This window comes from Lepeophtheirus salmonis, chromosome 2 (assembly GCF_016086655.4).
Source record: "Lepeophtheirus salmonis chromosome 2, UVic_Lsal_1.4, whole genome shotgun sequence".
In the NCBI taxonomy this organism is placed as follows: Eukaryota; Metazoa; Arthropoda; class Copepoda; order Siphonostomatoida; family Caligidae; genus Lepeophtheirus; species Lepeophtheirus salmonis.
This window is the reverse complement of record NC_052132.2, coordinates 10,969,826-11,258,183: the sequence shown is the minus strand read 5'-3', so window position 1 is coordinate 11,258,183 and position 288,358 is coordinate 10,969,826. Positions and strand designations below refer to the sequence as shown.

The window sequence follows — 288,358 nt, the reverse complement described above, 5'->3', positions numbered from 1 at the left end:
ATATAATGTCTAGGATACTACGCCTTGTACCTTTGTGCATTCTGTAATCTAATGAAATGATTTATTAGATAATACAGAATAATTAAATATTTACGGCAATTGCAATCTTTTTTTTAACATATCATTACTTTTGTACTGGGCTTTACAATATTTTTATTGAGTGAAGGAGTTTTGAACTCTGACAAGTCAAATCCACTGATAGTAAATAATCAAAAATGACATAAATGATATATTTTATCTATAAATTACAATGTGCAGCCCTAATGTAACAAAATATCATAATACATTGAAAATGCACAATATCATTTAAAAATAGAATAACTACTCGTCATATCCATAACTCTATTCTGAAAGCTTTACATTGGGTCCAAGGGAAAAGGTATTTTAATAACATACAAAATATTATTTGATTGATATTCAATTCAATCTTGAAATTAGGGAATAATTGATGTCAATAAATTAAAATTAGTGTAACTTTAAAATTGTTTTACAAATCATTGTTCGAAAATTGAAATGATAAGGCAACTATAATATTCAGGGTACAAAATTACAACTCATAGAGTCTGTGCCCAGTTTCCTCATGAATTTATACAAAATTGTTTTTATACGAAATGCCTATATACAAAAATGTTTTATACAAATTTACAACAACTAAAAATGTTATGAAAATTCTTTATTGGATGAATGAGATTTTTGGTCTTTGTTTTCTTTACTTTAGTTCAACAATCTTACAAAATGATTTTATAGAATGATAAATAGGTTTGGTGTATGAGAAAAAGTGTTGTTAGAACTGATCTGTATCTTCTCCACATATAATAAGTTATTCATTTTTTAGCTTGCTTAATAATAAATGTAACTGTTTTAGGCTGTTAACTCTCTCCATGACAAGTATACTGAAAAAAATCACAAATAAAGAATGAAAAGGTCTTATAAAAAATGAATCAAAAGGCCTAAATTGAACGTAAATGAAAATTTAAATATGTAAATAAAGACTTAATTTAGAACCTTGAGTAAGCATTATAAAATTGTAATTATACGGTATTGTTCGATTTAATTAATATAAAATCTATTTATTTTCCAACCATTTGCTATTTTTTGTACTCTAAATTATTAGGAGATGACTATTTATGTCAAACTCTGTATTTACCAAGCTTGTGGATAAAAGTCTCCCTGGCTTATTTGTAAAATAAAAATTCTTCACTTCAAAATTGAATGATAAATTTGAAGTTGTAATTCTACAATATTATAACTTTCAAGAATTTGTTTGTGAAGGATACCAATGAGAACCTGCAGAAACTTATTTTTTTGTTCTTAATCCTCCAAGAACTAAATCATCTGTTCGGTTTGGGTCCTTTATATATCTTTAACTACCACGTAATTTACTCACTGAGTACAGAAAAGTCTTGACATTTATGAAGTTTCTGATGTTCTTACCCCCCTCTTATTGAATCATTTCAGACTTTGTCTGCAAAAAAATTGAAATATAATATCTTGCCATGCTTATAAGTGCTTACGAATGTTGTCAGGATACTAATATTTGTGTATGAGTCTATTTAACAATATATGTACCGCTATTTCTGTAATTTTTAATAATTTTCGAATAAAATGACAGAACAGAAATATTGTTAAGGTAACTACATTCATAAACTCTAATAGGAAATCTGTTGTGTCTTGACGAGCGTGAGGAGACACAAACTATTTAAAAGTGGAGAGATCAAGGACGACCGAGAAAAGTGAAGAGAAGGAAAGGCGTGGAGAAATAATACAACGGTTATTTATAAGAACATCTATATTCTTTATAATAGAAAAACCTACTCTAATAAATACAATAAATACATGACTATTTATACTTGGGAAAACACTGTACTTTAAACACATATATATATACAAGAAAATAAGAGACGAGAAGAAAAAGAAGAAGGGGGAAGGAAATACGTATACATTACACAATCATACGCTACTTTGGTTTCGCCGATTCTGTTCATATTATTTTGATATAAAAGATGTTTGAACTACAGTTGATCCTAGTGAAGAAAATATACTTTAAGTTAATATACTTGTAAGAAGATTCATGGATATATTAGTAAAATATTTAATACTGCTTGCCATAACGGGTGGCCCATCTAGCGGTTGCATTTTGAACTACCACTTTTTTGACGTCTGACGCAGTAGTAACATTCTCATTGTGTTTAATATTTTGTAAAAGGTCTCCGCTTTACGAAATAGTTAAGTTAACACTCAAAGAAAATTGGGAAATACTGAAGACTTACTTCCAAAATGGAGAGTCTTCAAACGAAACTGCAAGAAAATTACGTCGGTCGAAATAAAGCGCCTTCCAGGCAGTTTGTGGATAAATTTGTGACGCGGGTGCGCGAAATTGGTTCGTTAATGGATAAAACAACGCGTTCCCGTGTTCACCTATTGCGCTCAATCGAAAAAATTGCTGCTGTTGCCGAAAGGAAAAAACAAGCAAGGAGCTGCCGTTACGGTCAATGGTGAGTGGTATCGGCCATGTTGGAAGATTTTTTGTTCCCCCAAATGGAAAAGGAAGACATCGACGACATTTGGTTCGAACAAGATGGCGCTACGTTCCACACAGCCAACGTTACAGTGGATCTTTTGCGCACTGTCTTCGACAATCGCATCATAAGCCGAAACGGCAACGTCAACTGGCCACCTCCTAGCTGCGATTTGACTCCGTTGGACTTTTTTTGTGGGGGAACCGTCGAGGATAAATGTTACGCCAACCATCCAGAGACGATTGACAATTTAAAACACGAAATTGGAGTCACCATTGCAGCTATTGAAGCTCACACAATCGAAAATGTATTGAAAAATTGGGTCGACAGAATGGGATATTGTAAGACCAGTGACGGCCGCCATATGAATAAAATGGTATTTCATTATTAACCGAAATGTTAAGGCCTTCAAATAAATAAAAAATTATTGAAAAATATTCATCCATTTTTTTTTAGCAATATCCAAAAGAAAAAGTTTTGTGGGCCACTCTTAATATACATAAAATAAAACTGTACAAATAGAAGGTAACACACACGACCACACAACGGGGTACTTGTGCTACTACAGCATATTCTAAAACCTAGGCCACATTATAATTTTGAAGATTCCTGGTTAAGATGGAACTAATTTAATAGTATAATATTTACTTACGCTTAATCATTGCAACTCTGGCCAACTAAATAAAAAAATATTCTACAAAATACATAAGCAGGTCGGCGGGATTTTAAAATGACAAATATAGGCTATAATAAATTAGCCAAATTCTTCCCACCCGCTTAGAGGAGAATATGCCCGTTTTATAATAAAGTAAATAAGATTACCGATCATATCTTCCTGAACTGTGAGTTATAAGAGAGTCTTCTAAGCGTATCTTACATAACCTACTTGATAATTTTGAGGCAGCGACTTATAAAGATCAATATTTAGAACACTATTATAGAAAGAAGGAAAGCAAGATAAACTCAATTAATTAAACTCAGCAAATAATTTATGCAGAAAACGGCTAAAAAAGACTCTAACCTTAAAGACAATCTCCCCATTATATAATTATAGAACAAAGTTATTAACCCTCTGTAGGTGAACATCCTTTTTTGAAGTAGTTAATGAAATTGGGTTAAACGTTAGAGATACACAGTTTACATAGACTTAAAATTATGAAAACCATAGCAACTTTATGTTTGGGCATCAACAAAATATAGTTTGTGATTATTATATTTTAAATATTATTTGTTCATTTTTGATAAAAACTTCTTTAAAATTTTAACAAACTTTTGATACTAAAAATGTACTCATTCACCTTGATGAGATTGAATGGGATATGTGGCATAACAGCTTTTATTAATTTAGTAGAAAAGTGCATACCTTAAGTTGAAGAAGAGGCAAATAGACAATGCAAAAGAATGATTAAAAGTGTTAACATTGCAAAGTTTACCTATAGTTCAAAGAAAATACATTTTCGCACAGCCAAAAGTTGCATTTATTCTGGAAGATGTTTCGGGAGGACACCAAAAATTTCCACCATGAAAATCTATTTTAAACAAATTTGAAATAATTTTTATCAAATTTGGAGCACATAATAATATCCTTGTTCTCTAACAAAGGGTTTAAAAAATGGACTCCTTCTTCAGTTTACAACATACTCTTTTGCTTAAAATAACGTTATTTTAATTTTCTTTGGCCTTTAATTATTTTTAATTTCCATATTTGGGTCATTGCTTTTCTCCTAAACAATTTGATTACCTTTTTTTTGTTGCTTTATTCTTATTACTAAAAATCTATGTCGTATGGCGTGCTAAGCTTTTTGCTTTGTAGTATCTAAATTTATTTTCAATTATAGAGAACACAGTTACGTCTACTGTACAAAATAAAATAAAATGAGGGGAGGGGAGGCGCAAAAATACCATACACTTGTTTACATATACTGTCCACGGTTCCTTTCTGAAAATATCGAAAAAAATACGGAATACGGAAGAAAGAACTACACAAAATCCTACACGAATTTCATTGAGGAATCTTTGTTTCTTATGTTTGATATCAGGCGAGAGTTTCTCCCCGTTTAATACCATATCAACTAATATACAGCCGAGCTGAATGAAAAAAACTGTTATTATATCGCTGTTTTGTGGGTTATTCCACGCCAAGTGTTACACACCTTCACAGCATTACCAACAAATGATTATTTTTGGTGAGCTGGTTTTTCGAGATGAAATAAGAAAGTCTGTGAATTATTAGGATTCTTTGTCTCGCTGAGGTCATTCTAGGATTACTCAAAGTTGGGCCTAATGCGTTGGGCCAGTATTGTTCGTAAGGCTGTAATACTTATATTCAATCATAAGCTCATTTTAATAATTTAAAAAAGTTTTTGGCTGTGGTGTAGCCTTCAAAATGGCGCCCCTCCCAAGCAACTAAACTGATTTTGTTTTAATTTTAGTAAAATTCAGAATATGTTTTTAAACATATTCTGAATTCAGAGTATTATCTTAATGGAATCACTTCCAACAACAGCATTAATTAGAGTATGTAGAGCTTGTTTTTGAAGATTTGATATGTGACCCAATATTTGACTATAACCAACATCTAATCCATTTAAATTTAAATTAATACTAAAAAAACAGAAAATATCTCACTCAATAAAAGAAGTCCAGAAACACAAACTTGGGGTTCTTGATAAAATAAAATGTTGAAATATGATAATACTCTCAGGAATTAATCACATTCTTCGATGTACCCCTTTTGACAAATTGAAGGCCTGAGATTGGAAAAGAAAGAGCATAGAGTTTCTTGGCACTCCAAAATCAATCAGTCATTGGACACTCTTCTTACCTAAGGCTAGAGGGGGACTCGGAATGATGAATCTATAGTTGCACTGGGAAATTTTGATTGTCTCTTGGTACAAGAGAGCGCATCTTGTTGATTATCCTTGGAAAATACTCTACATGGAAGCATGCAGAGGAACCATCACGAGTACACCAACATTCACTTCATGGATGGAATTAAAACCATCCAACGACATCGTCAATGTGTATTGGAGGTCAGTGGAGGCCAATGGCGCTCTAGTTGGAAACCCAGAGGTAAAAATAGGTCTTCCTAATAAGATCAGAGAGGAGCTGGGTCTTAACACTATAGATGATGTAATTACCAAAGATATAATCAAACATCCGATCGTGAGTATGCTACGCGATTCCCTCTTAAGGGTCTTCAAGCCAACCAAAAAAACACTTCATCTAAAACTAGTACTAAATATTAATAATAAAGCAATTAAGGAGTGAGTGAGAAAAAGATAGCCTCCAAACAATCTCTGCAACACTTTAAAATGCAAAATAAAGGATATAATGATCCAGAAACAATATATTCGATCCATATCTCACTCCTAAGCAGTCCTACCTGAGATACCGGGAGAAAGTGTGACGAGTGGGAAAACTGATATATTTTACCTGTTAATGATACTTCACCTACAATATCAATTTTTATATTGGCAAATTATTCAAAACACTATCTTTTCATTTAAGATATCATCACACCTTTAATGTTTTTTTTCTTTTTTAATGCATCTTTACAACTAAATCATTGATTTATTATTACTTAAGATATTACCAGGTGCCAAGTTAACTTTCATTATAGGGGGGGGGGATTGCCCCCAGAAAAAGGGCTAATGACACCACTGGATATTAAAATGACTAAAGTCATAGTAACAGTCTCCATCCATCTCTAATGTATTATTCCAAAATATATAATTCCAAATATAAAAGGTTCCTAGAGTCTTAATTCTCGCTCCCCTTTCTAATAAACTTTGACTAAAATAATAAGTGACATTCCTGTCAATCTATCGATGCCATATCCAGACTATCAAAATGTCATAATCTACTGTCAAAATATTGTTTTCATACAAAATATATATTTGGATTTTTACAAAAAACAGTCTTATATTTTCCAAATAAGAAATCCAGCCTCTTTCCTATAAGTCTAGTCTTTTCTCGTTGAGATTTTAAAAAACGAATAAATACACTTATGAAACGAATAAATAAACCTTCAATAAAGTTCACAATGACTACAATACTAGGTATGAATATTATTTTTATTTTCTCACACAGTAAAACTCCAAAGATTAACTCATATATGTAAATATGTATTTTTTACATAAAATCAAAATATACCATAGGATGTCTGGCCAAGGAAAGCGAACATTTGCTACAAATACGAAATTAAAATGATAAAACATTTTTTTCAACAAAGTTTTGCTGTTTTATTTTTGTTTTTGTTTTTTGTTAAAAAATTTGGTAATTCAGAATACACAGGAAAAGGGGTATTGGGAAATAAAGTTTATTTACTAATGTTTCTCCTTCTCAAATAACATTTTTTTTTTCACCTAATGGGATTCTCTTTGGCACAAAAATAATATATTTATTTAGTTTTATATATCTAGAATCAACCTTGGCATTGTTTTCTTTAATACAATAACCATACAATAGTCTTTATGCTTGCTTTTAAGTAAAGTAATCCTTGTAATAATCAAAAAAAGTCTTTGATTATGAAAAATTGTAACACGAATACTTTCACTTGTATTGTATAGATATAAAAGAATCAAAATTTATTTATTTCCATATTTATTAATTGTTTAAAGCATTTTTTATAACGAAAATATATTCATACAATGTAGTAATAAGCAATAGAAAAAAAATCTTAACAAAGAAACTTTTTACACGAGGTGGCCATAAACCCAACTTAACATTCAAAATATGGAAATATCAAGCCAAATAGCACAATAATAATCAAACTATCAGTACTACACATTATTGCTTGGAGTTATTAGGGGTCGACGAACAGATATACCTTGATTTAATAATATAAATTTGCCTTATTAACATAGAGGACAATTCCTCATTCAATTCTCTGTGTTACTTTATGTTTTTTATGTACACACTCACATATACCTACTCAATAACAAGATGTTCTCTCCTCAAGAATGAAATTATAATTATAATTTCTAAAGAAATTAAAAAAAAACTTTGTTGAGATCATTGAAACACTTTAAAGTTTGAGGAATTTTAGTGCAAAAGTAATATCTACAAATCCAAGTATATATTTTTTTGGTAATCACATAATTTCATTCAAATTATTTGATTTGAATTAAAAATTAAGTGCAGTTTATTTCAGAGATTCACTTTGGATTACCTCTTCTTTTGTAAACAGGGGTATTATACACCCCTATATTTATTTAAATACTCATTATTATTTGTATTTATTTTTTTTAGATTTATACTTTTCAGTATAATTTTAAAAAGTTAAATAAAATAATATGCAATTGTTTATTTAGAATTTATTTGTATATTTAGCAATTTTCAATGAAGTTTAAATAAATAAGTAGCTCCTTTGTTTTTCCTTTTAATTGATTGAATTCTTCTTTTTTGAGTGTGAAAATTGAGGTTTTTAATGTTGGGTAAAAAATATAATACTGTAAATATAAATGCAATACATAATACAGTCAATATTTTCCAAACTGATGGGCACTTGTTTGATTCCACAAATTTTCCATTTAGTGATGAATAGTTCATTGACTGCTCCGTAATTTTTCCCTTAAAATATTTTGACTTAGAACATTTGCCTTCAACCCATTTTGCATCAAGTATATTTCAGCTTAAATATATATAAATGTAGTTTATATGTCATTATTATTTATTTTTGGTTGTAATTGATGTTCCCTTTAATTTTTCTAATAAAAATATATAATGTTTATAAATACTAAATCCTTAAATGGTTGTGTCTTATTTGAAAAAAAAAAAAAAATAGAATCATGCCCCAAAATTGCATTAAATGTTTCTTTTGTTGGAGTTATGATATGATTATGCATTTGCCTCATATTATGCTAGTTGGTTAATCATCCCTGAGTCTTTTCTAGTATAATAAATCCATCATGTTTAATAATAATTACCAAAAGAGAAGTGATTAACAATGTTAATAGAAATACAAGGTTATACAATAACGCGTGTAAGACTCATGTCGTACTTCCACCACGGTTTTTAATATTGACGTCATATTGTATTAGTTGTTGTGTGTTGTATCAAAATCTGTTTTTCTTGCCCAACAGTTGGTAGGATACATTTAAAATTCTTGGAATAGTGACGCCATAGACTATGAGTGGTTGTGTGTTTATTCAAAATCTGTCTTTTTTTCTTAGCAGTCGGTACAATACATCAAATTGAAAATTCTATCAAGCCAATTTATAGGATGTTCTAACCTTCTATTTCTATTAACCTTGGTGATTAGTAATTTTTCTATTTCATCCCTTCAGGTCTTCAAGAACCTTCTCACCATTTTTCATAAGTAAAGTATTTAATTCTTTAAATGTATCATTTAGAAGTGTGTTACTTTATTTTAAACTAAAAAGAATAATCCTTTAAAATTTCTTATGTAAGGAGACAATATCGGCAGACGTTTGCTAAATTATCTGTCTTTGAGGTAATATCAATGATATAACCTTAAAATATTTAAAATAGGCCAGCTTGTTGTCGTTCACGTTTTTAATTGTTTGGTTCACTTTAATTTTCATTATTTTATTTCTAATTCCTTTAGTTCACTAAATCGTTCATACTGAATTTGTTTAATAACTCATCGTTCACTTTTTAAATGATTTTTTGTTTCGTTTCAAAAAAATTAAGGAAATTAGACGCAATCGTAGTCAATCAATTAATTTATGACATCGTTAATAAAGGGGTCGTCAGACTACGGGACTGGCCACATCTGGCTAGACATACCTTTTCAAGTGCCCCTATCTCTTTTACAAAATGAACCAGCCCTGAGGATATTATTCCTGAAATTATTTTGTTGAAAACCAGTGAGTGTATCTGATTTATTTCATCTCATAAAATATACCTTTCTTTTTAAACAGATTTAAGATTAAGATAAAATAATTATTATAAACTCCGTATGATTTTGAATTAAAATCTTCGGATGGCCCTCCCTTTTTGTTATTCAAACGCATTGTTTATGAGCAATTCATCTACCAAGTCCGTAAATTATTTTTTTATTATTTAAATATTAAGACGTGTAATGTACTCCTAAACGGTAGTAGGTCAAAATGTCGACAAACAAAAGGTCGATTGACAAAAAAAAAAAAAATACTTTTCACAATATGAAAAATAGCTTCTACGACGGTTACTGCCAGGCACCAAAATGAAAAGAGACCCATTACTGTTAATTAAATTACTTCGAAGGGCCCCTTTTAATACCATAATTTCTTCCCCCCCCCCCAAAAAAAAAAAAAATAGTTATATTGTTAATACATACTAAATATTCTTATTGTACAGGGTGCATGGACAAAATCTGCCACATTTTAAAGACGACATACCTCCATCAGCTGATGTTTGATCCGTTTGTTTTTGTTGTTAAAATTTTTCCCGAGTCATAGGCTTCAGTTATTGTTGACCACTTGTAGCGATAGCATAATGTGCCCAAGAAAAGTCATTATATTCAATGAGAGAGATCGTAGGTGCGCTGCTATTTAGATTATGCTTAGTGATCACATGAAATTAAGCAACGCTGACATTACTGGCCTTCTACCAATGCCAGATAGAACGGTCAGAAGTATCAGAAAGCAGCTGGAGGAGTCATCGGATCCGATGGACGTTGAAGAAGGAGGAGAAGAGAACCTGGATTGTCCGGGACGTCACCTTCATCAACAACGTCAGGAAAATCATTGACGAGGACCCCCAGCATTCCATGAGAGCCATGGCAAGTCTGTTGTCAGCGACATGTCGTGGATGGGGCAGCAGAACTCGGCTCCAGCCACAAAGCTAAGCGGACGCAAGAATGGCTGAAAACAATGCTTTTGCGTTCGTACCCTCCTCCTCTTGGCCTCCCTCATCACCAGATTTGAACCCGTTCGACTACTTTGTCTGGTCCTACGTAGAGAACATTACCAACCACTCCTACCATAACACCAAGCAGTCTCTCATCACCTGTATCAATGAGAAATTCAGTGAGATAGAAGCAGCGCAGATCCAAAATGCCTGTTCTCGGTTTCGTAGCCGCATTGAGCGGGGTTTGGCCGCAGACGGCGGCTATATTGAATAGATAGCTGCTCTATATCCTAACAAAGATATTCGTTTTTATTTTATGAATGAAAATTATAAAATAAGCTTGTAGTTGGTGTTTTTTGAAGCGGCAGATTTTGTCCACGCACCCTGTACATATAAAAAAGTAAAGATACACCCCCCTTCATATACAACAATAATAGCCCCTAAAACTCCAAAATAAAAGGAAGTTGTGGCTACGAGATGAAACCCAAAATAGCCCAGATTTTTGGGGCCTGGTCTCACCCTAGACAGCCTCAAATTTTGGGGTATAAATGAGGGTTTGAAAGGGGATCGTAATGGTTGCTTAAATAGGTGGACTGGGTTTAATCGCATTTTGGGACCAAGCCGTACCCGAACACAGTCCCAATTTTTTGGGGGATAAATAGGAGTTAATAGGGGTTCATAGTGGTTGCTAAAATAGTGGCTGTGAGTTTAATTCATTTTTAGGAGACGAAAACCCAAACACGGCCCAATATTCTGCTTATATAAGGACATTGGTAGGGGTCCTTACTGGTAGTTTATATACGAGTGGTGGTGGGAAGGGGATGTGGGGTATGTTTCAGGCGGGATATATCCCTACACCATTTGGATGGGCTTTTTATTTTATATCCTACGGTGGAAGTTTTTATCTGGTCGACGTTTTGTCGTCGACGTTAGCCTTATAAAGTCATTAATTTAATCTATTTCTGTGATGAAATATATCTATCGAGAGAAATTGAAGTATGTTATGAAAAAATTAATAAACATTTGAATTATAGAAGATATTGAAAAAATAGGGAAATGGGGTATAATTTATTGTTTAATCCTGTTACAACTTATTTTATCTTATTCTTATTTACTCAGTTCTCATTATTCATTATAAATCAGACAATATTCCCTTGTTTAGATGTATTTTTTATGATAACTTTGGCTTCTTAAGTAAACCTCCCTATTTTCTCTCTTCCCTTGTGACTACCTTTAGCTCACGTAAAAGCTCCTTTGAAAGTGATATATTATAAAAATTTATTTTTTATAGTTCTTTGTTTATCATTCATTTTTTTGAAGTTTTCCACCGTTTATTGTTTAAGAACGATTTTTTACTGATAAATGATTAGTAACAAGCCTGGAGATTTTAAATTTAATTTTACCTGGAGATATTAAAATATGTATCAAAACTAATAAATATGAAAATATAAAATTTTAAGTAATACATTTACACACATAGATTGTTTCAACAAAAGTATTTCATAAGCGTAATTCAATGTTAATACCACTCCAGTCAAATGTTGTAGTAGTTAACACACTTCCCCACGATACATTCTTAATGGTTTTTTCGTTATTATGCAATATATTTGGTCTTCTATTCCTATATTTTTGATCTAAATTGATTGAAGATAAAAGTCATATTTTGTTCCTTTTATTTCTGACCTTGAAGGCAAAATTGATGTAAAATAATATTTTTATTTTCTAAAATTATTATAATATTTTATGTGTGTGATGTTACCAGTTTCCTTAATATATAATTAGCCAAACTTGGATTTTCTGATAGCTTGAAATGTGTTTTTTTAAGTATATCAAGTTGTTTTAATTAATTACAGATTTTGCAATTAAAAAATGAATGTATGAATTTTGTAAACATGCAAATGCCAAGAATAATGATCAAATTGCTTACAATATTAAATAACAAAATATTTTTTTATCATTTATTGATTTTTTAATTAGTCATACCCAAGTATTCAAAATTCAAAGATTCTACTTTGAAAAATAAAGATTTTTAATAATTTGAAGTGACTGCACCTTTTCAAGAGAAGATTTTTACTCAAAGAAGCGGTCGGTGAGCCACTTGACGATGTCCAATGTTGTAAAAATCTGGTGTCAAGTCTCTCCAACCTATGGAACGACCTTTGCTCACTTAATAACAACAATTACGATTTGATCAGTCCAAAAACCTGAAGTATCATAGAAAACATACTTTCATATTCTAGGACGAGAATATATTTACATTGGATCCTACGTACAATAGGCAAAATGATCTCACATTCGGCCACAGTAATGATGCTCGGTATTTCTTCATCCAAAAGTCTCAAAATTAAGTCAATTTGGTTGCCCATTGTATACAGATTGACTAGCAAGGATTAATTGATGATTTTGAAAAAGAAAAGTGCTTCCCTAGTTTTGTAAAATCTCAAACTATCAAAGAAAGCCGATTATTGCTTTCAACAGGACGGGTCTCCTGCACATCCAGCAAAAATCGTACAGGATTTATTGAATGGCTAAAAAATGAAGTTCTGACCACTGCATGGACCTAATCTAAATCCCCTTGATTACTGTATCGAGTGGAAAATTGAATGCAAGGTCTGTATCCAACTTAATAGTAGTATTAAGTTCCTAAAACAATCGGTTGAGAAAGAGTGGCTAACAATTTTGAAGCACTACGTTGTCAACGTGTGTTAAGTTTTCCCGGATGGTGTGGAGCGGGTGTTTGAGTCTGAAGATACTCAAATTCATAAAAAAATTTATTTAAAGCCACTAGCGGTATTAATTGTTCAAAGATCATTATGTTCTAAGACTTTCTGATGGCCTGGTATGACTAATGCATTGTATGTACTTTGGGTATGTCAAAAAAACGAAAATGAAGAATGTTTTGAAGGGGAGCAGTTTAGCTGCCACGACTAATTTAGATCAAATAGAACCACCGGGACAAGGATGGAGGGGGGGGGGAAGACATAAAAGGGGACATTGGTAAGAATTAGTTCTATGTCGATCCTTAATTCCACTCTGAGTCCAATAGAGACTCATAATTACAACTCTGAACCACAAAAACAGGTTACTCTCTGTTTTTTATGAGTACCGACAAATGTTCAATCAGGTTTTAATATAAATGAATGTAGAAAGAAAGAAAATTCACTATACAGGAATTAAATAAGTATGACAAATCAAATTGTGATACATATCGTTTTTTAATTATATCTATCTAATTATTAAAAAATATAATTAAAAACGATTTACATTTTTTAAATTATGAAAGCAATTAAATAATACATTCTTGTATTAAATAACGTTTAACATATATTTAGTTAATTGAAATATAAAATCTTTATAATTATAAACAGATATAGTTATAAATGAAAGAAAGAGCGTCTACTAGAGTCATTTTTTCATTAGAGCTTTAACAGAGATTTTATACAAAAATGGGCATAGTAGTTTTGCAAATAATTATGCTGAAAAAAATTAAAATGAATACATGGATACTAATATTATTAATTGATAATAAAAGAGACTGAACTACATTCAAATATTTCAAAGATAACTTCTAGATTTCTCCTTGGATAGATGGAACAGATTCCTTCTATTCCCGGAGAATAATAATTATTACTCATTCCGCAGTAACGATCATTTTTGTAACGCAATTAGGGAGCGTTGCAAAAATATACCTCAAAAATAAAGCATATTTTTTATATGATAAACAGTTCCACAATTATAATAATTTCAACATTTAAATATTGTATCATATTTAGATGTTTCTTTTTGCACTCGTAAATATCAATTACCTTGCTTAGAACACTTTTTAAATGTTAAACATTCATAAAAAATATATATTCATATTTTAAAATAATCTAAGTAAAACGAAGCAATAATTTTTTGTTATTGCTGTAAGAGCATTAAATTAAAATGTGGAGGAATCCAAAAAATCTAAAGGAACAACTTGTGGGAAACAGTTATTTAATTTTGCCAAATTTCTATTTCATATGGTTACAATTTTTATTAAACTGTAAGGGAAGCATTATCAAGATATAAAAAAATAATGAAACTATCAGGTGCATAGAAAAAAAGTATGGGAGTTGAAATGTAATCTCAAAGGAAAAAAAAACATTTTTATAATTATCATTGTTTAAATATTTTAGTTCACTAATAAAGGGTTGTTGCATTAAATTGGAGTTTCTGTGACCTTGGGGCGGCTGTGTTGTTGCAGATATGCTTCAAAGTAAGAATGAAAAAAACAAAAACAAAAAAACAATAGAGGGTTAAATATTTTTTTTTTTGTTTACTATTTGACGTAATTGTAATTTGTTCTCTTCTTCTAATTTCTCTAAGTATTTCATTTGTTTGTTTTTTAGAAGGAGAAATCATCAGATATTTTTTTTAAATTATTAAAAAGGAAAGGTTTATCAAAATGTCTTCAAAAGATAGAAGCAGCTTTGCAGTAAAAATGCAAAGACTTACTTTGTTATCCACTCTCAACCTCGACTGTTAAAAAGAAAAGAAAAAATTTAAAAGATCATTTGGTATTCTCGCCTTCACTACTTTTCTTATTGCCTGACAACTGTTAATTATTATTTAAAAAATAGTTATTAAATTATTATATATATTGAATTGATATTCTTATGAAGTGAAATTAATTATAAAAATTGATATATAAATCCAAATCTTATATATGCTGTTTTTGATTTAATAATAGCTAGAGTCAGTCAGCTTTAACCATACGCATTCAACTTAAAAAATTGAATACAAATAGTTGCAAAAAAATAGATCTGGATTTTTTTTTTTACTTCAAAATGGTAGGCGTGTTGTACTGAAGGATAGAGAAAAGCTTCAAATAAGAAGAAATGTGTTCGTAAGCAATTAAATGAACAAAACTTAATAATTTGACAACAGAGCCGGGTTTTTTTTTCTCCAGAACTCTCCGTTATTAAAAGCTACTTTTTTTGGATACTTTTAAATATCCTAATTACAATAGTTTCTAAAAAAAAGAAGTTGAAATTTCGTTAATGAGTGATATGAGATTGAGGAGTAAATGATTGTATTGTGTACAATGTCTAAAGTTGAAATTACAAAAAAATTTCAATATGTTAAAAAAAAAAGATAAGATAATATAAAAATGATAAAATTTAGGGAATCCATGCGTGGATGGAAATAAATTTACTACACAATTCCAGATTTTCACGAATTGTAAGGACTGCAGGAAGCTCTTTAATAGTATTCAGCATTCTTTTGTTGATTGTCCTTTTGTGGGAACACTAAAAGAGTTTTTATCCTTGAACAGAGAAATGACAAAATACAACATTGGGGAAAATAAAGCGTCAATTTTATTTGGTCCTTCATCCAAAAAATCGTCACGTAAAACTCCAACCATGTATTTTGCCGAGGCTCTCATTATATCAACTAAATATGAAAATATTTGCTAGTAAGATTTAAGGTCAATAATTATATCTGCCTCTGCTAGATATTCTTCTGTTTATCTCATAATCTCAAACTTGGATAGTATCTACGTCCTTGAGGTGATTCGGCATCATATTTTTGATTCTTTCTGATATTATTCCACGTTGAAGAGGATCGTTCGACAGTATAAACATTTTATGCGGAGATCAACGATTTAAATTGATAATTTTTTCACCAGTTTTACATTATTTTATCTTTGTTATTATTGATTTTTTAGTCAGTACTTGTATTGCCCTTCGGTCTTGGTTAGGTAGTTTAATTTTAAGCTATAATGCTTATTTATGTATTTTTAGTAAGGTAATTCTTCCTAACATTTTATATTGTATTAATTCTGTATACAAATTATGAACAATATAAATAGATACTTTTAAAAAAATGAAACCCAAAATTTGCATGGTAACCCAGACAATTTGTATAATGATGTGGAGTAAAGTAGATTAGCTATCAAGCAGCTATGATAGGAAAGAAATACACCTACATCTCACTCCGTATCAAGCAAGGAAATAGACAAGAAATACGCCGTTTTTTTCGTCCACTCCACTCTGAGTTTAGTAAGGACTTATAAGTCCCAACAAATCTTCATTGTTACTCTATCACATTCATAAGTATTAACACTCGTGGTTATACTTTATCTACGTTATCCCTACAAGAATGAAAAAATAACAGCTTTATAAAATAGAAAATATCGGTTCAGGCTGCCAATAATTTGAAGAAAGATTTCAAGTAGGTTAGTCTACCTGTCATGACGTTTCATCTCATAATCTGATAGCAACTATGAGATGAATGAAATAAACACATGTCCTATTCCATATCTTGCATTGAATTAGGCAGTAATTAATCTGATGTAGTCTATTAATTTATTCTTATTGCCAAAAAAATCAAAACTCTTACAATAAAAATGATAAGGATTTACTACAATAAACATGTCGCTCAAATATAAATGAAAGTCGTATTTCTAGTTTTTTACCAGAAAAAAACATGATATGATAAAATGCATCAGATTTATTTATCTCTACAAGAAATGATTAAAGTTTAGAATGACTATCTATGCAATTTTGTGGTATTTCGCAGGATAGAAAGCCCATTTTTGTAGTACAATTTGGACTAATTGAATATGTATGCCCAAAGAAATGATTTAAAAAATTAAAGAAAGATGCAAAACAGAGTATGAGGAAAAATTGTAACCGGTATTTTAATTCCCAGTAAATTCATTCCTTATGAAATTCATGCCTGGACATTTCATTCCCACATTGAAGAGGGTTATTTTGTGACGTCATACGTTTTATGTTTCTTAACTAGTTATTAGTTTTTGTGTAGATTTGTAGAGGGAGGCCCCGGCAGTAAGGACTGGAAATGAGTGATGAATAGTTCTTGATGGGAGACAAATATCAGAGGCGTCCACAGGGCGTGGACTGGAGGGGCTGTAGCCTCCCCAAATCAAGGCATTTTTACTTTATACTAGAAATTTTAATATTATAATTTTTTTTCAAAAAGTTTAGCATTTCAATTTTTTTCCCAAAAATAGGTTATTTTTTTATACATAATTTATTTCAATCATTTCATTTGTTCACAATTTTTTATTACTTTTTTTGAAAGTGTTTCATTCAGATCTTATAATAATTATACATTTTATAATATATATATAGGGATATATTATGCAGTTAAAAAATTCGAGGCTGCGTTGATTTTTTAAAATTGTTCCGACATATTAAAATTAATATTATGCAGTGGAAGTTATTCCATTAAAAAAATAAAACCTTTAATAACATAAATATTATAGTTTCCCTGACCCCTTGTCGCCAAACCTCCTCAAAAACTTATACTCTGTTGAATAAAATTTTCAAAGCCTAAAGGAAGGGATCCTCCTTTACATGCTCAAAATACGTGTGAAAAAAGTCAATTTAAAATGCGATGTATGTTGACTTGATGTAGCAATCATCCAGTCCTATATGGTCACCTCTATTCATCATTACTTTTCCCCTCTAGTATGGTAAGCACTCCAAAGATCTTCGAGCAGTCGTAGAAGAGGTGCCAGTTTTTTTGTTTTTTGTTCCTTACAAGGAAAAAAACACTGTCTATCCTTTTCTGGAATTGATATATTCGTGAAGAGGTTCGAAGTCCAGTCCTATAGCGAAACCATTTTTGTTTCGCGTTTGAAAAAGGGTTAATTAGGCCCGAGGAGCGGTAAAATGGGGTACAAAATGTATTTCCAGGATCTACATATTGTAGACCAATGACTATATAGTTTTTTCAAAACCGTCAAAAATTCGCCTAGAACTATAAATATTCTATCATAAAATGAGATATTTGTGCGTGAATTAAACAAGCTTCTTATTCAGGTGGCCTAAAAGTCTTGACTTAATCGTATTCATTTCAACGACGTCAGGTTCAACGACTTCTACATCACATCCACAAGAGTCCTCCATATCCAAGTCATCAATAAAAGAGTTTGGTCTTATATCCGCTATGTATGGTTTTGTATCATCTCAAATTAATTGTTCTTTGATTCCTTCTGTTCTTTCACAGGACTGTATTAAGTATAGTATGTATCTCAATAAGATGATAACCCTAGGAAGTATACAAATATTCTACGTTTAAAGTTTAATATGAATAAAGTTTGCAATGAATTTGTATGAGTATACCAATGTTGATATGACGATTTTTTCATTCTGTTCGAACAAGGAAGTAATATTGTGAGCGATCAAGATCCCCAATAATTTTGCTTATTTTTCTACTTCAAAAATCGGATAATTTTCTTTCATATTGTACCGACTTGTGTTTTTTCTTTATTTATTTAGAGACAGGAATTGTTTTTGATGTTTTCTATTTCTTCTAGTAGGGCGTCAATTGAGTCCTTGATTTTGGTTAAGGTACCTATGAGGAAGATGGTTAATTCATCTCCATATAGCTAAGTCTTTTTTTTTTCCATATCTGAACTAATTCCTTTTATTAGTTCAAAAGAAGATATTTGTTCGTTAGGACCATTAATTGCGTAAAAAAAATTGTTGGACTCAAAGGACTTCCTTGGAGACATCCACGTTCAATATTGTAATGTTTGTTTATTTTTGGTTTGTTTTTTGCTTGGCAAGTGAAGAGAACAGTGTGATTTCCGTAAGATAGTTGAGATCATGTTTGACAAACATGGGGGGAAACTTGACATGGCAACTTGTTCAATGATATATCTATGAGAGATTGTTTCGAATGCACTCTGAAAGTTGATGAGTAAAGTTACGTAGTCCTCTTCACTGTTTTGGATATGGTCGATTGCATCCTGAATTGATCGGGGGATGTCTTCTGCCAAACGTTGCAATGTTACACTATTTTTATCTATATTTTTCTATAAAGTATCTAGTTGCTTCCTTTTTTCTGTCATTCAGATCATCTGCCTTAGATCCGTCTGGCATTTTTAAGCAACTCAGCTCTTTTGAGCGTGATTACTTTTTCTATGTATTTATAGGAGCATTTTCCTTTGATATTTTGATCCACAAAATTGGATTTAGTTCTTATTAGTGCACCCATATTTTTTTAATCCAGAAGATCTTCGAACAATTCATTAATGTCAATTGATTTCTTATTTGAGTGTTGTAACCCTTTTAATTTTTCTCCAAGTGTTCTTTTTTCTTTTGCACTATCCCACAAGGTGTGAATTAGGTTACCTTTGCTAGATTTTCCAATGTTTTCCAACGGGTAGCTTAGAGAGTAGATTCCAACTTGTAGGTTATCTGAAAAATCTAAGATCCTTTTTTTTTCTTTTTGTATGTATAGAATCCAGACGTGACTTCTTCAATTTCCAGAAATATTTTTTCCTTCTAGACTTTGTTGTGATAGATGGGTTGATAGTTGAATGATTCTGGATATAGAGAGGTAAAGTCGTAAATTCGTTAAGTTTTTCTACTGTCATAGATGAAATAAGGATGTAATCTAACCTACTCCTAATTATTTTCTTACTCTTTGTAAAGCTAGTAAAAGTGAACCTTGGATTTGATTCGTCCTTCCTTCAATTATTTTATGAGATAAAATAGATATAAATACATTTTTGTGAAAAAGAAAGGAAAAAACAAAACAAAAAAAAAACATTTCTTAATTTTTTCTGGAAAAAACTATTAGATAGCACTTGAATAATAGTAAAAAAATAAATGTTGTACATATACACAGTATATGAATACATACTTTTCTAAACATGATAGATCCAGTAAGTTATATCTATTTTTGGGCAAAATTTTATAGATATTTAAGATATTTCTTACCAACAAAAGAGTATATTCTTTCATTTTCAAAGTAATCGAAAGATACTAACTATTTAAAAGTATTCTTTGGTATGTGAGTGAATATTGGTTAATTTGCGACGAGTGTAAAATGCATGAAAGAATGCTATAAAAAAAAATATATGCATTGATAAATGACATATCTCCTGACATAAATCAATATATGATTCTCCTACAAACATCCTATAACATATCACTAGCTTCCTGATACCCTTGAATTTCCAAAACAGAGAGGAATAATTAATAAGAATAATATTATTTTGTTCTTACCAACATATAATTTTTTATAAATTAATATAGGCTATAGTTATCTTTCTGTAAATGGGAAAAATATCAACATATGTCGGTAGATGGGACATAACGGTAGATGAATCACTATCAATGAAATATACAGGGTGGTTCTTATCTAGTAGTACATATTTTATTATTTTAATTTTTCAAGAGTAAAACATAAACCAGAGGTATTGTGAGGACATTTAATTTACAAAATCATCTGAAAATAGTGTTTGTTACAACTTTTATTTTATATGTGAGTCCTCATCTCTAATAATTGCTTCAATACGAGGCCTAAATCCCTTCCAGGCCTTGACCATGTATGAAACTCGCGTTTGGTCCACTCCTTCTTGATGGAAGCCTGTAGAGACTGAAAACTCCTGCCAGGAGTAGCACATACCCTCTCCTCTAGACGTGCCTAGAGAGGTTTTCCCAATGGGTACTTCTCTGAAGATGAGGGCAGCCATAGGTTGAGGTCCTAAAAGTCTGGAAGTTGTTTCTCAACAATGCATGAGTCTGTGCGACGCCATATTGTAAGCAAAGTTGTCCCCGGATTTTTTTGGTCAGAGTACAACATTCTTCTACAGAATTCCAATATAAGCATCTGCATTGAGTCGCTTCTTCCTCTCCGCAAAAAATAGGAGAGGAGACTCCACAATGCCAAACATTATGATTTGGCTTCATTTTTTGTTCGGAAGACATGTCTCACTGAATCTGAGTCATTGTGTGGATGTTCAGTTGTAATGTAGTGACTGTTCTGATTATTCGCAGTGGCAACAATGGTGAATATTTTTTCATAAGAAAAACTTTAACAAAATTTTGGTTGGCCTTGAGAAAATTTAGAATTTTCTTCGCTCTTTCCAACCGACTTAGCTTTTTCTTTTCAGATATAAGATGTATTGTTGTCCTCTTCCATGATTTTGCACAAATTTCATTCTAGATTTAAAATAATAAAATTTGTAGAACAAGCTAAAATCAATCCTGTAACTACGGACATTTTAGACAATTTTCAAGAAGGGCAATTTTCTGATAGCAATATTCTGGAGGGAACTTTTTCTGAACGCAATCTTCTATACACGGTCTATATTTATTCCAAATAGTCCTACTTTACAAATATATCAAATAGATAATGCTTAGATTTTAAGAGAAATTAATTAATATGAAGAAAATAAAACACACACAGTGTAAAAATTCAACACAAATAGCTATTCCACAAAAATGCTGAAGTACAACTCGAAAAAAGTTTCTATGTAATATAAGCGTGTCAATATACTGGTGTTTATTTTTTGAAAGCCTAATAGGCCTAAACTGCGAAACCCGTTTGTACCGGTCCTTCAATATGACACATTCCAAGAAGAGGTGGTTTTTAGCTTCGTTATCTGTTTTGCAAAATGAGCACAAACGACTTTGGTCTTTAAAAAATTTGGCTCCAACTTCTAAAGGTACTGATAAAAGGTGGTATTTAAACCCCTTCTCAGGTGTATCAAAGTATTCGTTCGCACGGCGTTCATACTATTTTTAGGTCCTTTTTTATGTTTCTCCTCTCCAAAAAAATTTGAAACGGTTTCATTATTGGTCTCTTTCCAACTTTACTCATATCCGCGGTTGATAGCAGACAAACCCTCATTCGAAATGGAAGCAAATGCCTCTGAATGAATTTGGAGATTCCGAATCTGGCTTTGAAAGCTTGCCCGGCCATTTTGCCCATCAAGTTAACTGAGAATATAACATCCACCGCAATATCTCAGCAGAGTATATTGCGAGTTTTTCAAGAATTTTTCGGTAACTATCATGAGGATTCTCCATGAAAAGAAAGTTATTTTTTTGTATAAAATCCTTTAGCGTTTCACTCAAAAACTCAACGCTACTCCATATTTTCCTGACCCAGTAGTAATTCAATATTTTCTACATCTCCAAGACACACATAACCAAGAGACCGCCCCACTTGAGTCATCCGTGAATCCTCTCATATGAAATATTTTCTTCTTTTCTGGTGTATGGAAATTTTTTTGTATTTGTTAATCTGAATCACATATTTTGTTTTGAAATGGCGTGACTTTTAATAGATGCATTATTGTTGGGAAAATACTACCCATCTTCTTCGATAAGACATGCCAAGACTTTAGGTACAAACATCAATATGTACAAAAACACCATAAGAATATCACAGGTTGAGAAGTGGAGATTTTTTATATATTTCATTTCACTATGAGGCTTTTCAACTATCATTTTATAGTTGTGTGTGTTATGTAGTATTTTTTTATTTTATTTATGTTATGTTGTTTTTTATTCTATATCTGTTAGATCTTAGAGGTCTAAAGAAACAATTAATTTTATTCCTACAGTTTATTGATGTTTTATTCTAAACACAAATGTTCTTTTATTCATTTTAAGACTGTGTACATATTTTGATTTGATTGTATGTGCAGCTGTGAATAAAAAAGACTTAGTTATAGGGGGGAAATGGTCATCAAGTGGTGGAAATTGTTCACTATGAAAGAGATATCAAACGAACGCCGTCGTAAAAGCCTTAGGGAGAAAATATTATGGTAATGCATATTAGATTATTCCTTGTAAGCTGTTGCTTTATTGGCTTTAATTATCTTTTGACGCTTGAGACTGTCCATATGACTCTTGAGAAGACTGTAGTTCGCTGTTTAGAATGTATTTATCACTTTTCAATAAACAATTCAACTATTTTTTCATTTTTACATTCGTTAACTGATTGAGCACATATATTCGTCAAGATTAGTTGTACTTGAGAGCTCCTCTAATGGACTTTTGGATGATTCCTTAGGATCCACCACAAGCCTTGGATTTGGATTTGTATGTCCGTGATATCTTTTCATACAGAGTGCAACGTGCCCTTTTGTCCGGGATTTGTCAAGCTTAAGTATTAAATGAGAAAGAAACATATCATTATCTAAGAACACCCTAATGGCATATAACATAATATATTACGTGAATTTGTATTGGTTTGGGAAGTCCAATATCTCCTTTGGAAATTGATTCCATTTTCTAATCACAAGTCTTACTTTCAGACCACTGCTCAAGTTGTAAATTGAAATTTCCTTTCTTTAAGAATATATAATAAATTATATTAGCTTTAAAGTAAGGAACACTGTTTGGATTGCGATTATAAAAAGTGTGGAAGCTTCTATTAAATATTTTTTTAATTTATCATCATCAACATAACCAGAAAATTGACTTTATTTAAGGAAATGAATATTCATTGAACGTAGAAACTATTCTTTTTAAAATACAAATATATAATAATACCGTATCATTTTTTTAAATAACCATTTTAGATAATGGTTTTTTCATAAGGAAAACTCGACTATATGTACATATGTATACGCCATAAAATATTCATATCAGCTTGAAGTTTACACAATATCATGTCAGACAGTTTTCTCATAAAAATAATATTATACCTGTTTGTTTAAAGCAAATAAATCTTGTGTCTATGGTTTAGGAAAATGAACAAACATATCTACTACAAAACTTGTTTCTTGTTTTTTTTTCTAATGTATAATACAAAAAACCTAGAATTATGAGAACCCCTATTTACTAATTATAATGTTAACTAATCCGTCTTGTTTTTCATCTTTTTTCAAATTTCGATAAAGGCTACTACAGAAAAATTGTACTGTAAAAAAAAAAAAAAGAAGCTTATGTAACAATTTGATTGTCCTACAATGTAAAAATAAGTTTGAACATCTCTTTGTAAGTTTCAAAAATGCAAAAAGTTGTCTAGTTAGTCAATAAAAAATTAAATAAAGTAATGCTCGTAATTTTGAATTTTGTCCCAATTTTTTTTTTAAATTCATATTTATCTTCTTGGCAATCAAAAAAGTGCTATTATAACGGTGGGACTCCACGATTTCCATTTTTTATTCAAATTTTCGACAACTAGCCTTCCACTGCGTGGTGCATCTTTGACATCAAAATTACTAGAACGGAAACGATGAAACCAAAATTGTGTGTGATTAGCATATATTTAGCACTTACAAAGACAAGAAAAAATGACACTTTTCATTTGTAGCTGATGAATTTTACAATACACTGCAGAATACATGACCATTATGTTGATTATATATAATGATGTAAATCTGGTGTGTTTTTTAGCTGGCCTGTTAATTTGTAATTGCTAGTATAAAAAAGGTTTTCTTTTCCTTTGGATTTTTCTTTATTATTTAATTCCTGAGTAGTGTAAATCCTTTTTTAAATATTAAATTATATTCAAAGCTTATTTGAACTTTTTTGTGTGCTCATAAAAAGACCATAAGGATTTGTAGCAGTGCTATAATTGTAATTCCTTACTCAGAGTAAAATTGGAGATCGACATCGGAGTAATTCTAGCAGATTTACTTTTTTTTTATCCTTTTCTCCTTCCTCTTGTAACAGCTGAGTATAGCTGACCTAATGAAACGTCATGAGCATTATCCTTTCACTTACCTCAAATTATTTCTTATTGTTTGGGAAACTTGTAGATTTTTGTTTTTTAACATGCCCAATCTACACTGGGTTATCATCATTGATTTTAAAGCAATTAATGGGCAATTATACTAAATAATGTAATATATAATGTATTTTATTCTTCTCAGCAGTTTTTATGATAATTTAATTGTTTAGTAAGAAACACCATTTCCTAAACATATTTAATTATATTCCAAGCCTGATCATACATTCACTTGTATGTATAATAGACGGAGAGTAGCCCTGAAGATTTGATGTGGAGTTGTAATTGTGTGCACTTGTAGAAAACAGAGACGAATTCATGATTAACATGAAAGTCATTCTTGTCCATGGCCTTGTTTATTTCATTTTTCGCTCTTGTTACAGCTGTTTGAAATAAATTTAACGAAAAACGCTAAGCTGCTCTCCTTCCAAGCATCAATACTTCGTTACTAATTGAAACCTCTCTTTCTTTTGGCAATATCTTTGATAAAGGTCTAATACATTTGCAGCTTTCTATTATTACACGAATCTAACATTCTTATACTAGGCTGAAAGTATTTTATTTATTACATAAAATTGTTGGTAAGCTATTAAAAGTCCAATTTTGTTAATTTTATGGGGAAAAACTTGGAATAAATTTAACCTTAGAATATATTAAGCAACTTTTACTACAGAATATTCCTGTTTTTTTAATGTCTTTCTTTTTTTAAAGTAAAATAATATATAGATGGCTTTAAAAACTAATAAAATTCAGAATATATTACAAAATGTATCCTTAAATTTTAATACCTTCTGATTCCGTTGTTTTTCGAAAACTATTTCACTTAGGAATTATTAATATACATTCTAAATTGGAAAAAATGAATACAGAAATGTATATATACCTATGTTTTTATGTTTCTAAAAGAGCAGAAACGATCCTTATAAGAATATGGAATATAAATTTTCATTTGAGCCTTAATAGGCTTTTTTCCTTCTTATATCTACATATGAAGTTACGTTTGTATAAGCCCAGATTAGAAAAATATACACTCATATTTGTGTATATTGGTAAGTAAATAAAATAACATATAAATGGTTCATCTTATTTATCCACAAAGAAGTTTGAAAGGAATTTGGTTTACATTTTTTTTTATCAGCATATTGTTTACCATCATTGTACGAACTTAACATTTTAATTTCTTCTCAAAGGATCAACCAATAGTTGATAGAAACATAATTTTGTTATATTAAGTAGAAATTCTTAAGAGTTAGTCTGCTGAGCAAGTCCTGCCAGTAAAACTTAATTGATAAATCTAATACAGTAGTATGAAGTCCGACGTTTATTGTTGGTATAATTACACTAAATTGTGTTTTTATGGCATTACCTACATTTACTACTAGTGATAAAAATTATGTGTATTTTAACCATGTTAAAAAAACGAAATTCGTCATTGTAACTTTGACAATTTGTAGAATGTTTAGAAGGACAACAGTATCTTTCATCACGTAGTATTAGATAAGCTACAAGCAGCTATGAAGAGAAGGAAAAGGAAATAGACAGAGCCATAAGAAAGAATTCTACCCCAACACTAGCTTACGATTATAACTCCTTATTTCATCCTCAAGGTTACTCTCCGTCCTTCATGGGCACAATCGAATATTTAAACAGTTTTTGAAAATGGTTATATCTAGTGGGAAAAGAAGTTCACTAATCAGGAATTAAATAATAATAACAACTGTTCAGGAAAATAAAATTCACTTCTTAGATTATTAATCCCAAAGTATAAGTGGGAATTGCACACCTTAGTGGAACAGGTAAATCCCCAGATCTATATCTTTCCGTTATAAGATTACATACAGTAGGTTGGATTTCAATTTCACTCTGTCTGAATGATTGGTAAGAAATTCCAAATGTATTATGCATTGTTAAGTCAGGGGTTTGACAAATCTATCATATTTGTCCCAACCGGCACCCATTCCACATTTAGCTGAGGAAGTCATTTAAATGTGCTGTAGAAGTGTGATCATTTTATGCATCGAATGTTTCCATGTCATCTTTAGTGTGATAACTTACACTATGGCCCAGTCTTTCATCAGCTCCATAAAACTTTCTGCTTTGAATGAGATTCTTCAATGTTAAATAATTTTTAAAGTATTTTGGTCTACGATGGTCTGATAATTTCCCTCATTACTGGGGAAAGTTCCTTAATCTGATCATTGATACCTGTTAGTTCATTGTGGTTTTTCCGAAATGCTCCTTCTTGTGACAATTCAGAGCTATATATGAAATATCTTCCTTTGGTCTTATTATGCGATCACCAAAGAAATTTTCAAGTTGACCCTCCAATCTCTGTACATTTAATACTACTTCTCTAAAGGCATCCCCACCAAACACAGGCACAAACTATTAGTAGTGATTGTTATTGTTAGTCAGGAACTGTGAGCTTAAGTTTGTTATTGTTGTTTCTTCAATATAGCAAATAAGGGCATCAAATGCTTATGTATGAACATCTTTTCCTTATTGATAATCACTTGTTTGTGCCTCATTCTCCTGGGCCCAAAGCTATGGTTGTTACTAGCGCCTCTTTCTGATACCTTGTTCGGCAACATCTTTGATACATAATTTATTCATAAATTTTATCTCAATCTTTGAGAAGTATACCTTTGATTTACATTTGGGCGGTCATTCCTTTGAAAACCCTGATGTGATTTTCATTAATATCTTTATACCAGAAAATAAGTAAGAAAGTAAACGAATAAATAGTAATAAAATATAGGAAGATGATTCAGTGGATTTTGATATATACAATTCACAGTGTCCACTACAGGTTGCTGTAGTTTTCTACAAATCCAGGAGTTACTAAAAATGCAGCCCGTTATGCATAATATGTATCATTTGTCAGATCCAGTAGAGGGGGGTCACCCCGATTTAAAAAAATTAATTTTCTAAATAACATTAGTAATTTCATTGGGGTCAAACATCCACCATCTTATGGGGGTAAATCTTCCGCAACAGGCTCCAAGACTAATAGACTATCTGGCTTTATTTATATTGACATTGTTTGGGTCCACTCCAAATTCTAGAGACCTTGAATGCTCACACAAAATTTGAATTTTTACAAGATGGGAACAATAGAGGACTCTCTGAAAAAATGAAAAAAACGAAAGATTATTTTTTAAATTAAATATAAAGTTATATTTACTCTGTACAACATAATATAACTAATTTTTCTGAGTAAATTACACTTTAAAGTTACTCAATTTAAAATAATAATAATTCATCTACATTTGATTTACAATTATAGTTATTTATTTTTATTTTACCCCAGCTTTAGCCTTGGAATATGAAATTGGCAAATATCTGTCAAATACTCCTTAATATATTGTATTAGTTTAAGACGTAAGCCAATGTTTTCATAAATTATGTAACATATTATTTTTAATTTGAATAATTAAACAATGTTAGCAATTATTATTTCATTTGTCTGCTCTTTTCTCTAATGACTCATGTTTTATTTCAACATAAAAACAACCTTTAAAAAAATCAAGAAAAGGAGAAAATCTTAATTTATTATTTTACTTCATATATAGGGTGCGTGGACAAAATCTGCTGCATTTGAAAGACGGCATTACTCCATCAGCTGATGTCTGATCCGTCTGTTTTTGGTGTTAAAATTTTTCCCAGGTCGTAGGTTTCAGTTATTATTTACCATTTGTAGCAATAGCATCATTTTAAGTGCCCAAGAAAAGTAATTATGTTCAATGAGAGATAGCGCTGCTATTCAGATTATGCTTAGTGATCACATGAAATTAAGCAATGCTGACATCTCTGGCCTTCTGTCAATGCCAGTTAGAACAGTCAGAAGTCTCAGGAAGCAGCTGGAGGAGTCATCGTACCCGATGGACGTTTTTGACAGCAAGAAGAAGGAGGAGAAGAGCACTAGGATTGTCCGGGACATCACCTTCATCAACAAGGTCAGGTACATCATCGACGAGGACCCACAGTGTTCTATAAGAGCCATGGTGATGGATCTGGGCGTGGCCAAGTGGACCGTGCGGGCTTGTGTGAAGGAGGACCTAAGGTGCAAGTCCTACAGGCGTCAGACATCCCAACTTCTGACTGAAAAGACTCAAGGGTTGCGTCTGTTCAAAATATTCAGGCCGCTGAACATCTTGAAGAACCCAAAGTCGCCGAACATGCTCTGGTTCTTCTCTGATTTTTTCTTCTTTTGCGTTCGTACCCTTCTCCTCTTGGCCTCCCTCATCACCGGATTTGAGCACGTTGGACAACTTTGTCTGACCCTACGTGGAGAACATGACCAACCACTCCTCCCATAACACCAAGCAGTCTCTCATCACCTGCATCAAGGAGAAATTAAGTAAGATAGAAGCAGCACAGATCCAAAATGTATGTTCTCGGTTTCGTAGCCGCATTGAGCGAGTTTTGGCCGCAGACAGCGGCTACATTGAATAGATAGCTGCTCTATATCCTAATAAAGATATTCGTTTTTATTTTATCAATAAATATTGTAAAATAAGCTTGTACTTGTTGTTTTTTGAAGCGGCAGATTTTTTTCACGCACCCTGTTGATACCCTCCGATATTTCAGGGACATATTTGAGTCAATTATAGGCTTTATTATATCCGCAGTAGTTAACACAATTCTGACCTCATGCAGCTCAGCCTTAAGATTTATCTTCATCTATGCATACACCTTCTCCAGGTAAGAAGAAAAATATGTTAGGCAGCTTGATTGTATAGATCTGGTTTATAATGGCACAAAAGGAAGGCTAGTCAACCGTGTTTAAAGGGAGCATTTCTGATACAATATATTTATTTGTTTCTTCCTAACTAATTTTTTTTATCAAAGTCAAACATTCGTTGTTTGGGTGTGGGGGAACCTTCTGCGCTAACAACTCTCTGCTTCGCACCGGGCGAAACTTGCTCTATAAGTTTGACAGTGCTATACTTCGACTCCAAATGTTTCTTAAAATTTTACGTTGTGCTTTTAAAGGTAGATTACATTTTGTGTCCGACACAGAGTGTACAACTAACTTAAATATTGTCATCATAAGCTGACACAAATTTAAAATAATAGCTATATTTCCAATTAGTAAACGTGCATCTCTCTCCTCACTCGATTCTAGAATTTTTATAGAGGTATACCACGTATGAGTTGACCTCAGGCGGAAAATAGTTGTCGCACGTCACCCTCATGACGCACGAAAAAGCAAATGTACTGTATATTGTAACTAATGTACATTGTCAGGACATAAGAAAATCTATGCAGCGCAAAAAAAAAATAAAAATAAAAAAAAATTGTGTTTGGAAGTAAGTCACTTTAATCAATTAGATCATAGTAGCGTGCCACATTTACTCAGCCAACATCAACGCTGGGGTAGATGATGGTAAGTGCCTTTGAGTGATGTGGGATATGCGAAGTATGTCAAAGAAATAGGTGGGTCTGGTTGCCTTCTAATGGTTATGGTCTAATTGTCCTTGGACTATCTAAACGGGAGATAATACTTTTGAAGGAAAATGACAGAAAAGGTAGACCACCATGAGCTGGTACTTTGATTTGACTACTGATTTGGAAATAGTTGCATGTAAGTTTACTTGCTAATGCAAAAAAGTAGTCGGATTAGAGTAACGCTTTAGTGGCATCACTAATTCAGATACACAAGAATTTGAGCAATAATCGAAACCCTTTATTTGTATCTTGAATAAGGAGTATTAAAAAATTTACATACAGTTATGTTTGCGTGGCATTACAGCCTTCCCCCTTGGAGTCTGTCATTGCTGTCAATGGAGTTTAAGTTCACTAACTATGCCTGTACATTAAAATGAAGTACAGCATGTAAGAGGGTGCACAAATTAATATCTACTCGGTATACGAATCATTACATATGATTTTACTACATTCATTATAACAATAAAAAAAAAAACTTGAATAAATCTTTAATAAATAATAAAATTTCAGCACTTAAATGTTTTTTTGAAGGCAATGTATAATATTTATCCGTTTTGGGTTTGCCTCCACACAGGGCCAGTGGTTTTCTAGATCTAAAACGATATCTTTTGAGAAATGAATTTCTTATAATTAAAAATAATTATTACTTTCTAAAAAAATATCATTCACTAAATATTACTTCGTATATAACTAATTAAATGTTACTAATATGAAGAAATAAGAATATGAAACTTATATTACGAAATAATAAAATGAAACAAAATACGGCCAGATCCGGATGGAAAATATTTGGAAATTATAAAAATACGTTTGTTTTAACGTTCTCTCAAAAATCAATCTGTTACTATTTAATATACATCGCACAGAAAAATTACAAAATAGAAAATCAGGATAAAGTCAAGTAACAATCCCTTTTTTTAATCAATTTTATAGGAATTCTTAGAATGGAGAATTCCCATGAGCATTTATCCTTCTTTCTATGTTTAAATCGTAAACAGGAGCCTATATCTTTTTTTATTGTATTTTTCTTTTTAAATTCATTTCACATGAGAGTGCGTGGCCCGGCGTTACCAAGGACATTAATTAATGATATTGTGTAATTTTTATATCTAAAAAAAAGTCCTATGTATATAATGATGTATTTTTTTTAATAAACACTTTAACGAATTTTTTAAAGAAATACATTTTATTGGAATGAAACTATTCAATATGTATCTCTTGACAAAATTATAAAATGAAAACACTGCCGGTACGAAAAGAAGCTCATATAAGATGCAGTTCACTCAATATTTTGACTGATGTTGCAAAATAATTTTTTATTCTTATTTTTCTAATGACCAGAGGTGACTCATTTCACAGAAATGTCCTGCATTTGGTGGCATTTATCCTGTATATCTAAAACCTCCAAAATATCTTAGGAAAACGGTATTCTGAGGGTAAAACCCAAGTATAAACGTATCCACAAATAGTTAATGTGTAGTGATTTGCTTGTCAAGTATTAATAAAGTCTATTATGAATATTTAAAAAAAAAGTAAATGCTGTCAACTTGTCTTAATATTCGTTTAAAGCCTATATGTCATCTTTAAGCAAAGCTATGAAACTAAGAAGTTGTAAAAATACATGATTTTATGCGTGAAAGTATGGAAGAGGTTAAGGAAAAAATTAAAGTACAACATTAGCTGATGAAATGCAGCAACAAGTTTCACATGAGAAAAAATAGCTAAAAATTGAAAGTAATACTTTTTTATAAGAAAACTTAATCAGATAAGTATTAACACAATAAACTACTCAAAAGTTGTTGAAATGCAAATTTAGTTAGTAGGAGCTAAAAAAACTTCTTTACTTTTGTAACTATAAATATTGTGAACATGTTAGCCCTCCTTAAGTGAATATAATTATTATAATGTGGTTAGTGAACTATGTTTAAAAAAACAAAAATAAAGTAATTTAGTTACTTGATATGCAGTTAAATAATTATAATTTATAGGTCATTTTAATTAAGTAATATTTTTTTAAACTATTTTAACCATTTTACTTTTTTTAATATTAATTAAAATGAAAAAAATACTTTGATGAATAAAGGATATGAAGAAAAAAATAAGCTTTATTGTAAAATAATCTTAACAACATGTTTATCAAGATAAAAATTGTTATTCCTATACTATTAAATTTTTATTTTTGATAAACATATGAATGAAATATTCAGTGTTTAATGTGAACTTTGGGAATCAATGGAGTAACAATCAGTTTTTACTGAGGTTACGTGTATTATAAAAATATTAGCAATAATGTTATAATTTTATAAGTACTCCCGTTGAAATAAAAAGAATTCAAGAAATCGAAAGAAATAACAAAATCCGAACTACTTTTAAGCAAAAAAGTCAATTAAACCGCTTTTAAAATTAAATAAATCTTAAGCAAAGTATTATCAAGATATATAATAAATTACAACTTAGAGTTTTAAAAGTTCTAGAACACATTGCCGACCAAAGTAAAGAAACATATTTGTTAATAATTATAGTCAAAGACAGCCTTGGAATAGAGAAGTGTTGATCAAGACTTGACCGGGGACATAATTTCCCAATACATTTGATCAAAACTATTGATTTATTTGCACTGTCCATTATATTTCGATAATTAATTGATTTATACGATAAGCATGACTTTTGTTCAGATAGCGGTTCAAGCCAACAGTTGAAGCATCATTAAGGCAAAATGAATAAAGGAATAATTAATCATCACTTGATCATTGAAATGAGTGGCAAATAATTTAACACTTTATTTTTTTAAATTTGTTCAACACGAATGATAATCATAATTACTTATTTTTGCAGTATGAACCATCATCAAATGTTTTTGTTATTTTTTGACAAAGTTTCCACACACAGTTTTTTAAGTTCTGTAAAGCACATATTAAATTTATAAACTTCGATAACCAAGGATGTTTTTTTTTCTTTACATAACTCAACTTGTGAATTAAAAAGAAAAATTCCTTGTGGTAGCATAGTTATAAATTAAATAATTCATGGAACCCTCAGCGTTCCTAGTGGACAAAAAAATGTATAAAAGTAAATATGGACAAAATTTGATCGTGTGGTCTTCTGTTTTACAAATTGATTTTTATGGCTTAGAGGGAAAGTGAAGCAAGGCGTGTTGCAGGGATTGCATAGACTAGGTATAGCAAGCTGTGCTATTACATCTACCAAATTCTCATACAAAAATTAAATTTTTTTAAATTTACCATAAACAGCATAATCTAACATTATATCTCCAAAAATTGAAAATATGTTATTTAAAAAAAAAAAATGAAAAATATATTATCGTTTTGACCATAATCCAAATATATGTTAAATATTTTTTATGTCAACACGAACGTAAGTTAGATTGATTTTTCTCAAAATTGAATGTGGATTGCATTCGTATTATTTGGCGAATTATTGGCAATTTCTATACACAAATTATTCTTGTTCTTAACCCTTTTGAGTGTCAAAAATTGCACTATTTTCATTTTTCTTTTTTTTATAAAACTACATTAGTCAAAAATCCTAAAAGTTTGTAATACAAAACAGAACACAATAATTATGCGTCCGTGGAACAGGAAGGATTATAAAAGTCCTATATATACAAAAATAAACTTGCGAATCTTTCTCCTCCTCCGTTTTTTCTGCCTAGTTCCATACTTTAATATTAAAAGTTAGAAGGGAAGATTACAATAATCAGTTCATTCGTTTGGGATTGCTGAAACTCATATGAACACATGAAAATTCAATCTCTTCAATAATTTTTCAGGTAGTAACATGAAGAGGAGATCGCATTAACCAGTTAATCCACCTTGGATTGCTGCAATTCAAATGAACACTTTTGAGAATTGTATCTGTTCAATAGAGGTAAATTGTGACATGATATAACTAAACTATCCATAAGTATAAAGGGGAATTGCACTTCTTAGTGGATGAGGTAAATCCTCAGATCTATATCTTGCTGATATAGGACTACATACAGTAGGTTCATCATGGTGGATTTCAATTTCACTCTGTCTGAATGATTGGTAAGAAACTCCAACTGTATTACACATTGTTATATCAGGGTTTCGACAAATCTATCATATTTGTCCCAGCCGGCACCCATTCCAGATTTAGCTGAGGAAGTCATTTATGCTGTAGAAATTTGATCCTTGAATGCATCAAATGCTAGCTCTGTTTCCAAGTCATCTTTAGTATGATAACTTACAAAATGGCCCGGTCTTTTCATCAGCACCGCCTATATAAAAAAGTTCCCATTTAGTTTGTGAAGGTTATTTATCACTTTTAAGAATAAATTGTCAACATTTTTACATACACTATTTCTTGGGGTACGGACATTGATATATTTCGTAACAAACATCACATCACACTTTCATTATCATCCCCCATGCGCCGGTGGAAAGGGTAATCTTATATTAGTAGCAATAACAAATTATATCTTGTTGAAACCCCAAACTCAATTTATAAAAAATGAATGTAAATTTTTTTTGGTGATAGGTCATTTTCTTTGATACTTAAATTACATAATGGATGCAATAGTTTTCAAAAATTATTCATCATTTATATGAGATGGTTATTACAATTATTCAACTATTTATTATATGTTTTATTTTTGGGATTTCTTTTTTAAGCAGTTCAATACCCACATTGTATAAAGGATGTTCGCTAATGGAAAGTTAATCATATTTCTCCATAGAAGGATGTCGTACATGATTCTGTTGTACTGATGTATTTTTGAAATAGTTTTATAAATATATTACATTATTTATTATTCATAAGGTTTTTTCGTAATAATATAGCTTTTATTTTTATTTAAATCCTTGTGTTAATTTTTCCCCCCAATGATTTAAGATACAGAGTTCAAATCTATTAAAAAGAAGGTGATGTACATGAATGTGGAACTTCATATTTTAAAGGCCGAATGCAAACAATTAAAAAAGACAAAGTAAATAGGATTTTCTAAATCATAGCAAAGTACATGATGAACAATAAATATATATATATTTGGTTACTTTTTTGTTTCTATAAAAAAAAGGATAGAGGGTTGACATATGTGGGTGGTCTGAAAAGTTTCAACCGAACATGATAAATGACATTTTTTTATTTTTTCAAAATAGTCTTTTTGTAACTCTACACACTTCTCCCAGGGATGCTACCCTCTTTGCATCCCTCACAAAATAGTACTCGGAGTTTTTCGCTCCTAAATAATTGTTCACGAGACACTTTTTATTGCAAGCTCAATTACTCGGAGTTGGACTGACTTAGACGTGTCATTTTTTTTTTTACTAAATACCTCTTTATATGTATACTATTTCTTAGATATATTTAAAAGTTACACTTTGAAAAACAAATATATATATTGACAGCTCATTACTCAGTTTTGTCCATTTTCACAACAACACTCACATCAACTGAAACGACAGTTACATAACAACTGAGCGTACAAAATGGATGAATTCTTCGGTGAATAATTTTTAACCAATGCTAAATAGATGTGACTAGCTTTGATTTACGAGTGGTGACATCTTCACTGGAAGCTTGGAAACTTTTCCTACCGCACTCGTATATAAGTACTCAAGCGCGTAGAGTTTTTTTGGAGGTCTATAATTTATTCTCTGGCGCCTTTCAAATCCTTTCAGTCCTTGGGATCCTGAAAAATGGAAAAAGGTATAATTTATAAAATATTAATTATACATATGAATACAATATCAAGAGTGCAATGTAAGCCTATTGTAGTCTGTGTTTAAATTCGATAATCAGGTGTTATTTTAATCATTCGTAGGATATCAATTCGCCATCAAATTAAATTAAAAACTCAAATGATAAAACTTACGAAACAATGGAATAATTATTGAGCAATGTTTTTTTACCAAACAACTTTGTATTTTGGATTATGTTTTACTCAATTGCTTTTGACCACTTTTTGTTTTCTTTTAAAATCATTTTTACATTGCTTTTTAATTAATATAAATATAGATACATATTCTGAGTGATGCACGAAAGAACATTAAAAAAAAAAACTAAATTATTATTTAAATAATTATTTTTTATTGTAAAATTTTGCTGGTGCAAAATAATTTACGTAAGTATCCAAAAATTGGATTTTTTAAATATAATACGGATATTAGAATAATTCAGATATAGTCAAGTTTTCATATGAAAAATAACCATTTCTATTTTTCTGGATTCGAATGAAATGCAAACAAATTTACTATAATGATTTAAATAAGAAGTTTTTGTGTCATGCTGATTTTGCCAATGGAGAGGGGACTTTTGTAGGGAAATATACATCTTTTCTCTATACCATTGATTATTTGCTCTTGTTTTATATAAGTTAAATACAATAGTTTAAACCTAAGTGGTTTATTTAAAAAAAATCATTTAATTTTGAAATGGCAATTGTAGAAAATTTTGATAATTATTTTTAAAAAGTATTAAATAACCTTCATAAACTAAATATAAACTTTTTTACATATGCAGTGTGTCAAAATAAAAATAATCTTCAATAAAAATCATGGAAAGTAGAAAATAAAAGTTTATATTTTTTTATTTTATATATAAAAAAGCTAAATCTTTCATAGACATATTTGAGTCAAATATAAGCTTTGTATTTAAATTTGTGGGGTGAGATACGATACATAAGAATTTTAACTCAAGTATTCAAACTTTATTTGATCTAAAAATACTAATATTAGCCAAGATTTGAAATAAAAAATTCAATTTTTAAGTATGTTACGCTCCATTTCGGCTATTTAAGTGCAATTTGCTTCAAATTCCAAAGGCTAATAAGAATAACTAATCAATCGAAATTGACAGATAATTCGTCAAAAAATACTAATGTAACCCACACTCAATTTTGAGAAAACTAATTTTCGATCGCTTTTGTTTTGACAGGTCATATATTTTATTTATGTATTTATAATTAATTTATGTATTTATAATTAATTTATTATCAAAACTAATGATGCGTTTTACTAAATGATGCCTATTTTCTTTGTTTTTCTCATAAAAAGAAATTGTGACTTACTTAAATAAAAAGCTGCAAAAAATGAAAGAACATCTATTATTTATGAAGATTAATGTAAATTACTTTTTTAACGTTCGTTGATATATGATTTTTATTACGTTTTTGGAAGGAGTTTTTCAGTTAATGGCTCTTGAAGTGGTTGTTGTACGTTGTAGAGTTTTTTCATACAGTAATACATCCTCTTTTCTACATCCTTTTTAAAAAGAAAAGCCCATCAATTATAACATATTGAAACTCTTTGTGAGGTAGTCAGTAGTGTTGGGCTCGGTGCGGAAAATCCCAGACTGGTAGACGGAATTAATTTGGTCCTTTCAAGGTTGTTTGGTCTGAATCAGTTTCAAAGAACAAATTTGGTTTGGACTGGTCTCATTTAAAATTCAGTCTGAACCGATTATACAGTTGAACTATTTATGACGTTTGTTGTATTTAAAAAATGTGAACATTTGCTGAATATCGTTCATAAATCATACTTGTAAAATATAATGGAACAACGTAGCTCAATGGACAACGAGCTCGGGAGAAGTTATTCTCTTCTACTCAATGTGCATAGATTCGGGCTCTAGTCGTTTCTAGAAAAGGACATATACATTATATTTATGGACTGCAAAGAAGATTCGTAGGTCAGATGGATAAATTAGAATACTATAATGTTTACTCATACTTAATAAGTGCAATTCCATTTGAAAAATATAAGGAAACCTAAAAAAAAATAATAGTCCATAAACGAAGACCAAAATAAATTAGTTTATATTTTGACACTTAAAAAATCAGTCTGCCATTTCAAAACGATTAAATTTAGATTACTGCCTGATATATGAGTATGGAAGAAATATGGGTCAAAAGCACAAAGAATCAAATAGTAATAAACCGAATTTCAATAAAAATCCTGTTTGGAGATGTTTCATTTCAATTTATGAATAGTTGATGACGTTAGTTTTGTATCAAAAGTGTGAACATCGGTCTGAAATAATGAGCTACGATGAATGTATGTTGCATAATTTATATTGGTAAAATTCATATATGAAAATAAGGGTAGTGTCGTCCCTTATTTAGGACCGTGGACCGCATTGAAGCCCAGTTTCACTTGTCAATCCTTAAATAAGGTAAAATCGATCTCTTGTGACATCAAAGTGGCTGTTTCTTGAATGACAATACAATATGTTCGTATTAAAATGAAAAAAAAATCAAATTTTTTGGAAAATATATGGAATAATCTTAATACATACTTCTAATATCTTGGAATTCGATCAAATAACATTCTACCTATCATATGCTTTTCATGAATAGATAGTTTTTTTTTATTTTCTATGTAAATTTTGTCTAATATGAGGAATAATTATCGAAAATTTTGCTTTGTTTCTAATGCAAAAGTTGTGGGAGTTTTAAGCTGTTGGCACACTGAGTTTGAAAGTTATATATATTTTTTTTATCAGATTGAATTTTTTTTTCAGGAATAGGCACATATCTTTTGTTGTTTTTAGAATCTATATTAAAGTACACTTTATTTGTGCACAGATTAACAAATAAAACATGTCAAATATTAAAGAAACTCCAACAATTATACATATATTCTTATGAATAGTAATGTTAAGTTTTTTATAAACTAGATCAAGACACGCAAAGGGGGTAATGCATTGATCAAGGAGGCGGTAATGCAAAAAAAAGAAATTGGGTGGGGGGAGAAGTAGAGCAAACAATGGTTTTTACATACTATTACACAAAAACAAATAAATTGATTTAAATATTTTAAAAAATGTGAATACAAGGAAGTAGCAATGAATATGTTTAATATTATCCGGTGGATATAATAGAATTACGCCATATTGAAACAGTATGAATGTACTTTGTTATTAGTGCCTTTATTTTTAATCCTATATATAGTATATTATTACTTTAAAATACAAATAGACTAATTAGAATAATTACATACTTTAGTTAAAAACTTTACTAAAACCAAAATTGTGCAACCTAAAACTTCAAGGAAGCACTTTATAGATAGTGTTTATAAAACCGCATAAATATATTTTTTGAATCAATAATCTTTAATTATTTAAATCCAAGTCCTTGAAAGTCATGAGACCTTTTTGTCTGCGGTGCTTAGAAAAGTTCAAGGCACAAAAACTATTGAAAATATGGTTTTGATTACTTTGCAACAATCTAATAACCATTTGCACGAATGGGTAGTGAGAAAATTTTTTCTCACGGTTGTACATAAGTACCAGAACCAATAATGAAGTATATAACCCTCTGTAATAACTCAATTCAATGAGTAATAGATGAAACAACTAAAAAACATAGAAGATAAATTGTGCTACAATATTTTAACAACTTAATTTAGCTTTAAGTTAGAAAAGTCCATTTGACTAGTGAATAAATATATTTCTCTCGCTTATGTTTGTACTTTCAGAGATGAAAAATTGGTTCCAGATATGACTTTTGTAAAAAAGTCGTCTCACTCTCAAGATCCAAATCCCCAAATGGAAGTGCCAAGAAAGAAAAACTTCGGAAAATAAAACGAAATAACCAAATATAATTATGCAGCTCACTTCATTCACTCTCAATGTAGAATGAGGGAAGGCCAGTAAAAATAATTTGAATTGAATTTGAGTTTATGGAGAAGAACAAGTTTTCAGAGGCTCGCCCTATACTCAAGATAATATAGATCCAAAAAGCTTAAAGTCCTCCTAACAACTGAGAATTCAATATTTAAAAAAAAATTAATACTGGCCCTCCATTACCCTTAACTCCTATACAAACCATGCCGGAGATATCATCATTATTATTCATAAATAAATATGGTAAATAGGGTGCTGTAAAAATTACGCAAACACGCAATGTAACTTATGAGTAAACGTTTCATGAAGTGAAAGTCGATGAGTAAGCATCTGTAATTTGTCGAAATCTTCGTGAGTATAATTAAAAAAGTAGCACTATATGTTGGGAATTTAGATAGACCGCATATCTGCTGAACGAATCATTAGTAAACCTTTAGTGCTCAATGTTTGATAATACGTTTGAATTTACAATATAGAGAGAAAATATCACCTATATCTTGCAGGTAACCAATTGAAACTAATATCTTTAAAAAATTTACACCCCTATCAATTAGGCCACCCCTCTCCATTTCTATTCACATAAATAATTACAACCAGTAATAATTATAAGTTTATTTGAATTTAGTTATTAACTAATTATAGGTGATATTTTTTAAGGTTGGAAAGAACTCGGTAGTAAAGTTTACCCATCTACTATTCAAATGAGATAGTTATATTTATTAAAAATTAGACTTTTGCTAGCTGTTCCTTTCAAAAATAGATGGGTACTGGGTCTTTGTCTCTCTGCTTCATGATTGATTAGCGTCTTTTTATTATAAGACAAATTATTTATAAATAAGGGAGATATACAATTGTTCTAGCTTTCATAAATTGCAAAGTATGAACATCAGAAGCACTACTGATCAGTTAAATATAGACTGCTATCTTTTCATATATTTATCCCTTCATAAACACCTGTTATTGCATTCAAGAGATCAACTTCACGTACACCTTTTTTTAAATTTCTAAACACAATTAAAAACTGGCTTTTTTTTACTTGGTTCCTTTGTATTAATATATATATAAACAAAAAATATCATATATATATAGATAATTATAATAAAGTCCTGGGGAATTTTGTACAGATATATAAAACACATTGTAGCTTAAATTTAGTGCCCCGAAGTTGAACCATATCTACTATAAATATACATGCAGAACAAATTTACTGAAACGAACTGAAATATAAAAACTATGTGCAATACATAAAATTCAAACGATAAGACAAGCTTTTCCTAAAATTCTTGAATTTTTTGCTAAAAACTCTTCCTTTGTTGGATCCCATAGGAGGAATAAACTTGATCACTTCTGATTTTGACGACCATGTATACGTTCCTATTTTTGGAATTTTCAGCGATAAGGCCACATATCTCGCAGATGTAGACAAAATTATACCCCTCACTTCTTCCACAACAATCTCTGCCATTATTTGGGGAAACATCAAATGTCGCCAAAGCTCCCACAAAAACTTGTGTCTTTGAGTTTGCTCTCTCGAGTTACAAAAGTAGAATTGCTGGGATGTTAACTGAGGGCGCACCAGTCAAAAATGAAAAACTAAGGGCTATTTTTATTGAGACCGTTGCAAGGTTTTCATCATTCACCATCAAAATCCATGATATAGATGGTCTATCGTACAAATATGGAGGATATCTATTTCGCTATTACCCTTCAAGTTCGAATAATAATAGGAAGATTTTGCATCGCCTGATACATATCCATGTACAGTTTAAAAAGTTCCGTGCCTCTTAAATTCAATAGCTGTCTTTTTTATTGACATTGAAACTATGTCTATTGCTTATCTCTTTTTATTGTTAACATTTTAATGTGGATTTTTAGGAATATTTTAGTGTGGATTTTTAGGAATATTTTAGTGTGGATTTTTAGGAATATTTTAATGTTTGTTTTATACTTATGGACATATTTTATCAATCTTTTAGAGAAAATGCATGTAATAATGTACATTATCTGTTCACCATGTTTATAATAATCATGAAAATTAGCAATCAATTCTCTAGATCAGGGGTTACCAAACTTTTTTAGTTAGGTTCTGATAACTAAAATTTTGACAAGCACAGGCCACATAATAATTCTTATGAATATTTGCAAGTCTGAACGAAATCTTTAAGAAAAAAGATGAAAAACAATCAGGTTTTTTATTTACAAAAATTATCAAAAAAACAAAAGATTGTAGCATCAGACATAGTTTGCACAGATCCTGTTCTTACAAACTAATCAGTAAAAAAGGTTACTGAGATTTGTAAAAATGATATTTGGCATTCAAGATATCATTTATGTTCGGTTTGGAATCCAGAAAATTGCTTTCAAATGTTCATTAGTCAATCGTGTTCGATGTACTGACTTCACTTAATTCATTTTTGCTCACAGACATACGTTGTTCCAAACCCTGATGTCAAACTTGTAACAAAGTTTTTCAGTTTTGGAGAGTTATCATTAGGCAAGCAGCTGTAAAATGCTATACGTTTTTCTTCCCTGTGCTTCTCTTTCAACAGTCATTTGCTTGTAAATCAATGCACTCCAATTGTAGTTCAACTGGCACATCATCAAAGTTACAATCGAACAGAAGAATGCCACTCAAATTATGAGGGGGAGTCCACAGATTCGGCAATAAGTAAAGTTGTTAATAAGGAAGAAAGCGCCGTTTTTAATAGATAGCATGTCATAATCGTTTTCTTCAGCATCGAAGAAGCATTTGACACCCTTCCTTAGGGTTCCATGGGAAAATCTTTAGAAAATAATGGTTTTGACCCAGGCACAATTAAATGGTTCAAACATTACTTGCTAAACAGAGACTTCACCTGTTTTCATCAGGGAGTTAGTTTTTTTTTCAATCCAACAAAAGAGTGACCTCAAGAGGGAATTCTATCGCCATTCGATGTGATCAATACCAATATAAGCAATGGATAATATTTTTAATATGACACCTTTACAGCTTAGTATTAAAAGACATGCGATGACAACTAGATTAAGAATTATGTATGATGTTCCAATCATATGGATTACACAGTCAACAACAAAATGAGGACAACCCCTTCTCCAAAAATATTTAGTTAAAATACTCCACAAATTTGATGCACCCTGAAAAAAAATTAATCAAAAACCATGGAACTGCCCTTCTTTTGGGACTATGAAGGAAGGGATATCTGACAATCCGCAATGTATAAATGTTTTTAGTAATGGATAAAAACTTAAAGATAAGGTTGGGTATAGCTGGTGTATTTCGTGTGGGAATAAATCTTGACGGCATTGGAAATTTAAACTGGTATAACACAGTGTTTCAGGGAGAGTTGAAAGAAATTTTTTCAAGTATTGCGATCTCTTATTGGGATTGAAAATTATTCAGATTGTTCGACGGTTTTTCATACTGATAGTATGGCTGCCATACATTGTCTTTCAAAACAAAAAGGAACCTTTACTCAAAGCCAGAAAATAATATTGGCTAATATAGGCCATAACAATAATACCGGCAATGAGTATGTGGATACAGTAGCTAAAATGGGGTGTAAAATGACTTAAAAATCTACTTTGGAAGTCCCACTGGTCAAAGTAAAAACTGAAATAAGAGAAAAAATTAAATATGTCTTGGTTTTAGTCGAGATCTGCAATGGAACAAGAAAAGCATTCATAATTTTTTTTTTTTTTTGATAAAATTATTGCCACTGGTCGTTTTGGCGATGTTTTATAGAAGTTTCTGATTTTGAAAGTAATCACAAACTGTCGTGAAATGACATTATGTGAGTTGACTTTTACTTTAAGAGAGGATTTTATTTTCATTGTGGTGTGTTTCTATTTTTGTTTAATTTATTTTTAGTTATGTTTTGGTTTGTAGGTGGTGTTTGTTGTAAGTATTTTATATAAGTGTTCCTTTTGGGATTGTAGTTTATTTGTAACAATGGGATGATTGCATTTTGATATGAAATATACCTTAACTTCTTGTTTATCAATACTATGTTCATATTCTCTTGTCAACAAACGGTACTCCTGGTGTTATAAAATTATTATAAATATTGGTTGAATATGCAATGGCATTAACATAATATAAAATTATTAAGATTATTTTATATTTATTGATGTTTAATTTCTTCTGACACTTTAAAAATATCTTCATATGATTTTGGCTTAACCTGGTTGTACTTGAAGAGGTATATATTTAATTAAAAAAGAATGCTTTATCCAATATCTTTAAAAACAACATAACAAAGAATGAATTGTTTTCTTCCAATCTACTTTTTTACTCTTTATTGCTATATAGGGTTACACAAATATATAAAACCAATTTTAGTTGTTTATAGTGTGGTGATTCTTAAATGGGATTACGTGGAGAATCTCCAGGAGGTTAGGATTTATAAAAAAATATATTTACTCACTAAATACAAAAAAAAATAAAAATTATGCTGGGTCAGGAATATTTGGCTGAAAACATATTTCGAAAGAGGTAAGTCAATCAAAAAAGTTTGATTACCACTGGTCTATACTTTTGAAATTCTTCTAAGTACACTACGAATTTAGAATATGATAATTTATTGACTATTATTCTTGAATTTTTCGAATTACTATGCGATGTATCCATTTAAGTAAGTAATAATTAAATAATATGAATAATTGATATTTCAATCCCGCTTCAATATGCTTATTTTTATGCATAACTTTAAAGTATATCTAGCCATATTCTATTTTCTAACTTTTTTGTTTTTGGCCAACCCTATTCCATAGTAATAGGTTACAAGGAAGACTAGATTACATCCTAATTCACAATGAGTTTTGGACACTTTAATCGGAATTCTCCACACTACCACGATTAATATCAGATCACTCCCTTAGCAGATTCTGAACACCTCCATCAAGTCGTAGTTTTTTTTTTTTTTTTGAAATTTAATATATGCCACCTTGAAACTCCAAAGACCTGCAAAAAAGTAGAAATAGCGATAGACGAAATAATTCATCAAATGAAATACGGATTATACTCCACTTGTTATACCTTAAAAAATTGAAGCTACATCAAAAGAGATCTTCGATAATATTGGCTTCAAATAAGCAGCAAAGATGAAAGAGAGTAGGATAGGACTTAAATCACTGATGGAAAATTCGGAAGACTTTAACACGGTTAATGATGAACTAAAATCTCTTCCTGGAATACAAAAAAAATGTTTTTATGATTAGACTGGATTCTAAATTGATGGAGACAAACTCAAAAGGAAAAATTTTAGTTTAAAAATCTATAAAAGTAACAACAAATATCTTCAAAACTGAGTGCCCTGAAAGCATACAACAGAAACATCTCAAATGCTCAACAATTTATTGCACAACAAGCTACGGAATAATATTCTAAATTATATTTGTACCAAGGGTATATTGATGATAAAATGTGCCCATTTTGTGAATACTGGCGGTTCCAAAATATTCCTTATGGGTTCCAAACGGTCGGGAAATATAAAAATAATGAGATATGCATAACTAAGACTGAAGTCGATCGTAATATACAGTCTCACATACCTGAAAAAGATATAAAAAGCTATATTAATGAAGTCACTTAAAAATTTAAATCACCTGGACCTTGTGGCCTCCTGCATAAAATTTCTATCAAAAGTTTATTTCGATGCTTAGTACAGACTTGTAATTATGTTTCGAGAAAACCTTTCAGAAAGGGTATATTCCTTCGTTCATCTGTATCATCTTGAGACTAGTAAATAAAAAAGGAAAATACAAATTTAAATTTATAAAACTACAGACTAATATCACTTTTAATTACTTTGTTCAAGATACTTACAGGTATTGTAAATCAAAGACTGCTTAATGTTCTTCCAAGATTAATAACTCAAAGGGAGAAAGGATTCGTAAAAACAGACTTGCCGAGGATATACATTGAAGCACTCAAGATACCATTGTTGAATCAAATAAAAAGGAATTAAACTATGTAGTGCTTCGAACAGATTTTAAAAAGGAATTGATATCTCGTACGATGGAAATGCAACTTCCTGCATAAATGTGTCTGGGTGCAACCTAAAATTTAATATCAGAGAATGAGTTAGACAAGGTGATATAATTGGACTAAATCTTTTTTAATATCGCTGTAAATAGCTTACATAAACAAATTAGATCCAACAAGCTGATAAATGGATATAAGCTCCAAGATTTAAACTTATAAGGCATGCTTTACACCAATTACCTTACAGTATTTTTATCAGGTGACCCAAACGTTCTAAAAAAGTCAATTTGCAAACTCCTTGAGACACTCGATGACTTCAAAAAAGACACTGGCATATCGATTATTGTGGAAAAATCCAATATAACTACAGCTGTTGAAGATTATTTTCTGCAAGCGTATCCAAATTTCTTATATACAGCCTTCACAAAGTTGCTAGGAAGCCATGTGTCCTCGACATAATAAGAAGGCATAAAACAATTCTCAAGCAGTTATTTTAGAAATAACTAACTATACAAAATTTTACTATAAATTTGAGTTCAATTTCTTAGACAAAGGTGTAACTTGGAATGTCAACATATTTCCAAAGATAGCTCATCTTTTCGGTTCACCCCTTTCACTGAAGGAATTCGAGGAGACTTTGACCATGTTAAAAGATAGTTTCTTTGGAATGAAAAAAAAACACCTTATATATCGGAAGAAAGAATTTATACTCCAGTTTAGGACTGGGGGTTAGTCTATGTAATACCAAAAGACAGTGCAGGTCCTTGAACTATTCCAGACTTACACAATTAAGGCTGTGCCCGGATTTCTGAGCTAAAAGAATAAAGAAATATTTCATGAAATTTATATTATGGACTATTATTTTTAGGATCTTTCTCCAGCTATATCTAAGAATGAGACTTACTGGAAAGGGCTTTTGTATTCTTAGAATTTATTTTTGCTGGCTGCTCTTCCACTGTTGCGATATAATGTGCATGTAAATTTGAATGAGATGAGCTAAAAAAACATTCAGGAATTGTCTTCTCAGGGCAGATGAACTCATTCCTATGCCTGTCTTCATTAAATTTTCTAACGGTCAACCGTATCATTTCAATGCCACATATAAAAAGACAAAACAAAAGAGGAAGAATGGGCCCACTCACCAAAAACAATATGGTTTTTGGTCCAGTTTAACAGTTTAGTTATAACGGAATGGATTAAGGAGGAACTGGCACTTGCATTTCTCTGTTAATCTGTGACTAGAGTCACGAACATTTTCAATTCTTTTTTATTTGTCATTCTTCTCTTTTTTTGATAATTAATCTGTTTTATGGGGGGGGGGGGAGAGATGAAGAAAAGAAAGAAGAAGAGTAGAAACGTAAAAGGAATTCTTATAAGCATTGTATCTTTAATTATACCTTTATTAAACAAAATTGCCAGAAGAAGAGAACAAAAAGAAAAAGTCATTTAACTTTTGTATAGATCTCACAATGTCAGAAAAAGAAATATATATTTTTTTAATTTTATACAAGTATGGAAGAAAAAATTTCATATTATAATTTTTTAATCATTTTATTTTGTGTATTTTATAATTTATATGTATGTATATCCTATTTATTTATTCATTATTAATGATTATATTCTTCTATTTGATTGATAACAAATACTTATAACAATTTTTAAAGAAGGACAACAGGCGTCAGTCTTAAATAAGGATCCACATAAAAACTATACTTAACTATTTTGACATTTATGTTGCTAAAATTACAACATAGTATTAGTTTGTAATGGTTATATCTGATATTTTTCTTGTATTATCCTTATAATCCTTCAATAATTAATGGTATGTCTAATTTTGACATTATTGTCTTTAGATGAGTAATTTTGAGTATTACATTTATACATCAATGTCAATTACATATCCACGAATCATTTTCAAATAATACCGTCTCCATGTGTATTTAAGTGAATGAATCAATAAAAAATTCAAGAGATAACTACTTAAAAATTAAATTGATTTTTTTTTTTCTTCATTAAGATTGTTATTACTTTTTTTACAACTTTTAAGATTTCACTCTCTGATTTGACCAAACTGCATGAATTATTTTTGGTCCAAAAACTAGTATTATAGTGTTACTAACAAATGTAGCATCAATCTTTATTTATTCACTTTAGTCCAGTCTTAAGATCAGTCCTCGGTTTATTAAGTCAAATAAGACATATCTATGAGGTATGAGGGGTGTCCACAGGGGTGGGTAGGAGGGGCTTTATCCCCCCTCCTCCAGAAAAGGAGTTTTTCCTTCATACTAGATTATTGAATAATTGAATTCTTTTTTATAAAAATTTAATATTTATTGATTTAATGTAATATACAATTTTTTTTTGCCAAAATTTAGTTTTGTAAATAATTATAGTTTTTGAAATTCTTTCTCTTAAAATTTTATACCAAAATTTCTGAATTTTTTAAAGTTTAATTTTCGGATCTGTTAAAAAAAAAAGAAAAAAGCTTCCAAAAATAAAAACCTACAGACGCCCCTGAATACTGGAATATCAATAATTATGATGGTATTGTAACCGGTGCAGAATGGTTGATATCGTGACAACATAATTAAATGTATACATGGGTAATTCCTTGAAAAAGTTCTAGTAAAAGTTCCACGGAGAAACGGATTTGACTGGAATTTCGTATATGATATTATAAAATGCTAACTGCTTTATCTTTATGACCTAAGAATTGGAAGGAGGTACAGCTGCAATATTTCATTTCTGTGTATAACTCCTTTCTAAATGATAATGATCATATTATTTCATATAAAATATAGGTGTATGTTACTCACGTGGAGGGCGTTGTTCAATTTATTTCAGCCTGCGGCATATTTCTAAACAACTAATGTAAACAAAAAGAAAAGATTCTAATACCAACTAGCATATTATATTTATATTTGTAGTTACTCAAAGTGCACGATAGGTTGATTGAATAATAATTTATTTTTTTTAGGGAAGAGGACAATTTTAACGTTTCATAGATCAACTGATTGTTAACAAAAGAAAATAAGTAAAAATCCCTCTCTGCATATAGTAAGGACATACATATAGGCTGAAATTACTCTCTAGGTTGATCCTCAATTTTACAGTTAAACAAGGATTTAAACTGATCATTCAAGATCAAACCCTCATTGTTACTCTTCCGGGTGTAGAAAAATTATTATTTGGAGGTGGCCCCCAAGTAGTCATTTAAGTACTCATAATGGATCAGGATGATGTTGTACATAGGAATTTTATTTTATAATATTTTTTATAGCTATGCACAATAATTATGAATACGGCCACCATCAGACTGAATGACAGCCTCCAACCACCTTCGGAACCCCTTGCACACATTGGCAACGTAGCTCTTTTTCATGATCCTCCACTGCTAGTTAACAGAGGTCTTGAGAGCCTCAATATTCGGGTGGCCGACATTAGAGACCTTCTTCTCAATTTGCCACCAAATGGAGTAATCCAGCGGATTCACATCTGAGCTTTGAAGAGGCCAAAGGGTTCTTAGACAAGAATTTCCTTTTCCTACCATCCACTTTTCTACAATATTAGCAGTATGGGTCGGAGCCCCGTCCTGCTGAATTACATACGTGGCCTTGTTGGGCTTTTCATGGTCTTGATGATCTAAAGGACCACGTTTTTCTTCAATACCATCAAGTAGTTGGCCGCAAGTAAACGGTATCCAAAAGGAAACCAAATTTGAGGTATTTTTCTCCAAGCATCCCCCCACACACACACATCAACACAGAGGCTGGATATTTGGTCTTGATGACTTTCCTGATGCTGTTGTCCGCTTTGCTAAAACATAACACACCCTTAAATTGCTTGTTGTATACGGGGTCAATAGTAAAGGTATTTTCATCAAAGAAAAAAAATATCCAGTTGCTGTTGTGCTTCAGATCATTCAAGAGTTGTTGATATCGCTGAAGACAGAGTTCTTTTTGACTCTGGGACAAGAATGACCACTTAATTTTTTTAAATTGGCTTCCTCCGTCCTTTTGGATGGCCTTGCCCAAAGTAGGCAGATGCACCTTCTTCCTCTTGGCGTACTCTGACATCTTCATCGTTAGGTGGATCTGCAAGGCCGCAATGATGTGTTCAGGTTTCATTTTCGAGGGTCTTTTAACCCTTGGGTTTGCCATAAGGTTGTTCCTATGATCCAAATGATTTTTGTTTCTACAGACTGTAGCCTTGCTGACGTTTAAGGCCTTCCTGATGTCTGAGGTGGTCCTCCCGGCGGGGATTAAATTGCCTATGATGACTATTCTTGCTTCCATTTCAACACATATATAATTTTTGTTTACAACATGTACATCAATGAATAGCTTATAATCTAAGCTATTCAAAAATATCGGAACTTAAACATTTAATCAACAACACCTATTAAAAACTTTATTTGTTGAAGGCCTCATTACTTTTCTAAGCCCGCTATGTCTTGCCAACTAAAAAAGCTGATCTCACTGTGTATGACACATTTTATTTACCTGTACATATATATTAGCTTGATGCAGTTGCCCCCGGAATTAGAAATCCTTCTTAGAATATTAAAATTGTTTTTATTGTTATAAATATAAAATATTTCTATGAAAACAAAAAAAGATTATGATATTTTATAATTTTTTTTGTGATTCTAATTTCCTTCATTGTAGAGAGCAATAAGTGACCATTTATTAAATAAATAGACGTTATTAAACTTTAGTATGGAAAATACAAAATAAACACCTTTCCTTCTTTTTTCTTATTAATTATCCTTTTTATATAATATAAATTAAAATTTAGAATATAAATATTGTATTTAAAATATCTAAAATAATTACATTCGGAGTGCTGCAGTCCCCCCTTTATATATAAATCAACGTCAGAATCAGATGGCCATTTTTATAGCACCTTAATAACGTCAATTCAACATGTATACAGTTATTAGTACATAAGTCAAATTTTTCTGCGTGTTGTGTAAGTTTTCTTCTTTTTTTCAATTAGGTATTGCTAATTCACAAATTTGCCATCAAAGGACACTCTTTTTTCATTAAAAGCATTGGTCAATATTTGAGTGTTGGCTTAAACTATTATATAGCCAATGTCATTATTTTGTTGCTATATCAAGGACCTCAACTATCCATCTCTGGATGATAGACTAGAAGAAAACAATAAGATTCCGTTTAGCTTTGCACAACATTGTCCTCTAATACTTTTGTTATCGGTTATTTGTAGGAACTGGTAATGCAGGTAATTCTCTACATAATTGTGCGAAAGGATAAAGGGTTCGACATTTTATCTGACCTGGTGCCTTACACAAAGAAGGGTGATATCTAAGCTTCTTTATGCTATAAAGATCGATCTGGACAGTAAAAATATAGTTCAAGATTATCTAAGGGGACGGTATAGTAGCAGAAACTAAATCACATTGTATGTTTTTTATTTTTTATTACTTTTCTTGATGGTAACAGTTCGCCTTCCTTCATCAGCTCATTTGAATGATTCATACCAGTCAATAAAACTTGTGTAGATACAGTAATCAAGGAACTCTCACGGCATATTTGCAGTACCTGTCTGAAGAACTCATACCATTAGCATTACGTTTTGTTCAAGTTAGAAATGACATCCAAAGATACATGGTATCGAGATTATAGACTTTCAGAAAAATAATCTGCAACAAGAGGCATGGCTTAAGATATTCTCTTACAAATCAAAGGTACGGAAAGGGGGAAAAAATTAGTTAATATTTAAAAATTGAAAAAGGATTTATGTATTTATATATGTAAATTAGTTACTAATTTAATTATAACTATAAATGTATGTAATAATATAAAGATGATAATTAGTAAAAAAGAAAATAACTAAAAAACTATTAATTTTTTCTTCTTTTTTTCTGACCAGAAGTTTGATAATGTTTTCTTTATTTAATAAACTGTCCTGGCCTGATCACTTATTGCTTGATATAATTAAGGAGAGTGAAATGCCACAAGGAATTAAAAAAAATTTGATTTGATTATAAAAATATGTTATTAATCAAGTTATGTATTTTATTATAAAACCCATAATAAAAAAGTTTTACTTCATACACGTTTAGAATTTGCAATTTTTACCAGAGGTAAATGATAAGCAAACTTTTTCTAAATTTGGTGTTCGTGATTAACTTACCTAGCTGAAGTACCAAAATTAGGTTTGGCTGATTCTGATAAGGTCGGGATAATTGCATTTCTTCATATATATATATTTCATAATTCTTAGAGATAAATTTTTCATTCAATAATTTTCAAAAAGGCATGTCACTTGGGTTGTTTCACTTAATTTGATTTGAGAATTTACCTTAAAACTCAATAGAATGGTATTTGAAAATTCGACTAATTTGACAAGTATAATAAAGGTTGAGTGAATAATTATAATTGCAATGATATTTCTCTATTTTTTTCCTTCCACTAGGCCATGGTTTTGTTTTTATGATGATTCTTATTATAATTATAATCAAATAGGGAACTTGAGTATTATGATATGTGAAATATGAACCATTTTTTACTCTAGAAATTATAATTTGTGACTTTGAATGTTATATATATATATATTTGACGACAGTTGACATTGAGTATGGTAAGCAAATGATGATTATTGATTAAACTAATTATGACAAGAAAATAATATGTATCGTGTATTCAATGTAGGTAATAATAAATATGCAAACAAATCATATTTCAGAAACACTAATTACATAGAATGTTGTATTTAGGTATGTATATTGATATTATATATAGTTGGTTTTCAAACATGGTATTATGCACATAAAAATAAAATAAATATTAATTATACACCTTGAGGAAGCAACCCCTGAAAATTAAGATAAAGATTTTAGGGAAAGTCTTCAAAATGTTCAGAAGAATTAATTTCTTCAAAAGAAACAGAGACAAACAATTTTTTTTCAGCTTCCCGGAATTGTCGGCATCTAAAATAGTAATTGCCACCTCCAAGCTGCCGATACCACACAAATCAATGCTCATAAGATCAGAATTGAATTTTTGATATTAAAAAAATCAGTCATTCCTTCATTCAAAAGGTATTCTAGCAATTCAGCTAGATCCATTGATGTTTAATGAGCTGTAAAAAAGGTTAGTAAGCTCAATCCCTATAACCGAGTAGCCATTTCCCATTTCTTAAGCCATTCCGAAATGAAATCAAAAACCCTAACAGCTTTGTCTCATTTACTGAGGTGGCCTTTAAAGATAAATCCATTTTGGATACCTCAAAAAAAGTCAAAAAAATATTGACACAATCCCAGGACCTTTTTAATATCTTCAAAACTTTTGCAGTTTCTTTAAAAGACAATTATTGTTCTTCTTCTTGTTTTGCGTAATTTTCAAAACATTAATTGTCGCTTCGTCGAAAAATCTGAAACATAAATTGACTTACATTTTTTAATGAGGTTGGGAGTAATAGCTTTAAGACACAGTTTATGCGTATATTTTAAGCCAATGCCAGTCTCCATCTCTTACATTTTCTTGAATTGGTTAAAGTCTGCATGAATGAAACACCCCTTGTTGTCGTAGGATGGAAGCTTATGATAATACTTTAATGTATACAAAATCATTGTAAAAGTTTTGTAAATATAAACTGACTGATTCGAAGAGCAGAAATATTTTTTAATCAGCGGGTGTTTATGGATTCCCGATGAAGGAAGATAAAGTGTTTTTTCCAAGCTCCTTACTGTAAAATTTTCAATTTGCTCTATGAGCGTCCACAATGACAACCACTGTTTCAAATCCCATTTCTGTTACAAGTTTAAAAATTTCCATGAAATAGTCCTTAATACTTGTGTTGCTGATTTTTGTGATAGGGATCACGGTGACCTCTATATTAACCAAGGAAACTATTCATCATAAAGCATAATAACGTTTTTGTTAAAGATCCGCTATTTTATCATTCTTCTTTGGAAGTATTGACTAGTTCAAACTTTAATTCCACCATCAAAGTTGAGGGTACTCTTACGTTTCTATAAATATTTGATAGAAGGCAAAATTATCACTCCTGACTCACAAAGTTGGTTGTATAACACAGGGCGTGTGTTTTGCCACAAGGAAGCTATTCCCAGAAGTGGTGACAAATAACATCTTGCTTTCTTTCTCAGCTCTGTAAATACAATACAAAATATTATACTCATATATAAATAAAATCATGAATGATAAGTTATAAATTGTATGAATGTGTTAAATATCTACCTTTTTTGAAATGTGACTAAGGAGGTTGATATCTGAAGAGCTCGTAACTTTGATAAGTATGGCAGTGGAGTCCTGTTCGAGAGCTCAAAGTTGAGAACTGCAATATAAAAAAGATATATTAAGTAAACAGTAGATCAAAAAATAAAGCTCTGGAGGAGGTTAAATATACAAAAAGAATAAACCTATACAATACTCGTGTTATTATTGCAGTTATTTATAAAGCAACAGCAAGTTCTTTTAGTTGTAGACAAGACAATTATGGAGGAAAAGGTATAACTTGTTATGCTTTTCTACCAAAAAATGCATCAGAGTCATAAAAAGGCCAAAATCTCATCTGTGGGTGAGGCATAGGCCATTTATCAATTATCTCAATTCATATGATTTCCCCATTAAATTAATTTGTTGTTCTTGATAAAAAATTAATATTAATATAAAATCGGAAAAGTAATATAGTATTAAGCATACTATATTATATTAAAAAACACTAAACTTTGCAAATATCGTTTAGTCACTCAGTTCTTGTTTTTTATTTTGAAAGAGCTATTTCTTAATGAGGCATTTTTCTTTTACAAAAAAATTATAATAGATTAATGGATTTTGCTAAATAATTAATCACAGTATTAAAGGTTTTTTATTACAGTAATTCATTTGAAGAACCTGATCTGTTGGTAAGGGTGCAAGGTACCTTCGCCTTAAACTATTTTGCCTCAGTACATTTTACCCTAAACTATTACGCCTTAAAACCATTTTTCCTTAATTATATTTAGCGTTAATATATAAATCAATGAAATCAATATATTGTTATTGTTTCTTTTTTATTGAAATTGATGTTTTCATGGAATGTTTTAATCAAAATATGAATTTGTGTTACTTTCAAACACGTTAATTGTATGTTTACTGTTGAAAAAATGATAGAATGATGCCTCAAATTTCAGTATATACATCAACAAAATCTAACTATGTAATTAATTCAAACCAGAAACAAAATAGGTAATAAAATTAGTAAAATAAAAAAATAAACAAACACGACACGGGTTCGAATTGAAGAAGTGCTCATCTCTTCTTTCTGTGTTAAGAATTGCCATTAGATATGTTGAATTATTTATTATAGATCATAATCATGAATTGACAAACTAGCATTAATATTCCAACACAAAACAAAAAAAACATTTCATAGGAATAAACATAATATTTTTTGATTAAAACATTCGAAAGGTAACATCAATTTCAACCAATGAAAAGAAAAAAAGTCTTATATTCTTCGTTTATTTACATAATAAGATAAAATATCCTAGAGGGAACATTGCTTTAAAGCAAAATGAACCAAGGCGAAATAGTTTAAGGGTAAATATCATGAGGAAAAAAAAATTAAGATAAAAGTGTTGGACACTATTCATAAGTAAAGAAATTGTGTTAATAATTTAATATAGGAAAATATATTGTTGTATTTGCATAGGAATGAATGTTTTATTGATATTTTTTAATTTATGTTTTAATGAGGGTTATGTTTTAGAATTATGACTATATAATAAAGCTACAAACATATTATACAGGGTGTAATACAAAAATATCCTTTTTTTTATTTGTGACACTCAGGCTGTAGAAATACAGCGTTTAGTCGATGTTTAAAAATCAACTTTTAGTATATGTGCAGGTAGTACGTTGTTTGTTGTTTTGGGAGCTAATCAGAAGTTTTTGGTGTCAGTTTAAAAAAATGGCATTGATCAAAGAAGTATGTATCACACAATCGTGGAAAAGGCTGAGTGTATTTGATGCAATGTGTGCCGGATGTTGATATTGCAAACTTCTTCAGCCTGGACAAGTCATTTCTAATACATCAAGTCAAAAGTATTTTCTTTCAATTTACTCTATCTTTTCATACCTAAATCTGTATGCCAATAGACCGGTCATGCTTGTATCCTTGAATATATACATGTTTATAAATAACTTTGTTAGTTTTGCATAGTTTTTTTAGTAACTAATATTTGAATTATTAACTATTTTCCTACCATATACTATAATTTTATCAAATTTCAAAAATCACGGACTCATATACCAAAAAATATATAAGTCTTATGCTGTAGTAACCTACTAGGATCATTTTGTTGAAATACAAGATCGGCTTATGTATTCATCAAAAATATTATTTTGTTTAAATATTTAAATTTTTCATTTAAACTTAATTTTACTTAACTGTTGCAACCAACAATACTTTAATAAATTAATATATTACAAGCGTATACTACATTAAATTATTAACACAATTTCTTTACTTATCAACAGTGCCCAGCACTTTTGCTTAGCTTTTTTTACGTATACATAAGCAGATGTTGCATTTCAAAAAGCTTATTATAGTATGTTACAATATCATAAGATTTATATATTTAATATTATATAATTCTAATTGATTTTTTTAATCGTGTGATTTATTCTTGCTGAGCTCTAACTTCACCTGAAAGTACTGTCCAGTGTCCATAGAGAACAAATTTTATTTTTATACTTAATATGCTCAGTTTTATAATGAAGCAGCAAGAAGACAAACGTAAAGTCATTGCATAATTGTTTGAGGCCAGTAATGATACTAAAGCAATCATAAAAGTAACACAATATAATAGAAGCACCGTCTATGACGTCTACAAGCGACTGAAGCTGGGTATTGTGCTTTCCAGTTCTTCATGTCGTGCACACACTAGGCACTTACTGGCGGGGCTCAAACAATCTATCAATGCATATCCTGACATCTCATTGGCTTGAGGAGGTCTATCAGTAGGAGGCACTGGTTTGGGCCATCAAGGACTATCTTTGCTTGCAGTCCTACACTAGGGGAAGGCGTCAACTTCTTACCACAGAGGTGAAGGACATCAGGTTGCAAAGAGCCTATAAATTGCCAAATTTGTCAATAAAAACCTGGTATCATAAAAATATTCATTAATGAGTCAAACTTCAACTTGGACACTTCCTACATCCCAAAAAAATGACCCCTTGCTGATAGAGGACATGGGTAAATTTCCTCCTCTGATTAAGACAAAGTTATCATCAAAGATAATGGTGCTTGGCTTGATCACCTGTGACGTGAATGTCATAACGTATCACGTATTTTTGACAATAGTCTCAAGTTGACATCGTCATTGTAATTTGACCTACTTTAGAATGTTGTCATGCCAAGGATGGAAACGACATACTCTCTATATACAAGGTTTAAGGGATTTCAAAAATCAGTGTCTCTTCATGCTACTAAAACTGTCATGCAGTTAAAAGCCAGTTTCGTGTCGTTATCAAAGCTGATGACTGGACTTCCAACAGCCCTGATATTAACCCGTGCGATTTCTTAATGTTTTGAGAGCGGAGACAGAAGGTAGACGAACATCACCATAGCTCCTTGAAGCTCTCTGCTATAAGGAATATGTCCCACTTCAACAACAAAGATCTAATAAAGGCCTACTTAGCCTCTATATTCCGTTTACGGTTGGTGATCAATGTATTCGGTGATAATATTGAAAGATACAACAGCAAATTGTTGAAATTTTATTTCATATGAAATAAATTTCAACAATTTCAGAGTTTTTTAATTGTTTGATTTAGTATTATTTGAGTGTGCGTCAAAGAAGGGCACAAGAAAACTGCATTACTTGTGGCAAATGTACACGTTGTACTAATTTCGATAAAATTATAATAATTTATAGGAAAAAAGTCAATTATTCAAATATTATTTCCCAAAAAAAACATTAAATAACTAACTTCGTTATTTATAAACCTGTGTATATTCAAGGACAAAAACAGGGCCAGATACATTGACCTACAGGTTCAGATATAAGGCTCTGGATATGAAACATAAATAAAGCTATTTTAATTAGGATCTACAACAATATAACATTAAAACTTAAATATATAACAATTTGAAATTCAGATGTGCGAGTTAGGACAAAAGAAAGATAGAGTAAATCGAAGGAAAATACTTTTGACTTGATGTATAAAAAATGACTTGTCCAGACTTTTTTTTAACTGACGCCAAAAATTCTGATTACCTCCCGAAACAACAGACAACGTCCTACCTTTACGAACGCTAAAAGTTTGTTGTTAAACATCGACCTTACGCTTTGCTTCTAAGCCATGATTAAAACAAATAAAAAAGAAGTATATTATGTTATTGCACCCTGTATAATATTGTTTGTAGATTTATTAACAAGTTATAATATCATTAATATAACCCTCATTAGAACATACAAATTCAACAATAATTGTACGCCATATAAAATATTGCATTAATTCATACGCAAATATTATCAATATGGATTCATAGAATATATACAAAATTTAATTTATCATTCCTTAAACGATTTGTAAAAAGAGTGCATGGCTTAGGGAGAAAATACTTTTTTAATGCATTAATTATATTCTCCATAAGAAAAACCCGGTAGCAATATTTTACACTTTAAGGATAAAGAATGTGGGGTTTAAAAATGGACAATCTTAGATGCATTTTATCATCCCAATTTCAAAAATATGAGCCACATATCACAATCCAATGTTTGTATAGGTATTTATCTACTAAATACAAAAAAGTAAGTACACCTAATTTTCAAAAATTTAAGGGGTTGAGAAACATTAATATTTATGTTGTACTGTAGTCCGATGCTACAGTTGTACTGGATTACTACAACATTTAAAATTGTACTATTCTAAATTTGTATTGAAACATATATTTAAAGCTTATATCCTGCTGACGACATAGGCTCCGAATTTTTAACTAGAACAAAAATCCTCTTAACCCTCCCTTAATACTTTTAATAAAACACAGTAAGTGAACTGGGTAAAAAGCAACCCCAAAAATAAATTGTATTTAATTACAGTTATACAGTTGAAAAATTATATTAATAAGTTGTGGAAGAAGTAATTTCTTATTTTTTCCTTTCTATTTAAATATTATATAAGAAGTGATATAATCATCCGATTTCATCAAAATATGCCTTGTTCTGATCGATAACTTGTTTCAAACAAGAATTTAACTTGATAATAGCCTTTTCGTTGAATCCCTTGTCCCCATTGGGTAAAAATGACACAATCAATTTTCGAATGCCTCCATTGATGCCAAATTTGTAGTCTGAACCGTATTGGACATATACAGGAAAAGGTTTAGTCATTTGATGCCAGGTCCGAACTGTAAGATAGATGCAAAAGAAAATTCCATAGGAGCTCCTGGAGCTTTTGGCGCGTCATCAAAAATGTGTGCGGCCCAACGTTGTCTCGATGATGTCTCCTATTCCCCAATGCTGCCCACATTGTCAGCTTCAAAAAGACAAATTGTTCATAGTAGATGGCAGAACTGTTGCGAAACATGAACCAAGGAGTATTGGCCTCGTATACATCGTAAATTTTCATGATCGCCTTCGACGCGTTTTTCCCTTTCAAGTAGTAAATTTGTACAATATGGGGATTTTTTTCCTTTGAGACATCCATGGCTCTCTCCGACCCAAATTATGTTTGAATTAGATTTTTAAATTTTTCTCGCATACATGAAGTATATACCGTTAACTAACACATATTTAGTATAAAAATAAAATATTTTAAAATAAGCCTGTATTTAATTTATGTGTCCCAAATTTGGTACATCAGGCACACAGACATGTAAAATAATATGGTCAAATATGTCACATTGGGCATACAAATGCAAAATGTCATAATATGTATTTATTAGTCAATAATACTTAAAATAATGATTACATGACCACATAACTCGTGGGATTTATAGCACCAAATTGTTAGAGGGGATGAAGAACAATCAAAATACATCCACATCTTTTAATTTTTAGAAGTAACTAAAATACCATGCGTATTTTTGCGCAATACATAGTATCAGTGCTGTTGTAAACGTGTGCTTAACTGGTATGATAAGTTTTTAAAAGATATATCCATATTAATTTGACTTATAAGTAATTTTCCAAATGTACCTAATTCGGCACATTGGGGCATTAATGGATAACCGATACACTATAATTAAAGACTGAACCAATCGCTATACTGACAAATCAGTATCGTAGTATATATTCACACTTTTTTAACACCTTATCCTATGATCCGATGTGACTAATATTGAACAAGATATACTCAGTCAAAAAAAAGGGCGGGAAATACAAAATTACTTTTTTCCCAATCTAATAATTATGTTATAATTTTTTTGTATCATTTTATTAACTATACTTACTAGATAGTGTTAGAAAAACAAGAATTCATACAAAGAAAAACTTTTTTTAAAGTTTTGTGATTGTTTGAGCAGTCACCAAAGGTGGACACCAACAAAAAATAAAATAAAGTATATTTTACAGTTTTTCTTCAAACAAGTAAAAAATAATCAGATGGCTGAAAATGTTAATAGTATATCGGCTTGTTTTGATTGCCAAGGAGATAAACATTGATGGAAATAGAATCCATTAATAATAATAATTTTGTTTTTTAATCAGTTCTGGTACAGACAGTCTCCAAGGACTGAAATAACCGGGCCTTATACCGGACTAAACCGAATAAATAAGGACGGACATAACACTACGTAATAGCATACATCATAATTTTGAAATTTATATACAAAGGAATCACGGATAATTATACCTTTGATAAGCTGTATTGAATGAAAATATATGCATTAATAATAAATCACTGCATATGTATATCTATAATTTAAGTTATATAAAAAGTATTTCCAGACATGAACCGACTATCACTCATGATATACATACTTATGAATAAATCATTAATTCTTTTTCATGTTTGATCTCCTTCTAAGAAAATATTATTTCAATCATTTTTCCTATTTTAGGGATGCCTATGAAATATTTCGCCCTTGAACACAGAAGCCAGCTAGCCTATTTTTTTTCAAAATTGAGTGTGAATTACATTTGTGCTCTTATAAAAATAATAGTCAACTTATATCAATAAATTTTTCTTATTAACCTCAAATCTCAAATTGTACTTAAAGTAACCAAAATAAATCGTCAGATTAATATATACATATTAATGTTAAAAGAGGCCATATTAGACTCAATATATGTCTTTTAAATCAAATAAAGATTATAGACTATAGTTAAAATACTGTGGCATCTTCACTTATCTCATAAATTTGACTACAAGGCCTATAATGAACTCAAATATACATATCTAATATTGGGTTATATGTAGTTATACTGAATTTAAGTAAAATTATATTTAGAATGATGTCCTTTCCTTTATTTTTGTTCAAGAGTGTTTTTATGTTGACATTCCACATATCCTTTATTAAATACACAATATAGGTATAGTTGTAAATAATATGACAAAAAAAAGGAGTGAACATCCTTTCCTAAATAGATGCAATTATATTAAAAACCAGGTCGAACATTCGTCTGTGCTCATAAAAGACGGAGTGTAACCCTGAGGATTTGTTGTGGAGTCATAATTGTAAGTCCTTGTTGGACTCAGAGTAGAATTGGAGATCGACAACGGAATAATTCTAGCCAATGTCCTTTTTTATACCATCCTTTTCTCCTTCCTCTCTTGTAACCGCTGATTGTAGCTGATCTAATAAAACGTCGTGAGCATTATTCTTTCTCTCAGTGTTACCATGTTGATTTTCGGCTTCTTTTTTTCTACATGCCCATTCTACACTGTATTTTCATCATTGCTCATAGACATATTTGAGTCGATTAAAGACATTATTATTTTTTTGAGTGTAGATGCCCAAGATTTTTTTCTATAGCAAAACACCTTTGGAAATATTGGCCCAACTGACTTCCTTTTAAATAATATCTATCAATTTTTCATTCTTTTTGTGACAATCAATTTCATATAGTTTATGAGTGCAATTTGTTATATACCAAAAGTTTACAAAAAATTCTTTGTAGATAGAAAAGGACGATAATTAGTGGAAGAATACAGATTAATGTAAACTTAATTCTGAGAAAAATGATTCAGGCTTGATTTTTTGTTCACTAGCAAAATATGTCGTAGAACTTTTTAAAGAACTTTTTTCGCTTAAATTCACAGTTTCGTATAATAAGTTTGTTCTGAATCAATCAAGGGAGATTTATTGAAAAAAAAAATCAAATATTTTTTGGCAACTTGCAATCAAAATTTTTAAATGACTTATTTTGTCTATTTAAAAATTTTATCACAATTTAATGATTGTCTGTTCCAAAAAAAAAAAAAAAAAAATTAGTGTTCTGTCATTCTAAAAAAATATATATTATGAAGTCTTTGTTAAAACATTAAAACTTAATCATTTCTCTATTCTTAATAAAGAGGTTAATCGGTCAAATTTGTATCCTTTACAAAGCAGAAGTTAAACACTTTGTTACTGGATAAATTTTGGGGGTTTCTGTGCTTTAGGAGGCTATAATGGACATCTGGATGCTGTAGATGCTTCCAAATGGAGACACCAACGGCGTTTGAAGCCTTTTTGGTACTAACACCTGCGCAGAAAAGATCCCAAACGCTTTTTCTCTTTTGATATTTTTCTAACAAATTTTCATTTTGAGAAATGAGATAAAAACCAAACATGTTTATTTTTCTTTCAATTGTCGTTTGGTTTCGTAATGAAACCTTGTAATATAAGATAACGGGAACAAAATCATAATTAAATGCTATTACATGTTTTTGATCCCAACTTTGTTCATTTATGCATTTTTATCTGAAGGAAGTCAACTGATTAGTTTTGTCTCTACAACGCTTCGACTTACTAAATACAATGCCACACACAAAGTTATGACGATATCAGAGCAATGTGAGAATTACGTAAAATTTTCCCTATTTATGAAAAAAAAAAAAGAACTAACTATTGATTTATAGTTTCTTTTTTGCAAATGTTATTGAAAAACAAAAAAATTATTCAAAATAAATAAAAATATCCAACTTATAGAATATAAAAAAAATGATGCTTTAAAAAACCAATCAACACTAGAAATTAAGGAATATTAAATAAAAGGTTGTATTTTTAAGAGACAAAAAAAAGTTTTCGTTTTCCAAGTTTATAAATTATTTAAATCGTTTGCTTATTTTGCATAAATTAACGACAGAGCATATTTGATAAGAATATATCAGACACTTGATATCAATAAACAAGATTTGATTAGTAAAAATTTAGAAAAACGTCAAAATAAATGCGTGTGAAACACGGTACCCCAAAAAAGTATGTTAATTTTTTTGCAGACTGTTTAAAACTAAAATACTTATACCATGAGGTAAATTAGAGAAAAATTGTAAATATATTATTTCAAACTTTGTGTTTTATTTATAATACTTGTTCAAAAAAGATTTGAACTGGATTCAAACCGATAATTTTAATTTGAAAACACCAAAATTTCATTTTTTTTGACATCTAACATATTTCCAAATCAAAATACGTCAATGAAGAACCATTTTTTTGGGCGTTTAAAGGAATAAAATGCAAATTAAAAAAATATCCGGCAATACAAGAAACCCAACTTTTGTTCATTTCGATATAGTCTAAAATACTTACAGCCCAATATGTCATAGACATCTTTAAGGCAATATTACGTATATTTTTCTAATTTATAGGATGATATAAGATAATCAACAAATTTATCTTTTGGGTGAAATGATTATTTTTTAAAGAAGATTATTTTGATTCCAATAAATGAAATATATCAATTTTCTTTTCTTTTACTGTGATATTCAACTTTAAAGCAATTTGAAGGGGATCTAAAAAAGTTAATGAAAATAATTTGGTAATAATCAAATATATCAGAAAATATTAATGTAATTTAGAAAAAACCAATTTCGGTTACTTTTGTGTTGATAGGCCTCATTCAAAAGTAAGAGTAAAAACAAGGTCAAAATAATTAAATATTTAATTTTGGCATACATTTTTATGAAATTTTTTATTTGCACTATTAGAATGAATAATAAAAGTATATTGTCCTTCAATTACTCATAATAATTACTTTTGAAATAATGGGAATTGGCAAGCAACAAATAAAAAAAGAATAAATAAATTGCATTTTGTATGCGAAATAATCTTCTGTGGCAAAAAGGAAATAATAAATATCAGAATGAAATAAAAATCTTAATAAATAATAAATATTTGTCTGAACATGTATGATTTGCATGAATTATATCATAAGGAAAGTATAATTTATTTTTGTACTCATTTGTGCGTGAACTCAAAATTTCCTACAGTGCAACTAAATATTTTAGAAAGTTACTTAAATTATTTGATGAATAAGTGACTGTTTTACTGAGGTAGTGAAAAGTGACAAATTGTTGAACTTAGATTGTATCAATTTACTTGAACTTGTCTTGACTCCATGCTCAAAAACTCAAACTAGACAAAATTCAACATTAATTTAATTCAAGGAACTTTAAAAAAAATATATTTATTAAATTATTCGAACTCTAAAGTTATAACTCGAATGATAGACTAGTTGCAAACTTATGTATATACAATACTATGGAATATTATAAATCTTGAATAATCAAGCAAAGTTTTTATTCCCACATGAGGTAAAATTAAAGAAGTGATTCGTCCAAAAAGAGGAAACTCTACGTCATTTTTACCCTATTCCTTCAAGAGGAGAAATGAAGATAGACAAACATAGTTGCACAAGCGTTTATAATTAATCAAATACGAAGATTTTCTTATATTTTCTTTTTTAGATGTTTGGAAGTGAATACACCCATCATTTTGACACAAATGATATAAAAAAACCATCTCTTCCGTTCCAAGAGTCTTTTAAGTTCTTTTGAACTCTTTTTGACACTTTTGGCTACCCTACAGCCCTGATGCCAATGCCCTTGACTACATCATTTGGGTGGATGTGAAGGGTAAGGCCTGCAGTGCCTGTCCTCCAAACATCATGGCCCTCAAAACCATTGTCAGCCAGCACTGGTATGCCATGACAGTGGACTACATCCGCAGCTGGTTCCATGGTAAAATGGTATTTTTTTCTATCAAGAATCAGTATAAAATAAAACACTCAACACAATAACTTATAAACTAAAAAACGGATAGTGATGAAATTTTGACAACCATCATTTGAAAGTTGGTACTATATGATAAGAAGTGAATTGATAGAAAATAGTGCCATTTACGTGCGAAGCCCGAGACTTTTTTCCGCTCATATATGATCTAGACCATTATATATAGTTACACTAATGTATATTTACATATCTACTGATTACATTTCAGTTACAAAAAAAATGTTTTTATCAAGTCTTAGATTCGATCATTACTAGATTTCGCCAAAATATTGTTGAAAAACTACACTAAATTTGTACTCCATTGATCAAGACTCGAAATATTGGATATTCGTTTAATCTCATCTCCAGTTTTTGTTTTACATTTTTATTATGTTTATTAATAAATTTTGTTCTATGCTTTTGGGAGGAGTTATTTTCTTTTAAACCGTAATTGGTGCCTGGTTTTTTGCTTTTTGGTGCAGTTGAAACGATGATAAATTAAATGAATGAATTCGTTTTTATTTATGCTTTATTGTAGTTATTGCATACCTTCATTTCAAAGATATTAATTTTCTATTATGTAGCTCCATATTTTGAAAAATTGCTTACTTTAATTGACTAAATTTTTAAAATTACATTTATCAGTTTACTCGGACTTGATTTGACTCAATGCTCAAAAAATTGAAATTAACTTCACTCAATAATCAATACACAAACTCAAAAATTATAAATGTAATTAAATACTAGTTCGAACCATGTATAACATGCCTAAAAGTGTCTGTATTTTGGGCATTAAAAAAAATCAACATAGTAGGCCTGACAATTTGAATATTTTTTTTGTGGAGAATAGCTTAAAAGTAATGACATTTCAAAAAATCAGCTAAAATAAGCTCTGAAGAGGGAAAAGGGAAGAAGAAAATAAGTTCATTTATTTTCTTTTTGAATGGTTTTTTCTTAACTAAACCTCTCAGCTTCAACAAATATTTTAGATACAATATAAAATCAAGGTAATTTGATTTTTTTAATTTATGGAGCGCCTGTCTTTTTTTATTTTATTTTCTAACACAAAATTTATTTGTATTACTTTGAACTAGGATTGGCTTCTGCGAATAATTTTTTTGAAAGACGAAAATCTTTTAACGGACAAAAATGTTAGAAAATGGGAGAAGAGTAAAAAAAATTTTGAGGTCAGAATAATGATAATGCTTAAAATTAAAAACATATTCAACTTATATCAATTAATAAGCTTATCTGTATTTGGTTCTTAAAATGTTCAAATTGTTAAAAAAAATATTTTATGAAATCCAAATGTATATATTTTTTTAATTCATCATGTGAAATATAAAAAAATTCTTCTACAAGGGTTAGTTTATTGTTGTATCAATATGAAACAGTTCCATTAATATTAAAACATTGTTTCATCGGCGCTTAGATTTTTATACGTTATATAAATATGTTATTATCTGTTAAAATAATACACATGTATGTTTTTTTGAAGTCCAGATGTCTTTCATTCCTTGTTCAAACGAAAAGAAGGCATAATTATTTTCTAAGCTGTAGCACATTTTTTGGGTATAGGACGTAATTACCGTTTATGACTTTACTTATTGCATTTTCATAAGAGTTTTAAATTTTTTTATATAAAAATTAAATTTTTCATACTTAAATGCATATTTTTGCCAAAATTATCTAAAATTAGAGCGGTAAAAATACTTTTTATTCCTTTGAGTCAACACTTTATTGCTAATACTTTAGACTAGGCTCTTGAAATATGAGATCAGATTAAATGCATTATCTTGACAATCCCTTCTTACGAGTTTATTCCTATAATTAGCAATTTTTATCGAGGTTTAGTCAATTTAATCAACTGTCTCCCAAATAAGCTGTTCCTTTGTTTTACGCTTGGATTTCCTAGATTCTTATTCTTTTCCATGTGAGGACTGTGGTGTACATCGGTAACTAAAAATATATAATATTATAGGTATTATTTTGTAAAATACAAGCAATTTAATCAAACACTGATGACTACTAATTTGATTACGAAAATTGCATAAATTAGTTAAGATTTTATAAATATTTTTTATCAAAAATAACTATTTAATGTTGCTGCTATATGAAAAAAAATTATATCTTGTTGAAACCCTAAAATCATGTTGTTAAGATCATTTTAAAATAAGCAAAAATATTTAAAGCATCTCAATGAATATTTATGATTGCAAAATAGTTAACAAAAATGATACAATATTTAGATGAATATAATTATAAAAAATTTCAAAGGTTTATTTTTTACTCAGTTCACTAAAAGCTTTATTAAAAGGATGTTTAAATACGGAGGTTTCAATACAAAAAAAAAATCATCAATATATATTGAAAGTGAAGGATTCGAAAGAAAGTGAGTTTCTTTGCGCTTTCATTCATTGCAAAATCATAAAGAAGTGCAATTTTTTCGTTTCATAGTAGCATAGAGTACTCTGTATGTGCTGTGGAGAGAAGAGAAATCCTCTACGTATAAGAGTATATGAGAAGAATTCTTTGAATTGAAAAAAATATAGCTTTTCCTTTTTTTGTGTGGAAAGCGTCGAAAAGAAAGAAACTTGATATCACGCTATTTCACTATTACGCCGAAAAAAATTAAATAAAAAGCCGGTAACCTGTTATTTCGCGCATTTTTTTTTCCTTTTTTTATAAGATACCATTCATATTTTATATCTAAATAGTTTAGTTTTAAAAGAGACGCTCATGAAGGAAGAGCACTCCTTGAATTAAAGACATTTTATTTGAAAAATATATCCATCAATTAATACAAAAAATATAATTGAGAAAATGACATTATCTATTGTGGTTGAGGGCTATATTGTCCCCTCTATCTCTGTAATAGGACTCCTTGGAAACTTCCTGACTGTTCTTGTACTGAATCATCGAGCAGTGAAACTGAAAAAATCGCTGGCTGATATACTTATTGGACTAGCTACTTTTGACAATCTATTCCTAATTTTCGTTTTCTTCATGTTTAGTCTTCGGAATTTATCATCATGGTAAGAAATATAAATATTTTATACTCAAATTTATTAAGAAAAATGTGATGTAATGAGAGACGTAACGAAATATATTTTTAAGCTCATTAATATAAATATACTAAATTATAGATGGAATAAAAAAGCAAATTGCAAAAATATATATGTGCGCAAGTATTTATGCACCCTTTAATTGAAAAGTTTTAGATATATATTTTGAGCTGAATAAAACAATAACACTACTAATAAATATATCCATTCAAAAATATTTAATACTATTGAAATACCAAATTGTAAATATCCCATTTTGTGAATTTACAGAATCATATAACTATTATAAAATTATGTTTCTATTAAATTATACAAAAAAAAAAAAATAACTGCACAAGAATTAAAAAAAAAGAAATTAAAGATTAAGTTATATAATGATTTTAAAAGTTATTCTCTATTGAAAAGTTAACAATTCCTATTTAAAGACAAAATCATATCATAAGAATGAACTTTTACAATTTTGTATTTTTAGATATTAAAAAATCTTCAAAATTGTAGTGAAAAACATACTAAACCTTTCATTATTTTTCAATTTTGATGTAAAGAACCCAGGGAAAGTTTTGACAACATTTATTTTTATGTAACAAAAACAATAAAAATTTGGAATGGAAACTTGGATGAGTGTAAAACTTCAGCCTAGAATCAAATTGATTTATATATCTCAATTTGTGGTAAAGTTATGTCTAATATGTATTTTTAACGTTTAATGCTACCTCGGTATCACTAAACTCCGATTTGTAACTTTTCTGTAATATTTAGTACTATGAAACCGAGGCGAAAACATACTCTTTATCCTAATTTTTGGTATGAGGCAAGATAAAATTTGCAAAAAAATTGAAACGACGTAGTTTAATGAATAACGCGTTTGGGAGAAATTATTCTATTGAACTCAATATGTGTAGGATTGAACCCAGTTTGTTCCTGTAGAAGGAAATTTATTTTATATGTATGGACTTCTAAAATTTCCTAGGTCAGATGCAGTTAATGTAAAACTAAAATGTTTATTTATACTTATTCAGTGCAACTTTATCCGACCAATTAAAGGAAGATTTAACAAAAAAATGATATTTCAATATATTTCAAATCTAATTTTCGTTCGAAAAAAATAAAAAATAATTCGTAGGTCAGTTTTTTTTATTATTACGTTTTTGTTTGACTTTTGACCCTGAGCTCTCACAGTGTCATGGCGTTTTACTTTGAACATATATAATAAAGACTTTAGAAATTAAATTAACATTTATCAAACCTGAAATGTTTTGTATAAAGTAAAACACTTCCAATTTTTGAAATTTATATCAATATTTTTTTATTTACAAATAATTATGTATAAGTATAAGAGACCAAGAAATCGATTGAGTGGTGGGCTCAAATCTTATGTGTACTTAATCACAAAATTTTTTGAAATTTTTGGGTTGATATATTAAAAAGATTCCTAACATGGAGTGGAGATATGCGATGACATCAAGTCCATACTACGAATATAATATACTTGGAACTGATCTTATAAATGTATATATTGGCTACTTTTCCCCTTCGCTTACTGCAACACAAAGGGTTCTTTGGAAAGCGACTCCCACTTACGATTGTGTAACGACCGTTGATATTATTCATGAGAATAATGGAAAGAAAACATTTTTAAAGAATTTAAGGGACCCTGTGTCTTTGGAATGGGAGGTACTCACAAAAAATCAGCCCACAATACATGATATTGGTGATCACTCTGTTTTTTGTTGTTATTTTTGTGTACCGTGAAGTTTACTTTTTTACTTTTCCTCTCATTAAACATACGAAGCTACACAATTTGCCTGTTTTTGGGAATTGAAAAGGAATTTTTCTAATTCAGAAGAGGACTCTGTGTTGTCGAGGTGTGATGGAAGGATTTGGGAATTAAATCTATCTAATAATTGGGTACATATGATTATGTCTTCGACTTCCCAAATAGCTGAAACAAGAAAATTTGCAGCTCAGTTTCAAATAGCCACAGGAATCTTGTTTTTAAGCACTCCATGTAAAAATTGTGGTAAATTGTTTAACACTATTAGACAAGCTTTTTTTCAGAATGTCCACAATTACATATTCTGAGATCATTTATTAGATTAAACCTGAGAGGTCTGGGCGACAATAATGCTAATACAATTACAGTGATATTTCTATTCGGTGTGTTATCAAAAAATAAAGAAAGTACTCCTAAAGCTAGGTCTATAGGGAATGTTTTATTAAAAGTTAAGAGACTCCTAGCCAAAGAATATAACTGTAGGAGAACCTGTGGTTGCGGAGGATATTCGTACTATTTTAATTTCGTCGGTGCGTTCGAATTGAAGATCCGTATGACGATGGAGGGTGCTTGAGACAAGGCCTCAAATATCATTAAATATCATTCATCAAACGAATCAAAACAGTTTCGTACTTTTTGCTAAAAATACTAAAACTTTTTAGAAAGAGCCAAAACTGAGCTAGTTGTTAGGTTGTTAGTTTAAAAGCAAATATATTTTTAGGCAAAAATTTTCTTTTGTTGTTTATTGAATCTATATATTGTGTTTTTGTATATTCAAAGACATATATTCACGGAATCTGTCGATTTCCGAGTCATATTTATGATATTAAAATAAAATATATCCCTTGGCTAATCTCCTTTTTACGTATATTAATATTTTTTAAGAATGATCGTACTCACTAGTTCTTCGAAGTAGGTCGCAATAAGGTTTGTAGATCTCACTTAAATAATAAAAATTATTTTTATTGATATCTCACACATAAAGTCCAGTCAATGATTTTTAATAAAAGGTTTCAGCAAAAGGTTTCAGCCAGTCCCTTGTTTTAATTATCTTCCAAGACATTTCCCTCAGTATTGTGGATGTTATTCTGTAGGAGTTATAAGTTTGCCCAATGGCTCCCAATAATTTAACATTATTTTGTATAAAGTAAGACAATCAAAAAAAAATATTTATTCAAATTTTTTAATTCTAAAATATTTATACGTATTTCATTTATTTTTCATCTGCTCATAGAACAATTATTCTTATTCTATAAGCAAGTATACGGATCTAATCTATACAATAATGTAAGTAAGTATGTTTATATAAAAAGACAAAGGAGCATATGTTTGTATGATTTATACCTTTTGTAACATTGGCCACATATGTGTATATTTTCCCATTTGCTCTGTAAGCTTATTTTTCGTATTAACTTAATATATACGTACATTTAAAAAGCACATATAGACTTCCTTTTTAATTTTATGAATTATTTGAAAAACAAATCCAAAATAGTGACAAAAATCCAGTGTATTTTTTAGCTAGTCCGTTTTTTGCACTTGGCAAAATAAAAAACGTCTTTTCTTTTCCTCAGCTAATGTTACTATTATTTAACTCCAGAGTAGTATCCTTCCTTTTTTATGTCATTAATTATATGCAAAGCCTGATAGAACATTCTTGTGTGATCATAAAAGAAGGAAAAACCCGTAAGGATTTGATGGGAGTTATAATTGAAAGTCCTTGTTAGAAACAAAGTATAATTGAGGACCGGCAAAGGATTAAATTTTCCTATATCCATTTTTATTTCCTCTTCCCTCTTTACAGCTGATTGCATATAGTTGATAAAATAAAACATTTTGACAACAATGCTACTCTCATTCAACATTCTTCAAAGTGCCATGGCTATTATGGTGATTTTTGGTATTCATTTCTTTATTATGCGCAAACTACGTATACTCACACTTAGAAGTTATCTCCTCCAAAATAATAAAACAGCATGATCAATTCTTTTAATATTACCCCATGAGACAGGGATTACTTCAGTCCCTAGAGTGTGACTGCACCTAAGCTACCCACACTCCTTGTTCAGCCTCATCTTATGTCATATACATTATTTTAAAGTACAAAAAATGTAGATTTGTTCTTTTTTATAAACTTTACCTACACATACTAGTTGTTAAAAATAAGACTTTAGATCATGTTTTTTTAGAATTATATGTAATTGCTTATATAAGTTGATCTAAAGCCTGTAAGATTTCATTTATTCTTACTTGCATTACTGTACAACTGTATCAAAATATAATACTAGAAACCTGAAGCCAAAGGCTCAAGCGCTCCCACTATAAATGTAAAAGAAGAACTGAGAAATGACATCATAAGTTCAGAAGGCCATTTTTCATTAAAAAAATTTTTTTTTATTAGATTTAAATAGTCAAACCTGTATTAAAAAATCAGGCATTCAAAATTCATTAATCACAGTTTTTATGGAATTATTTAGTTCCAATATCAAGCGTATTACAGGCCTCTTTTATAATTTATGTTATGTAATTTATCAATTCGTCTACACATTTGTAAAAAAGCTTTAGCTTTTACTTACAGTTTCTAGGAATGAAATGCTTTAAATATACATATAACCTCACTTTTATTTCTGTAATACGAGGGACACGCTCGATGCTACATCCAAACGCCTACAAGATCTCATTAGCATGACTATATTGTTATTGTTCTTTCTGGTATCAACAATGACTGTATGGATTACTTACATAATTCACTAGATGGCTCTGAAGGCTAATCAATGTTACTTTTTAAAGACTTTTCACGACAAGTAGGAAAAATTAATGTTATTATATACCAAGGGGGTAAAACTTAGTTGATTAAATAAAGATTTTTCCATATAATAATATAATTTATCAAATTTCAAAAATCGCTCCGTAAGGATAAATTTGATTTATTGTAACACTCAGTATAAACGGGAACAGCTACAACAAGTGCCGCAATTTTCAACGCATTGTTTATTCTTCATTACTATTTGATACAATTATATTTTTTATTTGGCATGATTTTTAGCTAGAGGAGGGCAAATAAAATTTTTTAGAGAGATCATTTCTCCGGTTTATACACACGACCAATAGAAATATTATTTACAAAACAACATATGTTTCCCTCAATTCAGTCAAATTGTATCACATTGTCAAAAAATGAAATACCTTAATTTCCTAAATGGAACAACCTTTTAGATTGAAGAAAAAGAGTAAACATTGGTATAAATGCACGAAAGTGAACGTACAAACAGACTAACTTAGTTTTTTTATATCATCTTTCGAGTTTGCTTTCACCTCAATAAATTCCTAACACATAAAATCAATAAAAAATGGGTCGATAGATCAAGTGATAATCAACGTAAATGTAAGAGTCGTCATCATGTGAGATAATAGTAATACGAGTAACAAAAAGAAATGATGTAACAAAAGAAAACACTTCTTTATCAAATATTATGAAAAAAAAACTTTTTCCTAACAAATAAATATAACATTTTTTTCACCTTAAGAAAAAACTCATTTCAGTTCAGTCTTATAGGTATTAGTTCTTTAATTGATTTTATAAGATATATCTTGTTCTCAATATCCAGGTTTTTACAGCAAACATGATATCTCGTCTAAGAAGGAAAGATTAGGCTATAAAAAAGAGAGATGATTTCAGCAAGCTTAGTCTGGAATTAGAGTACACTGAAAGATAAACAGTTGGTATTCACTAATTTCAAAATAATGAGTCCTTTATATGTCAAGTTGAAAATTAGATTAGGCAAGGAATAGGGAGTTCATAAACTTAACAGACTCTTTAATCGATGTTAATCCATCATCATGAGCCTTCAATGGGGAAGAACGAAAATATTCAAGGAGATCACCTTTCCTGAAGAGCAATACATTATCTGATCTAAGATCTTACATTTCATCATTACGCAGCGTCCTGATAAATCCCTCCCCTCTTCCAAATTGAAATATCGGTGGCTGACATGCTGTTTCTAAGGAATCACGGTTACGATGTTTCTTGTATTTGCCAGGTGTGATTATTTTACACTTAAATGTTTATTATTTTTTAGAATTTCTTCCCAAAAAAATTTCCATGGATATGGAAAATAGAATTATTTGTGAAGGGACAAATACATCAAATATGGCCTATTTGTTTGTTCGGCTGAAGTGGCATCATTGTAATAAGAATAATTCTGGCTAATGACCCTCCCTATTATCATTGATTCTGATTTCTTCTTTTAATAGATCCTATTAACAAATCAGATCTTCTTTTAATAAAAAAAAATCCCCTTATTTTCTAATTTGAAAATGACCTCCACATAAATAAATTATCATCACTATAAAATCATTTTGGGATCCGTGGAAGACATCGACAAACCAACAAATTTATTGCTTCTCTTGACTTCAATTTTCCTCGTAAATAAAGCATCTCCAAAAAAACTTTTTAAACAATCATTGCTACGTTTGATCACTTATTTATTGCAATAATGTATCTTAACGTCTATGAGGTAAATCAGTTTCGTTTTTATAGGATCTAGGGTCCATTTTGTAAATTAAAAATGAATATACTTATTACTAAAGCAAAGTTAGACTGTTTGGCAACGCCTCATAAAGAGTACAACTGGAAATTCATAATAAATTGTCTTTGTTAATGTTTGGAACTTTAAGAATAACCTCAGGATTTTTCGACATTTCTTTTTCTTCTCCTGTCATGCATTTATCCTTTGTCAAGAAGGTACAAAAAAGGAGAGAAATAAAAAAAAAGAAAATAAGACTAAATTAGATTAATTACTTTCGTTTCTTCTATATATATACAATATACATATTATTTAAACCAAGATGAGAAAATGTAATTTCAGATATATACAATAACCTACAATTATTTCATGTAAACAAAGAGCGCAATTCTCTAATTAGATCAGCTGCAAGCAGGCATGAACGGAAGGAAATAAGCAAACATTGCACTCGTTGTATAGGAAGAGGATTGAGGCTGAAATTACGCCAATATCAACAGCCAATTCTACTGTAAGTCCAACAAGGACTTACAAAAATACAAAGAGATGCTAATCTTTTGTACTTTGAGCATGATAAAAAATAAACAGAAAATGAAAATAGTAACCCTGACAGTTTGAAGGATTTTTTTTTGAAAAAGAGCAATTTAAATGACATGAAGCTTTATTAATTAGCTACAAGCACTTATCATAGCGGGAAGAAGGAAATAAACAAGAACTACTCCAATGTTGATCCTCAATTTCTACTCTATGTCCAACAAGACTTACAAATTTATGCCGTCGTTAGGCCTTTTTTTAGGGGAAGGGTTTGAGCCACCTAATAAACCTATTTATATTTAATTATATTTTGGTGTTCATGATTTTTAGAGCTAAAGATGAAAGCTAACAATGACAAAGCCTTTTCTATTATAACTCCTCAGGCTTATTCTCCGTCATTTATGAGTGCATGCAAATGTTCAATCCAGTTTCGTATACATGAATAATAGATAGTAGCAGTAAAAAATAAACATTCGCTAAAAAAAGGTAATCTAAAAAATATATTGATTAAAAATCATGACAATTGCTGTAATCCTAACTTGAACAGTATTTATATTTTCGAAAAATGTTATCGTTTTGTTACACTATTATTTTATATGTTGAATAGAGAACATATAAAATAATCAAAAGTGTGTGAAGACATAGAATAACTCTGAGGATTTGTTGTGGAGGGTAAATCCTTGTTTTACTTGGAGTAGAATTGAGGAAGGATATTGTTGTAATTTCTGTCTACATAATGGCTAGATAAGGAGTGGGGATTGCGTTTATTTCCTTTATACCACAGATGCTGGTATCTATGAGATGAAATAGTATACCACTAAACTGCTCTCCTCATCTTAAACATTATTTTAGTTTACAGGGTGACTGCCTTAATTTTGAGCTTATATTTTTTTTTAAATACCGGCAGGTATCAATTTCAATCCACAAATCCCACATATCTTTCATTTCTCTATTTTATAATCATTATTGCGGTAGCTAAATTATAAGATCATATCAAAAAACATTATTTAAAATGTCCATATTTAATTTTAGAATAAGTTAGTAACTTAGAAACAATTGAAGTAACATCCCCAAAAAATTGAATACTGTAAATTAATAATTTACATAAAAGATAGAGTAAAAATATGAGGCATATATGATATTACAAGAATATTTATGTCTGGTGGGGTATATAAACACCCCCACGTAAGTAATGGAGGTTTAAATTATATTAAGTACAAAATAATCGCATGTGCATGTAAAGCGAAAAATAACACTAAAGATTTTTTGCAGGAAGTTATAAATTTAAGTACCAGATGGTCGAAAGAGAAATAGTTGCAAATATTCTAGCTTGATCAATAGTTCTACTATTGTTAATTTCCTTTCCCTCATAGCTAACTTTTTGTATTCTAATACAACGTCATAACAGTTATGCTGCTCTTGTACAAAACCTTTTATAAATTTTCAGGGTTATCATTTTTAATTTCTTAAAATTATCCTACCGAAAGGATCATACTATTTAAATGTTTTATAGTGATAACAACATTAGAAAATAAAAAATGTTAAGGTTGCTACAAAATAATTACAAAAAGTATCTCTGGGTTTCAAGTTCATATTTTGTACACCTATAAACATTATTGTAAGTATATTTATAAAAAATATTTAATGTACAGGTTGGTCAGTAGCGGAACATACAACAATTTCAAATTTAAATAATGAGTAAACGTTAAAAAGAACAGAAAACCTTTTCAATTCTATGAATACTACAAGTTTTGAATCCAAAAGTGCCTTCTCAGTAGCAATCTTCTTGGAATACTTTGTAAAATTCAGATTCAAACAGTTTAAAAATTCTATGTTTTGCAAAGTGAATATTTCAAAATAAAATATGATTTCTTTTGGATAAATATATATTACATCCATTTTAATTATTTGGATACCGAATTTTATTTTTATTAAATATTATTTTCATTGTTGATAAATTTGTCGTATCAGTTTGCTAACTCATTGGATACCATTCAGTCATTTTTTTAGAGTTCTAAAAATATATATATTTTACTTACTAAACAGATACTAATATTCTAGCGTGTACATCTATCTCACAGTAAAAATGAGTTCAGACAAAGTGACGTTTATATCAAGATTTTGGCACTTCTTAGTGCGCTAATAACACCTATAGAGATCTTTGACTAGCCCAATGTGTCCACGAATACAGTTTACCAAGTTGAATAGTGGCTTGTTAGCAGTTAGAATTAAAAGAAAGATCTCAGACGCCAAACTGGTACTCGAGTTGCGAATAAACTTTTAGTCAAAGTCGATGCTGCATTTACAGTCCTTACATTTCCGATAAAAAATACAAACTTATAAAGCTAAACTAAGTAACCAGCAATAGGAATTAACAATTCATTTTTATGAATGGGTATCTGTTAATCTAGAAAAAACAATATTTGCAAATTTTATTGGTTAAGGCTGTCTCCAACTATTGAAGCTTACACTTTGCACCAATAAGATTTTTGGACTATAGAACTATTCAATATTTGCAAATATTTTTACTTATCCAATTTATATTTTATTTTTTTCCTCTTCCACTCACGACTTCAAATACCACAGGCAGATTATTTTCTACATATATTTTGCTCGAGAAAGTTTTGTAAGATGACAAGGATTGGTTGCATGGTTTAATGGCTCAAAGACATAAAGAATACAGGATCAGTTAGCTGTTTAAAAATTAATTGGGTATTTGAAGCATTGTAAGTAATGGGGTCATGCTCAGGTTAGACTAGTGCAACCTATGAGATTTTCTCAAGGGGTGTCAGAGGGAAAATGGAAAATTAGAACTTATTAAGGACTTTTTTTCAATTTTTCTTCCTTTTCAAAAATATCAATCGAAAGGGTTTTCAGAAAGATCTAGAAATGCCCTTCCTTAACAGCTTCTAGAAGCTTAATTGGAGTTGGTGTATCAAATAACTGATAAGTGATGTTAAGTGATGTCTTTGTGATGTTAAAAAGTATTTAAGTTCAATTTTATAATTTTTTAGAGACACGTATTGTTTACTTCGTTTATTCAATTGTCTTTAATAGTCTTGACCTCACGTTCTAGCCGCAAGTAGAGTCGAGATCCTGTATCATCTTCTCCGTACAATGCCACCCTAAAGGCCTCCCTTAGCGAGCAATAGCAGAGCATGATCGGAGATATTATCTGCAATGGGTTTGCAATGTTTGGATCCCGTTCGAAGGCCATCATAGCCGCCATGGGTGGCTGGATTGAAAAGTAATTGTTCTAATGGTGCACGTGTAGAATTTTGAAAAAAAATTAATATTGTTTGCTTTTGAAAAGTGTCCTTATTTTGTATGCAACACACAATACTAATTAACTAGTGATTCTAAAATATATATATCTATATCGATGGACAGAAAGCAATCAATATTAAAATCAAAATATAAATTTTTTCGATATTTTATGTTCCTACTACTTAGACGAATGTATATTTGTAGATATTTTTTTATGATTAAATTTATTTAATGCATGTATTCTTTATCATCATGTAATATATAAATTGATCATTCATCCATTCATATTTGCATTAAATTGAGTTTTCAAATAAGAAATACTTTTGAAAAAATAAAACTATACGCTTGAAAGGGAGAAAGAACATGTATTTTTTGGGTATGGAAAAAAACAACAACCTGAAAAGCAACCTGATAACCCTAACAATTTGAAAAGGTTTTGGAAGAGAGCAATTTAGATGCCATCACTTTTAATTAGATCTGCTACAATCAAATGTGACAAAGGAGGAGTGGGGAAAGGAAATAAGTAGTAAATGGGTGAGAGTTACTCCAATGTCGATCCTCAATTGTACTAAGAACAACTTACCCTTATAATTCCCTCATTGATAGTCGATGTACTAAGATCAATGTTTGTTTGAGAGCACCCAAATGTTTAATATGGTTTTGTATATAATTGTATGTAATATAAAGAAATTAATTAATAATGATAATAGCTTAGAAAAAGAAAATACATTCTTCAGTATGCCAAGTTCAAAAATACGGGGAGCTAAAAAATGCTCATAATTAGTATCACAATTTATGCTTAAAGTATGCCTTGCGCTTATATAAAAATAAATAAAAAATGTTTGTCGTAAACATCACGATTGCAGCTTAGAAGTAATCAAGTTTTTAAATTAGCTATAAGCAGCCGATTGAAAAAGGAAATAATCACAAATCTCACTCCTTAAATAGCAAGGACTTATATGCTAGAATAAACCTGATGTCCATCTTCGATTATGGTACAAATCCAATAAGGATTTAAACTTTTAACTCTAGAGCAATCCCACATTCTTACTCACCGTCATTTATGAGCACACACACAATTATTCGTTTATAATAAATAATTCCTGTCCATCGAAATTTCCGATAAATCCCAGGAAAAAGATATCCAGAGAGAAAAACCCAGGAATAACTCCCTCAATTGTGGATTAAGTATTTATTGCACTCGTAAATATGAAATCGAAAAGTATTAAACGACCTTCAATAGCTATAAAAAAGATTTTTATATTTGATATAGCCTACTTTGGTCATCTTGGGCCCTTTCAAACGTCCATGAACTATTACACATAATGTAATTATAATACTTGCTCTTGTAGTTTTTTTCTAGTGGACACACCTGTAAATTATATGATTAAGATTTGGAGAAGAATAAGGCCATATTTCCTTCGACCAAAAATGGAAAAAAGATTTATCTGACCATATTTTTATCTTTTTCGCTATCTAACAAATGAGGTGAAGAGTCTCGTGACTCAAAAAAAGATTACCCTATTTTTGTTAAACTCACCTAATTTTGAGTGAGTATGAACCTTTAACAAACAGCTATCAAAATTTCATGACAATATCTTTTTGAGTTTGTGAGTTATTGTCTTAAGTGTTACGCTACTTTTGTCATTTTGTAAGAACTGAATAAAAAAATCGTGTTCTAATTTTACACCGATTCTTGATATGGAAAGATTATTGTTGAAAATAAGCAATTGCTTCAGAAGTGTTATGGGGCCTTAACTCCATACAACGAATAAATAAAGAAAAGCAAAACAATTTTGAAAGTAAAAAAAGCTCATGTGCTAGATTTATTCATAATCCTACTGGAAGAGTTTAGCCATTGGTACAAATTTGTTCATAAAAGTACTTTGTTCCTCAAAATGACTAAATAGATGTGTTGGTGGACCTTGACACATTATCAAATGAAAATCAGATATGTTTTTTTTGTTGCAATAGATCACACCTGTTTTGATTATGACTGAGATTGGGGTTTGTCCATGAGGCACACTTATCTTTTTAAATGAAGTAATTATTAATTTTCTTGCAAGAATTGGCTCATCATGTCTTTCACATGCCTGTTCTATAGTGAATAGTTTGTTATCACTTTGATAATAAAATGCCCGAGTAAATCATGTAAAACAGTTTATGGACGTTTGTAAGTGGTCATGAAAACCAAATGAGACTCTGTCAAATAAAAACAACATTTCAATGCGAATGATAGCCGTTCATCATTTTTGGACAAAGTTATTTTTTTTTTGTAATTCATATTTATTCACTGTATATGTAAATATTTTACAGAGAAATGGGGGATATTAAAAAAAGTTCCTTAATTAATTACATGTTACCTCATTTAGGATCCCAAATCGAGTAAAAATATACAATATTTCATTTTTGTTTTGCAAAATATTCATGCAACAAACTAATTCTGAAAATATTCATATAATTTCATTAATTGAATAATTTGTCATTAAAATGATATGCATATTATATAATATCTCTCAATCTCACAATTTTTTTTGACTCATTGGTCTTTTGTTAGTTTGCAACACGTAATATTAACAGTAATCCTTTCCAAAATATATTACATAAATTATTTATGTACACGGTATGAATGCAACACACCCTACTTCTCGAACATAAAAAAACAACTATACCAATAAAATTAACATTATAATAGTGCAATATGATGACAAATATATGTTATTTAAACATTCTATTTGTGAACTGGGATATCATACAATTTATAAAAACGCTTCTTATTCCTTAAAATGTAAATTTTATTACGAATAAAATGTATTATGCTCCTGAAATGTTCAATCTGAATATATGACATGATGTACTATTTTTGATAATGTCTTGAAAATGTTTGAATCGCATATTTCCCAAGTTTTGATCGAGGTTTCGTGAGTTTAATTAACGGTTTTGTTTAAAAGACATTTGTTTATTTTTCGTATTGATTTCATGTATTATGCTTTTTTCAATGTCAGGAAGGAGGTCTACAACAAAATTAATTATAACATTATAGCTATTATTAAATAATACATGCAACCTCGTAACCTGATGGGTACGTAATTGATTTCCCAAATTCGGATAAAGTTGTAAATGTTTAATTTTGAGACAATGAGAGTACCACAATTGGATATTCTTATCTCTCAACTATTGTAAATTAACGCAAATAAAGCCAGACTTTTAATTCCTTTAATACGACAAGAATGTTGTGGCCGGGATTAGTTAATTTTTTATTGTTTATTTTCTAACATTGTATAGTGTTACTAGCTGTTTTTATATCTATAATCTAGATTTGGTTGTGCCTCTAAGAATTAATTATCTTCACTACCAGCAATTGGCTAGCTCAGCAGTCGCTATTTTTTTTTTCTTACATTTCTTGCTTCTAAGCAGCCTGTAGTGTTTTTTGGTACGCTCTCCAACAAAACCACTACGTACGTACGTACGCACGCGCACGCTAAATGATGACGTGTGGGTGACAGAGAACGGAGAGAATTTGTGGAGTGGATGACGTATATTAATAATATACATATATCCAAGATTGTAATAAAGTACAAAAAAAAAACAAAAAAACCTGTAACAATTATTTATTCTTGGAACCCAAAAATATGCTTTTGATATTATTTAAAATAAAAATTAGTTTTTTATAAATATCTTATATTTTTTAAGTATTTTCAGCATTTTAATTAATATTTACGAATGCAAAATGGATGGAATAATAAAGAAAATTATACTAAATTTAAAAAAAAACATAATTATTACAATCAATCAATCGATTTATCTTCGGGTTTTCTTTTTTACCCAATTCACTAACTGCGATATATAAATGATGTCACACACAAACAAAAGGTTAAAACCATTCTAATTTGACAAGTTTTATTTTAATTTCATTATTTTTGCGGTAATTTATGTAATTTAGAAATTGATTTGTTGGCTTTCAGTTAATATAATTGATCATAATTTAAAAATAACAAATGGAGAACAAATTTGAGTTATTATAACGTTCAACACAAAGGACCTTGTAGGATTCAAATGATCTTGAATATCTTATTTTAATGGAATTTTATGTAATATAATAGTAGGTATATCTGACATCGCTTTGAGTCATTTTTAAGCCATCACGCCCTTAAATTTTAGAATAAATTTTATTTAATATTTAATTTTAAATTTAAGCATTTTGTAAAATGTAAGGATTCATTGAATCAAATTTTATTTTTGAGTGTTTAAAATAATGACAAAGTTATTATTTAAGAAACTTAATGACGATATGGATTATTTGTATGTAAATCGACTATAGGTTTTTCTAAAAGAAATGGAAAAAATTGTAATGGAAGGAACTAACGAGCGCTTATAAATATCTCCCAAAAATTCCGCTTTATTCCGCATAGAATGATTATAAACAATCAGCAATATATCATAGGCTTAGTTCTGCTCCGTTTTCCTCTAACACCACCAAGAGACCCAACGTTCGATCCACGTAGTTGTTGAAGCACAAGAGGATTTAGAACTTCTTTGAGTCTGCATAATAAATGACTTCTTGCACTATGCTGATAATCAAACCTATCTGAAAATAGTTTGATCGCAAAGGAGATCATTTCATAAGCCACTCCCCCATGGAAAGGGAAAATGTAAAACATTTATTATTTTTTTATTTGGTAATCTGTACATCTACTTTTATTTTCCAAGGATGATGTTTTAATTATTTCATTCTTAAAGACAAAACATAGAATTATAAAGTAATAACGTGTGCCTGTGGTCATTAATCATATTAGCAATTAGGGTTGTAAGTAGTAGTTTTGCTATGACAAAGAAAATAATTGATAGTTAAAATTGGAGTAATTCCCTTATGATCTTCTTATATATTGAGCAGGATTTTAGGACTTTCGCGGCTGATCTAATAAGACATCATGACCGCTAAATTTCTCTTTTCTCAAACATGCTTCAAATTAGCTAAAATAATATAGATATTTGGGAAGGTAATCACTGGGACAAGAGGGCTACTACCTCTCCGTATTTTTCAATAATAGTATTATCAACCTATTAAAAAAGGGTAATCAATAGTCAGTACAATGATGCACTCCACCAATAAAAAAAAATATGATTACCTCACTGTGTAATCATCATAATTGTGCATTTGATAAAAGTCATGTATATATGGGGCTCAAAATAAGCAGGTCATGGTCCAGATTTCAACCACAGATTATTTCATTGTGGAATCAGAGTAATAAAATATATTTAATCTAAATATGATCATTTGGATTTTATACTTTCTGAAAATTTATTTTTTCGGCTTTTTTATACAACACTCTTTTTTATATTATCCATTAGCTTGTCAAGAACACTTATTGTTCAAAAATAAGCAAATTAATTGTCTTTCTGGAGCAATTTTTTATAATTTTTTTATTGACTTCATGTACCCAATAAACACTTGAATACAAAATACTAGTTTCATTAAATAAGAGGCTTAGGATATGGCTAATGATTCATACTCTTAAGTCAAAACAACAAGCCTTGTCAATTCTGAAACGATATATTTGCCAATTGATGGAAATCAAACTTAAGAAATAATTTGAAGTAGAATATTATCATGGTAAGAAAAAAAATAGAATGTGAACGCTTTCTACTGTCAAAGTATTTTAATATTCCGCTTCGTTTTTTTATTTTTTGGTTCGAAATACAGTTGGTAAAAACATTATATAAATAATGTGTTTGGAATTCAATTGTGTAAAACATTACGCAAAGTTAAAATCCCATTTTTTCTAAAGCCAGTTACTTTAAAGTAATCTAATGGGGAATTTTAAAATTTAATTTTCTTTTAATTAGTCATATGTAAATATGTATAAAAAAGTAGCAGAACGTGTCTGTTATCTTGAGGAGATACACGCCCGTAATAATATCATTTTTTTTCAACTCAAAATGTAGCTTTTTACGATACTACATATGACGCCACTCGAACATATATTGTCATTTTATTTAATGGCGTACGCTACTTTTACTAGCCTTCCCAGAATTCACAATCAAGCTGTAATTAATTACCTATAAGCATAAACAATAGACTGTTCTATTGGGTAAGAAAGACGAGACAGTTGTGTCCTACAAAAATTGAAATCCCTCTTAATGAATCTCTTACAATGGGCATTTAATAAATTCAAAGATCTTTAAATACATAGTGTTCAGTTGAATTGTAAGACTTAGTGTGGCAACGTACCTTTTTTTTATTGTTATGTAAATCACTCTTAGCTTTAGTTTTGTGTATGAAAAATTTGAGTTTTCCATCAATTTATTATTAAAGAATTTAAAAACAAACTAACATTGTATTAATTAATTAAATAATCTAACGAAATTAGATAACTATTTCTGAATATCTCCCTTTAGTAAACACAAAAAAACTTTTAAAAATTATATTGAGGAATATGATGTTTTGTTATTCATAATATTCATCAAAACACATTATTTATGTTTATTTAAGTACGAAGAAGGTGTGATGTCAAAAAAAGACACTAGAATTGTGATTATGAAGATAATATCAACTGCCATTTACATCCCTAAGAAAAATAGGAAAACTCAAAAATACTAAATCAAAGTAAAAACCATTTATACGAATATTTTTAAATAAAAAAAGCCGATATGTTTTCCCTTGTAAAAACTGTTGTAATATCAAAAAATGACTGATTTATATTAATCTAAATAAAAGTATTGCTATTTACATTTTATTTACTCAAAATAATGACAAACAGTAAGAACAATTTTGAAATCATTATACGATTATCCATAAATTTCTTTCATTTTTTTTTTGAATTTTCATATCGTTTTTAGAGTAAAAATAGTTTTGAACAATGTAGTCCTTAATGACCATGAGCCCAAATGATTCAAAAACCCATTATGTATGGATATAGAGAAAAAGATGACATATTAGTTTTGAATTTTCAATCCATATAAATTTCCATTAGAAAACGTTAAGTTTTTGTCAAAAAATTTCCCCCTGAAGTTGTTTTCATTAATTATTTATTTGTAATACCAATCTGATAGAAAATAAAAAATAAAAAAGCCACAATATATTATTTATTAACTTTACGTTAGTGAACTATCAATAAAAATATTTACTATTATTTTGAATCTAAATTTGCAAAGTGTTACAGAAGTGTATACATATTGAGAAAAATCCTGTGTACTATGGGCATGTTAAAAAAGAAACCGAAAACCAATATGGTAATCCTGACAATTTGAAGAATGTTTGGATCATAGAATTAATAATGGTCATACTGTTTCATTAAATCAGCTACAATCAGCTTTGAAAAAGGAAAAATAAGAAAAGGATATTTACCAGGACATTTGCTAAAATTACTCCGATGTAGATCCCACATTCTACTCTGAGTCCAACAAGGACTTTAATGAAAAATCTACAAAACACCCACGCTCGGTTTTTATGAGCACTCACGAATGCTTAATCAGGATTTGAATATAATTGAACCTATTTAGGAAAGGATGTTCACTACTCCAGAATTAAATTATAATGACAACTGCTAAGGAATAGAAAATTCCTTGTTCAGATTACCAATTCCAAAATAACAGGCCACCCAAAAAATTTAAAGAATTTACATCACTATATATACCTCTTTTCATACTCTAGGATAGGTGCTTGTTTTTATCAGGCAAGCAGAACGTTTTCCTAACCTGTCCTAAGATTCTTTATTTTTACTAAAAATATCTCTTTTACGATTTATTTTTACATTTCAGACATTTTTAAAAGACATTTTTTGAATTTAACTAACTGTTGGCTTAAAGTCATTTCTTTTTAAACTTTTATACATCCAAAATTCTTCTTTCTTCAATATTGACGCGTAAAAAAAGTAGCTACAAATCATGATATTATTATATTATTATTTTATATAATACACGCAACTGTAATAAAAGATACTTACTTATACAATTCGCAAAATTCTCATAAACTTACGAATACTTTGTAGAAATTTGTTTTAAAGGATATAAATTTAATGTTTTCATCAATAAGAATATCTAATTATATTTTGTTAAAAACGAAAACCTATTTTGTTAAAATTATTTTAAAATAAAATGATGTATTTTTTCTCGATGAAATAAATTCATAGAATTAATTTTAGAATTTGAATTGATATTTGCAAGTGAAAAAAAGTATAAAACTTTTAAATCACATAACTATTAAAATTGTTCTACTGTGTTAATCAACTATTTATATACTTTATTTTTGTTATGTTTTTTTTATATAGTTCACTATTAAACATGAACCACTTGGTTTATGTAGTTTTCTACTTGTGTGAGCGTTTTTTGTTTTTTTTTATTATTAGAAAATAAGTTTAATTTATATTTTATTCGACAAATAATAATTTCTAAATTATATATTAAATTTTGCTATAAAATAGTAGCACTTTCAATTGTCCTTGGTAATGAAAATCGCTCGTAAAAAATAACATAAATTGCAAAAAAAAAAAACATCATGACTTGGGAAATTATTTTTTGTGCAAAGAGATTTATATTTATTCTATACTTTTTTAGTAAAATAAACTTCTCATACATTTATATACTAGGTCTAATCAAAAAAGAAAATTAGGATAAAAGAACCTGGATTAGAATATAAAAGAGATACTAATAAGTTTTTATTTTTTATTTTGAAAGATAAAGTAAGTTAGTGGGTAATACGACCTCATATGGGATAAACTAAACTATTTGGGATTATTGAATATAAGAAATTACATTTCATTGTTAAAAATATATTTTTTCAAATATTCCTTTCATTTGCTTAGATTAAGTTGCATTGATTAAGTCCAAAAACAGGGCGCACAAGCTGTGTGTGCCACAATTTTTTTTTTTTTCTAACAAGATTTTCTTTTTCTACTTGTTATCTAATCAAATATAAAACTGGATTCTAAAAGCTGGATGGATTCTGATTTACCTCCTGCCTCAACAGAAGTCTATATGTAGCCGAAAGAGCGAGAAGTCTTTCTCCACTTGGTTCCTTGTCGAATTTTGGAATTCCTTTTTGATCTCACTGATAAGTTCGTCTTTGGTCTTGCAGGGGTTCAGGTGGTCTTTTTTTCCATCGCGCCCCACACAAAAGAATAATCCATTGGATTCAGATATAAAGTCCATAAGTTCGTTAATATAAACTTGTTAGAATTTTCTTTGAGCTATGGAAGACTTTTTGTTTCTGTTGTGAGAGGGTGGCAAGTCCTGTTGCCAATTGTACGGTTTCTTTTCATTTTGGTGTTTTTCAGGTCGAGATATGCATTATTGCTGATGTTGAAACCTTTAGTGAACTCATGTTAAGGCATGGCGTGGCCTTCGGAGATAACCACCCCACCTTTGAACTCAGCTTGCATTGTTGTTTCTTAAAAATCCTCATTATTGTCCTCAAATTTCGTCTTAACTTTGCGATTTAACTCTCATTAAAAAGGGCAAAGGACCACTTTTGCCTGCGAAAGAGGCCAAAGCATCAGCATAGATACAATTTGCACCCTTTAAGTATAACATGACACAAGGTCGTTCCCTACAATTGTAATAAACTTTGACTCGTCTATTTACTTTATGTGTGTATAATGTACATTTTTTCCCTGCTCATGTAAGAGGCTCGGTGACTTATAAATAATATATAATAAAATATTATTTTTTCACATAATTCAACCGTGGGTATATGTATTGCATATGTTGATATATAATTGAAATATACACTATAATAACATTTTATTTGCTTGCTTGAGCTTAAGTTGAAGGAAGTAACTAACATAAATACCTTTTTTTTTTTGAAGGGGGGAATATGGAACTTCTACAAAAATTGAAAATATAATTTTTTCAAAAATTTTGTGCAATCCTTCATCTTCAAATTGGACCCCAAAGATAAGTCTCTTTGAAATATAAGAACATTGAAAGCATCATTTCCACCCCCTCAAATTCAACCTTCCCCCCCCAACAAAAAAAAACATATAATTTGATACCAAGAGTCATATTTATTTTATAAGTATGGCCTATAAAATCATTGATTAAAGTCTTTCAATTTGTGAGGGCCACCTGCAGGTTAAGATTTATGTAAAAAAAAGAAGCCATATCTTGCCAATTTTAAAATTATTTTTTTAGAAGTGTAGATTTAAATACAATTTTTAAATAATTTTCCACATAATTTAAACATGGGTATTTTTCATTTGTTGAAATATATTGGAAATACCCTTGTATGAAGAAAATCTAATATAACGTCATGACACATCAGCTGCTTTCCTCCTAAACATGCTTCAAATTGTTAGGGTGACTATTTTAATTTTTGGTCACTTATTTGTAATATTCATCTCTGTCCATATACTGAATGTATATTTCCTTCTCTAAGAGCGATCGAGTGTCAAACTTACCATTAAGTTCATTAAGAAAATTTCCACCAGGCATGTCGTTCAAAAATAAATGATACTATGTTTAAGGAAAAGTAAAAAAAGTTTCAATAGGAAAGGGACTTTCTTTGTCATATCAGGTTTGTGTGTAAATCTATTTAACACAAGAACAAAATATCTAAAAATTAAAACAAATTATTAAACAATTGTTTAATAGCGTTTTTCGGCACACCAGAACAATAGTAATATCGGGGTTCTACTCCATTTAAAATAGTACTATACTTAATTGATATAGGAACACCAATAAATAATAAATATATTATCGTGTCAATGACGTAACCCTCCAAAACTCTCACAAAAAGAAAATTGTATTTTATGAAAAAAAAGCAAGAATCATATTTTTTTTTATATATTATCAAGTTTCTGAGGTCAATTCCCCTCATTTGGGCGACCATAGGGTAAATGCCCTCTTTGTCATCCTATATTTTCTTAATGAGAGATTATGCAATTAAACAACGACGTGACACACTCTTTGTGTACTTGATATTGGGCCCTCCATTTCGGGTATTATTGCCATGGTCACTTTTAGCATAACCAGGTTAAGAGAAACTTTCTTTTGGAGTGTCCTACAGACACCCAAGATACTTAATAACAATATGTATGTATCATGTCCAGTATCCCCCCCTACCATTCTATTTGAAATAATAGAGGAAGTATTCTGCATATCCTTACAAAACTCAAAAACAAAATTGAGTTTGATATAAACTAACTAGAGTCTCCTTATTTACAAATATAAGATATCTAAACCTGCTGGAGAAATATTACACCTTGTGCAAAATCGAAGCTGAGTACTATCACCACCTATTATATAGCTAATCTATGGTGGGTTCCCTTTCTAAGGGAGAAGAAGTTAAGTGTTCAACTCTTTTGGATTGATAATCTCTGTGATGTACTTAATCACAATGATGGAACCAGTAGTGGATGAAAATATGAAGTTGGATTGCATACTCACAGATTTCCTACCATCCATTTATCAACATAACTAAAAAATAAGCTGTTCCATACTTTCTAAGGTAAAAACATTGAAAAATTACATTAATATGATGACCAAAGATGTGATAAATGTCTGAATCCTAGTGTTTGTAAATAATAATAAAAAAAACATATATATATTTTAGTTACTTTGATAGACAGCATATCTTCTTAAAAATAACTGTTGTGCTTTTTGTTTAGCAATACGTTTGAATTTTTCAAAAAGAGATAAACAATGATAAAGGTTACTAATCCTACAGATAAGCAATATGTACTTTATTTAAATGCGTGGTCGCGAGAATTTTGACGATTTTTAGATCCATAAGATCTTTATTTGTCTACTATTATTTTTAAAAAGATTTTATAAATTTTACAAAAACGCGCTTGTTTTGTTAAATGGTAGTTTTTCTAGTTTTCTTCTTTTTTTTCATTTATTCTCTATGATGTAAATTGAAAATGCTCCGTCTAAAATTAAAAACATAGATTTTTTTTTTTTTTTTTTGGGGGAGGGGTGGTAATGTTTTTCTCATCCCACAAATAAAATTCCTGTGGAAGACCCAGTATATTCTTGTAACGATAAAATTATTGAAGCAATAAAACGGTATTGTAATATTGTTCTCGTGAAAAACACTATTTCAATATGAAATTTCTTATCAAAATTCGGAAGAGAGAAATCACTCATTTAAACAGAATGATTAAATCTTTATCTTGTTTATAACATATTATATTCCATATATAAACATTTCATCTGTTCTTTCTTAATTAATACCTTTAAATATCAAGTATACAAGTACTTATTTAACTATGAAATAATATGTATATAAACATTGAATATAGCTAACTTAAAGCTTGATTAACTGTTAAATATAACTTAATGTAATTATGATTTTGTTCTAATGATAAAAAATTGCAACTTTATTTTGAAAGATCGAGAAGATCTCTGATATTATAATTATTTTTATAAGACTAGTCAACAATTTGTTTCCCTTAAAAGGGCGTGTTTCTCATAGCATTTAGCTCATTATACACAAAAACAGCCTTAATAACACTAAATTTAGGCTTTTGTTCCTACAAAGATAAACATTTCATATATTATTGACTAAAAATTGGCAGCAAAATAAATATACATAAATATTTCATCAAGGAACAACCTAAAAAAATCTTTAATATACTGCCGTTGTTCGAGCCCAGGAGGGAGGTGTAAATTACATTGTCAATTGTTTGAGCTATTTTTTCTTAATGTTTAGATCCTTTCGTTGTGGGCGAGTGTTAGAGTATTCTTATTGGTACTACTATATAAAAAATATATTATTATGAATTCAAAAAAAGGAAGAATTGTGTTATAAACTTCAAACAATGAGTTTCGATGAGAAGTCCATCTTTTATTCTTCTCAAAAAATTTGAATATAAAAAATCCTTGAAGAAAATTGCAAAAAACTGTGTTGCGCTTATATTGAAAAGAAATTAGTCAAATGCATTTATTGTCATTGCAAATACAAACACAACCCTAGCAAGATTTCTTACATTTTTACTTCTTAAAATGACATAAATTCTTTCAAATTGTGATTGTGAGTTGAAAGTTTCTTTTGGTGAACTAAAGATCACTTGCTCAGTTGTTCTACTTGGCTTTGTGGTTTCTGCTGATTATTTCAAAACTATGAAAATAAATGAGGGAAAAATGATAAAATCACTTTAAAAAGTGTTATAACAACATCCCTTTAACTCGATAGAAGACGTTGATAGCTTAGGATATTTATAAATTCCCTTGGATTTTTCATTTAGTAAGTTATACAACCTTTTGCATTCAAAAACTTCCGAAGTGGGTGGGCTGGAGGGATTGTAGCTATAATAATCAATATAAAATATTGTATAGTAAGATAGAGTCGTAGATTATGTTCAGGATTGGGCCTTGGCTCCCTTAGTATTAAATCAGTTTGAAAATTCTAGAACTTCTCCTAGATTAGAAGGTTTTTCTCAATAAAGATATTTCGGTGATAAACATTAAAACATATTTTTGAATGATACAGGACGTTGTTTTTCTGAGCCAATTACCATAGGTCCGTAGGAACTATTAAAAGTAGTCAAAAAAAATGTGGACGCTATGAGACTCGATATTGAACCTAGAACTAATGAACCTGTCAACTTTAATCCCAGGATCAATAGTAGAGACTATAACATTAGCCGTAGTGGTAAATTTCAGGAACGGAGGGAAGTCGAATAAAAATTTTATGTTATTTTGAGGAACCAAAAATATATTCTTTGCAACAAAATGTGGTGGTACAAAACAGGTGCCTCTGTTCTTATGAACAAAGTTTTGGAGAGCCTATGAAATCCGTGCAGCCTTGATGAAGGGTCAGGATTATAAGGGCCCAACACAAATCGTAGAGAGAAGACTAAGGAGGATCGGACTTATATGAAGTTGACACAGCAAGGCTCACTAATAATTTTGAGAAACCTGTTCACTGATTTACTTCAAAAATGCTTGTGATATAAAATCGCAACATTCTCTATTTATACTTATAAATCAAAAGCAAATATGAAGGAGTGTTTGTGTCATTTGCGTAAATCGGAGCTGGGGTCGTCTTTCCATGTTATTTTGACTGACAAAAAATACTTGCCCTCATTGGAATGGTTGAGTGTATGATATTTGGACCCGATCATTTGGTCATGATCTCTTGTGACTGGCTTATTACAACATGATCTTAATTACCACAAGGCTTTTAAAGTTGAGTTCTTATTTTCCAAAGTCCAAGGAATTATGTATCCATTTAAAATTACTTAAAGAAGAATTCCATCATACTCGGAGGGTGTCTTGATGCAGCAGATAGACGTCCTAAAAAATTTCAAAGATTTGGGGTTTCCCTAGAGGAACTAGATTTTGTCAGAACCTGTAAATTAATAATTAGTTATGTTTTATCTCAAGTCCTTTTTACGAGCGGCTCGCTTCCTGACCCTTTTCATATTATTCAGACTGTAATTATGTCAGTATGTTTTTATCCCCGTAGATACCAGCTATCCACCTGCACAGCCTATAGTCCAAGGTATATTCTGCAAATAAAATCGGATCAAAAATTACAATTTCTTTTAATATATACAATATAAATTTCAATGAAAATACACACGATTATTTAATGGATTGCATGAAATTGTATCATAATCAAATCCTTAATTAGGAAATTGCTTACAATGCATTGTTTAAAATCTAATTACCCATTATAATTTTACCTGACAATGTAAATTGATCGATCTATTTGAAATTTTATAGATTGTAGGCCATTTTTCACATTGCCCGTAACATATATACAGATTATTAATAGTTCAACAGTTGCACGCCTCAGTCCTCACATTTTTTTTAAAGAAAAAGAATCTAAGAAATCAAAAGCAAAAAGAAAAAAACGACTTCTAAGGATTCTTCTAATTAAATTCACTTTACTTCGATTAAAAATTGCAAAATATATAAACAAATCCTGAAAATAGCACTATTTAAATAAATAAATCATGTCATATAATAATAAAGAATTTAATATTTTGTTTCATACATCAAAATTTTGGCAATAAAATGCAGTTTCAAAGGAATAAGAATCTTTTTTTTAAACTACTGAAAGTTTTACAGTCATTCTATAATATTGAGCAAAAAATCACTTTGTAGGCCACTAAAGCAGAAATTTTAGATTTTTATGTTTATTTTTCATACTTCTCAAATAAAAGCATTTTGGAGCACACTGTTCAAAGGTGAAAAAAAAGATCATTTTTGGTTGATTAGACATGTTATCAAAATTATTGGGGGAGTATGAATAAATTATAGAGTGTGTTTGAAGCCTAAATTATCACTCATACTTTTAAGTGTCTTTAAAAAAAATAACCAAATAATCAATTATATAACATTGTTCAGTATCAAAATTGTTCTTATATTGTTGTTGTTTACTTGAACATACGACGAGCATTCATATGTTAGTAAATGAAAACGATCCATCAATTTATTTTTGGTTGTTAGATTTATTTCCCCTCATATTGACTGTCAATGCAAAAAAAATACTTTTAGACGATGTGAAAATAAGGGATCGGATATATTTTTACATTAAAGAAAAATAAATAAACCCCTATTCACGGTTCATAAATAAATAAATACAGATGAAATTAAATATTTGTTTCCATTAAATCTAATAATAGGTGTTCCTTTTCTTTTGCGAAAAGAATCAATGATACCATGTATTTAGACCATGCATCGAGTTCAAAAGATTTAATCCATTGTAGCATGGTACAAAAAACAATAAATAATTCTTCCATTGAACAAGAAATGTAGAAGAAAATAATTAATTCTTGCTAAAAACTGATGAATCATGATAAGAAAGACAATTACTTATTCCATCGTCTAATGAAATCCCTCATTTGTGATCTAGTAATTAATCATGGAGCTGTGGAGCGTTTATTGAAAGATTTTGTCACAAATTTCATTTTATGAAGGTGAAACATAAAAGAGTGCTCTTCCAAAGCAATTATCAACTATGACCAAATTAGGTCGCAGAAAGAGTTAATTTTTATAAAGGATTTCCGTACATTCCTTTTAGATCTAATATTTTATCTTAGATTGTCTTTAATAGTGAGTATGGAGGAAGGACCTGCTATGAAATCTCACGGCAGGAAGTTATTTTTTGAGGGAATATCCATGGCATAGTAATGTGTGGTTATCAGTTTCTTCGTAGATCGCTGATCAAGCCATGGGACCAAGTTGGTCAGGAAGTTTTCTGTATGAGAGTGGCAATTTTATATTAAAATTATATATATTATAGAAAATTAAAGGTAAATCGAAATACAAGGTTATACCATAACGCGTGTACGACTAATGTTTGACTTACACCACGCTTATAATATTGACGCCATAGTGTATGAGGGGTTTTGTGTTTTCTCAAAATCTGTTCCTCTTACCCAGTCGTCGGTACGATATATTAAATTGAAAATTCTAGCAATAGTGACGTTATGGACTATGAGTGGTTGTGGTTTGTGTCAAAATCTGCCTATATTGCTTAGCAGGCAGTACGATACATCAAATTGAAAATTCTAGAGAGTCCAATTACATTATGATCTAACCTTGTATTTCTACTAACGTTGAGAAAATTAAAATTTTATATACTAAGTTAAAGTGTTGTAATTTGAGAAATAAACTTGCTATTTACGTTTTTCTGGATTACTCTAATTTCTCTGTAATCAGCCCAGTATTTAATATAGATATTTGAGTCAATTATAAGCTCACAATTCAATTTTGTTAGATGAGCTAAGATACATAAGAAATTTTGCTATAGATTAAATCCTTTATTTGACTTAAGAGACTTATATTGGCCCAGATATAACTCCTTTAAAATAAAATCAATTCAACTCATATTCTTTAATTGCGATAATACACGTTTGCCTCTTCAAGAGGGATTTGAATGTATTGGAATAATTTGTAAATTTAAATGGATGATAATTTGTAAAGAATACAAGGATCTGTGAAATTAAAAAACTTATCATAAACCATTATATTACATGAAAGCTAGGCGCGGAGCGTAATGATATAATATATTACAAATATTTCATAGTCAAAATTATTAAAATTCCATTTGAAATTTGCGCGAATCACGGCCCAAAACTTCAGGACAGCACATCCACATCTGGCACGCACTATCTTCAGGTATGTATACTTATTGATTTTGTCACCATCTAGAATGCAGAAAAGTTTCCTTAGTCAGGCTGTCTGAATACGTTAGATTAAGGCCCACCTGATATTGAGAGTCTTGATGATGGTCTTGTTGCATGGGTCATTTTCAATATGGTTGCAGGCTTACTTTCAAGTTCAATTGTCTCAATATTATGGTTTCATTAAAAAGATTTTTTTTCTTCTTCCTTAATTGATTCTTTACTCACTTTTATGTTATACATATACATATGTACATTTACTGTCTTAATAAAAAAAAAAAAAATCAATTCTTAATCACACTACCTTTAAGAGAATAAAACATGATAAAGCATCTGAATGAATTTAGGCAACTTTAAGAGTGTAATAATTTGCGGCTCACTCAAAGGGTAAAAAATAATCATTTGTTTTAGAAATTGACGATAATCCATGTATAAATACAAAAATAATCTAATCTCAATTTTGAGAAAAATCATTCAAGCATGATTTTGTGTTGATGGCATATGTAAAAAAACTTTTATTGCATAATATATTTTTTTTATCAATTAATGTAAATCAAGTAACATTTTTTCAAACTTTTATAAAGGACCATAAAGATAAATAAATATTTTAATTAGTTTGGAAGATTTTATTTTCAAAATCCCAAGATAGTATTAAATAAAAGTATATTATTGGTTAATGATATAATTAATTATTTGATTCGCATAAAAATTGATTCATTTTCTTTATTGGTCACATCTTGTTTTTACAAGAGGAGGACATGACTCGCATAAATCACGCAACTTATAAATAAATGATAAGTTTTTCAAATTATTGTGGAGAGTTACATAGGCTCTGCTCTCAATAATGGACCAAATAGAGCCGTCTTTCTAATATGTGTTCTATGGGGACTAAACAACTCTGTTCCCAAAACAAATATTGTCTTTTAATATTTGCTCCATTTAGAAAATTATTCAATTATTTTGGGAAACTATTTTTTATCTAATATAAGAAAAAGTCGAACAGCAATATCCACACTCAACTTTACCCAAATAATATCCATTGAGATTAGTAAATCAATACTTTCCACGAATCTTGAAAATTATAAAGATATGCTAATTGCTAAGTCATCCTTTTAAATGTAGAATTATCCTGCTTTAAATGAACTTTCCTACTGCATTATTAAAAAAAGTTGTGAATCTTTTACATTTAAAAATATTTATTTTTATAAATATAATGAAGACTGTTAGCCTAATTTTAATGACATTGGTATCTTCCTCCTGTTCAGGCTCGTGATTAGAGGGAAAAGAGTGGAGAGACCATACCCTGCTACATCCCCTTAGAATAAATGATTTTTTCTCAAATTCATGGTTAAAAATATTATTTTTGTCTTTTAATTTTTCTTGCCGTCAACGATTTAAAATTAAAGAATTAATTGTATTAAAAAATGTATGATTCTTTAAAAATTTACTTATTTGTAAATATTTTATTAATCAGTCAAATTGTTGTAAAACATATTTTTATAAAATGTGATATCTCTCAAATTTTGTCTTTTTGAAATTATTTAAACTCCAAAAAATTGTTTTTTGGCTAATGAAAAAATAAATTATTTCAACAAATTTTGTCTTTGTTACTTTTCTAAAATTGCATTTTGGACAAATTTGTCTTTTATTTAAAAATAAAAGTATTATGTCAAAATTGTCTAAGATTTTTCAAAAACCTCATTAGAGCACCAATTTGATGTTAACACCCTGAAACTACATTAAAAACTCTACAACAAATATTCTGGATTATACTTGTTCATTCGTTACTCGTAAACCTAGTTATGATTGTTTTGTCACTCGTCTTTGATTGTAACTAGTCCAGTGCAGTCTCCTCTAATCCAGTCCCATTTTGTATTCCTTAAAAAGAAAGGAAATACAACTCCTCCTGACATCAATTGAATGTTTATTACTTGAGAATTAATATTATTCAGTCATTTTTTAGGACAGATCTGAAGCAGGACTTGACTGAACCAAGACATTAGGACTGTCACAACACAACTATTGATTACTGTATAAAAAATATTATCTCTTTAATAACATTGATAATAGCTTTGGAAAATATAGAGCATTGCTTAGGTTGTTTCACTACAAAAGTAGCGCGCTTGTCTAAGCTCACATTTTCTACAAATCAAACTATCCCTTACTTGCATACATTTGTATGTATATTACATTACTTTAAAAGTTAAAACGAGTAAAAAAAACTTTTCCTGTATTTTATCCCTGTCTATTATATCTTTTAATAGAATAATATAAATAAGTTACTTTGTTTCACAATAACGTTGCCAAATAAATATCCAACATAATCCAATTTTATAGGCATCACGATAAAATTTATAAGATTGATATCATAGAGAAATAAATACATACAGACTGTATAATTTGATCAACTAAAACTTTACTGTGCCTACAATTGTCTTTATGTATTTACTTCTCTATAAAGAGGGGAGGGGCTTATGTACATAGATGTAAGTGCTACATCATATGCATTTTTAATCAGATACGAACTATTCCAAAGTTGGCAAAACAATAGAGCCGCTTCAATTTTTATTGTTTTCAATTATTTGTTTTTGGGATAAATTACTTTCACTTACGAGTTTTTATCCAGGAACATAGCATTACTGTGTATTATTTTATCCCTGTGTATAAAATTATATTTCAATTTCAATGTCATTTAAAGCACTGGTATAATAAGAACCTCCTGAATGCTCACCGATACCGGTTTAAGATCAATCAGTACCGGACCACAAAAAAAAAAAAGAATAGTTATTTTTATTTCATATATAATGTTTGGGACGATGATAATGCGCAGCTTTATATACATTTGGCAGGAGAAAGAAAAATAAACAAAAAATCTGAACGAAAAAAAAAAAAAAATCAATATCAAGTTTGTTGGTAACAAAGTGTTGGAAGAACCTAAATATAAAAATAAGACGCAAACTACACGAAAAGAATTCAGTCAAACCCCTTAATAGAGTTACACAAAAGTAGTTTTAGTACAGGTTGGGGACATCTTCTATATTTAACAGCAAGTCTAATAAAACAAACCCTGGATGTTTTTTTCTAAAAAGAAGCTATGGAATCTTTGTTTAACCATTTATTTCATCTGTGGGACGGAGTGAGACCTCTAATATCTATGGTGGCAAGTACCATTACTGATAGGTTTTGTATAAGTCTCAAAGTGTCAGATAGTCTCATAATCCTTAGAATTAGAGGAGAAAATGACTTCAAAGTAGAAGCGATATTATATGCATGCAGATAAAAAAGGACTCCTCTTCATGAAGGTCTGAACAAAAATCGTAACATATGCTATCAATAAACTTTTAAACTATATTACATTTCATATTTTTATCATAGAAAGGGAACATCTCTTTGTCTTTTAACAAATCTTTAACCTTTTATGCGTTTTTAAATAACTGGAGAAAATTTCATTGGTTTTTTAACTTATTTTTTGTAATTTAAACAAATATATCCATTTGACTGATTTTATAATTTCAAGAAAAATAATATTAATTATTTTATAAATTAATATAATTGGACCTGAAAAAAAAATAAGATATAAATGCCAAGTACTAATATACTCATTGGATTACATGGGAACAAGCTGGAATGTCTACTACTTGTTCTTTGCACTATTTTGTTATTTGAATTCAGCATTAATATTTTCTTCTTCTCCTACCAATTTTAGATAGAGTGGACTGTCCCCTTTTATTATTGTCCCAGTTTATGTTGAGCTATCTTCCATCTTGCAATGACCGTATCCTCCTCACTACTGCACCAAAATTTAAAATTTAGACCATTGATCTACAGGAAAGAAGATGATTGGACATTTTTTATTAAATCATTAGTCAATCAGAGTTGAATATCAATTATTTACTTGGAATTATCAACATTAATCAAAAAAAATAAAATGTGACGTCATATTTTACTCCTTTGTCAGAATGGCAAGGCCATGGCTTGTCCACTGCACCTCTCATCCAAATTTGAATTTGCTCCGAGCTGCCATCACTACAGCATGGAATATTGGGAACACAGACTTCATCGTCAAAAGCTTCAAATCTGTTCGCCTGCGTGTTGAGACTGTTATTGCTTGTGAAGGAACACATCAAAAATTCAAAGTAGAGCTAACTAAAATGAGCATTCTGTAATATGAAAAACCTCCGCCGATAATCAAATTGTGTAATGTATCTCAATTTTTCTAGAGTTATGTTCGAGGATGATTGTTTACGTACTGTGTTCCTTGACATCTCAAAATTTAATGGCCCTTTACTGTGACCATTTATAAACTTAATAATAAGTTTGTCAAAATCGATCTGTAACTTTTACTGTAATCCCAGTGACTGACAAAGAAACAGGGACAAAAACATAAGGTCCATTAGTAGAAGAAATTATAGTATTCAAGCATATTAAAATTTGGTTTTAGTTGTCTTGTCTTGATTCCTTCAAATCATGTTTTTTTGTAATTAAGTAATGATACTGCAAGCTTTAGATTCCTATACATTGTAGGAGAAAGTCACTGAACTAAAATTAGCTGAAAGAAAATCTCAAAAAATTAATCAATGAAAAGAAACACGTCAAATGCACTATGCAAAAAAACAACAACTAATATAACAATTAATAGTCTCCTGTAAAATGATTGTGGTAAAAAGGTTGCTGAAAAAATTGTTTGTTAATGTCGTTACGTGTTCAAACCGTGGCAACCATACATTATCATTGTGGGACAAAATTATTTAGGATAATTGTAAAGCAATTTCACTTTAAGCAATATGATTGTGAGCAATTTCATTGCAAGACAAAATTAAGGATTGCAATTTTAAAGTAATTATATTATATTCGGAGAATCAAACTATTGAATGATAAAAAAAATTCCACCCCACACTTTTCACTGAGCATCGTGGGCCCTTTCGAAGATAAAAAATACTTCCTACGCTCAAGATCTACAAGTGAAGTGCTGGGTCCAAATGCATTTTAACCTTCACCCCCCCATCTCGTTTCTAAGCATCAAGAATCCCTTCTAATGTGCTATAATACACTCTAGGTGACGGGTTGTGGAGACAAACTTTTGGTCCTCGAGTCAGGTAAAATTTCCCAGCAGTCGCTTCCCACAGCATCATGGAACCCTTCTAATATCTGCAATGATACCCAGCCCACGGGTCTTGTAGACGAACTGCTGGTCATATAATAATTTGGTTTGCAACATTTTTACAGCAATCATTTTACAGTGAACCCAATGAGTAGCTATTATTGGCTTTAGTCATTGATGATAAGTTCTTTCGTAAATACATGTGATAAATTATTAATTTAATCTCTACTTAACAATGAAAATAGTTTTGTTATTTCCATACAATTTATAATATTGACTTTTATAAATACATTAGATAACTATTTTCTACTGCAACAATTAGGTATAGAGATAAACAATGATTAAGGGATAAAACTTTCAAGGAAAAAAATTTAGAAGTTGATTTTTTGACAACATATTTTCAGGATTGTATTTAAAATAATTATTGAAAGTAATTTTTTTTTAAATGACCTCAATAGCCATTTTTATATATTTAAATTAAGTTGAATTTATACATACGCAGTTTGGTAGATTCTTGGTTATTGTTCTTTTTTTTAAATTTATATTTGTTGCAATCTGCAAATGTCTGCAAATATCTTTACTAAGAGTGAACCACTCCTAAGTGGATTTAAACCAAACGTGAACATTTCTTTTAAATGGTTTTGTTTACCAAAAAAATCATGTTTGGATTTTTTTATTTGTTTTTACAATACATCAATGGAATTATAATCAAATCAATATTGCTTCCAGAACAGAACTGCTAAAAGCAAATACTTTTTGTAAATAAAAAACAAATTATAAATTCCCTTTAAACTAATTAATTTGGCTTACAAAAACAGATGAAAAATAAGGGGGTTATCTATTTTTGAACAACGTGCTTAACCTTCCACAAGTAAACTGGGAAATTATGGAGACTGAGAATTATGAAAATACTTCTTATTCCTTTGAATCTACATTTTATTGACGATACTTCACAGTCTTCTCTTGAAGCATTAGATAAAACAATGTACACTTCCATATTTATCTTATTAATGCCTCGTATATGATTTAATTAGCAAGTTTTAATTGAGATCTCGTCAATCTAATTCAATGTTGTGCTTAAAAGTCGTTCTTTTGTTTTTCCTTTTGATTATTTTTCAATATAAGACCGAGGCATAAAACTTTTAACTTTTTTTTTAAAGAGAACATGCAAAAAATTAAAAACTTGAAGAGTTATTTAAGATTAGTTGAACGCACAAATATATATATATATATTGTGATGAAGATGTATTTTTAGTTTATTAAAAGCCATTTATTATCCAGCAATGATATAATCAATAATTACTTCAATGTCGATCCTCAATTCTACACAATTCCAACAGGGAATTATTCAAATAATTCCCCAACTAATCATCAGCGTTACTTTTTGTCATTCATGGGGATTAACATTTGTATTATATTGTGTACAAATATAATTTTAAAAACTGGAGGAAATAAAAATAAAAACTGTTCAGGTCCAACAACACCAATTATTGTAATTTAAAATATACTAAAGATTTTCAACTCTAGTTTTTCTCATTACTCTATAAACATAAATTCTATCATTTTATATACTATTCTCAACCTTTGAATTGTTTCAAAATATTATTCTAATTTTAATTAGTTACCGGCACTAAGGGGACACTTTTTCAGTTTAACTCATCAGACAGCTTACTACAGATTCGACTGTATATAACATATAGTGTTTCCATAAATGAACGTCTATTATTTATATGTCACTATTGTTTTCTTTGTTGAAAGTTATTTCCTTTCATATTCCAAATTTTTTTAAATCTTTATAAAATGATATAATAACAGAATAACTTTATTTTGAAAAGATTTTGATTATAATCCTTAGCTTTAGTAACAATGATTTTATTTTAATAGTAACTTTTAATAAAATAAATTTATATATTTGTTTTATGCACATCATATATTGAAATATAATACCAAACAAAAAGTTCTTATACCTTTTTTTTTTTTTCAAATACTTTTATTATTGATTTTTAAGTCAATGGATACATAAATCATCAAGCATATCCTGTAGTTGGGATGAAGATAAAATATTATTCAAATGATTACTCCTTGTGTTACCAGATACACAGAAACAAGATATATCAGTCTTTATTTTTTTTTTCAATAACGCGAGGCAGACGTAATATCAGGAAGCTAAATTTAATTTTTATTTATTGGATATAAATTAATGTATAAAAAATGGCCAAACGGTATCTAACAATATGATAATTTAAAATGAATTAAGTAATTTGCACAATTTGAAGAATGTTTTTGGAGGAGAGAAGCTTACAAAAAGTTTTATTAGATCTGCTCCAAGAATACGTAAGATATACAAAAATTACTATCTTTAAATATGTAGAAATAACTATGGATACTAATTGGTTGCAATTTTTAGCTCGCCCGTTTCTTGAAGTTCAATGTTTCCTTCACTCAAAATCAATTTAAGTTAAAAAATCTTGATAAAACGAACATGATATATGTCTTTAAATGGTGTGTAAGTAAAACGTGGTTAGAGTATTTATAAGATATTTGAATAATATATTTATATATATGAATAACATGTTCTTAAGAATAAATAATTTATAGGATAAGTTCATGATCATTAATTCTCTTGGATGAGTGGATTAAATTTATTGCTAGATAATTTTTCATCTACATTCATTTTGTATAAAAATAATTTATAGAATGAATATAAATTTTGCTAGTTAATAGACGCAACTACAATTGAGCATGAAAAAAACTCAAATAAAATGTATGTTATCCACATGATGGAATGACGAGTTGTAGTTGGGGGCAAAACATAGATTAAAAAGGGTATTCCTTTTTCATTTACAAATGATAAATAAAGGGTGTTTCATCTTAAGATCTGCAAGTCTAGGGGGGGGGGGGAAGCACTACTGTGATTTCATTTCTCAAATAATTTTATTAAAATTTTCACTAAAATCCAACTTGTAACATAAATTTGTCATTAAATCAATAAAATAGTCATTAGCTTCCACTACATATTCATAAAATGCCCCTTGAAATGTCCCACTGCCTTCTTGACCGTCCCACTGGGTAAAGTCCAGAATATCCTCGTTATTCCAGCTCTCAGAGATCTTGTTGAATCGTCTTAAGGTTTTTTTTATGGCGAATGAGAAGTCCAAGAACTCGGCATCCACGCGCATTACAACATATTAATGTATTGTGTTCTTCTGCTCGTGTAACAGGGTGATCCGTCTTGCTGACACATCAAAAGTCGGTCATTCGGGATTTTGCTAATCCAGGTAAAGGTTTCGGTGCACCAAACTCTGATGCAGACTTTTGATTTGACATACAGGTCCTGCTAAAAGTTGAAGTACGCCATGACTATTAATAAATAATTGGGTATCTAATTTCATCCTACAAATTTAAAAAGACTGCCTATAAAAGAGTCAAATATGTATATAAAATACTGTATGTATTATGCAATATAAGAATAAATTACAATTTTCTTGCTTTCTTGATTTTTGTTTAGGATATTTTTATGTTGACATCATACAAATGTTTAATAATTAAATACATAATTGTCCTAATGTCTTTAGCTAAGAACTTTAAAAAAATAAAACATCTAATATTTAAAAAATTATATATTTATATTTATTTATTTTATTATTTTTCAATAGAGAATTTTAATTTAATTTTTTTCACATGTCAAAATTTTGATGAAGGAACGTCTTAAAAGGAAATAAATAAATATTTATACTCGTATAACAATTTATTCAAAGGAATGTTTTTTGTTTCTTTTTTATTTATTTATGTGAATTTTTTTGGGGTTTCATTTCTATTATTTTTGACAACTGATTAATGTAGAACAAAATTATTAAAGAAGTGAGATTAAAGATGATCTATGGCTCTCAGAATTTAAAAAATTGAAAATTATTAACTAATTACACAAAGTTTAGTGTCTGTGTTTTACACCTTTTTGCAAGATGCAATTGAGATATATTAGGACCTAGTGATTACTTGGTCTATGATATGTAGTAACAGGCGTGTGTATCTTAAGGTGAGCTCTTCATATTAGAAAAGAAAGGGAACTAAAAATCTATAATTTGAAGCAAAGTATGTTTGTCGACGCCTAAATAACTTGAAGTAATATCAGTTTTTGCAACGTTATTTATAATATATAAAAACAATTTTGTTGTGTATAATATATCAACGCACTAAACTATAAGCGTAAATTTTTGTTATTAACCATTTCGATATGTTTCAAATTGCACTTTAAGTTACCAAAACAGATCACTAAATAAAACAATTATAAATTGATGGATATTAAAGGTCATATTGGGGACAACATAAGCATTTTAAATCAAATAAAGATTTTAAAGTATAGCTAAAATTCATAGATACTTTGATTCATCCAAATTTTTTGAAAAATAACCCTATAATTGACTCAAATTTCCAAATTAAAAATTGAGCTGTGTTTATTAAGAAAAATTTCTACTCTCATTTCTTTTTTTTTTGTTCAAAATTGATTTTATGTTGACACAACTGCTTCAAAAGTCTTGTCTGAAAGCCAAATATGAGAAAAGTAACTGTATAAAATTAATAAAACCATATTGAACTACATTAAAAAAAACCATTAAATTAATTTGTTTTACGTGTATTTTAAGATAAAAAAATTCATTATTCTATAAATTATCAAGCTTTTAACACTTCATTATGTAAAACAGTGTGTGCTTCCTATAACACAGATGAAGGTCTCACACAATGATCTCTGCTCTGAAATGTCCTTACTACGCATTACACAATCTACATTTTTAAGAATAAAAGAAAAAACACACAAAATGAATAATTCAATACAGCTAAACCTTTGAGTGAGTGAATCAGCTCATTTACATTATGCTATAGATGTAGAAAAAGTATAATACTTTTTGTATATATATCTATGTATATGTAATTTTTTGTACAAAGTAAATAGTGTTCATATATTTCTGTATATATATGTATGATTCAAGTTATATATGTATAAAATATATAAATACGTATGGCGAAGATTCCCCACCGGAAAATTGCATTCTCGAAAATAGCTCGCAATTACACTACATTTAGTGTACCTTTACCTAACAAACTCTTCATCTACAAATGGGTCTCACCGATATAAGGATTTATTGATAGTTGTCCCATCGGCGGATGCGTGAAAACAAGCTAAACCACCTAATTTCTCAAATTGCACCCCAGAAACACGGGATTGGTATATAGGCATGGGGAGCAAAACGTCGATCTCGAGTCTCCTTGCCTTCATTACGTCTTTCAGAAGATGGCGTGGGGTCCTTGTGTATGACCAAATGGCCACCTGAAAAACTAGGCTCCTCGAGCACTTCACAACGTCCATCATCCTCGGCACATCAACTTCAGGATCTAGAAGATCTAAGATAAGCTGTTTTTTTTCTTATTTATCAATCATGATGACCAGATAACGAAATTTGTATTCTTGTTTGCTTATGACAAAGGATGCTTGAATCACAATATCAACAAAATAATCAATAAACTCTTCCATCTACAAATGGGTCTGACCAATATAAGAATCTGTTGAAAACTGTCCCATCTGCAGATAGCTGACAATGACGTAACGCTATTTACTTTACAAACTGCACCCCTGGCAAACATAATTACTTTAGTATAACCGTGGGATCTAGAGAAAGATTAAAAACCACCACTATTACTGCAACTAACTCCCTATAGGATCTTCTATGGCTTAGGCCATTGGTTATATAGTATAAACATCTGGCTTCAAGATAAATTAAAACCACAACCACCACTTCAAAAACTATACAAGATCCCTACTTATACTTTTGTTTAAATAAATAAATAATCAGATCAAGAAGAGAGGCTCTCCATTCAGATCTGACAAATAACAGTTAGTAAGCCTTCTTTTGATTTAAGAAATTTATATTTGCTCCCAATATGGCTCCATTCATATAAAATAATCTTTTTGTTTATTTATTGTGACAATCAACTTTGTTTACCTCAAGTTAAATTTGTAGTGCATGCAGAGGGTTAAGAAAAAATGTTTATAATAATGAAGGATAATTCGTAATTAAAAAATATATTTGTACAATTCACAATAAATTTTGAGAAAAATCCTTCGATCTTTCTTTTGTGTTGACGGTCCAAATATATAAAGATATTCTCTAATTTAATTAACAAATAATATAACACAGAAACATTTTTAATTAATTAATCTACCCAAATTTTTTATTAATTTAGCAAACTCGGGCGCTTAATTAAATAATATTATTATTATTACACAGATGTCTATAGAAGTTTTTTGTACAACCTTGGATAAAATATAAAAAGTACGGGAAACAAATTAGATCAATGCTTGACAAGCTCTGTTTTCCAAAAAATACGTCTTGAACCCTTCGCTAATGAATATTTAAAAAAAGCAAAATGTGGTTGTCTGTTTGTAGATACCTTTAAACTTTGAGTTAAGAATAACAATCAATTTATACTTTCTCAAAGGTAAATGAAGATCTCAATGTATTTTATTATTGAGTTTTTATTTAAATTCCTTCAAGATTGAATTTTGGTAAGGGATTTTATGCTGCTTGGGGAATTAGTTAACATTTTTTTTTCCCAAAAAATGATAAATGATTAAATTATTTCAGTTTGCATGTACATACATAATATTGATAAAATATAATGTGTGAATAAGTTTTTTTTCTCTTATTGGAATTATCTTAGCCAAATTTTCATATATTTAATAAGCATGTGTATTATGCCGTATTTTATTGTTAATACCTCCTCCCCCCTTCATTTTTTAGTTTGCTTGTATTTACTTTTTAAGAATAGAATATCTTCTACTTCAAATTCACTAACGCCTTCATGCATATTAAAATATGGGTTCTCATTATGGTGCCACGACATACTATTGTGGCACAAAGACTGCCAATTAATGTGCTAAGGAAAAATCTTACTACATTTCAAATATAATTATTAGTTAGCAATGTGTAAAAGCTAAGGAGATCAGTCAAAAACCAAAGCATATTGAAGGAAGCTACGGCACGTGTGGACAACTTCATCCATGAAAAACAACTTCCGGAAGATACGTGAGTTGGAAACCTTTGGATTTTAGATCCTTTCTCTGTGGATCCTGTTTCAAAAAGCATAGCTTTCTTCACTTTGTTGGAACATTAACTGATGGAATTATCAGAAGCATGTAACTTCATCTCAAACAAGGCCTTTCTTAATCCCTTAATACGGGCTGCCAAGATAATCCCTCTTTGACAAAATAGGTAATCAAAAATTATTGTTTCCTTTCACCACTGCCTGTTTATTTGAGTTAGGGTTCTCCATTGTGACTGTCACAAAATCGAAAAAAAGCAACATTGAATGCTCCTCTGTATCTTAATCTCTAACCAATCTTATGAACATTTTGTCTAATTATTCTCCACAGATTAGTCCCAATATCCAACTGAGTGTAAGCAGAATATGTATATTGGTAATTAGAGCAGACAGTCTCTTAACATATATTATCGACAGCTCAGCTTATTATTTGTCGTATAAACATGTTATGTATTTAATATATTTATTTGGGATGTGAGTTTTGAAAAAAAATTATCTATTACAAGTGTGCCTTCAGGTGAACAAGGTTAAGAACTTCTATATTAGAGTGTAACGTTTGAACTTTAGCATTAAATAATATATTTTTTGACATATTATTAGTTTTCATATGTCCAAAAAAGGGCCTTCCAGGACCTATACTCTCCTCTCAAATATTTTTCAAATTGTTAGGCTGACTATGTTCTTTTTCGGTTTATATTATTTTAACATAATGGTAGGACAAGTTGTATTGCATCATTTTTTAAATGAATAAAATTTTTACTATTGTTATTTTCATTTTTTGTCTCACATCATTGTTGGAGATGAGATTTTTGTAGATAAACATTGAAATTTTGTTCTCCTCACACTTTACAAATATGCCTCATCCTTAATCGCTTTTTGATTGGTGGTATATTATAGTTACATGTTTTATAATCGAAGGTATATTCAAGTTACAGGTTTTTTTATTCAATATTACTTTAACTGATATGTTACCTATTTCCTTAGAGTTTCTGTATGTACGACTAAAGGTTACAATAAAGTAGCAAAACAAGGACCACTTGATCAATACTTATAGGACCTTGTGTTTGTAGCAACATTCTCTTATTGTTCAATAAAAGCTTTGAATATTACTCCTTTCAGGTTTGTTTTGTTACTTTTATTTAGATGTTTAAGTAGGACTTTAGTGCAATAATATTTGATCACATATTTCAAGAACAATGAGAGATAGAAACATGAAATTTTGTTTCATAAAGATTCAAGTTTTGATATATTAAATAGGATTCTCATTAGCTGCCAACACAGCAGCCAAACGGGTCCTAAAGACAGAGCAAGTTTTCATGATTTAGGCCTAATGCATTTTATCCAAGGCTACAATGATGGTCATCCACATTCATGTGGGAAGTTCGACAGACTTCCATCTGCACTTCTCTTCATATGCAATAAATTCTGTTCTGATGATCATGGGGGCCACATGGATGCAGGCTATAAATCAACTACATCGGACTCAAGCCTAAATTTGGGATGATAAATTATCTAAATACCTCAAATCTATCAATAACCGCATACACAATGTTAGAGGAGACATTGTTTGCCAATGTTCCTGGGCTTTATTCCTGCGCGAAGCAAAAAAATAATTTTGTTTCGTGTTGTTTGTTCCATGATTTAAATAATAACAAAATATTAAAAAAAAAACTACTCTTACACTTATTTTATAAAATCATAAAACTTCAGTAAAAATTTCAAACTTGTAACTCTACTCTTTACTTTTTATTTTAAAACTTTTCACATTTCAATGATGCACAACTCTATTATTTATCAACGGTGTTCCCTTCTTCAAAAATGTGTTCCCTAGAAAATAAAAATCTCTATTGTAGATAGGGAAATATGATACAAACTTAAATTAGATATGGAGTATATTATATTTGGTTATTAATACTCAAATAATTGCCGGCCCGTGCAGATTTATATACCGATTTTTGTTCAGAACATATCGCGGACAATAATGACATTTCGAATGACTTGAGAAACAATTTATTATAAATTTTTAGAATAATAAAATAGTTTGTGATCAAATTTGACTCAATGACACTGGTCAGGCGACGTCTGAAGCTGCCACAGACTTGCTGGATGTAATCGGCGTCCATGGAGGCCCAGGCCTTGTTGACAGCAGCCTTTCGGGCATTTATGTTCTTGTGGGTTTTTTTGTAGGCCTTGGTCTCCACGTGCGCCTAGATAGAGAAGTCTAGTGGGTTCAGATTTGGGCTGAGGGGCCAGTAGTCCTTGGGCCAAAACTTCATGTTGTCCTTGAGCCACTCCTGAGCTTTCTTGGAAGCGTGGGCGGGTGCTCCATCTTGTTGAAAACCCCAAGGAGAGTTGCCGACTATGGATTTGATCCACGGAAGGACCTTGGACGCCAGAATCTTCACATAATCCTCCGCTGTTAATCTGTAGCCAGTGAGGAACCATACCGGCTTCATGACCTTCCCGTTGGAGGCCACGAGACCCAACATCATCACCGAAGCAGGGTACCTTGTTGATGCCACATAGCAGTGATTACCTTGCACATCTCCAAAGCTCACAGCACGGTCCTTTTGCCTGTTGAAAACAGGATCGACCATAAAAGTTTTCTCATCTGAAAAAATGATGATGCGTCCAGATGAGCTCTTGATATTATTCAAGACTTTCTTGGCACACTCAAGTCTGACTTCTTGCTGACGTTCAGTTAGCAGAGGGCGTTCAGTACGCCTCAGGGACTTTCTTCCAGCCCTTTTCAATGCCCTTGAAACAGTTGATCTCGACGTTCCCATCTTTCCGGCCATGTTGACAATGGACCTGTTGGGAATCCTCTTGAACACTACCTTTACTTGCCTTGTTTAGAGAGTGGGCTTCCTGCCAGCCCCAGGGGAATGCTTGAGATCACCCCCAGCCTCCAAGCACTTGGAAAAGTTGTAAATTGTCTTCAACGAGGCCCAAACCTGTTCCTTAATGTTGTTATAAGGGACTCCCGCTCGGAGGAGGGCTGCAATTTCGATCCTCTTTGTTTCCTGATTGTCTCACGTGTGGAAGTTGTTACGCTCTCAAAGGAAGGATTTTTGTTTATTTTAACAGTAAAAATACGAAACAATCAGATTGGTTGCCACAAAACCTCTTAAAAAGTATATTTACATCATCGGTAAATAATTTTGCACGGCCCGGTATTGCATTCAATTATTTTAATGATTTATATGTACAAGAAAAATTGTATATTATTTGCATCTCTGATTATACTTTAAATTTCAGTTTTAAGATCAAAGTAGATTGATTAAAATGTGTATTACACCATCAATGTCGTATATCATATATCTCTTTGAAATTACTGATGGTTAATTTAAGAAAAATAAAATAGTAGGATATTATTATCACAGACTTTTTTATTATATTTCTATTTTTCCTACTGATTTACTTTGCCTCCTTCCCTTTACTACAACCTACACTTCTTAATGGAGGCCTCAGATATTGACGCACAGTGCTGCTCTTAAGGCATAGGTGAGATCTACCGCTTCCAGGAGACGTCTAAATGCTCTGATTGGAAGTCACTATGATTTTAATTATGTTAGCAATACTCTTCTTGAAGCACCATACGACCTACATGATCTCCTCGACATTCACTTGGAACTAAAGAAAATCACACACACTTTGCCTGTTCGCCTCTATACTCACAGTTGTTGCTTTTTGAAAGTTTTTTAGTGCTAATTAACCGGAATAGTCCTTACTTTTAATAAAACAACTTGTATGTTAAAATATCCACCTTAAAGTAATCCAGATTGATTTAAAGTCAAACCACGATCTTACCACCCAGACTGTAGTACAGCAGGAAACAATTCCGTTGTTGGAAAAAATTGATTAAATACCTTCTTATTTTGTTTACCTTATCCATGTTTCTTTCGAGCAAAAGTTACCTCATTCAATCAAGGAAACAATGTACTGGATGTAGAATTGATGTAAAATAGATTTACATTAACATTAAAACAAAAATTTAATACACATACGCCATAAAATAATAATATTTTTTTGACTTGTATTCAGAGAAAATCAAGGTTACACATTTTGATACCAGAAAACGAAGGAGCTAAGATAAGATAAATTTTGATTAATATTTACAAATGATTACTTTACTCATAGATATATCATATGTAAGTTTTCATTAGCTATTTTATTAATACAACATAAACATTATCTTATATGATTGATGTACCATAAAACATTCATTAATTTTCCACATGATCTAACTCAACTGTTTGCTACATGTGGTATCTGCTGAAGATTTGATGGACTTATTGTTTTTATTTTTTTAATTACGTAACACAAAACGTATTCTTTTACAGTTTTTTATTTATTTTACATCAAATTCCTTATCCTTCCACACCCTCTTAGGTGACGAGCAGAATATTATAAAATTGTACAAACATACAATAGGAACACTTATAAAAGAAATTAATAAAAATAAAAGTAAAATTCTTTTTCTTTCTTTCCAAGATGGGATAAACTGGCCATAGAACCCTATTGTTTGTAAAACGCTAGATCCATTTTTTTAAAAAGATTAATGCTCTATTTACAAATTGTCTTATCTTACTGGCATTGGTTGACCGTTGTTTTTGCCACTTATAGTATCCTCGTTACCTCGGCTATGATAAACTCTATCTTGGAAGCCTATTTTGGGATCCCCCAGTTGGAGGCACTCCATCTTTCCTAATAATGACAGAAGATATCAGCCACAACTAATCTTGCCACATGGTCGATACAAACTCAAAAATAAAGAAGGTGGAAGGAAGTCTTTCTGGTACTTGAGTAAAAAAATGCACATTCGCACCTCAGGGTATCTTAGATTTTGTTGGTATTGATCGATGATGTTGCCGATCTATACTATTTTTATAATGATTTATTTGCTCATAACGGTATAATGACTTAACTTTGGGGAAAATATATAAAGTTTTTTAAATAAATATGTCAAGAAAAATACAAAATATATTATGAAAACTGCCAAAATATGCTATGAGTTTTTGCACTGTATTTACATATTAAATTTTGATTTTAAAAACATTGAAACATTGATTCTTCTTTTTCTTTTCTAATTTTTTCTTTCAATGTGTGTCTTTTAACATTTGAAAAGACTCGATGTTTTCATGACATTATCACTTTTCAAAAAATAAAATAAACATTAAGAGGACCAAATATCAAAGCCATAGTATTTTTGAACTAACCGATCAAGATTCATAATTTGTTAAACATAGTTTTTATTAAATACCCATTTCGAAAAAAGAAATAAATCTTTTTGAATGAGAGAAAGCTCCGAGTTATGAAAGTTTTTTCACAAAGCAATTTATATTATTTTTTTGTTAAAATTTAATTATATTTTTATTGTAATTATTCCTAAAAAAACTTTTTTCTATAATTTGCATGTAATTAAGCAAACTTCTTTGAAAAAATGAAATTATTCATTTATATATTTTTTTAATTTTTAAATGTTAAATGTAGAGAATAAGAGAAATTAGGTAAATAGTTACATAATGAACAAAATCTTAATTTTTGGATGAATAGATTGTCAACACAAGGAAAAACATGCATTATTTCTCAAAAATGACTAAAGACTACTTATGTTTTGTTTCCAGGAATTTACGTCTTTTTTTATAAAGAAATTATTTTTTAAGCTTTTGGTTGTGTCACAAATGATACTTAAATGCCCAAAATTGATAATTCCATAAATGGATTTATAAACTTAGAAATTTTATTTGAATGGGCGCATCGGGATTATTATAAATCTAAAATAAATAAAAATTGCTAAACTAAAGTAATATTTATGAATATCATAACTCATCTCATAAATTTGAATACAATGCCTATCATTGACTTAAATGTATCCATAAAATATTTTATTGTATGTAACATTAAGTAATAAATAATTTGAAATATTCTCATTTTCTTGATATGTGTTCAAATATCAAATAATGTTGAATATCCACATATTTATAAATTCATACTATTTTTTGTTATTCAAGGATCATTAAATTCTGTAATACTCAACAATTCGCTAAAATCCGATGATAAGACATTGTTATACTCTAATTAAGCGACTAATAAACCATTTATTCTATATACGAACACAATTATTTAATTACCTAAATCCTGAATAAAACCATATACTTTGCTTCGTTAATTTGCATTATCATAAAACCTACAAATTGATTTGGTTCATTGCTGAATAAAATAAAATATATATTTTCTGTGGAGCTATGATTAGTTTAAATCCAGGAAATACAAATGAAATATGGTTTAATCCTAGATATGAAAGCATCCAGCAACGAGTATGGATATCGGTGAAAAACATATGTCCTTCAAAGTGACTTTTGTAGTTGTAACCTAAATTGATTTTCTTATTTCTGACAGTGGCATCACTGTAATTTAAAACTTGATAAAGGGCATACTTTGGTATAATGTAATAACTAGTGTGTCGTCCAGAAAGACAGAGTGTTAAATTTAAGGTTTGCTTGGGAGTTATGAGTATAAGCCCTTGCAAGACTCAGAGTCCAATTGAGGATCAACATCGGAGTATACTTAAGGATCAACATTTTTTAGGAGCCATGATATCATGTCGGAGTCACTAATGTTATGATTTAATTTTTTTTTTTTTTAACGATTTAAAATAATCATTCCTCTTTACAAAAATAAGAAAGAGAAAACAAGAAAAGGAATACAATCTACTATGATGTATAATTCATATCATCTGTACAAGTTGAACTCCTACACTACTACCCCTAAACGACAAAGTGAGTAAAGCACAATACACTGCATCATAAACAACATTGATAAATAAACAAATAGATGATTCTTCAGCTGTAGATATTGTGCATGTTATAGTTGGAAAGGCTGGAAGGATACTTGGAGCTCCAAATGCAAGTCGAAGTCTATCCATCGAGACACTGTCAGTTTTTGATCTTAAGTGCAATCTATATTAATGATTGCTCCTCTCAATCACCTTAAACAAGACCAAGAAAGTTGGAGAAAGAGACTCTTTTATGGGTTTATTTTTAACAAAAACGAATTTGTTTTTTTTAACTGTTTGTAAATGGTTCCTTTAATAAAGTGTCTCAGAGGAACGTGCGTTATTTTCTCCATTGTTTTCAATAAACTTTCGACGTCGAGGTTGCCAGAAGTAAAGGTGGATGCATTGAAGAAATTAAAAGCCATGGATCCCGAGCGACCTGTGAGCAATTGAACCTGGGTATTTTTGTACTGAGTTCCTCAATCCCCATAAAACTACAGGTAGTACAGGTCTTAAAAAGATCTATGGAAACGTTCTAGAAGTCCGCTAGACTCTGGTTGATACAAAGCCAATAGAAAATGTTTGATGCTTTCCTTAACATTTAATAATTCCATATCAAACGTAGAATATTTCTGTAGTGTATTTGAAAGAGCTCGACACCAAAAAGCTTGAGGTTGCCATAACTCATTTACCTTTTGCTAGAGAACAGCTCCTTTCCCTGTATTACATACATCAGTCGTCAGGGCTAAAGGAAATGAACTATCGCTGAATGCAAGCTGAGTACTTTTAGACAAACTACTTTTTATACTTTGAAAGGCTTATTCATGTTCTGTTTTACAATTAAACTTTACATTTTTTCGTTAAGAGGGGTTACAATTGATATGTCGACTGAGACAATCTTTCGAAGAAATAAGAGTAATATTGCACCATGCCCAAAAATCTATGCAGTTCATTCTTTGATTTTTGAGTTGTTACTTTTTGGATTGCCTTTACCTTACACTCTAGAGGCATAAAACCTTTCGCTAAAATGTCCAAGGAAGTCTACTGATTTCATGAAAAACTCACATTTTTTAGGGGAGAGCTGTTTTAAGTATTTATAAAACCACGTTCAATGTTTTCCAATGTTCATCCATCGACTCCGAAGCGACAAGGATACCATCAAGTTAACCAAACACATTTGGAATTCCTCGTAGAATTGAATCGATGAGTCTCTGAAATGTTAGAGCAACATTTTTAAGACCAGAAGGCAGCATCAAATATTCATATTAACCAAATAGTGTAATGATTGCAGTTATATTTATAAACTGTTATTCGTAGGTATTTGGTTAAAAGATCTGTGTAAATCCATTTTACTACAAACAATCAAACTGTTTAGATTAACCAAAAAATCTCTTAGATTGGGAGGGGATACCGATCAAGGTCCATCATGCTATTTGATTGATGATAGTCACTGCACATTACCCAGCTTCCTTTGGTTTTTAGAACGACGTGAATAGTGGAATAAAAATCAGAAGAAGGCGATCGTAGGTTTCTTTTTTTCAACAGTTTCTTGATTTCGTTTCGTACAAAATTTATTTTCTCACCATCTAACTTGCGTGATTTCGCAAAGCAAGAAGGAAATATTTCTGTAACAGAGCACGATTTATCTCGGAATAACTTTTTATTGCAGATATCAATTTGAAATTGAAATGATATAAAAATCTGCACCCAAAATTCGACTATCATTTTGTACCATAAAAAATTTCCATTGGAAATTTCCTAGATTTTCTAGTTTGAGATTATTGTTGTATTAATAACATCAACGAGGGTTTCTCCATATCCAATAATAAGGACAGTTTTTCTTAAAGAAGACTTTTAAATTTTTTAAATGGAATGGCATACACTTGCGCTCCTGAATATACCAGATAATAAATCAAATTTAAATTGTCCTTGATGAAAAATAAATTTGATGGTTAATTTACAGCCTCGGTCCCGTGCAACCGAGGGTTATTTATTTTTTTGGAACAAGTACATAAAAATGGAAAATAGCTCCTAAACAGATAGTGCATTCATTCCAAATTTAGAATGATAATAGCACAAATCTTTTTTCTCCTTAGATTTAGTGAATTCGGACGTATTATGACAAAGTTTTAGAAAACATGATTGATAGGAGACGAAGCAGACGACTCTTCAAGAGTGGAAATATGTTTATTGTTAAGTTCTACAACAAACTTTAGCTTCAACCCTTCAATCGATGATTTATGATGCGGGCCTACCTTATTACATGATGACACAAATCATGTATATCTTCTTCATCAAGGAGACGCTCAACTTTATCTATAACTTCCTGGCGGAAAATCCCGATGAATCACGAAGTATATCAGAAATGATTTAAATTATTTTTGAAGAAAGTGAGATTCCTAAATTCAGTAAAATTGCCTTTTTTCATGAGACCTTCCTTCTTTATATTGATAGACCTAAAAAAATCACTAGGTAATGTTGAAGCTATTAAAAAATATTGGGTCTAATAATTAATTGACCTTTCTCATCAAAAAGGGCAGCTCAATTTTTCGAAACCAAAGTTTCCTCATCAAAAAAGCCAGCTCAATTCTTCGAAACCAAAGTTTCTTACGAAAGTAAAAAGGAAAAAAACAAGAAAGGAATTCAGGGTACTATTATGAATCATGGATTTAAATTGATGAAAGAGTCCTTGTAGTATGTAGATGAATCGTAGTCACGACCTAATGTTGTATGTCAACTTGAAATATTGAGGACTTACTATTTTCAATTCAATCGATACTAACTAGTTATCTTTCAAAGAACTCAAATCCCAATCCAAGCTCATTGCAATTATTTAGCTTTTATGCACATTACCTATTTTTTCATATTCAGAGTAGATATCTCGTCTGCCGCAAAAAAAGAAAAAAAAAAAGAAGGTAGAAATGGAAACATTTACTGTAAAATCCATTAAAGAGTTAATATTGTTGATTAAACCTTTACATGAAAAAAGTAGAAAAAAAAAATATTTATAACAAAAACTAAATTGTTAATTGTCATTAACACAAAACATCGTTGATTTCAGACGATTTCAAGAGTTTCATAGGGTTAGTTTTCCATAATTTTATATGATCAAAACTATCTACAATGTGCCAATTTATTATTTACACGACAATTTACAGCTAAGGTCAAATTTCCTTCGATTTTCTTAATACCATCATGATACATTTAACTTAGTTGTTTTTTAGGGAGAAAGGGAATTAATTACGAGGAATTTTCCCCCAACCAATTTGTAGTATATTTTGCATTAGTTAACTTTAAAAGATTTCAACAATATCTAAATAACATTTTAATTATGAAAAAATATTATGCCATATATTTAACAAGAAATAATATTATTTGTAGTAAAAATATAACAACTACTCAATATATTTCCTTCAATTTTAATACCACTAACGACCCCTAAAAGTATGTTTACAATAATAGTCAATGTTTTTTATTAAAAAAAAAAATCACTCAATAAATAGAAATATGAATTAAATTATCACTCAAGGGATCATTTTAATCATCAGTCATTGATCTCAACAGGGAATTGAATAAATGAAAATACACAAATTAATCATTGGGGAATGCTTGTGAAAATAACATACATTTCTTAATGTCTATTTATTCATTATAAAATACATATTTTGGGGCTATAGTATAAAAACAATCTTGAACAAAAATCAAGAGAAGGAAACAATCCAAATTTATTATATTACTTTAAATTTATTTACATCCCATTATTTAATTGACATATTTTATTTAATTATAGTCATTAAGTTCAAATTTGCGGGATGGGTTTAGATACTTTAGAATTTTATCTGTATTTATAAGCTTTATCTGATTAAAAGGACTTATACTGTCCCCTATAGGGCCCCTTCAATTTAAAATCCATCAATATTTCCATTTTTTATCATGACAATGAATTTTTGCTTCTTTAAGTGTAATTTTGACACACGTTAAGGGTTGATAAGAATAGTTTTCGTATATGGAAATTTGGCATAATTTGTTGAAAAAGATAAATTTAGTCCACACGCAATATAAAGACAAATCAATTTAGCTTGCTTCTGTGTTGACAAACCACATATATGTTGAATCTTTCTCTTGCTTGACAAATTATGGAAAGTTTTGAAAAATGAGTCTTCCAAATACAAATAGTAATTTAAATTTTCTTCGAAAAAGATGAATCATCTTTTTAAAATATCATTACCTATTCAGCAATTTCAAATGATTTTATGAACATTCAGTCAATAAGTTTAACAATCAGTTGTTGTTGTTGATTTTTTTTCTTTTCTTTTTTTCAAAATTAAAGATGTCTTCATTTTTATGCAACAAATCATCAAATAGATTTAATATCGGCCATTGATAACAAGAAGGAAAGTTATCATTTAAATTCTAATTATAAACTGGTTATACTTTATCTTCTTCCAAGGGAAAATTTGGGCATATTGGACGATGTTATCAAATAAAGATAAATTGTCCCAACACGACATTTCTTCATTAACATAAAATTGTAAATAGTATTTTGTTGTAATGTTTCTGCTTCTTTTTTCCCTAATCTGCGTTCTAAGCGTTGATTGGTTAAATTAAAATGGGTTTTTTGTTTTGGGAACAAAAGTCTAAAAAGAAAAGAAAACAAATAACTTTTAAATTTGATTAACAAAATCAAGTATATGTATGCTTGTGTAAGATAACAAGAATCCAATCAGAGATTTTTAAGCAAATGGGCACTCAACCGATGTCCCAAGTTTATAATATTATCCAATTTTTATTTACTTCAAAAAATTAATCAATCGGTATTGACCATTCAACAACTGGCTGTTAATCAACTAAATTGTTGATCAATGCATCCCCAATGATTATGAATATAGATTTAGAAAAATACTTATATTTGTTTATGGTGTATATGGGAAAATGTTTTGTCAACAGTAAAATAATTTGTAACAAAATTCAACAAATGCAAATAAACTGTTGTACTTGATAAATACCTACTACCTAGTTTAAATATTTCATTAACGTATTTGAGTTAATTATAGGTTTATTAGTCAAAAATAAAAGATAATTTAAGATACACAAGTATTTTAGCTATGGCAAAAACCGTTACTTACTCAAAACTTTGAGTAGCATGACTAAATTACGAAAACATGATTTTTATGAAATCAAGAAAAGACAACTTCAAACCAATTTATGATATGTTGAAATACTTAATTTAGCTAAGTTTTTATTCAATATGTACTCCTTTACATGCAATAACAGTCTTGACACGCCGGCGAACATATTGTAAGCATTTGAGGATAATGGTCGTGTCCATAGCGTACCAAGCTGTCATGATGGGATCTCGGAGCGAATACAAACCCCAAACTGCCAAGTCTAGGAGGTTGAGGTTAGGGTTGAAAGAGGGGCACACAGAGGCAGGCCATATTGCTCTCCAGAAGTTTTGGTTCGTTTTGGCTCTATGGGGGTGTAATGAACTTTTTGATGTTGTAGGCAGTCTAGATGGAAGTGGCAATGGGAAAAAATATATTCCATCTCGCTTTTGTGTGGACGTACTTCTAATAAATTTCCTTGTTGTAGATTATTTCCTTTATACTTTTATAATAATTTTGTATTTGTCATATACAAAAAGATTCAAAAAGATGGAGTTATACTTACATATCTATGTAAGTTATATAAGTTAAAACTTTGTACTTTTTTTTGATACTCCATGTTGTTACAAAAAAGTTATAGTTTTCGTTATTTAAATTTCCATTTGTGTTGGGAAAAACTGTCTAAGGCACGTTATCTGTTTTTTGTACAAGAAAACTTCCCACCTTCCCTCTATCTCTTAATTTGTCCCTGTTTCAATGTTTTTAAAGTCACAAATTAAACAAGTTTTAAAAAAGATAAAAATATTTCATACCTGCAAAAAAATTGCCCATTTCTGGTAAAATCTAACATATAGATGTGTAATTCATACTTATATAAGAGAGGTAAAATAGATCTTAAATAAATATCTTATTAGATGGAACCAGAAATCTGGTTAACCCTTGAGATGAGGATAAAGTTTATATTGGATTATTGACGGACTCAAAATTTAATTACATGCTGTGAAGACATACTTGAATCTATCCAGCTGACACTTTAGCCGAGAGGGAAGGCTGTCGGATGTTACTAATTGCACCCTTTCTGGCTCATGTGGTTGACTCATATAACAGAAGGGTCCAAGAAGTTTATTTTCCCTTAATATATTTAAAATGCAATTTATAAAAGATTTGGTGGAATATAACGGTTAAAGTTCTAGTTGTTCAAAAAGAATAATAAAAGGCATTCAAACCCAGTAATTTCAAAGAAAGTTTACAATGAAATGGAAGAGCAATACGACAGCTGAATGAAAGGAGTAACCAACGGAATAGAAGAAGAAATTTTAATCAAAGGTACAATTTGGTAAATATTTAATAAGCAGAATGGATACTTTATATAATGTTGTTGACAAGAATTTCACCTGTCTAACGTGGTAAAAAAGAAGGCTGCCAATTCATCTTAACTGCCTGCATTGCTCATATAGTTCTATATATTTGTTATTTTTGTAATTCATGTTGAAATCCTTTTTAGCTCTATAGACTAATGACAACAAAGTTAAGGACATTTGCAAGGCTGAAGATTACAATGTGAAGGATCTTGTGTTATTAAGAGAAAGACTCAATTCCAAAGTTGGGGCTGATTGACCGTCCAATTTTAAAAAGGGGTTTCATTGTTAAACAACTTTGGTTGTTTAAGTCCCCAAAATGGAAGACTACATAATTGTGACTTCATGTGAAAATGCTCTATATAGTCAAAGCATAAAAACGTATTTTGAATATGTCAATTATGCAAAATTGATTGATCTTGATCTCAAGAGTCAGTCAGAATTCATAATTAATGTGGTATCAATAGAACTAAATATTCAAACTATTTCAAATGAAGTTTGAATTGGCCTTGTAGTTCTAAGTGTTTTTTAGCAATTGCCCAGTTTTGTGGCCTAGTAAATTTTTGGCAGTTATTTTTAAAGACTGCAGCTTCTAATTTTTAACATGAATCCATATAAATTCGTCCATATTTGAAAAATAATGGTACAAATTCATATATATTAAAATATTTCCTTCGAAATTGAATAATATTTCATCATCTGCAACAGTTTTAATAAATTGTATTCAAAAATTCCACAGTTTCACAATTTATATCTATATATTTCTGTTTAATAAAATGTTGTTTATCCCGACATAACTTTTAAATACCAGTGAACTTCTAATAACTTCAGCTCTCAAAATTAAAATGATATGAATATTCCTCCTCAACTAAAACTTTTAAAAAACATTTCTTTTTTGAAGATAAAAGTTCAATTATAGAAGTTCATTTTTTTTAAATCCATATGCAATTTCAGTATACAAAATAAATAGATAAATGCTTACAAATAAATCTCTAATTATTCATATTTCGATTAAATGTATATATCGTAGAAACAATTGATAAATTAAAGCGTTATTTTTGTTTGCAAAACTCTTTAAATATAATAGTTGATTAAAGTTTTAATAGTTTTTACTCATATTTAAATTACTGCATATTAAATTAAGATTAAATTTTAAAAATAACAGTATTTTTCTTTTTTTTTCTCGGCCTTTATTAGGATATATTCATTATGTGAATAAAAAAATTTCAACAATATTAAAAAAACAACTACGAAATCACAAAAAATAAACATTTCAGTTTGAAAAATTTTAAAAATAAGAAATTAATTTTATGTAGATGATTATTTTTTTTTTTTAATTAGAAGTTGGCTAAAAACCTTTAAAAAAGATAAAAATACACAAAAATCTCAAATTGTAAGTCATCAAATTATCAGTTTTAGTATGGAATTGTAAAATATACATATTTTGGTATGTTTTGCTTTATTAAAAAGTAAGTCAAACTTACAAAAGAAAATAATTTGAACAACTGAACGTAACACCAAAAAACGATCGTTAAATTTGCATTATGTATAACCATACAAAATTAGGCATCAAACTTTTTGAATATTTGGAATAATTTCCAAATGAGGTAAATTTCTTTTGTTAAAAGTTTTCCTACTCAAAAAACAACAACAATAAAAACCCGGACAAACTAAAAATACACCTGATTTTTAATAAGTAGTGATATAAATCAGTTGTTTTTTTAGTTTGTCTGGATTTTTTTTGTTGGCAAACTGAAGAGTGAATAATTATCTTTTCCTACGAAGTTGTCATTATGATTTAATTTTAAAAGAGACAACATCCTTTTCTACTACAAATTAACCATCATTGATGAAAAAAAAATCAAGAACCAAGCTCTTTAATAAGATTGGACGACCCTGAATATGTACTTTTGACAAATCATTAGCGAAAAATTATTATTTAATATTCTATATGATTAGGAATTTATTGAATTGTTTTTGGGGTTTTTTTTTTTTTTTTTAGGAAATGGTAATCTGAAGAATGCATTTCATTTTCCTAAGCAATTGGTATTATTATTTAACTCCTGAGTAGCGAACTTACTTTCTACTACAACGACTTATATTCAAAATTAACATTAGTGTGTGTTCATAAAAGGCAGAGCGTACTCCTGAGGTTTTGTTGTGAGGTTATAATTGTAAGCCCTTGTTGGACTCAGAATAAAATGGGGGAGTAATTCTTGAACATGTCCTTGTTTATTTCCGTCTCCACCTCCTCTTTTGCCACAGCTGATTGTAGCTGATATCCTCCAAAACATTCTTCAAATTGTAGGGGATACCATGTTGATTTTAGATTTCCTTTTTTTAACACGCCATTATACACACAATTTTCGTAAAAATACTCTAATCTATGTATTTAAGTTATTATTATTGAAATTAAATAAAAAACTTAAATATTTAATAAAAAGTAATAATATAATTAAATATCTAATGCTGAAGATTTTTTGAAATGTCAAATTTAATTGACTCGCATAATTTATGTCTTTTTTAAAATATACGAAATTTTCTAATACAATATTAAAAAAATATATAGGAGGGGTTCTCTTCCAGCCTTTTCGTTTCTTAGTATTTATAAATATGAGTTTGAAGAATTTTTCATTAGGTAATTGGTCTGAACATGTATGCTTGCAATGTATGTATGTATATATTAACAAATATTTTAGTGTATATTTATGTTTCATTTGACTATACATATTAATGTAATAGTTGGGGAGCTTCACAAAATGGTAGAAATATATCATATTTCTCTCCCCCCTTGACTAGTTAATAACTCTCCACATTAGCTAAGGGACTTGCAAGCATAAATTACTGTTGGAGTACCAGTAGAATTGGGGATCAAAAACGGAGTTATTCCTGCCTATTTACTTAATAAACACGAAGTAAAACTTGTCTTTATTTCTTCATCTCAAAAGTCATTTGATGAAATATCATATAAGCTATGCTGATTTCCTCTTAAACTTTTTAAATAATCAGGGTAGCTTTTTACTCTTTGGTTTCTTTATTCACAAACCAAATTAAACAAAGTAGCTGAATAGACAACGCGCTTAAGATATTTTATTCTCTTTCACTCAATATACCTAAGTTTGCACACCCGTCGTTCCTATAGAAGGAACTATACTTGTTGCTATAATGTCTTAGCGTTGATGAAAATAATGTTTACTTTAGGGTTGTAAAAAAATTATGCGAAAATCAACATGGTTGAATTTGAAGTTCTAAGATATTAGCAGACATTAAAATATGAGGTATAAAAAACAGACAAACTTTGCTTTATTAAGATAATACAACTATAAGCTAGATTTTTTGATTTTTTTTGCATAATTGAACCATATTTTTTTCTTAACATTTATATTTGGGTAGATACTGGTTTTTTTATGAGCAATTAAATGGTTTAAAGCCTTAGACTAATTATATATGAGAGTGAAGGGTTACAGAAAGTAAAGGAAGATACTCAAAAATTTGAAAAATCTGATGATTTAACTATCGATGCCATTGATGAGGATTCTTCTTATAAAGATAATTCAAAGATTTAAATACTATGTGTGTTAAATATTAAAAAAGTTAATGGAATAAAATTTGAAGTGAAAATACATCGGAACAAAAAAGATTGAGACAATGATACGGGTATATATTTAATAAGTATCTTAAATCCAAATACTTATTTCTTTAAATTACATTTGTTCTCTCCTACGAATTATGGTCAATTTCTAACAATAAATTATTCTTTATTACACTTAAAGCGTGCTGAAAATTGCACTTAAAATATCCAAAATTAATTGTCACAATAAAAGAAAGATAAAGGTATATGTGCTGGAGCTTCCCCTATTGAAAACCATAATTGGTTTTCTTTGAGTACTTTGTGATCTTGCGAAATTTTGTTAAATAAATCATCAAGTAATCCATGCTAGTCAATCTATACCCAACGGGGAACTAAATTTGCTTTATTTTGTGACCGTCAGATAAAAAAATGCCAAGCATTATTACTGAGGCAGGAAGTTTTGTGCTGTACACTTCAGTGAAGCTGCAATTTACTTCTCCAATACATACAACCCAATCATTTTACCTATTGTACACGGGATCCACTTTAAATGTATTCTCGTCCGAGAAGAACATAATTTGGGTGTTGTGAAACCTCAATTTGATCGCCTTGCCTCTTCTATAATAATTACGGATGTCTTCACCATTGTTATACTCATTTATTTTTTAATATTTGTAACTATTAGTAGTTGCGAAAATTGAAAGTAATGTGTTACCAGTCACTTCTGTGTAATCTTGAAAATAGAAGTGACTGGTAACACATAGAAATGACTTGTAATTTGTTACCAGTCTCTTCTATGTTCAAGATAACACAGCATAAATACCACTAAAATCAAAATTATTATAAAAATTTGTAAAAAATATCGGCAAAATAAATTTTGCTAGAATAAAATCTAGCCATTTGATCTCAAATATGAATTCCATAGTTATTTTCATTATAATACTGAATCGATTTTGGTAACTTTTTTTGTCGATCTGAAACTTTCACACTTTGTGTCGTTTGCTCAAAATTCAATTTTTTTTTATCTCTTGATAAGAATTAAACTTTTTCTACTATTTACAAAATTTGCTTGAGTTTAGTGCTTGTTTGGTAGTTTGTTTTGTTCAGGAGATATTTCTTAGTGACAACAATTTATTGCTCCTAAAATTCTCGTCCCATTTATTTGAAGTACATTACCATACAGAGATTATATATTGTAACATTTTTTCATTAACCCAAATAAGGTTCCACTATCATCATTAATACATATTCTCATAAAAATATATTAATTGATCTTTCAGAATCTTTTTCCAAGTAAGGATATCAATTTATCAAGTATTTGGACGATGCATAGAATCATACTTACAAAAATTGTATACCAAAATTTATCAAGCTTCATCGCCATATATTGAAGAAATAAATACCTAGCTCTTATTGGGAATAATTGATCATTAATGTCAATATTTTTAACTGGCCTGTGTACACTGATTTATAATTTTTGACGATCTCAAAGCTTTGAAATCAAGGCGAACTTGTCGTTTTGGAGTCTTTCTATTTTCGTGGAACAAATATCAAAATGAATAAATGTGAATCATTCCTTATATTTGTCAAGAGACATAGTGTTCTTAAAGAGATTGATCCTCATTTTTCTTGATCAAATGCCTTCAGTCGGTTGTATTTTGGCTTATATTCCTCTCGCATACATAATAGTAATTAGTTCAAGTATTTTTCGTTTGCTGGTTCTTCATTATAAATTTTGGAAAGAGAATCAACTATTGTACATTTTACAATGTGATCAATAATATAATAATTGATCAAGAGTTCAAAATCGGATAATATTTTATCTTTAATGATATTACGTTTTGAAAATGATGATGGACATTAGACTTCATTCAAAAAAATTCCTTGTCTAAAAAGGGCTGAACTTTATCAATTTCCTGTTTTGCGTGCCAGATTATGCTATCCTTGCCGACATAAATTGACTCTGTTTATAAGATGTTTGATTTATGTATCTTAGAAGGTGGGAATTGAGTCACTTGATTGTATTATAACATTTATTTAAATGCTATATAAACCAATTATTTGACAATATATACATCTTGCAATGGTATTCAACAAAATTTCTTTCCAACAGGCTTGTCAAAATCTTCAAAATAGTAACCAGAAGAACTCGATAGTGTGGTTGGGCATATTGTTAATCTTTTTTCAAATTTGAAATCATCACCTTTTGAATTGGAGTACGATGTGGACACAGAAAATGTCTTATTTCTTCGATGGATATTTTTTTCTATGACACCCTAACACAATAATAGGTTGAATAAGAATGGCTAATTCAGCAAACTCTATCTTTATATTTATACAAAGAACGTAAACGATTCCTTTCTACAATTGGTACTTAATTTTTGAACTTACTTGAGCCTGTCTAATCACAGTTGTTGAACAAAAAATATTTGAAATGAGTGGGTATCAAATATGTTTCCCACCTCTGTTGAAGTAGATTACGATTACTAATTTTTTATTTTGTTTTTTTGTGGCTTATAAAATAAATTATGAAAATTCTAGAACTTATAAACAAATACAATCAATAAGTTTCTCAGAATATTAAACTGAATTCCAATTGGATATCAAAAATGATAACCCCGTTATTCTAGTGATAAGGTTCTTTACAATATCAGAATTGCGCAATCTAGCACGGACTAAACAAGCCAAAAGGTAATCAAGCAGCTGTTCCATTTGTCATCGCAACTTTTTGAGAAAAGTAACCATAACCTCTCAAAAGCCAATTAAAGTTATGTTCCAAAACTTTTTGACGGCGCGGTATATATATATGCATTCAAAAATAAATGGAGATTTTCCCCTTCTCTTGATTCTTGTTATGAATTGTTTTCATCTTGATGCATCAGAACAATTAAATAAATCAAATACTTAGTTCAATATATGTTTACTTTTTTTCTTTTAAAACATGATATATCATGGAAAAACATGAAATAATTTTTTATCTATATCCCTTTGGTTATCAACAAAGAATCAGTTAAATAGGAAATCAACAGAATTTCTTTAGTCCATAGACTACAATTTAACAAAGAAATGTCAGGAAAGAGATTCAATTAATTGATTATATTGTATCCCAATATATATTGCGATACATCTTGATTGTTATCAACTAATTAAAAAGTTTGAGTAAATAAGGTTTTTTATTTCAAATATGTAGGTTTCCCCTGTTTTGGTAAGGTTTTCGAGTTAAAATGTATTAATTGTTTAATGGTACCTTCATTCTGAGCTAGCTCATTATATATATTTAGGGACGTCATATGGTCAAAAATAGTTAGTAGTTTTTGTGGAGGGCTGTACTCGAAGGTACTGGAGAAGACTGATGACTAATGATGGATGGAAGACGGATACTAATGATTAATGGTGTTTAAGAGGAGAAAAAATGTCATCATAAATCATTAATAGTGTGAGGAAATGGAATTCTGCTTTCAGTTAAGCTCTGGGTTGAAACCGTATGACGTCATTAAAGGGGATATGAAATGTCTGGGAATTATCCAAATAGTGAATTAATCTCTATTTTTTTTTCTTATAAGTTACAAAGTTTTTCCTTTTCTAATCGCTAAATTTATTTATTTCTTTAAGACCCATGAATTAAATTACTAAGAATGAAAAGACAGAGAATGAAATTACCTACCGCCATATAACATATAATCTATGTACTATGAATATAATAATCCGTCTATTTCATTTTCCACTAAAAATATGGCAAACAGTCAAACTTTCAGCTTAGCAAGATAAACACTAGATTATCGAAATAAAAAAATAATAATAAACATGGCCGTATACTTCTACCTACCTATATATAATTAACTAATTTAATAGATGTATTGTTTTAAGAAGTTTTTTATGATAAATGTTTTAAACATTAAAGGTTATAAAATATAGATACTTAGATACTTTATAATAAAAAAACGACTTTTATTAGTACAATTAGAATGAAAACTTTGTTAATTAAATAAATGGCTCTATTTATCTCTAATTGTTTACCTTCTAAACTAAAATGAATAAAAATAATTGGTTGGGAAAAAGTTTTTTTCATATTCTTTCCTTTATTTAAATACTTTATAACAAGTGTTACAATCGTATAATTTAAGGCAATTATGCCCCATTTTGTTTCATTAGCTGTTACCAACGAGAATCCAACTTCATTATGCTCTTTTAGTAGTAGGCCTAATACCTATTGGCAAAAAAACTAGGACAACCAATTTTTATAGGCCTCTATTTAGACCAAATATGTAACCCCAAGCGCGTTTTCTAAAGACAGAAGCAACTGGTATTCACTTCGTCACAGGCCCCAACTGTAGCGTGAAAACATAAAAATTTCCCATCCGCGCTCCCAAAGCCTCTGACACGTCATCCAAGATGTGGTCGGCCTGGTGTTGTCTTGATGATGGCTTATTGTCTCCTATTCATCCATGCTGGGCGCTTGTGTTCGATCAACAACTTCAAACGGTCAAGTTGTTCACAGTGGAGGACAGAATTAAGCAGGTAAAAAAAATGCAACACAAACTGAAAGAGTATCAAACCCGTATACCTACTTAACCATTTTATGGCTGCTTTTGACGCGTCTTATCCTTTCAGGTAGTAAAAATGTAGAATATGGCGAATTTTTTCCTTTGAGATATTAATACTAAACACATGATAATTTACAACTGAACTTGTCAAGTGCAATACTTTCTGAAAATCAATTATATGTAGTATACACTCACGTCTTTACAAAGGTTTATCATATTATTCAATGCGACCAATAATGAACAAGATATTGTTAGCTTAAAAAAAGACTTGAAATACGTACTTACTTTTTACACAACCTAACATATATATTTTTATTGATATCTTATAATCCCTACAGTCATTGTACATTACACCTACAAAACGGAAACTAAAATTAATTATATGATTGTAAATAGATGTAGAAAAGTAATACAAAGGCAAGCCAGAATGATTTTTTATTTCATTTCAAAATTACATGTGAATTATTCCACGAATTATTATATTAATCCTTTGTGTGTTTGTCAAATTGCACTTAGATTAGTCAAATTAATTGTCCCAATAGAAACGTGAGAAAATGAGAAATATACTGCCTTCATTGCCATTTGGGAGAATCTTTGACCATTCCACAAATAAAAAGTATTTGAAAGGCTCCAGGGAATAAAATATAGACTTTTTTACTGATATTTTTCATAAATAAGTTAGCTAAGTAATAAGCCAACGTAGCAGAGGGGTACTGAGCTCCCCCACCTCAACAAAAGAAGTGATCTGCATATATGCGCTTAATTTCTTCCTTTTTGTTATTATCATTAAATTAACATAATTGTTATTGAGCCTTGATGAGAAGGCAAGCATTTCAAGTAGAAAAGAAAAAATAGGTCGTTGACCAACTAGAGTTAGCTTCTTTCAAAAAAAAAAATAAGAAGTAGGGGAAAAGTATCCCTAATTTCTATGTATTATAAGACGTGTTACAATAATCTTATTTAAGCCAAGTATGCACTTCTGATCGATAACTTGGACAACTTCTTTATTGTGGCCAAATTTGTACACCCAACAGTGTTGACTATAGACAGGAATAGGTAGTAGCACCTTGGTACTAGGTAGGGACAGTGGAGTGGATGCATATAAACTTCCCATCCGAGTTCATGGATCTTCTAGTTCGTCATCAAAGATATATACGTCCTTGTCTTGTCTTGATTAAACACGCTTCCTTTCCTATTCACCATTTCTGTCTACTTTGGTTCCATCTCCAGCTTCAAACCCTCGAGTTAGTGACAGTAAAGGGCAGAAATGTGCATTTCGCCATAGGGGAGAAGCTCATTATAGATCTTTCCTTTCCAATCCCACGAATCACACAACAAGACATTTTTGTTAGTCAATCCTTGTTTAGCAAGGGTCTAGGCCGCTTCATTGGCTTTCGACTACGATCTCTGTCGCTTGACATTGACATAAGTGATCCATTTTGTATTGCTAATCACAATCCACTTCAGATATAACGTGTTTTTTTCCCTTTCACGTTGTAGAAATGAAAAATATATCGAATGTATTACTTTGAGACCTCTGTACTCGAGGCACGATAATTAACGACTAAGCTTGTCAAGGGCAATAATGTCCAGGAAAAGTTTGTATTATAAAATCACGGCTTTACATTATTTTATCGTATGATCTTATGTGATCAATAATAAACAAGAAATACTTAGAAAAAAAAAGGTATAAAAAAAGAAATAGCCAGTTACATTTTCCCCAACCTAATATTATGTTAGAGAAAATACGTAAAAGCATCTAATTTAGATCAGTAATCGTTATTTTCTTACCTTCACATAACTTACATTGACAACATTTAAAAAAAAAAACATCATTCTAAGTTTTACATCAGTTTGGCCACTTTTTATACTAGTTTATCTTTCTATCCTGAAATTGGTGACACTGACAGCTGAAATTCAATCATTACAACGTTTAAGAAGTAAGACAGAAATATAAAAATCGAGAATAAAAAAAGAGATTTCGACTTTTTTCGAGAAATTTGGAGAATTAGCACTCTGGATAATGATGAAAGTAGATGGAAGATCTCATTATGTTAATGTTGATGTGAGTTTTTTTATTGATTATGTCGGGTGGAAGGTGGGAGTAAGGTCATACAACTTGTTCTTGTATTTACCGCGAATAATGATAACATTATCATTTTCTTGCCTTCAGGTATATTATAGATGATCCAAGTGAATAATATGTATGTAATAAAAATAAATATTTGTAAAAATCCCGCCACCTGCATGGGAACAGAGAACACAAATCGTATGAGTTATTTTCTTTTTAATAAAAGGTTGCAATTTCCACTCTTTCCCCTGTTGCTGACTCCAATTTTAATATAGAAAGATAAAATATAACGTTCAGAATAACTTTTACAATGTACGGGTCATTAACAAATAATCGGTGTTGCTTGTGCAGGCAATTTAGTTATGATGCAGCTGTATGATGGTGTATATCCTTTTCTGGCAGAAAAGTTGCTGTACTAAAAAACTTTAGCGAAGTATTGGGAATCATTGGGATAGCTGCTCTGGACACAAATAATTTTGAATTTACAGAGAAAGAACAGTGTAGCGTCGTGACGATAATTATTTTCCACAACAACTGGTAGATTTGAAACTGTAAGGTTTCAACTGTGACTGGCGTCCCAATCCAGACAGTTTAAAAAAATCAGCATTTTTACATCTCTCCGACATGTCGCTGAAGTTGCTGAGTAAGCACTGCTATGATTTCATAGGAGAGGAAAAATGGACCCCCAGCAGTTCAAATCTAAGTTCAATAAATTGTTTTGCCTGGGGTCTGTGTAGAATCTGAAACAAATCAAAAACCTGATGCAATCAAGGACTCTCTAATTATCTCGGTCAAGAAGACTATAATCAATAAGCTAATGAATAGTATCACCAACGCCTACTCCTCCTTCTGAGCACAGATACAGTCTGTGATTCATGCTAAAGGTCAATACATCAAATGAGTTTTTTTTCTACATTCATATGTATAACTCAAGCGAATTTTCGATAAATCAATCAAAACATTTAAATAAAAAAAAATACAAAAATCAATCGGAAAAACAAAGGGATTAATTTTAAGTAGAGCATTTTATTAAATTCACTAAACCTCTATTAAAAATTCTAAATATACGAATAAATCCTTAGCAAGGCATTATTGAAATTAATATGTAATAGCATATAATCAGATTTAACACATATCCGTTTTTTATTTCTTCAATAGGTGTATTTTTCTTTTTCGAGAAAAAATATGTTAGGAGCATGCCGAAAAGTATTGACGATAAAATGTAAGTTCAAAGTAATAAGAACTGTTTTTATAAGTCAAAGGATTATTAGTATTATTTTTCTCAAAGTATTTTTCCAGCGTGTTAATGTTGCTTAAAGATCAATGAAATTGATTCTTGGAAATGTACAAAAAATTAAAATAATATATTCATTAGTACGTTGAATATATTTGGTAAACTTTCTCAAGTCATTAATCAAAAATATGTGTAATATATTTATTGAAAAAAAAACATAAATAAAAAATAAATGTAGAAATTACAATATAAGAGAAGAAAAGAAATCATCTCTAAGATGAATTATTGATAAAAACTTTATGATTTGAGTACTCAGCAAAACGTGTCTTTCTTTTTCCATAGATTTTTATTTCTGTATATAGTTTCATTCATTTGCGTTCAATGATTAATTTATATACAAAGCTACGAAATAAACATTTTTTCATAATTTACAAGCTCATTTATGTGGTTGTGAGTATCAAAAACGAAGTAATTTATGCTTATATTCATTGATATGAAAATATGATACGCGGGTATACTAAAAAAAGAAACTGGAAAAACTGTGGTCACTCTAACATTTGAAAAATGTTTGGGAGGAGGTTAACTTACCTTTCATGACGTTTCATTATATTATTTACAAGCAACTATGAGATGAGAAAAATTAACATAATCTTCACTTCATTTTTAGCATTGATATTTGCTATGAACTACTCCGATGTGGAACTTCAATTCTACTCCAAGTTCAACAAGGACTTAAACTTAAAAGGTTTTAACAAATTCTCAAAATTACTCCTCGTCTTTCATGTTCTTATGAATATTTTGTATTAATTACTCTCTGTTCAAGAACAAAGAAATAATGATGACAACTTTGGAAAATAAGTAATAAAAATCGTGACCAAAATAAAAATAAAATCACATCCAAGGATGCTGATGGCAAAACACTGGAAGAAACTTAACCTGAAAGAAAATCAATCATTCCAAGAATAATACACACAAACCCCTTTACAACATGGCCACAGAAGTGGGTTCGGTACAGGCCGGCAACATCCTCGACATACACCAGCATGTCAAATAAAAAGAAACATCAATGTTTATTCTGTAAACCCCATCCTTTTAATAACCATGGAATCTTTGATGACTTTTTAATTAATTTGAGAAAACTCTGTTTTTATTGATTTGTTTTTATAATTTAAGTTATTGGTATTGTGTGGGAATTTTGAATATTTGAAAGGATAATAATAAAAAAATATTTTTGTTCTAGTCATAATTACTAGAAGAGTCTGATCTATAAAAAAATATTTATAACCCTATACTTATGTCTTTCATTGATACACATATGGTATATATTTGTTTCATATTACAGCTAATTTAATTTAAACTTGTTGAGTGCTATGAAAGCTTTTAGCTTGAGAATTGGTTTTTTTTATTGGGTACTTAAAGACTGTTTTTTGTTTTTTTTATTATTAATGAATTCCTGAGAAAATAACTTTCTTTTCCCACTAAATAAATTTATATTCAAAATTACATTTATTATTTGTGTGGAAATCATCATAAAAGATCCTTGAATATTTGTTGCAGATTTATAATTGGAAGTCCTTGTTGGACATAGAGTAGAATGGAGGATTGAAGTCGAAGTAATCTATGTAATTATATATTTGCTTCTCCCCTTCTTTATTGGTCACAGCCAATTGTAGACATCTAATCTCCTCTTCTCCCAAACCTTCTTTAAATATTCAGGATAAAGGTGTAAATTTTTGGTATCTTTCTTTTTACATCACAAAAATGCTTCGATTTTACTATCCTACAGATAGGTTTAGTTTAAAAATATATGAAATTGACCAATGTAATACTTTTTGTAGTTGGAACCTACAAAGTGTTTGTTTGTTTTTAACTTTCCAAAACTGTTGTCAATGTACTTTTTTCTTTGAAAAAAGAGTATAATTGCTTCTGCTTGAAAGACGAAGAGTAACCTAGAGGATTTGGGGTTGAGTTATAAGTATAAGTCATTGTTGGACTCAAAGTAGAATTGAGAATCGACATACCAACATATCCTCCTGCAACTCAAAATCCAAGATGGTGTCCAGTATCAGAGAGGAATTCTAGAATCTGCTAGAAGAAACTGTCATCAATATTTCAATATAATGTTGGACACATTAATGGAAAGGTTTTGTTGTTGTCTTACCAACTATATATTGCAAACAGATAGTTAGTGTACCATTGTACAAATTTGAGGTAGTTTAACCTTTATAGAATACACCTTTTTCAATATATTTTTACTTTCTGAAAAAAAACAAAAAAACTGTAAAAGAGATAATCTTGGTGGATGGCATATGTAGAATTATATAGTTTATCTTCCTTTGTTGTGGTATGAAGTTGACATATGATATAGAAAGTGTAATTTATCATATTTTAGAGCAAATATTAGTGTGTCATAACTCATTAGTCTTTTACGTATATGGTAAGGTTTGTGATTTTTTCCTTTCATTTATATGACACAATGCCAGATTCAGAGATGTACAAATAACATTAATACTGGTAAATAGAATTGATTGTATCTGTGACTTGAGTATGAAATACTATGCAATAACACTATATCTCAAAATATATACACATACCGTGTTGGGACAATTAAAAAGGATTATAATTTGTAAACAGTTGCTCTGATAAAAAATTTAATTAAATTAAACTTTTTAGAAAACAAAATTATTCATAATTAATTGCATTTAGTCAATTATAGAATAATATGAGAGGAAAGAAAAGAGAACTGACAAAGTGAAAGAATAGGCATAATTATTTTATGTTGATATGTATACTTGATGTATAATGATAATCGTTAGCATTTTATAAGATATTCCATTATTTTATTTCTTTTTCTTTTTAATTGCCAAATTGAAGAGTGTCTCTTTGTTTCCTTAGCTGTTATCATTATTTCTTAATTCCTTAGGAATGAACTTCCACATCTACAAAAATATTTATATTCAAAATTAAATTGAACATTTATGTGATGTGCTCTGAAAAGATAAATACTATCGTTAAGGGCTTTGTTGCGGAGTTATAATGGGGAGTCCATGTTGGAGCAGAGTAAAATTGAGGATTGACGTTGTATTATGTCCTTGTATATTTTCTTCTACCTCGTAATATTCTAATAAAACGTCATGACAGTATTGTTTTTCTCTTCCCTAAAATATTTTTCAAATTGTTAATGTATACTTTTTTTTAACAACCCCAAAATCTTACGATTTTCATCTCTATAGAGGGGAGACAATCTATCTATGCTGAAAAAAGGTTTTTTTGAAATGCAATTTTCTCTCCAACCAATTGTGAAATAAAAAATAAAACTAAGTCTGATGATGTTTTGAATCAAATCACCTCGAGCCTCTACAGGAGACAAAAAGATCTTCGTCACTTGGTCTCCTTACAAATCCTGGAATTATTTCTTGATCAAACTGATAAGTTCGTCTTTGGTGTTGTAGGGGTTTGGTTGGTATGTTGTTCGATCACATCCCATCAAAAAAAATCCTTTGGATTATGATTTTGCAAGTTTGTAGCCCAAAAGACTACTTATATGCATTCGTCAACATTATATTGGAGACATTAGAGACTTCCTATTGCTGTGGCCTCAAAATCATCGTTGGAGGCCTCAACCTTTCTGTTAACCTTACAAAAGTACGACTCACCAAGTTTAAAAGTTTGGCTTCAAAAGTGCCCATGTTGTTATGTTGTTGCTCCCAACTCAGATTATAAGGATGGCTCTGTGCCTTTTCTAAATAGTTGGGACAAATAATGGGACAATTGACTCCATTTTTCTTTCAAATGGTGCAAGATTGAACAAGCAATCTAATTAATAAAAACATTGCTTCTTCAGTAACATCATTTACCATACAGGCTGAATAGATAGCCCGTGGAACCTGTATAAGTATCTTTATAAGTAGGCTTTAAGGAAGCATTATTTATCAGCACCTTCATAAAATGTTTTTTATTCTTTCAAAACGTTTATCTGATGCTTTACAACATATGTATAAATTACCAGTAATATCATGAAAAAACAAGTAGATATTTGTAAATACAAATGCTTACATTCAGAGTTGACACCTAAATTCTGAAATACATCTATACCTTGTATAGTATATGAAGATTTAAAGATATCATTGTAATAAATTTCGGGATAAAATGATTGATCAATTTGCAACAAAATTTGATTCAAACGATTCTTTATTTATGTGAAACACAAAAAAAAAAGGTATACCAAAGCAAACAATTTCTTAATTTGGGGAAGTGTGGCACGCCTTCCAACATTGATTTTAGTGATTATTAAATTTTTTGTGATAGGGGCAGCTATAACTCAGAAAATGATCAGGCTTGGGCCCAAAAAAGAATGATTTGCAGCATTGTATCTACTGTAAGAAACCTCTAGAGTCAGTGATAGTCTGTAGTATCATTAGTAGTTCATGTAAGACTATCCTTATATTTCTCCCCTTAATTAGAAGCATTGATTACAAAAGGACTATTTTGGATAGATGTATTTTATCATAGGTCAATTTCTAAATCAAGGAAGAGGAATCAATACAATATAAAAATATAAAGCTTCATCTCACATTTTCGTTTTGTATCAATTCCATACATGTATAAGGAATGAAATTTCAAATCTGAATTCTGCAAAAACCTTATTCAAATTTGGATGCACAGAAAGCCTCCCCAATGGTGAAATGGGCCATTATTCCGATAGAGGTGATCGGTGCTTACTGTGAGGTTTCTGCTAACAAATTCAAAGTTGTAATTTCTGAAAAAGGGTACAATTTTAACTCTTTTTTATTACGTATTCATATGACATTCAGTGGTTTGCATGGTAAATTTAAAGCTTTTTTTAATAGAACCAAAAAAATTATTTATTTTACAGTATTTAACATTGTAAATTAATTTGGTATAATTTTCAACTTTGTTCGATTTTGATTGAGGCTCATACGAAAAAGTTTTTATATGGTATATAAGTTACCTACACAAAAATTTTTGGCCTACGAGATCATCTTTTGGTTACATATGTAGATCAAATTATAAAAAGAGACTAAAACTCTTTACTAGACAGATATTGACAATAAATATACAATTTTGTTATTTTGCATGAATAGTTTTGATATGCATTTTTTTAAACCTTCAAAAATGTATGTAAAGATTTTTCTAAAATGTTTCTATGTAACAAAAAAAAGTTAGGAAAATTTGATGATCTACGTATAGTGCACATCTTTTCATACATTTTTAAAAAGGAAATATGTAAAAAATTGTACTTAATTTTCTCTTTTTGCTGCAAAAGACTGTTAAAAAACTTTTATAAGTAAGAATAATGTCATAATAATTAAAAATGCAAAATAATGATGAATGCTGTAATTTAATCTTTATTGCTGAAAAAAAAACAAATTTTATCTACTTTTTAACTTTGATCTATATTTGCGATCTAAACTTGACATTTTAAGTTCATGAAATAACGATAAGGTTATTTTCTGACGAGATGACAAGTTTTCCGAGCCACTGGCAATCGAAATTTAAAAAAGTATAAAAACAGAATGCTCTATTGTATATGTCTAAGCCTATTAAAGAGTGATTTAACTTATTTTGAAATAAATTGAATTACTATGGATGTAGAAAAATTTCATTATGAGCTTACAAAAACAACCTCATACATCTAATAGGTGTTGAGCATAAAAAATAAATAATTGGATTTACAAAATATGGGAAAGTAGGTACATAAAGAAAGTAAACTAGCTAGCTAAAAGTATTTTCTTTTTGTGTCAATTTTAAAAAATATATATGAGTACAAGGAGCGGGGATAAGATTGTCGCCTACTTTAAACCTTGATAACTTGAAAACGACATTATCAAATAAAAAACCGGTTACCAAATAGGAAAGCTATTCTCGTCAGCTGACGATACGTAGTTCAGTTAGCATCATGCCGTCATCATATGAGGAGATAAAGGGCTATAAGTGGAACGAGGAGCTTTCGAGGTCCGCCGTAGTCATGACATTGGTTAATAATGGAGGTGAAATCTCCAATTTCAACGATTGCTTCAACCTTAAGAGTGAATTTACGGACTGTTCAGCGTATCCGTAAGAAGCTATAGGACACCTGGCATGTTGATGCCACCATAAAGAGGGCACCAAAGGAGGAGGGCGCCGACAGGAAGGTCAGGGACACCGACTATGTCGACAAGGTGAAGAAGATCGTTGAGGATGACCCTACCAGGTCCATGAAGGCCATGGCGAGGTCGGAGACAGACCCTGGGTGTGGCAACAGGACTCAGCACCTTGCCATGTGTCCAAAATCTCCATGCAGTGGTTAACCAAGAACTGTTATGACGTCGTAACCAAGGATTTGTGGCCTTCTAACTCTCCCGACCTTAATCCTTTGGACTATTTTGTCTGGGGCTATGTTGAGAGACATACTAACAGACATCCCCATAGCACCAACGCCAGCCTGATGGACTCCATCAAGGAAGTATTCGGCAACATGGACAATGAGATGGTTAGAAGAGCCTACTGCCGGTTCAGAGGCCGTATTGAGGCTATTATTGATGCCAACGGTGATTATATCGAATGAATGGCTACTCTATACCTATATGTTCATCATAGTTTTGATTTTCAATAAAGAAGTTAAAAAGTGTATATTTTGTGTTGTTTTTTGTTGAAAAATATGTTGGCGACAATTTGATCCCCGCTCCCTTTATTTTCCTGCCTTATAGTACAATCGAGATACGATACTACACTAAATTGATATTCGAACCGGTCCTTCTAGAGCCATTTCATTACTTACAAATTGTCCTATAATGACATAACTTGTACTTTATAAAACAAACCAAGAAAAAAAATGGTTTAACAATTAACAAATCATATTCAAATTCTCTAATTACTAAAGGTGTATAAAATAAGTCCTCTAAACCGGGAGTAACTTTTTATGGCTTCAATTTGAACAGGATTTTTTTAAAAATTCATAAAGGTGATAACATTATGATTCCATTCTTGACGACAGAACATATCATTATAAAATAATAACAAGTACGTATTCTCATGAATGGCAGAGAGTAACAAGTTGGGTTCTGCCAGAAGTAATAAGGGTAGTTCCTAATTATAATCTGAAGAGATTTGAAGATTGACATTTAAGTTTTTCCGGCCAATATATATGATTGTTATATAAGGTGTAAGATTCGCATCTTTTTCTTTCACTTGTACCTAATATAATATGACAACTAATAAGTTTTTCCCTTACTCATTTTTAAACTGTACGGATTTTCCAGGTTCATTTTAAGTTTCTTTTATTTTTTAAATATTGGCAGGACATACTTTATAAATGTCGAGTATTACTCGATATATTTTCAAAAATATAATAACATAATAATATTTTCTTCAATACAAACGAAATTCTAATATGATTAAATGTATAATTTAATTATATTTTAATTTATTATACAAATATAAAAAAGTTCAAATTACTTTGTAACTTTTTTTTAACTTGCATAAACACCACTCTATAAATTCCCGAATCAAAATATGTACACTGTATCTACACATAGAGTAACTTTGAACTATAAATACATATTATACTTATCAATAAATCTCTAGGAAAGAACGGGCAACATTTGACATTGATTAATGACATGCGATATTTGGAATAACTTCTCTCTCCTCTAACATCATCGAATACTTATATGACAATAAAACTTTCTAAGGATTAATATTTGTATTTCATAAAAAATGATATATTGGTTTCATATGAATGGGACAAGTTCAATAAATAAATAAAGTGATTTATACATACTGTTAATTCTTAGCATGTAATGATAAAATATTTTTTAAACAATACAAATACCATTAAAAAAGTCATCAATTAAGTAAAAATAAAACAATAGTTGCATAAAAATGAAGCTTAATTAAGAAAATCTTCGATATCACCATGAGTACTATAACTCGTAGGGGAATTATATTATGAATATCTCACCCATAATACGATATATCAATACTATTTCAGAAAATATTATTTCGGACTCAGAGCAATCTTGTTCTCCCCCTCTGGCTCTGATATACATAAATTCATGATGCAAAATTGAAATAATCGTTAGAAAAAAAATGTTCTACTTGAAATACGAGGATTTCCTAGAAGTAGCTGGCCTGACTAAAAGATGGTCGTAATTGTTGGAAAACCACTATATTAGAAAATGCAGATTCTTAAAAGCATGTACTTAAGTGTGATAGCAATCCGTTGTTTAGTATTTATTTAGCAGCCATCAGTGAGAACATTCTCAGTGAATTTGTGAAGATGGAGAAAGTTGTTCATGTTATGGTATACAATATTTTTATTTGAGAGCCTTCCCCAATCCGATGTAAAAGTTGAACTGTATTCAAATCTGGCTGAGCTTACAAATGGAAAATTTTGGGTAATTGAGTTTAACTGAGACTCTAGCAACTGTCAAACGAGCATTAAATTGATCGACCAAATGTAGTGAAGACTTCAGAAACTGTAAAAAAAATCCACATAGAGTTACTGGTGGATCTTCGGCTGAAAGTGCACAAGTTACTAGATACTGTTAACATTTCAAGAAGTGCAAAATATCGCATATTATTTGAAAATTGCGGCTTACAAGATGGGAGATGTGTTTGCTAACAGTAGAGCAAAAACTATATAGAGGTTTCATGACGTTTCAAATCAGAGTTTTAGCACCGTTTCAAAACAAACGATTATATATGAGTGCATCCCTTCACACCTGAGACAAAAGAAAATTTAAAAAAATTGACTAAAAATCGTGTATCGGCTTAAAAAACTCCTTTGGACATGTTCATGGTGTCAGTTTTTTTAGGAAATACGTAAGATAATTTGAAAATTCCTTAAAAATCAAAATCTGTATCGGAACCCCTTAATTGTATATTATCAAAGTAAGATAAAAAAACCTCAACATTTAAAAAACTTTGTTCGATCATTGTTGATAGTATTTAATATAATTAGTTTCAAACCCCTATAATGAGGGAATACCCATAAGTTATCCATTAACATATCCCTTGTCATCATTAAACAGATAAGGTTGCTCTATTTGTAAATGAAAAAGGCATCATATGTCGTCATTATGGGGGAAAGAGTTTATCATAGTACTATGTAATGTCTAGTTAAACCTTATTGGTGCAACTCCATCTAACCAATAATTGAAAAGTAATAGTTGAAGGCCAATTCTAATTCCTCTCAAAATAAAAAACAACGATATAAATAAATATCTGATGTTTAAGCATTATCAAAAAAGATTTTTTTAGTAATTGACAATAATTTCACTTTATTTTAACTTTCTGGGGACCGAAAAATTGTTGCTTTATAACACAAGATTAAAAATTTGACGACATGATTAAAAATATGCAAATAATTTTTTTGACCAGATTATGTGTTGCAGTGTGTCCTCTAATCTGCCCGCAAAACTTTTTTAGCCAAACCCATATAATTGCACAACAATATTACTGCAAAGTCATTTGTTCAGGTTTTTTATAAAAAGGTCTTATAACAGGTTTTACTTATTTTAGTTTGTAAACAAAGCGACATAAAGTGGCGCGTTCTTGCGGCAAATTATTACAACTTATTTTAATGATAATATTATTTATTGCAAAATAAAGGTCTTAGTTATTCACATAGAGGGTACTGTAAAAGAGGACATGCGTCATTTTTTGAAACAAAAAACTACATATTGTCACAATACTTAGCAGATATTATATTTTTTAAGTTTGTTCATGGCCTATGAGCTATTAAGTTCCAATTTATTCATGAGTCAGTGTAGAGATTAAATATACACCTCTCTCTGTTTATCCTTCTCACAAGGAGTATTGCAAAAGTTACTAATAAATTTTGATCTAACTTGGTAGGAAGATTAAATATGATTACAGTAAGGAACAATTAATTTTTGAGAGGTAAATTATTGAAAATGTGGATTCAACAATATAAATCGTCAAGCCCAACCGTCATGAAAGCATTTTTTGATTGCCAAGGAGATAAACATATATGTAACGAGTTTGGCTTTCTCTTTATTAAACCTATTATAAAGTTACATTAAGAGGTTATTAAATGTTGAAAATACATAATCGACCCTAACTTTGGAACATAATGAGGTACAAAGCTGATGGTTTTTGGATTTTTTTTTTTGTGGTTTAACAAGGATACTTCAAATTGCAAAAATCTAATTAAGGAAAACTGACGATGGGTAAAGGTTTATACTCTACCCAAATACCCATTCGAGTTTTCGTGTCTTTCTTTTTAGAAGCTGAAAAAAAAAAGTTTAAACCTATTGTAAATAACTTTATGGCACAAAATTCCCGTAATTTTTATATATTTATAATTGCTATTTGAGCATAATAAAATGTAAATCCCAATTATTGAAATTAAAGTTAAATCCATTATCCAAAAATATATATGTATTTAAACTAATTTGGGCCAAATATTCTTAAACAAATATGGCTTTCGGTAAAAAGCATTCAATCAGAATATCCAGAATAATATTTAAACATAATCGATTACAATACTTTTAAAAATTAACACCATGTTTGGGATTAAAATAATTTTGATATGTTTTATCCACATGAAAATAATCTTTTTTTTTCAAAAATGAATGCATATTTAAAATATTTGTTTAAACTTTAATCAGGATCATCTAAATCTTACAAAAATAAATACAGATTTTAATCATATTTCAATAACGCCATGGTTATCCATTTTCAAGAAGCCTTCAAATAGTGAATATTATATAATATATTTATGTACAATTATATCTAGGGATGTATATTCTAAGCATTTTTTATTTTGCACTTTTATCGTTGGTATCCTAAACAATGTTTTTTTCTTATTTTCTAAAGGTAAACTTATTATTCCTTTATTCTTGTGATGAAAATATCTAAGTATATAATATGAAATCCCAAATAGGTGTGAACATGAATGACATAGAGTGACTCTGAGGGGTTGGTTGGGAGTTATAAGGGTACGCCCCTCGTGAAATTGGAGTAGAGTTAAGGATCGACATCATTGTAGTTCCTGCCTGTGTCCTCGTTTGATATGGAATAGTAATTTGACAATTTCCTTCCTCGTATAGCTGCAAAAAGATAGTTTAACACAGTGTCCAAATAGTTCAGCTGCTCTCTTCTCAAACAATCTTCAAATTGTATGGTTTACGATGTAAATATTCGTTTACTTTTTTTTACTATTAAAAATATTCATGGTATACATAACTAAGTTATATATATAATTAGAGTTGTAGAATATATGACCTGGGAATATGTTTAAAACATGAAAATTGACATGTTAATTTGAAGAATGTTTGAGATAAGAGCAGATTAGGATTGTCGGGACATTTAATAATTATAGCAATGACAGGAAGAGTATAAACACATATCCCATCCTGTATCTATAAGGGCATAGACAGGAATTACTCCAATGTCGATCCTCCATTCTACTAAGAGCCCAACAAGGACTTACAATTATAACTCCACAATAAATCTTAGTATTATTTTCAATTTTCCTTTTCTGAATTTTGGCCTGCCTTCATGCTGCCCTCCTCCATCCCTACCCCATGTACTTTGTAGTTTGTAATGTTTTGGAAAAGAACCTCTAATCCAAAATTGAATTCTCTCCGAGCTGCCATCGTGACAATATTGTACGTCATGCACCCGGCCTTCATCGTCAGGAGATGTTAATCTATTCGCCAGTGTTTTGATGTTTTTTTTCTAGTGAATAAGGACATAATGAATAAAAAAAACATAGATCAATATAGTTTTGAAACATATCATCAAGTGGGTTTCAGTTGTTTTTTCTTGATTCGTAATTTAATAATGCTATTGCTAGTTTTGTGTTCCACTCTGTATACTTGGATATTCTTTCTTTGGAAACTTTATGTATGTCTTTTAGGTGCCTCTTTGACAACAAGTACTGATTACTTCAGTAATCAGTAGCTTCATCAGATTATGAGTCTAGACAAAATTACTTATTTAATTATACTTATATTTAGAAAAACAAAACAATAGTATAATTTTCAATAGGCAAAACATATAATTTTGATATATGATTCAATTATAATAACACCAATATTAATTGTAATCAAGAAAATTTTAAATTTTTGGGTCTGCTTTTGAATCAAACAATAGGATTCGAATAAAAATACAATTTTTGCTAATTTAATTTGAAACCCTTTTTATTTATCTAAATAAAATGAAAAAATAGCTATGGAATAGTACATTTGGAATCTTGTTTCAATTATGTTTAAATAATATATTTTATGTAAGTAAAGGGTTCAATAAGTCCATGCTATAGTTATTTACGTTTTGTTTCGTTAGACTCCTTATTCTTAATTTGTTTTTTTTCGGTATTTGTAGAACTTGTATATTTTTTCATAAGTAGTAAAGTGATACCCAAGAACTGAGGGACCTTATTTTATTTTCCTATGTAAATAATGGAGTAGGAAGTTTTAAATTTCAAATATTGGTCATATATATTTTGTTTGCTCTTCATTTTCAGAAATATTCCTACTGTTCGTTTTTTTAGTCTCATTCCCAGTTAACTATATACAGAGTTGTATAAAATATACATAAGAGAGCGGGAGTGGCTTTTTCTAGTTGGCAATCTGAACAAGCATTTTATTGTCCGAAGCTGCAATCATATTACTTAATTATTTAGCCTTTGTTAGTGAGCTGGGATTTTCTGTACATAAATTTTGTGAATTCTTTAAATTTGTTTAAAATAGATTTTATTACCGGTTTGGTAAAACTGTTGAACTTGTTCACTTTTATGTCTTTATTTTCTTTTTTTTTATTTCCCTTTCTTAATTTAGTTATTAGCATTTCTATATATCACTCAATCTCGTCAAAGTCGACGAGTACATTTTTAGTACCAAAAGTTTGTGAAAAGTAATTAATGTTTCATATAAGTTTTAATCTATATTGAAATTATAATATTTTAACTTTAATAATAACAAATTATATTTTGTTGATGCCATAATCTAATATTATTATGATTAATTAGCGTATTTTTGAGTTTATATCAACTGTGGATCAAAGTGCTTAAGTTAACAAGTTCATCAACTTCTCCTAAAAAAGGATGTTCACTAAAAATTTAGGTGGATTTTATGTGTACTAGATGCTAGTCAGTAATGAGGCGTCTCTACCATGCAGTTCAGAATAAATGCAAACACATTGAACTATATATTGCCAATTAGAGGAACTATTTAACTAGTAAAAATGCAAAAAATATCTTCTCATTAGAATTCTTTTATATGTCATCTAATTCTGGACCACTCTGATTATGTTAATTCTTTTACTCCTTATTATAATATCATAACAAATCATGATAAATCAAATATTATGTATTTGATTTGGTACTCCATTATCCTTTATCAATTACAGAGTTAATAACTTTTTTATTATGTGATTGTATTTAATAATAATGCCATAGCTTAATATGCACTCAAACCAACTCAAGCATCTTTTTGTCCATCAGACAAATAAATTAGTTACAACTACTTTCAATGGGGCATGAAAAAAACTAAGAAGACTGAAGACTGGAATCCTGTCCAATTCAGTTTCAGTCCCACATATCAGTCCAAAAACTTATAAAGAAGGGTTCATGATGACGCTAATTATCTTTATTTAATTTTTATCAGTTCTAGTAATGACAGTAGAAGGACCGGGACTAAGGAATAAGAGGACAAGTCTTAAGACTAGACTGAACTGAAACGAATAAATAAAGAATCACAATATATTATTAGCAGCTGTGAATAAAAGAATAATTAAGACAAAGTAGCGTAACCCTTAAAAAAACATTGAAGTGCCGCTGAAAAGTTTGGTTTAAAAAAAACTTGAGTTGAGTATTTCTTTCTCGCTGAAATTTGGAAATTTAGATTTACTTAAAAAAAAAATATAAACCTGAGATGGTCGGGTAAACTTTTGTTTTTTGGTTGATTTGACACAGAATGACCATATTTAGAATTTTATAATATTGAATTATTATTAAGTATTTTATTCGATACAGTATTCTAATATTGATAAATAATATTTTATTAAAACGTATAGCTATACATTAGTATATGATAGGAAAAATGTATTTATATTAATAACAAAATACCCAAAGTATATATTTATACGGTGAAGGATCCACAAGAAATTGTATTTCTTTTTGTTTGGAAACAGAGCATAAATATAGTACATATAACTTATTGCTACGTTTATTTATCAAGGAAAACAAATAGCTAAACCCCACTAAATGAAACGCTATGTTATTGAGTTTTAAAAATCGTCTCAAACTTTGGCTCAAACATGTATGTAGTTTCATTATTCCTCTAGAAACTCATTCTTATGGTATTGGAATTAGTTTTTTCGAATTTAAATATATATATATATATATATATATATTACAATTATTTAATGATGAATGGTAGAGTAAATATTTAATGCCCAAACTATTTAAGAATAGGCTCAAGAATGAGATTCTTTCTTTATGGTATTAAATAAATTTGTTCTATAGATTTTTTCTATACACTCAAGTAATATATATCATGTGCGGTAAACTCATTTGTGATTAACTGTTCTGAAAAGGAGCATAATGGGTTTGGAGATAATAATTAAAGAAAAAAATATGATGCTCCTTAATATTTAGAGAAAAAGTATTTCGAGAACCATTTACAAAAAAAAAAGAGATTATAAAAAAATGAGAAACTGGAAATAACACGCAAAAGATAGATCCATTTTTATTTATTTTTTTGTTATTATAACTACGTATTATAAATATTTTCTTACATAATCCAACTCTTGAGGAATTTCCCAAAAATATCATTTATGTATATTTCGTGTAAAATTTTACAGTTTTTCGAGTTTATTTTGTACAAACATGTTATAAAAAGCCTTTTTGATTGCTGAAAATTAATTTATTATTTTGAACACAAAAAGAACAAATATATTTTTTTTATATTAAAATTGTTTGTTAAAGTTGAACATACAGAAAAAACAACAAAAACAATTACCTACAACAACAAACAAATTATATGTAACTTAATTTTTGTTTCTATGGCTTTGAAATGAGTTTATTATTCTTTCGGTCCTTAAAATGACGTAACTAACTAACGTAACGTAAGGAAACATTCAGATATTTTATAAAATAAAAACAAACAAATTTATTATGTCGATGAAAATTATGAAAAAAATTCTTGAGATACCTACAAATAAAAATGCCATGTAGCCATGATTGTTTAACAGATTCAATGTCCAGCTAGAATTGAAATAGGTGCAGTTTGTCCAAATTTGGTAATTGGAACTGGATTTCTTACAGAATAACCAAGATTTTTAAGACATTATATTGTGGGGAAAGGAGATATGACCTCCTAGCTACTTGGATCTGAACCCTACTATGTTGGGGGGGAGGGGGTCTTGGAGAGAGAGTCTAATAAAGTTGGACATAACACTATTTACTCCTGGCTGGCTTCCATTCCCGAGGTAGTGGTCAACATGGACTAGGAGTTCCTCATGAAGGCCTCTGCTAGATTCAGGGCCATGTTGGAGGCTGTGATTAAAACTGGAAATGGTTGGCATGAGTGATGGACTTTAATATGAACCCCTACCAGTAAGAGGAACAGATTTGTGAATTACTCAATAAATGTTGGAATTTTTTTTGTGTTATACATTATCCTTAAATTTTCCAGATTTATAATCCGCACCCCGATGTTTTCAAATACTTCAATTTGGTTTGAACTTTTAAGATATTTTGAATTTTTTTTAGTTGTTGTCCTCCTTATCAACTATTTTGATATGTTTATATAAATGAAAATAATATGATCCGTCATTGTGTTAAAAAAAATAACAGGTAAAAATGAATGGAGTAATCCTGAAAATTGTATAATATTTGAAAGAAGAGAAGCTTAGGTGTCATAACGTTTTATTAAATGAGCTACAATCAGCTATGATATTAAGCAAATAAACACACACCCTCATTACGTGTGTAGGAATGATATAGACGGAAATTACTGTCATGTTAATTTTCAATTCGACACAAAATACAAGAAAAACTTATATTCATAACTCAACAACTAATTTTATGTTTACTGTTCGTTTTTCCCTCACTAGCAATTCCTTTATACTTATAAGTTAGAAGTTCCAACTGTTCTGAGCTTTACTGTTTTGATTGGAGCTCTCCAACCACCGCAACTTTAACTCCCTTCCCGAATCCTGTAAATGGTTTGTCGTGGCACAGAAAACCTCTTATTTTTCTTACACTTCCTGAAACACAAATAAGGGTAAATCACTGCTCTTGCCTAATATTATTTTAATGCTTCTTCGTCAATGAATGAGTCTTGTCCAATATGAATAATCCATCATGTATACGTTAATTGATAACGGAGAATTTAGTGATTCGCTTTTTGTTTATTTTTATTTTATCTAAATTTTTATTATATTAGTGATAGGTACTACCTCAGTTTAAAATAATTCTGCCTTTTTTTCCAACATGCCCCTTTTTCTTTTTTTTCCTTTCATTTTCTCCACTCAAACTTTATACTTGATATTTCTTCCCGTGTCATAATATAATCATAATATAAGAGCCTAAGCGATATTGGGCGAACTGTATTTATATCAAATATTATTCCCAATTTTTTCAACAAATTGGTAAATCGATTAACATACGTATAATACGATGCATTTCTTATTTTATATTTTTGAAGATAAAGCATATAGAGTGTGTATGGAAATTGTATAAATCATTTGATTGACTTTGTCATTTAGACATGTACACAAATTTATTATTTTTATCTTCAATTCCCTTTTTCACGGCAGAACATTTAATCAGATGTACCAATGTACGTCAATGCTACAATATTTTTAAAATTAAAATTTGAGACGTATGTGTGTCAATTTAATATTTAAGTTGTAATAGATTCTATTAAAACTTTTTATTTATTTCAATCAGTCATTTCCGTAGTAACTATATAAGTTATTCATCAACATAATTCAAATAGTACCATTTTAAATATTTAGAATATAGATACATTTGATCAGTGGTTCTCAAGCTGTGATACAACAAGGTTGTTATTCAAAAATGACTAGGGGTTTATTTAAATAACTAATAAAGGTAATAAAATTATGTGAAAAGTAGCCAAATTTTTAATGATAGTGGTAATTGGAGATATGAAAAAAATGGGCGTATTTTTTTTAAAAGGACTATGTACGTGTATCATGGGATTTTTATAGAAAAAAACGTAGTTTTGTTATTAGAAAAGGAAAAAAAGTTTGTTGAATGTGTAATTTTTTTATTATTCTTAAAATAGATCGATGTTAGCTTCGACTACACATTCACAATGCCCCTGGAAAAGGTCCATTGCACCGTTTCATTAGGTAAAATCCGGAATATCCTCCTTATTCAAACTGTCAGAGGGTACTGTTTATAACTTCTTTGAAAAACTATTCAAGTTTGCCGTAGGAAAATAGTCGCAAAGAGTTCTATACCTGGGAGTTACGACGCCAAAAGCTAGATGGAAATTACATCGTATTCCCAAAATAAAGACAGTCGACTATTCTTTTGCTAGTGTGATAGGGTGGCACGTCTTGAAGCCGATTCAAACACTGTCTTTCATTATGCTCCAGATCCAGGGAAATAATTATATGCTCAGAATACTGATTTAGACCTTGGTGTGGACCTTCAGCCCCTGATTGAAGATGAAGAGCGGAATTATGTGACCCTCGATGCTAACAGCGCAAAGAATCACAACTTTTTGTGTGTAGTTGGCAAAAGTCCCACTACCATTTTGATATCCTAATCGCCCAATGACTCACAAAACCACAATTTACGTTTACATGCGAATTTTCGATAGTACGTTACGATCACAGACAAACCTCGTTCTGGCAGACAACGGACGTCTCATAACACTAAAATTGTGGCTCTGGCATGCAACAGTGTTGCAGATTCTCCAGAAACATCAATTTGGAAACTTTCTTCCTAGTTACACATTTCTGCACCCAGTTTCAGACGAATTTTGAATACTGATTTGAAAATTTTCCTCTACAATATTCAATTAGTCCATAAATTGCTACTGAGAGATCATGCTCCACACGTTACTTACAACAAAATATAAGTGTAATATATTTTTAATAAACTAAAACTACATTAATATAAATATAATCCTATGATCTATGATTAAAGATGACTCTTCTTTCCTCTCTTCAAATAACATGCGTTCTTCCTTCTTCCCTTCTCATAAGCTGACAACAAGGATATCTCAAAATCTGTGTATCATATTTTTTCAGCTACATTAATGATATCAACGATTGGATTCATCCAATTACCCATGATTTTACTCTACTTTTATGAAATTTTCATAACAAAAACTGGACTTTAGACAATCTTTTCTGCATAAATTACACAAATACACAGAAGTGCAGAATGTTCTTATTCCTGATTAAAAGAAGACGTGAGTATATTGTCGTGAAGAAGCATAATGAGAGACTGATGTGAAAAAGTAACGTTTTTACCGAACTTACTCTTTATTAGTGTGTATTGCATAAAAATTAGTTTGTAGGGGGATAGGATGAGGGCAAACAAAATTGCAAACGTTTAAAACCAACACTTTAAATTATTTCAATTTGTATCATTTAAAAAAAAATTCCATTATTCAATTTTGCACTGGTAAATATCAATTAAAATTTCCCCAAAAAATTTATGAATATACGGCATTGCGAAAAAAATGTATATGCTTAAGTTAAAATATTCTAAACAACATGAGTTATGATTTTCAGGAAGATATATATTTGTATTCTTATAGTAAAAGCATTTAAGTCATACGAATTTTGGGAATCAACATAGTAATCTCTTTTGTAAAGCTTAGGTTAAGAAGCATAAAAAATGTTACATAGTTTATATTATGACATGATTATAGTTAAAAGAGTATAAAATGTTAATTATTGATAAAAATTGTGCAGGAAAGTTTATTTACCAAACATTTAAGATTCAAGCATGATATCATACACACACAAAACAAAATAGTTCGTAATAATTTATGAAATAACTCTATAACCAATATACCAAAATCAATAACCGGTAAGAGATAAGGCCTAAAAGATTTTTAGCTCTCGTAATAGCCATCAATAAACGTCTGAAATACCAATAAAAGCTAATGGTGTGTAATTGTACTCTATTCTACGATGTACTTGTTCCTTTATTTATAAATGATTATTACTTTTGCTACGTGGAGAAAACCATAAATAACAAGGAAATACGTAATAAATATGATAATTGTAATTCCTAATCAGTTAAGGTTATCTCAAAAGAGCAACAAACAATATATACGGTGTATCGATACAAAATAATGTTAGAATACTTATTTCCTCGAAAGTGAGTGTGGAATGCGTTGGTATTTTTTTTCATGGGTTTATATTTTTCGCATAAACATATACCAAGCTTACATTACATCATTAAATAATAAAAAATTATGAGAGAATGAGAAAAAAAAATCATAAATAAGCAATATAAATCCCCCTATCAATTATGGTTCGGTATAAAATGATCATGGTTAAAGGGTTAAGGACAAAATTGTGGTGGGTAATATAATGTGAAGCAACATTATTTTGGGAAATATGATTTTTAGAACTTTAATTGCAAGGGAATATTACCGTGTGCAATTTTATTTCAAATTATATTATATTCTTACAATAAAACTACTGAAGGATGAAGAAATGTACCATAAAAAACATAATTAAATATATCATAATAAATCCCTGTCCATAGGTTGTGCAAATTAACTACCATCCCCAAGGTAGATCAAACTCTACAGTTGCAACTTCTCAATGCCCACTTCGAGATTATTATAATACGAACTGATTATGCAGCTGATTATGAAGGATAATGCTGGGCTACAAGACAAGCTACATTCCTCCACCACCGCTCCCCTGAGAATCAAGAGCTCTTTGCCATATCTTAAAATGCACCTACCTATTGTGTAGGTGAGGCGCTGGGATTCAAAACTTAGTCTCTTTTATATCTTTATCAATAAAAAAATATTCATGGAACTATTTCCGCCTATAACCAATTATATCACAGATGCTAGTATTGGCTTATGGGTTCAGCGGTTCACCTGCACAGCCAGTGGGCCGGGATGTATTATTGCATATAAAAAGCTTGTTTCTTTTTATGCTCAAAAAACCACAGCGGTGGGTTAACATCGTTCTTGTAGCCCATCACTTCATTTTAACAACAGGAGGGTTGCGGTACATTTTTGTATAATAGAAGAGGTCCTTGATACTCGTGGAAAAGGCTATGCTGGAACTTTTTCATCATCCAATATTTTGATCACTCGTAATGCAATTTTGTCTGCTATAAAATTACTTACAATCATATTGCTTATTTTGATGTTACTTCATAATGAGTTTACCAACAGCAATTTAGTCTCATAATGATAATGTACGCCCCGATTTTACCCCAACAGTTTTGTTTGCAACCATTTTACCAAAATCATTTTATCCCTCATATATAGCAAACCATCTCTATCCTATAAAATATATATAATAATATTGATAAAGAATTTTCACAAATAATAGCTAAAAGTATATTTATTATAATTATCAAAAAAGACCGAACAGACGTTTTTCCTATCATTCTTTATTTTACGGAATCTCTCTATTATGGCTTTTAGTTTATGAAATTATCCAAGTAACCACGAAGGAAAACATCAAAAATAACTCTGACAACTTTAGTAGATTGCATGATTATTTTCTACTGGCGAACAGATCTAGGAGTTCCATAGATTTATTACTTATTATTCTTGTATCAGAATCTATGATTGGGTTATTTCCCATCCTTCAATCCATGTAACTTTATTTGAGCGACATAATTTTCAACGAGCGTCCTCCTAGCAACACTCAATTAAGCAAGTATTTATGTGGGTCAACTTTTTTTGAACGTTGTTCATTTATGCGACATTTCCAAATAGTAAACAATCCAAGATGAAAGAAGTAATTATTTAAAGCCATCACTCACAAGAGCAGTGATTAAAATCATATGAGAAACGTCTGGCAGGAGGCACAAACTTTATAATATATATTGAAGGGGATGACACTCAACACTTCAATTAATGAGTCCTTTTGGAGTATGATTTTTTTAAAAAGGATGCACATTCTCTGATCGCTTTTTGTGTCCCATCTTGTTACTGCACACCCAGGCTTCATGAGGTATTGTTAACTTGATTCAGTATTATACGCATTTTGCTTCACAGGATTAGGGATGGATCTTTTTGTGTGCTATTAAATCATATTACATACAGCTGATCAGTTGTACCATATATCTAGCTCTCGCTTTCTTTTCGTTCTCTTCAAAATGCCTAACCCCTAGCTATTTATATGTACATTCCATGGGCACATACCACCTATACAAAACGAAATATCGTCTTCATATATTTTTCTACTGTATCTCATCCAATAGCTATCAATTATATTTTTATATGAACGAAAAAATTGTCACACAATATGATCGGAATTTTTCTATTATACATAAAAATACCAAAAAAATCAAAACATTTTTATTGCATGCATGTTTGTACAAAAGAGTGGTAAAAAAAGCTATAAACAAATATTCATAGTTTTGTTTAAATTCCTTTTATTTCTTTTAAAATATAGTAAGAAAAAAAAATTGACACGTTTTGTAGTCTTTTAAAAAAATACTTATTTAGTATAACATTTCAAAAAGAATAAAGATATTATTCATCATTCACTTAAATGAGAAATTAAAATAAATTAAAGATTTTTAAATAATGTCTTATATATATATTGCCTCAAATGTAATTTTCTGAAAAAAATTATTTTCATGTGTGATTAATGTAAGATTTAATGTGAGTTATCAAATCTATAGACGGAATTTATTAGTTGGAACTTTTTAGCTAACTAGGATGCTATGCCACAATGGACCCGTTCGTTATTCAACTTGTTTAGAATTTGGATTACGGGTAGTGAATAGGAGTTATCCTATGATATAAAAATATGCTATACAAAAGTTCATTTGTCCATAATGATTGAAAGTTGACAAAAATTCTTTATTTTCCCAAAAAGGATGAAAATACAGCATGAATCATTATTTATCGTATGTAATTAAATATGATAGACTCTATACTAACGTGTATAAAACACCTATTATATTCCAAACCTGATCAAGCATTCGTGTGTGCATATAAAACACAAAGAGTAACCTTCAGGATTTGTTGGGATTTATAATTGCAAGTCTTTGTTGAACTCAGAGTGGAATTAGGGATCGACATGAGACTAATCCTTTCATATGTCCTTGTTTATTTCCTTCTCTCCCGTGATCTCGTCATAGCTGATTGTGTCTAACAAATAAAATCTCATGATTATTCTACTCCAAAACATTCTTCAAATTATCAGGGTTGTCATGTTAATTTTCGTTTTTTTTTTTTAACCAGCCCGAAATTCACACAATTTTCACTTTTGTGATGTATTTTATAAAAAAGAAATGATGTAGCCATGTTACTTATTTCTTCAAAAAAACAAACATATTATACACAGAATTGTATTAAATTGAATTTTTAAACTTTAAACCATGATTGCTAGAGTCAGGTTTGGAAATATGAATTTATGACTTTCGACTATTCCAATGACCAGATAACAGTATGTCAAGAGGGAATCTATTTTATGGTATATTTGCATATACAGCGAATTGGAGTCTTTCACGATAGAAAATGAGATATTATAATAGGCAAGCATTTTAGTAAAGTCTTAGGTAAAATTAGACGTTGAGTTGTCAAAGATTAAATACTTATTAGACAAACTAAGATTTTTAATCATTTACGTGGGTTTGTGACTAAGTCGTCGAACTATAAAAAATATAACCATCAAGAATAAATAAAGAAGCAGAGCTTAGAAACAGATCAATGTTGATAGATAAAGGTTCGGTTTATATTTTAAGCTAGTGTTGTATCAAAAAAGTGCACCCCTTTTAAGACAAAGCCAAAACTTTGGTGGTGCATTCAAGTACATTTCAGCTCTACTTTACATCCAGTTCATTCTACTAGATATACAAAATTACAGGTACGCAAAGTAGTAGCAAACAATCATGTATATATATGACTATATCCATTTATATTACTGAAACACATTTTAAGGGGAGATTATGTCAAAATCAACAGTTTTAATTCGTGGGACATTCTAATCTCACATCTGCAGTTCCATCTGACTTTTTTTACTTTTATTAATGTAATTTCTTCCGACTGTCGAAAAAAAAGAAGAAAAAAAAAACAAATATAAACTAAATACACCCTTATAATCATGTTTCGATAATTTAAAAAATGTATTCTCATTTAAAATTTAATTCAGGGAGTAAAGGGGTAACATGGCAACGGATTTCAACGTATCTCACAACCTGATCCCTTTGTATAAATATACTTTATTGATCACATAAACCCCAATTCAAGATATTTGTAATCCCAGACGTCATTGCCTTCATTCTCTCATATCCTGAACGTGATGTATAGCCCTTTTAAGACCTTGTATATGAAATGTTTATTCCTGTAGGTCACTAAAAGGGAAACATTTGTGGTTATTAATGTCATTTTAAGGACGTTTGCGTCCAAAAATAATTAGAAAGTTTTGTAATTTTGATGTCAAAGATGCACCACACTCTAGAAGGGCAATTGTCGAAAGTGTGGATGTAATAAAGGAAGTTCCTCTTTTTTCTTATGTTAAGACTTGATAGATTTCTCAACTTTAAAACCGTATTGTTGTCATATCCGGATATCTACGCCAACTCCAAAGGCTTTAATAAAACTACACAAAACACATTCCTAGTCTTAATTCTAGAATAAACAACGAATATCCGTGGTTCTTTTCCCGTTTTTTTCTTTTCTTAATTTCATATGTTAACATAGAAAATGATAAATTATTAAATAAGTAGTTGTTTGTTAGAAAATATTAAATATCTTGGATGGATCATTTTTCTTCATCACATGAGTAATACATTATTCTTATTGTATGAGCAACAGAAAAGTTCCTTCTTTTCTAATCCACCTAAACATACATTGTGTAAAAAAACAATAAATTATTGTTCGAGAGCATTATTATGAGGACCATACTTTTTAAACACATAAGGAAGATAGATAAATGTCCTTTCTTCCATATGTTTTTTTTTTTAAATCATTGATATAGTTTTACAATTTTCTATATTAATTTGATTAATAAAGTGAAACATATTTATCAGATTAACTGATCATCTATAAGGTGAGTCAGAACAAGTGTCCCATCAAAACAATTAATAATTCAAAGATTACTATCGATAATATTTATAAATATGTATAAAATTTTAGTTAAAGTTAGTATTTATTATACACCTCATCAGAAGTATAAAATATTACATTTGTAACCTGAACAGGATTATTGAAAATTCAAAGTTGTTATAATGATTATTTCATTCTTGAGTTTGGAACAATTATGTATAAGTAACAACAAGTGCTCACAAAACGTAAGTAAATAATAATAAGGGATTAACAAGGAGTGATAACTGTATGTAAGTCCTTCTTAGACTCGGAGTGGGTGGACAAGGTAAATACCAAATAACTTTAACGGCTAATTATGAGACGTGAATAAAAAGTAGAAAAAAATATTTCTTATACATTTGAAAGCCACATTAAATGCAAAATAATAATTTATAATGAAAGCCTTCGTTTTCGATAACGGTCTATACACTGTACCTAAATGCCTTTGCTACCCCATGCAGACCCATTTCCTTCATTGTATTGACGATGGAGGCCTTCAAGGCTTCAACTGAGGTATGATTATTCCTGCAGGCGAATATTTCTAAACTAAGACGAAATGATATGTACAGGAAAAATTTTGTGGACAACCTTTCTTCCCAAGGTCATTGAAAATGTGTCATGTTATAAGTCTTCCAGTCTTAATGGCCCAAATCGTCCAGATTCCAAAACTCAATTCCATGAATTATTATTCGCAATGTGCAAATATACAAAATATTTAAGAATTTCCTCCACTAGATATAATATTCTACTCAAGTTATTCACTTATTTTCACATGTAAAATTTCTATATTTTTCAATTAAATATCAATAACATTTACATTTCGTAAAGTCCTATAAAAAACAAAGTTATATCAACTTGATTTAAACATATTGCTATACATATCCATACTAAAAATAGAAAACAAAAGAAAAATAGAGGTTATTATATGAATTGCTATATATTAGATATAAGGAAATAATTTTTAATGGATTTGTGGAGGAATTTTATAAACATACCTTACAAATACTTGCTCAAAAAACCCCAGTCTTTATATAGGAATATTTATTTATAGTTTAACCAACAAAGAGATTCGTTCATTTAATAAAGTAGGTCTTGAATGTGTATTCAGTTTCTCCACCATTTTTATACACATGATACTCTAAGATGTTTTTTTACGAGAGCTTTCTTTTATGTTTACATAAAAACATACATCTCTATATTTTAAATGACCCTTCTAAAAAGTTTTATTTAAATTATATGGCTTTTTTTTTTAATTTTATAACATTTGTTGGAAAGGAAAATGCATAGTATTTTTTTAAAGGAAAGCAAAAAATATTCAATAATTAACTAATTCACGTGTTATATTTATGCTCATAAATGATTTATTTCTTATTTGAAACCAAAGTCTTAATTAAATTATTTGTAAATTAAAATATAAGCAAGCCCCCTTTTTAGTAACTAACCGATTTATTCAGATTAATATAAAGATTGAAAATGTTTTATAACTAATATGAGATATTAAATTTGTTAATAAAATTTTTTAGTGGGTAAATCCAAAAAAGTTATTGTCAATTTTGCAATTATTTTACCTGAATTGTTTTGTTTTTAAAGTAGTACCTCAGTTGTATTGTTTATTTTTGATTTAATAAATATAACCAATGGCTTAATTAAAATATTAGTTTTGAGTAAAAAATAAATTCTTATATCACAATGCTAAACCTTATGACCAACTTATCTCTAAAAACTAATGAATATAAAATTTTATTAAAATATTTTATTGGTATTACCTAATTAAACTTACTTTATATTCTATGACCAAAAACTTATCAATAAATCTATTATTCAAAAGTGAAATATATACATTTTATTTATTTTAATTAAAATTAGAGTTATGGTAATGTTTGAGATAATTAAGGTCAACTATACTTTCTAAGAAAAGGATTTCAAAAAAAAATTATTTGTATTTTGTTCCACATATAACCAGCTATCTCATGATATAATATATGCACCATCTAAAAATGTTCATTTCATAATAATTTTTAAGTGTCAATTACTTTGATTTATGTAATTATAATATCAATGTTTATTATTGGCATTAAGTAACATTCGATGCGGGTATTTTTATTCTTGAACTCATTATAGGAAGCTTCACTAAGATTTACTAGAATTTTTTCTCTTTTATGTAGTAAAAAATCATCTCCCAAGATGGTGCATCATTTAATTGTAATGATATTTATAATCTCAATAAACATGATGTATAGATGTGTTCTATACGAAAATCAAAAATACAACTTGCCAACTAACATGATTTTGAAGTGAACGACACACACCAAAAATGCATCTTTTTCACATTCCTAATTCCATATAACTTTAATCCTTTTGGATCACATTAAGATATAATATCAATTTAGGTGTAGAAAAATATGACCATAGATGAGTGCGAGAGTTTTTGTAGTATCAAAAGGAAAAGTTTTTTTGTATATTTTCCTATGCTTTTATCATTATTCCTTTTATTTTTGAGGAGGGAACATGTAAGTATAAAGTGTATGAGTTCTTAGATAATGAAGATAAACAATCACAATGGGAAGGGGAGCGTTAAATGACAGATCTGAACTGATCTAATAAATTTGTCAAGACAAGTAATCTGATTTTCTTCCAAACATTCTTCTGACATTTCAAACATTGTCAGAATTAACAAGTGTATTTTGGGGTTTATTTCATTTTTCATACCTTACATGACATAACTTATACACCACAAGATATTTAGCCTACTCGACCTCTGAAGCTACCATGAGAGAGTCCTTACATAATCTAGAAACTACATTTCCCTCTCCATTTACCATATTATCATTACAAAGTCATGTGAGGTTTTAATCAGGTAACTCCAGTCGATGTCTCTATCCTTACGATTGTTTGTGTTTTTTTCCTTCCACTCATGGCTGGCTGCAGCTAATCTAATCAAACGTTATGCCAGCTAAGCTTCTATCCTACCAATCATTCTTCAAATAGGCAGGATTAACATGATAATTCATTAAGATACTGGCAGACCACTTTTTACAAGTATACATATATCTTACGAAATACTAATATATAAATTTCAAATAGATCATTTTCTTGCTAAAAAGCCATCAGGAATCTATATTAAATATTTTAAAAAATGTTTGGTATAAATATATTCAGCAATCAAATATAATATTTTCATGCATAGAAATGTGCAATCATGTTGATTAATTCATCACCTCGTACCTCCTACTTTATTATTAGAGCATTTGATTAAACAATTGCATACATTAAATTCAATTTTTGATGATTTTGAAGAAAAAAACACACCAAATCAGTGTTTCAACTCAATGTAATATTATTTTTTATAAATATTAAAAAAGTATGTTGAAATTTTTTACATATTTGTTATTTTATCTATTATATATGTAAATTACTTCTAATTATATGATTAATATTCGAAGTACAATTTCATTTATCCAATGTTGTCTTAAATATACCCAAGAATTTTCAGATGGAGTTGCACCAATTATGTATAAGTCAACATTATAGTATTAGAATTAGTACATATGATCTAGGAATTGTCTTTAATATACATATATTAAAAATTATTGATGTAGAGAATATGTACTCCCGGTATGTAAAAGAAGCAGAAAGTGTACTTGATAATCCTGAACATGGGAATAATGTTTGAGTGAAGAGCTGCTTATCGGTCATAACACTTTATTAAATCAACTGCAAGCAGAAACAAAAGTAAGGACAAGGACATATCAAGTATCAAGGACATTGACTTTAAATACTTCGATGTGGATCCTTAATTCTACTCCGTGTCCAACAATGAATTACATTCATTACTCTTGAGGAGCAAACGCTCAGGGTTACTCTTCGTTATTCAGGAGCACACACACTAATTGTTACTTTATACCTCCTCTTTTAAGTTCATTATTTAATCGGTCCAGTTATTTTCTCCCATTGAAGTTAGCAGTCTCATCTATCTATGGCGTCAATTCTTTTAAAAATGCAGAATTTAATTAAAATAAAACGAATATTCACAATATTTTCCCAGCACTAATGTTATTTTCAATGTAGAATGTTCTGATCTTTATAACAGTGATTCATTTTCTTCTCCCAAAATTATATAACAAGGAGATGATAAGGTATTATTCAGCAGCACCATATGTCTTTGCCTCGCCTTCTTCTCTTACATACATAACTCTACCTTTGACATACGCTATAATAAAATACGTACATTATATGTACGTATTTTATTAATCAACTCCTGAGTAGTAAACTTCCTCTCCTACTACATGCAATTATATTCAAAACCTGATTGGACAGTATCTTGGCATTACTGATTGGTAATGGGCAGGCGATAACATTTTGTTCCTTTACATTCACTCTGTAATCCATTTAAAAACCATACACTAGATTGTAAGAAGATGCGGGAGGTACAAATACACCAAATATGATTCTAAGTTTTTTGTTTTTGTTAGTTGATTGGTTGGTATTTTACTCATAATTGTAAAGTATGCTAAATGTTTTTTGTGGATATTTTTTCTAGTTTTATAACTTTAGCGACGTGTTTATAAGAATTTTAAAGTGTTGTTCTTAGATTTTTATAGTTGCGTGTGATTATAAAAATGTACACTTTTATTATGATGTCTTTTGTGCGAAAGATTAAATTTAAACTATAATGTTTATTAATATTGTATAGCATTGCAACTTTTTCGGATTTTAAATGAAGAAAAAAAAAGCTCACACACAAAAATGGCTCAGGATTTACAAATAATATTTTCTAGTGCAAGAAAAACAAAAAGTAACACATAGGATTGGTTGTCTATAAATGATGCCTTTATCATTTGCTGGATATGGAGGGAGGGGGTTTGTTCATTTACTTTGTATCATAATTCAGACTTAGAACTCCAAACTAACCCTTTAAGGTTACTCTACATTTAATCCCAATCTAAATACAATTTTGACAAGAAAATAAACAAAAATAAGTAAAATAGCAACATTTATAGAGGCGTTCACAGTTCTTTGTTGGAATGATATTCTTCTTGTGAATTTTCTTTGCCAGGTGTTACTGGTAAATTAAAAAGCTTTTTAAAATAGTTGTGTTCCTAAATAACCAAAGTTCTCCGTTAAAATAGTGAATTAACATCAGTAAAAGACAAGACGACTCTTCAGTAAATCTATAGTCCCTATTCGTCCATCCATTTTACAAACCTTATACATTTTTTAATTTAGTTCAACAAAATTATTTCATTAGCTGCTATTCTGCCTCTTTTGACAGGTCCATAAAGAAAAGTCCACGACTTTCCTTGCAAACCTAAAATCTCTAACCCAAGCCTTCTAAAATCATTGGATTAGTAGATGCAATCTATTCAAGAATTAAATAAAAATTATATCAGCTATAGAAAATAAATAAAACAATGTTTCGTTGCCAACAACTAGTGTTGTTTTGGCACTTATTTGTTCGGTCCAGTCCAGACTTAGGACCGATCCTATCAGTCCTTATGACAGTCAGCCGTTGAAACCGGTGCATTGAATTTTTCATTAAAATATTGATGTTTTATACAGCCAAATAAGATATATGAAATATGTATTAAGATTATTGCACATATGTTTTTAAAAATATTCTTTGTTTTCGTTATAATAATTCGAACATATTATATTGTAACGTAGTTACATAATTTATAAGGGAATAATTAAAAAAAGGAAAAACACCCTCATTGAGGACACGAGGGATCGATTTTACCTTTTTTAAGAACAAATAATTAAGACTGGACTTGATTGGACCGAACTGGACTTGACCACAGTCCTACATAAGGATTGACACCACACTACAAAAAAATATATCTCAAACCAAAAAAGCTGGGAATTTACAATAATATATAATATTTTATTTTTAGACTACATTAAAATTAAATTCCCATAAATGTTCCCTAGAGAAATGATACTTTGAAAGATTTTATTTCCTTAACACTTTTGTTTTTATGTGTATTCAATTAATGGATTGTTAAACTTGAGTAATTATTAATAATGAACAAAGATACATAGGTATTTAATTAGATTAAAAAAAAAGTTATTAAATGATCTAATTTTTAACAGATACGACAAATTATAGTAATTCAAAGTTTGTAAATGAAATAAATGCCTGTAGTTATTTATCCGTGCATGATTCCGCCCTCTCCCTTAAAAAATATGAAGATTTAATGAGAAATATTTGCATTAATGAATATTTTAAAGTACCTGATTAGAGATCGACTGTGTTTAACTCTAGTACATATTCTTGGATTCTGCTCAGCTTTGACATATCAAACAGTTTTTTGGAGTACATTTCTCAGACTTAAAAGAATTATATGGCACGGGAATCCTGTTTTGATTACACATCAACAGTGGTTATTGTAAGACAAAATGAATCCAAAATAAATTTTTTTCTAGCGTAAAGAGAATCCTATGGACTAAGAAATTATAGCAATTAATGGTAATATAATTACTCTGAAAGACCTGAACCCATCAAAAAAGCCCTGTCAAATAGCGAAAAATATCCGTTTCCTCTTACAAAGTCTGCAAGATATAATTTACATCCGGTGCCCTCGCACTTGAAAAGGAGGATTTTGCCTTCAAGTGCTGATGAATCGAACAAGATATGTCAAAAGTTCGATGATAAATGAAACCTTTGGATTCTTGGACTAACGCGATAGGGAATTCTTTTTGTGGAGTTGTCGAAACAAAAAAAAAATACTTCGCCATTCCAGATTTTGACAGACTTTATTGTTTTCCACGATCCCTGTAAGGATTGTGGAAAAGTTTATATACAATATTTTGGATGCTTTTGTCGTGTGCTCTTTGTTTTCTTTCTAATTGAATTTGTTTCCCTTATTGTGGAGTAGAAAGATGTTTTTATTTTAAAGGTGACCATTTTCTTTGGCTCTGAACAATTGGTATCAAATCTTATACCCTGTTTGGCAAGTCTGAGGTGGAAACCTATGTTGCAGTCACAAAAGTTCAGAAGGTTGTCTCTCAGGAGTGCCTTGGTCTTAACAACGTGATGACATGGAACTCCGTCTCGAGTGAAAACAAAGTTGTCCCATAACTTTTCTCTGGCCTTAATGTAGCACCTTCTTATACAAAAGTTCAATGTTAGGATTTGTTTTAAGTAGCTCCTTCCTTTAAACAAAAATGGGAGGGCAGGCTCCACAACGCACGAAACTATGGTACTAGCTGTTATTACCCTTGCCGAAGCTTACCATCCGATCATTTTGCTTGTTATTGATCAACGGTAAATGTATCTTCATCAGAGGAAAAAGTCACCTGATTACTTTAGTGCTTCAGATCATTCAAGAGTTCTAGACATTGCTGAAGACGGGTCTTTTTTTGACATTGGGGGAGGAATGGAGTTTAAAATCTTCTAAGTAACCTTCCTCCAGCTTTTCCGATGGCTTTGACAACAGTAGACCGATGCACTTTCTTCTTCATGGCCTAATGTGACATCTTCATCCTTGGGTTGATCTTAAATGCCTCCACGATGTATTTAGGCTTCGCTTTGGTTGGTCTTTCCATCTTGGGGTTGTGCTTAGAGTTGTCTCCATCAGCCCAACGATTTCTTACCCAATAGACTTGCTGATATTTAAGGACTTCATGATGTCCAAGGTGGTCCTTCTGGTGCGGATTAAATTGCCTTTGTTGCCTCGATTGCGACATATACCTAATTATTTTTTTAAATTTGGGCATCAATCAAAGGCTTAGAATCTAAGCTATTCAAATATAATCGAAACTTTAAGATTCAATCAACAACACCGATTCAAAGCTGTATTTTTAGAATATCTCATTTTCTTTCTATGCCCAGTATTAAGGACAAACTCATATACAGTCCTCCTGAAACGAAAAAGTGGAGACCCTTTGCTTTATATTAATAAAAATATGTACATTTGTAAAAAAAAAGTTTATATATGGTTGAAAGATTTATGTATATTATACAACATGCATAACTTTTCATGTTTTTGGTAATCCACAGAAAGCCATATTTTTGTTACTATTAAATATTTGATTAATATGCAGCAATTTATTAAAATAGAAAGACATACAAAAACCACGATATTGAGTACTTTTGTATACATATATATGTACATTAATAAAGCAAATACAGTGAAAGAAAAAAAAAAGTATAATTTACTAGGAAAACTATACAAAATGAATTAAAACTGACTGAAGGTTAGTTTAACTCATTAAAAAAAAGGAAATAATTTATATAAAATTTAAAAAAAATGAATGTGACTCTAGATAAGGTTTAGCAACAAGAAAAAGTACTCTATGGCTCATTAATTTTTTTATTTCTTTAATCTCACAGTTTTATTATTATCTTTTTATTCTAAGAGAGAATGTTTAAGTATTGAATAACTACGTGTGAATTTGCGTAAAAACAGAGAGTAAACTAAAGATTTGTTGGGGATTTAAGCAAAATTTGTATGTTCGTAACACTTAAAAACTCATGGCAATGTCGGGTCCTCTTGATTCTATTTCATTATTAAGACATGTTTTGAAATAGGGTGTATCAACCTTTTTCAACTAAAGTCACACTTGTGATTGTCAAAAAAAAATTCAAGGCACACCTTCCCCTCTAAAAAATAAGAAACAATCTGTATTCAAAAAATATTAAACTGCGTGGTAGAGACGTATTGTGCCACTGTCTCCTGTAATGATCATAAATATAATCTGCATACCCTCAGTGTGACACTTGAGCATGCTTCAGACAAATAATAAGATCAAGACATGGTGAGATTTTTGGGAGGTTGGCACACAAAGTAATGATAACAGCTTTAGAAAAAAAAAAAAACATATTTCAGGTTGCAACCATTAAAAGTCGCTCCCTTAACATTATCAAATTTTTTTCATCTATGATGATACCCAATAAAAGGTCATTCATTGTCTCTCTGTTCTTCAGCCTCCTTTAGCAGGACTTTTTTTGCACCATCTGGCATCTTACTTCCATTTAGGTTCTACTTGTTCACTTTCCTAAATGATAGCCGGATACCACAGTCTTTGCAAAACACATTGGTGGGATGTTGGGCACTGATTGATAATTTCTATTTTAAAGCATTGAGATAACAAAGAAACATAAAAAATATTATGCATTAATGAGTCAAAGCACCATTAATAAAATGATACAAAAGATAACATTATTCACAACATTTTAATTCTTTTTACTCCCTGGATTAAGATATTGTGTTCCAAAACTTTTACTTTGAAAATTATAAAAAAGATCTTTATGACTTAACATTTTTTCATTTGGACCGTGTAGAGCAATCACTTTTTTTGTAATTTTTGTAGCAACATTTATATAGTTTAGTGATTTCTGAGCATTAAAATATCTCAATAAATTTAAAAAATAGTGTTCATAGTTTGTAGGTGTATGTTTTTTGGATTTCATATATGTTCTAATTACTTTTGTTTCTGAGTCGGAGAAAATGTTTTGTTAGTACAAAAAAAAAAGGACAAACAATTCTTTTTCTACTTAAAAGTCTAATTACCTCCTACTTAATTATAAAAATGATAAAATTCAAGTTTTTGTTGAGTGAATTTACAAAACTGCATTATCAAGTTTTTTGAGGTAAAATCAACTAAGACAATTAAAGTGCATTAGTTCATAATATAATTGTTAATGATAATTAACCTTAATATATTATCATTATTTGCTGTCGAGTAAAAAGGATATTCTATAAATATATATTGCACTATAAGTATCCTTTTTTTAAGGTTTGAGAATGATTTACAAATCAAAAGAACATAATACTCATTACATTTTCTTTATTTCTAGGTATGACAGTAAAATCTTCCCATATGTAGCTCCGTATTTACTTCCAGCAACGAACACTTTGATGACATGCTCAGTATATTCAACTGTTGCAGTGGCACTCAATCGCTTTATCGAAATGTCACCCAATTTATCCATGCCAAAATCCTGCGAAAAAGGAAGTTTTCAAAACTCCTTCATTCTAATATTTTCGATTATTTTTAACTTTTCTCGTTGGTTTGAACTTCAAACCGCTTTTGATTACGAGGAAAGAAATAGCACGTTTCCAAATGGGAGTATTTACTTTTTCAACGAGTCAATAATTCAAGTACAGGTATGTTGCATTCAATATAATTTATGACAAAACCAAAGCCATAATTTGATCCACAAATTGCCCAAAAACATTTAACTTGTGTATATATTTTTTTAATGCTTAAGTATTCTACGATATTTACCGACAAAGTTACTTTTTAATTTTTTTTTTTTTTTTGGTGAGTTAGTTTATTTCTCTCTTGGTTCAAGGATTATAGGAAAAAAATACTAAACAATTTTGATCTAACCTTGTAGGAAGATTAAAATAATTATAATACATAAAAATTTATGATTTTTATAATAGATGGCTTTAGTAATATGTATTTCACGTTCTGTAAGTGTAATCGGTTTACACTAGATGGTGTTAGGAAAATAAGATTTTGTAAAAAAAAAACAACTTTAAAAACAGTTTTGTGATTGTTTGACCGCACGTCAATAATGGACACCAGCAAAGAGAAAAAAATATGCAATTTTCCTTCGATAAAAGGCAACACGCAACCAAGGCACCTGAGATTGTGAATTGTGTTTATAGTTATGATACTGTATTAGGCAATTGTGTGCACTTTTGGCTGCGTTGATTTTGTTACATTAATTTTGATGTCAAAGATGCACCCAATTTTGGGAAGGCCAAGTATTGAATATATAGATTAAATCAAAAAAAAAAAATCCAATTAAGTTAATAGATTTTCTTTTATTGCACCTATTGTATGGCCACATAGACATTATTATATTTTAGGAGTCAAGGTAAAACAAATGTTTAAAATACATTACTAAGCATAGCTTTGTAACATATTGAGGTACATAGCTCAAATGCTTTCCTTATGTAGGTTTAATAAAGATACTTCATATAGGAAAAATCCAATTTTGGAAAATATAATGCTCTACTGAGTGCTCATTTTTGTTCGATATGTTTTATTTTTGGATAATGTTCACGAAATATTATGGATATCATTTTTTTCTTCCTATACATGATACTGAATAAATAATTTCCTGTTGAAAAAAGAACTTGTATCAAATATATTTTATGTGTTTGTATATATGCTTTGAATGATGAATTTAACATCTTTCGTTCTGCTTGTTTAATCATCCCATCAAGTGTTTTCATATATAAATATATAATATTATATTTTACCGATGGGAGAAAATATGTTTACATATATATGAAAGTAATAAATGGGAAAACAAGGAATATACATTGTGAAATAAGTGGCATATTTTATACCAATTGTAATAAATAAAAGAACCAATGACTTAAAGTGATGTTTTTGAATTAAATATATGTAACATATAACACATCACTTAATCAGTCCCCGATCTGACATATATATGGCAACATTGTTGACATACATACATAATTTTTGGTTATTACATACCTTCCAAAAGTGCATGTTAAAATATTAATTGCATTCCAACCATTAGTTTGGGAGTCACAATGGGTTTAAATTATATCAGCTTTGCAATTTTTAGGACGATGGATAGAAAGTTATTTCGTTTGTTGATTAAATACTGTTTTTGTTTATGAGGAAAAAAACTGTTGAAGCCATAAAGTGTCTTGATAAGTATTATAGCGACTCTACACCAGGGAAAATAACTGCTATCGACTGGTATGCAGAACTTATATGTGAGGATACAAGCAGTAATGATGCTGAACATTCTGGTTTGCTCACAATATACCAGAAACAATAACGCATCAACGATTAGGAGTACTGCATAGAGTCGTTGAAGGGGGAGAGGAAATATTTCTTACGTCAATATGTGAAAATGGATGAAACATGGACCAACCAATAAACGACTAAACCAAGAGGATGCTCAGGTAAGTGTACTGTAAAGTCGTTTACAAAAAGGATGTCACTAAAAAGATTATAGCCTCCAAACTAATTGTCAGAATGGAACGTCACATACTTTTTGAAGGTTGGTACTAACAAAAAATTACCTGCAGCTGTCAACAATATTGCTATTTACTGTATGTTGTACAGAAATGAGGGTCTTTCCCATTTAAGTTTCAGTACGATATGTCTACAATAAATAGGTAGAGTTACAGTGTAAAATTTTCAATTTTCGTTGCACACCATGGAGAACAGTTATTTTCCTATGAAGTTGAACTTGGACTTCAATGATGCATTCAAAGACGTCTAAAGGCTTCATATCCTTTTGTAATCATATATTAGGGCATGCTCTCCTTATGCTCATTGACAGAGGCCTTCGAACCAACGAAGTTCAGACGGCGGGTGGTGCTCGACTTTACGTGAAGCTAGAAATTACAGTCAAATGGGTTCAAGTTAAGGATGTGGTGAAACTACATTAACTTGAGCCATAGCTTTATTTTTTTGAAACCCACTGCAGGGAGCTTCTTCTTTATTCTCACTGCTGACTTTTTTATGCGGTAGACTAAGTTCTGGGGCAATTTGAGCTAGTCATGAATCTTTGTGAGAGTTATTCTCGCCCAGAGAAGTAAGAGATCTTGATACGAATGTCTCTTTTGAGCTCATTTTTACTGTGAAAGTGACCCACAATGCAGGAAAACAAACATAAATTCCTGAGTTTTAGAGGTAGTTTCACGCTTTAAAATTGGTTGCATAACGTTGACTAATAAGAAACTTTTTTTTTCCATGTAATATTTGTTAAGTGTCAGAGTGGACCTATTGAATGATGTATTATGTACATTGTGTATATTGCATACTTTTTGACAAAATACACCATTATTATACTACTATGAGAAGACCATTTTACAATTTCATTTCGCTCTAAATTCGTACTTATACTTCTATAACTTTTTGTTCATTTGTTGTATTTCTAAAGAAGGATAAAAAAACACTATTTTCTATACTCATAAAGAGGGGTTTCGGGAAAATACAAATATTTTATGGTTCATTCAATTGTTGAGCCATTTAAAAAATTCTATCTGGAGTTGAAACAAACATTCAAAATAGAAAATCGTTATTTTATTATAAAAGTGAATCAATCAAATATTTCTACAAATTAAAATAACGAACTGAGAGCTGAGTTTTATTAGCTATTTGTTGTATAAATATTTGTCTAATAAAATTCTAATAAGATGTTTGTATTTGAATTTTACATTTATATTGAATTTTTTTATATGAATGCAATATGAATATATTTACATTTCGCTCCAGTAACTCTTCTACTTTAATTATATATACAAAATCATAAAAAGATGTTATAGGTAAATGTGAAATATAAAAAAAACCAAAATGAGATTTGTTACTCGTCATCATAGAAACATAATAAAATTATTTTTCTCAAAATTAAGTGTGAATTACATGTGTATTCTTGAAAGAATTATCATTATTTTCTATCAACAATCTATTGTATTAACATTTAAGGGCCTGTTGCAAATTGCACGTAAAGAGGCAAAAATTGATATTCAGAATGATAGAACAAGGAATTGATAGATTTTTAATTGAAAAAAGCCATATCAGGCCAGTATAAGTCTCTTAAATTAAATAAAGATTCGAAACTGTTGCTAAAATTATTTTCTATCTCAACTCATAATATTGGCATGTAGGTGTTAGAAAAAATATAATATTTTTGCATAATCTCATTTCAGCTCAATACACTTCATTAAATCAAAATAATTTATTGTGTAGGTGTGAAACTTAGCTGGTCACTCTATCAAAACATCAACAAACCACTTTTTTTTTTCTTGAATGTGAGCAAACGCGATACCTATCTTGCACATACGTTTTGCTTGCCCAATTTACCAGATAATATGCAATGCACTGCGCTTCTTGAAATACCTTTAAAGTCCGCTAGGTAGATCTCTTTCAGTTGTTGATCCACTGGTGCCACTTTGTAGATTTTATGCGCAATTTCTGGGGTCGTTACTTCATTCTGTCGCCTACTGACATACTCATCTTGGCAGCATGTACGATCTCGTTTATAGTCAGCTTGCAAAATTTTACATTTATAATTAAAGTAGCAGACTCACTCAGTGTATCCAGCTCAGCTTCTATGTTGGTTGGGCGGATGTCAATTTAATAAAAGTATGGTACCACATAAGGATGATCAATTATCTTCATTTTAATAAAAAAGTTTACTACTCATGTCGGTCAAACAAATACTGAGCAACGTGGCCTCTTCAAACTTAAGCATATCTGTAATAGATTGTCTAATTTCTAATACTGAGATTTTCATAAATACAACTATGTTGACCTCTTAGTCAGACCGGGTACATCTGGGACCACCTCGTATATATAAAGGAAAAAAATAATTTTGATTTTTTTCTAGATCTTACTTCCATATTGTTTTTATATTGACCCAAAACATTTTATTTTTTGTAGTATATATAAAACAGTTCAGTTTTAATCATATGTAAGTTTGTGCTTTTTTCATAGGAAGTAATCAGTATTTTTTAAATGAATAGGAAATGGTTTGCATGTTCATAGTAGATAAAATCTTTATAAATTCTCGCTCATTTTCTTACTTCATAAACGAGTGAATGTATTATTCGGCAAATATATTTGTACGATATTGCATCATAATTATTTTTATTTAAAGAGATTTCCCTCTTGAAAACATATTTCTGAGATTTCTCTTGAAAATTCCCTTATTTGTTTAAATTTATTCGGAAATTTATCCTTGTAGAACTATTTTAGTGAAAATATAAATATTTTTTATTTATTTAAGCTATATCCTTGATAGTTTTAATTTATTTTTAAATAAAGTAATATTTAATTTAGGATTATCTTGATTAAAAAATATATAATTTTGTATTAAAATTAAGCATTTTTTCAATAGTAACAAGTAAATTGATGAAAAATGTTTATTTTTAATTTGTTTAATTCATATAATTTTTTTTAATTGAAGAGATTACTTGTATTCTTCATCTTAAAAAAACCAAACTTATTTTTAATGATAGCTCAAAATGCATTATTTCCAACAATATAAAATATCTTAGTAATCTAGATATTACTATTAAATTATGTTTTAAACATGTAAGCGTAGAGAAAAATGATCTAATTACTTACAATATTAAAATATGTAAAAAGAATCTATCATTACTCATTTCTTGATAAATAATTTTCAAGTATTCCAAATTTTCAGATTCTACTTTCACAGATAAAAATTTTATAGGGACTTGAAATGAGAGTGCGTTTTCAAGAGAGGATTTTTACTCCAATCCCCGGACTTGAATTTACTTATCTTTTAACACTTATGTCTTGTTATTAATGATGATATTGAACTAAAAAATTTCATATAATCTATTCTTATTAGTTTAAACAAATCTTGTAAAAATAAAACAAATCTGTCATAGTATAACCTTTTATGACTTCTTTATAATTTAGACGAAATATATGGAACATCATTAAATTTATAATATTTTGGTTGGTGTATATTGCCATTTATTTTTATTTTTTTACTGTCTCAAATTATAATGAACTTATTTTCACAAATAAAAAATATCATTAAAAACGGTCTAGATTTTTTAAACTATGAAAGAAAATTTAAATGGTTCTAAAAATAAATCATACCATTGTATTAAATAACGTTTTACGTATATATGTAGTAAATTAAAATATAAAATCTTTATAATTTAACACGTAAATACTCAACATAAATCATTGGTTCGTTGCATGAAGGATATTTTTAATCTTTATTTATCATAGATTAACATACAACAATGGTCCTTATATGTAAATTATCTAATGATATTTAAAATGAATAAATGGATACTCGTAATATCTTTTGTTGAATATGAAAGAGACTGAAAAGCATTCAACCTTTTTAATAATTACTTCTACATTTCTCCTTGCACGGATTAAAAAGGGAACGATAAACAGATTCCTTCAATTCCTGGCTAATAATAATTATTAAACATCTCTTAGTAATAATAAAAAAAAAAAAAATATTCTGAAAGTAAACATTAAATGTTAATTTTTATCAAGATATTTTATGAAATAATCATTACCTTTTACATATTTTTGGTAGAAAACAAATACCCATTAGTATTCGATGGGTTTGTGTGTTTTTCAATTGTTATAGCCACAATTTTACACTATGAAAAAGTATTTTTGACACCAGATAAACCCGAAATTTTTTAATTGTTATTTAAGCATTTTCAGTCTACCTTACATTATATATTCATTAAATGTTCTATGGAAAATTAAAAGTTAAATAGAAAAAGTCTAACAAAGTCGAATTTTTGTCTTCAGGAAATTGTTTGAAGTTGTGATATGCTCGTATGGTGTATTCTTTAGTTTTAGCTATAATATAGAACAATTAAAACAAATATTATCTTATATTTAAGATCCTTCTTTTTACTAAATTTTTGTATGGTTAGACACAATGTTAAATATTTTTATTACCTTAATTTATCATTTATACAGTTTTGATTTCTAAATCTTGCTCTGAATAAAAATTATAATCAAGAAACATAGGTTTAATAAAACAGTTTTAAGGGCCAATATAAGAATAATCATTTTCGTGATATATGGATAAAATAGCTTAGGCGGTGGGTGTTCCAAGACCTGATTTTTGTTGTATAGTGCTTTAATTTTGTTGCTAAGCCTCAGTCATCTTATTGAAAAAATGAAGAATCCTAGAAAACGAAAGAACAAAACAAAAGAACAAGTTATAAGCAAAACAGATAATTAAATTCGCTAAGCTTTGATTAAAAAATGGTTAAATACACGAATCAATCTTAAACAAAGCATTATCGAAATTTATAAAGGATTGCATATAATTTAATTCAACATTTATTAAGTATACTAAAAAATACTCTTAATAAAATAAAGATTCATAGGATAAAGAAACATTTTTATAAATTTTTGGGTCTATAATATCCAGTTTACTAACAGAGTTTTTTTTATACACATACAACCTAATATTTCAAAGATATATTTTAGTCAATAATAGGCATCTTATTCAAATTTGTGGAACGAGATAGGGTACACATAAGTTTTAGAAATAGTCGTTTATGTGTATTTGAATTAAGAGACTTAAATTGGACCCAATATGGTACTTTTCAACCATAAAATATACTAATTTACCATTTTTATAAATGTGATGATCAATTTTGCGCGTTCTCTATTGATTCACATCGTCCAATAATCAGTTGATTAATTAAATTTAGTATCATTATAGACTCAGTGTACAAAAAAGCTCATACTTTTTTTTCATAAATAATTTGTTAACATAAAGTAATAATAAAATTTTCTCATTTTTTCTTTAAAGAAATATATTCACAAAACTTTTTCTTGATTCGGTCATAAAGAATTAAAGTGTTTCAAATGATTATGAATATATTCATATACAATTAAAAACATAGAACTTCATAAGTCGAGGGGAAACAACGAGTTAAACTTATAAATATATGATTAATTTATGTCTTTAAATAATTTTTAAATGTTAAATAAAGTTGAATTTCATTTCAAATAGAAAAAAAAAATATTGCACTTATAAAAACAAAACAAACTAACTTTTACTTTGCTAAAATGGGAATGAATTATAACGAAATTTCAAATATACATTAATGTACATATTTGCATTTGATTACACCTTTTTTATAACAAAAAGTCACGCACAGGTAAGCTTTTATTAAAGAATATAATTTTTTTTAATTAGCGTCAAAGTAATTTACGTATTTAAAAAAATAAATAATGATTTGATAAAAGACATATTTTACAAAAGATAAATTGATTCAATGTCATGAAATATGTAATTAAAACTTTTTAATACTCCGTTGGTGAGCTCGGATATCATACAAAACTGCAGTTTATAAAAATGCTTCTTATCTCTTAAAATATACATTTTTTCACAAAACTTTTGAGTATAATCCTTAAACATTAAATCTGAATTGATGCAATATTTTCAAGATCTTGTTCAGGATTTATTCGTATATTGGTTTGATATTTTGATATTCAAAGAAAAATGACATTTTTTGAAATGAATGATTGGATTTTTATTTAAATGTAACAAAAAGTATGCCATTAAATAATAAAGAACAATATCAGCCAAATGGACGCTACAGCTATGCTTATCATTATCATTTTTCCATTGGCTACCTCGACAAGTAAAACTGTCTTATCTTGGGGCTCAGAATAGCCAAGATTCATGATAGAAAAGCGTTTTCATCCTCAACTTGTAACTGTTTGGTGCAGTTTATTGACTGGCGGGGTCATTAGACCTATCTTTTTCAAAAACAAAGCTGGAGAGAGAGTTACAGTGAATGGATTGTGCTATTGAGATACGATTAAGGATTTTTTATTGCCAGAATTGGATGGTATTGATCTGGACAACTTTCACTTTCAAAAAGATTGAGCTAAACAAGCGACGAAATAATTGTTCTTTTACGCGAGAAGTTTCCTGACAGTGTTATCTCTCGAAGAGGTGATTGCAATTGATATTGTGATTTGGCACCTTGCAACTTCTTTCTTTTGGGCCTCGTGAAAGATAAGGGCTACCCCAACAGCCCAGCATCAATTCAAGACCTTCGAAGATGGAATTAGTGAAGCTATTGAGGGCATACAACAGCCACTTTGCGATTTGTTGATGGAAAGTTTCATGAAAAGGATACTGTCCTGTAAGCGTATCTGTGGTGGCCATTTGACTTATATTGTTTTCCATTATTAATGGCCTAGCTTTCTTTCAACATTGAAATAAACATCCGATCATTTTTCTCAAAAAATGTCATTTTCCTTTCAATATCAAAAGAACATCTCTTATTGGAAAACCAAAGATTTTTAACAGAGGTTATGTGAGTTTAATTTATTGTTTTGCTCAAAAAGTCGTTTTTCTTTTTTTCAAATATTAATGTATTTCATAGAAACCCAATGATATTTTTTGATTTTCATGGTTAAAAGTTAAGATTTAGTACTTTATTGTACATACAAATATACCCAAAAACAATCGTTTTTAAATTATGAACCGATTTTTTCGGCCTCAAAATATAGACCTTTTTTTTTTTGTTCTCAATCCATGTACTGATTTTACAAATGATTTTGCACTAGATATGACTTAATTGTAGCCTAATACTTACAATTTAGAAACATACATGATGCCGCCTACAATTCATTTAACACTAGAAGGACGGATAGTAATGCCCCCCCCTTAAACGACGGTGGATATCAAAAATGATACCCATTTATTTTTTAATATTTGTAACTATTAGTGGTTGATAAAATTAAAAGTAATGTGTTAATTTTTATTTTCTCTGAAGATTTATTATTTATTCAAAAAAATAAACATAACTTTTATATTAACACATATAAAGAAATTAGCATTTTTTACAAGTTAAAATTGTTTTTTTTGTAGACAATTCACCATTCATACACAATTGTAGAACAAACATATTATTTGAACGTCTGTCTAGGTAGTGTTCACTGTACCAAAGAAACGAATACTAATTTTAATATATATTTTAGTTTTTATAAAAGGAATTAGGAGAATTCATGAACTTATAAACAAATATAATCAAGAAGTTTCTCACAATATTTCATTGAATCCCAAATGGGTATCAAAAATGATACCCTCGTCGTTATAGTGTTAAAGAATCGTTCTAAACAAAATTTTAAGAGAAGATAATCTAGACCAATTTTATTGTAAGATCGATCTAAACTGCATTTATCTTTGTAGTTTGGTCCAAGAACATAATTTTTTTTCTACTCTATGTGATTTTATAGAGATAGATTTTGAATGATATTGATCCAGACCGCAATTAAATACTGTAGACCCAAGTTTAAGAGTTTTCGCGTCGTGTTCCGATTTTTCAGTCTCAATTAATTAATTTTTTTATCTCAATCTACAGACTGATTTTACAAGTATGATTGTGCTACATATTTAACTTCATATGACGGGTTTTGTAGGTCCATTTTCATTATTTTGAAACACACTTGAAGTCATCAACAGTTCATCTATGTAATAGCCTTAAGCGGAACCTTAAGTGGTACCAAATTTAATGAAAAATATAACTTTACCAGATTTTTATTTGAGACTCGGTCCTAGTCCAATCTCTTCTTCGGTTTGATCTTAAATGATTTATTCAACCCCAATTTGCACCGATCTTTCTAGTCAGATTACGATCCCAGACCTTAGACCGAAATTCAATCTATTTCAAATCGAAAACCATTTAGTTTACAGTCTCAATCTTTGGGCAGACTTCATAAGTATGATTTATGGAACATATTTTACTTCATATACGTTATTGTAGGCCCATGCTCATAATTTCGAAACGCAAATAAAGTTATTAACAATTCATCTATAGAAAAGCGTTTTTTAATTGATTTTACCCAGTATTTTACACAGATCACAATTTCTGAGCGTAGATTGTAATTTAATCGTTTTAAAATCTTCGACCGATTATACAAATATAACTTATGACCGTTATTGGGCCAATTACACAATTTTGAAACATATATGAGGTCATCAAAGAGTCATCCATAGAATTGGTCTTAACTGAATTCTATGTGAGACTAATCAAAACCAATTTTTTTGTAAAAGCAATCCATACTAAATGTTTCAACCCCGGCTGAACTTCTTAAAAAGGTCTAGTTTGTTCATTCTACTAAAACTCAAAACAGTCGCAGATAGGTCTAGGATTTAAAGATCAAACCCCTGAACACTAGTACAAAGAGGTATAACTCATTTTAAGATAAATAAAATAATAAGGATGATTTTTATCGATGTAAAAATCAATATTGTTTTAGCAGACCCCCAGTATGTGTTATACACGATGAGAATAGAAAGAGAAAATATACACTAATGAATTTGTAAACATTGCAAAACATTATATTAATATTTTATTGAGTATTTAGCGTTATTTGATAAACTATTTGTATCATGAATTGTATTATACCGTAAGTTTTGGAGGTTTTATTAGTTTCTTATATCCCTGAAAATGGCACGAAAAAAATATGTACAATAACTATTTGATGGCACTCATACTACCCTAGGCGTTTACTCATATAAAAAACTGGCCCTGGGTACTTATAAAAGTATTTTTAGATTATTTTATTTTTTGATTATCTGTTTCTTGTGAATCGCACTTTAAATATATTTATCTTTCTTTTTATTTTCAGCCAACCCTACTTCGTCGAAATCAAACCTATTTTCGAATTTATTCCTTTGGAATTAACATGATGATCATGATCGTATTTCCCGTCCTCATCATGTCCTATTCTTCCTACACCATTTATCACAAAATGGCTGAGACATCCATGAACCTCCTTTCTTCAGATAGAAATCAAGCAAGACTTCGCAGGAATCAAAGTATAACAAGAATGTTGATTGGAATCATTATAATGTTTCTTATCTGTCACACGGGAAAAGTTGTAATATCAATCTATGAAACTTTTTTAATGCTCTTTTCTGGGGACACAAAGCAAGAGTTTGCACCATGGGCTAAAGGGCTTATAGTTATAAATACACTTTTAGTTGTGATTAACTGTTCATGCAACTTTGTTTTTTACTGTGGTGATGTTGTGTTCAGAGAATGTCTTTCTACTATTAGCCAATCAGGATGCAACAATGGCATTAAAGAGGTAATTTAATAGATATAATTAATAATTAAGTATTGAAAGAAGGAACGAGGAAAAACATCTTATGAGTTATTAAAAATTAAAGTAAATACTAATTAGGCTATAGACTTGAAGATAAATTTGATTAATTTAAAATATTATTATAATCTTTATACAATGTACTAGTATTTTCACAATATATACATTTTGCTATTTTTGAATAAATATTTAAAATGAATTATTTTGTTTTGACATATATTTACAGGATAGTTTTGCTTGGGAGTTGGGAGTAGCTAACAAATTTGAGGGTTTGATTATGTATACAAAAATAATTTTGCTTTTCGAAAACAGGACAATTTTTTTAGGGGTAAAGATCATGTAGAAACTTTAGAGGTCTACATGATTAGATCGCCATCAGAGGGGATTCAACTAATTGTTCCAATATTAGTTCAGAACAACATGTCCCAGCCAATTATAAATGATATTTTGGAAAGGTTTCATTTACTTACTAAATAACTAACACAATTATTGTGGGATAAGTTTCTTCGTCAGTCCAAGGAAAACTGAGACATAGGACAACAGAAATGGTGCGTCAGCGCTTTTTGATGCGTGAATGAGTTATGCCTTTGCATTGTTTCCTACTCCAATGACCTTAGTACTTAATTAAAAAGCGGAAGGACAACAACAACAGCCTAGAGAAGAACCCTGGAAGTGGTGGGTGAAAAATGTGAAAGCACAGCAGGCTTCTAGAAGATGTCACTTTATTGTTTTCTAAAGGGCTTGAAGATCAGTGCGGACGTGTACCTGGAGATAATGGAGACCCCGGTTGAAGGCCAATTGTCTCAAGAATAAAAATTCAGTCTCGGCCACAATGTACCGGTATACTGAATCGAAATTCAGAGAGCTACAAATGTGCAGTGAAAATTTTAAATTGTTTTAAATTTAAAATTTTCGACATCTTTCTTTAAATGGCGAATTAAGACTCAATTTCATTTTTTTTTTAGATATATTTCCAAAAAAGGACTCAATCTCCTATTATTAAAAAAAAAAATAGTGGGCCATGGCTGTATCAGTCTTCATTTTTTATTCAATTTCGAAAAAGTATACGTTTGAAAAGCTGAAACACTTACTTATTGATGAAAATACTATCACTGACCGTTTTTTATATTTTAAACTCTCTGAAACCTTTTTATTTCAAGTTTTAGGAATTCTTGGTTTTCTATAGAGTAAAGATTTTAGTAAATTTAAGGTTAGTTTTATTTTATAATTTTGAACTATTCTTGCAACTTCAGAATTTTTTTGAACAACATATCATAAATTACTAATTTATTATATAAAATTATGTTACATAGATATTTTTCCTCAATAAAGATAAAAAAAGGTATCTTCGGTCAACCAAGTTTTCACTTTTCTGTTTATATAAGTTAGAGTTATTTCAAATTTTGAAGTATGTCGTGTGAATTGTTGGACTTTTTATATGCTAAAAAAATAGACGAGTTGGCACCATATATGTACCTTAACTTATCGTTCTGTCTTAAAATAAAATATTCTTGATATAAATTCATTAAACTACATTTGTTATTTTTAACGAACAGATTTAATATATTTCACTATTATAATTATATCAAATGATTTGGTTTTGTCTCATGTGAGGATCATGTCACTCCTCCTAACATCTTCAAAATTGGTCTGATAATCAAAACGGACATCTACTTGAAGCAAATTTTGCTGCCGGATATAAGCAAATCGCTGATGATCGACCTTTGGTTTGGTAACAAGACTCAGCAGTTTGTCAATATTTCAGAGAGGTCGATGACGTGGTTGAGTGAGTACTATTATGACTTCATTGGGAAGGAAATATGGTTACTTAGTAGTTGGGATCTAAATTAGATGGATCATTTTATCTGGAGCTATGTTAAACCTAAACAAGGATGAAAAATATGGTGAGAAACTACCTCTGTCTGTCCATAGATCCAGGCCAAATTTTATGCTGGAGACAGATATATGAAATGAACTTTTTTAAATATTCCTATGTAAAATTAAATCCAATTTGCAAGTAAATCGCCAAAAAATGTGGTCTTAGTGACAATTTCAAAATTTTCGAAAAATGCTCCGATTTGATCGTTATACACAGTACATTTGATGTTAAAATCAATGTAACCCAGAGTATAAAAATTGGGGGTTTCAATATTTTGAAAATAAAATGATGTACCTATTGATAAACGTACAAAATATATGCTAAATATACAAAATTGAAAAGCATCTAAATTTTCTTATAAACATACAAGTTGAATAAATAATTTTCTATTTCTGCATTTATTCTGTGAAATCCTTTGAGAACCATTTACTATATTTATTTTTCTTCAATCTTTAACTTTATATGCTTCTATATTTGGATGTTTTGTCAGAAAATATTGTGTTGATAAACATATATACATACCAAATATATGAAATCTCTGTATATATTTTCACTAAATTTACAGATTGAAAAATAACAAAAAAGTAATATATAAGCAACTTCCGTTTCATAATGTTTTTATAGCCTTTGAATATAAATTTGATATTGTAGACGCTACAAATTATTCATTACTATAAAGGATTGTATGTCGGATGGAGTTATGTGCTCTCTATGTACATAGTGTGTACGGAAAAATGTCCCGTCTGACAACCCAAATCCAGTTTTATAACTGTTTATTAAACAGCCCTATGTGAATGCCATTGACTTGATTGATTTTTTTTTCCAAAAAATGATATCAAACATGCATGAAAAAATAAAAAAAAATTAGAGGGAAAGTGAATATAAAAACCCTAAATAAACATTCTAGTTTAAAATTAAACACTCAAAAAATAATTTTTATAAAAAATATGTAAACATTAAGAGAACAAAAACAAACACGTAATGGTTATAATTACTTTCTAAAATAAAAAATAGAAATAAAAATGAGTAGCATATACTAATCAGCCACACCTATAAAACTTAATTTGAAGAACGTTCATAATAATAATCACGAAATACCCCAAAAATGTTTCACATATCATTATTTACAATTATTATCACAATAAAACATATAGAAATTAATATACATATTTTATGATTAAACGGCCATTTCGGGTCGAACATAAGTTTTTAAAACATATACAATCAAGAAAATTAGATAAAGCTGAATTTCTATTTACTCATTTTTAATAGAAAAATTGCAAATATGCAAATCAAATTTTGTCAGAATATTTTTTCAGAACAAACACTCAGCTTTTTTTAATTGATACAGCATGGGTGTATTACTTTATTGTATAACTAGAGGTAGTGCCCAGTGTTCCTTGGAGTAAGTAGACGTTGGCAAAAAGACAAATTTGGATTTGATAATATAAACGATAACCCCCAACTAAATCCTGAATGTTACTTACTACCATCATACGATTATGAATTAATATGACGTATTCTCTCGTGATGAGAACGTTAGCTTTAAGAGCATTTCACATATAAAAACAAAGCAAAATCATTTTAACATACCAGGATATATATTTTATAAGATTATATTTATTACTATCTGTAATATCTAAATGATTTACATCAGGGAGCACGCCGTGCACTCTACATAAAGGGACTATTAGCACACCCCTGCAATATTTTATTAATACGAGTATATTATTATTTCTCAGATCAAACTATGTTTATGATATATATCATGAAGCATTATGTCAAATATATACTGCTTCAAAAACTCATATATATTCAAAATACGGAACTTTTTTGCAGATTTGGAAGAGTTTACAAATCATTTACCGAACATATAATCAGTATCCAACTAATATAATATTTAACGTCAAAAGCTACATGTACTAGTATAAAACAACATTTTTAGAAAGCATCTCTTAGTTGCATAATATAGTTAAACACTTTCTTAATATATACATATATATTTCAAAATAGATAGTACAGATTTACTGGTTGAAATATTATATAATAAGGAATAAAATTCGCTATCTGGCAAATACACTTTATAAATGTGTCGTTTATAAGAAGCATAAATGATTTATTAACTTACAATCAGTATTATAGATTATTCCAATGATGATAGCAAATTAGAATCTCTTAGATTAATTATAAGCGAATATATATTCTAAATATTGGAAATAAATATCATTGTGCACGCTTATGTCCAGATAAAAGGTTTTAATTTATAAATATTTTTAAACATGGAATATGAACTTATAAAATTGTGGTTGTAGTAACGTTCTATTCTTTGTAAGATTTGGGCGTTTTTTGGATGCAAATGCTATATCATAAATCCTTAAAACTTTAAAGTGAGTGATCTTTGATTTAATACATACCTATTATTTGAAAGGGCTTATAATGTCATGCATATGAAAATTTAATTGAGTTGTGTAGGCTTTTTTTTTTGCACATTTCTGGTTCTAAATTTTAAGCGAGCTAGTTTTAAAAGTAAAATCAGCTCTTCACGTCAAATAAACTACTCTTAAAAGGAAAGTTGACGCCAAAATCAAGAAAGTTGCTGTTCTAGTCTGTGTCAGAATCCCAACATCATAAAAATATTTCCTGTAACCAACTAGATGGTCTGAATGTTCAGAAAATGGGTTTATCTTTCAAAGTACCGTTTTCCCAGAATTCATGAAGAGTTCTATATCTATCATTTTGCCTGTTATTAACAGGATCAATAGTAAATGATCCTATTTCCATTATGTTTATGTTCATTTAGGATGCGTTTACAGTGCAGAAATCGAGTGTTTTGGTTTTGTTTTTTTCTACCTCAGTAAGCAAAGTTCATTTTTGAAGTCATAGACACTTACGACCAGGCTCTAAACACCGTGGAGTTAGCCAGGAATAAATACCAGTACAATCATTTTCATTCTTGAATTAGTTTCAAACGCCTTTCAGGCAGCTTCTTGAGTTATTTTGATTGGTTGACCAATTCGAAATTTGTTTTTAATGTTATTTCCAGCTTCAAGTCGCTTCCTTATCCTCCTTAACGTCTATTATCTGACTATGTACATTATGTTGGTGTAACAGGCGTAAACTAGAACGGCAAATTCCATATTTTGGCTTAATTTTTCAACTGAAGAAAATTCAGTCTGATCTAAATGGCTGACCACACTTTTTACACTACTGCATACAAAATTCGCACAGGATGTTTTTAAAAATGACTACGAAATCTATTCAACTTTAAAAACATTCCATGACTTTTCGAACAAATAGCATACAACGTCTAATTTAATTAATTAGAGCTAATATTATTAAATAATTAACCAAAGAATATTAGAGACTTTTTTCTAGATGTCACACCCAGCGAAATTCTGGAATCCTGGGAGAGAACCCCTAGTTTGTATAGTCCCTTTTTAATAAGTGTTAATGCTTTTTTATGGATTTCTTGTATTTTTTATTTGTATTATTATTTATGAGCTTTTATTAAAAGTTTAAAAATAGCACCAACCACATGAATTTATCAACATAGTAAATATTTATCTGACTGATACTAATTTGCTATAAACATTTAGAATAATAAATTTTCCAATTTATTTTTGGTGAAAATTTCACATAATTTAATAATGTGCATAAAGTCCATTTATTACAAGAGATGATAATTTGAATGCATTATCAAATATCTTCAAAGGTATAAAGTTACAGTCTACTCCTAGATGAAAAAATAAACAAATAAATTTTCTTAACAAGCTGAATATTAAATATCTATGCACAGAGGACTGCCCTTCGGAATATAGCCATTAGAAAATTGTCCTAAGGAAAATTGTCATCGCCTGAAAATGGTCCAAAATGATTTAACATTGACAGTGATTCATCTACCAATTTGTTCCATCTACAAAATGGTCTGACCCATTGGAGTATCAGATCATAATTTTCCCATGTACAGATGGACGACAGTAAAATAACCCAATTTGTCAAGTTGTAATCCAGCAGACAAGATTTTTATTAGATATCTGTGGAACCTCAAGACAATATTAAAAACCACCGCTGTCACTTCAGATAACCCCTTATACCGTAGCATTTCCATGCTTCTTGTCAACAGGTTATGAAGAATAAAATTGGATCTTGGAGGTATATTAAAAACCACCACCGCCAATTCAAGAGCCACAAAGGACCTTCTTTAAATTTTTTAAAACTGTTATGTATTTGGCAGCTTCTACGGCCACTATCTATTACTTTTTTTTCAAAAATGATCATCATAAATAAGCTAATTTATGACACAGTCCTTATCAAACAGGTGAGATTTTCAGTTTTTACCATTTTCCCAACTTTATTTTTGCAGGTGTCAAGTTATCAACGGATCCCTAGATAAATCAATTCAAATATAATATATTTTTGGAAATTTCCGATATAAATATTTGGGAGGGCAATATTGTGTGGGCACTTTCTTTTCATAAAACTAAAATAAATTTTCTGTTGTGACTCCCAAAATATAAAATGATACGCGTTAAAAAATTAGGCTAAAATTGTATTGATGTATTCATATCAATGGTCATTAAAAATAATTTATGGGTCATTTAGTAAAATCAAATTTAAGCCATTTGGTGGATTTTTAGGTCAAAAGTTATTTATTAGCGTTACAGGACACTTATTTACTTTAAAAATTATTACTCTAGTATTCAAACATTCACAAATACTTTTTGGTCTATTTTTGTTCTTTAAATTATAATATTTAGCCTCTTATAGTGAAATTATCAGATGATATATGTGTCTATCGTCAACATTCCATAAATGATAATTATAATTCTTTCTTAGCATTCTTATAATACCTGCCTATAATGTAGAACCACTAATATATGAGGCATATTTTGCATTAAGGCATTTCTTATGAAGATTAATATTTAATTTATATGCACTTTAGATGATCATCCTTATTTTTAAATTAGTTTGAGTGTACTTCACAATGGTCATATCTAGAGGCTCGTAGAAAAGAGTGGGATTAGTTAACACAAAACTTATTTTTGGGGATACTCTTCTGTTTGCAAATAGATAATGATACTTATTTTTTTAATTTAAGAAGTCCATCGGTATTGAATTTTTTTTTTTGGATTTTTAAATAAACCTAATTGAAAATATCAATGCAACCCTTTTAGTTGAAATAAAAAAGTTTGATTTTTTTGAATACCCCTTTAATTGCTTAGATGGAGTTGCACTGATTAAGTGTAAGTGAACATTATAGTATTACAATTACTCCATCTAACCTAGGAATCTTTTGGTGAAATCCATATATACAAAGTATATTTCTTTATCTAGGAATCACCGGGATGCAAATGTACACACATCAATTTCAAAAGGATAACTCCCGAGCGTCCTGTCCATGAGCTATAGATATTCCATTTTATTTATTTTACTTTTCCTTTGTGAACTAGGATTTTCTATAGGCCCAATTTTATATTTTGCCTCTAATTTTGGTTATGCTAAATTTTATTGCCACCCCTTGTTAGTCTGCTCCAGTTGAAACCCTTATTTAAAATCTACGTAACTTTTTAATTTAATGAATTTATTATTTTTTAGTCCCTCTTTAGCGTTTCATTTTTAAAATTTGTTAGACGTACACATTGCTTATTTGTAAATTAAACAGTTATTATTTACACATGTAGAACATAATCTTGCCTCAAAATTTGTTATAATCATATTTTAAATCAATATGTCTTTTTGTGACCCTCAGGCGAATGTTTCTTACGATTATTTAAAAATGAAAAATGATACGTTATTTTTCTTTTTTCCTTAGGCTCATACATGTTTCTTGACCTTTATTTGATATTTACTTTAAGCATATGTCGACTGTGCATTATGAAATACAATACAAGATATGTATTTATTATCATTTATTTTTAATTAATCAGTTTGCTCTCTGTTTCAACAAAACATGTTTAAACAATTTATCTATATGACATATCTAGTAAATAAAACAATATTTATTTATCATACTGTCATTTTTAATGGAACTAAAGCATACAATGCTATATATCAATAAATAAAAATATCATTTTTGGTAAAATGTGCAAAATAGTCCATCGAAAAAATGTATGTTCAAGAAATTGTCAAAAGCAAAAATATATTCCGCCAAAAGTCCGCTCATGATAAGTTATTCTGCTAATTGTGAAGCTACTTTTGTTTTTTCCAAAACATCACATGAAAAACAATTCCGTGATTTTATCCTACACTGCTTCTTGGTAGGAAAAAATAATTTTCAATCTAAGCAAGACTTGAAAACTTTTGTGGGGACTCTACAAAATCAAAAACAACAATTAAACTTTGTCTTGCTAATTTCAAGTGTAGTCTAACAGACCAACATGATGCAGAAGGTAGTGAGTATCCAAATGAGGCGGTAACAGCAGAAAAAATCCAAATAATCCTTTTCAAATATTGAATGTTAAAGATATCATAACAACGTGTTGTCTTTATATTACATGAACATTTTTCCTTGAGAAAGCACTGGGGTATTCCATGTCAAGTTTACACACTTTTTTTGAAATTTTTAACAAAGTCACAACTGATTTTGATAATTTTTTTGGTCAGGATGTTCATCCTGTCAAAGAAACAACATATGTAAAATTTTAGACTAGTGAAGGTGCAAGGGCCCGTTTGGGAGTCCCTCAATATTTTCCCCCCTTCAAAAGACCTTGGAACTTGATTAAGTAATTACTGCATTTAGAATATACCGATTTCATTTTTTTTTCGCTAAAGATATTTTTAAGAGTACGAGCTTCAATTCATATTTTTTTTTTTAAAAATTGCATATGTACAAAATAAAATTATGAAAATATTATTGCCAAATATATAAAATGGGGCCACAGTCATATTTCAAAATTGATGTTCCCCAATTTTTTGTAAGAAATTTGACTCACTCATATTCTATTGGTGTGCAAATAATTAGAGTGGGATCTCAATGGGATCTGTTTTATTTAGGCTTATAACTGGAAAAGGTCATAATCGCCATAACAGTAAATTCCGTCTTTTTATTTAAAAACATAAGTAATTTTGTGGTATTCTTCCTTTCTATCCCCTCTAAATTTTAAATATTCATATTCTTGTCATATGTGTATGTCATTGTATCATTTATCATATTTATCAAAACAAAATATTTTATTATTTCAAAGGACGAAAATAAATGTTTTGCAAATTCTATGAAATTATGTAAAGCAGACTTTTTATTTTGATTTTCCAGAATAGTATCCTGTATTAACCACTTGACTCAGCTGCAGCGCTGTACTCCTGAACTCTAAGAGATGTATCTATTTCAGGTATAAATCCATGAAGCTTCTGGGTACTTAAAATGGTTTTTACACTGTTCAACCTCTTTTTTTTAAAAATTTCTTAGTTTTGTAGTCAGCATGTGTGCAAAATTCACACTTCATTGATTTTAAATGGTTAGAAACAAACCCGAACAAATGAATCGGTTTAGTGATTTGATTCTCGTATGGGCGGCAAAGGCTCTCTTTTGTGGTTTCTCTTTTAATTGTCCCTCCGACTCTATCTGCTGGCCCATTGCCATGACTAGTGGCTTAAAAATATCACTCAGCAGGGATTTATAAAAATCCGCTTCGTCATATAGTAGGCTTAATTTTTTTTTACAATTTTTGTATTGACCTGCACAACTATCGGAAAAGCAATACATCTTTATTATAAATACGAACGTGGCCTTAACATATCCTGTTAGTTTGTGCTGGAACAAATATACTGTAGCTACTACATCATGGGAGTTGTAGTCGGAAATAATGGTAAGTGAGTCATGGGAACGATTCCCATTTTTTTTTTTTGTAATGTAAGACCCAGGGGTGTATCGTGCCTGCGAGGAATTCCAATGAAAACCTTGAGCAGCATCCTGTACTACAATGCTACAATTTTCAGAAAAGTCTCCAATTACAACAAATTTACCTTCCATAATTTCAGATTTTTTTTTTCAAAAAATTACTATGTGCCTTAGTAATGAAGTCGTGTCTGCCAGCTTTTCTGCTTTGTCCTAAATATTTCAACAAAATTTTGGATTGGAAGTACTATATTAGTAACTTCTGACCTATCCGTTGATATCCACTGCTGAAATTGTTCTTCATAAATACTATTTTCCTCAAAGTGGTCGAGCAATTTATCCTTGAGCAAGTCAGTTATTCTGCAATTTTAACATTTACGATAGAAACAACTGGGCAATGCAGGATTGCAAACTAAAGAAGCAACAATGTGACGGTAGGAGCGATATTCCGTTATCTTCGGCATTCTTAATCCCATGATTATAAGCTTTATATTTTGGGGAATAGTACGAACAACTACACTGTGTGTCCCACTTGCACCAGAACAAACGCACTCTTAAGGTTGGAGAGAGGAAATTTCGAGAAACCTATACATGAATCGCGTTTACTATCTTTAAAGTTATGAAATAGTTCTCTCGAATTGTTCTAAATTAACCGTTTCTGTAATGTAGTTTTACAAGCATGTTTTCGTACAACGACACAGTCTTTTTCCCAAAGTAATATCCTGCTTGATTCATCAGGACGATAAAATTCAACTACTTTGTTTACTTCATCATTTGGTATTTCCTTTCCCTGCTTTTGGTTGGAGATGCCAATATACCTCTCTCGTTCTGAAATTGAAACTAAAATGCCGTTCGTTGTGAGCAGCTAAAATACTGCATCATTACTCTCACACTCATTGTCACGCGAATATTGTCAGTATCTGAGTCGGTTCGGTATTAGTTGAATGCTGGTATTTCTCATGGAGTCCTTCAATTACTTAAGGCATCCAATTTTCCTGAAATAATGTAGTACTTGGGGTATTTATCACACTACGACAAGGAACCATGTCTGGTCTCTTTTTACAGATTCATTTACTCTGTTGCGTGTTGAGATTACATAGTTTTTAGATCAGGTAGCTTTTCGTAGATCTATTGGACTTTTCCAAGTACAGACAATGAACAGTTTAAATTTTCAATTTCAGTGCTCTTCCCAAATACTTTGTCGTCTTTAGAAGAAGGTTTCACTTGCTCTGACTGATATAGCTTCATGGAAACTAATAATTTCCAGGTTTGGTATTGGAGATTCCTGTTCGTCATTATTTTTTAGATTGGGAAGCGTTTTTCTACATCTAGAGCAAAGCCTGTTTCCGGCTCTAGTAACAAAGTAAATTTGCTCAACAGAGGTTTTGAGGCTTTTAAAAGATCTTTTCAATAAAATTAATTTCATGTGAATGTTTGTGGGATCTACACAAAATTTTTTTTTTAAACCATATTAACTAACGATGCAAGTAAGCAATTTAATACGATTATATTTTGAAAAATAATTTACTTCATTTTAAGCTCTATAATACGGCACTTTATTACTATATATTCGAAAGACGAATTAGTCTATATGTAATAAACAAAAAATGCAAATACATATCAACAAGAAAATACAAGTAACTCTATTATTTTCAATGCATGTGTTCCAATCAATTATATAATTCACGTTATACATTCAACCGGAGCATTGTCAAACAGGATAAGACAAGGAAAAAACCACTCAAATACGTGTAAATGTTACAATAATACAATTTGGAAAAATTGCAGTACACCTATATGTATTACAAAACTTGTAAAGATTAGTATATTTATATCATTTTTTTAGTGACTAAGCCAGAATTAACAAATATGGCGATTATGACCTTTTCCAGTTATAGACCTGAATGAAGATGATCCAATTGAGATCCCATTCTAATTTTTTGGACACATATAGAATATGAGTAGGTTTAACTTCTTACAAAAAATTGGCAAATTCAAATTTGAAGCAGGGTTGGGCCCCATTTTTTATACTTTGCAATAGGATTTTCATAATATTTTTTGCACATATGCTATATTCTTATAAAATATAAATTGGAGCTCGTACTCTTAAAAATATTTTAATAAAAAAAATTAAATTGTCTCATTCTTATATATTTAGTAATGGCATACCAAAGTACAAAGGTCTTTTGAAGCGGGCCAAACTTTGAGGGACTCCCAAACGGGTACTTGCTCCTCCACAAGTATCAAATTTTAGATATATATTGTGTCTTTGATGAGATAAACATCCTGACCAAAATTTATCAAAATCGGTGATGGTGATAGAAGAAGGGTGTGTACACTTGACATGGAATGCTCCCACAGTTAAATGTGGGTGGTGCGTTTTCTTACTGTAGGCCACAAAAAACAACAACGTGCTAATGATTCTGAAAAGTGTTTAGCCATGTTTAAATGTAACAGACCGGAATTATTTCATTGCATCCATCAATACACTTTGGATGATACAAACTATCATAATCTGAGTCAACAACAAAAGATGAACCTCGTCCAAAGCACCTGAAAGTACAAGACTCAGCTGAAAAGCTTATGGCCTCGATATTTTGGGATGTGCATGGCATAATATTTATAGACTACAATGAAAAGTGGGATTCCATCAAAGTGATAATTATATAGCCTTGTTAGAGCGTTTCAAAAACGGCCTCATTTAAAGAAAGAGAAGTGTGTGCTTTTTATTATGTTAACACACCGTGTCAAAAATCAATCCAAACAATGACAAAACTACATGAATTCCACTTCAAGTTGTTTCTGCATGCACCTCACTCTCCAGATTTGGCTCCCTGCGACTAATAGCTGTTTGTGCATTTAAAACAATTCTTAAAGTAAGGATAAAAAGGTTATTACTGAAAGTGAGGACTATAAGTGGCATTAAAGTGAATGATTGTGTCACTCTTGATGGAGATTATATTGAATAGTAATATCAATTTTGAAAGAATTTGTTAACCCGGAAATTTAGCCAATCGGCTAACACTGTAAATGGGGCATAAAACAAAACATTTACAGCCAACTTTTTATCATCAAATTTGAATAAAACTTCGTGTTTCTAAGTATTTACTATTACGATAATCAAAAATAGATTTTTCAGATCAAAAACTTAATCTAGCATAGTTTGAATTTATTTTCATAATGAATTTGATTAAAAAGATTTTTGAAGACCTTTACGTTTTCGACTAAAATTCGAACTAAAGTATTTGGAAATTTTTTAGGGCTTAGTCCAACAAATATTTTAAATTTCTACCATAGTTGTTCCAATAAAGAGTAATCACAAAAGCACTTACTATTGAATGTATAGCCTGAGGATAGATTTTTCTTCTTTTGCAAAACCTTAAAGGAAAATGCTCATCATTTCTTGTCAGAATGTTATGCATTAAAAGTTATAAAGCTAAAATAATAGAAGTTAAATAATATATTTAATAACTTTAATAAAAAGTAATTTAACCTTTTTTTACATAGGCATCTACCAAGATAAAATAAAAAAAAAACTTCACCTGGAATGTTTTTACAATGCCTTTAAATTCAAATGCACAAAAAAATCTATAACTAGATATGTTAAAATATGTGAAAGAACATCAAAGACTTTGAAAGTGTTTTTCTAATAATTTTTGTTATTATTATTGTTGGTTTTGTTTCATGTTTTATGGTGTTTTTCATTTAATTTTTTGTTTTTAATTCATTTTAACATTTAAAGGCTTTTAGAATTAAGTTTTTAAACTTTGGTGCAATTTTTTTTACTTCGTACATACGGACAGCCCAATATCTTATAGACATATTTAGGTCAACTATCGACTTATATTACAATTTGTGGGATAGGCTAAGATATTCACGTACTTTAGCTATTAGATGATAACCTTAAGGAGAGTTTCAATGTGAACTTTTTTTTTATTGAAATGGATGCTAGTTTGTGGAAGAATGCAAATGTAATCCACACTCAGTTTTGAGAAAAATATTTTTAGCTTGATTTGGTGTTGACGTGCATCCTTTATTTTCACATGATATTCATTGTAAGGGTAGTAAAAAATGTATATTTTTTTATGCCTTCTTTCTTCACTTGTTTTTGTAATTAACCCATTCACATCAACGGAATACAGGTGTCTCATACTTTGAATTATTGGTCAGTTAGACAAAAAATGCTGTCAAATTTGTAAAAAAATACTCCACTTTCAAAATAAAACTTATTATTTTTGTAAGAGGTGTGTTTCATCCCCAGTGTTTTGATGTCTACCACAAAAAGTCTACAGATATTTTGGTAATATGAATAAAATTAGAGAATAAGAAAATTATTTTTAAGATGAATAGTGGTTTTATAAAAATAAATATTAAAATGTCCCTGACGTACCCATACGTTCCTCGTGACCAAAGGGACGTATGTGAGGCTAAAAATCGATTAAAAGTCTTGAATAATCTTATTCACTCGGAATAGATTTGAGGATCGACATCAGAATAATTCCATTCTATATGTCCTATAGGTATAAACGGAGTGGAATTTGTGTTTACTTCGTTACTCTTACGAATGCTTGCAGTTGATCAAATAAAATGTCATGAGGGCTAAGCTGCTTTTTTCCTTAAACTTTTTTTATTGTTTTAGGATGACCACTTTTATTTTTACAAAAATGGTTAACATATTTTATCCATCCCTGATCCTTATTCTTTAATTATTGAAGAGAGAATATCCAAGGATAAAGTAATCGTTAGTGTGTATGTTAATGAAAAACGGAATGTAATACTAAGGATCTGTTGGGAAGATATACGTTTAAGTTCTGGTAGGATTCATGAACTAATTAAAGATTGACATATGAGTCATTTCTAATTATGTTGGTGCTAGATACGAAGTAGGATATGTATTTGTAGCTAATGTTATAAAACGCCATAACTGCTATGTTGCTCAACTAAAAAAAAAAAAAAAATCAAATTGTCGGGGTTATCATATCTTTTTTTTTAAATACCGTCTGTTCACATTTTCTAAAATACTAGTATAACTATTGTTGTCTCAGTCCTTACTTATTGGGCCCAGTCAAGTCTTAAAACAAGTCCTACTAGTTTTTAAGACCACTCTTTAAGACTGTCAGTCCTTTGATATAGGACGGTCCTGCAGTCTTCAATTCTAAATAAGGACTGACACGACTCTAGTTATAAGCCTAATATTTCATTTCTTTCTTCGTTTTTTTAGTATAACTTATTTCAGAGTGATATGTTAGGAATATTATATCTTCACTTCGACCAAATAATCATAAATGTAAAAAGTACTACATCCCATTTGTTCATTTTAATATAAAATCTAAGCAAACAACCAACAGTTTATCCATACAATTTGTCTTTTTAAGAACGTTTAGAGTAAGGCAAATATTTATATTTGATCATATATGTACACTTGGATCTCCTTAGATCAAAGTGTATGTATACAACTTCAGACTTTCTTTTCCTTTAAGATGATCTGAGTGGATTGGGGTATTTTGTTTGATTCACAAACATTATGACTGAAATAATCCACCAAACACTCAATTTAATTAAAATGAACCACAAATTATATTCCTTTGAAATATATGTTTAAATGACAATAGCTTCCTCATTTATCGTGTTTTGACAAATGTATAATATAATGAAATTCATTTGTATTTACTTATTATGAACTATTTTTCAATCATATTTACTACCTAACTATTTGATAGTTATGTATGTACATATGTAGTATACCTATACAAAAGTGTTTTGATTAATTTTAAAAAATTCATCGAAATTTCTTCGTCCTTAAGATGTCAGAACCCTTAATTAAATTGAGTTACAGATTCAACATTTTATTTCCGAGGAAAGTTGGATTAACCGTTCTATCATATACTATACGTGTATAAACAATTCATTTTTAAGGATTGGAATTACATTTTGAATTATCGTGAGGTTGGACCTTTCAAGTGCCGTTCAAATATACTAGCTTCGGTCATTTATGCAATTGACAGGAAATGATATTTCACTATTTAAGATTTTTTATCACCCATGTCCTTAGACTTAATTAAAGTAACTCATTTATAAAAATAGTTCAACGTGGCCTGTAGTCTGTGAGATCAATTGTACTCAAGCAATTTTTTTTCTTAAAATTTAAGGTAGAAATTAGTCTTTCAATGCCCTGTAATCTCAGTTTTAGATTTTTGGTCTCCCACGTGGCAAAATTACTTTTCAATAAAAAAAAATCAACGAAAACATCACTAGAAAATAAACCTCATTAGGATTAGGATATTACTTCCTTTGTGAAAAATTGATAATTTAAAAAAATTAAACAATTTTTTTTATTGAATGCCCCACCCCTTCAATTATCTTTTTTATGAAGTGGGTACCTTGTAGAAGTTGTAGAGTAGAGGTTCTCAACGTTTTGCAACTGAAGACAACCTTTTGATTGTCAAAACATTTCCATAACACACCTTCCAAAATAAATAACTTAAAGACATAACATATTAAACATTAAACTGGGCTGTGGGTTGATATGTGTTGTGTGTCAATAGTTTTGACTAAAATACATATTCTGCTTAACCTAAGTGAGACACAGAGTAGCATTCTAAGTTGATTTCATTTTTTTTCCTTGCCTTCAATTTTAGGACAGTCATAATGGAAAATATGCAACAAAGTAGCTCAATGGACAGCACGTAGGGATGAAGTTATTGTCTTGAATTCAATATATGTCAGTTCGAGTCTTTGTCGTTACTAGAGAAGGAAATGTACGTAAAGCATTAGAATTTCAAATACATTTTCTAGGTCAGATAGTGTAGATGTACTACTAAAATGTTTACTTATAATTACTCAGTGTTGCTCCATCTGACAAATTCAGCAAAGAAAAAACCCTAGACCACATAACTTGATGATGGGGGAAAGCAATACAAATTGCCAGCTTAAAAAGAGAGTGTTATTGATTAGCAGCTAGAATAAACCAAGGTCTACTTTTTTGAGCTGAAGCTCTAAACTGCTACATGCTGATAGTCCCATTAGTTATTTTTCCAATACAGCTATGTACACTTTGCTAAATAATAATATAGTACTATTTCATCGACAGCACACTAGATGGCACACTCTAGCAGATAGGTTGATAAACCTTGGTATTCATTATTCAACCATAACTAAAACAAATTTGATCCAAAACAAATGATTGGATTTACTACTCGAGTCTAATCTGTGACGTCACTACGTTTTAGAATAAATTTGATATATCTGTTTTTTATGGCTTTTTGATAGTCCCCTAAATTTTTTTACTGCTTCCTATATCATTTATGCGTCTCAGCAGTACATTATTTTTTTCAATTATCTGGAAAATATATAATTTATGAAGTAAATAAAATTATTAAAAGCTCGCCAATTTATTTTCATTTAAACTTCACTCACGAATATATTTTATAAAACCGGTTACGACGCTTAGAACAAATAAAAGACCCTTTCAAAATAGGGAAATGTAAAAACATATCTAAATGAAATAAAATATCCTATATTTTTTTTTCAATTTTGTATCAATAATATTATTATTTAAAATCTTCATTTGCACTAAGATAAAATTTCACTGTGGAGTCTTTAAATGACTAAAGTTACAAGGATTGGAAGCAATTATAGGCTTTTTTATAAAGGTGTGTGTAGTAGGCGAAACTTTTCTTTTACCTAATTACCTAGTTAAGATAATCATATGTAAGAATTTTCGTAACGGAAGAAAGTACTTAATTAAATTTCATATTTGGTTAAACTATCCTAATCATACTAATAGATATTTTACATATGAAGAGGGAAGGGAAGATAAAAGAAACGAAAAAGTTAAAGTTGTAAAAAAATATCAATCAGTAGAAATGTTAATTTTTGAAAAAATACTTAGAGGTTAAATATGCATTTCAACAGTATGCTAAGTAAAGTCAAGGAATCCTTGATGACAAACGAATACAGTAAACTTTTGCAAGAATGAAATGAGTACAACATTGAGGATTTATCATAGAGCTATGCTTTTAATAACTTAGTTAATGTCCACTATTTTTGATATATCTTTCATTTTTCAAAATGTTTTCCTTCGGCTGCTATGATGTCCTCCGACATGACCCTAAATGCACCACAGTACTTCTTGATGAAGACCTCAGGCATGGCCACACACTGCTGCTCGAAAGATCCATTGAGGTCATCCAAATTTCGGCGAGAGGTAGCACAGGCTCTATCTGGCACAGTCAAGGTAGAAGGGTGGCCAAAACGACCTATTATGCTTTAACCAAGTCCACAATTTCTGGCCTCTCTTGACCCAGTTGGCCTATGTTGCTGTTGAAAATAGTTTCAGATGATGTTGTATATAAATCCTTCACATCCCTGATCACAGTCAAATCACTAGCATTAAGATCCTTGACATGCTATCTCATCGGCCTCATCGGTGGCAATGGATAGCAATGTAAAAATTCGCCATGATCCTGATATTCTGGCGTCTATCACTGAAAGGGGACCTCTTAAATCTCTAATCTGAAGCTATTATGCTTTTAATCTTGTAAACAAGACTCTGGAAGTACCTGACATGCTTCATAATATCCTCGAAAATTATTTGGGGATGGAATAAATCAGACATTATTTGTCTTTTCGCCACACGCTGACAACTGTTGATTTTTGAAATTTTTTTAAATATTCACTTTCAAGTCATTCAAATAGATATAAAGTCAAGTTCACAATTTTATCCACAAACATTTTCGCGCCTTGTAATTTTTCCTGCAGGAAGTTTTACCACATAACATATTTTCCGCCTTTTCATCTTTTTATATTATCTGTTTGAATTTTACTGTGGTTTCTCGATTTAGTCAATTATAATATAGCATACAGGAGAAAAAGAAAAAAGAAAATTCTGACAAAATTGTACTAGGTTATGTAGTTAATTTAATTTAATTTCATGCTATTTAATTTTGTCGATAGTAAAAGTGGATAAAATAGAGAATTATAATGCTTCTTACCATAAGGAAAAAATTAATTTTCTTCCCAAAACACTGATTCTTAAATAAATATTTATTTATTTCTCTCGATTGAGTATTTTCCATTTTTTGAAGCCTCAATTAAAGTCAAGATAATAATTAATTAAGGATCAACAGTCAATGAGTCCTTTGGAAATAGACTCATCGTCCCAGATTTTTTGCTTCCCTACTCTTTCGTCTTTATAAAGAATAAACAGTACACGATTTCTTATTGCTTATTATTTATGAATAACTAGCAGGAGTGCAGGCATTATCCTGAGTAATATCGATTTACACTAGAAGCCATTAGATAGATAAGTTTTATTAAAACTATTCTAATAATAAATTTGGATCCGGCGTACCCCAAATTGTGTCATGCAATCTCTACTCCAAAGAGAAATAGTAAAAAGTTCATCATCAGTTAGTAGTTAGACAATTTCTCCAACAATGGAATTATTATTCAATATTATTGATAATTGTTCACATTTTATCAAAAACTAATTCGTATGCAACAGATCATAGTTAAGAATACTGATTACATGAAAATAAGGTCAAATATCGACAACAAACAGTGCATATTTGGTATTTATGGGCTAAATAACAGGGTGTCCAATTTCTACTCGATGTAAAAGTTTCTATAGAAGAACTAATTATTATTAATAGGGTGTACATTCGATATGGCGTACCCAGATACTTCTTAACCAGGTGCAAGGCTCGTTTTATCTCTACCATTTATTATGAAGGTATATATCATAAGCAATCAATTTAATTCAAATATTTAGAGCAGTCTAGTCTTTTTATTCAATAAAATCATACATTTATACATAAATGGTTGTGCCTGGCTCGGGTTCAGCGGTTATATCGGTCCCAATTCTTACATTTCACAGGTTGGGTATCGCTTTTGGTTTGAGCTTTATTGGTGTTAGTTGACGGTTTTCAGTCCATTTTCTTTTTTATAAAGCTTCATTATTAATAACAGTCACTTAAAACAAGTGTAATCACTAGAAAATTCAGGTCAAGAAAATTATATTAGATACAAACTGGGCCGCAGCTACTTATACGCATAGTGCGCAAGTTCTATCAGGGACCCCATAACTAAGGCCAATTAAGACAATGATGTCAAAGAGGCTAAGGGTTGGGGGGGGGGGGGAGGCGTAGGAAGATGGATTATTGAGGATTACTCTCAGTCTACACATACATAATAAAAACGTGGCCTTGGTTTAAAAGTTGTATGGAGGCCTTGGCATAGTAAAGTTTGGGGGAAATGTTATATATATTATAAAGTAAGTCCGACCAGCTTTGAAACAGACCTGGATTCACAATCTACTTCACCCCTTCCCTCTTTTATTTACACCGTCTCGTACCTAAAATCAATGCAATTGAACAAAAAAAACTCATAAAACTAACTAATGGATTAAAGCTAATCAAATTTGGCTAAAATATATATATTTTATTTTCTAAAAAAACTAAGGTTAATTCAGACAATGGCTTCAATTTGGGGGTCATGAGGGGGGGTTAGGGGGCGGCGGAAATGGAAAATTGTGGATTGTTTGCAGTCTACAAATATATAGTACAGATGTTTTGTAATTATTTTTTGGTAACAATAGTAATGTTCTTTTTTCAAAAAAGATTAAAAAAGAATTATATAGAAACTCATTTTTCATTAACTAAAAGACTACATATTAAATCTAAAAAAATTATACACAGTGACTAAAAATATATTGAACTTTTTTCAACAATATAAGTACCAAATATATAATAATGAATAACAAAATGAGCTCTATAATACCTGATCGGAGTATTGCTGCCCCTTATTTACATATTTGGCTCAGGCACAACGAAAAAGAGAAGTATGAGTTTGTTATCATTTTTTTTTTAAGGTACAAGCTTTTAGTTAGAATTTGGCGTGCTTTTGTTATCTGGATGATATTCAATTAACACAATTATTATGCATTTTCAAAGTTCTATGGAATCATTCTCGAGGTTCTTCTAAATAATTAATTTCTGGGAATTGCACTATGCTATCTTTCGATCAAAAGCCTTGAATTTACTTAGAACAGACTTTATTCTTCTTATATGAATAAATTGTGATTCTAATACTTGATATCACATCACCATAGCAACGAATACAGTTACAATCTTTGACGTATGCCATCCCAATGCAATTTCTATGGGGCTGGACCATGTTGTGGTACGATCATAAGCTTTGAATTTACTTAAAACATTTAGACCTGACTGATTCCTTTATTTAATACAAATAATTGTATACTTCTTATTGAAAGACATGTTGTCGATATTCATATTTGATGCTACATCACTCTGGCTACTAAAAAAAAATCCAATATTTGACTCGTGTCATCCAAATGCAATTTTTAGAAAAACTACTGATTCCTATAATATAAATATAATTCAAACGATAGTTGATATATACTATGTGTAGTAAAAAAATGAATTATTTTTCTATAAAATGGTTTTAGTAATGTGTATCTCGCGTTTTATAAATGCCATCGGTTTACGATATCGAGTCTGTTTTGATTGTTTTTACTCGTTATTGTTTGAGCGCACGTCAATAACGGAAACCATGAAAGAGAAACTATAACACATTTTTTTTGTACATTTTCTCCAAAAAATGTACAAACACAAGTCAGGCGGTATAATATGTTAATACTGTTTATGTTCCTGATACTTTAACAGTCAATCATGTGTAATTTTGGTTTAGTCGATTCAGTTCAATTTCGATCAATTAAAAATAATGTATTTTCCTTTGCTACACCTTGTTTATGTCAGTTAATTGTTGTGAAATTGAATAAATCAAATTTAAACCAGCCCAAGGCAATTAAGACAGAAATAAATAGTGTTACAACAGTCCCAGGTATCATATCAATCAGAATAATTATGTTATTATATAACTGAACTCATTGGGGGTATTGTACTAATCTGTCTGTTGACATTGGAAAAAAATATCCATGGAGACTTTTAAGTGAGAAAAATGACTGCAAGGTCATAAAAAAATTAATATATAATATGTTAAAACATGAACATATCTAAATCATAAAATAATAAATTTGTCATTGTTGCTTGTTCTACATCTGTATATAATTGTATATACGTGCAATAAGATGATTTCTTTCTCAAGATAATAAGATTCTATAGAAACTTGTTTCATATGTCATTTCAATAGAACATGCTATTTAATTATTTAAACATAACAATTACAAATCACAATCAGCATAACACTTTAATCTTTTTATTTTCTTATGAATCGTATGTTGAGAAATGATATGCCAGGAACAGAAAATAATCACAAAACTTTTAAATAATCAAGTTGCCAAATAAAGTAGTTATTTGATACGCTACTTGATTTATTGTAAGTTTTTCAGGCCCGCAATAGAAATTCAATGATAAATATAACACGAGTGCCTTAAATTTAATAAAGAAAATCCAGTTTATTTTTTGGTTATCTTGGATTTTAAAAATAAATGAGTAATTTGGAGAATTAATTTTCTTTTCCTCTCAAATTGAGGCATTATTGTTTAACTCCAGAGTAGTGAACTTCATTTTCTACTACATTTAAATGCATTCAATACATGATTGAACATTTGCATGAGCTCATCAAAGAGATAGAGAAGCCCAGAGGATTTGTTGCTGAAATATAATTGTAAGTGTTTATGTACCTGACATTTCTCAGAGTTATTCGGCATTGAACAGAATCTAAGACAAACAAACTTTGATTTAATAATATAAATATACAAGGGAAAAAACTTATTACCATTACGTAACAAAAGCTATTTTAATATGTTGGTCAAAAAAAAAAAAAACTACTTTTCGAATCATTATCATTGCTATTTAGTTGGGCGTATCTCACTTCCATGTAAATTTATTTTATCTATAAACCATTAATAATAAGTATTATATACTTTTTTTTGTGACGGTATTATGATAGTTTTGAAATGTAATGCTTATGATTATTTCGCCTTTTTTTTAATATGACTCACTGAGTTTTTTTGACCACACACACTCGTTGCTACATTGTTAATTAAGCAAATGTCATATCTGGCAAAAGCGATTATATTGAATAATTTATATATATTTTAAATTCAGCTTTCCCTTCTTATTGATTTTTATTCAAATTGAGTTATTAGTTAAGGAGAAAATCCATTTAAACAAAAAAAAATTGAATTAGTTGTTATATACAGGTTGCAATCTGCACATTCCACATATCCTAAGGAATTTAATTTTCTAAATGTAAGCATAGATAGAAAAATTCTAGATATTCTTTAAAAATAAATATAAACCGTTAGTCAAACATATTTCCATCATTATTTAAAATATACTTGAAATACAATCAGACCGCTTTTTTCGCTGAATATTTATGGATATATTAAATAAAACCTCACATATGTAAATTTTACAAAGCAAACAAAAATTTTATTTTCTTCATTCTATTTTCATTTTCCATTTAAAAAATGAAATAAAACTTTATTATTTAAATTTGAATGTTTTTGCCATCAATAATATTTGGATGTACATATATTTGTAATGGATTAGAGATTTGACATTTTTCTTCAATACTATATTTATACATAAGTATTTATATCGTGGATCATTTTTCTAGGGATGTAAATCCTAAACATTTTTAGCGTGCAATTTTTATTGTTGTTGGCAAACCTAAATAGATATTTTTAAATCTGTAAGTATAATAGATAAATATGTAGAATTTTCATACTGGGTTGTCGATCTCAGGCATTTTTAAGAGTGCTAGTTATTTTGTGTTGTCATTTTAAATAGTCTCTCATCATTTTCCAAAGCTGTTCTTATTTTTCTTTCACTTTTGAGCAGAAAACATATAAGTATAAGGTGTAATCACTAGAGGTTGGATTGGTCTAGTAATGCTCGACCAGACTGAAAAAAATTATTACTTTTGTTGAACCAAACTAATTTGGATCTTTAAAAAAGTTCAGCCTTGACTGGTTTCATGTACAAATTCTGTCTAAAACTGTCTCAAAAATATGTGTACCGATTATTAAACTAACTTTAAACTGATTTAAAATGAAATTTTTTTACAACGTGATATGATTTTTTGAATTGTTAATATGGTACAATAATGTTACAAGAAGTTAAAAAAAGATATTCGGAGGAATTTTTATCCAGTCGTCCCTCCTGGAATACGGAAATCTGAATTGTAGCATTTTTTTAAATAGAGGATCAAGTTGGAAGTATTATTCCCTTTATCTTCTTAATGAATATGAATTATACAAAAAAAAATCTATACATAGGTACATAATATCCAAATCTCATGGTATAATGAGTTCGAACCAGAGACAAAATTGATGATAAAATTAGTAAAATATACAAACACTACAACGATCAGAATAGAAAAAGTGATAATCTTATCTTTTTTATTAATTATGTTAAGAAATGATCGATTATTCATGTTAGAAAAGACTCATTGATTGACAAACAGTCATAACTCCATCATTATCCTTGTAATAAATTCGATTAATAGTTTTAAAAAAAAATATTTCGATTAAAAATTCAAGGACAACATCAATTTCAATAATAACGACATAAGCTTAATTGTAGGTTTAATATCCTTGGGCCAAAAAGGGATTGAAGTCAAAATATTTTTGAGGCAAAATAGTTTAAGGCGAAAGTACATGGCAGCAATTTATAACGTCAAAAGATATTCAACTATAACAATTATAATCGAAGTATAAATATTAAATTATAGTACTAAAAAACACTTATGTACAAGTTCTGATAAATAGGTTTAGTGATAAAAATCCATTACCTTGCAACGAGTAAAAAAAGGAGTCATTTATTCAGTTTGTGTCCTTGGCAATCCAAATAATGGTTACATGTCTGTCGGACTAGAAAATTTCCACTGTTTTATCTACATTTTGAAAATTGGTCTTCCAGACCGTGGAGTATCTTTGACATCAAAATGACAAGAACAGAATCAACCAAATCATAATACCGCGTGGTTGGGTGTTATACTATCAGGACATAAACAATATTATCAGCCGCATGGTTGGTTTTTTGCCTTTATCGAAAAAAAACTGTACAATATAACGTATTTTCTCTTTGCGGATGTCCATTTTTGATGCACACTCAAACAATACCGAGTAAAACAATCCCAAAAAGTGCCATCTAGCGTAAACCGAGAGGGATTATACAACGAGAAGTACACATTAATGAAGCCATATATGTAGAAAAAATCATAGAATTATTTGTATTACACCCAATATTTGGGCCTATCCTTGCTGCAAATGAAAAGAAACGTTATAACAACAGCAAAACTTTTCTTTGTATTGTGCTCAAAAAGAAGAACTGTTCCAAATCTTAAATTTGGAAAAAAATCTTCTGGTTTTTTTTTTTTTAAATCCGTTCTCTATATTATGTACCACCGTATGTTACATAAAATAAACAAAAAATAAAGTTGAACCCGAACATAATAACAATTTAAGACTCCTTTGAAAGTGACAAATTGTACTCATCAGCGTTGATCTTATTTATTTTTTCCTTCTTATTTTACGAAATGGGGAGAAAGGATGTATATGAACAAGGCTTTCTACATTTCACATCAGTCACTTCATTGTTACTTTCTTTCTGCATGGGTTTGATTCAAGTTGCCTTTGCTAGGTTACTAATATCCATTTATAGTCTAATCTTAATCATTTGAACAATAATTAATTATAGAGCCCCCCATTAATTTGAGTGGGAACAGAGTCTTGATTTAATTCAACATGATCAAATTGTATATGTGTACTCATTAATCTACTTATTAATTTGAATTCCAAATTAAGAAAATATCTAGGGGGGACGGAGACTGTTGTAATACTTCTGGCTTTTGACTCAATTACTCGAAGGGGATAGGGAGAAAAAAAGTATTTGATCCCTGGCCGAGTTTGTAAGTTTGCTCTCTGACATGGAAAACCACTGTCTATTATCTTCATTGTACTTTATTTTAACAAAGCGAGACATTATTTTTACCCAAAAAAGGTTTAGCAGAATAAAAATACTGATTATAACTCCAAGAACATCATCTCCAACGTCAACCATGGGGGGGAAGCATTATTTTTGAGATTTTTCCCCTTAACTAAAAGGGAAGTGATTACTTCTCGCATTGAAGGAAGGGTGGATGTAGCATCCATTCTCTGGGAAATCTTGGGCTACAACCTTCTTTCCTCAAGGTGGGCCACTCAATATGGGTATATTTAGCAGTTAGAGACATTATATGAACAAAGAAAAAGTAATCGAAGGAAAAATTGCGGAATATAACCCCATAACGCTATCCCCATCTCCCCGCATTGAGGTGGAAATATTATTGTTTGGAAGAGTCTTTCTGCTAACGAGAAAATACGACGTCATCCCGTCGAAAGGAGCATGAACAATGTCATCCTAGAAATCTTTGGGGGTAACATGTTTCCCTCGATAAAGGACAAAGGAAATGAGTCCTTTAATGGGGTTTCCGTTCAAACTATGACCCCAGACATACTACCAAAGCAATACAGTTATGTTAAAATAAAAGAAACAGAAAATTAATATAATCTCTTTTAAAATTTGAAAAATATATCCGTGTGGTGATAATATAATTCAAGCTGGGATTTTTGGAGAAACAAAGAAAAATACATTTTGAGTTTTTTACTTTAATGAAAATCAAAAGAAATTTTTTTAAAGAAACAAATACACTATTAAACTACTGAAAAGCTTTCCTTCAAGTTATTAATATGTAAAATATTTCTTTCACTTTTTACATCAACATAATATATAAAAGTTCAGTCAATTTGATCGTGTTATATTTGAAATTGAAATATAATTTTGAGATTATCAATATAATCAATTTCAGTTGGTGAGAAAAGTTCTTAACAAGCTTATTCCTTTCTTATTTTCGTTATCTTTGGCAACGTGAATACTTACTCTTCTTAAAAAATAATTTTCACTTCATGAAGTCTCGGTATCTTTTATGATCAGTGTTACCAAACGATTTTTATCAAGTTCAGCTAACCTTGAAAACTGTTACTCCTAGGACCTGATCTTTTTTTTTAAACTAATGTAAATTATGGTACTCATATCGACAGATATGTTTATCATACTGTGGCAATATCTGGAAAAAGTATTCCAGCTTTCATTGATATTATCGCCACACATATTTTAAAAATATATTCTAGTTGTTTTTTAAGAAATAAAAGAAACCAAAAAAAGAATGTGGTCATCCTAACAATATAAATAATGTTTGGTAGGGGGGAAAACAGCTTTGCTGTCATGCCATTCTATTAGAACAGCTGCAAGCAGTGGGGAGAGGAAAGAAGAATACACAAATCCCACTTCCGTTCTCGATCCTTAATTCTACTCTACATTAGTCCAACAAGTACTTAAACTTATAACTTCCGAGCAAACACTCATTGTTACTCTTTGTTTTTCACACACTAGTCATTACTTTATACTTAGACGTTCTCTCAGAATATAAAATCATGTTCGGATTACAAACCCCAAAAGGCCACTCTCACTTTTTAGGACATGTTTTATACACCTCTACGTAAAACTTGAGAAACAACTTAACAAATATAATTATGCGCAATATCCTTGATAGATACGTAATGCCGTTGTGGTTATTTTTTGTATCACCCTCTCATAGTTCCTTGGAACTAATAAAAAAAATGTCATAGAGAGGTAAGCTGCTGCCTTTTAATATTATCAGTTTTCCTAGACTATTTTTCAATTTATTTTATTCACATACAAGCAGGATATATTTATTACAACTTTATTACGTCCTGTATTGCAACTGTCCCCAGTCTCATCTACCTTTTCAAAAAAAAAATAATAAAGTGCACCACCTTGATATCAGTAATCAATGCAGAATATTGGGACTAAAATATAAGTAAAATATACATGTTTAAAAAAAATGCATACAAGTACTTTGTATAATATTATACGATTAAACATATGTATAATTTAAAAAAGCACTATATTTACATATACTTAAGTGAGCTCCATGTGTTTAAAGTATAAATATGTAATGCATGGTAAAACATTATTGTTTGAAGGAAAGCCTGATTCAATATATACGTATATTAAAATTAAATACATAACAAATATGAGCAGACAAAGTTTAACCTTCCGTTTTACGTAGTACATGCGCTGGGTAAAATGATAGGTAAGTATTAATCCAATTTTAAAACATGATACATACAGTTTTTTCCTAATTAAATTTGTAATCTTTTCCGTACTATTTCATCCATTTTGTACTCACATAATCTCATAAAATAAATCTTAACAGCAAGATATAATCCGTGATTATTATAGTTAAGCATTATTATTTTATTTTTGATAAAAATTTTATCATATATTAATTATTCTTGACAAGTTTTAGGTACCAAAAATGTACTCATTAATGTATTTGAAGTCGAGGGTTATATAAGATACGAACTAAAAGCGAACAAGTTTATCAAATTCACCAAGCTTTAATTAAAAGGAAATAAACAAAAATGGAGATCCTCATTTGAATTTTCTTTTTATATATGTCTTAATTAATTTTGTGAAGTTACATTGATTGAAGAATGGTCCATTTTAATAGTTACAAGCTGTTTAAAAAAAGTAAAATTATTACAATTTACACAGAAGTCAACATAATAATATAAATTTGACATTCAATCAGTATAATTACCGTTAGTTCTCACATCACGTTCACAACGTCCCTGGAAATATCCCACTGCCTTTTTGATTGCCCCACTGGGTAAAATCTGGAATGTCCTTCTTATTCAAGATATTATGTATCATGTGGTACTGTAGGGACTTTCATTGGTAACCGTTCCACTTTGCCACAAAGTTGCTAGTATAAAAAATGAGGTCATGGGCCGGATATGGCCAAACTAGAGGTTTGGTACATCCCTAAAGATAAATTGGAATTATTTAAATAAATGAATGAATTCAATGTAATTGACTTTAAAGTATGTGATTCCTATATTGTCAACTAGGGACATTATTTTTTAGTACTCATAAGCAATATGAAAGCTATTTTAGGTGTTTAAGGATCTCTTGGAAGTGATTGCATGATAAATTTCCCTTTCAGCTCACACCCTCATCTGACAAATGTCTTTGTCAAAAATGAGAAAGTTGACACAGAGTGTAGGATTTTTCACGAAAAATGTACATTTTCTGTTATCTTTACAGAGGTGAATGGAAAAGTTTTGTGCTAATTATGCTCATTTGAAACTAAATGGTAAAGAGTGAGAAATTCTCCAGTCTGTACACTTATGCCAAGAGTCTGTAAAGAGGTTTTTCGTTATAACTTGTGGATTTAGTTAACCTTAATTCATTTTCTGACTCAAATTTTGGGGAGTCTTCTCTTAATAATAGCTGAAATACTATAATACTACAATTTTAAAAATCATTTACCAGGGATTCCGGATAGCCTGATTTCTTAAAATAGTGGAATAAATGAGTATATGATAAATTTTCTAGACAAGGTATATCTAATGAGGGCCTATTTGCCTTTAGGCACAGGATACAATCATTAATCTAGATATCACTCTTAAAAACTGTCAAATAATGAAATATAGACAGAATATATTTCAAAAGGCCAAAATAAAGGTCGTTTAAAGAAAATTAAAATTTTGAAAAGTAATGAAAGAAAAAGTGAAAACGTACTAGGCCCAGCTTACCCTAAAATGGACTCTATTTACAACCCCATTTCTATTTATTTAATGTATTAAATATAGAACTTTTCCAAAACGAAGTGCAAAATATGAAAAAAGAATAAATTTATTTGAAGAACAATTCAGTGTTGAATGGAAAAAATATATATTTTTTTCAAACTTTGATACTACAGCATTAAAAAACTTATATTTCAACAATTCTTAGTACAAATAATGAAAGCTTTTCCTCTGTACATATGTGAGCACTTGAATCATAAATATTTCCATTGATGTTTTTCTTACCTTGTTAATATTAATATGTAAGGTATGTCCACGTACTATATCAAAATAGTAAGTATCAACATAAAAAAAATTAGACGGTGGGCTCTGCATTTTATTTTGTATAATTCTAAAATATTATAAAAAGGTTATGGAGGAAATAGATATATACCCGTTGAGAGACTGGAGGGTGAGTTTCACGTCCCCTAAATATTATGAATGAATCCAAATGAGAACTCCCTTAACTAATCAGGATTTGGAACTTTTTTCACCACTTCTAGCATCTATTCAGATAATTTTATGGAAAGGAAGCCTTAATTATCATTCAGATTCAACAATTGATATAATTTACGAAAATATGACTAAAATGCCTTTGTTAATAAGTTTGGGAATCTATTTTTATTAGAGAAGACTTCTCTCTGTCATAAAATTTTAAGCTATCATGACTTAAGCCTGGAATCTGTCTTTTGAGGAAGGAGATTCCGTCTTTCTCTTGAGAGGTCTCTTAAATATTTTACACCTTCGAAACCATGGTTTTTAAAAATGAGCTTTTCCAAAATTTACCAGTATAAGTGAACTCTATGTCAAATAAATTTATGGTACTACTCGATCTTCCTCCTTTATGGGAACAAAGAAATTCACCAATCGATATCTGGAATTTCAGACGGGACCAAATTTACAGCACAATTTCAAATTTCCACTGAGAAAAATCAAATTTTATTATCTGTGCAAAGATTGCGCTTTTATATTCAACTCTACCCTGCACACTTTTGCTGATTGTTCAACTTTGAGAGTAGTCAAATATTTTATCCAATACAGCGTTTGTGTGAGAAAAGATATTTCTTCTAACTTGATAAAGGCAAATATATTATTCGGAGCGTATAAGAGAAATAAAAATACTTCTCTGAGTCACAAAGCCATGGAGTTTGCTTTATTAAATCATTAATCATTGATAGCTAAAAAATTAACTATTGTCTCTCCATTATATGTGTAAGAATTAAGAGCTATAATGATATGCGCAGCTTCACAATATTCAGTTCTTTCTATCAATATCCCTCTTTCATCATCTTCGTTGCGGGTACTGGCCGGAAATATCATCAAATTTGTTCGTTCGAGGTCCGTGCAATATTTTAATCCCATCAAGTCAATGATAAGAAGACGTCAACGTTTTTTTATTAACTTTTGCTTATATTTAGACTTTTTTTAAATATAATATAAGATTATTATAAACCAGGGCATTAAATATGAACAACAAAATTCATTTATGTATGAGTATTTATTATTTACACTGATTGTATTGTAGAATATAAATAAATTATTTTAAACAAAAAAAATATATATATATTTATTAAAGAAAGGTTAATATTTCCATTGATACTTATCGGTAGTATTTTGGGCATGTTTAAGAAATAACGCTCAATACAAAGTCTGTGGGAGAATTTTTAATTGAAAATGATGCCTTTGTTAATTGTCTCCATGTTCAGAATTTAAAATGCGTCATATCATTCAACGGGCAAGATAACATCGAATCGAATTTATCTAAAGTAATGATATTGTTCGACTATCAAATAAAAGGACTTTTATTTATAAAATTAAGAGATTGTGTTTTGCTTTGTCTACTACCCGAAAATACCAGTAAAATATTTGAAGTGACTTATTAAATGTTATCAAACTTTTTATTTTTTTTGAATGTTAATTTGACTTGACTTGGCATTTGACTTGATTCTTTGTTTTTTTTTATTTATATAATTTATGCTTGTTTAACTTGTCTTATTTTATTTTTATTTTTACTTAATCATTTTGTACTAATTCTCCGAATTTTTGATTACTGTATATCAGTGCTCTTGGGGAGCTCCTGTCATTAGAATTGATACAATTTTGGACATGTTAAAAACAAAAAATCAGCATAGTAACCCTGACAACTTCAACAATATTTTGGTAGAGAGCTGCTTAGCTTTCATGACATACTATTAAATCAGCTAAAATGAGCTGTGACGAGGAATGAGTGGAAGATGGAAATAATCAAGGACATAGGTAAGAATAAACCTTTATCGATCCAACAAGTGTGTACACTTATAGCTCTGCAACAAATCCTCGGGGTTCCTCTCTGTCTTTTAAAAGTACACACAAATATTCAATCTGGTTACATATAAATCAATAATAGTTCAAATCAATAGCTTTAAAATACTGGTGAGCTAAAAAATACAACCAATTACCATTACTAAATATATTCCTTTCTATATCACTCATCAGGAAATAAAACTGAGAAAAACCAGAGCCACAACCCTCCAAACTTCTTTTTTCTCCTAACGTCCCTGGTAGCGGGTCAAGTCTAACTCAGACATTAATAAACCAGTGAGGAGAAACCCTTACACCAAATCTAGGTAATAATGGTTAAAACATCGTCTTGCAACATCTACAAGCTTCATAAACAAATCTAGATGAACTAAAGGCAATAAGTTATGTTCATTTTTTAAAGAGCACAATGAATCCTCTACTCATTTGTCCTATGTATATAGCAGAGTTGAATCTGTGGAGAGTATTGTGATGAAAAATGGATAGAAGAATATCCTATATATATATTCAGGAGGCAGATTAGCTTGTGACCATGTTTTTTAGGACCCTGGTCAACCTCAGAGCGGACTCTAAGATAACAAAAAAATTGGGCAAAATATATAACAATTTACCGACAAGCTCAGTCCTAAGATGAATTTATAAATAAATAATTTAAAAATATACAACATTTTTTTAAATGATTGACTTTCAATCAAACATGTATTAAATAATTTGTATCATTTGTAAAAATTATGTATTCACAAGAGAATTTTAGTTTGACTCATAATTCAAAAATAATCCAGTGGGTCAAAAAGTTGATTATTTTATTCATACTACAACAGCGGTGGCAGGACACTGACGAATTAAAAGCATTGCTATATTTTACTGGTATGTCAACCAATACTTGTAGTTAGAGTTTTTCCAGTCCATATTTATTCGCTTCAATCCAGTCTTTGGACCGGTTCTATGGGTTCTCGGGAACGGTTTTTGAGACCATCATTCCTTTGGACTGTCAGTACTAGAACAGATTCGTAGAAAAATCAGTTGACTTCTTACAGAGCTAAAATTTATATAGTGTTTTGGATTGATATGCAGGACTGAACTTGACCGAAGTGATACTGAACTGGACAGGACTGCAGTCTTCAGTCCTGAATAAAAATTGACGAAAATCTACTAGCAGCTTATGTTGCAAGAACTACATTATAAAAAAATAGGTCATCAATTATATAACTCTTCAAACCTATGACACTAAATTGTCATGAATAGAAACATCAAGAATAAAATCAATCTTATTAAGTAAAAAGTCATCATGTTTCTAAGCTTGCACCCACCTCCTACAATAATCCTGCGTACGCCATGTAAGCCCTTAAACGACATTTTGAATTTTAAATGTAAAAGTATCTACAAGTACAAAAATATCGATACCTATTTTGATACCAAAGCTGGTACTAAAATATTTGTATTTTGACATCTCTAGTGCGTTATAATATGAATGTATTTAGTGTTCATTATAGCATTTTTGATTATATTCTTTCCTTTTTCCAGAATTTATACTCCATGCGACAAACTAAATCAGTGAATAATCATCAAAGCTTACAAAATCCGAACAATGAAAATTTAAAACCCAGCGAATTCACGGAAGTTAGAGAATCTGTCAATTATGTTTGAGAACACAGTAAGATACAAATGAAATTGTAAGGAAAAAATTGTAAATATTCAAATATATTTTAATAATAAATAAAACAGATGACTACTTTGAATAGAAAATAATGATGTATGTGGTAAGTCAACATGAAATCAATCCACGACAAAAATCAAGTAAAGGAGGAAACCCCAATATATTTTTTTACTTCATATATACATACAGGCCAATATCTCATGGACATACTTGAGTCAATTTGAATGGTTTGTATTCAAATTTGTGGGAAAGTTAAAATACTCCAGAATTTTATTTTTATTTTTTACCTTTATTTTATGAAAGACATTTAATTTGTCTCTGATGTAACCCTTTTCAAATAAAATCAATTAATTTTCAATGCCTCTAATGGCTATAGAACTTTAAGTTCAACTTATAACCCTTCTTTGAATAATGAGACTTTAATTGAACTCAAATGTTTCCCTAATAATTAAAATCAATCAACTTTTCATTTTTTTAATGTTTCGATGACTTACGTATGCAATATGATAACATAAAAACAATCTTGTACAAAAAGTGAAAATCCCAAATAAATTTTTTATTTCATTTATACATACAGGTCAATATTTCATACGTCTTTTTGAGTCAATTATAGGCTTTGTATTTAAAATTCTGGAATGATATAAGATACTTTTGAATCTTTATTTGAGTATTAAAGTTCTATTTGCCCTGATATGGTCTCTCAAATAAAATCTGTCAATGTCTCATTATTTGATTGTGACGATGAATTTAGGGTCTTACAAAGGATTAATACAAATAGTTTAATAATAAAGATTCACAATAATTTGTCTAAGAATACAAAAGTAATCCAGAGACAGTTTAGATCAAAATTATTCAAGCTTGTTTTTGCGTTGACGGCCAATGTATATTAATTTCCAACACAATGCATATGTATAATGTTTATAGATTAGAAAGATAAAATCACATATATTTCTATATTATTAGTATTTATATTATTCAATAATGAAGATGGATCAATATAGTTTTTGTGAGATTATCCAAGGGTCGTTTTCTTTTTTTAAATGGCTTCATGTCAATACAAGAGATCAATTATATGTTATTATTTTTTGTAAATACATAGAGAGTACATTTATGTTAGGGATATAAAGTTTTTTTTTTTAAAAGGCCTACCAATATAAATGATTGATGTGGAATCATACATATTAGAGTGATCACTACTTTTGAAAATGTAATAGTACGAAAATGCACATCTAAGTACGTTTGTTGCCTGTCCATAGATTACATAAATATTGTTGGCTTCCCTCTAAGTCTTTATAAAACTAAATTTAGTATGATGTTGCGATAATTTATTGATTTCAGAATGAATTTGATTCCAATAAATAATCATTTGCAGTGGTATGGTTAGAACCTTTTGGGGAAGATGGCTCACCCCCTCGCCCCCAAATTTTTAATGAGTCAACTTTGGTGAAGCAACAGGCAAATTAAAACTATCCCTTATTTCCCTATGGACCCCTACTTATAATCTGTATTAATTTTATAGACGTTAAAGATCATAAAAACCCTATTTTTGACCAAAAAAACAACAACTTCCTTTCCCTCCTCCGTATCTCTTATTTCTTCTCTTCTCCCGCTGTCTCTTTCTACATACCTCTCTCTGGCTCTTTTTTTCTACCTTCATTTTTTGTTTCTATTCCGCCATTCAATACGATCACCCTCTGCCATTATATATATGAATAGACATTTTTTAAATAATTTGTAATAAGTGAAAAACGATAGCTTTACTATTAGTTAGTTAAAAACTGTTATAATGGCATAAAATTAATCGTTGAGTTTAAATTCAAACGAAAGTAGATTTATTTTCTTATGATATTGTATGGATAAAACCTTTAATTGAAAGGCCTTTTCCTCACAAATGACCTTTTTTTTATCAGTTGTAACAACTATTTGATTGTCATTATCCCGAAGCTGTTACTATTTCCTAACTAAACATAATGGATAATGACGACTGTGGTGCTCAACCTATGCACTTGTACTTTTGGGAGAGTCTGGTAATACTTTATCTCAAGCAATGATCTATAAAATATAAGATGTTAAGACTTGTATGGGCTATGATGCAGGTCCGTTAGAAGCTATCTTATGGGGGCTCCTTCCACATACCAACACTGTAGATGTATTTTTTGGACCGAGGCTATGATTCATAGGGTTGGTTGGGTCCTTACTTAGGACTGCCGTCCTGTCCAGTTCAGTCCTGTATATTAGTTCTAAAACTTATAAAGTTCGGTCCTTGATGGCATTACACCTTTATTTATCCTCTTCTATTCAGTTGTAAAACTGATAAAATTTGGTCCTTGATGACCTCACAAAACTTTATTTCTTCTGTTCTTTTCAGTTCTATTACTGATAGTACAAAAATACCGATAGTCTTAAGGACTGGTCCCAAGGACTGATAAGACTCGTTATAAGACTAGGCTGAACTGGACCAAATAGATCAGGACTGGCACGATACCAATAATACATAATAAACAAGAAAATCATACATTTTTTTTTTTTTTTTTTGGGGGAGAAGACTATACTTGGTTTCTCTGCCCCTCTGATACCAAAGAGTTACTCAAAATTGTATAATATATATATTCCCAATGCAGATTATCATTTATCAACCATATTATAATGAAAGTGATCATAAAATATGATATTATTAGGATTTTGATTAAAATTTTTAGGAATTATCATAAAACTATTGGTTGAGTAATTGAAAATTGAACTGACTTATAAGTGTAAAAAGTGGATGCTTGGCTTTTTAACTTAAGAATTGAATCAAAGCTTACAAAAAAAATAATGATTGAACTTAAGGATGGTGACATTGTTTTTCTTAAAAGATAAAAATTATAAATTTAAGCAAGAGATCATTCTTTACTCCACAAAAATCTTAACCATCAAGATTTAAATTTCCATGTCTACAAATAAGTGCATTTGAAAATGCACATTGAATCAAGTGTCCAAATGAGACCATTTTGTATTATAAAATATTTAGAATGGTTGAAAATATATGCAAAGAATATATATACGAGTAATTCAATTCTGTGATCTATCTGAAATAACAAAGCAATAATATTAATAACCAAAATTTTCAGATATATTTGGCTATTAGAGGATTTATATGACCAATTGCTAATGATAAAGTTGCCTCCTCATAACAACATACTTAAATATTGTTCGAGACATATTTAAAATCCATATATTATTGCAACCATATACTAAAATTAGCTAAAATCAATAAAATGGCATTGGTGGGAATTAGAAAGACTCGGAGTAAAGCCAACTCTATTTTTGTAATTCTGTGACGTGCCAAATTAAACGAAAAATAGCATAATAGTTAATTTCTATACTAGTGATTATTTCATTATTCATAAACAAAGAAACCGATATTTTCTCATTCGATTTTTCTATTATTATTTTTGATAAGGTGTAAATATTCAGCCATTTTGCATCGATAGTATGTTTCCAACCCATATAAAATTTAGACGTCTTTTCTTGTGCTCCACCATTTTGTACTATTAATGAACATAAGAAACTTATGAAAAATTGTGTATTTTTCTAAAATACCCATTTAAACAAAATCCTACATTTTAAAGAATCTTTTATAAGTTTTTGAAAGAACTTTCCACTAAATTGATTTATCTCTCCATTTTGTTCAATAGTATAAAATCTCCATTGACAGAGTTATAAAATATGAACTTAAAAGAAAATTATTTTTGTAATTACCACAAAAAAAAAAAAAAATTCCAAATCTGTCATCATTATTCTTAATGAGAGAGCAATAGGGACTATAAAATAATTACTTTTATTTTCTCACGCACTTGTGATTATTTAATAATTATTGTTGTACTCGAAGTAGAGTTGAGGATCGACATTTCTGTAATTCTAATTTCTTTCATTTCATAGTTGCTCGCAGTTATGAAATCTAACGTCATGACAGCAAAACCCCAAACATTCTTCAAATTGTCACTTTAATTATAATTTTCTTTCTTTCTAACACAACAGTGTTTCATATGTTATTTAAATCTCTACCAATAGACGTCTATTTCTTTGTTCTGTCAACTGCTGTAGACATTTGCCAACATATTAAAGAAATAAATTTGAAAATCGAGTTCCAAATGATAAAAAAATAGTTTCTTTCTGATCAGCCCTGCTATGTATATAAAATCAATTTTTAGATAAAAACAAGATTTTTTTTTAATTTGGCCCAATATTTGAGATGTTTGATTTTTCCAAAACTAAATTTATTTAATATTTGACCTGTGATATATGTATGTTCTGAATGTATTTCATTTATTTTACGGTGTAGTCTTTGATTTTCTGATACAATATTTGACCTTTCATATTGTATATCTACCATATACAACGAAGTTGTAAAATGTAAATTTTATTAAATACTTTTTTATTAAATGAAGTTTGAATACTTGAGATAAGTTTTCGGTAGACGTTTAAGAACTGTCAGGTCACTCAAATCTCATTTTTTAAAGTTAATTTTATAATATTGCTGTTTAATTTTTGTTCCCAATTAATTTTTAATCGTTTTTATATCTTCATTTTATACTCCCACTAAATAACTATTAAATAAAATTGTAAGTCAATTTATATAAGTTATTTTATGAAATATGTAAAATAAACTAATCATTAGGGCATGAGCTTTGTTTCCTTATATTACTTTATAAGAAAAGCAACACATAGTGGCGTCATCTTGCAGTAAAATAGTACAACTCCTGAATTATAATACCTTATATAGAATATAGATACTTATCTTACATAGATATATGTTACTTCCTATAGCTGCATATACTCACGCCAACCCTTTGCGGATATTATATTTTTATTAGTTAGCTCATGCCTATTGTACTTGTCAGTTTTGCTAAATGTAACTCTTTGAACTTATGTATGAGGTATGTCAACATGAAATAATCTGAAACAAAAATAGAATATCCCAATATTATTTTATAATTAATATGTAACCTACAAACTGACCAATATTTTATAGCCATATTTGAGTCAATCATAGGATTTATATTCAAAATTCTGGGGTTATTTCAAACAATTCAGAATCTTAACTATAGTTACAAAACTTTATTTGTTGATAAAAACTTCATTTGGGCCCAATATGGTCTTTCAAATTAAATCTGTCAATTTCTCATTCTTTTATAGTGAAGATCAATTATCTCTACTTTGAGGGCAATTTGCAGATCATACAAAGGGTACATATAATTAATTTGTGAATAGAAATTTACTTTAATTAATGTTGAGAGAAATCATTCTATTTTATTTTAGTGTTGACTCACCTATATTAAATAACTACAAGATAATATGTATAAGAACTATTTGGAATAGTATTATGGTTTACATTTTATTTTTACTAACATTTCATGTTGTAAATATACATTTATTAATTTAGATTTTTTTTATATTGTATAATAATTGTGTCATTATTTTAATAAAGCATCTTCGTTACTCAATTTGTTATTATTTAAAACATCAAAATTGTATCAGTTCCGTAAAAAATTAAATATTTATATAAGTTTTATTACAGATCCACAAAAAATTAAAGGCGTAAAATTTATTTGTGATGTGCTAAATTAAGAAGTTCTTTGTAAACTTTTAAAAACTGTGAACGTGTTATTTATTTCTGTGGTAAGTAATATTAGTTTTTTCTGGAAATAAGTGATATTTCGAGAGTTTAGTGAAATCAAAATACACAGCATTTTTCAAGAATTCTAGTGATATTGTTTTGGTTTTTAAAAGCAGAAATAAGGATATCCCAGTCCGGAGATTTTTTCACTAATTACAGCTCTACACCTGAGATAATAATTGTGGTTGTTTTTTGATAACTCATAATGTACACATATTACACATAATCATCAATAATTATTATTTTAACAATGATACCTTGCTATGTGTGTATGTTGTGATATCAATAATAAGACTGATATAAATGAGAGGGCCTGTTAGAAAAGTGAAAATACTTTTTTACTTATTTTTGTTTTTCCTCGAATTACGGGAATAATGCAATTGATAACAAGGATACGCACGTTGTGATATGTGATATCTCTGCAACGTTGTACGGGCTTTTCAAATGTATATAAATTACAGTCTTCCCAAAAGACAATATTATAAATTTTACTGACAAAAACTTTAAAACTGATAACGCATGTGTGCCTGATAGAATAATTGGAAAAGTTTACGTTATGACAAGGAAGGAAATTGTACTGTATTTAACGTCTATTGGGAAATCTATGTAGAAGCATGACCTGCTTCCAAGGGCGCGGATTAAGTAAAAAACTGTTCTTATTATAAAAAAAGGTATTGGAATGGAAGTCATTGGAAGTCCATAACAGTACTTAATAAAGCCAATATAATTATTGCAAGAGTTTTGGGCAACCAAATTGAGCCAATTTTATACATGAAGTGCGGTCCAGAGGAAAAAGTTCATTGGAAGAGAATCACTGATGTTTCATAGAACATTGAGGTGACACTATAATCGGTAAAGAACATCAATTGTAAGTTGATAATATAGTTATTAATTTTTCGAATCATTTGACTCTACAATGCACTTTTTTATTCCGAAGGCCGTTAACAAAATCTTACCTAAGAAATTTTAGCACTCTACTTTTTAATGGAGCTTCAACAATATTTATTGGTGTGTTGATAAACAAATCAATTGAATTACAGGAATGTTGTCAACAGGATGACCAGTTTTCCTTTTTCTTTCGTTGCACAATTGGAAAACTCAGTAAAATTATGAAATATAAATATGGCGGATTAGGTATCAACTACCTTCGAGCAAGAAAATAATTCACATTTATGCAGATGAGGGGATTCATGGTAGATGCTAAATTGGAGACTCAACTCATTAAAAGGGTCGAAATTCCTTTTGATTGCTTCAAGAAGTTTCAAATAAAAAAAAATATTTAAGTAGGAGTTGGGTGACAAAATCAAATTTCGATTTTACGCTTACTTTTCAAATGCTAAAACATATTTTAAGCACTCTAAAAAAATAATTTTGAATTTTTGGCCAACACACCCACCCTTAACCCGAAAATTATTTGTCAACCAAGAATTCTTACTTTTTAAATATACTTTCAAATATGTGAAAATGTGGAGAGAGACTAACAATGAAATCGTTTGAAAGTTATTTGGAGAGGAGAAACATAAAAAAGACCCAAAAGACGGCATCAAGGCATGCAAATCGAATACTGAGGAGCACATGAGAAGTGGTTAAAATACCACCTTTTATCAGGAACTTTAAAAGTAACAGCCAATTTTTTTTAAGAACAAATACGTTTGTGCTTATTTTAGCAACATAGATAAGGAAACAACGGATTACCTCTTCTTGGAGTGTGCCATATTAAAGGACATGTACAAACGGGTCTCACAGCTCCTTTTAGACTATTTTATATTTATTTATAATCGGGAATACTTTTCATTACATTTTAAAGACAACGAAGAAGATAAAGTATACAGCATAATAACACAACCCCAACAGGTTATTTATGCTAAAAGGACCACAAAAGATACAGATCTTTGAGGCATAATTCCTACGATAAAATTGGCGATCAAAGTTCTTAAATAAATTAAATAGCTGTTTTAAATTCTTATTTAAATGTTGTTTTTATTTTCCGTTTAATCTGTTTATTATGTTGCTTCATATGTTGATTTTTAATATAGTTTTAGGGGTATATTGTAAGAATGAATTATATGATATTATAGATATCACAAATTAAATGACATATAGAATGACATATGGCAAAAAAAAAAACACATTTCAAAGTAATAAGAATAAGTTTGCAAATGTCGTGATCATTAAATACTTTTTATTCTTAAAGCAATAGTTATATAACAATTTAAGCATATAAAGTACAATTTTATGGTCACAAAAAGGACAAAGATTATAAAAAAGGCAAGAGGTCAGAAAAAAGTTCAACTTTAAAAAAAAAATCTCTTTCAGCGTATGTAATGGGGTATTCAATTTTTAGAGTGACATATTAATTTGAGCTTCTGTTCTATTTTTATGAAAAGTTTCTGTTTGTAAAGTTTCATTCTTCAAAAGCGTTTTTTGACCTTTATAGCAATTTGAAAATGACTTTTTTAACAATATTCTCTATTTGTAAAAGGACTCAGAATTTTCAATTTTAAAATTATGTTGTTGAATTTCAAAAGTTTCAGTTAAGTTCCTTTTCTAAATAATATATAAAAATTCATTTTAAAGAAAAAGAACTGTAGTCCAATGAAATACTTCGGATACTCATACAATTGGAACCACTGCTCTGACCTCCAAATTGAATCAAATAGACAACAGAGTTCAGTACTAAATTTTATTATAAGTGGCTAAAGTGATAGAAATTACTGTTATGTGGATTGCCAAAAACAAATGTACTCGTACTTGGGCAACGGATTATAAGATAAGCTTTTCATGAAGCAAGAGAATAAATAAAAAAAATATATATTTCTTAGATACATAATTCAATATTGCAGAAGGGTATCAAACATCCATGCAAATACTACATATATAGACTATTTTTTGTTTTCGTAATTTATTTTGTTTATATTTTGGATTAATGTGGCTAAGGCTATATAAATCAATTTCCCTGATTGTATACATGGAAATAAGGAGTGAAGATGTGAATTGTACAGTGTACATAGACATAGTACAATACAATAAATTCTGACTTATTTAATCTATACTTTAAAAAAAAACAAAAAACATATTTAGCATCGGATGTAAGTAGCTCAATATTAAAAAAAATTATCGAATATAACAGTTCTGGCATGACAAAGAATGATTGATTGGTTCCAGATAATTTTTATTAATCTTTAAATATACAAGAGAAAGATTCTATTATCAAACATAAAGACCGTTTCTTAAAAAAAAGAGACATTGTTTAACTTCAGTTGAGAAAATAAGATGAAAATTTTTAGTTTATTTTCTTTTAGTTATTTTCTTTCTTACCAATTAAAACTTTTGTATAAAAATGTAAATTTATACATATATTTAAATATGTAACTACTTTACCCAAATAAATACATAAATAATTTGTTGATTTTTAAGGTAGTAGGTGAAAACATCAACCACCAAATGGACAAAACGTCGAAAAGTAAATTCTTATGTAACATCGAATGGACAAAATGTATACCTTAAAATACGTCGACCGTACAAAACGTCGACCGGAAAAGTATTTTAAAATATGAAAAACTACTTCGACAACATTTCACTCCAGACATTTTTAGCCCGAGATATTTAACCCACAACACCTACATAAACGAACAGTAAGGAACCCTCACAATCCTCCATTTATACTTCAAAACTTGGGGCTATTTCGGGTTCCGCAGGACCTCAAAAGGGATGGAACTGACCGCGGTTAATTCAATCACTTTTCAGGGCCCCTCTCATGAACCTAATTTATTACACGAAGATTAATAGTTATAACGTAAATGCATATTAAGTATTTTTATTTATTCAATTATTTTCTTATACATACAAAATAGGGAATGTAAAATTATAAATTCTGACTAATTCAACTTACATATTCTATAGTGTCCATATTTTCATGTTTATTAAAGACATTAGATAATTTTTTATTCACATTCTCATAGTTTTTGGATTTTCTGTTCAAGTCCTATCCATTTTGAATTTGTCGTAGATAAATTTCTGTTGAAGCTTGCTCAAGGATTATTTTCTATAACAGTTTTCTTTTGTAGGATGATTCTTTCTATTCTTAGTTAGATAATATACTAAGGTAAGAGTTTTGTTACTTCCAATAAGAGCGTAAACTGTGTACAGCTGCTATCCATGTGGTGCTGAATCAAAAGTCCCATCCCAAAACCATCTATTATATGATTTCAAAATTTTAATTCCTATGTTGCTCTCGGTCGAATAATTTTTAAATTCTCATTATCAAAAAAAAAAAAAAATCATTCTTATCCCGGGGAGTTTTATTGTCATTTTCTTGGAATAACATGGATGTGCAAAACTCTTTCAACAGTTCTTTTCAATTATTCTTGGTTAGAAAGTTTTGCAACCACATCAAAAGTTAACTTACATGTGCATTGATTGACGATATTTGAAGGGACAGATGATGAACTTGAAGATACTGTCTTTCAATGTTAATAGAAATACAAGGTCATACCATAACGTATGGACGTCATATGTTTGACTTCCGCCATACTTTTAATATTGACATCATAATGGATGAGTGGTTGATTGCTTTGTCAAAATCTGTTTTTCCTCCTGATTAGTTGGTACGATACATAAAACTGAAAATTTTTATGCCTGTCTTACGCAGCAGTCGGTACAACACATCTGATTGAAAAGTCTAGCAAGCCCGATCACATGATGGTCTAACTTTGTATTCGTATTAACTTTGGTGTCTTTATTTCTTCTTTAACTTTTTAAAATGATTTTCCATGGGATCTGGTGGATGAGAGTTACTTTGTGTTATTTTGATAACTTCGTTGGTTGTAGTTGATCCTTCTTTACTCCTTTGGAGCTTCTCACATTTCCGATAGATTTGTATATAAAATGGGCATTTATAACAAGAGCAATGTTTTTTTATTGGTATATCATAATACATTTGCGACATGCGTATATAATAAAATTTAAAAAAATATAAATTCTGGTATGTTCAAGTGAGTTTTGTTTGTTGTTACTAATGACTGCATTTAAGACTTACGTACTCATCAGTCATTCAAACATATCATTTATTTATTCTCCAATTATTAATATACTTATTTTATTCTTGAGGAGGGAACAAGTCATATGAATTGATATTAGTATTGAGTTGTTAGGTGTGAGTGTGCTCATGAAAAACGAAAAATAGCAATTGATAACTTTTGGGGGAGTTATTTTCTTTATTATGAAAGAAAAAATTATCTTTTAACTGGCACTTTATTACTCTGGCAATACTGAGTACTACCGCTAGTTATGAATAAAAATAAGACTATTTTTTAACTTCTATTATAATATGAAAATACTGACACGTTATTCATTAGGTTTTATATGTATAAATAAAAAACACATATTTCACTTTTAATTTTTGAATATATACTATGGCTTATTAACAATTTAAAATATATGTAGTAGTTAATTTTATATAAGAACATTCTTAACCTTTCAAAACTGTCAAGAATGTTTTAAAGTACATACATACTAGTGATGGGGTTCAGTTTGTAAATCCTTGACTGGTTTGTGATTTTTAGTGGATCGAACTAATCAAGTACTTTAAAATAGTTTGATCCCAATGAAAATCCCGTTCTAGATAAGTTTAAAATAACATTGGTATGGATGATTTTTTTTTAAAAATCATTAGTTATGTATATTTGGTTTCTTAAACATAAAAAAGAAAGTGATTAAAGAAAAGAAGGATTCATCAACGAGGAATAATCAGTTTATTGAAAGTAGACATACATTTCAAAACAAACAATGTTTTCAACAAGTGGGTGACAACTACTTTAAGATAATATTATTAAAATTAATGCCAAAGTTCAATCAGTCAGCACGTTAAATAAACCCGTGTAACAAAGTTAAACTAATTTTTTTTTTATTTTTTGTTATACAATGAATTATTCATGACATGACGTGTGTTTCAAAATTGTGAAAAGGAACCTACGATCCCGTCATATGAATTTAAATATAAGAGCTTTACATATTTTTAAAAAAATCTGGGTCCTCAAGAAACAGAAACACATGGACTACAGTTCAAAGATATAGTGTACACTTGGTGCATGTGCGAGATGGTTAGATGTCATTCATGTATGGGAATTATAAACAGGAAGACAATGACTGTCGATGTAACTTTTTTTAAACAAAGTAGAATCCAATTATTCTAGGATAACAAAACATGTCAAATCCAAACTTACTTAGCATGAACTTGGAATGCTTGTCCGATCGGACAAAATATAGACAATATTATTCGGTTTTACCGAACAATGTCCTTGTTTTGGACGAGCGCATTAGCGTTAGTTGTAAGCCTTGAATTTGTTGCATAAATCATATTTTACAATTTATAAATCAGGATAGTATAATTATAACTTTTTACCAAAGTATATAGCACAATACGTATTTATCAACTATGAACTGTACAGAACAGAAGCTACGCAACTGAGTTGTTCATTATCGTCACAAAATACATGAAAAATATATATCGAAGCTGATAAAGATGACAATGTTTTCCTCTATGCCAGCAGATACCAAAATATATTGATTTTTTCCGCCTAATAAGAAATTATAAGAACATACCCCTTAACACATGTACAGTAAATTTGAAGGTGTATCAAATGCTTATATCACTTTACAAAATCTTTAAATTAAAAAGAAGAATTGGTTTATTTAAAAAAAAATTCACATATAAAAATTTTCACCAATGATCAGCAAGGTGCAAGAAATAATTTATGCTGTCGGATGCCATGAGATTCTGATTTCAGATTTAAAAAATCCTCGAAAGGCAACTCGATATTTTGCAAAAAACTGCAGAAAAAGGAGAACATTCATTCCTATCTTAGATTATTAATAGCTGTATTACGAGAGATTGCTTGGAATTTATTATTCGTAGACAAACTTACAAATTTTGCACACTCACACGTAGCCATTGTGATGTAAATCCTGTGATTTTTTTAGCTAGCTCCTTTTGGGAATTTAATTTTTTTTGTATTACACAATTACTTAATTCTCTCTATATTAATTTTATATATCTATACATTCCACAAAACACATAGCAATTTCATGTTATTCATTGTTGAAAAAGAAATAAAGAATGGGTATATGAAAAAAAGATAATAACATTTTACAAAAATCTGCTAATAAATTAAATTAATAACAAAACTATTAATTAACTTCATTTCCCTTCTTATCGAACCCTCAAGCACTTTGTGGGATCTTAAGAGGAGTCTGTCCAGACTAGTAGGCATGCTAGAGTTCTTACTTCTTGCGGCGTAGAAAATGAAAAGCACCTTAGTTATTATGTATTCTATTTTGGACTAAACTCTAACTTTAGGTCATGATCACACTTTTAACCCCTTTTGGGTAATCCCAAAACAGATGTCTTGAAGTCTCTAGGCTGGACTTACAGAATGTGCAGTCTCTCTGTGTGCCTTTGTCTCTCGATTTATTTGTAAAAAGGGTTGAAGTAGGCATCCTGTAGCGGAACAACTTTCTTGGAATGGATCATCTGAGGAATGAATTTTCTTTTCCTTAGTAGCAGTCATAAATTTAGTTTATAATATTTAGTTCTTGATTTGTGCAACTATCTTTTACTAATTGAATTATATTCAAAAACCTGATTGAATATTCATTTGTGTTTATGAAAGACAGAGAGTACCCTTGTGTATGTGTTGCAGAGTTATAATTGCATGTTTTTGTTGGAGTCAGAGTAGAATTAAGGATCAATATAGGAGTAGTTCTTAATGATATCCATGTTTATTTCCTTCCTCCCTTGACACAGCCGATTGTAGCTAATCTAATGCAACGTCATGAGTGTTATTCTTTCTCTCCTCTAAAACATTCTTCAAATTGTCATGGTTGCCATGTTGATTTTTGGTTTCTTTTTTCAACATACCCCCATTATACAAACGATTTTCATCACAATATAGCTTCTCACTCAATACTTAGACATTCTCTCCTCAAGAATAAAAGAATAATAACAACAGGTTGAGAAACAAAAATAATATGATTGAATTGGCCAAATAGCTTAGATTGTTTCTTTCAATTAAATCAAATTGATTCAACTCTTCAGAACATCGAGCAAATAATGAAATGTCCTAATTAAATTAATAGAACGTCCTTTTAAATTGGAGGAACTAGGAGTTGATGTCATAATGAATACCTAAGAGTGAACCATTGCTTTATTAATAGAGATTATATTCAATTAAATTTGATTAGAAAATAATCCTTCTTTAACAAAAAAAAAACATATAATTTTGTCGAAAATCCTATTTGTAAGTTGTAGCTAAGTAAAACAATTTTCTTCACAGAGATAACATGCTTAATCAGAGAGGGGCAGTACTGTTCATCTTCGTTTTTAAATTTATATAATAGTGAAGATAAATAGTACAGAATAAAAACTATATAATGTATGTTATGTCCATAAGTAACCAAGTAATTGAAAAAATTTAAGTGCTCCTTGAAGTATAGTTTGAACTATTAAGTGTTTTCTAATATTGAATTAAAGCGAATGAAGTTTGTTAGTGTTGGCATGATAAAACTAATATATGATAAATAGTAATTTTTTCAAATCATCTTACGAGTAAATACAGTGAAGATAATTTGTATTTAATGTGCTTTTTTTTAGTGTTTCTTTAAACCTCCGTTAAAAAACTGGGAAATGATAAGCCCCCAATTTATAAATCTTTTTATACATTGAATTTACATTTTTTTTTAATACTTTTCAAAAAAAGCTCCTGAAACATAATATCTGATTATATGAAATTCTTTATTTATCTTGACAATGTCTTGTTTTATGATATATTAATACATTTAGCACTTTTTAATTGAGATTTTGTAAATCTAATTAACTGCTGCGCTTAAAAGTCGTTCCTATATTTTTCCATTAGATATCTTGAATTATTATTTTTTTGTTTTATTATGAGAAAATATAATATTGCAGCTTTTTTTTTTATGTACTACACACAACCTCATCAAAAACGGATAAGCACTTATTTTATTCCTAAAATTTATTTTTACATTGATTTAATAGTCAAAGATATTATAGGAACCAAACTGTTTCTTTACTAAGAGGAAACAATGAATTTTGTTTATCAAAAGGAAGTTATTTCATCTTTGGGAAAATTTTGGGCCACAATCTTCTTCCCTCAGAGTAGATCACTGCAAAAAGATTATGTAATATAGGGGCAAATCAACATACTAGCGAAGACTTGTGAAGATGCAAATTTAGATCATGGAGTGGCTTAGCCACTCTTCAATGTATAATTTATTTAACAGTCAGCCACGCTATATGAACAATAAAAAATTATATCGAGGGGAAAAAAGGTTGTCTCCATCCCAAAAAACAAAACCTTCAACGTAAAGCATGGATATTTAAAGATTTTGTTTTGGGTTGCTTCTCAACTAAGGGATACAAATTACTTCCCTGGATCGAAGGGAGGATGGTCCATTCTCATAGAAATCTCGAGCGGCAAACATTTTTCCTCAATGCACAACATCAGAAAAGGGTCACGTTAGCTCTTTTTCAGTACAACAAGGACACAAAGTTACATTTCAAGAAAAGGAGTGGATTAAGAAGAAGAACAGTAAGATAACAGAATGACCTAGTCAGTCTGCGCACCTCAATTGATTTATTAGTGAAGGATATTATATTTACAAAAAAAAAAGTGACTATAACCCCAAAAACAACATTTTTTTTCAGTGTGTTTCTAAGCTTAGGGAAATGTCGACTTCACTTCATTGAAAGGAGAATGGCCAGTCCCATGTACCTGGAAATTTTAAACAACAACATCATTCCCTCAGAGTACCAAAAATGAGTCGTGTAACGAGTCTTCATCACGACAATGGCCCAAAATATATGTACTGCCAAACCAACAAAGAGGTGGTTTTAGAAGAAGTATATTAGTCTCCAGGCCTCTATCCAATATAAAACTTTTATTTGCTATATTGTATCTACATTCTAAATTAAAATAATTTTATAGATTATTTTGAATTTTTAGCATCTATAAAATTGTTGTAATCCCCTTACATCTAAATTATTAATTATATAGTTAATAAAAACTCAATTGCAATTCAATTTATTTTCCTATAATATTATTATAATCTATCTACAACGGAACCTAACTACCTTATTTTACTAAATTTCTTAATACATTTCAATAGTACAGTAATAACGGCAGTTGAGCACATATACCAACACAATTACTAGTACAAGTGTCAAATTTTGCAGCGTAGTGTTTAGGTATTCATTTTACTGTTTCAAGTAGGTATTACTGATTGACGAATTTGCATTCACAGGGCACGCTTTTTTCATTACTAGATTTAGTCAATATTTGAATGTTAGGTTAAACCAGGGTTTCCCGAACATTTTTCAAACTGGTGCCTTGTTGGCTAAAATCTAATCTTCCAATAAAGATTTTAACCACATAAAGTAACATACCATTTTTTAATTTTTTATTGATTTTTTCGCTGGTTTGGTAAGCCACCACGACAATTATTGACTACTTGAAGTATGTTAAAACGGATAGATTTTCCACGATTAATTTTATATAATTATGATTACTGTTTAATTTCCATTCAAGTGTCTTGAACAAGTAAGAACTAATATTTAACATTCGAAATAATCCCCAACTATCTGGCCCAATGAATTATGAAAAGTTAGTAGTAGTTGTAAAAGTGTCAATTTTAGTTTTCCAATCCCAGTTTCATGTTTTTTTCAATATTTCAATAGCGTTTCTATTATTATGATAATTTTGCTTGTTATCATCATTTTTGCCACTTCATCGATTGACTCATTAAACAATGCTAAGGGAACCAATTCTTGTGTCAAATATCCCACATGCAACCCCATTGCTTTAATAGCGACTCTTGACAAAGTAAGTTGTAGATTTTATATTTTCAGATTGTATGAGTTATAATTTCATCATTTATAGGAGCAGAAGTTGAAGATTGAGGAGTTATCCACCAAATGTCTATAATAAATGAACAAATTATTTTAATTTTTCCAATTGTCTAGGATAAAAAACTATTCTTCATACTTTCATACTCCATTATTATTTCTTATATAAAAATAGGTTTATGATATACATCATAGAACATTATATACTTTAATATTTGTTGATGAATTGGTGTCGTAGATCCATACATTTATACATTCAGATATGAACATACATAAATATTATGGAATCGCTGCTCAATGTTCGTACGTTCGTACCCAAGTGATTCCTAGAAAAATAAATATACTATATGTATATGGATTTCACCAAAAACATTCCTAGTTTAGATGGAGTAAATGTAATACTATAATGTTGACTTATGCAATTTTATCTAAATAAATAACACTGCAAGTTTTGAATCCCCATTCTATTGGTCAATTTTACGTTTCCCTGCGATAAAATCAATCAGGAATACATCATCTTTATTAAATAAGCAAAAAAAAAAAAAGTTGAAACTATGTTGACTAGGGATATTAAACATTCATGTTTCTCATATTTTACATCACATTTAATAGGTAGGAATACCAGAATATATTTTAAGTCCACGTCAAAGATGAATGACAGATGCCTTGAGCATCAATGTACCATATACCATATTTAAGAATTTATTTTTTTGAGTCGCCTATTATTTTTGTTATTTCATCTATTTTCACATTTCAATTTTTTATCCACTAATATAAATAAAAATGTCTTTCAGATAGAAAATATTACAATCTTAGAAAAAAAAATCTCATAGAGAATAAACTTAAGAATAAATGTTCGATATGCATAAATTGTGAGTTTAAAATGCTAATTTACTGTTTTGGCATACATAATAAATTCAATTTGTAGTCGAATATTATGTGAAGAAAAAATAAAAATGTGAATTTTAATGTTTATTTCCTGAGCAATCACAACAGTGATTAAATCATAATTCCATTATTTTATCGACATTCTCGAATATTCTGCTTAGTATACGATAACTCAATCGCTAGGTTCAGTCAATGTTGAGCTCTGTGGATCAGAAGGAGATTTTTGAAGAGCGGGGGGAAGGGGGAGAAGAATCCTGACTATCAGGATAAGAGAAGACCCAGACACTAGGTTCAAGGACTCCTCTATTAGGATCAGAAGAACATCCTATAGGTATCTAATGTGATACTTCGATGATTAGTGACTTCATATGCTGGCCAGAGGATGTAGCAGAAAAACATCTCTACTGTATTCTAAGCCCTTCATAGTTGAAGAAGTTCATGTATGGTTCTACGAAAATATTAGCCAATTAGTTCTCGCACGAAAAGATATATAGAAGGAAGGGCCCAAGAGACCAAAAGGAGACTAATATCACCAACTGAATCAAAGCAAGACTTGAGCAACTTTACACTGGTTTTGAAACAGTAATTTTTTTTTCATTTTTTATTAATTATTCTATTGCTTGGAAAAAAATTTGCATTCATATTATTTAATTATATGTTAAGTGTGTAATAAATCCTATCTTAGAAAATACATATACATAACAAAATTACTGTACACCGATGAGTACAAATTACCAGCCACAAATAATGTATTTAACAATTAAACAAATAAAATACGTCATATTTTACTGGTTTTCTTCGGTAAAAGATAAAACACATGCTAGGCAGCTGAAAATATGTAAAGTTTGGATGATTATGATTCTGTTATGGCAAATTACAACAACTTTTGGTTTTGTCGATTCCGTTCAAGTAATTTTGATCTCAAAGATGCACCATACTTTACAATTGTAAAATTGTAACTAAACAGATGGAAATTGTCGAGTCGACCGTCCTATAAGCACTGTCTTTCCTGCCATGGAGATAAACAATTATACCAAAAAATATAAAAGAATAAAACCATTAAAATTGATGGATTTCTGTAAACTACATTGCATATAATCAAATTATATATATATTTCGAGAAAATGAAAGCAAAACATACGATTATAAGAGCAATACATTTATTAAATATCCAAAAACATCTGTTCAATTATTCACATTTCTTAAAAAAGAAGAGCATGTGCTATAAAAGTAATTGTTAAATTAATTTCTAACATTTTTCAATTAAAGATTTATGTAGAATAAAAAAAAGAAGATTTGTATACCAAGTTTTTTTATAATTTATTTCTCTTTGAATGATAAAATAAAAAGTAACATTGAATAAATAACTAATTTAATAATATTAAATCACATATATTTTTGGATAAGATGTAAAAAAAATATGATCATATAACCAGTGCTTCATATTTAAGCTTACACTTAAGGAAATGATAACAGCTTCAGTTATTATAACTTTTTTTACAAAAGAAGATTGTGTCATATTCGAATTATTATTTGGAATTTTTTAAATAAATATTTTGGATTTATCTTCAAAAAGACAAAATGAAAGGCAAAAAAATTATTGTGCTGAAAATACTCATGCATCAGAAGATACCAGCCAGGCGGCAGTGTAGGACATTAAAAACGATTTCAACTCATAAAAAATCGCCGGAAAGTCTGAGAAAGGTTTGAAACGAACAGTGAGAACTAGACCATGATTATGCGTGTCTAAAACCACCTTATTAGAAATCCAGTGAGGATGACTCGATTTATGGCCAAAAAAGGTGCAAGATTACGCTCCAAAAGAAAATTAAAGATGGCTTTGGAGCAAAATCAAGAGCACAGAGGAAGAAACATCTAATTACAACGGCCCCAACGGAGAAGAGGTGGTCTAGAGCCAAGATTCTTTTGTATGGTTCCAATAGCATCGGAATTCCTCGGAATATTAATCATTTGGATTATTTTATCCATAAAAAACTGTCTGCAATAAGTCCCATGGTTGGGGTGATCTTCACAGTCCTCAATCAAGGCTGCATGGACTAACTTGTCATAAGACTACATTTGCTATTTTTTTTCAGCCTTCACAAAGAAGGTGGAGTCCGTCATTGAGGGTGAGGGAGGCAATATTGAAACAAAAAATGTCGATTTTAGTCATAATTCACTGGATATTTTCGTATCTCTACTTTTCCGACTAAAAATGTATAACCGTAATGTAGTTAAGAGTCAATTGCATGTATCTACAGGAGTGCTGCATAATTGGATCACTTTTTTTTATTTAAAGATATCTTTCATTTATTTAAGGCCAAGCCCAAAATTGGATAGATGTACCTCAGAAGAGTTCAAATTCTTATTATGATGCAGTAGAGGCAGGTACTGGTTCAAGTAATAGTTTAGTATAACACATTTTTACGTGTCGTCAACATTGGAGATGTTGGCTTATTCCAAAGCCTAAACAATGATGTTTAAAAAAATTGAAACCCCTCTTTTTATTGATATTAAAGAAAATAGTGAACTGTGGGATATCAAAATGTGACCAACAAACAAAATGACTGGACACTTTCACTGGTGGTGGGCACCATGCTCTAATGATATCCCTTGGTTCAGTGTGGGAGTCGCCCGATATTGTTCGAAACAGATCAAAGTAATCTGAAACTTTTTTTGTACCCATGGAAGTGCATTGCTCATAAAGAAGTCCATCTATGTTTCCTTATTGATTTTTACACAATAGAATACGTAAAAGGTATAATGTTGTCCTATTTGATTCAACTGCGTTCCACACCATGATTGAGGCTAGTTTTCGGGTGTGTTACACGTTCTTAGTCTCTGGAGAGATGCTGAAGGGATTCTTGGGAAAGATTATGTGATTTTGGGAGTTGAATTCATTTGTTGTCTCAAAGAATCACAACAACTTCGGAATGAGTGCTTAAAAATTAAGGGAATTTTTAGGCTTTTGAGATTATTGGCCTAAAAAAGAAGCTGATTTTGATATAGACTATAAGGCTTCATACCAAGGTCCTATTTCACTACCGTCATGACCGTACTTCTGAGCCATTTCTTTCATAAATCTGGCCAGATTCCTTCTAATTTCTAATTCCTAAAAACCCTTTTTTCTACTTGACTGAGGTTCAGGTCATATTGAGGTTAATGATGATAGTTTTATTTCAGAAGCTATTTTACAATATTTTTAATATTGTCGTACACTGATTATCAAGTTCCATCTTTTTGATATTATAGTTTTGATGAAAATGACTATTAGAGTTTCAAAACAAAATTATGTGCAAATCATTTATTTACTTATTCCTGCAATCACAAAAATGACTCAGAAAAAAATTAGAATGTATTTAATTAAATGTTTTACTAATTTAAATCAACCATATGGATAGAAATTGGACTTTTTTTTAGTAATATTTTCGGCTATGGAATTAGATGACGTTCTCATGATATACTGTTTCATCTCATCACTAAGTGGATACTGTTTTCCTCTTGATAGAGGGATATCTACATCTTTTGAGACGTATTATACATCTGAGATAGTTTTGTTGTCTTTCTTTGGGACCTGAGTGAAGATTTTTCTAATTTCTTTCCAATTAACTGATAAACTTTTTCCTCTCGATTTGATGAGTCAAAGCTATGTTTTGGTTCATTCCCTTAAAAGTTGGGTGTCAGTTAAGCCTGTCTGTAATCCTTTTTGAGCGAACGTACCTAACCGAAGTACCTGTACCGGTAAAAGGCTTCAATGACTCTACCAATTTTGTCTCTGTGGCTTTCCCTGGAAATTTTAATGATTGTATTTTGAAAATTGTTAAAGTGTTATTTTTCGATGTATTTCTCAAAACAAGAATGTCCCCATAAAATTGCACTCCCATATCCAGTTGTTTATAAGTAATTGGAAGAGTAAGGCTGTAAATCGTTCGTATATATTAATTGGAGATTTCAATGGAACTATGGCTTTACCCAGGCCCATCTTTGAGCTGAGGAGGGATATGTTGTATCAAAATGGACATCTCTGCCACATCGTAGTCTGATAATTCCTCATTTTTCGGAGAGGAGTCTCTTTCAATATTTTTTTACGGCCAATTTAAAAAGGACCACATAATTAGCTATTGCCTTATTGAGTAGGTTCCAATTTTGTCGATGTTTCGTTAATAATAACTAGTAATTAAAATTAAAGTTATAATTTATTGAAAATTAAACTAAAAAATAAATAAATATTTTATTTTTAAATATTGTCAGAGGTTAAGAGTCAGCCAAGCTCTTTGTATCACTTTCCTCTAAAATATTTAATCTAAATAAAAATAAATGTCCATATATTCAGGAATGCCCAGTGGTCTGGGTCTCTGGTGACAAAAATGCCAATTTTTGAAAAAATTGGTATCCTTATTTGAAAGAGAAAAAAGTAAGCATACATATGAGCCCTAGCGGGTCTCCATTTCCAAAATTTCTGAGATTTTTGATTATTTTCATTATGTCACCTTTGCCTCTCAACAGCAACAAGGCAAACAAGTGGACCAGGTGTGCAGTAGGGTGTTTCTTATTTTTTATCTTGTTGAAATGTCCGGGTTGATGTGTCAAAATCTGTTCCTTTTGATAAAAAAATACAATTGGCAAAGTTTGATCAAAATTAAATAATAATTACAGGGAGCTCAACCACCTTAAAGTTTTTAAAATTACCAATTTTTTTTCTAAAAAGGGACTTCTTTCTCCATTATCGTAAACCATTTTACGTTATATTATTTCGTTTGATAATTTTGTTAAGATGACTTAATTTACTTAAACAAATATAATTCTTTTTCTTAGAAAAAAAATATATAAAGTTAATAACAATCGAAAACAGTATAAATACAACTATTGTTCCATTGTGTGCAAAGTTTTTAGATATTTCCTTTTTGTATATAGATTTTTCATAAAATATTTTGATTTTGTTGCATTTTTAAAGTCTTAGAGTGACAAGTAGTTCCTTTCCATCAAAAAATACCATTCTTAAATTGAAGTTCAAATTGAGATGTGTTTAGAGGTAACTCAACGTCTTTAAAAATTGATGGTCTCAAAAAATATGGATTCGACGTAGCTCATGGTCAATGGGCTCGGGAGAAATTATTCTCTAAAGCTGTATGTGCATAGGCTCGAACCCAGGTTATTCCTAGAGAACGAAATATACTTTATGTATATGGTCTTCTCACATGATTCCTATGTTAGTTGGAATAATTGTTATACTATAATGTTAAATTTTACTTAATCATCGTAACTCCATCTAACTAATTAAAGGAGCATTAAAAAAATAAAATCATACTCTATTATAATTCATAATTTTTTGTTTTGTTTTGATGCAAAACATATTTTATTAGTTTATAATTTTTTCAACATAATATAACATAAATAATAAAGTAATTATTGTTTGTCTATGAAGCGTTATTATACATAAAATATTACTAAGGTAGCCTAGAAACATATTTCTTTTTCGAGTCTGGGTACACTTTTGATGCTCTTCAACGACTTGTAATAGAAATTAAAATGCAATTTGTCAATTGTTTACAATCCCTTGTATTTTTTTAATACGTCCAACTCGTTGTTCTGCTTAATCATTGAAAATTTTGAAAGCATTAATTATTTGAATTGATTTTTTATAAATATAGTTACTTAGCATTATGAAACGAGGGAATGAAACCCCTCTTTCAAAGAGGACTCATAGACCTCAAATGCCTGCTGAGGACAATAAGGAATATAAAAAAGAAAGTAGGGCAAAAAAAAAGTTTCTTTACGCCGACATTGCTAAGAAGGCAAACGAAATTGTAATTATAAGAAAGAACGGCAACCATATTTCCATTATTGACACAGACTACGTATGTTGTCTCTCTGCACCAATCAGAGACTTAATTCCTAACTACGAAGAGCTTCGCTATACGAATAAAAGAGCAGTCATTGACGCAATTGTTTATGCTTCTGTACAATATGTCCGAACAAACATAATTGCAAATACATATCTCCTTGTTACCTCATAGGATGAATTGGAGGGAATGAGGGAACTCAGAAAAGAGAAAAAATACCACAGGGGTTTCGTTCGTAGAGTGAATGATAACATTGGAGACAAGTTTCTTGTTGCATTATAGCAAAACAATGCATCACTCTTCAAAAATAAAGGTAAGGTGAAACTTGCAAAATCTGAAATTACTAACTTTGGTAAGGTACTCTACATATGCGTAGACCCACTGGCATTTGAAGCCCTACAATTGATAGACTTCACTATCCGAATAGCCTCAACAGGAAAGGTACGTTTCCAAGACCCAAGGAAAAAACCCATTATCCAACTAGAGGAAGAAGATGTAGAGGGGGACACCACAAAACAAAATGAATGAGATGATAATAAATAAAAAACAATTTGTGACAATACCATAAAAGAGTTTACTGCCACTAGCAAAAAAGAGAACAATGAAGTTAGTGAAGAAACTGAGATTGATAGTGGTGGCAACAAATCAATGGATGTTGATGCAAATTATAGAGGGACTGAAGCTCTCAATGAACTTGATCTAGAAAACAAGCAACAGCACAGCCAAGTACCAAAATGGGGATCAGGACCCAAAGACGGAAGTAAAAAACCAACTAGGAAGAGTTCGAAAAAGCAATCCAAAATAGATAAGTTCTTTGATAGAGCTGCAGACGAATGAGTCAATCTACAATAACTATTCTAATAGGCAATCTCTGAGCTCAATTTACAACTGTCCCTAATAACTGAGCCATATATCTACGAAAATTATCACTCTTAGAGGATTTACAATCCACGACTAACCTGGGTCAAATCCAAAGGCTTGTACACAATCTGCTAACTATTTGCAAATATAGTCAGTTCCAGAATTTTCAGACAGAGACCTTTGCACGATATGTATGTAAATAGATGGGATAATAACGTTAAAATGTAAATGTAAAACTCTGTTGCTTACCTTGACCAATTCTTGCCTATTGAGATGAAGCATTCTGACAAGAACAAATGCCACTACTCTTAATTATGGACTCAAATGCCCGCAATCAACTGTAGGGCAGTAGAGAAACTGACATAAGAGGAGAGTCTCTGGAAAACCTCATTGATGAAAACAATCTGACTTTTATGAACGAGGGGAACGAGCCTATTTTCATCACCCTGCGAGCCAGTTCAACAATCGACATCACAAGTGTGAATCACCATGCCTTCAATAAGTTCGAGATAACAAGATGGCATGTAGATCTTAGACCATCAATGTCAGACCGTAGATATATAGTTTTTTGGATTCGGCAAATGCATGCCAATTGGAGAGTAATCAATAAATTTTAGTAAAGCTATTTGGGACATTTTCAGGTCCCACACAGAACCAGCATCATTACCAGTTATAGGGTCAACCCCAAAAGTTATTGATGAGTGCACTGAATCGCTTGACAAGATGATCAATATGGCATTAGATATTGGGTGTCCAAAAAGAAAAAGTAGCAGAGCAAAATAAATTCCCTAGTGGAACTAAGATCTTACAAGCTTAAGGTATAAACTAAGCATACTCGAACCAAGTATCATCGTAGTTCCCACAGATATGCCTAAATTATAGCAAAGAATGCTTATCGTTCGGCACTTTGAAAAGAGCAGAGAGCATCATGGAGGAATTTCTACAGCAAAGCGGAAGGTCCAAAAGATATCATTCAACTAATAAGATTTCAAAAAACAACGTGCTACTCTATTAGTCTACTTAAAACTGATAAGGGCTATGCGCAATCACATACCGTATCACTGAAAATACTCATGGAAACTCATTCCTTACAATATAGACTCAGTATGTCTTCCGGAACATCCATACAAGTAAATGATTTTAACATAGACTTCTAGGGTAGGAACAAGGTCAGAGAATCCTGTAGCTCATTTGGATCATACAAAAGGTTGGACCTGATGAACTGAAACCCGTTGTACTACAACAACTTGAGAACAATATATTTGCCTATATCTCAGAGCTTTATAAAGTCATCCTCATCACTGGTTATACACCAAGATGCTGGATTAAAGTAAGTTTTCGGCCAAAACCAAGTAAAAAAGATTACAGTCCGGCAAAATCCTTCAGACCGATAACTCTTTCTAACTTTATGGTTAAAGGACTTATACAAGGGGCTTACCAACTGAGACAGCTCTTTCATAAGTGACCGATACTATAGAAAAATCCATCGATCAACAACAATGCAGACTTGTTATCAGTTTTTATAGCACAGGTGCATTTTATTACATACAATTTGATTCATTTGATGCAGCAATGAAAATAACTCGGTATTCCAGAGTATATCAGATCCTTGTACAGCAAATTACTAAGGATCCGTACAGTCACAGCAAATCTCAATGGCGATGATGTTTGTATCAATCCAACCCGTGGGAGCCTGCAAGAGGGTGTTCTATTGCTGGTAGTTTGGAATATGATTGTGGATACTTTACTTAATAAATTTAAAAAAGGAGCAATCAGGTCGTTGGCTACGCTGACAACATCCTCCCTTTAATGAGTGGAAAAAATCCTTACACCCTTGTTAATGCAATGTAAAGGGCAACAAATACTGTTATTGAATGGGGAAAAGAAAATTGTTGTACCTTTAACACATGAAAATCACGCACTATAGTTTTTTGAAAGCTTATAAACTTAGATCAAAATACTTTCCACAATTAGAAATGGATAGCAAAGTGATGGAATATGACACACACATGATGTAGCTATGTGTGACCTTTGATCAAGGTCTAACCTGGACAGAACATTTGAAAAAAGGCCTCCAAGGGTTCTCGGGTATCGAATATGGCCAACACAATCATATGATAAAAATGGGGAATGACTTTAGACAAGGTTATCTGGTGGTATGAAGCAATGATCAGACCTATCATCTCCTATGGGTGTCTAGTATGGGAACATGCTATCACTACAAAGAAAAGTGCAAGGAAAATATTAAACACCATTCAAAAGAAAGCACTCTTGGCAATGACTCATACATTTCAATCGACACCAACTGCAGGAATGGAGACAGTTTTTGGTATTACTCCTCTGGGCATATATTCATGAAGGAACAGGCAACAAAATCAAAATGAAAACGAAACATTTCGTATGTGATACCTGGGTTGGAATAGATAATCTTCCAAAAGGTTGTGAGCCTGGGTTCCATAGTTATAAAATATTTACACAAGTCGGAATGGATCGATCAAGTGACTACATCAAAAGTAATTGCATTTGGATACATAATAGTCAGATTAAAAATCCGGACGTGATCATATATAGAGACGGGTCTAAAAACGAAGACGGAAACACTGGGGCTGGATGGGACATCACCAAAGGTGATGAATTAATTTGTCATTTAACGGCTTTATTGAATAAAGAGGCTTCTGTATTTCAAGCAGAGATTTTTGCCATAACACTAAGTATAGAAGCTTTTCTCAGATACGAAAAAACACTGAACAATGTAATAATCAGATCATACTCCAAATCAGCAATTACTGGAATCTTTCCTCCACTTACTACAAATAAAGAAGTTTTAAAATGTATAGAAACCATCATCAAAGCAATGAGTGAGAAAATTATTCATCTAGAATGCTGCAAAGTACATTCTGACATTACAGGAAATGAATTTGGAGACCATCTTGCGAAGAACGGTACTGAGAGCTGAAGATACATAAAGGAGTTAATTCATGACTTCTTGTATCAATATTTGTGTGTATCAAGCTCAGAAGAGAAAATTTGAGACTCAATGTACAAGCTTTACACTGGACAAGACCCTTTTCTACCCCATCTAAGCAAGTAGAAAGACATAAGCTCAACGAGCAATGTCTTTATGGAAGAACATCAAAGTGCAGAACATCTCATCAATAGATACCCCGACCAATCTTACAAGAGGCATCATGTAATGAATGAGGAAGTCTTTTGTATTTTAAAATTTATGAAGAGTAAAACATTAAAAATGTTATAGAACAAAATTTTGCTGTAAACTAGGATTTAGAATCAGTTGTAGTAGCACATATACCCCGATGTATGGTCGTGTTCGTTGCCGAATATTTGTAAAATGTTCTTTTATGTGTGTATGGCAAGGAGTAATACATATTTAACTAACTAGCTAATTACTTGGCAATAATTTCGGATATACTTTCAAAATTCTTCTGTTTCAGCATTTGAATGATATTGTCCGTCTTGATTTTGTTTTTTTACTAAGTTTTTTTTTCATAAATTTTTCCTTTTAATGTACGTCTTTTTTTATAAATTTTTCCTTTAATGTCCGTCTTTTTCTTTTTCTTTTTTTTTCATTTCATGTAATATTTACTCTTTGGATGACAAACTGACTCGACTATCAAACACAACCAAACATACAACCTCTTCAGATAAATACCATCAATGCTTAAATTATTACAAGGAGCATCTAAGGCTGTAGGTACAAAGAACAATGTTTATAAATATATTAAAACAATAAGGATATATATATCCTCGTTCTTCTTTATAAGATAATTTAAATTACTACTTTAATAACCAAATTTTTAAATTGGAAAGGGTAACATAAATTTAGTTCCACAGTTTGTAGTATTATGATAAGATGCCACTTTAGTAATTTTGATGCTTCAGAAGTTAAATTTATTATTGTATTTTCCATCCTACAAAAAATATTTAGTTAAAATAACTCATTCATTTTGAGAGGAAGAGTTTTTGAGGTTTTAAGACTATAATATTAAAAGTTATTTAAATACATTTTCGATATAGCTATTATGTAAAAAATAAAAAATAAAACCCATATTGATCAATACTTCAATGGGCTGATTTCAAAATATTTTTGATCTGATAACGATATAATTAAAAAAGTTATTTTCCGATCAATCTTATGTTTATTAATATTCACATCCTAAGGATATAATATATAAAAAAATTGTTTGTAACATTCAGTAACAAGACTTTTATGAGGGTCTGAAGCCTGATATTTTACAATATTCTAAGGATAAAATATTAAAAAAAAATCAAAACTACATAGTTATAAAAATTTGACTGGTTATTTTGTAGTTTTAATAATTTAAGAACATGTTCAACCTCTTTCATCCATAATTAGTGAATGCTCCATCAGCTGATGTTTGCTCCGTCTGTTTTTGGTGTTAAAATTTTTCTTCAGTTATTGTTTACCGCTTGTAGCAGTAGCATCGTTTGAAGGGCCCAAGAAAAGTGATTATGTTCAATGAGAGAGATCGTAGGTGCGCTGCTATTCAGATTATGCTTAGTGAGAACATGAAATTAAGCAATGCTGGCATCTCTGGACTTCTATCAATGCCAGTTAGAATGGTCAGAAGTCTCAGGAAGCAGCTGGAGGAGTAATCGGACCTGATGGACGTTGTTGACAGGAAGGAGAAGAATACCAGGATTGTCCGGGACGTCACCTGCATCAACAAGGCCAGGGACATCATCGACGAGGACCCCCAGCGTTCCATGAGAGCCATGGCAAGTCTGTTGTCAAAGACAGGCTGTGGATGTGACAGCTGGACTCGACTCCGGCCCACAAAGCTAAGTGGACGCAAGAATACTGAAAAGCAATGTTTTTGCGTTCGTACCCTTCTCCTCTTGGCCTCCCTCAGCACCGGATTTTAACCCGTTGGACTACTTATTCTGGTCCTACGTGGAGAACATGGCCAACTGCTCCTCCCATAACACCAAACAGTCTTTCATCACCTGCATCAAGGATAAATTCAGTGAGATAGAAGCAGCACAGATCCAAAATGCATGTTCTCGGTTTCGTAGCCGCATTACGCTGGTTATGGCCGCAGACGGCGGTTACATTGAATATATAGCTGTTATATATCCTAATAAAGATATTCTTTTCGATGTTATCAATATACATTATAAAATAAGCTTGTAGTTGTTCTTGTTTGAAGCGACAGATTTTGTCCACGCACCCTGTATATAAGAAATCCTTTTTCAATTGGAGCTAAATCAAGCTTATAATGGAATCCAAAATAGAAAAGCCTTCCTTGGAACTTGCATTCAATGAAAGGAACACTGAACGAAATTACTTTTTTTTTCGATGAACGCTGATAAAGCAAAAACGAACGCTTGGGAGATATATTTTGCGGCAGTGGTACGAGAGGGAAGGAACTGAGGCGCGTTGATGCAGCTACCATAGTCGATAAGATGAGGTAGCGGTCGCGCTTGCAGTTTCTTCTCTATAACACAGTCCTGTTTTTCTTGTCTCGTGGCTGTACTCGACGCAAATCAAATCGGCTATACTTTGGCTTTTGCATCCACTTCGACACTGAATGAATCGGGTATTAGTCAGTTGTAACTGATTGGAACACTAATATTCATCAAATCGCTGCGGTAAAAAAATCTTGAAACTTAGTTCTCAAATGAGGCCTCCCTAACACTATTAAAACCGAAGTTGCAAATTTGCTATCTGGTACAGTGTAAATGGTACAATGACGATTGAAACACAAAAAGGAAATAATTGCTGATGGTGGAACTCAAATTAATAAATTCAAAGAAATGCCAAAGCTAAAATAGCAGAACGCTTTCAAGCTCAAATAAAACTCTAGATTATCTTAACTCAACCCAAGAATTTAAATATAAAGCTAATAACTGACTCGAATTTGAAAAAAAAAAATGTATACATATATACGTTTAAGATTGTTTTTATTTAGACGCTCTATACTTTTCCATTTTTTTATTTATCAAAAGGAACATTTTTGGACTATGCCCGCCTGTCATTTTGAAAAAATATATAATAAGAACCACTCTATTTATATATATGTATATAAATGTTCATAAAAATATATGTTTGGTGTAGTTTCTATACATGCCGATAATACCTTTTTCTTTGATAACGCTTGTCATCAATCATTATTAGAAATGTAAAAAATAGGTAAATACACGATGTGTATATGAAACATGCTCAAGATAATGTCATACAAATATAATTCTTTTATTATATCCAATAAAGTTTGATTCTTTAGAACATGGTCTAATGTTTTACGAAAAAGCAAATATACTGAACAGGACTCACTCGTACATTTTTATGTCCCTAATCAATCATAATCATACATCTGAATTTTTCCTGGAAAATTGTTTTTGAGGAAATAATCAGTATAAATTGGCCAAAGGGTTTGTTTCCCAATGTTTATTACATTTTTCTTATAAAAAGTTAAATATAAATAATTTAATTTAGTTCTCAATACAATGATCCAGTTTTTAATCTGACACTTGGAAAGTATACTTAATAATAATCCATAGTATTAAACGGTAGAAAACCCCTCAACAGTCTCTCATCAAAATTCTCGAGTCCTGACGTCCTTATTATTGAACCCACAGTCCGGCTGAAGTATAATATGCATATAATTTACAAGATGACGGCATCTGCTTTAAAGTGATCCCAAGTTGATTGTTGTTCTATGGAAACAAAAAAAGTATTCGGAGTTCCAAATGTTTTCAGGCATATAAATTGTTCATCTTTGTAGGCAACTAAAACATAAATTTTGGGATATAAAAATTATTTTTATTTTTCTCGAGGTAGAACCAATCAGGAAAATACCACCTCAATCCAAGAGCAATATTTTACCAAGTTACCTGTCTTCTAATCAGTAATGTAAATATTAAGATGGCTTTCTCTCAAGTTGGACAAAAACTATAACAATCGAGCTGGTCGATGCAGTAACAGGTGACTATAAAGTAATTATCAAAGCTTTAGTTTTCCATACTCTATTCATAATTACAATATCCCAATATGCGTTTATAGAATAATAATTAAATTGATATGAAAGGTTTTGCGGGTTGATTTGTGTTTATCTTTCGCTTTGAATATCTGGAAGCACAATAATGAGAAAAAATAAACAACCAAAGCAACAAAGGAGTGGCTCTAGAAGGTTATAGAACGACCAAACCAGGATCTGGACCTGAACCACATAAAAAATCTTTATCGTTGGGCAAAAGATCAAAAACTTATTATTCACAATTCCAGATATCCATTGTTTGCTTCTTTTTCAATAGTCCTTGCAACGATTGTATAAAGCTATCATAGTATTCATCATTCATTCGTAGAATCCCCTTTTGTTGCAATACTTCAATGATTATTGTCTTTGAATATGGATATAACAGAGCAAAACATTGGGCAAATTAAAGCCACAATGCATTGATGACTAGAGGAGATGTAATCAACAAAGAAAATATCTTTGCTATTTGCAAAGTGGCACCCCGCAAGATCTAAACTATGGTGGTCAACCAAGGTAGATACGTGGAATACTCTGTTTTTATTATTTTTAGCGCATAAGTTGACGCATGTTTTTTTATGGATTAGCTCTACAATAATAATTATGAATAATTCTTAATTTGAGTTTCTGACTTTCCTATTTGAATGGAGTTGTTGATTGCCAAAGAGAAGATGTATTTAAGACAATGTAGTATTAAGCGTCAGAAAGACAAGTTCCGTATGAAGTGCTTGCAGACTATTAAGTGAATTAATTACCAAAGTAATAGATTTACACTACATTATAATTAGGGGAACTAAATTGAAGATATATATGTAATTAGTATGATCAAAATTCCAATTCATGTTTAGATTTACATCGTTCAAATAATGCTACTACTAGGACAAGAAACTTATGTAAAATTTAAAATCTTTATCATTTAATATAACAACTACTTATATATATTCATCACTTTATCCGGTTGATGGTGTATACTTTCATTTTCCAATAGTACACTTCATTGTATATAGATTAAAATAAAAATATGCTACATAGATCATCTTTTACAATGCCTGAAGGTCAAATATTGAACTACTCATTAGATCTTTATTTGTAGAATTAGTAAGTTTTTTTATTTTACACAATTATTACTTGTAAAATAAGTTTGAAATCCTGTTCATATCTTCATGTTATTTAAGAGATATTGTGAGGTTTAAATCATTCACTGTTTTATTTTTGGAATGTAAATGCTTATTATTCGTGTGTTTTTTCTTCATTAGTAAGCTACTTTCTTTATTTTTGTGTCATTGTACAACCAAAAGAGAGCTCGAACAAAAATAAACCAGTTTAATGTTTATCTTATAACTCTAAGTGTGAAAATTTTGGAGCAACAGCAAAAAAGTGTATGTGATCTCTTCCGCGCCGCCGGTGGTAGTGCTGGAAGACTACAAAAATCCGTCAATCTCTCAATTATAATAATCTACAATATCCACAAGCTTATTTACAGCTATTTATAGACAAGAAGATCCAAAACTATAACGGCAAAAATATGACTGACTTTTACCCTTCCTAAATGTGGCCTTCCTCTAGCCCTGACCTTAAATCACTGGACTGTTTTCAGTTTTGGATGTGTTTGAGAATAATGTCTGCCCTACCTTTCATCCAAAATTATATTTGCTCCATGTTGCTATCGTGGCAGCGTGTTACTCTAATGGCAGAGTCTGCACTGTAAAGAGTTATTGATTTGTTTCTCAAATTGTCGAGGTTGTTCATGTTAAAAATATAAAGCTACATATATATTTGTTAAACATATCACTAATCGTTTTGTAGGTGCCTTTATTTGATCCAATAAAAATCCCAATTTTGTTACTAAGTTATACTACTGTAAGTTTTAAAACCCGACTATGTAATTCATTAAAGAAATTTGTGACTTGTATTATTATTTTACCTCTATGTAGCCACTTCTAAAAGAGTATACTAACGTATTAACAGTTGTTTCGTACAATCATTTAAAATGTACCCATAGTCTTACATTTTTATTGCAATAGAAGGACACGGGTCCTTGTTCTCACTTGTACTTACCACACTGTCTACCGTGCACAAAAATATTAAAGCTCATTCGTTATTTATTTATAATGGGCATGGGCGGAAAAGTGCTGGATTTATTTTAAAATTCACCTCATTTTGAGTGTGTACTGACCTCAAAAGACAAAATTCAAATTTTTATGACGATCTGTTTATTAGTTTGTGAGAATTTGTTCTCAGCTTGATACAACTTTTGTTGTTTCCAAAGCATTGAAGCAAAACCAATTTTGTATTTTAGTCTTGAAAAACTTCTTGATAGGAAAAAATACTACTCAAGGTGAGCAAATTGTAATTCACTCCATAAAGGAAATAAAATTTAAATAATAATAATAATTTTTAGCGGAAAAAAAGTGTACTCTTTGTTATTCTTGGGACTTTTTAGTCTCTCAATATCTAAGATATAATTATTACGTAACCCAAATTTGGCATGTTCTTCAATATTTTTCATAAAAACAGTTTCTTTTGTATACTTTGCCCCCTAGTACCTTTCCTGTAGTGCATGCTTCCGGCCTTCTTCTTGAGCAAGGCTTCACCTTTACCCGGGTTGTTGTCCACCATTTTAGAAAGCATGTAAATAAATTCATCGTCTCGCTACTGGTCATACCTTCAGGGATGCTCTTTCTAGCAACCACAACTTCAAAGTCATAATTTTACTCAATCAGCTCACGTTTCACTTACAAACAAACAATTCAGCAACTTTTAACATGTCTGCAATGATTTTGATCTCATGTCTGGTGTTTTCACTAATGGAGGAATTAAATGCATCGATACTGCAGGAGAGTTGGCAACAGACTGAAACATTGGTATATTAATCAGTTAAATAGTATAAAGGCAATATCTAATGTTGTCTTTGAAATATGAGCTCCTAAAATCAGTACTCAAATGTCCTCAACACCTTTTATAATTACATATATGATGATAATTTCCTTCTTTTAATAATAAAAGAAACCCCGGAAAAAGTTTAATTAACTTGAAATTGTTCCCCTTGGTAACAATTAGGAAGAGTTTATTCAAACAATAGTTTATGACTAATAAACAATTCTCATTTAATATTTATTTAATACTATTTAAAAGAACTTATTCTGAGAAAACTTACATCTACATGTATACGTATAGATCTCATTCCGTTTTAATTGAATTCTTTTTGGATTTTTTTAATAAAAATGTTTGTATTTGCAAAACAAAAACAATGAATAAAAAAAACACATTACGTTTGCTTTTTGTTTTAACCATTCTTTATTTAAACTTTGGAGTATATAATTCTATAAAATATTCATGATCGAGCAATTTATTTTAACTTTAGAATAATAAATATTTTAAGAAATATATATTTTCAATAAATTATATATAAATATAAACCTATAAATTCTTGACCTGAAAGAACTGCTAAGACTATATATTATATTATAACTTATATATTATTGTTTATTTGTTTCACAAAAAATGTACATACATCTGTGGATAATATATTTATTTATTATGGTCATTCTCTGCAGCAACTACAGGCTCAATCTGGCAGCGGAATGTTTTGTAGGCCTTAACCAATTCTGAAGGACTGAACTTTTACCATTATTTCCTTATCTTTTGTTTTAGGGGAATAACAGTGCTGATGGGAACTTTAAATACATAAATCTCCAACCATGCACAGTAAATTGCCCGTGTAAGATTGACATGGAGGAAAATTGCCCATAGTTTGTCAATTTTTTTTACAAAAAATATTGTATTACTTTAGGTAGGAACTTGTAAAATATAGATATTTGTTTGAGCAAAATTATAATTGTTAAAATTTTATTTTATTTACAATTTATTCACAGGATTAGATTTAGATAAATTATTTCAAACATAAATCAGTGAGATACTCTAACCTTTCCAAAAAGAAAAAAAGAAAAGTAATTTGAAATTGAGTGTACCCATTATAAAATTAAGGAAAAAATAATTATTGATATGACTATCGTAATACAAATAATGTTATTTTCATGTAACGTGGTATTAGAGGGGTTCCATGGATGTATTGGGAGTGGTTTTTAAGTATGCAAGGATTTTTAACGTAACCTAAGGGCTTGGAACTATTATTTTTGTTATTAGAAGGTTGCTTTGATGTATTGGATGAATAGGCGGTGATTTTTAGCAATCCCACACTACCCCGGACCAATTGGAGGGTGGAGGGTATTAAACCATATTTTAAGTGATCCAAAGCTATTTATCCCCCCCGCCCTCATTACCAATCCCCCACGATCCATTTCTTTGAAGATTGGATTGAATTTTCAAAAAAATTGTAAGGAAATTGTATTGCAATAATATTACTCTCACTTGAAGGTTATTCCTTTGGGGGATGGAACAAACAAATATATTACGATATTTGTCACAAATCATATTAAGCTAACTTATAATGTGTTATTATTCATTATTTAGTTTTAAGAAAATACGGGCAATTTTCGTGCATGGCAATTTCCTCCAGGGCAATCTTCAACGGCAATTTTCCTCGGGCAGTTTTCTTATAACCCTCTCCTCTCCTGGGTCATTGGCCTTCTATAATTATAACGTGGATGTGCGGGATATAAACTCTGCTGCTCGATGAATCGGTCATTTCCAGTCACTTCCTCCATCTATTGTATCATAACATCTTAAAGACATCCTGATAGACACTTGCATTGATTTGGAGGTCAGATTCACAAATATGGGTGAGGCACGCCTGAACCATTACTGCGGCAGGAAACTTGGTTATATCTACAGCTCAGACTTCCGAATTTTCATCGGCAAACAATCAATCATTTTTAGTCAACAGTAAATAACATCTAATCTGAGAAAAAGATAGCCAGAATTACTTTTAAGTCAGGAAAGGGGTCTCTTCGAATTGTACAACCCATTAGCTTTCTGAGCTGCTGTTAAGAGGTTTTTGTGTCTAATTCCATATAATTGAAGGACCAAACCTTAGTTAATGACAAAAAAGATACTTTTCCTGGAAACATTGCGCTTCCTGACAATTGGGATGGTTGGATTGGTAGTCATGGTTCTTTTAATTCCAGTCAAGAAATTTGGAAAGCGGGTTTTGTCATATTAGTGGTAATAAGATTTTGTAGATACTTCCCCCCGTTAATTAAATATCATTATAACTTAATTGAAAGTAGTCCTGTTAATTATGTCCATGCCAGTGTGATCCGCTTGAAAAAATTTGATACTCGTTGTTGATATATTTCTCGGTAATAGAAGTCCGTTATCTTATCTTTCAAAGAACGGCCAGTATGCTCCAATTTCATTTTGGGGCATAGGTTTAAAAAATATAAAAACTGTGTGGAAATCTTTAACCTTTACATGGCTGTTTTGACTCAGAAGCTGTTTGAATTTCTGGGCAAAATGCTTGAAAGACAATTTTAAAAGGAATACAAAGGAATTTTCATGGGTTCTGCTGAGCTGTTTAAGTTTTCAAGTATGGTTAGTGCTTACTGGAAGAAATGGATCAATTCATGGAAATCAATTCTGGACTCTGTTCTTCCTATACTGGGTGTAGAGGAACCATTGAATTTCAACCACAGGTTGAAAACTAGCGATGAATTCTTCAAGGCATTAGGACTTTCAGCAATTAGACAATTGTTGAGCGAGTGCACAGATTGTTGTTTTGGTGCGTAAACGTTTCCTACGATTAGGTTGTAAGCCGTCGAAAGATATACTGAATACTCAAAGAAAAGTATTTTGCAACCCTCTCATGGACTCATTAGAAAAGTGGTTGTTCTACAGGAGGGCTACTTTACCCTTTTTACAAATAAATGGAGTGTTGTTGATACAGAGAGAGACTGCACATTCAGTAACTCCAGCTTAGAGACTTCAAGATATCTATATAGGAATTGCCCGAAAATTGTTAATATTATACACGTGACTTCTGAGTTTTTGGGGAAATACCACAATTTAGAAATAACGACTTTGGATTGGCTTGTAACGTCAGTCACTTCAAAATGGAATACTTAATAACAAAGGTTCTGTTTAATCTCTCCGTCGCAAGAAGTAAGAACTCTGGCATACAAAATAGTCTGGACAGACTCCTCTAAAGATCCCACGAAGTGCTGGAGAGTTTCGATGGAAATGGAAATGAAATTGTCTTATTGTTTTGTTTTTAATTTAATTGCTTAGCAGGTTTTGGTTAAGAGGTTATCATATTTCTTCATTTACCCACGCTTATTTTTTGTTTGTTTGAACAATGCATAACAAATGTTTGTCACTATTGTTATCTTAATCATTAGTATTACTTTGTGATAAAGTTTCCATGTGTTTTTTTGGAATTTATAGAAATATAAAATAAATCAATATAGAATAAAGCCATTATGTAATTAAAAAAAATAGAAGTCTGTAATTATAGTATAAAATATGTATCTACCTTACAGTGTTCAAATGATAACATACAAAAACAAATCCGTATTATAGTTAGGGAGAAGTTTTCACTTTTTGGATAGCGATCATCGAGTCTTCTCTTCTCGCTATTAATGTTTAATGTAAATTCTACCGTTGTAATATTAGTTAATCAGTATTATTAACTTTCCTTTGCTTTGAAGGGAAATAGTTATATTAGTTTTATCAATCATCAATGATGGTAATAATTATACAACTCTGTAAATAGTCAATACATTTAGTAATAAACTGGACTATTTGATAACAAAATAACATTGACTATTTTAATTTTAATATATTTTGTTCAATAGCTTAAATCAGCAGTAATGAGTAATTAATTTATCACAATAATTTTTAATAGTGAAGTAGACAAATAATATCAAATTAAATACAAAATTTAGAAGATTACCAAATAAATAAGGACTTTTGCTGATAAGAATTTTCACTGCAAGAATAAAATATCTAATATACTGTGCTCAGAAAATTATCTGGAGGAAAATTGATCTCCAAAATATTGTCATCCGAAGAAATTACCCACAATATTACTACATCTATAATGTATATTTTTGTCTATCAACCTGCCCCATCTATGTATCCATTAATAGTTTTCCCTAAAGGAATCTTTAGAAATATCAGTCAGGGGAAACATAAACAATTTATAACTTAAAAATTTATATAACATAAATCTAGCCCCTTTATAGTGAACTTACTTTTAATAATGTAGTTTATGAACTTGGTAAAAAGAAAGCAAAAAAAAACGTCTTTAATTATATTAATAACTGTTAAAGGATTATACTAATTACGTCATTTAAACTTTGTATTATTATATAAGCATTTTGCCCTCACAAATATCAATTAAAAGACTTGAAATACTTATAAGACATCGGAAAAAAAAAAAAAAAACTTATTTGAAAATATTATTAACAACATGAGTTTCAGATTTCAACAAAATATATTTGTTCATTTTTTTTTATTTGAAAAATTTTTCTATGTAATATTCATTTTGTAGCTTTTGGAGATTACATATAATATTGATAAAAACTCAAATTTTGTAACTACTGTCCTCAAATTGAAAAGAAAAAGAAAAATAGGAACAAAAGTTATTTCAATTCACTAACCTTTATTTAAAATATCTACATATACGAAGGAATTCTAAATAAAGCATTATCAACATCAATAATTAATTACTTATAATAAGATTATAAAAATCAGGAACATATGGTACTTAAAAGCATTGGGGATAAACTGTTGATTCAACAAAATAAGAAGAAGAACAAAAATAAATAAAAGATAGCAACCGTCCCAAAAAAAAAACACTTTAACGAGCATAAAATCGTACCTATTACATTTGGAAAAACTTCCGTATTTTAATAGTTTCAAAAACCACTTGAATAGTTATTACATTATCAGTATTATCTATTACAAATACCTTTGTCTTAGTCATTTGCACAACCTTCGTAGTAGTAGTTCCAATTTTAATCATATTATTCCCCAGAGAATATCCTTGTTAGTGCGATAATTATATGTATTTATGATAATAATAGTAAACTTTATAGTTTCTTGTGTTTCGAACATTCTCACAAGAGATAGACTACCCTCTGAGAAGAAGCCTAGCAGAAACTGCACTTTGTTTTGGGCAAAAATACACTCGACACTTCTAGAATGCCAGAAATGACTCTACACACAAACCATCTGTCGGCAGAGTTTAAATATGGTTTATCATATGATTCAACGAGAAATAAGAAGATGTTTTATAAACCTTGGGGTGCATAATAACCCAGGGTTCTAACCAAGGGTGAATCGATTAAAATCTCTTTCAGATGAGGAGCACATTAAAAGTTATTTTCTCTTATCTACTCCCTCCAACCCCAATGGCTTTGATACTTAATAAAAGTAAAAGCAATAGTTTAATTAGAATATAAATAATTTCTTCCAGTTCTTTGTTTTTATAAACGAGAGCCCGTTTACATGCAATGACAAATGGGCTCTAAACACCATGATTAAAAATGTAATTGGAGGACAAGTTAAGAGTATGATAAATATTTTTCGAATAGTAAAAAATAAGAAATCATCGGGTCAGGTTTGGTAGAGTGTCGGGCAATGTAGAACTATGGTTCATTGCCCTATAGGCTATTTCTTATTGCCCATATTGTTCTTCGTGGAGTTTTTAAGGAAGAGGTCGAGTTCTGTAAGGTAATAAGGGAGAGATTGAATAGGGAAAGGAAACTTTATTTAACCTATAACCTGATTAGTTAATTTTTACTCTGCCTTATCATTTGATTGGCTTACAAAATCAAAGACTGGATAGAAAATTAAATATGAATAACTTTTTGAGAAAAAATCAAAGAGCGGATAGAAAAATAAATGAAGATCTAAGTGAGGCAATGGTGGAAAAAGTCCGTATACTACAAGTCCAAGTCCAGTCTCAAGTCATTGCTCAGATATCCAAGTGAATGAATAATTTTATCGAGTCCAGTTCAAGTCTTCCTATAATAAAAAAAAACTTTTTAGGTGTATCAGAAGCTATATCCAGTGAAATAATTTCTATGACTTCCGAGTTTAAGTGGAGCCTTGAGTCCTTACTTTTGAGTCCATGCCAAGATTTGAGTTTATTATTGTGTGATCAAGGCAGCAAGTTGCAAGTCTAGAAAATAGAAAATCGAGTCAAAGTCTCACCCTCTGGTTTGAGCTGTACAGTGTTAAAAAATCTGTAAGACTTCCAAAAATGAGCAAAACTGGATGCTAATAATCAAATTCGATTTGATATTGGAACATGTCAACTTGAATCTTCTCTTTTCTAACTTAGTTAAAGAGGATGGAGAGAAACCTTTGAGTAACTTGAGATTTCATTTTGATTTTTCAAAGGTTCTTCTTTCCCTGCCTAAATTATAAACTCCAACTTCAAAAGAAATCAATAAACTTATTTTGGAACCACATATATCTATGTATAAAAAATCTTGGTCAGAATAATAGTTTATCATTTATAATGAACAATTTTTTTTTTTATATTTGCGTACATATTTAAATCATGACATAACAAATAGTGTATAATTGTTTTCATTTTTGGATAGTAAAATAAATAATCCTAGTAAATGTCAAATATACCTAGTAAATTAATTTTTTTAAAGAATTAAAGGATTGTTATTTTTGGAAAAATCTTTATTGTCACTCTCAATCTTAGGTTCAAAAGTTGCCCTATCAATTTGTAAACAAATATTTTAAAAACTGTTGGATTCCTCATTCTCATTATTGTTTGGAATGTGTGGAAATTAAAAATAACAACAAGAATAATCTTTGCTAATATTCTAATTTCAAAACAAGTGATCGAATAAACTTAAAGAAATTAATTTGTAATTAACCACAACCCAGGGATTATAAAATAAGTAATTATAATTATGACTTTATGAAACAAAATGAGATTCAATAACTAAATTTCCATGAATTTCAATATACAGAAATAAACTTAAAAGGACCATTTCAATATTATCATGTATGTATTAAATATTCGCATTCTATGAATAAAAATATGATACAAAAATGATAAGAAAAATATTGAATATTTAAATAAGTACTTAATTGATGTTTTCGAGTGCAAAATGAATAAAATAATTAAGACAATGAATGATACAAAATCATAAAATGAAGAAATTTTAGTAATTTTTAAACTGTTTTAAAGTTAGTTAAGCATTTATTGGTGTTTACCATATATCCATACATTACAAAACTATACATACATATGTACGGCAAATAACACGACCACACAAAGGGGTATATGTGATATTACAGCATAAATTAATATTTAGTCCTACTTAATTTTAAAGTTATTATCAATAATTTGTTTCATTTTTTTTCATCAACGTAAGAATTCAAAAATTTTCATCCTCTTCAAAAATGTCCCTAGACTTGTATAGGCTTGAACAAGTAAGTTAATGTTTTGACGCAAAAGTTTGGCACTATCTTCTTTTTGATTTCTTCAACTGTTATCTGTTGCGCCAAATTTCGAAGAAGAAGTCACCCACCACCTTCTTTATGTAGCTAAGAGGTCCTCCAACGCCCAAACGATTTTGACCACTTTATTCAAGATAGTCTGCAAATGCATTCCCTGGAATATCGGATTGGCCTTTGAACCAAATGAGATATATATTTATTTCACATTTTCCGATCTTTAATATTTCTTTGCACTTCTTAACTGTATCACTTTTTGTAAGCGGAGTTATCGCATTATCAATTACTGATTGAGGATCCGATCAGATTATTACTTTTTTTATGGCTTGTCTCAATTAACCAGTTTTTTATAGTGCAATAGGATGTTGCTTCATCGCCGTACAAAGATTTAAGTTCATCAATGCACTTATGTCGTGATAATCCACGTCGAAAGTTGTGAAAAATGATCGCACGAAAATGTTTACTACTTCATTCCATTTTTTTGCCAAGTGAATTTTTCAAGTCACTGTAAACAACAAAAATGAAGGTTTTACGTCAAAACATTATAAGTACGATATATACAAACATGTCAAACTTACCAAAGGAAATGTCAAATTGCCCCTGCCAACCCTTAGTGTAGCCTAAGCCAGAAATATATATAGCAGCCTACCTAATGGTGTTTGTGTCTTTGTTTAGGGGGCCCAAAATGTTGGGATGAGAAGGCTGAATTGAACCTAGTCAGGCTAAAACGGGGTTACCCATTTTTGGGGGGTCATCTGGGGGTTTATTCTAAACCCAAAACACAAAATTTGCTTTTTGTAGTTCAAGGAGACTAGATGAAGCTTTGAGTTAGAAATTAAAAAGTGAATGGCGTCTCAGAAAATCAACTGTACCAATGACAACATTATTGAATATGTGAAAAATAAAAAAAACTTATGTGGAAAAAAAGAAATCGATAAAGTTGCAGTTTTGTTTTTGTTTGTTTTTTCAGTTACAAAAAAAAAAAATGAATTTATCAATTCAATATTAGATTCATCGATGAAAAAAAGTGTTTTAAAAATTTGTTTGGAGATTCATTTCCATAAAAATTTGACATACAAAAATTGATATTTAACTAAAATATTCATTTTCTGAATAATTTTTCAATTGGGTTATTCTTTTTCTCTTATTTTTCTACAAACGTGAATTTTAAATTTTAGAGAGGAATTACCACAAAACGATGCATTTTAGAAATATAATTGTTGAATACCAATATGTTTTCCAATTTCCTAAACATATTTATATATATATTTTTTGAAATATTTGCAAAAATGACCCAGTTATTGATGGTTATTTTCTACACAACATTATTCTCAGAAACTTTTTTGTTTTTTATGTACAAATCAATATTTTGGTAGATTTGTGTGTCTTTTCAAAATGCTAATGAATAATATTAAAAAATACGACCTGGATCATTTGTCGAAGAATACAAATGTAATCCCGACTCAATTTCAAGAAAAATTATTTTTCTTGTTTTTGTGTCGACGAGGTACATATAAATATGTATGTGTAGATTCCATGTATAATGAAACTTGATTTGTTTTTCACATACAAATCTATCAAATGATATTATCTAAGCTTCAATTGAAGGGATTTGTCACATATAAACTGATATCAAATCGTTCAAATACTTTAATTTGACAAGGGATATCCATTGTTAATGACACAATTTTCAAAATGATGTATATATATAAACTTACTTACAATTTATATCATTAAGGTATTGATGAAATTAAATTTATTGAGTTTTTCAAAATGTACATAAATACAGTAAATTGATCAAACAAATTTTATTTGAAATAATTGAATGGACTTAACTTTTCCTTAGAGGAAATTATATATTATTTTTAACTTTTTACATATACAATAAAGGTGTATTAAATGATTAATTTTTTTTTAATATTTTTGTACAATTTCTTTCAAAGAAAAACTTTAATACTCATTTAATATGATCAAATTGAATGTTGCAATTTTGTATCTAAAGGGTCGGGACACACTTTGACCTCACACTGATCCCGTATGAGTCCTTCACGACCGATTTTTTTCCTGCTTATGCAAAAGGTTAGATGACCCCTCGCAGACTGTGCTTCTTCCCAAGCAAGTAAAAAAGGAAATAATATCTCACCTTTTATATAAATTTAAAACACCGAGGCCAATATTTGATAGTCTGACAACTGAATTAATGATTCGCAACCTTAACCATGGATATTGAAATAAGCCTCTTCCGTTCATGTGTTTCAACATTCACTGCTATAACGAATACACTATTAATATACAGAGTTGTGCGCTACAATTTAAACGAACTATGACCCCCTTCAGATCCTACACAAATATATTATGACGGTTTTTTTAAGTTATAAAGGAGCCTCAATCACAGCTTCAATTATCCTACGGAGTAACCCTTTTACTTCATAAAGAGAAATATTAATCTTGGATAAACGGTTCCAGAGTTAAAAATAATAATTTTATAGCCAGTTTATTGGACTTACATTAGTAGATCTTTGAATATACACAGTTTTCAATAAAAAAGGTTTCCAATGAGTTTATAAGGCCTCTATTTTCATTTTTCGCTCTGTTGATATTTTTTGACAAATAAACGTAATGGGGATGGATAAGGTAAAAGTTTATTTTACAACTATAATTAAATAGTACTATATAAAAAAAGTTATTAAATAAAATGTGAGTACAATTGAAAAAATATGAGATCAATAAGACGGGTCGCAAAAATATTGTTTGCCCTGGGCTGGTGCGTGTTTTTATCTTAGGAGGGGGTGGGGATATATTTTAACATTTTTCAAATGTTCATTTTCTTAATTGAAGTGTTTTTTTTTGGAACATAGTAGAGGAGGTCCCCAAATAACGCAGTGTTTGGAAGTATTCTGACTCCCCGTATACTGTGGTATATTCCTCTAAGATCCCATTTTTTTATATAATGATAATAAATCATAAAACACTAGATATCGATGTGTGAAACAAAAAAAAATTGTAGCTTTTATGAGTATTTTCATAATATGTCTTTACAAAGATGAAAATTTATAACTGAATGCGCTATTTTACGTTGATGAATGCAAAAATACAATCCAAATGACTTTAAGTGGAGGCAGAGTAATTTTAAAAATTAAATTATATACATAAAGATATATTTTTTCCCCAATATATATTTGAGGACGAAAGTTCGAAGAGCAAAACTTAGCAGGGCAACACTTCCCTTGGAGAAACATTCGAAAACTGTTTTCATCAGCACCGATACCGCTCTTTAACCAGCACTCAATTGTTTGTGTTGTCAAGCTATCATTTGCAAAATCATTTTAATATCAAATATACACGTTTTTTCTTGAGAGTATGAAAACAGGAGTGTATCTTCCGTAACAAAAATTGAGAAAGCAAGAGAGTTTGAACCCTTGCGAAAGTTGCGTCTTGATAAAAAAAAATGAAAGTAGATAAATAGATTTTGGGGAACCCCAAAATCTTCCCCCCTCCTCCAATTTTGTACTCAAACGTTTCCGTATCGAGTATAACTTTTTTGTTCTGCAACATTTTCAAAAATATATATAATTATTATCACATAAAGGATATCTTATTTCATTAAAAAAATTCAAGGAATTTTCCAACGGTGAAAAGAGCAATAAAGTATTGTGCACGCAATGTCTGATAAAGAAAGTAGAACTTCTATCATTTATTAGTAAAAAGGGAAAAGAAAAAAAAACAAACACTTTCATCCTTCTTGCAAAGAAAATACTATTTTTCATCATCTTAATTTAGATACTACTGTATCTGGAAAATAATATAATCACACATACATCAAAATAATTTTACCATAAATATTCGTGTATAATTACAAAGTAATATTTTCATTTGTTCTAAAAAAAGTAATTGCACTGTTTCTTACAGCTCTTTCTACAGACTGAGAATGACAAGGAAAGTTTCAAAGGCATTTCTTCTACCTGCATAAGGTGTTTATGAGAACTGAATTGTAATATATGAGAAACAGATAAAGTGATGGTTGATATTTATTTATTTTTTTCATCAAGGGATTTAAACACTTTTGTCTTGTCAATCCTTGAATCGAACCCAATACAAATTAACTTAAGTGATTTTCTTTTTGAACATTTATCATTACGTTTCCTAATTCTTTGGGATCTAACTCTTTGACAATCAAAAGTATTTGTAGGAATGAAGAATTTAATATTTCTATTGGAAAGTCTAAATCTATCAGCTATGTTTGCAAGATTTAGGTGGGTGGCTCAGTACAATTTCTTTCTGAGTTCTTAAAAATCGTAATGGATTCTTTTTCTCACTCATCATTATCATAGGTTGATAAATCTTGGAAACATGGAGGTGGAAAATCGCTATGGGTAATTGTTTCTTCAAAAGGCTTTGATTTATCTTATAATTATCTGTCTCTCACTCCGAGTCTTTGAATGCATAATAACTTTCCTTGCAATTTTGTTAATGGGCCCAAGCATCCCATTCATATTTTTCTGCTAAATAGATAAATAATCTCTCATGGAGTTCTTTTTAGAGCAGCGACACAAATCCCTGGGGTTTCCTTTGTCATAAAATTTTATAAAAAATGTCAAACATATCCTCATTCTTTTTGATCGATTGCACAGACAATATATTTTACTAATTGCTGGAAGACCAAAGTTTCCCTACAAAATATCATAAGTCCAGTGGGCACAATGTAAGCATCCCTTTTCATATATTTTCAAAGACAGGTCTCATTGAAAAGTTGTTTTACACTCAAGAAACACTTTTGGTTGAGGAAGAATCACTGGATTAAGATCATTGGTTGACTGAATAGAAAATGTTCCGTAAAACGTCTAGTTAATATACCTTAAAAGTAATAGTATTTTTTCCAATAAATCAAGAGATCACGCATACAAATATAAATACTTTTTTAAATATGACGCATTAAGTTTTTGTCTATTTTTTATTAATCAAACAAGAGAACAAAGTGAAATAAAGATACGAAAAAAAGGCGAAAGTGTTGATTTATTTTTCTTCCTTCCTAATATCAAATTATAGAACCCTTTATTGCTCTTTGCACCATTGAAAAATCCTCTGAAATTTTTTTTAGTAAATAAAATATATACGTTAAATAATAATATACATTTTTTTTTGTTAGCTCAATTTTCGCTTTGAACAATTCCCTCTAATTAATTACAATTCATATAATTACAGGTTTCTAGTATTATACGTATGAGTCATACTCATTCTTTTTCTTTCTCAGAACTCATTTTTTTCATTATAAATGACAGAAAAATCAAATACTAAAATTGTGAGAAAAATACTTTGAATTGATGCTATTTTTTAAACATTTTTTTTTATCCCAGGCACCCATTAGAGTACCTCCAAGTTCCCCCAGAGGTACGTTTACCCCCATTTGAGAACAACTGCTCTAAATAATGATTCACTGCAAAGTTACTGGATAAGATTGAGTTCTCAAGCACCCAAATAAAGTTTTTCACCAACTAAAGATAGGATTATATTCTCTTGGGTCTTGATTTTATTTATGAATTTAGTGTACTAATAATAAGGGAGTTAATTGTTACTAAATTGCTGTAATGAATCCCTTTTTTAAATGGGAAAAAAGTAATTAAAACTAAAGGAAATTTAAGCTATAAAAATTTTATGCATTCTCTTATATTCATTAATATCTGTTTTTCCATTCTATTTCTTCTTTTAAAATGAGTGTAGTTAAATAGGATATAAGTTATATTATGTGCAGTTAGAAACTATAGGAAAACTAATCAGCGATAAAGACAATGTTATGCAAAACTTATTTGCTTAAGACAATTGGATCTATTGTTGGAGTTTGTGTTTAGTATTTAAATACAAATTAAACGAGTGTAAAAAATCTCATTAGTTATATTCCCCTGAACCACTTTCATGAGGAAGTAATACCAATATTATAGCACAGGGTTTCCTAGATAAATCCAGACAAAATTAAATTGATAATAACACTGGTACCCTTGCACTGAGTTCACATCAGAGTGTCTCATTTAAGAGGTTGTAGTCTTGTGTATAATATTCTTCCAACTTTTTATCAAAATAAACACTTAAAGATCCACTGTTATCGAATTCACTTGTGTAATCCATGGACCAGTAGCTATCATTAAGCTCACGGGATACGCCAGGAGCACTGTCTACGACATCTACGCCAGGTTTAAAAGTGAGGAAAAGGAGAAAAGATCCCCTGAAGTGCCAGAAGTGATAGTAATGTCACTCTTAGATTTCTGGCAGGTCTGAAGAGAACCGTGACCGCTGATCCATCCTTGAATCAGACAACAATGGTCAGGAGGAAGGGTGTGGTTTGCAGCACCATCCAAAAGTCATTGAAGGAGCTGGGTATAACCTCCTACAAGTTATCTGTGCGTCATCTGTTTGAAGAGAAACATAAGGAGGTCAGGTTGGCTAAATGCAAGACTCGGCTCTCTAGGCTCAAAACGTCCAATGCAGGTCACCCCATCATTTTGTCAGATGAGAAAGTATTCCCAATTGACCGCCAGAGGAACTTTGGAAATGATAGATGGCTCACCACCTCCAAGGATAATGTCCCCTATGTGTACAAGTGCAAGAACTCAAGCTCCATAATGTTCTTGGGCGTCATCATCCGCACAGGGAAGGTAATACTACCATTCTTATTCGAAAAGGGAGAAAAGGTAAATTCTACTATGTATGTGGAGTGCTTGAGGTCCACTGTGTTTCCGTGTATGCAAGCAAACGTCCCTGAGCCTAACGTTTGACAACATGACACACGTTTAAGATCAGTCAAGAGTTCATAAGGACCAACTTTTACGATTTCTGCCCCCCCCCCAAACCTCGCCCTCCAACTCTCCCAATTGCAATCTAACTTCTTCCAGGTAAAGTTGTATATGCAAGTCTGCTCAAAGCAAAACACCAGCGTGGACAGGATGAAAACAACCACGAATAAGAGTGGGCGAGGATCTCGGCTGCAGATGTGATGAATGCCTGCAAGAGCTTCAGCGCCAGTAACAAGAAAGGGATTGACACTGAGGGCAGTCACATCAAATAAAATAATACAACATAAATGTCAAACAAATAATTGTTGTTTTATTGCTTACATCTCTATCTAGTTTGCAATTTTAGAAAGACACTTTTGATTTTTTTCTGGATTTATATCGGCAACCATGTACATATTTAAGGCGTATAATATGTAAGCTTATTTGGTTTGGTATATGCTTTTGAGTGAAAAGTATATATACAGGGTTTTCTATATGAGACGCTTTATTATTTTTTTTTTTTTACCTTCAGAGAGAAAAACGACACCATATTTATTTTCTTCCTCTCATATTTAGAAACTTCATCATGAGGGAATATATACCTTATCGCCAATTGCATATTAGACAAAGTTTTTCATCAAAATAACTGCTCAATTGTAGCAACTTTAATCGCAAAATAATTTTCTGTGATGCAAACTCATTTTTAGCTCCAAGGCTCTCTTTATAAGCAAAATATGCGTTATTGGTCAGACAGAAATCCACAAGTGTTTCACAAGAGAAAATATTGAAGACAAATTTTGGCAAAATCGGTCAATTTATTGGAAAAAGTAGTAGAAAATTGGTTTAAGTAATTTGACTTCTGTAACCTTGTTTGTTGTAGTCAGGCTAGATAAATCGATTTTCCTATACAAATGTATATTTTTATAATTTAAATACATTTGGCAAAATCTTTTACTGTTTGTATTTTTATTTTATAATAAAAAATTGAAGCGATTTTAATGAAGTTAAAATATATAAAACTATTATTTTACTTGGTTGATCACGGCGTTACGTGGTTAACATAAAAATATATACAGTGTTTCACTGTCAGAACTATCTCTATGATCAGTTTTCTCAAAGTTGATTGGTTGAATTACAATAAGCTCCTTTTAAGCTATTAAAAATTCCCAAAAATTAATGAACAATAATTTCTTTACTTGGGCAAGAAATTGAATAACTACCAACAAATTTTCGGTTTTTATTATTTTTCTTTGAGGAAAAAAAGTTATATGATAAAATAAATGCAAAGACGAGAAATCGATCTGGATCTGTCTATGAAAAAAATTATTGATCCAGATAGATTTAATTTAAATTCAATCTTGTCGGATTTTACGGATGAATTGATAATGACGTCATGTGTATTTCAAAATTTTGAAAATCGGCACAATAATGTCGCATAAAAGGGTAATGTGTAACATTAATCATATTTATATAATTACTTAATCAGGATAGCGGATGAAATGGTTACATAGATTCAGACCGAAAAAATTCAAAAGAAAAATTGAATTGAAAAGATGCACCATGTTATGAAGGAAAACTATCATATTGAGACCAAAACAATGCCAGTATAATATTTTTCTCTTTAAGTTCAAAGTTATACTTCCTCAGAATGTGTAAAATAATGTATTTATAAAAATATAAATATATGTAAATTGGGCATAATGCAAGGAATATTAAGTGATAATGATAGTCAAGTATATATAAATACTTCAAAAAGCTACTCCAAATCCAATCAACAAAAATATTGATTACAAAGAGGACCTATATATATTTATTAGAACAAAGTGTCCATTTCAATCAATAAAAAATGATATATATAAGAGCAGGAGTCCCCAATCTCTATAAATGGGCTTCGATCTGAAAATGCTACACCCGTTTGAGAACGATATCCTTTTTAAAACTGTCAATTATTGCAATCTTTAAAAATAAAATCTTTTTTTTTTTTTATGTTATCTCAAAAGAGGCAGAAACAGAAAAAATAATACACATTTACATAAATAATCAAAAATTCGAGCGACTTTATTGCTATTCTAAATGATGAGCACGCTCCCGCTCAAAAATGTTGAAGCATCTCTTACGAATAGAAAAACCAGAAAAGTCTCTAATACAAACCACCTGTGATAGTTAATTCATTTTCACATAACAGCGTTTATATTTTATTCAAATCTTAACATATACTGTAAATACATATTAATTATGATTTACATAAGAAAGAAATAACAAATATAAAGAAATGGAATCGACGTAGCTTATTGTTAAGGCACTGGAGAGAAGTTATTATTCTCTTGAATTCATTGTGTGTACGTTCGCGGCCAGGTGATTCCTAGAGAAATAAATATACTTTTGATTCCTAGTGTAGATGGAGTAAATGTAATACGATAATGTTAACTTATACTTAATCAGTGCAACTCCATCTAGCCAGCTAAAAGAACATTAAAAAAGTGTAAAATATTCGATGCTCTATGTACACAGCTACAATATTATCTCTATTTTTCTAAGATTATGACAGCAAAACAAAAAAAAATCTGCGATTTTTTTGGATACAGTCTCTATAAAAGTTTTATTTATTTGTTAAATATCATTTGAAAACATAAAAAGTTACATTTTCTTCTCTGTTAAATGCAAACCTCTATGCAAAGGTCAATTTTTGTTTAACCCTTTACCGTCTGAATTAAAAAGACAAATTTTAATTGGTATAAACTTTTATACGCATCAGGAAATGAATAAGATAAATGAAAAAACATCAAAAAAAATTCATTCGAAAAATATATTAACAAGACGGTGAGATCTACTTGTTCACTTGGCATATTTGTGTACCATGGCTAGGAAAAACTTAAATTAATCCTAATACACGTGTTTATTTAAACAGAGACTTTGAATTACATTCAGGCAGTAAAGGGAATGAATTATCCTTTTTTCTCCTATATTAAAGTCAAAAATGGGTGATGTTGAATAGAATGAAATTAATTATCTCAGGCATTCAGACTAATACGTAATATAATTATATGCAAGTATACCACATGCCACAAATAGATGATTTCAGCTTTTTATCTCCATTTTTTCAAGAGTGATGGTCGATGTTACGTGTTTAACCTCCTTGTGTGTGACTTTGACCTGTAGTTTTGACCTGATATTTTTATTAAACCTATATATTGAGACAAATTTGAGCCTTGTACCACAATAAATTCCAAAGTTTTTTGTCAATTTTGTATTTTAACGCTTCGTGCTACCTTTACCTGACAAAATTTAATGATATCTTACTGTGACTGTAAGAGACCACAGAGACAAAAATCTGAGCCTTGTTCAACTTCCTCCCTAGGGGATACAAAACAGCCCTTAAGACATTAATGGAGAAATTGCGACTTTCCGGAGAGTAATTGTTGACTCTTTTCTACTCTCTATTGATGTTTCATGCAGAAATTAAATATCAAATTTGCCTTTATTCGATAGGGATATAATTGTGGTTGTTTTTTTTTGTGATATCAATTGAAAATTGTGGAAGAAATACATGGTTTGACTATAGTTAAAGAGCTCTTATAGAACATTATTGATTTTGAAAAACACATCTACCAAATATATATTATATATATATATCGATTTTTGCCTCAAAGGTACAAAAAACAAATCAATATTCCCGCATTATTAAACCCTGTTTGAAAATGAGATATCAATTATGCATGCTTCAAATGAGTACCTTTTGCTTTAAGAATATAGTTACATATTTTTGTAACAAAAATCGTTTACTTGCATATTATTGATTTATGATTTTTTTTCTTGGCATACAAATTGGCTCAAATCTATAATAAGTTCAAAAATACTCACAATAAAAATCGAAAATATCTAAAAATTAGACAACAAAAAACTATTTATAAATTCGTGATGAGAATATGAAAAACTACCATAATTAGATATGGAACCTTTTTTTGTTGACTTACATGTTATTAAATAATTAAAATGTACCAATTAAATTGACAAAAGACCAGGGTCGTAGTCAGGGTTTTTGAAGTGATGAAGTCACTTTGATCCACCGTTAAGTTATTTTAGATTCTTCCTTGAGAGGAAGAAGAAATTAGAAAAATATCAAGATCTTTGAGGCTTAAGGGACTCAAAAACCGTTGAGAACTTCAGTTTTAATGTAATCATAAATGACCAGTCACGTAAATGGTCCGTCCACACAAAAAACACGCTTACACGATTTTTCTAGAAATTAAGTGAGGATTACATTTGTATTTGTATACAAATTATTGTCAATTTTTATCAACAAATTGGTCTTATTAACCTGCACTAATTGAACTTAAACTAGACAACATTTATGCAATAAAAGAATGAGAAATGGATATATTTTATTTGAAAGGTTACATTGAGTCTAATTTATGGTTTTAAACAATGGCTAAATTTCTGGGATATATTAACTCATCCCACAAGTTAGAATAATAAGCTTATAGTTGAGTGAAGTAGGTCTATGAAATATCTATTTATATATGAAGAAACAAAATAATTTGGGATTTTCTACTTCTCTAGATTTTTTTTCAATTTTTTTTATTTTGACGTATCATATAAGAGGTGTATGGTGTAAAAGCAACATTTTCACTAAAATTTACTGTATATATTCTGTTTTGTAATAAATCAGTCTAATACCATATTTTTAAATGCAACTTTAAAATTGTTCACCTGAATTATGCGTATATAAATTTTTTCTTAGTCTTGTTATATTCCGAAATTAAAATAATATTTTGATAAAAATAAATGCAAAAATACATCACATAAAACTTTTATAAAGCATTTTTTCATCAAAAGCTAAATGAATCATTCGTTGAACTGACACATCTCACCGTCAATGTATATGCTCCATCTTCAGTTCTTCTTTTTGATGCATATTCATCATTGTTAGGTCTTTGGGACTGTTGTTTGACATTATTCACCTAAGTCCGTTCTTAAGTCTTCTCATAATTGCTACTTCTCACAGGTTCAAGTTGTTATCGGAAAGGATAAACAAATTTAGAACATGCGTTTAATGTTAGGTAAGACTGACAGCTTCTTTATCTGTAGAAATTTTAGTGTAGATGTAGGTAGGAACTACATTAAAATATCTCTGATATTGGTAAGCACACGAGGTTATTAATTTTTGTCAAGATTTAACACAATTTCAAAGAAATATGTTTACCAAAAATATTATTTTTGGAGGGGGATCTCAAATTCATACCTAACGACAACCCTAAAAAAGACACATCTAGTAAATCGCTACTGGTGAAAATCAAAGCTTTGAAGGTTCTTTTGAAATAATTTGTATATTTAAGGTGTTGTCTTGCTTTATTATAATCAGAAAAAATTGATATGTCTGATGAAAGTTTGAATTATTTAATTATTGAGAATTTTTTTTATTATTATTTATCTTTAAAAAAATCTCATTTCATATTTGAGTCATAAAATTCAATCAAATAGACCTTTTTTCTTTAAATAAAAGCCCTTTATAAATCAATATGAAACATTAAATGAAATAAGGACATAATTTATTAAAATAGTTATTTGAAGGTTTTGCCTTTTCTATAGGAATATCATTTTAAAAATAACTCAAAAAAAAGTCATCCCATTAAAAAATCAATTAAGGAAGGCCAAAAAATAATTTGGAAAAAAAAGATAGGGCTGCATTTTATTTCTATACAAAAAGTATTTATATTAATGTGGGAAAAAGGGCTATTATAACTGTTTTTTTATAGTGATTTTTTTATTTCTGTGATGAAACCAATATATATTTTTCAAATTTTTTATGAGTTATATGTGACGAACAAATAAAAAATCACAGCAAAATTCAATTCAGGATTCTCTTAACTTGATCGGTATATTATTGAAGAACACCCCAAAAAATCAAATGCTCAAAATTAATTATACCTCTGACAATATCTCAACAAAAATGTCTCACTGTGTTAATTATTCATATTTTATTCCCATATTCTTTAATAGACAATAGTATAGCCTTTATTTTATGACTACTTCCAGAATATTCTGTTAGGTGTCCACAAGATTCTTGAATGTATCCCGTCGAATATTGGCCCACTCTTTCTGGGCATAGGCATCAAGCTGCAATAGCTTGGTCAGTTGTCTAGCTATCACTCTGGTCTTCAAGTTTCCACACAAGTTCTACATTAGATTTAGGTTAGGGGTATGACTTGTTCGTTCTAACATGTTGACATAATTTGTTTAGATATTGGAGGGTGTATGAATAACATGGAGTATGACATTTTTTGGTTGTATTTCAATAAAATACACATGGATTTTTAGAGATTCTTGAATTGAGTATTGTTCTTATATTTTCATTTGTTAAGGAGGGTTCTCACATTTATCCTAGATGTACACCTATAAATGTACATATATATATATGACTAAAATCTTGAAAAATCTTATTAATTGACTGCTTTTGTTGAGATTATAAATAATTTACATTTTTTTATGTGTGTATTAAATTATTATCAAAACATATCCCAAATTATTATTTTGTAAATGAAGAAGTAGTAGGGGGAGGGGGGGGGATGTAGCTACATTCTAGAAGCAAGAAATCTGAAGTTTCTTTGACAATACAGTCAGTTACTATCATGCGTTCGAGTAGTGAGGAACGTAGATTTGCTATTGAAAATAAATATTGCAAAATATAAAAAAATAGGTTTATGGATTTAAACTAGTTGCAATATATGTTTTGAGTTTTTATCGGTGCGATTTTTGAAAATCAGTTACTTACTTTAATATTTTCAAGTCCTTTTTGTAATTTGAAATTTGTGAAACTCTTTAAATTAATAACTAAACGGATCTTGATGCTAGACAGTTAAAACTGGTGCCGTTAGATTTGATGTCATAGAAAAATTATAATTATATGGAATTGCATTTATTCTCGAAACTCCAACTTTTAGAAAACTTTTTCAGAGTCCTTAATAACCAATTATCTAATCAACTAATTACCCACAATTACTAAATAAAATATAATATTAGTAAAAATTTTATTCATATAGAAACAAAGGAATGAAAAAGAAAAATACTGGGTATTAAAATACTAAAGTTTAGTGTACAGACAACTTTACCTATCCGACATTATTTTTAAAAACAGTGTCTAACTAAACTTTAAATGAGTACTATCATTACGAAACAAAAAAAATAACTTATTAAACTTGTTTATTGTCTTTTGTAAAAAGGATTTTTTGATGTAATTATTCTCTATAGTATCAAAACAATCTTTTGAAAAGCAATGTATGCCTTGAAAAATCAAGGTACTACAACTAAATTAGCAAAGACCTTTGTATCCTAATGTTCAAATAAAAATGTTGCATATTGTTTTTCAAAGCCTAATTACAGTTATTCATATAAATATTTAAAATGAAAATATGTACACAAAAATGATTTAAATATTCTTTTAAATAAGACTTTCATTTTGTTTGACAAAATCGATTCTTTTTTATCATACATAATAATTAATGCAATAGTTTTTTGCACGTACTGTTTGCTTTTAACTGACAAATATGTATATATTACTAAATTTTTTTGTTTATATAGTGGTTTCATTTTAAGTTTCATGATATTTTTTTTTTACATATCAAGTTTATTGCATACGAACTATACAAAGACCCGTATAAAACAAATTTAACAATTTGAACATTTTTGAAATAGTTTGATACTTTGGAAAATATATTCATGTTACAAAACTTTCCTATGTTTATAAGCCTGTTTATTGTCATGTTGTCTTTCTTTGCCTTGCCTTTACAGAATGAATGATGTTTTCTATATTTTCTTGCTTTCATAAATCAGTTATTAACTCATATATTAGCAAACAAAGTACCTCAACTTAGTTTCTACAAATTATCTACTCATTTGGTTCAAATAAATTTTATAATCAAAATCTTGTTACATAATAGTAATGCAATGTACTCCAATAACTTATCAATTGTATTTAGTACTGTATTCGAGCAGATCTTTGCTTGAATAACAATGTAATCATACTTATTATACATCTATTTACTGTGTATTTACTTAATTGAAGTATTTAATGATTGCAGAGAGATAAAGACAAATTTTAATATATTGTATTTGAACAGATATAAATAAATAGTCCAAATAACAACCTAATACCTCTGATGCTTCATAATTGCAAACATTGTAAATATTGTGGGAGGAAATTTACAATTACGTTGCAAATAGTCTGATTGACTATAATGACTTAGTTGTTTGCTAAATGAGCCTTTTGAGTTCTCTAGAAGTCTAATTTGATACCTTTGGGAAGGCTGGAAATGCCCGTCATCCAAGCACAGAGAGTTTCAAAACCACTCTCAGGAAACACAGAGGAATACATTTACAGTGGGTGCCAAGCCTTCGCCCATTGCTTGGAGGCTTTCATTTCTGCTAAGGACGTAAGTAATGAGTAAGAAATCTAAGACACACATTTATTTATAGTATTAATTTTGTTGAGACTCTATTGTTAATTAATAAATTATTTCTTTTTGAATAACAAAATTCAAAGTGTTAAGATTTTAATGGACCACTTGGTATATTCAAGTAGAGAGCAGATCAATATTAAGCATGTACTAGCATGCTTGCCGTCATTTTTGTAGCTAAATTCTAGCGTTACTTGGACATTTGATACAAAAATAGGCACTAAATCTTTTTCCATTTTTACAATTAAAACGATTTCTAGGTTTCTTGAAAAAAAAACACTTTCAACAGTTTTTTTTTTTTTTTGCATAATTTTTACACAAAGTAGATATGAATAAACTAACTTTTAAAAGCTAAGTCATCCTTAGATAGCAATATGCCAGCATTTATCATTGAAGTTTTTCTTGGGAACTTTTTAATATTCAAAAATATAAAACAAATTCAACTGTAAGAACAATTTGATATAATTACTTCTGAAAATATATATTTCTAATACACTACTAGTCAACAAAATGTCAAGTTTTTTTTTTTTTGTCCTTGGATTGAGATGGTATGTTCAACATTTATTTTACCGCGAGAAATATAAAAATGACTTTTATAGCCTGAAAATGTATGCTTTCGTGGCCTACGCAGTGTTTTTCTTAGAAATATTTTCATTACATAGTCTACTTTTTTAACTATTATTTTTTACCTTGAAAAATTGAAAAGAAAGAAAAAGGCATAAAATATAGTTTGTTGGTATATGTTTTTCCAGATTTAAAATATATTTTAGTTATTTATCCAATTTTTTCTAAATGGAATAAAATTTCTCGTAACAGGTAAAAATTATCATTATATTATATAAATAATTTTAATGTTTCTCCAAGTAAATACAGTGAGTCCCCAAATATATTATTAAACTTTTATATATATTTTATGATTCTAGAAAGATTACTCTTCTGAATATTGTCTTCGGAAAATTAACACTAGAAAAATTGCCTGCAAGAAAATTCCCATCTGCAGTAAATTGCACGCAATTATACCATATATGTAACGATTCATTTACCGATCTCTCACAACTAGAAATAGGACGACCTATCTAAGGATCTGTAGATATTTTTCAATCTATAGAAAAAACTGTTCAACCCGCCATTGCACAAAAGTATTAGGAAATTACAGTTATGAAGTGGTGGTGGTGGTTTTTAATCTACCTCGAGCACCCAAGTTTATACTGATCAACTTTTTGACCTGGTGCATAAGCTATTCTATAGTGCGTTCTTAGAAGTGGTAGTGGTGGTTTTTAAACATTTTGGAGAATTTTCAAATATCTAATACAAAGTGTGTGTGCCTGGGATGCAATTCGGAAAATTAGGAGTACTATTTGATTGTCTCCCATCTACAGATGGGAAAACTAACAATAGGTACTTATATGGACCATAATCATCTTTGGATAGGGCTAATTGGTTTAAGATGGATCACTATAAATGTAGAATAATTGCGAGCTATTTTCCACAAATTACAATTTTCTGATGTCAATATTCCAGACAGCAATTTTACTACAGGCAATCTTCTGCGTACGGTATTATTTATTTTGATGTTGAAAGATGGGATGTCTCATTATATTTTAAAGGGTTGATTTTATCTAGTGGTACACATTTTATTATTTTCAAATTTTAAAAGTAAAATTAAACAAGAGGTTTTGTGAGGATATTTGTTTTACAAAATCATGTAAAAATAGTTATCGGGACAGCTTTTATGACATATGTGAGCCCTCATCTCTTATAATTACCTCAATATGAGTTTTAAGTCCCTTGCATACCTAGAAAATGTAGTCAAACTCGAGCTAGATGCACTCCTTCTTGATGGAAGCCTCTAAAGACTGTACACTCCAGTGAGGAGTAGCACACACCCTCTCCTCCGAACGCATCTAGATAGAGTAGGACAAGGGGTTTGCGTCTTGAGAGGAGTGTGGGAACATGTTGAGGTCAAAAAAGTCCTGAAAGTTGTCTCTGAGGAAGGCCCAGGTATAAGCCGCGCCCTATCACGGAGCTTCGTCTTGAGTGAAAATAAAGTTGTTCACAAACTTTCGCTGGCCATGATAGTGCTTTCTTGTAAGTTCGATGTAAGCATCTTCCTTGAGCCACTCCTTCCTCCCCACAAAAAAAGGAGAGGAGACTTAGACTGTGATGGTCACTGGATTTTTTGTTCTGAAGAAATTTCTCACTGAAGTTGATACATTGTCTGTATGTTCCGTGGTGATATAGCGGCTTTTTTATTTATTTATAGTGGCATCAACGTTGAAAAATTTATCATCAGAAAAGAGGAAAACTTTGCCATAATTTTTGTTGACCTTTATAAAATGCAGAATTTTCGCCTTGTTGTCCTCCTCCATGATTATACAACAATAATATTCCGGAGTGAACATAATAATTTGTAAAATCCTTGGTAAGATCAACTCGATACATCCATCCGTGCCATTTATTTGTATAAACTTATACCTAGAAGTTTTATTAATATTCGTCTATTGTGCAGTATAATTCTAACGAGCAGTATACTATTTGGAAACTTAACATGGTTATCTTTTCAAAGTTTACATACATTTAAAGCCTAGATGAACAATTTGAATTATTTTGGACACCTCGAAAATAAATAAAATAGTAATAAGAAGTTATTTATCAATTGATGAACTCTATACAATTGCATGAAATAATTATCAATGGATTTTTTTGTTTATATATTCAATAAACTCTTGCGTTTCTGGTAGTACCTATTAGGTTTGTTCCGTATAGTAGTACTACATATTTTACTAATGTATCTGAAAAACGTAATTTTTTTGGAAATCAAGACAAGTAAACTCGAAACCAATTTGTGATATTCTTAAATACTCTATTAAGCTTTACTTTTTATTCAATTTGTTCTCTTTTATGATAGAAACAGCCTCAGCACGCCGGCACACAGATTACAAGCACTTGACGATGAAGGCCGTGCCCAAAGTGTAACATACTATCATGATTGCAAATAAAGACGGATGTAATTTTAGATGAAAAGCGTGAAAGACATTCTTTTCCAAGAAGCCTCAAAGTACAAAGTTCAAGGGGTTGATCCTAGACGAATGAGGGCCACATGGAGGCAGGCCAGAAATAAGTTATAACATTGAAGGAGAAGTTGGGGCTTTTCTTGGCTTAATTGTACTTGATGTTGTTATTAGTCTGAAACAGATGCTAACGCTTCTCTGGAGCCTTCTTGTCACTGACACTTGTACAAAAGAGATCGCACAAGCGTTGCCTTTTTTGTTGTTGCTCTGATATTTTTCCTCTTAGAGACATGGAATAAAAACAAAACTTGTATAAATTATTTTAGCTGTTGTTTCACTGCAAAATGAAACATCGTTATTATAAATAACTTGTATAAAATCGTAATTATATGTTACTGATTTAATTTTTACTGCAAACCTTTCTAATAATGTTGGTATTACCTGCAGTCATATGTAGTTGCTTCATTATACTATTTTAATTCAAGTTTTAATATATACTTTAATACAAGGATATTACACAAAGCAACATAGGGCACTATTTAATTATTTTTTCTTAAAAAAATAGTGGAAAGAAGGAAAATCTATAATGATGGGTCATTAAACAATTCATTTCTTAAAAATCTTATCTGCTTGCACAAAAGAGGGTCTTATTATTTCCAATGGGGTGTTGAAATATCTCAGTATTCAAATTAGTTGAGGCATAAAGCTTTTGTATGAATATTTATTGTTTTAAAATATTTTTTTTTAATCGAGCTCATGATCAATGATCCCAATCGTGACTATTTTGAGCATGTTTATAAAAAGTAATCAAAAATGGTAACCCTCACAATTTAAGACATGTTTTGGAAGAGAAAAGCTTAGCAATATTGAAATTTCATTAAATCAGCTGCAATCAGCTGTGACAAGGGAAAATGAGAAAAACGAAATTACCAAACACAATATTAATAATTAGTCCAATGGCAATCCTCAATTATACTCTGAGTCCAAGAAGGACTTACAATTATAACACCGCAACAAATCTTCAAGGCTACTTTCCGCGAATGTCCAATCAGGTTTTGAATATTACTGAATGAAGTATGAATAAGTTCACTACACAGGAGTTACATAATAATGACAACTTCAGATTATCAATTCCAAAAAAACGGGCTAACTAAGAAATACATCTGTTGCTGCGGATATGCCACTAACTTCTTCTGAACCCCTTCCTTTCACATTCCTTTTATCAATAGTTTATTTCATTTTCATTTTGTTCAGTTATTGTTCGTTCGTTAATAAGTGACGTCCGCTATAATATTCTGAAAAATAAAATCAAGTAATAAATAAACCAAGACCATTTGATTTGCATAATTTCTTGTTTGTCGAAATAAGGGGTTTAGTTTGTGTTATTTCTCCAAAAAAAAACAAGCAGAATTCGTGCAACAGCCGTAACAACATCACTACTTATAGATCAACTTTTTAATTTAAAAAATATAATTTCCTTTAAGACAATAATTTCATTTTTTTTAGTCGTATTATACTTGTATTTTGTCTACAACAATAAAAATAGTCAGGAAATAAGTGTACAAATCTTGAAATATGAAATATTATGTAATTAAAAGAAGGTGTTGAAACATATTAAATATTTTAGAATCTTTGCATTTATAGGAAGTGTCAATCTCTCCAACTGTCATAGTATTTAAGAATCTAGAACACATTATAAAACAAATTCATTTGAATATGCAATAGAAATAAGGGTTATTCTGACAATGGGTGTCTTATTCGAGTCTTGTATCTAAATTTTTAATTATATATCTAAGCTTCAAACTTAAAAGAATAGTTTTAATTGTAAATTTAAGATATATTTTCGCCGGAACCCGGCGTTGGCCAGAGATAATAGGCATCGACGAACCCACAAACCTTCATTTAATAATATTGATGATAACTCTATAATTCCCCAAGTGTCTCAGTGTTACTCATTGTTTTTGAATACACTCACCGTAGCTATTCAATGCTTAGATATTATCTTCTCAAGAATAATAATTAGTCCTATAGAAAAAAATTAATAGGGCGTAATGAGCTATGGTCGTATAAGAGAGCCTCCGTCTATTTTAGTGGCTTTAACATTTTCTATTTTTTAGATCTGATCCCATAGAGCATTCATTGCCATGATAAACAAGGATGTCGAAATCATTTCTCCTTTTTTAGAGGCCCTTGTTATATCTAATTCTCCTTTAAACCAACCACATTCAGTTTTGATTCGGAATGTCATAACATAACTTCTATTTTTTATATCTAATACCTACGGCTTATGTATTTATGGATATGACATATGAAAAACTCGTTACAAATAGAACCAAAGGCGTTAACGAAGTCAAGGAGATTTTAGCAATATCCTCTTCATTTTGTCTGGTGGCATCCCTGGTGTCTTGTATAGAACAATAAATGTTTTTACTGTGTTTCCCCATCATGATCAATTTATGTTCATTTGATATGCTGACTTCCAATGTATTCTTCTATCGGTTGTTCAGGATAACAATGAGATTTTTAACATAGTGTTGAATAATGTTTTAGGGGTATTGTTTAAAATACTTAGATTATCTTTTACTTTTTTTAAATTAAGTTAACAATTGATTAATCAAAACATGATTAATTTCATGTTTTGGAGATTTCTTCATGAACTATGTAATTTAAAAAGCGGGAAAAGTATTTTCACATATGTCTTATAGAACTCAAACGTCTAGACTGATGTTCCCGGGGATTTATATTTTTTTTAAATAGTAGCTTATTTTTAAACATATAAATAAAATGTTTATTTGGATAATGCTGTTCTATTTTTTTCGTTCTGTTTTCTTCACAAAAGAAACATTTTCTTTCATTGTAATTATTTTTACATTTATACAGTGTTGAGTAGAACGCAGGAATTTCTTTTGATATGTCATCTGAATGATTTGACACTATCGCATTAGTATGTCGTAGAGAGGAGTTTCTTTTTTATGCTTCTAAGACATTTTTCTAGATATTATCCTATTTATTTTTTCCCATCAGGTACTTTTTGGAGCAGATCATTCTTTCAAGTTTCTCATATTTTCAATTTTTTTCAGTTCTTCAAGAGTTTTATAAAGTTTTTTTCTTTTTATTTCACTAGATCTATTCTCCTTAATTTTTCTGTTTTCCTCTTTTTTCTAGAAAATATCTTGAGTAACTTCAATCCTTTGTAGAGCCGTAATTGGTAAGTAAAATGTATTCCTTTAATTTCATTGATCAACGACTAGTACAAGACTGAACCAAAAAAAAAAATGTATTTCCTTTTTGTGAAAAATATTTATTTTTCTTGTGGAATATGAACATTTAATTTTGAATGAATTGGAGTGTCTTTACTATTTTTTTTTAATCGTCTGGGTGTTTAAGATCATCTAAATTTTTCCTTTGGATTCATTTAGGCACTAGAGGACATCATCAATTGGGGTTTTTTTCGTCAGAGAAGATTCAGAATTAATTTGTTAGGGATTGACTGCATCATTAAAAAGTAAAGGAATAATATTATCGGCTAAGTGACTGTGCTTTTTGAAAATGAAAGGGCATCCACCGGATAACTACCTGAGGAGGGAGCTGCTCAAGTACTATACTCGATAGCTGTCAAGCAAGGTAAATATTTAATTATGAATTAAATAAAAAAATTGATTAGGACAAGTGATTTAAATCAGAAATATTCCGTATCTTATTAGAAAATAAATATTTAAAATCTTTTAATGTCCATGGTTTAAAACATATCGGTGTTTACGGCATGGCAATGCTTTATGTTTCCCAAGAGCATGAATTAGCAGGTACAAATCCTAAATTTTGTTTCATCCAAGCTGGATTTTACTCCAAATAACCTATTGATGTAAGAGGAAGACTAGGGGGTCTTAAGATCCTTTTATGGTGAAAAACCTTGTTGATTATAAGTTGAGGTTAAAAAATATATACAATGGTAAACACATTCAAAACAATCAATTAATGCATGACGTGGAGTGGTTGAAACAGTTTGAAGAAGTTTCTAAATCATTATCCACGTAAGAATTCTACTAATGAAGTTACTGGGAAGAAATATAAGAATTATAAAAACGTTTGGAAGGACATAAATTATATTGTTGAGGTTATGGGTGACCCAGCCACTATACCATTTTCATAATTATTCTTTTAACCTAAAATTTATAGAAGCCGAGTTACAATGCCAAAAATGTTTTGCTATTGGCCAAATCAAACATGTATGTAACAACGCAAGTGTGCAGATACAAGATTACACCAACACGCTGAATCAAGACATTCCTCAGTATTTGAAGCAGCCCTAATTCAGAACGAAGGTTGAACTGAAAACAGGGATACTCTTTAAGTTGGTAAAAAGTCTGTAGATTTGTATATTGGAAACCCTAATTTAGTGGAAAGTATCTTAGTATTGGATAAGACTCAAATTCAAACCAAAGATACAGTTGAAAATATAGATAGTCTTAAAGATGGAAAATAGTCTATAGTTGAAAAAGTACCATTGCATGAGGACACAATTAATTTGACCGAAGAGTTTGTTATAAATTCATATGAAGTTATACAAAAGAGGAATGCATTAAATTGTAATGAAGAAATTGCAGTTATATTAACAGAAGAAGCTACGAAGGAAATGTGGATCATAGAGGTAGTATTTTGAATTTTAGTAAGCCTCTTTTACTAAACTAGGATACAATACACGCCAATATATTATTAAAATACTTCTAATTCCTTTGAAACTACATTTTATCGTAAATACTTTTCAGTATGCTCCTGAAACTTTCAATCAGATTAAATGCAAGTCTTTATTTATCTTGATAATGTCATTTTAAGGATTTATCCGTATATTTACAAACTTTAAATTGAGGTTTTGTGAATTGTAGTGAACTAATATGCTTAAAAAAGGCTCCTTTGTTTGTCCTTTTCATTTTTTGATTTATTCGATTTTTCAAGGTGAGTACTGAGGCGTTAAGTGATGTAAATAGTGTTTATTTTTAAATGGATCGGTTTTCTTTTTTAAACTGGTAATCTGAAGAATGCATTTTATTGTTCTAAGATATTGTTATTATTATTTAACTTTTTATTATTGCAATTTATTTACCACTACATTAAACTATATTCAAAACATGATTAAACATTTGTTTCCGTTCATAAAAAACGGAGAGTAATCTAGAGGATTTATTGCAGAATTATAATTTAAAGTCCTTGTTGAACTCGTAGTAGTATTGAGGATCAACAATCAAATAAATTTTTCCCATATCCTTGTTTATTTACTTTTCCCACGTCACCACTGATTGGACCTGATCTAATGAAACCTCATTATGACCTCCAAAACATTCTTCAAATTTTTAGGGCTACTATGTTGATTTTCGGTTTCTTTTTTGCATGCCCCAAATACACAGGATTTGCATCACTAGAAGTGTACAACAGTAGCTAAAAAATTACATTATTGTATATCAAACACTCAAACTTATCAAAACATGATGAGTGCTAATTTGATTTTCAAAAGTCGCATACAGTAATAAATATTTCATAGTTTTTTTTATCAAAATGAATATTTAATGTTTTTACTCTATGAATAACAAATTACATATATCTTGTTACGAGTACAAAATGGATGAAAATTGAAACAAAGTTTAAATCACGTAGTTATCATAATTGTTCAACTATTTATCAAATGAATAAAACCATTTTATTTTCTGGATTTTTTATTACCCAGCTTACTCACTGTAAAGTCAAAGGGATGTTCTTCAACGGGTGCAGACAATAATGATGGGAGATCTCAGCACAACCATATATCTATAATAGATGGTGAGAATAGTCCACTCACAATAGATCATGGAAATAACTCTATAAGTTATTCAATTGTAGATCCCTCCTACTCAAACAAACATCTACTATTACGATGAAGAGAAAAGTGAGTAGTCTTACATTTTTCGAATGTAAAATGCAGCTTGTTCAAAGATTGAAAGAAGTGCTGTCTCATTTCAAGAAGTTTGATATGTAATCTGGGTTCAGCTTAAATGTTAAGAAGACTAGTATCCTCCCAATTGGGCTCTAGTTTCCTGCAGATGGTATGATCATTGATAGTTTTCTTGTCACTAACAAGGTTGCCGTGCTAAGGATTGAGTGTGAAAGAAATATGAGGCTAATTACACTTCTCTACATGTTAAGGTAATTAATAATGTTAATAAATGGAGACGCTTAATCTTGCAAAATTGTTTTGATCTTTTTAATAACCGTATTGTTCTTAATAATAACCGTATTGTTCTTAATAATAACCGTATTGTTCTTAATAATAACCGTATTGTTCTTAATAATAACCGTATTGTTTTATTCAAATCAATACCCCTTCCTATATTAGACAATAAAGCCATAAATGGAGATCGGAAATGGCTGTTTAACCTTTTACATAAATCTTATATTTCTTGTCTAAGTAAACCAAGAAATTATTTAGTTGAAGGACTCGTTCTCTTAGCAACGATTCTTCCTAGAATCAATAAAAAGTTCTAATTGATCTTTCATCTAAATTGAATCAAGATTGAAGACACAATTGTCTCCATCTCACCTGTTTATAAGTGGCTAATGATGGGTTCTAATCTCTCCAAAGGTTTAATTGAATCAATTTACCCTATATGGACTTTTGGGGTACTTTTTGGTAGTCTGGAAAGGCCGCCTACGTATTACTCCAGTACAACAGTTGATATAATTAGTAAAAATTTCAGAAAATATATTATTTTGGAAACCTGTTGGCCTCAGTATATTTTGAGAATGTGGCTCTCTCTGCCTTGAAAATAATATGTTTGAGTAGCTTGCAAGGCTAAATAAGGTATGATCAAATACAGATAATTTATGGGTTTTGCAACTATCTACATTCTTATAAATTACATATATATATACTTATAGGTAAATGTGTCTACCTCTTCATTAAAGATTGATTTGAAGTAAAATAAGTGCCAAAATATTACATGGCTATGAAGTTTTCTTGTAAGATTTACGGATATAATCAAAGACATACATACATTTTGTATACTAAGTCTGAAAATGATGTTTGAATAGCATTTGATGAGGACAAAAATAAAAAAATATTTCCATAATTTAAGACTATAGAAATTCAAAAATATTTATTAAGAAGCTTTAACTATAAAATTCAGTCTTAATCTTTTTAAAGGATTAAATTGTAATAAAATCAATTCTTTCAACTTAAGAAATAGTTTGTTATTGATTAACAAGCACATCTGAAAAAGAAAATGATTAATGTACTGTTTTGATTCATTGATTTGATTTATTGATTTATGTTCGATACTTATAGAAAAAAATATTTAATATATAATGTCTTAGCATATATTAAACTCCATAGATTTGATTTTCCTGAGTGTACTTTGGAGAAGTTAGAACAGGTTCTGACAAAGTTTAATCCATGTATTTTTATAATAAATCGAGTGAACGTATTCGAAATCTCTCGGATCTCTCGTAGTCGTTATAAGAAAAGATGATATCTGACTCCATTAGTTACAAAAAATATTTTTTTTTAATTAAATGAAATAATTTTTGATATCCACAACTAAATTAATCTAATAAACAATCTTCGATAAAAAGATTTTTGGAGCAGTCAACGCACTGTACTGTTAGTGGTCAGATCGTTAAACTGTTTGACTATAATTGTCAACGGTCTTAACGTTGACACCTCTCACGACTAGCTTTTATATTCACTCTCGACTGCCAAAGGGGACAGTAAAAATTTGAAAAAAAAACATATGTGAATAACTTTCTACATATTTTTTGTTGCCAACTGTTAATTATTATTAAAAGGGTAGTTATTTATTAATATATAGGATAAAATTGATAATTTTATCAAAAAAAGGTATCAATGACGGAGTGTGAAAAGACACAAACTTTAAACAAAGGCCCTTGATTGATATGAACTAATATAAAATTCCAAGTATTTTTTCAGTTCATAATATGGATAATTTTTAGCATACAATAGTCAACTTATGAAAATTAATAAAATCAGCTGAAAGTAAAATAAACAATATCTTTGTTTATTTCACTGTTATTAGAACAAGGTTAGGTAAGAATAAAATCGTAGGGAAACATTGCAGATTTTATAAGTAACTTTCTTTCTCTTTATAGCAACGCCATTTGGCAGATTTCTTCGGGTAAAAGCAATACATAAAAAGTGTATAAATCTCAACCAGTTTATCCCATTAATTTCTTATTTATGGACGCTATATTTAGGTTTTTCACAATCACGTCATCCGTCAAGCATGTAAATTTTTTGTGATAACGGAGTATCGTTACTGACTAAACAAATAATAATAACATTGCCCATATTTGTGTATGTGAAAATACTATAAAGGAAAGAGGCGGCATGTATATCAATCAAGAATATTTTTTCTTATCTCTAATTCTGGTTCGTCTAAATTTTTTTATATGTGCTATGAATTTATTCTGCAGAGTTTATTGTTTCCACGTCTTTTGACTAAGATTCATCAAATGTAATTTTAATAGAAGTTAATGTTTCGGACAAGGTTATGTATTTTTCTATGACAAGAAACATAAACTATTCATTAAGACCATAATTAATAGTATCTCAATCATAATTATGCTCTAAAAAATTATAAAAGTTGATAAAAAATAAAAATACGTAAACTTAATCATATTCGGTATTTTTATGGAATTTACGTGAATCCTAAACATTATTCATATACATAGTTTTTGATTACCTTTTGTTTCAAACATATGCTCTCCTCTTTTCTTTTTAGTATTTCTATATGTAAGTAAAAACAATTGTTGATTTAAAAGGGTAATTTTCTTTAATTCTTCATAGAACTCGGAAGAATTAACATAGATAAGTCAACAAAACCTTGACATTTTTTTCGGATTATGTGTTATATATTTACTACTCTGTAATTAATCAATTTCGAACTTTTAATAATCAATATTGTCTATGGTGCTATCCTGCTACACTTTCATTGTGTCTTACAACATTTTGTACAAAAAGAAACAAAAAAACGCCACAAAATCAGTTGAAAAATTTGCCGGTATTATTCAATAATAAATCATTGTTGGAAAATTTTCAAAACTAAACAACAGGTAACTCCAATGCAACCAATCCTTATTCAGAACACTTATGAAAGGAAAAGAAGTGGAATAAAGAAGAGTTGATAAAGTTAATTTGAATATTAGTGGTATATGGTAACGCCGTGATTAACATACCAGAATTACAACGACGGATCCTTTTATCAGCTGTCTATTTGTTTACTACTCTTATGCCTTACTAATGTTCTAAATTTTGATTGGTTGAGTCCCTATTATATGTTTTTAAACTCTTCCTTGCTAATAAATCAAAAATAGTCCTAAATTTTAGGAAAATCGGCTAACTTGCAAATTATTTTGGGGCTTTTTATTCTTCTTTTGTAAGGAGTAAATATAAAAAGAAATAATATATTTTTATAACCGTATATTTGTTATGTCCAATTTGAATTGTACCATGGTATAGTATTTTCGTGTATTGATTACTAATATTGAGGTTCTGACTACACGTGGACTGATTTATCTGGTAAAATTTCCGATATCTGCATTGTATCAGTATCCGAGAAAGATTGTGAAAATTTCAATATTTGTTTTTATATTTTACAATGATGCAATCTATAGAAAATCCAAATATGCTTATCAGGATTTGTTATGTTTTTCTGTTATTATTTTAATCAATTTTAAATCTCCAATGATAGAAAAAAATAGAAAAATTTCTATTTTGGGCTTATTTATAAATTTATATTTATAATTTAAGCCAGTATCAAAATATATTTTTACATGTACATCGTGCTCTCCTCCCTTCCAAAAAATTCAATTCATGACAATTTCATCTCGAAGTAAGTTTATAACAAGATAAGTTCACACCAAGACAAGTTCAATCCCCTACAATACATACATCTGTAATATATATTTATAGAAAAATCAATTATGATATAGTATTTTATTCTACTTTTCAATACAAAAATTTAATCAGTAAATAATGTAATCAATATTCTAGTAAAAAAAATTTCCATCAAAGTAGGAACCTATGCAAAACAAAAAACTTTATTCAAACTTTATAGTTGAAAATAAATATTGAACTTGCATAAGCAAATTATTCATGTACAATAAGCCTGAAAACTTGTTACTACTACACCTTATCATTATGAAAAATATATTGCAATTAATAAGTGTTGTCTAATTTTTGATAAATTATTAAATTTAACCTGCAAAGTAGTACATAAATTGCCTTCAAGACCTTTAAAATAGACCTAATGGGAGCTGACAATTTTAAGCGAATCAGGAAAGAGAGGAGGAAAAATTGTTTTTCTTCTACTAAGTGTCGACTTTTTCCCTAGTGTCATTTGGACAGAAGGCATCCTAGTTAACAATCAATGCATTAGGTACTGTTTGATGTACAATGAAACCCTGAAAGGAAATTATTAATACCCAGGAACATATGCAGGATTATTAATTGTGGGGGGGGGGATGTGTGACTAAGGTTATTTCTGGGGGGGAGATGAAAAACATCAAAAAAATTGCATGATAACCTCTTTTATTAGAAAAGAAAAGATGAAATAATTTGGACATACTTTTTTTTTTTACAAAAGACAATAATTTGATTGAACAACTCGTAATTTGCGGACTCCCCTGTAACCTTAGCATTGATCATTGAGAAGAGTAATAAATTATAAAATAAATCTAAAGATGATATATTTTCTTTATTTTATATTCGATATAATCTTTATTTTTTTTTATTTATCTTTTAAAAGTTATAAGAGAACAAAAAAATTTCAATGTGAGATGGAAAAGAGTTTCATTTTAATAGATAACTTTAAAAATATAATTAAAATCATTTGTTTGAATTGTCTATAATAAAATTACAATTATAAAATTAAAAAATGATTACTTGAAGTATTCCATTAGGGTATTTAGAATATTAAGATAAATATTTTTAAACTAGTATTATTTTTTATTAAACAAATACTTTAAATACTCAATATTATTTACAAAGTTCAATGATTTTTTTTTTTTTTTACATATTTCTTTAGTTAAAATAGTGTTACATCAACGTATTGGATTACTTTAACCCCCTTCAAACCCATAAAGTATCAAAAAGTATTTTTGTTGTTTGTTGCAGAGTGTGAAGTGAGTTTTTATTCTTACTATTTTTTAGTTATTCATAGCAAAATATTCATTTTTTTAAATGTATTATATACAGCTGTTGTAGTACCTGGCATTGCTCGAAGTAATTAGGTATAGGGTAGAAGACAAATTTTGCTTTAATTTTATTTCAAATAGTTCCACATTAAATCATATGTGAACATTACTATCTTTTTTCATGAGCACACTGACACGGAAATACTCAATACTTTTATTTAGTGATGTAAATCGTGTGTATTTTTTAGCCGGCCTTTTTTTTTTTTTAATTGGTAATTTGAAGTTTTAATTTTTATATTGCTCATTTGTTGTTATTATTATTTATCTCTTGAGTAGTGATCTTCCTTTCCTACTACATTTAATTATATTCAAAATTTGATTGAACATTCGTAAGTACTCATAAAAGACGAAGACTAACTTTGAGGATCTGTTGCGGAGTTGTTATTATAAGTCATTATTGGACTCAAAATAAAGTTAATGATAAACATGAAAGTCATTCTTGCCAATGTCCTTCTTTATTTCCTCCTCCCTTTCCTCCTTTGTCACACTTACTGTAGCTGATTTATTAAAATGTCGTAACAGCAAAGCTGTTGTCCTCAAAATCATTATTTAAATTGACAGGGTTACCACGTTGATTTTCGATTTCTTTTTTTAAGTGTTATAATATGAATTTATATTTGTAGTGATGAAATAATTGTATTTTTAAGTTATTTCCCGAAGAATTAAACAATAATAAGAATTCAAGTAAAACTACAGTATGTCTAAAAATTGATGGTGGTATTAAATATATCCATTTTATTGTAAAAAAATATTTTTGGTCGGAATAAAATGAAATTTTGCTGATACAAGCATTAGCCAATATTGAATTATTCTGATGCAATAATTTTCGATGATTGCATCATACATCGGGATAAAAGAGTTAAGAAAACACAACAGGATGTTATTTGAAATTCAATATCCGAAATGGATAGAAGACAATCTTTGGAGACCAGGGCATAGGTTGTTTGCATGATAGAGGGTGGATCAAGCCAGAGAGACGTTGCTCAAAGGTTACAGATTCCTCTCAGGACTAATGAGAATTGGAGTAAGAAAATGAAGGATGGACACACCCTTCCAAATCAGACGTGTCGAGGAAGGAAGACAAAAATTTGCAAAGTTCCCAAACTGGTGATTCCAAAATCTTTGAAAAAAACAAGACAATCCACAAACTTGCAGCAAGATTTACTTCAAAGGGCTATCCAATATCCAAGTCATCTGTCCACAACTACCTGAGGCACTCTTTGATATCTTTGCCATACAAACCTCGTCTGCACCCCAAACTTTCAGAAAACCAATTCTTCAATTCTGTGGTGAGCAGAATCACTGGACTGCAGATGACTAGAAATGTATCCTCTTCAGTAATGAAAGTCTATTTGAGCTATTTCATTCCTTAAATCTCCAAACAGATTGGGTTTGGGCAAAAGATAAAAAGATGTGGAACCCACTCCAACTGTGAAATTTCAACTGAATATTCAGGTTTGGGTCATTATCAGCCAGCAAGTAGTGGCAGATCTTCACCTGATTCCACAAAACCAAACTGTGACTGCCAAGTACTACGTAACGGAGATCCTCAGCAAGTCTCGGGTGTCAGCTTTGTCTTGTACTGAAGAAACTGAACCTCCTTTGAAGTGGAAAATGTTGTCTGACACGTCAAGAGCCATTTTTCAGTAGGATGGTGTCCCTGCTCACCACTTCAAAAATGCACAAAAGTGGTGTTCAAACAACTTGGATTCCTGCCAACAGTCCTGATTTGGCTCCCATAGAAAATTTGTGAACCCTGGTCAAAAAGGAACTCAACGAAAATGCGCCAGCAACTTTAGAGGATGAATTAACAAAAACTGACAAAAGCTTGGGAAAAAAATACAGTACACTCATTTTGTCTGGGTTTATTGTTAACTTGTAATTATCAATTAGAAAATATATTTTATTGGCTTTGTTGTTCATCACTTATATTTAATTCAACGGAATTTATTTAAATATCATTTTCTCAACAAAAGATATTACGCAGAATGAAACTAATATATATTTATTCATACAGTGAAAAAAAAAATTTAATACACTTGCAGATAAACATGAATTTCTTCACATTAAAATTCGAACTTGACTTTAGAATAAACAATATTTAAGCATATATGTCCCAATATATATATTTGATTAAAAAAGTTATGAGGGTTCTTAGTTTTTTTTTCCAAATGTGGAAAAATGTTGCTTTTACTAGCTTACAAAATATTCAAAACTGATTGTTGATGAATTATTATAAAATATGAAACATTGATTGACATATAAGCTATCAAACAAGAAAAAAGAAAATATTGTTTAAAAACAAGCTCAGTAAACAATATTAAATTTCAAGGACACCAGTCCTCCGTTTGTGCAAAAGTGATATTAATTATCAAAGTTTTTATGTTGTTCTTTATAAGGCTTTATTAAATGGATTTACATATAGTTAGGCATGTAAAGTTGTCAACATCCACGTGAGCATACAATAAAAAAATGGAATTAATTGATAACCTTCGAGATGTAATTGATCTTACTTATTATTTCACACTATTTTGAAAGTTCAAAACATATTAGCGAGAAAAGAGCAGTATTGTAGGGTTTAACGTCCAGCGCAACTTGTATGCAGATACACAGCACTAGGAGTACGACAAAATTCAATAGGAGTGTAAAGGATAATTATGACAGAAAACATTATAAAATGTGAAAAACCAAACCTCAAAGCAAAGTTTATATCACAAGAAAATGATGTATCAGTGTAGTTTGAATATTACGAAAGAAATTTAACTTCCTATTAGTGTTTCAAATTTGAGAAATTTTCATGTTTTTATTGAATAGAAGAGCCCTTGTCGGTTATGGAATTTCTTTCCAACAATTATATTGTTTTATGGAATTTCAAACAATTGGACAAGATTTTGCAGATGAAACTGCTGATTCAATATCGTTCAATAACAGGATGGCTTTCGAGCATTAAAAAATTATTTTTCATATTATAAGTATCTTGCAATGCTAAACAGTCCTTTTCGAATGCGCATGGCAGCATATTCAACTTCAGTCCTGAGAAAAAATATTCAAGTACCAACAATTATCAACTATTTGAAGAGATGAAACTTGGATCTTTCAACAGCTTCTACTTTTAATGGTTAAAAAAGGTTAAGTTGTCCTCCTTAGAAAAGTGGTTCAATTAATTCGACCTCTCTGGCACAATCGAAGCAAAGGTGAAATTTTTCGGATGAATGTCGCAAGTGTTGTTTTTGCGGCATCGAAGTTGAGTGTAGTGATCGTTGTATAAGTCACTGTAAATCTGTACAACCTTTTCATCAATCTGTTGCTGATTTTATAAATGATAATTTTGAAGTTTTATAAACTTAAGAAAATCCGATGTCATTCCTTTTAAATTAGGAAAGCAAGAATATATAATGAATGCAGTCATGACAAAAACACAAAATTCCTTGAATGCAAATAAAATTCCTCCGACTTTAGTATTTTGGATATGTTATCAATATATTATATCAAATAAACCATTTGACTGTTTACAATAGTTTTGCTTTTATTTGACTCACCTTGAAACATTTTGATTTTGTGTTACTTTGAATTTAATCGATTGGTTCTATTATTCAATTAAATACAGATATGCCTTATGGCAAAGAAAAAAAGAAAGAAATATATGTGTTACTGACATCAGAAGGAATAATTACATCAAAAAAGTTAATAAATGACTACAAATCTAACTATTATGACGTTTTGTAGTGAAAAAAACTGCATATCTCTTTGTTTACTGCCAAATATGTTCACTTAAATTTATTTTTAATTTTAATAAACAGTATGATTAGACAGTATTAAGAAAATTGGCAAAAATATACTTCACCTGAATTCTCCCAGCATTTCTATAGTGACCAATATTTCAAATCAATAAATTTTAAAAATAATAAATACGTAATTTTTAAATTTTGTAACTCAAAATCTGTTTAATTAAATATTGTTGTTGTTTTTTTTTATGTAAATGAATCTTCGAATATCTCATTCCAAATTCAGGAAATCTATTTTGAAGCTACTTGATTATTTTTCTCTTTAATAAACTTATATTAGGGTTGGATATTTCTATTTCAATATGTTTTCAGAAATAAATATTATTTAAAAGTCCTATTGATTTTTACCGCGATAATATTGCCGTACATCTGCAGACAAGTTGTGCCAAATGTTAAGCGATCAAGCTCAAATCAAAGTTTATATCACAAGAAAATATCTCAACAGAGTAAATTCAGTTTTAGAAAGAAATTTGAATTCATTTTTTGGCATAAAATATAATGAAAAAATAAATCCAAGACCTAATCATGCACCTGTAATCTACATCTGAGCAGAAACAGCTTCGAAGATATCCATTAAATGGAGTTCATACTCTTCCAGCCTCGGTGTAATAGGGAAAAGTTGGACTTTGAAATAATATGAATATTTAATTTTCAAGTTTTCTTTGTATTTTTATGACGTTTCTACTAGCCAATCTAAATCCCTGAGTTTTTGGCCGTACTTTTCCCGGACAATACAATCTACCATTTCAAACAATGGAAATTACTTTGAATGAAAAATAAAAGAAATGGAATGAAGTCTTGATGTTGTTTTTTTTACCAAAGGGCCACAGTTTAGGCTCAACATTTTGTTTTGAATTATTAGTAAAAAAATTATTTTATTTTTAATTTTTTTTAAATTTTAAATTTATCTGTATTGAAATTAGCTATATAAGTTTTGATTGCTTTTTAAATTTTTTTTTTTTTTAATTTTTTTTTAAATTTTAATTTCTGTGATTAGCTATTAAGTTTTGATTTTTTTTTTTTTTTTATGAAATTTAATTTTTGATATTGTTTTTTCCTAAACTTTGATTTTTGTAAACAACTGAAGATTTAGAAAAAAAAAACTAAAAATTTAAGTTAATGTGGATAGCTTTGGATTTATTTTTATTAGGATTTTATTAAAATTTAATACAATATTATACAGATTAAAATAATAATAAAATACTTCAAGAGGGATTGCGATAAAATTAATCATAAATAAATATTATAGTTTACAATTAACTCCCTATATCAATGCCCAACCCTTCAATATTAACAAGTTATGTAAATTTTACTTTTGTATTTTTTCCTAAAAAAACCCCGTCTTTTTAGGGTCGATGTTGATACTTTCTTCTTCAGCAATGTATTTAATGTATTTGACGTATTCTTTGGGAAATTTAAACTTTTTTTATTCTATGAAATTTCAAATTGTGTACTGATTCATAACATTTTTTCGCCCTTCATTATATGATCCTTGAAGATTTCTCATTTATCTAAAAAATTTCTACAAGTTTTTTCATGTTGTTAATGCTACCGTAGGCTTGGTCCATCATATTATTAAACAAATCCTTGTTGCATTTAATACCATCAGCCTATTTTTGAACATATATCTTCACACATGCGTAATAAACATCCTAAATTACTGACTATCACAATCCAATAGTATCTGCTAATATCCCCTTATGTCATCCAAAATAGTGAAGTATTTATTACGCAATGATATTTATTGGATATAATATCCTTAGGACTTATCATTGGATGTAGTGGTCTTCTTACTAATTTATTTAACTTTTTGAGATTGACATTAAGACTTATGATGCCTCCAGATTTCTGTCCCACTACGACTAGAGGGCGAGAACATTCTGTAAGCTTGTTTCCCAGTAGTATAATAACAACTTTTTTTACCTCATCTTCCAATTTTTTTATTTGTTTCTCTTTGTGCAAAAGGTATTGTTCTTGCATTATACCATTTATAAGGTATAGTGTCTTTTTTTAATGTAATTCTTCTTCAATCCCCTATATCCTTCGATACATCCAATATTCAAAATTGGTCTCAAATAAATCATTTGTATTTCTTATAGAACATTTTCAAGGCCTACCATTTTTGTATAGTCATCAAAATACAGCCTCCATTGAATATATTCTGTGAGATTACTGTCTCCCCTTAATAATTCAGGTTATTTAAATAAAATTTTGGCTGAA

At 29.8% G+C, this 288,358-nt stretch overlaps 1 protein-coding gene across 4 annotated transcripts; it reads left to right on the top strand.

Annotated features, from left to right (window-relative positions):
• The first annotated feature begins 67,717 nt into the window (after positions 1-67,717).
• On the top strand, positions 67,718-212,331 carry LOC121132477 (FMRFamide receptor). Of its 4 annotated transcripts, none has more exons than XM_040727884.2 (5): positions 67,718-68,035; positions 166,164-166,473; positions 177,488-177,949; positions 211,184-211,332; positions 211,385-212,331. In XM_040727884.2, exons 1-4 carry the CDS (start codon positions 67,824-67,826, stop codon positions 211,304-211,306), a joined length of 1,107 nt encoding a protein of 368 aa, XP_040583818.1. In that variant the 5' UTR covers positions 67,718-67,823; the 3' UTR covers positions 211,307-211,332; positions 211,385-212,331. The 4 variants fall into 4 exon arrangements, with proteins under 4 accessions (XP_040583818.1, XP_040583819.1, XP_040583820.1 ...); XM_040727885.2 differs by having other exon boundaries at positions 211,184-211,346; positions 211,402-212,331; XM_040727886.2 differs by having other exon boundaries at positions 211,402-211,850.
• Positions 212,332-288,358: the final 76,027 nt, after the last annotated feature.

Coding starts and splice junctions, on each gene's coding strand:
- LOC121132477 (XM_040727884.2), top strand. CDS start 67,824: ATGACATTATCTATTGTGGTTGAGGGCTATATTGTCCCCTCTATCTCT. Junction 68,036..166,163: donor CTTCGGAATTTATCATCATG/GTAAGAAATATA, acceptor CTTTATTTCTAG/GTATGACAGTAAAATCTTCC. Junction 166,474..177,487: donor AGTCAATAATTCAAGTACAG/GTATGTTGCATT, acceptor TTTTATTTTCAG/CCAACCCTACTTCGTCGAAA.